The sequence below is a fragment of the Maniola jurtina genome, chromosome 2 (genome assembly GCF_905333055.1).
Source record: "Maniola jurtina chromosome 2, ilManJurt1.1, whole genome shotgun sequence".
NCBI classification, from domain to species: Eukaryota; Metazoa; Arthropoda; class Insecta; order Lepidoptera; family Nymphalidae; genus Maniola; species Maniola jurtina.
The window spans coordinates 2,110,271-2,398,628 of record NC_060030.1 but is presented as its reverse complement, the minus strand read 5'-3'; the positions used below and the strand labels follow the sequence as shown (position 1 = coordinate 2,398,628).

General features: G+C 37.3%; 16 protein-coding genes and 4 long non-coding RNA genes across 37 annotated transcripts in view; 8 read left to right on the top strand and 12 right to left on the bottom strand.

The window, feature by feature from the left end:
• The window catches only part of LOC123878201, a 19,657-nt gene extending 16,635 nt beyond the window's left edge, over positions 1-3,022 (top strand). Inside the window, exons 2-3 of the long non-coding RNA XR_006798787.1 lie at positions 2,778-2,780; positions 3,006-3,022. This is a non-coding gene — a long non-coding RNA (uncharacterized LOC123878201). The remainder of the gene's footprint in view (positions 1-2,777; positions 2,781-3,005) is intronic.
• The window catches only part of LOC123878180 (mitochondrial intermediate peptidase), a 23,116-nt gene extending 13,720 nt beyond the window's left edge, over positions 1-9,396 (bottom strand). Inside the window, exons 1-6 of one of the 3 annotated variants that reach the window (XM_045925293.1) lie at positions 9,217-9,396; positions 8,123-8,261; positions 2,547-2,806; positions 1,768-2,019; positions 983-1,171; positions 418-556 (exon numbers count right to left, since the gene is read on the bottom strand). In XM_045925293.1, the coding sequence (XP_045781249.1) occupies positions 418-556; positions 983-1,171; positions 1,768-2,019; positions 2,547-2,806; positions 8,123-8,248 (966 nt within the window). In that variant the 5' untranslated portion in view covers positions 8,249-8,261; positions 9,217-9,396. Of the gene's footprint in view, positions 1-417; positions 557-982; positions 1,172-1,767; positions 2,020-2,546; positions 2,807-8,122; positions 8,262-8,344; positions 8,415-9,216 lie in introns of those variants that run through there. The other 2 variants (XM_045925298.1, XM_045925306.1) reach the window with 2 other exon arrangements.
• A 1,106-nt stretch (positions 9,397-10,502) lies between these two features.
• LOC123874460 (histone deacetylase 6) lies at positions 10,503-27,052 on the bottom strand. 5 transcript variants are annotated; one of them, XM_045919849.1, is made up of 20 exons: positions 26,909-27,052; positions 26,692-26,823; positions 26,112-26,201; positions 25,120-25,250; positions 23,978-24,161; positions 23,307-23,509; positions 22,823-22,891; positions 21,703-21,895; positions 21,010-21,069; positions 19,822-20,015; positions 18,342-18,595; positions 17,682-17,763; positions 16,737-16,883; positions 16,085-16,208; positions 15,766-15,993; positions 15,238-15,363; positions 14,338-14,467; positions 12,956-13,902; positions 12,058-12,313; positions 10,503-11,781 (listed from the first exon to the last, which is right to left on the bottom strand). In XM_045919849.1, exons 1-19 carry the CDS (start codon positions 26,909-26,911, stop codon positions 12,095-12,097), a joined length of 3,516 nt encoding a protein of 1,171 aa, XP_045775805.1. In that variant the 5' UTR covers positions 26,912-27,052; the 3' UTR covers positions 10,503-11,781; positions 12,058-12,094. The 5 variants fall into 5 exon arrangements, with proteins under 5 accessions (XP_045775805.1, XP_045775814.1, XP_045775789.1 ...); XM_045919858.1 differs by having other exon boundaries at positions 10,503-12,313; positions 12,956-13,197; positions 13,261-13,902; XM_045919833.1 differs by having other exon boundaries at positions 10,503-12,313.
• A 2,452-nt stretch (positions 27,053-29,504) lies between these two features.
• LOC123874486 (GPI mannosyltransferase 4) lies at positions 29,505-33,195 on the top strand. 4 transcript variants are annotated; one of them, XR_006797936.1, is made up of 4 exons: positions 29,505-29,746; positions 30,073-31,012; positions 31,351-32,272; positions 32,593-32,816. XR_006797936.1 is itself a non-coding variant. In XM_045919885.1 (4 exons), exons 1-4 carry the CDS (start codon positions 29,581-29,583, stop codon positions 33,087-33,089), a joined length of 1,920 nt encoding a protein of 639 aa, XP_045775841.1. In that variant the 5' UTR covers positions 29,505-29,580; the 3' UTR covers positions 33,090-33,195. The 4 variants fall into 4 exon arrangements, 3 of the variants coding, with proteins under 3 accessions (XP_045775841.1, XP_045775829.1, XP_045775848.1); XM_045919885.1 differs by lacking the exon at positions 32,593-32,816 and adding an exon at positions 33,083-33,195 and having other exon boundaries at positions 31,351-32,157; XM_045919873.1 differs by having other exon boundaries at positions 31,351-32,817.
• Positions 33,196-35,171: 1,976 nt separating this feature from the next.
• LOC123874504 (methyltransferase-like protein 25B) lies at positions 35,172-41,302 on the top strand. The gene is made up of 7 exons (XM_045919906.1): positions 35,172-35,421; positions 35,914-36,365; positions 36,722-36,944; positions 37,499-37,690; positions 38,075-38,184; positions 38,868-39,043; positions 40,756-41,302. Exons 1-7 carry the CDS (start codon positions 35,329-35,331, stop codon positions 40,833-40,835), a joined length of 1,326 nt encoding a protein of 441 aa, XP_045775862.1. The 5' UTR covers positions 35,172-35,328; the 3' UTR covers positions 40,836-41,302.
• A 1,105-nt stretch (positions 41,303-42,407) lies between these two features.
• On the bottom strand, positions 42,408-57,708 carry LOC123872284. The gene is made up of 15 exons (XM_045916487.1): positions 57,526-57,708; positions 55,989-57,441; positions 55,268-55,334; positions 54,838-54,961; positions 52,622-52,759; positions 50,457-52,163; positions 49,307-49,396; positions 49,064-49,148; positions 47,625-47,868; positions 47,111-47,239; positions 46,754-46,905; positions 46,309-46,506; positions 45,689-45,964; positions 44,483-44,647; positions 42,408-42,594 (listed from the first exon to the last, which is right to left on the bottom strand). Exons 1-15 carry the CDS (start codon positions 57,532-57,534, stop codon positions 42,446-42,448), a joined length of 4,986 nt encoding a protein of 1,661 aa, XP_045772443.1. The 5' UTR covers positions 57,535-57,708; the 3' UTR covers positions 42,408-42,445.
• A 650-nt stretch (positions 57,709-58,358) lies between these two features.
• LOC123874456 lies at positions 58,359-78,092 on the bottom strand. Of its 2 annotated transcripts, XM_045919816.1 has the most exons (11): positions 77,745-78,092; positions 73,474-74,769; positions 73,088-73,220; positions 70,893-72,657; positions 68,454-68,664; positions 66,909-67,218; positions 65,986-66,199; positions 63,371-63,554; positions 63,144-63,221; positions 62,813-62,899; positions 58,359-61,815 (listed from the first exon to the last, which is right to left on the bottom strand). In XM_045919816.1, exons 1-11 carry the CDS (start codon positions 77,835-77,837, stop codon positions 61,651-61,653), a joined length of 4,536 nt encoding a protein of 1,511 aa, XP_045775772.1. In that variant the 5' UTR covers positions 77,838-78,092; the 3' UTR covers positions 58,359-61,650. The 2 variants fall into 2 exon arrangements, with proteins under 2 accessions (XP_045775772.1, XP_045775762.1); XM_045919806.1 differs by lacking the exon at positions 62,813-62,899 and having other exon boundaries at positions 62,935-63,221.
• A 2,110-nt stretch (positions 78,093-80,202) lies between these two features.
• On the bottom strand, positions 80,203-109,910 carry LOC123874525. 3 transcript variants are annotated; one of them, XM_045919958.1, is made up of 6 exons: positions 109,834-109,910; positions 85,242-85,406; positions 84,491-84,697; positions 83,079-83,224; positions 82,548-82,670; positions 80,203-80,952 (listed from the first exon to the last, which is right to left on the bottom strand). In XM_045919958.1, the coding sequence occupies exons 2-6, from the start codon at positions 85,398-85,400 to the stop codon at positions 80,895-80,897; spliced, it is 693 nt and encodes a 230-aa protein (XP_045775914.1). In that variant the 5' UTR covers positions 85,401-85,406; positions 109,834-109,910; the 3' UTR covers positions 80,203-80,894. The 3 variants fall into 3 exon arrangements, with proteins under 3 accessions (XP_045775914.1, XP_045775894.1, XP_045775903.1); XM_045919938.1 differs by lacking the exon at positions 109,834-109,910 and adding an exon at positions 107,279-107,534; XM_045919947.1 differs by lacking the exon at positions 109,834-109,910 and adding an exon at positions 107,284-107,534 and having other exon boundaries at positions 85,242-85,410.
• Positions 109,911-110,555: 645 nt separating this feature from the next.
• On the bottom strand, positions 110,556-114,124 carry LOC123874551. The gene is made up of 3 exons (XR_006797949.1): positions 113,936-114,124; positions 112,182-112,188; positions 110,556-110,593 (listed from the first exon to the last, which is right to left on the bottom strand). It is a non-coding gene; the product is annotated as an uncharacterized LOC123874551 (long non-coding RNA).
• A 4,516-nt stretch (positions 114,125-118,640) lies between these two features.
• LOC123874543 (chromatin accessibility complex 16kD protein) lies at positions 118,641-120,477 on the bottom strand. The gene is made up of 2 exons (XM_045919967.1): positions 120,288-120,477; positions 118,641-120,021 (listed from the first exon to the last, which is right to left on the bottom strand). The coding sequence occupies exons 1-2, from the start codon at positions 120,411-120,413 to the stop codon at positions 119,743-119,745; spliced, it is 405 nt and encodes a 134-aa protein (XP_045775923.1). The 5' UTR covers positions 120,414-120,477; the 3' UTR covers positions 118,641-119,742.
• Positions 120,478-121,963: 1,486 nt separating this feature from the next.
• Positions 121,964-125,692, bottom strand: LOC123874514 (arginine kinase). 2 transcript variants are annotated; one of them, XM_045919926.1, is made up of 3 exons: positions 125,361-125,692; positions 123,811-123,989; positions 121,964-123,071 (listed from the first exon to the last, which is right to left on the bottom strand). In XM_045919926.1, the coding sequence occupies exons 1-3, from the start codon at positions 125,417-125,419 to the stop codon at positions 122,170-122,172; spliced, it is 1,140 nt and encodes a 379-aa protein (XP_045775882.1). In that variant the 5' UTR covers positions 125,420-125,692; the 3' UTR covers positions 121,964-122,169. The 2 variants fall into 2 exon arrangements, with proteins under 2 accessions (XP_045775882.1, XP_045775874.1); XM_045919918.1 differs by lacking the exon at positions 125,361-125,692 and adding an exon at positions 124,404-124,562.
• Positions 125,693-156,470: 30,778 nt separating this feature from the next.
• Positions 156,471-178,869, bottom strand: LOC123877495. The gene is made up of 3 exons (XM_045924298.1): positions 178,797-178,869; positions 177,281-177,362; positions 156,471-157,168 (listed from the first exon to the last, which is right to left on the bottom strand). The coding sequence occupies exons 2-3, from the start codon at positions 177,340-177,342 to the stop codon at positions 156,889-156,891; spliced, it is 342 nt and encodes a 113-aa protein (XP_045780254.1). The 5' UTR covers positions 177,343-177,362; positions 178,797-178,869; the 3' UTR covers positions 156,471-156,888.
• On the bottom strand, positions 162,623-182,720 carry LOC123877462 (1,2-dihydroxy-3-keto-5-methylthiopentene dioxygenase). Of its 2 annotated transcripts, none has more exons than XM_045924274.1 (5): positions 182,494-182,720; positions 181,944-182,110; positions 180,930-181,062; positions 180,334-180,484; positions 162,623-162,694 (listed from the first exon to the last, which is right to left on the bottom strand). In XM_045924274.1, exons 1-4 carry the CDS (start codon positions 182,614-182,616, stop codon positions 180,353-180,355), a joined length of 555 nt encoding a protein of 184 aa, XP_045780230.1. In that variant the 5' UTR covers positions 182,617-182,720; the 3' UTR covers positions 162,623-162,694; positions 180,334-180,352. The 2 variants fall into 2 exon arrangements, 1 of the variants encoding a protein (XP_045780230.1); XR_006798600.1 differs by lacking the exon at positions 162,623-162,694 and adding an exon at positions 179,358-180,059 and having other exon boundaries at positions 180,276-180,484.
• Positions 167,987-174,288, top strand: LOC123877485 (low molecular weight phosphotyrosine protein phosphatase-like). The gene is given in 7 exon segments (XM_045924286.1): positions 167,987-168,307; positions 168,386-168,594; positions 172,382-172,535; positions 172,537-172,564; positions 173,244-173,405; positions 173,532-173,641; positions 174,250-174,288. Coding segments are annotated over 5 exon segments (480 nt in total). The 5' UTR covers positions 167,987-168,307; positions 168,386-168,554; the 3' UTR covers positions 173,628-173,641; positions 174,250-174,288.
• On the top strand, positions 175,186-177,183 carry LOC123877474 (low molecular weight phosphotyrosine protein phosphatase-like). Its single transcript, XM_045924276.1, has 4 exons — positions 175,186-175,331; positions 175,414-175,601; positions 176,241-176,402; positions 176,918-177,183. Exons 1-4 carry the CDS (start codon positions 175,295-175,297, stop codon positions 177,011-177,013), a joined length of 483 nt encoding a protein of 160 aa, XP_045780232.1. The 5' UTR covers positions 175,186-175,294; the 3' UTR covers positions 177,014-177,183.
• Positions 182,721-186,135: 3,415 nt separating the features above from the next.
• LOC123877431 lies at positions 186,136-259,557 on the bottom strand. Of its 3 annotated transcripts, XM_045924224.1 has the most exons (6): positions 259,336-259,557; positions 240,416-240,479; positions 209,314-209,373; positions 198,721-198,814; positions 190,101-190,828; positions 186,136-188,586 (listed from the first exon to the last, which is right to left on the bottom strand). In XM_045924224.1, exons 4-6 carry the CDS (start codon positions 198,776-198,778, stop codon positions 188,476-188,478), a joined length of 897 nt encoding a protein of 298 aa, XP_045780180.1. In that variant the 5' UTR covers positions 198,779-198,814; positions 209,314-209,373; positions 240,416-240,479; positions 259,336-259,557; the 3' UTR covers positions 186,136-188,475. The 3 variants fall into 3 exon arrangements, with proteins under 3 accessions (XP_045780180.1, XP_045780198.1, XP_045780189.1); XM_045924242.1 differs by lacking the exon at positions 240,416-240,479; XM_045924233.1 differs by lacking the exons at positions 240,416-240,479; positions 259,336-259,557 and adding an exon at positions 235,974-236,217.
• On the top strand, positions 255,959-277,124 carry LOC123877507. The gene is made up of 3 exons (XR_006798610.1): positions 255,959-255,970; positions 258,923-258,927; positions 277,049-277,124. It is a non-coding gene; the product is annotated as an uncharacterized LOC123877507 (long non-coding RNA).
• On the top strand, positions 261,592-262,906 carry LOC123877502. The gene is made up of 3 exons (XR_006798609.1): positions 261,592-261,837; positions 261,955-262,074; positions 262,749-262,906. It is a non-coding gene; the product is annotated as an uncharacterized LOC123877502 (long non-coding RNA).
• Positions 268,878-275,946, top strand: LOC123877447 (EF-hand calcium-binding domain-containing protein 1). 2 transcript variants are annotated; one of them, XM_045924250.1, is made up of 5 exons: positions 268,878-269,095; positions 271,924-272,026; positions 273,742-274,004; positions 274,953-275,075; positions 275,795-275,946. In XM_045924250.1, the coding sequence occupies exons 1-5, from the start codon at positions 268,878-268,880 to the stop codon at positions 275,898-275,900; spliced, it is 813 nt and encodes a 270-aa protein (XP_045780206.1). In that variant the 3' UTR covers positions 275,901-275,946. The 2 variants fall into 2 exon arrangements, with proteins under 2 accessions (XP_045780206.1, XP_045780213.1); XM_045924257.1 differs by lacking the exon at positions 268,878-269,095 and adding an exon at positions 270,321-270,418.
• A 530-nt stretch (positions 277,125-277,654) lies between the features above and the next one.
• On the bottom strand, positions 277,655-284,805 carry LOC123877427 (epidermal retinol dehydrogenase 2-like). Its single transcript, XM_045924210.1, has 7 exons — positions 284,703-284,805; positions 282,027-282,162; positions 281,334-281,485; positions 280,786-280,963; positions 280,256-280,441; positions 279,057-279,239; positions 277,655-278,491 (listed from the first exon to the last, which is right to left on the bottom strand). Exons 1-7 carry the CDS (start codon positions 284,795-284,797, stop codon positions 278,411-278,413), a joined length of 1,011 nt encoding a protein of 336 aa, XP_045780166.1. The 5' UTR covers positions 284,798-284,805; the 3' UTR covers positions 277,655-278,410.
• Between the last annotated feature and the right edge of the window lie 3,553 nt (positions 284,806-288,358).

Here is a 288,358-nt window from a genome sequence, read left to right as displayed (position 1 = left end):
TTTAGGCCATAGTCTGACTATATAAGCCATAATAGACTGAGGATTTTAGATCATTGTAATAATTAATCGAATTACTATAATCTCAATGGTTGTAATAGACTTGATTTATAGTATTTTTGCTGCAATAGTGCATTTTTCGTCAGCTTAAGTATAAGCTAATCAGATGGGCATGAAAAATGTAAAATGGAAGTGATTTAATCATAAATAGGGTACATAGAAAAAATGAGGGCTAATAGGATGGCAATGTATGGGCATGTAATGCGGAGGGAAAAAATCATATCACAAGAGGAATGTTTTACATGCACGTGGAAGGAAAAAAGATGAGAGGAAGACTAAAGAAAAGGTGGATAGATTGCTTGAAAGAGGATGTTGTGCCGACCCCACAAAGGAAGAGCAAAATAAGGGTATATAGAGTACCTGGTAAGGTGTTTCCTTGCGCTTCATGCCGGCCATGGCCTCAAAGTCAATGTTGGCGCGGTCGTGCAGGTTGTCCGACAGGATGTCCAGGAACTGACGCACGTTGGAAGATGTCTCCATCGTGCTCGCCTTTATTGCTCTATGGAACGGACATTTGTTGTTCATAGAGCTATAATGATTAATTTTGATAGAGAGGTCTCATGATGGACCTCTAGGTGGGAATCTATAAGTGGAAAGTGTTCATAGTTTTTTTTTCTTGTTATTTTTAGTGTGCTACTTAACCCTGGTAACAGATCAAAGTTATTTGGAGCACGCTCGTAAGTGTCTAAAGAGACGCAAATCCCGTCCCGCATTTCTGTGTAGCGGTATCACTTAACACATCAGGTGACCCGACCCGCCTGCTCATTTTCTCACTACTTTTATTTTAAAATATTGTAGTCTGTGCCGCTACGGATGACACACACACGCAAGCGTACGAATTTCTCTTCACTTTTTACAGTAGTTTATGACACCGTTGCATAATAGGGGTTATTAAAACATGAGTGTGAGTTTAAAAAAGTTTCACCTGTCTGCGTAGCACTGGAAGCCACATAAATCCGCTAGTTGATGCCTCGCTTGTAGAGTAGCACACAGTAGCTTTTCTTGCTTGTTGTCAGGCGCGAGGTACAAGCGGTAAGCGGTTTCGCGCGCGGCCGCCTCACCGCACTCCGCGTACACCCCGCTTACCATTACGTGGTCGCCTTCTGAACTGAAGCTGGAACATAAAATTATACACGAAAAACATAGAATAACGTGTCTTAGAATTTTTCTCTAACAAAAATAATATAATTAATCTCAAAATAGAGAAAAGGCCAAAACCCGAAAGGTCAACCATTTAAGCAGGACAGCACTATTGTTGCACCTTCTGCTCACAAAATCATTGTACTTATTCAGAGAGGAAAGAGGAACTTATTCATCTAGTAGATGTAGTGTGTAGATTATGAAGCATGTAACAGAAAAACGGCTAATATTGTATTATTATGTGGAATAGCCAACTGTACCACGCTCTTGGATTTGGCCGCATCTGCCATGAACTGTAGTCCCGTCTGAAGAGCGCCACAAGCCTCTGCCGTAGTCCATCAAACAGCTGTATGCCACTTTGCTCTAAAGTACTAACCTAGTTATCACTTACAATTGCCTCACATTCTGTGGGATGGCCGACCGTGGCACCCTCCTGGGTTTGGCCGCGCCTGCCATGAACTGCTGTCCAGTCTGCAGGATGAGGTCGTTGAGCGCCACGACCCTCTGCCGTGGTCCATCAAACAGCTGTATGCCGCTTTGCTCTAAAGTACTAACCTAGTTATCACTTACAATTGCCTCACATTCTGCGGGATGGCCGAACGTGGCACCCTCCTGGGTTTGGCCGCACCTGCCATGAACTGCTGTCCAGTCTGCAGGATGAGGTCGTTGAGCGCCACGACCCTCTGCCGGGGTCCATCAGGCAGCTGTATACCACTTTGCTCAAAGTCGAAGAGAAAAAGCTCTGCTAGGTGTCTATCGCCGCAAGTGCCGCGTTTGACCGAGTCCCGTAAAGCTTCGTATAGGCCTTTGTGTGTGTTTAACCTAGAAAAAAAAACTGGCATTCAGTGGGGCTGTCTATAGAAGTGAAAACTTGAAATTATGAAATAAACGTGGCTTTTTGAATTTTTAAATTAATTGAACTATCAAAAATTATACATTTACAGTGCATAAGTAAACAATAGCAAAAACGAAGACAGGTGATAGTACTGAATCTGATGATTACTTATAAAACTTGTATATTATAAAAGTTTGCAAATAAAACATCTGACTGACACTAGAGGTCAACGAAAATTGTTGTGGGCATTGACCCCGCGGCACTTATCTATACATTGCAGTATACATTGCATGTTTCAAAAATACTAAATCACTAAAACTACAAGTATAAGTCAATTGCATTAATTGCATATCATACATGCAATACGTCATACTTACAGCAACAGATATACTTTCTTTTATAAAACAAAATCGCAGCTTACCTACACCAACCAGCTCCAGACCTAAAGCAAGCAAACCCAGCATAATCTAGGCATCCTCATCAATTTCCGATATTTATACTGAAATACACTTACTTTTCTACAACCCCGCTAACACTAATACAGGCTTCTTCGGCCGCACTCGCAAAGTGCGGTTGCGGATGGGCGATCCGCACAAACTCCGCCAAATCCGCAACTTTGCACAGGGTGTCCGACAGCTCGTCAAATATGTCCACCATTGGCCGCGTGGGGTTGGACGTGGCTTCATCTATTAGCCTGTCCGTGGCTGCTATTGCCTGCTCTTTGAGTGTGGTGAAACCTTCAAAGCTTGTTAGCTCTGGTTTGTTGAAAAGACCCTGTTGAGTGTTGTAAGAAATTTTTAAATATTTCAGTTTTAGGATTCCATAGTTGAAAAGGAAAAAAGGATCCCTGATAGGGTCACATCATTGTCTGTCTATCAAGATGATGCCTGCGGCTTCGTTCGCGTGGATTTAGTTTTCTGAAAAATCCTGTGGGAACTCTTTGTTTTCCAGGACAAAAAGTAGCCTATGCCAGTCCCTGGAATGCAAGCTTGTACCATGTTGAAATCAGCAAAACAAGTTTTGAAAAGCTGGCCAATAGATAGACAGACAGGATGTTCTCAATTAGTTGCCTATTTTTTTTTACATAATATTTAACTAGGTGATGCCTGCAACTAAACCCTACAAAATTTTTTTTTTTTTTTTTTTTTTTTTTTTTTTTTTCCAATATGTCCATCTGCGATCGGCCCTCCGGCCATAATCAGATGTGGGGAGTTGTGAAAATTGTTAATTGGTTTAGGGGGCATTCCAATAAATGTCCTCCCCTTTCGTGCTATAAATTATGGAGCCTCATCTCTCGTCCAATTGCAATATGTGCCATCTTTTAAGGCGTTTCGTGTTGGGGTTTACAAGCAATTTCTGTGCCAGTGTGTTAGGATGTTTTTCCAGTCTAAGTTTGTACTTTTTGGAATACTTGTTCACTTCCTCTTTGACTGTTGGCATTTCTAGGTATCTGTGGATTTCATCATTTCGTGTAAACCATGGTGCTCCAGAGATTGCTCTTAATACGATATTCTGAAACCGCTGAAGTATCTCTAGGTTGGAATTGCTTGTTGATCCCCAGAGTTCTATTCCATATGTCCAGATGGGTTTAATTATGCACTTGTAAACTAGGAGCTTGTTTGTCAGTGATAGTGTTGATTGTCGACCAATTAGCCAATACCAGCTTTTATATTGAAGATTTAACTCTTTTCGCTTTGATCTTAAATGATTTGCCCAAGTGAGTCTTCTGTCCAAATGAAGGCCCAGGTATTTAACATTGGTTTCAGTTGGTAGTTCTTGGCCACCCATTGTTACTGATGGACAATTGCCTTTTCGCAAAGTAAATGTGATATGTTTTGATTTGGTGACACTGGGTTTAATCCGCCACTTTGTAAGCCATTGATCGATTTTATCTATTTGTGTTTGTAATTTTTGGGATGCTTTCTCGGGATTTTTATCACTTGCAAGACATGCTGTGTCATCAGCATATGTTGCTGTTTCAACGTTTGGCGTGGACGGCAGATCAGCTGTATAGATAGAGTAGAGGACTGGTCCAAGCACAGAGCCTTGTGGTACTGACGCTTTGATTTCATAGATGTTGGATAGCTCATCTTCAAATTTAACTTGAAATTTCCTTTGGGTTAGGTAAGATTTCAAGACCATGTATATAGAATTTGGGAGTGAGATTTTGAGTTTATATAATAGCCCCTCATGCCAGACTCTATCAAAAGCTTGTTGTATGTCCAAAAACACTGCCGAACAGTATTCTTTTTTTTCTAGAGCCTCTCTTATCTTGTGTGTTACTCTGTGGCCTTGTTCAATGGTAGAATGTTGTTCACGGAACCCGAATTGATGATCTGGTATTATATGCGCTTCCTGTAATATTGGTTTCATTCTGTTTAGAAAGGTTTTTTCGAATACTTTTGATAATATTGGGAGCAAGCTAATCGGTCGGTATGAACTGGGTTCTGTAGGTATTTTGCCAGGTTTCGGTATCATACAGATATGTGAGAGTTTCCAGATTTTTGGGTAGTATTGCATTCTCATAATAGCATTAAACAGCATCGTGAGAAAAACAATAGGTTTCCGTGGAAGACGTTTTAGGACTTCACCCGTAATAAGATCGAAGCCAGGGGCTTTTTTGTTCTCTAGATTTTTAATTACTCGGGCTAGTTCTTTTGGCGTAATTAGCTTTAAAGGCATAGAGAGCTGTTGATCGCTATGTATTACGGCTTCAACTTCGGAATCAAACTCTTTACTTGTGGATTTATTTGGTTTAAATACTTCACTCAAGTGTTGCGCAAATAATTCGGCTTTTTCTGTTGGTGTCCGAGCCCAATCACCAGAAGGCAGTTTTAGCGGCGGAATCGACTGCTTGGGTCTTTTAAAAGTCTTAGTGATTTTCCACAGTGAATAGTCATTCTTCCCACTTGCTGATAGATTGGAGAGCTTTTGTTGGAATGCGTCATTTTTACTCTCTGAGATAATTAGTTTGAGTTTCCTGGCTGCTCTATTAAATGCTGTTTTATCTTCAGTTAGTCTGCTTGTGTGCCAACGCCTGCGTAGTTTTCTTTTTTCTTCTATTTGCTCCCGGATTTTAAGCGGAATATTATAAGTTCTTTTAGACTTTGTTAGATCAGGAGTTGATCTCCAAGCAGCTTCTTGTATTTTGTTTGTAATATAAAACGTCGCCTCATCAATGTCTTCTTCCGATTTTAAGCGCACTTTAAGGTCAACCTCACTAACAAGAAAATCAGAGAACGCTCTCCAGTCTGTTCTATGGTTATAAAGTGTCATTTGTTGTTCCCTTTGGATTGCAGTTGTACTGAGAGTGCCTATAACTGGTGAGTGGTCCGATGTCGTATCAAGGCAAGATTCCACAATGAAATGCATATGAGAGAGACCTTTGAAGATGAAAAAGTCCAATAAGTCAGGTGTCTTATTATGATCTGTTGGCCAGTAGGTTGGTTCACCTGTGGATAGGGCAGTCAAATGGAGCTTGTCCACGCATTTTTTTAACTCTCTACCTCGTGTAGTGATTAATCTGGACCCCCAGAAAGTGTGTTTACTATTCCAGTCTCCCCCGCAGATATACCTGTTTCCTATACTATTGAAGTACCGTGTAAAGTTCTCTTCCTTAACTTTGTTGGGTGGGGGGCAGTAAACAGCACTTATATTTATAGGACCCATTTTATCTTCAACTGTGACAGTAGTGGCTTGCAGATAGTCTTCCTTATATTGGCTATGGACATGATGTTTGATGTTACTTTTAATGATTACTGCTGTTCCTCCATGTGATCTTCCGTCAGGGTGGTTTGTTGTATATACGCAGTAATCTTTAAGCTTAAAGCACGCTCGGTCATTGAGGTGTGTTTCAGATATTAGAATAGCATCTATTTTATTCGCCTTTATAAGTATGTCTAGCTCTTCTTTATTAGGTAGTAAGCCATTAATGTTCCAAGTTGCAATCCTTAGGGAACCTATTAGGGTAATTTATTGAGCAGTGTAGTGATGAGACTCATCAGAGTTCCCATGTGCTGAAGTAGTTGGTCTATCTTTTCTGCTTGTTTGATGATGAGACTCTCTAGTTTATCTTTTGGCTGTGAATCATTTGATTCAACATGTCTACTCTCAGCTTCTGCGTTGGAGTGTGTGGGCTGTGACTTTCTATTGTCAACGTGATATTTTGAATTTTCTTCGAAAGTTCTGTTTTTTAATTTAGATTGGGTCCTCACTTTTTCACTATAAAGTTGTGTTTGGGGTTTCCGAAGTTCCAGTGGGTCCTTGTCTTTCTCTGTTAAGGTTGTCTTGTTGTTGCCACGTACCTGTTTCTTAGTATGTGTTTCGTGATTTCGTGGCTTTTGTATTTTCCTTGACAATATTTCCTTATATACTTTACAACCTTTGTAGCTTGCAGGATGACTTCCAGTACAGAGGCAGCATGTTGCAGGTGTATTAGCGCTCTTGGTACATTCTGTAGTTTTATGAGGGCCGGCGCATTTTACGCATCTGAATGGTCTCATACAATTATTTTTGGTATGCCCGTACTGTTGGCACCTTGTACATTGTGCTATAGTAGTTTGTCTTCTAGGGTCTTCTATTGATACTTTTTGGTTATATATGTACTGTATTTCTTTAAGGTGTTTGTTATTTTCGTGTGGTATTATGTTAACAAAAAATGTGTTGAGAGGAATTTTTGTGCCTTTTTTCCGTGCAGTAACGATTTCTCCCTTTACTTGATTTCCTGTAGACTCTATTGCCTCAATTATAGCTTCTTTAGGTGTGCTGAAGTGTAGATTTTTAATGACTATCCTTTGGCATCTCTCATCTTTTCTAGTAAAGGTATGGCCAATGAGGTTTCGTTTTCGAATGTGATCAATTATTCCTTTATATTTCTCAATTGATTTTGATGTTATGATAAGTTGGTTTTTAGATACAACTTTATATGTATAATCATCTTTGTTCACAACTTCTTCAATGAGTTTTGAGAGTTCCTGTAGGTCATCAATACCATACAAAATGATTGGAGGTGGTTTTGAGAGTTTTTTGTTAGTTTTGGCTGGGGCTTCAGTAAGTATAATATCCTCGTCCACATCTAAAGTTGAAAAACTATTAGATGTTTCAATGTTGTTAGCTGGGTTTTGTTCTATGTTCATGCTTTGTTCTTGATTCTGGGTTTCGTTTCTTTTGATAAATTTTGATGAAGACTCTGTGTTATCTGGTGATCTTATTCTCTTTTGGTTCTGTTCTGGTACTCTTTGCCAAGGTGCATCAGGGTTCGTAATGTGCATACGTTTTTCTTGGGCAGTTAGGGTAATATTTTCGGATAGATCGCCAACAGATTGGCTACGTTCTCTAGTTATAAACATACTTCTGTGAAAGGTCTGTTGCATGTATTTTGGTGTATGTGCCTTTTGAGAGGAGGTTCTGGCTGTTGATGTCGACGGAGTAATTGGATTTACAAGGAAGCTTAGATGGGCAGCTTGCTGGACTAATGTTTGCTTTCCAGTAACATTAACTGGCACAGGAGCCTGGTCACTCACCCCTGTGGAGTCTTCGGTAACATATTTCACACTATCAGGCCCGGATACCTGGTAGCGCCGGGGGCTGGCCGGACTGCATGGCAAATCGCACTCGTTAACTGACTTTTTCATAATTATAAGAGGGGGTTTAGGAAAATTTCTCGTAGCACTTTCCTAAGGCACTACTGCCACAACTTTTTGAGGGGATTTAGTTCCTCAGGGCTTGTGGGAGCCCGGGTACAGGTTATTTGACCGCCGCCTGTTGCTCGGCGTTGTCGGCTCGTTTGGCACCACCCAGGGGACACGTGTAGGGTGGGTCTTAGGATAAGATGGTAAATCCTACGGACGCGAGCGACAGTCGTCCCCCAAAAAACCCTACAAAATGAAAAAAAAAAAAAAACAAAATTCACATGATTTCGATTTTTTTAAAAACCTGTGGGTGGGCTCTTTGATTTTCCAAGCTTTATTATTCTATGTATCTAATTACATAAAAATCGCATAAACAGAAAGCTAGCAAACAGACACATTTTCGCATTTATGATATTATAATATGGAAGTACATATTATAGTTTCTTTGCATAACACTTACCGTCCTCTCCCTCAAAGAGTCAAATATGGGTCTGGAAGTAGGCCTTGTGTTGAAGGCAGTGGCAAGAGGTGACCAGGTGCTGACGCGCCGCCTGCCCGTCACCCACAGTGGTTTTAGCAGCTTCATACTTCACATGCACCTACAACCATTATAATTAATTAATTTTTATATTTAATTACAAACAGTAAAGTGCACATAGTTTTATTAAGAACGACTAGGCACATGTCTATCAGAAGATGACAATGACAACAATATTTTGACACCACACTTTTTGGTGGAGACTTAACAGGGCTCTCAGGGTTTCCACTCGTTTCATACAATCGTAGTTCCAATTTCATTTGAATATTAAGCAACCAAAGTCCATGAAATTTTGCAGACATATTCTAGAAACTAATATCTGTGTCTGTGGTGTTTTAGATTTTTCTAAAAATATGTAGTTTTAAAATTACAGGGGCTCCAAGATTTGTATGAAAATTTTTAAGACCGCGTAACTTTGAAACCGAATATTTTAACAGAAATCTGGAAAACCACAGACATAGTTATTAGTTTCTAGAATATGTCTGCAAAATTTCATGGACTTAGGTTGCTTAATATTCAAATGAAATTGAAACTACGATTGTATGAAACGAGTGGAAACTAGTGACGGAGAGAGCCCTCTTAAATTGTGAGGAAACCACATCTCAAGATAAAATTCTGAATATGAGAAAGCCTCAGAGCATTTGTGTAGTGTTGAAACATTGGTCTGATTTAAAATTACTAACATCTAATAAAATTGTTAACCTTACGAACTTGGAAATTACTCTGAACCTGAGCTACTAGTTCACCTTTAACAGATAGCGGAGGTCAGCTTGCAATCAATCCTTTTAATTAATGAATAAGTACTTATATTTATACACTAGTGCCCTGTTACATAGCTTCTAAATAATAAATTATTAGCACTGATAATGTAACTACTGTGAAGAGATTTAAAAAATAAAAAATAACTGCAGAGCTTTTATGGAAATGCAGCTTAACTAGGGCTATATGGAAATTTCAAATTATAATCATCAACATAATAAAGAAAGAAGTGAAAGGAAGAGGCTAATTTCACTAACCTTTTCAAACGGAAAAATATGCTTTGAGGAATCTAAGACTAAATATGAAATACCTATTCACTAAAAACAGAACATTTTATTTAATTTTCTTAATAATTAATTACCTAAATAATTTTAAAATAAAAATTCACTAGCTAACCACAAAATTCGCTATTTGCCAATGTCAACTTGACAGATGGACAGTAAACACCTGTCGCTGACAGCTACCATAGACCATACCAATAGGTCTGTGACCAAAGAGTATGTAATCACTATGGTGGCGTGGCGCGCTCTTCGAAATGGGCGCACTACTTGAGATGCCTAATGAGGTGGGCTGCGCTCGAGGTGCGATCACTGCTTTAGTGAATGGCAAAGAGTATGTAATGTAATTATTACGGTCAATACTCAATGCCCAATGGTTCCATCGAAAGCGACGGTGTTTAGAAAGAGACTACTATGAAAATCAATAAAAAATATTAAAAGGTTCCTACATCATTCCGTTCTTGTTTAACTAAAAATTTTATCAGTGTAGCCCAAGTACCTACCTTTAAAACAAACTTCTTTGCAAGCAAGTTTGGATTGGCAACGGGACATATCTATGGCAACGGGCTACCATTTTTGAATCATGCTCGTAGGTGCCTTTTTACCTAACTGTAGTTTAATCAGACATGAATCAAGAACCCGCTTATCTTGCAGTTTTTTTTAAGCCGATCTAGTGCCCTGTACCAGTGCTAGTCGGACTCGTACACGAAGGTTTTAATTTGCACGGCAGCCATTTTGAAATTCCTCATCTTGGTGTTTTATTATTGGTTGTTATAATTTTTTTTTCTTTATTTTTTTGGTGAGGGTTTAGCATGGGTTTAGTCTAAGATGACTATGTCACCCCCGTAAGTTCTACAATTATAATGCATACATAAAACATAAAATCAAAAAAACACATCATATAATTATATAAACAATATTAACACATTTTAAGAAGCGACCGCACGTCCCTTGTTTATAATAGTAACTACATATAGCGGTATATGAAATACACTATGAAAATCACTACCCATATTAATATAAATGCGAAAGTGTTTGTTTGTTGGTTTGATCACGTCGCACGGATTATAACGATTTTTTGGATGAGTATTACAATTATAGCTTGATGCATTTTTAGTGATATTTAACTGATAAGTAGACAGATGGACAAACGGACGGCCAGCAGAGGCACAGTAATAGCAAGTGTTGGCACCCTTCAGAAACAGACCCCAAAAAACAGAAAATTTCACAATACAAAGTAAAAGGAGCTGTAATTAAAAGACAAGTTTGTTAATAAAATATATGATAAATGATTTATTAATGTCATTTTTAACATAATTAATAAACAGTTAAATGAGCAATTTAATTTGGCACATTCATTGCCATTTTTAGTTAATTACAAACTATGTTCCCAATCATTGTGACTTATTCTGTTGAACAGAATCTCTAAACTAAAATGACCGGTCTAAATCTAGTGCTATTCTTATCACAATGCTCCACTTGGAAAAGGATAGCACTAGATTTATCCCTGTCAGTTTAGAGATTGTGTACGACAGAATTTTAGTTGTATTGTTTTTTAAAGATAAGTTAATTTACAATATTTTTTACTCATAATTTTTATCTTAGATGATAATTAATAATTGTTATTTTTTCCTTTAATACTACAAAGTAAATGTCTAGGTATGGTTATTGTTTTATTTTACAACACTTACGTTTTAAATGAATCATTAATCTAAGCATTACAAATTATTATTGTGCAAATTCAATTTAGTTTAAAATCTATATCAAGAGAATTAAGTTTTGTAGAAATATGTTCAACAGAAGTAGATAAAATAGGTACTCTAATTAAAATACATTTAAATAGTTTACTTGACACAGTAAATGCCGTTATACTGTAAAAATATACATAAAATACAAAATTTTGCACAAATGTACCTATAAGTAAAATAATAATGTGCATAGGTTATATTGTTAGTCACCTATTTTTCTGCTAACTATTTTTTTTCCTAGTAAATAATTTTTAAAATATTGCTTGACATGAACATATTTTTCTACTCAATAACAACTTTCTACATGGTAATGAAATAATATAATAATTCCAATATACAATACCATTTTTGTACTCAAAGGTTGAAATCTATAGAGCGCACTTTGACTTTACTTACAACTTAAGTTTCAGTTAAAACGAGACAGATTTATGCCAGCGGTATAGCGCTGTCTCGTTTTAACAGTGTCTTAAGTCTGAACTCAATAGATCTCAGCCAGTAACTTGTATTCAGATTTCATGTGTCGCCAACTAATTGAATAGGCGTGTTTAAATATTTTAGTTGTTAATACAAGTTATAACTTTTATTACAATGCAATTTAAAAATTATTGTCACAAATCCAAGGCAGAATCACAAAAAATTATAATAATAATAATAATGTCAAAAAATAAATTAAATAGCTGCACAGGCTAATAATATTCTATAGTCTATGGTAAACAGTAGCTGTACAGTATTGTACATTAAAAAAACCCGGTGCACAATGGAAAACGTTGTAAAATATGCTGTCTCTTTTTGTTTTTCGTAATAATTGTCATAAGTGCGTCTCTGTCTTCCGGAACTATTCTATAAATATGAAGGTCAGTTTTGTTATGTAAATGTTGAAAACATTGTAAGGCATGCTGTCATAATGTCAAAAAATAAATTAAATAGCTGCACAGGCTAATAATATTCTACATCTATGATAAACATTATAGTACTCTAATTTCATAGTTGTACAGTATTGTACATTAAGAAAAACCCGGTACACAATGGAAAACGCTGTAACTTGTAAGGTATGCTGTCTTTTTTGTTTTTCGTAATAATTGTCATAAGTGCGTCTCTGTCTTGCGGAACTATTCCATATGAATGTCAGTTTTGTAGCACCAAGGCATGTCCTCGCCGAACTTGCATCGGTGCGCGTTGTTCTTAGCGTCGTAAAGTAATGCGTTGTCCACATACGCGTCGCATGCGCTGCACCAGGCGGAGAGGTCGACGAGAGATAACGCCAGGGCGTGACCGGATGAGCGGTAGTGCGCTTGCATGTGGCCGTTGATGTGACGACCGCAGGCCGTCTGAAATGTAGTTGTAGAAATCAGTTAGTAAATAATAAACAAGCCCTTATTCAGACATGGTTTTTGGCCAATCCCATTGAATGTTTTGACATTGATGCTGTCCTTTAATGATTGATATTTTTTTGCCAATACAGGGGCTGGTTTCATTTACAATGGGGTTGATGACTACTAGTCACATTAGCGATTTTTATCAAACGTCGAAACGCTTGCTTAGTAAGGGAGCTTGTCTAAAGTAATATTATAAAGATGAAAGATGTTTTTTTTTTGTTTGTGTCGATAAACTCAAAACTACTGAACTGATTTTAAAAATTCTTTCACCAGTAGAAAGCTGCATTGCCCTAGTGGTTAGTATGTTCGACAGCAGATGACAATGTCTTGTTGACTTTTCTGTTAAGAAATTTTCAGTACTAGTGTGTAGCACCCTGTGCCTCAAAAGGCACGTAACGCCGTCGGGCCTGCACCTGATCTCTTACCGGTCGTGTCGGATTTCCGTTCCATCGACCTTAGTCCTAGAGAGAGTGCACCTATATTTGCCCACACACTTGTACACTATAATCTCCCGCGCAGTTGGCTAATCTCTATAAAGATTGCCGGCTTAGACAGAAATTCGTTTGGGAGGACATTATTATTATTAATACTTACAATATAACAGTGCAGGCACACCCAGTTCTCCTCAGTATGGTCACAGTCCACACACTTGACACCTTGCTCAAAATTCACCCCCTCGGGTATTGCATATAACATGTCCAAATGCGGACACCACTGCAACGGGACCACAGCAAACATGTCCCCGTCAACTATAGCCTGCATGTTCTCTGATAAAAAGTCCACTAATGTTGTTGGTTCAGTCGCCTTCATTTCACTTTCGTTCTCTTTTGATGCATCTTCATTCACTTTTGACGCAACTTCGTTCACTTTTGATGCACTTTCGTTCACTTTCGATTCACCTTCGTTTACTTTTGATGCACCTTCGTTTACTTTTGATTCACCTTCGTTCACTTTTGATCTATCTTCGTTCACTTTTGTTGCATTTTCATTCCCTTTTGATGAAGTTTCGCTAAGCTTTGGCGAACTTTCATTAACTTTTGAGTCACTTCCTGCTATAGACTTTGCGCAACTAACATCTTCATCATCACTACCGCAATGTATACCATCCGCACATTTATTATCCACTTCCAAACTCAAATTCGACATGCTGCATTCCAAATTAGTATCAATTTCTGACTTTTTGGAATCATTCAAATGGCTTGGTGTTTCCAAACTATTAGTAATTAAACCTCTAGATGGCGCTGGTTTTTCCAAAACATCTTCTACAGGTAGCGCGAGATGGAATTTAAGACTTTTCCAGTACTTTTCATGAGTTTTTATTACATTGTTGATACTTTCGACTGCAGACCAGTGAACGGTATGTTTTGGTTCATAATAGTGCAGGATTGGGTCTCCGAGTAAGGCTTTAGTGCACATGGTCATAGCATAAGAGATGCTAGTGACGTTGTAACCACCTTCTAAGCACAGAATGATTCGACCACCAGCCAGTCCTTTTAGCAAGTGGGTCATTTGACCATAGCATTCCGGTGACACTTTGCAACCTGTAATATCAATTAAACTGTCATTAAACTGTCATGATAATGTTAATAATAATGGTAATTTACAAGGTAAAAATAGTCATTGTCACCGTTACAGACAGACGTTTACGTTATTGTAGACTCCTACTCTACCTGGCAACTGTCACTTCAAAATTACCGTTTGCATGGAAAAACTCTGCATACTTAATGTTTGGCGCCGACATATCGGTGTCGGGCCAGGCCAGTGAGACAGCGTGCCATATAAGAATTATGCGCCCACTAATGTCGGTATCGTGGCCAGGCCGGAGGCCTAAGAAATCCCCAATAATGTAACCGCGCGTTAGTGAAGAAAGTTAACGGTGACAATGACGTTTTTCTCGGTTGACTCTCCGACATCCGAACGCGCAACGACGCTACAGAAGTTACACTTCCAAAACAGGTATAATTGCTATATATTACCGCCAAGAGGGTCCCCCACGCAGGCGTCGAAGCCAGCTGAGACTAGCACAAGGTCTGGGTTGTACTCATATGCGATAGGGAGAACCACTTGTGTGAAGGCTGCCATGTACTCCGCGTCGCCCATACCGCGCTAAAATAAACAGAAACTACAGGCATAACGCGTAGCTGAGTAGGTTCCTGCGGTAGTGGAACGATGCGGGAGGATTGTGATGACGTAACGCGAGAGCTCAGTGCTGTCGCCCTCCCGCACTGCTCCACTACCGCAGTACCTACTCAGTTATCGTGTTTCTTTTGTACTCTGTTGCGGCGTGATTGAAAGACAAACCAACAAACACACTGCCGCATTTATGAGTATGATAACTAGATGATGCCCGAAACTTCATTCGCGTGGATTTGTTTTCTATAAATCCCGTGGGAATGGGAACTCTACCTGCTCAGACCGAAATCTTACTTTTGAATGGCGCGAAAATATCTAAGCCAATCATAGCGCGCGTCCGTCGCTATTGGTTGTTGCCTACGCGCCGTGTTTTGTACATACGTGAATTATGAACGAGATAGCACTAGACTCTGTCCTCCTTGTGTTTGAAATTTTAACGTCATGCAATAAAATCTGTATTTCATTGGTGTACATTCAGTTTTAGTGAGCATTTAGTTGCGCTTTTCTGCGCAAACGAATTTTGCTGATGCAACTTATATAAAACTAAAATAGCTGGAAAACGAGGGATGGGAAGAAGTTATGGCTACATAACACAAGGGAGTGAACTGGGATTAAAACAGTTGGAGAACTATTCCGCCTAGCCATGGACAAGGAGAAGTTTAAACAACTGACTGCTGACCTTCAATAATGCAGAGACACATGAAGAAGAAGAAGACTTATAAAAGTGATAGTACTGTACTCACCTTATTCCAAGGCACGTTGACATTGTACCCCTCCCCCCGGCCCTCACCTACCGCAGTGTAGTCCGCGTCGCGTGAATGTGGGAAAAATGACCCGTTGTCGTAACGGTGGACTGATATGTATAGGATCTGAAAAGTAAACAAGAGTTTTTGGTTATATTTTTAGGGCTCCTTTATTTTATTTTATTCAGATACAAGTTAGCCCTTGACTGCCATTTCACATGGTGGTAGGTGATGATGCAGTCTAAGTGGAAGCGGGCTAACCTATAAGGAAAATGGCAGGTTTTGTTACAACTATACCCCTTTGGTTTCTACATGGCATCTTACGCTAAATCTCTTGGCGGCACGGCTTTGCGGGTAGGTTGGTATCTCTAGCCACGGCCGAAGCCGACCTGAAGGGTGCCAATGGAACCTAAAAATCGACTTTAATAGACCGCAATAGAGGTTGCGAGAGTGCGTGCGTGGGTGCGTGCGTGTGTCTGCGTGAGTGCATGTGTGTGTGTTGTATGTGTGTGGGTGTGTGTGTCTTACCTCTTTATCCTTATAAGTGATCTTTTGTGTTCCATTCCCATGATGCACATCCCAATCCACGATCAGCACTCGTTGCAACCCGTGACTCTGTATTGCGTATTTGGCGGCAATAGCGGCGTTGTTGAGCAAGCAGAAGCCACTGGGTATCTCGTCATCCGCATGATGTCCCGGTGGACGTATGACGCACACGCCTGACCCGGCCACGTTGGACAAAACTGCGTCTACCATCTATGGGGATAGAATTCAATATTGAATGACACTTAGAATACAATTGGAGGATCAGTGTCCATACATTTTAGCCCATGGTCTTTGTACTTACTTGCAGTACACAGCCTGCCGCTACGGCAGCGCTCTCTAACGTGTCAGGGTGGAAGTATATGGAGTCGTACGCTTCCTTCAGGCTGTTTAGATCTCTTAGCTTTGTACTTGCCAATTCTTTTAACCTGCATTATAAGGAAGCAACAATTACTACTAGTATAGTAGAACTAAGCGAAACAACACCTTAAGTTTCAACTAAACTTTACAAAAATGTTTCTTGGTGTAAATGATAATCCCCGTAAATCTTCTTAGCGCTTACGTAAAGGTCGCTAATTTCTACGCAATGAAATGAATTCACTATAGGCAAGAGCTTGACCACAATCACACCTGATGGAAAGTGATGATGTGGCCTAAGATGCGACGCGTTTACCTAGAAGATTCCTATTCACTCTTGTTTTAAAGACACCCGGATTGTAATTGGTAGGAAACAGTATTCCAAACCTTAGCCATTAGTATGAGGAATGATGACGCAAAACGTTTCGTGCATATAGATGGAGTGTCGACGACATAAGGATAGAAACTCGCCCAACATCTTGCGGTTCGGTGGTAAAATGGTGAACGGGAGACAAGATCGAAAAGTTTCTGTGCACCGATAAGTCGCCGACCTTACGGCGATCTTTAAAATCAATCAGAAACCATTAAAATAGGCTTACCTGTCAAGATGTTTCCTCGTGTGCACAGCAAGTATCTCTTCGTCGGTCGCAGTCCTAGCGGTCAGGTGATGCAGTCGGTCTAGCAAGCCAAAGTCACGATGCCTTTCGTGTATGCGCAAGATGCGTTCCGGGCTCTCTACGTGACCTCTAGACGGGGAAATAGCTCGTTATTATTTCTGAGCATAGATACAGGTCATAACCAAAAACGAAGACTTGAATGAAGAATAGACGATGTTTTTTAGAAGTTCACAATATATTGCAAATAAAACATCTGACTGACGCTAGAGGTCAACGAACGTTCCGTAAATAGGTCATTCGAAGCCAATGCTGCGTCGTAGATGGGGCATTGAACCGAGTTTTGCACGCTATATAGCGTGCAAAACTCGGGTTTGAAAAATACTAAATCACTAAAATTAAAAGATAAGGCAATAAGTATTATTAGCATTGGATCGTGTTAAGGTAGTATAATAATAACGCAAAGTTTATGCTAACGTTCTGATTACACCCTTTTTATAATAGTACGCTATATATGCTGTGTTATGCAAATTACAGTTCTTTTTTGTGCCGATTCGAAGCGTCCCACCGATCGTACTTTTATTTTACGAACCGACGCACGCTTTACTTGTGGTAATCAAGTGTATAGACACGGGCAAAGTTGTATGTTTATATGGGATGTCTATTCAAACGTCTCGTGTGAAGGAGCGAAATCTTTTCCTTCCAAATATCCTTTATTTTTAGTAAAAAGCTAGCCTTGAAAATATAATATGACCAAAATATATTTCTAGCTAAAACGTCACAACGTGGTGCAAGCTTTTGCACACTCTTAGTTCGGATTATGATGATTATGCACTATGATAATTTGAATGATTATATATATGCTATGATATGATATTGAATGAATATGGAAATGAAAATATGATGATCGATTTACCCGCCAATACTCACGGTTCGCATATATTCCTGTGCTTCAGCATGGCGTGGTCGAAGATGTAGCACACTGGGTGTTGAGCTAGCGTCAAATCTGTCACTGTAGAAGAAGACCTTTGTGAGAATATGTAGATCAATTAGTTGTAAATTATAAACAACTTGTAGATCAGCGGGGACCCTGAGATACAGGTTTTGCAAAGTTAATTCAGGGCCCCCAGCACAATTTGCAAAAAGACCTACGTAAAAAACAAATACATAATTTCATTACAAATCATTTCATTTCATCAGCAGGGGGGACACGGCAGCGCCCCCTGCCAAGACGAGCCAAACAAAGAACGGGGCACTACCTCCCTTTTCTGGGAACTTTTCGAACCGTTATAGCTTCGGTCTGGATAACGCTAGAAAGTTAAAATTTTCAGTATAAACTGCCCTTGTCAGACTGAAAAGTACTAAAATCCATCATTTAGTTGCGTGTTCTTAAAGCAAGCAGTTACTAGTGGTGAAACTCGTGTCTCATTTTATCTCCCTCCCACTATACTGTAACTGTATGCTTGTTTCTCTCTGTCGCATTCATTGACACTGACGTGTCTACTCTAAATTGTACTCGGTTTAAGTAACAACCTGTTGTCATAAAATAGGTCATACTAACTTCAAAATGTGTATTAAAAAGCCTCTTACCTATTGACAAATGGTCCAATTTCTCTCTTATGCGTTGTTTAGTCGCGTCATCTTGTAAAGGATAGCAGTCCCTTGTGGCGAAACGCTCGGGTCTCGTTTCATCTCCCTCCCACCTTACTGAAACTGTATGTTTCTGTTTGTCTCTGTCACATACATTGACGACTGTCGTGTCTATACTGTACGTGGGTTGGTAGTTGTAACAGCGCCAGTGTTTTTTGTGTGCGTATATGCAATTGAGGATGGATTCTCTTATTCTGTGGGAGAAATAAAATTCGATCAAATTCAGAGCAGAAAAGGTATTCAAACAATATGCAAGAAAGTTATTTACATAAATATAACGATTATTTATCTTTGATTGGCCACTTGATTTAAACAGTCAGTTCTAAGAGCCACTGTGTTGATCTGAAATATATTTTTTATTCTTTAATCTGGCTTTACTCTGATTAGCCAATGTCAAGTTTGTGATATTTTCAAGTTATTGAATTTATACAAGTATGGACTCCGTCTGCGCCGGCGCCCGCCGACATACGCGCGGCGCCCCTTTAGAGCGCTTCCCAGTCAGTTCCACCACCAAAAAACACCAACTAACACAAAAACCAGCCACTCTTAACAAAAAAAACACTCCAAACAAGCACAGCACGCGCGCCAGCAAACGCCATCGCAGACGAAGTCATCTGAAATATATATATTTTAAGTTGCTGAGAGACACCACAAATTAAAATGTATGTGCTAACACAGTAAAATTGGTTAAATCACATCTTGGGGATATGTTTAGCATAAAGTACAGGTTTAATAATATGTTGTCGATTGTTACAAAGTGGCAATGAACATTAGCGCTTACCCACGATTACTCACTTAGTTTAATGATTGAAGGTGTAGCAGAAAACTGGTACCGATACTGAGTGCAACAAAATTTTAGAGTATTCGCATCTTTTTCTTACCAATATGATAGGAAAAGGACAGACAAACCTCATTTAATTTAGAACTGTCCAACTTCGTGACTTTAGGTGCCAGTCGTGAGCCTATTGTTTAAATTTGTAGAGTGCACTGAAAAGAGTCTTCAAATCTAAAATTCATTTTCCGCCGTTTTTTAGCAGTATTAAAAAGAAAAAGATACAGATACTCTAAATTTAGTTTGGAGAAAGAGGACAGAACCGATGACATTGGTGCCGATTCTGTTATCTTTCTCTAAACTAAATTTAGAGTATCTGCGTCCTCCTCCTTTTAATATTGTTGAAAAGGGTCGGAACATGAATTTTACATTTAAAGACTCTAAATTTTAGTGCACGCTATAAATTTAAACAATAGGCTCGCGACTGGCCGCTAAAGTCACGAGGTTTGACAGCTCTAAATCAAATTTAGAACTATCAAGATGTGTCTGTTCTTTTCATATTACATTGGTAAGAGGAGGATGCGAATACTCTAAAATTTAGTTGCCAACGGAATCGGTACCATTATCTGCTACCTTCTCTCAACTTACGAGTCGTTAGGTTCGGTTAAAGCCTGCAACCTCGGCGGCGGGTGTCCCAGTAATGTTCGAAGGGTGAGCGCGGCCGCTTCAGCGAGCGAGCGGACGCAGTAGCCGCCTTCCAGCACCACACACACGCTGGGGCATACGCTCATCACCATGTTGAGCAGCGTTGCGTAGCACGCGGGCGTCACCTCCATCTCACCCTGATGAAAACGAGCTAATATAAGAAACTGACTGGTGCCCGCGAGTGTATCCAGTATATTAAAAACCCGTGAGCACTCTTTGATTTTTTTCAGGGATAAAAAGTAGCATGTTTCCTTCACCAGGATACAAGCTATCTTTATACTAAACATCCAATTCGGTTAAACAGATGCGATGTAAAAAGGCAAAAGGCCGACACTTTCGCATTTGTAATGTTAGTATGTTCGAAAGGTGAGGGCGGCCGCTTCAGCGAGCGAGTGGACGTAGTAACACCCTTCCAGCGCTACACAGACGCTAGGACATATTCCAAGCAGAGTTGCGTAGCACGCGGGCGTTACCTCCATCTCACCCTGATGAAGACGACCTAATATAAGAAACTAGCTGATGCCCGGGAGTTTGTCCACAGGGATTGATTTTTTTTGAAAATCCAGTGGGAACATTTTGATTTTCAGGGATAAAAGTATCATATTTCCTTCATCAGGACAGGATTTATAATGTTAGTATGTTCGAAGGATAAGGGCGACCGCTTCAATGAGCGAGCGGATGCATTACCCTTCTTCCAGCACCACACACACGCACATTCTCTCATCACCATGCCAAGCAGGGCTGCGTAGCACGCGGACGATGTGCTGAAGTCTGCAAGTTCGTTCACATGTATACATCTTTTGATTTTCCAGAATAAAAGTATACTATGTTTTTCGCTGTACAGATGTATAAAAACGTAAAAGACAGACATATATACTCCTGTTAAAAGAGCTTGGACAGTGTGGACCATTCAGTTTTTGTTCCCTACTTTGATATGAAAAATTATAATAGCTCAATAAAAGAACTACTCAGAATTTTTTGACGGATAACCCCAATAACTTTTGACCAAACCCATGCCTACCTTCTCATCGCCAATAGCGGAATCATACCCAGCGGAGACTAGGACGAGTTGAGGCGAGAACTGAAAGAGAGAGGCACAGTGGAGACTAGAGATAGAAAGGGATAGAGTACCTCCGGGCAGCCCACCGCGGCGTCGTAGCCCGCCGATATGAGCACCAGCTCCGGTTGGTACTGCGGTCCACAAAAAATATTATGTAAGAAACGGTCAAATCAAACTCATCAGGTCAGGAACTCATGTCATCCACGGAAAGAAGTTAGTATAGCGCTGTTAGCTATAGTTGATATAGCGCTCTCTTTGTTCCGTAATCCCATACAAATGACAGAGACAAAAATCAACCAATTACACACGAAACTATGTTTTCAATTGAATTTCGAATGTTTTTTGAAAACATGTTTGTGATTGGTTGGTATCTCAAAATGGTGTAAGCGCCTGCAGAAATTTTGTCTCTGTCATGTGTATGGGATTACGTGACAGAGAGAGCGCTATACTAACTTCTTTGATGGATAGCGTATAGGCATCGGTTTATTACAAAAATGCAAATATTCTTCTTCTCAATCGATTACTCTTGACCTCTCGTAAGAGAGTAGTATATTCTTTGCTCTTGACAGAGTGATCGTGGCTATTATTATATGCTTAGCAATAATACCCCCTCCCCCCTCCTTCATTTACTTCCATTTGCACTCCCCTCAAAAAGATTTTTTTATAACTTTTGTCATATATTTATCCACTTTTGTGAAGTTCCGTATTTATATCTAATATTAATTATTAAGAATTTGTTATAAGTATAGATTTATACAGCTCACCTCAATGGCCATGGGCAGTAGCAATTGGTGCCATATCGCGATGTAGTCCGCGTCAGTCATACCCGTTTGGTTGAGCGGCACGTTGAAGGTGTACCCCTCCCCCCGACCACACCCTGTATAGTGGAAGTTGGACTGGCGCAGGTTCGGCCAGAATGCTCCGTGTTCGTAGCGGTGGATCGAGAAATACACCACTCTGTATAGCAAATATACCACACCTCAATGAAAGATGGCGGCTTCAAAGCAGCTGTTCTATTTGGCGGCCATTTTCAATACGAACGGTGGTAACGTAAGATTTGAATCAAGTCAAACCTAAATTTTACGTAATAAAGAGGTCTAAGACAGTGGAAGGCCACAAGCAGCATGCAGCCATGGTGGCGATGAGTAATGACGCCAACATTGATTGCCTACATTTTATGGTAGCCTGGTACTTTTCTTAACCATGCATGGTTGGCCTTATTTTAAACATGTTTTATTTTTATCTGTGCCTTATAAAAGTATGAGAAAGGGGGAATAGAAAGTGCTTCAAGTGGTTCTCAAAATCTAGTCAGCTTACTTTTTTTTATTCAAAAAAAAAAAAATATTTGTGTGTCTAGTTTTTGATAGGCTAGAGCGATTGCAATCAAATCTGATTGCGATCTTTAGCTGTTAGCTAAAATGCACTATCGCAGCAAGAATACCATAAATTGTACCAATCACGACAGTTGAGATCTAACAATGCGATGAAAGATTCAAGATTCAAGATTTTTTTATTTGCAGAAACATTTTTTAAAGTGCAATCTTAGATGTTATATCTTTGGCGCTAACCGGTAACAAATATCGATAGGTCATTTGTTTTATGTGATTTATACTATGTTCTAGCAGATGCCTGCCACTTCATCCGCGTGGATTTAGGTCTCCAAAAATCCTGAAGGAACTCTGATTTTACGAGACAAAAAGTAGCCTATGTCATTCTCCAGATTTTTAAACATGCCAAACCATGGCAAAAATCACGTTAATGCGTTGCTCCGTTGTGACGTGATTGAAGGACAAACCTTTGAAGCCTTTATAATATAAAATAGTGATCGATTCCGTAAGTTTTTTCGAAGTAGGTACTAATAACAAAATTGTCATCGTCACTGACCTTGGATCGTCATAAAACATCTGCTGCGTTGCTTGTCCGTGGTGTACGTCCCAGTCGATTATCAATATCCTGCAACAATTAACACAGAACTGTCACATAAAGTGCGAAGTGCGCCAAGTGCGAGTCGGACTCACACACAAAAAGTTCCTAACTATCGTACAAGAAATAACTCATCTAGTGTTTGTCATTCTGATAATCATATGCTACCTGTGAAATTGATCATCTTTAATGGCGTCAATTCCGATGTTTTTCTCTAAACTAAATTGAGTGTATCTGCATCTTTTTCTTCTTAATATTGCTAAAAAAGGACAGAAAATGAATTTTAAATTTATAGACCACTCTACAAATTTAAACAGTGGGCTCGCGCCTAAAGTTAAGAGGTTTGACAGTTCTAAAATAAATTGTCTGTCCTTTTCTTATTACATTGGTAAGAAAAGGATGTGAATACTCTAAAGTTGCACTCAGAATCAGTACTAATGCCAACCTTTGTAAATGTCGCACGCTCAGCGCGTGGTGCGCTGCGAGCGCCACATTGTTGTAGAAGCAGTAGCCGCAGGGCTCAGCGCGCATCGCGTGGTGTCCGGGCGGCCGGACGAATGCGGCTCCGTTCTGGACCACGCCGGTCACGATCCGGTCCACCATGTCTATCGTGGACCCAGCTGCGATCAGGGCTAGCTCGTGGGTACTCTGGAAAATTCCCTTAGCTCAAAACTGCGATATGAATGTTCCACTAGATGTGGCGTTTCAAAGAAACAATATGTCTCAACGAACATTCGGTGTCCGCACTCCTGTCAATCGTAATACCCCTTTACATGCAGTCCATTTCTATAAACATAGATAAGTTAGAACAGACTATAGGTAGTAGGTACTAAAGGTATTTATGTGAATAATAATAATTTAGAGTAATCGCGCAAGTTATCCCGTAGGGCTTACTAACCCTAAGGTAAATATGATGTGATGTGTGGCATAATTTACAATACCTTCCTGAATCTAAAAATCTGAAAATCCTGAATTTGTAGTTACATGATACATCACAAAAAAAGTCTCTTGAATGGAGGACAAGTGTGATGTATTTATTTTTTTCAACTAAATTTATGGCTCTGGGTTCTAGGTCTTCCAATAAAACTACCAAGAAACTAAAAAAGTGCAACTTACAGGGTGTATATACACAGCATCGTACTTTGAAGATAAATCCTCTAGAAATTGTTCATCTTGGTTCTGATGGGTGGCCTCTAACATCTCGTGAATAGAAGGTGAGTGTAGAGTGTGCAGCTCTTCCTTGGTCGCCGCTCTCGGTGGGAACGACACACATTGCTCTATTAGATTCAGTTCTTGACACCTGCCACAAAATAAATAACTACAATCATGCTACAACTGCAATGATAATACTTTTTTTCTCCCTAGTGTTAAGGTTGTCTGGAAGAGATCGCTACTTAGCGATAAGACCGCCTTAACTGTACCTACATTTTAGGTTTTCTTCTTATTTTTAACTTGTCATTTGTGTTTTGTGGTGCAATAAAGTATATACATAATATATATACATTATACATACATTTTATCACTCCATAGTGATACGTATTATAAATGCGAAAGTGTGTCTGTCTGTCTGCAAAATTTTCATAACCCAACAATTTATCTGATTCTGATGTTTGGTACATAGCTAGCTTAATCCTGGGGACGGACAAAGGCTACTTTTTATTCCAAAGAGTCAAAGGGAAATCAAAGAGTTCCCACTGGATTTTTAAAAACTCTTGCGTTTAACTGGGTATAAAGGTGCAGGATGCTAAATGCAAATTGACATATTAAGACTACTTTTTATCCTGGAAAATCAAAAAGGATTTTTAAAAACCTGAATCTATGTGGACGAAGTCGCGGGCATCATCTAGTTATGCTATAAAGTGAACAATTTTCTTCTTTTATCGAATTTAATTTTTATCTGTTTTATGGTTTTATAGTTGCTATAAATTAACCTGAAAACGTGACTGATCTTCATATAACGTATTCAAATACATTATTTCAATATAAAGCAATTATTTGACTAAAATTAATACTGATACTTCTTGAATTTTTAATGTATATATTAGCGCTTGGCTGCAATCAGACCTGCTGGCAAGTGATGATGCGGCCTAAGATGGAGCGCACTTGCCTAGAAGATGCCTATTTACTCTTGGCTTGAAGGTACCCATATTAAAATTGGAGGGAAAAACTGATGGTGTTTCTTCACTAAAACTTGCATTATTTGACTTGGGATAGTAATAGTGTATACAACCAACATACCTACAAGATGTTTTGCTTACCGGTTAATAACTCCAATCAACCTCTCCGGGCATTCAGGATACTTGTCATCCCACAGGCAGCGATGCTCTGCCATGCGAGGCTCGGTGACGAATCCTGTAGGACCTTTCACTTTCGACTTTGACTCCATTGCCTATTAACAACAAATTATACTTTTCTGTAGCTCTAGTTATCCAGTGGTAAATCTTTTTGATGACTCAAAAGTTTACTTGAATAAAAATATATTCTATTCTATTCTAGGATGTAAGCTATCTGTGTTTAATTTCATCAAGATTTCTTCAACGATACAGCAATGAAATAACAACAGACACATACACTCTTGCATTTGTAGTAGTATGGATTATACTTATTTATTTTACTAATACTTTACTGCACACACCCGAAGTAAAAACATCAAAAAACATACAAAATAGGAGCTTAATCTAATAGCTGCAGAGTGCAAAGGCAGTTTTATCACTAAACCAATTTCTTTTAGGCAACCTTTAGCGAAAGGAATTGTGAAAGCACAGGTTGGTGCGGCAAGCAAATTAGGCCCTACACATTACTATAAAATAAACTACATACACAATACATAATGATACACAAATAAATATAAATATGGAGGAGGAATTGATTTGTAAATTGTCAGCATAAAAACGCAAGAGGAAATAACAGAAAAGATAGTAGAAAAGTAGTAGTAATAAAAATAAATAAACAAGACAAGAGGTGAAAGGAGACCTCCCTGGGGAACACCTGCAGAGAGTGATTAGAGTGTGAAACACTTGCCATCAATTTGAACATGTTGTTGACGTCCAGTTAGATACAACCCAAACCACTAAACTATTTCAATAGAGACATTCAAGGAACTTAATATCGCAAGAAGTAAGTAGATTGACATTATAGAAAGCGTGAATAGCATAAGAAAAGTGCATGTCATTGCAGACTTTAATTAGTGCAGTGGCTTTGCTGTGGCCTAGTCTAAAGCCAGGTTGGATAGGACTCAGTTGTTACTTACTATTTGATAGGGGTCACGCAATACTGTATCAACAGTTAATTTCTTCTTTTGTTGGGCTTTCTTTTTAGCAGCTATCACAGAGGCAGATGGCTAACAAATAAAAATATATTTCTTTATCTTAAATAAGTTACAAAAGATAATCGGATTACCAGCAGGAAATGGGAATTATATTTGCATTGTAGAGATAATTATTATCTAAGATATTCATCATTCAAATACAAGAGATACTGAAAAATATATTTAAATATTTACTATGTAAAGTCAGAATTGTCTTTTTTATTGTTATCTTTTCAGTAAACAACTGTGTAACAAATTACGTAATAAATAAAGTTAGCCATTTATTCAACTTTAGCGACAATAAATATTCACTTAATTATTTTTGCTGAATTAAGTTTTGGGCTTTGATTAAAGATTTTGCTTATTAAAGATTTTGCTTTCTTGAGAAGTCTAGTATTTTAGCAAAGTGGAATATTGAGTTTTTCTTTGCTTTTCTTTCCATGTTGCTGTGAGTTTCTTTAGTAGCTACGCTGCTACACCAATCAAAAGTATAAAATTTAGACTAAGCTTGGGTTAAACATACTTTGGTTCCAGCAGACATTGCACGGGTTTGGATTTTCGCTTTCCTTGCTCCATTCCTTGTTACAATAGACGAGGGGGGTGTTTTCTTCCCATCTCCACTGGACCGGGTGGTCTGTGGCGGTAAGGGAATCGACTAAACAAAGCAAACAAACTGTTCACTAAAATGTAAACATTATAAAATGAATGAATAAAGTAAAAATAATAACAGAAATAGTTACCATTGCTGGATGAGAATGTCTGATTTATGCCGCCAGTACAGTAATTTTGCTTTTGAACTACTTTTATGTTAATTTACACAGTCATTGCTATTTTAAAATACAATTCGCCGAGGCGAGGCTAACTTCCAAACACGGCAATAAAATGACATTTAGCATTAGCAATTAGCATACATTTAGTGACAATAATAATATGACATCATGAGCAGTTTTTTTTTCAACTGACTTTACGGCTCTGGATTCGCAGCGCCGTATGTTTCCACAATATGGTTTCCAAATGGCTTCCAATGAGTTTATTTATTGCGTAGACGGAATTATTGTAATGTAGATTTATTGTAATCATGTTAAATAAATACTATAATATAATTTTTGTTAAAACTGACTGGAAAGCGCTTTAAGGGGGTGCCGTGCATATGTCAGCGAGCGCCGGCACAGACGGGGTCCATACTTGTACATAGTTTAACTAACTCGTTACAAATAACTACAAACTTGACATTGGCTAATCTTTGTAAGCATGGGAGAAGTTTCTAAGCATGGGAGAAGTTAAAGACCTCAGTCGTATCTACTGGAAAATCACTTTTAGAACCACAGCGTTATGTAAAAACTGCTGACTGGATTACCGACGAAATTATGAGCTTAATGGATGAGAGACGAGTAAACAAAAGAAACAAGGAAAGGTACGATCAGCTACAGAGGGAAATTCGGAAGAAAACTAGAGAGGCTAAAGAAAAATGGCTGGAGGGTCTGTGTTCAGAGATGGAAGATTTTGATAAGAGACATGACAGTTTTAATATACATAAGAAGATCAAAGAAATAATAGCACCGAAACACCAAGGTCGTGCGATGGCATCTCTTGTCAAAGATGGAGATGGGACATTTACCTCTAATATTGATGAAAAATTGCTGTTGTGGGAGGCTTATATTAAAGAGCTTTTTTACGACAATAGGCAGGGCCATAGCAATATATTTGCTGTCGATGATGGTCCACCCATAACAAGAAGAGAAGTCTCGCATGCAATCATGTCATCAAAGTCAAGGAAAGCAGTTGGCCCTGACGAAATACCAGTCGAATTAATGAAAGAAATAGAGGAAACCAACTTAGGTTACTTGGTGCAACTGTTTAACGCCATCTATGACACAGGGAAAATTCCAGATGATTGGCTGAAGTCTACATTTGTAACATTGCCAAAAGTTAAAAATCCGAAAGCTTGCAGTGATTTTAGGACAATATCTCTTATGAGCCATATTCTTAAGATATTTCTTAAAATTATACACAAGAGAATTTATCCGAAATGCGAGCACCTAATATCAAACACACAATTTGGCTTTCGAGATGGCTTAGGCACAAGGGATGCATTATTTGGCTTTCAAGTTCTAATGCAGAGATGCTTAGACATAAATTGTGATCTGTATGTCTGTTTTATTGACTATGAAAAGGCTTTCGATCGTGTACGTCATACAAAACTTTTGGAGGTTTTGGCGAGAGCTGGCCTTGACTACAAGGATATCCGTTTTATTAAGAATTTGTACTGGCAGCAAACAGCCAATGTAAGGGTTGACGGTCACACATCATCCTACATAGAAGTGCTACGCGGGGTACGGCAAGGTTGTATATTGTCTCCCCTGTTGTTCAATATGTACGCGGAAGCAATATTTTCTGAAGCACTTGACGGTATTGACCAGGGAATAACTGTAAATGGCGTAGTTATAAACAACATTCGATACGCGGATGATACAATCTTGATAGCGGATAGTCTGGAAGGCTTACAGTCATTAGTAAACGTAGTTTCCTCTGCAAGCAACTCATATGGCATCAATATCAACTGCAAGAAGACGAAATATATGATAATCAGCCGATCACCCGTGCAGAACACCTCCTTGTATCTCAACCATGAAAACTTAGAAAGAGTCCAACGATATCGTTACTTAGGAACCATGATTGACGAAACCGGCGACCACAGTCTGGAAATACGATGCCGTATTGAACAGGCAAGAAATGCCTTTACGAAGTTAAAAAGAGTTCTCTGTGACCGAAATTTAAAAATATCCCTTCGGATGCGTGTAGCACGGTGCTATGTTTTCTCAGTTTTATTGTACGGGGTAGAAGCCTGGACGTTAACGCAGGCGATGAGCAATAAACTGGAAGCGTTCGAGATGTGGGTATACAGGCGAATGTTGCGAATCTCATGGAGAGATCGTGTTCGAAATACCACCGTGTTGCAGAGAATGGGGAAGTCTACTGAAGTACTCAAATGTGTGCAAAGGAGAAAGCTCGAATATCTGGGACATATAATGCGGAACTCAAAATATGACCTGCTGCAGCTCATAATGCAAGGGAAAATAAAGGGCAGGCGTAGACCCGGCCGTAGACGAACATCCTGGCTCAAAAACCTTCGCCAGTGGTTTAACATGAGTACGAGGTCACTGTTTAGAGCAGCGGTGAACAAGATCCAGTTAGCCTTAATGATTGCCAACCTCCGATAGGAGACGGCACTAGAAGAAGAAGAAGAATCTTTGTAAAGCCAGACGAGAGAGAAAAAAAAATATTTGTCTGTGGTCTGATCTTGTTTATTTTTAGGTTAACTAATTGTTTTTTAATTATTAATTATTAAATTAACGATGAATAAGTAAATTATCTTATAAATTTTATCAACATCTAGAGGCGCGAAGATAACATGTTTTTAAAATCAGACTTATTTAAGGCTATCGCTTTCAAGAACCCTGTGAAACTACCATTGTCTTACTGGTTACTGGTTGGAATAAGATTTGTGCTAACTTTATTGCCCCAAAGTGGATATATACATCCAGACGAATTTTTTCAAAATGTAGAGGTCATTGCAGGTAAGTAAAACCAGTTATTGAACGTATGAATTTAATCGTAGCTTGAACAACTAAATCCAAAAAAACACGAACTTGTAAGACAAAAAACCAGAAAAAAGTATAAATCCTTGCGAGATTTAAGAAAGCTACAGACCTCTATTGAATTTTGCATAACTTCTTTCTTTCTGTACTTATAGTTGAATTTCTCTTTGCTGAGGGTTGTGACACCTTTCCATTATTCACATCTTATCATAGAAATTATATTATATTATTAATACAAATAGGTACATTAATAGAATCATCTGTCAAAAAACTGGAGTTGTTTGATGAATTGTTTTTTTTTTCAGGAGATATCTTCACAATCGATGTGGCCCGAACCTGGGAATTCAACCCAAAGTTCCCAATACGAAATATTTTAGTGCCGAAATTAATACTTGGACCTCCTTTGCATCTTATTCATATAGCAAATCCTTATACAAAATATTACCTCAATATTGATTTACGATCTCCTTACTTCTTACTCACCATTCCAAGGTTATTTATATGCTTTCTTTCACTTATAAACGATTATTGTTTATACAGAATATGTGTTTTATATGGACAGAATTTTAGGAATAGGCTAAAAGTGTTTGCAAGTTCTTATGTTGTTTTAGTATACTGCTGTCGCAGTTTTTCAAATGCATTTGAAATGATGTTTTTTTCTATACTTCTATTACTGGTAGCTGAATGTATGTACAAATCTGATAAGGTTATTTATCACAATGAGTTTTTAAATGAGAAGTATGATCAGGCAACAACAGCAGTGGAAAAGGTGAAGATATTTAAACTGAAAACACATTTGCCCCACCACTCACTAAATCATGTAGCAATACTGGCTACTGTTGTTGTTATAGGAATCTTCAACCGCCCTACATTCGTAGGATTTGCATTCCCTCCTATATTCTTTTGGTTACATCGAGGATTAGGGTCTAAGGTCATTGGTTTTAAAGACTTCCACTATAGAATTTTTATGTTGATTCTGTCTGGTATACCAATTTTTTTGCTACTAATTGTGATAGACTCCAGTTATTACGGTTATTTGACGATGGCAGATATCGAAAGTTTAAAGTTATCTTGGGACAATTGGGTAGTGACTCCAGTTAACTTTCTGAGATATAACTCAGACCTGAAGAATCTGGATGCTCATGGACTACACCCACGCTGGCTCCACTTAGCTGTCAATATACCACTTTTGTTCAATGTTCTGGGAGTGATGGCTTTCTTGATATTGGTGATTCAAACTAACAGGTAATTTTTTTTATGATAACTTTCTTGTCCCTTGTATGATATCATACAATCAGTCCATTGATTATTATGAGCAGATGTATTGGATCTTAAAGAAAAATATTGCTTTTCTATTTAGTAAGTTAGTATCTAGTTACTTATCTGCATTATATTATAGTTAATCAGATATTATTATACATGCTAGATTCATTACATGGAACCTAATATTATTATTCCTACCATGCATAAAACTTTAATAATAATAAATTGACCAAAAAATATACAAAGCAAAATCACTTTCAGTTCCATTAATTTACATTGAATATTACTATGTTCAATAATGATGATTTTCTGAATTTCAGATTTATACGTGGCCAGTACAGCAAATTACCAAGAATACAAAGCATCACAGGGCTGATGTTATTCTCTCTCGTCATTCCCGTAGCCATACTGTCACTGTTCCCGCACCAAGAGGCTCGCTTCATCATACCGATTCTCACCCCACTGGTATATCTATATGGAAACTACTTTTACCCCAACGATAGTGATGGACCCAACTTTAAACAGTTAAAGAAAACCCTGCTATATGTATGGTATGCCTTAAACATGATACTTACTATATTTTTTGGGTTCATACACCAAGGCGGTTTATACCCATTCGCTAAAAGCTTGCACCATGAAATAAAAAGTATGTACGGAAATCACTTTCACGTTATTACAACACATAGCTACAGTATACCGACATACCTTCTCCAATTGGAAAGTACAACTAGGGTTTACAAGGACAAGAAGACAGGACATAACTACAGACTGGCTCCAACTACGTTCATACATAAATATGGTTCAATGTCCATGAAGGAATTGTTTATGAGAGTTGATGATGTATTGACCAATGCTGAAATGTTGTTACATAAACGTAAAAGACAGTATAGATTCTATATTGCATCGCCGTGCTCTCTAGAAGGTAAAATAAGACAAGAAGCAATTAGGTACAACTATATTCAATTGAACGAAGAGTTTACATACTACCCTCATTTTTGTTCTGAAGCGTTTCCGGAATTTCCAAATGTACATGATCAGTTCTGCCTTGAACATAGTTTTCTAAATACTAATCAATCTCAAGCTGTAGATCTGACAATGCTCCAAAGAATCTCATGTTTTTTTAAAAGGTTTTGCCTAAGAATTTATCGAGTGAGCCCTAGTATTAAGTCATAGCTGTTTTCTTTTTTAATTTTTATGTTATTAATATTGTAAAGCTCAGGTATCCAAAGGTTTTGCTGCAATGTTAAGTTATATGCATAGACTTATAATACTCGTTATATGGTAAGTTTTTCGAATTAGGCTGTGATTTGTAAGTTTCCTTACTACACACATTTTTGGAAATTTCCAAACATACATGAACACAATATGAATCAATTATTATTTAATCTCAAGCTGTAGATCTGTCAATGCTCCAACGAATCTCATGTTCCTTTAAAAGATTTTGTCCAGAATGTATGGAATGACTCCAACTATAATATTGTTTTTCTTTTGTAATATTTTAGTATTGTTAATAAGGAATATGATTAAGCGGTATTCAAAGGACCCAAAGGTTCAGCTGCGATGTTAAGTTATATGGTATTTTTGAAGTAGGTTTTGACTTGAAATTTTATTTTCATGACCTTTAAATGAAATGACCATGAAATCCATACTTCCGTACTAATATTATAAATGCGAAAGTGTGTCTCTCTGTCTGTCTGCTACGTTTTCACGGCCCACCAGTTTAACTGATTCTGACGAAATTTGGTACAGGGTTAGCTTATATCCCGGGGACGGACATAGGCTACTTTTGATCTCGGAAAATCAAAGAGTTCCCACGGGATTCCGAAAAACCCATCCGCTTAACCGATTTGTATGAAATTTGCTACCGAGGTAGCTTGCGTCCCTGTAATTGACATAGGTAACTTTTTATCCCGGAAAATGAAACAGTTCCCACGGGATCTTTAAAAACCTAAATCCACGCGGACGAAGACGTGGGCATCCTCTAGTTGAATATAATTTTCAAAAACTCGTAAGATATAGATCTGTCAAGCTCCAATGAATCTCATGTTTAAGATTTTAACGATTGAGTCCATAGCTAGATTTAAGTCAAAGTTGTTTTTTTTTTGTAATTTTTGTATTCTTATAAAAAGCTTTTGTAAAGCTGAAGTTAGTTCAAAGGCTCGGCCGGTCATATATTGGACACACACAGAAATTGTCAGTCAGAAAAAAATTTAACGCTTGCCAGAAGACACTCCACTCTTACATTTTGTACAAGACGGATCGGATGTATGCTTCAGATGTTAGTAGAGTAAATGTGACAAAAAGTTTTCTGAGAAACAGTTTCTACTTTCTGAGTTCTCACAATACAATATGTGGCCGGCGGCAATTTTGTTGCATTTGATTTTTATATTTTAACATTTTTTTACTTTTATATTTTAACAGTTTTACTTTACAATCTTTACAATAATATACTCGAGTATTTTTATTGTGATCAGCAAATTATAATTTTGGCCATATAAATTAAGTAAGAAGCATAGATTAAGTAAAGATTAGGGTAAGGATAAGTATAAGTAGATATTTATTTTTATTATTGTCATCATCATCATCATCATCAATAATCCCATCGCCACTACTGAGCACGGATTTCCAATCAGAATGAGAAGGGTTTGGTCATAGTCCTCCTCCATGTTGGCTTAGTGTAGATTGGTGGATTACTGTTTAAGATTTCAATTATTAATTGTTTTTTAATATTAATTGAGTAATTTTTTGTTATCCAGATTTATAGCTGGTTTGTATATTTTTAACATTTTACATTCCTAATACGTATGTAGCTATAATTTGGCTGAAAGGGACGGTTCGATCAAATCTTTTTGGTGGCTGAAAAGTGAACTGTAAAAATAGGCCCGCGCAGGTAAGTACCTACTGTACTACCACTTCAATAACTATTTTTTATTTTATGAGGTGTCAATCAATTCATTATGGTCCGTGAACATAGGCTATATTTATTCGAAAAAAATTGACCTGACAAATGTTACAGCAAGGTTACAGCCAAGAAGTAAAGGTCTACAAAAGTTTTTTTGCTATTGTATCGATCGAGTTTGATATCAAATGAAAGAGGAAAAATTATGAGTTCATAAGTATAAATAAAGTACAATTTTAAAATACACTGAGCGACAAAAAAAAACAATTTAACTACTATATCTTTCGGCAGTTCACGGGTATGGGTAGTCTGGTTTTAGTGCTGTATAACTAAGTATAACTTTTTCGTAACGTCAACTTTAAGGACACTACCACCATGAAATACTTACAAATATTCTTTGAGAATTTCTTAGTTGATGTTTACCAATATTTTAAAAGTTATATAACGGGATCTGCTTTCAAAATGTTAATAATATTTTCAACATAAATATGTTGAAAATATTATTTTACTTTTTAACTCCTGTTTACCAATAATAAAAAATTCACAAAATATTAAATTTTATTTTCAACCAGTTTCAACCCATAGATTTATATTAATAATAATTATTAATTTAAATGTGGCGACGAGTTCCACTTGTTCCAAATTTTATAATTCGCGCGTGTCACCGAAACGAAAACTTATTTCCACTGCGTTCTAGCCACAGACTAATAGCATAGAGTATAGGATACTACGTATGTTCTAGCCATAGATTATCTACTATATTACTAGAGACAAATGTGCGACTCCAGATTTATTTTTCCAAGTTACGCGTGTGCTCTCATCTAGAGGGCACTAATAGCGCGCTAGGCGACAGGCGTGCGAGAGCGCGAAAATTAATTAATTTCAGTGTACTGTACTAGCATATATTATATTTTTTAAAGATTTTTGAACATGTTTTAAACAAACATTATCAAATCCATCCGGTCTGTACGCAGCATTAAACAAACGTTTGTTTAAAACATGTTTAAAAATATGTAGGTATATTTATCTATTTGTTAATCCGTTCTCTTCATATAGATGACACCACAGGCGATTTTTAATTTGCGATTTTTTAATGTTCTGAAGTTGCACTCCTATGAGTTCTAGCCTTTTTGTCAGCAAAACCAAAGAGCAAAACCCATAGAAAAACGTTAAGCGTCATTAGTCAGCTCGTTGACAGCTGCAGGCTGCATCAAAGAGTATAAGCCACAGAGTACAGACTAATGACATGTAAAACAAAAAAAAATATAGGCTGTTTTCTTTCGCTATTTGAATCATGAATGTAATTTAATTTTCTAATTTGAAATTTCTCATTGTGCCAATGAAATATTTGCGTGAATTTTAAAGTACCCTTTTACCTTTAATCTAAAATACTCTAGCAATGCATTCCCAAGTAGAAACTGTTAAATCTGCTGTAGATAAGTGTTTACAGGTTATAAAAACTTATGAATGGCTTCTGGATCTGTATGTTTTGGTCAGTATTATTTTATTCATTAAAAAATTAAGAGTGCGTTGATTCTCTTTGTAACCACGGCATCTTGATCATGTTTCGATTTATTAAAATTGTTATTTAATAAAATTGTTAACGTTATAGGGAGAACTTACATGGAAATTTCAAGTTCCTAAATCCAGCAGTAGTGATTACATACTCTTTGTCCAGCAGTTTGAGCTGTATGTTGATATATCATTCAGTTTCTTTTTTATATCTATCGCTGTAGAAGGATATAGATTTTTTATTTTTATTTAGACTAGCGCTTGGCTACAATCAGACAGATGGCAAGTGATGATGTAGCATAAGATAGAGTGCGCTTGGCTAAAAAATGCCTATTCACTCTTGATATGAAGGTGCCTATTATGATGCCAAAGAGGTGTTCCATAGCCTAGTGTTTCGAATTAGAAGTGAGGAAGCAAATCGCTTCATATTTATCTATGGAATATCAATTTATATCTCCTAACATGTTTTTAGGATTTCTTTGTGGATAACCACTGGGAAAAACTACCAGCATTATGGCAAAAGAGCTTGGAAAATGTAGACCCAAAAGAATTGGGGGACATACTCTCTGGAAACCAAACCAAACACATGCTACCCCTCTCACTTTTGGCCCTCTTCAAGACTATTGGCAGTTTAAGTATACCTAGAAAAGGCTATAACGGCGTAAGAAATAATCAGGCTGTAGAAAAATATAGCTGCAGCCATCTGAAACTTAAAAATATATTTCTTAAACATGTCAAGTTAAAAAAAAGACATGAGATTAGTATGATGGCTGATTTTGTGAATTTAAATGCAAAGCTAAGTAAATGTGAGGCAGTGGTAGACTTTGGCTCCGGCTTGGGACACCTGATCAGGATATTGTCATATAAATACGGCTTGCATTCAGTGGGTATAGAAATGCAGACTCAGTTGACATTGGAAGCTAGGTCTGTATATTTGGTATGTATATTTTTGACGTTTTATTATTTCAAATATTACTTTAACACAATAATTTGGTCACCTATTCATAATCTAAATATATGCACAAAAGGAAAAGCTGACTGACTTACTGACTGATTGCAGTATTAACGCACAGCTTACAGATTGTGTAATTTGCACAGGTCAATAAACTGAGTATTAAGTACATAATCCTAGCTGAGATCTGTTTTAACCCAACTGCTGCAAAGCCAAATGAAGGATTATGAATTATTATATAGGTACGATGATATTTCTTTTACACCAACTTTACTATGCACATATCATTTCCTTTAAAAATCTAAGATTTTTTTGTATTTGTTCTCAGGAAACTTGACTCAGAATTAGAATACACAGCCAAAAAATACCTCACAGAGGAGCAGATGTCCAAGTTACATAGACCCATACATTGTAATGTAACTCTGTCATCCATAGATCAACTACAAGAACTATCTTTATCAACTAGTGTGACAAACTATGGTCTGATTGGTTTGCATCCATGTGGAGATTTAGGCCCATTGTTGATCAAACATTTTGTCAATTGTGATAAGGTAATTGTTTCACTTAAATTTCACTGTTTCATATACTCCTATTATGTCAAATGTCCTGTCTTGTTACCTTTAGCAGCCCCCCACACCCGGACTAAACTTAAAGGGCCAATGCATAATTACTTATTATTTTTACTTTTTAGATGGTTTTTTGTGGGGGTTTCTTTTTTAATTTAAGTTTTTTTTTACTTTGAAATTTGTATGAGCTAACTTGATATCGAATTTCATTTTCGAAACTAAAAAACTCTTGCAATGTGTGTTATGGGACCTAATTTGGAAGAACAAAAATCTTTTAACATAAATTGTTATTACTTTATAAGTTTACTAGCTGATGCCCGCGACTTCGTCCGCGTGGATTTACATTTTTCAAAATCCCACAAGAACTCTTTGATTTTCCGGGATAAAAAGTAGCCTATGAGTTAATCCAGTGTATAATCTATCTCCATTCCAAATTTCATCCAAATCCGTTCAGCCGTTTTTGCGTGATTGAGTAACAAACATCCACACTTTCACATTTATATTAGTAGGATAATATCAATTTATTATTATTTTTAAAGGTAAAGTTCATATGCATAGTGGGATGTTGCTTCATGAAGTTGTCATATAACACAGAGGCGTGTGGTTATCCTATGAGCCAGTATGTGAAAGGATTAGACAGTGGTTTATCATATACTAGCAGAGAGATCGCCTGCCACGCTATAGACACTTACTGCGAGAGACTGTGCAGAGGAGAATATAAGGATCTGAAGGTATTTATATTTTACTAGCTAATGCCTGATACTTCTGTGTGGATTTAGGTTTTAAAAATCCTGTGGGAACTCTTTGATTTTCCGAGATAAAAGTAGCCTATGTAACTCTCCAGGTCTTATACAGTATTGTATAATGATACTTATATAACTATACCCATGCAAAAAAAACATCGCCGATCCGTTGCTCCGTTGCGACGTGATTGAAGGACAAACCAATAAACCAACAAACAAACACACTTTCGCATTTATAATAATTATGGATAAGTGATACGCACAAGTATTTCATTTAAGTATTTGAATTTCTCCATCAACTCTTTATTTATTAATCTATTACTACTAATATTCTTTACACATATAAATTTGCTTTGTTTCGATTTATTTCAGGTCCACGCCTACAGAGCAGCCCTCGAAAAATTACTGATGCAAATAGATCCATCATTAAAGCATATGCCCATCAGAAGCGTAAAACACACCAATAATATGACTTTTAATAGGTTAGACAATTTTAATTCCACACTAATATTATAAATGCGAAAGTGTGTTTAGTTGTTTGTTTGTTCTTCAATCACGCCGTAACACAGCAACCGATTGACGTAATTTTTTTGCTCGGGTATAGTTGAGGGCCTGGCTACAATTTTTTGGTACATGTATAAATCGATCCTTGGACCCTTTTGTATAATTCTTCTTTATCTTGTATTGTGTTCCTGTATATACTGGTGATGATTCTGAGCGCAACTAAATTCCAGAGTATTTGCATCTTTTTCTTACCAATATGATAAGAAAAAGACAGACAAACCTAATTTAATTTAGAACTGTCAAACCTCGTGCTTAAGGTGCCAGTCGTGAATCTATTGTTTAAATTTGTAGAGTGCACTAAAAATTAGTCTTTTTAAATCTAAAATTCATTTTCCATCCTTTTTCAGCAGCATTAAAAGGAAAAAGATGTAGATACTCTAAATTTAGTTAAGAGAAAGTTAACAGAATCTACACCATTATGTGTGTGCAAGAAAGATTTTTAAATAAATAAAATCAATACTAACCTCAAGTTTGCCGGGATGTTAGGGTCATATCTAATACCTTGTATTAGAAATATGTTATGTAGATAAAATGACATTATTCACTTTTTTCAATTTATAATTAGGATTTTATGATAAAATAATAAATAAAATAATTGCAGTTACTGTGACGCTGCCCTGAACAGAATATCAATGAAGCCATTACAGCATGCCGCCGTGGCACAAGACTTGGTGCACTGGAAGCGCGTTGTGATCCTCTACACATTACGGCTCGCTCTGGCGCCATTGGTTGAGACAGTTATACTTTTGGATCGCATACTCTACATGTTGGAAAACGGTACGTATCTTAACAGTAGGGTATTATATTATTATTTACTAGCTGATTCCCGCGACTTCGTCCGCGCGGATTTACGTTTTTCAAAATCCCGCGTGAACTCTTATTTTCTGCGATAAAAATTTGCCTTTGTTCGTCCCCGGAATGTATTCCAAGTCTGTACCCATTAAAATCGGTTCAGCGGTTGGGCTGTGAAAACGTTGCAGATAGACAGACAGATGGACAGACACACTTTCACATTTATTATATTATTAGGATTAGGATAATAGACTAAGCAGCTTTCGCTGATGCGTCTAGATCAGAAGTGCTTCGAGTTATCCAAATGTTTGTCCAATCTATTCTTGAACTGGTTAACAGAGCTTGTCATAACCACATCCTTGAGCAATTTATTCCATATTTGAACAACTCAGTTGGTCAGAAAGTAGTATGAGATTGATGAAGTTAGTATGAGATTTTACAAGTTCACCCTCTCCACCTGAGTGCCTAGTGCACTTCGACCGCCCGTTGGTTGCACTAGATCTTTTTCCACGCACATGCAAACTGTGGAACCAACTGCTTTCGGCGGTGTTTCGACTAGATTTCACCATGAGTTTATCCAAGGGGCGGATCAAAATCTGTTTGGTAAAAAAAAAGTGTTGCTAAGTAATGCAAAAGAAATCTGTTATTTTGAAATAGACATTTATTAGAAGAAAATACACGAAATAGATACATTTACATAAATTTACACACGTCGCGTTTTATGTACAATTGTACACCAATCACTAATTTACACAGAAGCTTAAACTTAAAACACAATCAAATAAACATTAATAAACTAATTAATCAAATCTTTGGCACTTAACGACAAGAAAAATACTAACTTATAAGAACAGTACCCCTGGTACGAGTTTTTATAGATTTCGTTAACGAATTTCGATGTCGAGTCCCTCGATACCACCAGCGCTCGTAGTGAAAACAATATTTGAAGATTGTACGACCTGAATACATAGTGCAAGGAGTTTTTGGTCCATTTTATTTTGTCACGTAATATCGGAAACCTTGCGAAAACTACTAAAGTATTCGAGATGTGCGAACTCGTATTAGGGGTACCTATATAGGAATGTAGTATTTAAATAATTAAATATCCACTATACTGGCTGGTGCGAGTTTTGGATATATATAATATAATATATATATTATATATATATATATATATTTTTTAACTAAGTTATCGCATTATTTTATAATTTATTCAGAACATGAGCAATAATAAATAATCAACACCGATTTGAATCTAACTTGAAATATCCTTTTGAAAAATTTGTGGGCCCATAACTTCACATAAGCACAAGTACCTTTTTAAAGCAAAAGTTAAAAAATTGGGATATTTTGTTTCAGATTTTCAATATAATATTATCCTCCCTAAAGTCGTACGTAACTGTTCAAAATTCAATAGGCAAAATGTTTTAATTTACTCTATTTTTGAATGATATGTATTACTAGGTTTCCGAGTGTGTACAATCATGCCCTAGGTTTTGGAGTAGGTACCCACATCTAAGTAATTTTAAACATTGCTGTTCTGATTTTGAGAATTCCTCATCAAGCATGGATCTACGTGGGACAAGCTTGTTTCAATTTTGCAGAAAAAATAATATTTAGGAAAACTCTCATGTTTATTATATAAACATAAGTATAATATGTATATGTATATAATAGGTACTTATTTACTTTTCCAGGTATATCCTGCGCGATTTATCCAGTGTTCGATCCGAAGATATCGCCGCGAAATCACATAATAGTGGGAAGAAAATTGTAGTTTTGTAGCTACGCTGAGTTTCTATTTTAGAGATAAGCTAACCGTTGTGCACGTCCATTTTGTTTTATAAATATTTAAATTTTATCTGAAAAAATGTTATCATAATATTTTCATGCCAGAAATGGACATACAGTGGACTCATAAATATAGACTCTCTGTACCACCTTCTGTACCTGTACTAAATGCAAATGCAAATACAGGATATGATTATGATTAATAAAATTATGTAAAAATATGAACTGTTATGGTGTACTTTATTATTTATCTCGCCTTAACTATGGTTTAACTTAAACAGATTTGTGACAAATAACAGATAAGTAGGTAGAGGTAGCGTACCTTATTGTAATAGTATAATCAATTTTTCCCTAACTGACAAGGTAACTGACGCTGAAATGGGTAAGAGGCGCACTATACGCGGTTCATACGACCTTGTTACCGCGAACTGATAATGAAATCATGTTACATGTAAAAACCTAACTCCAGAACATCGATGTATATGGATAGGCCCTTCGAAGATAAAAAACGCGCTCAACAAGTCAATAGAATTTGCAAAAGTCTATTGACTTTGTCACTAGTGACTTTGATTTGACTTTAGCTATAAGTATATAATATATTCTTATTAAAAAAAAATGAGGTAAGATTCAAGCGCATTTTGCAGTCTGATTTATATGAGAAAGGCTAATCCATACACATCGATGCTCCAGAAGGTCTAAAGCGCCGGGCAAATCGCGTCGCTTACGCGTTTCTCTAAGGTTTCTGATATTTGTTTATCTTTTAAGTCAACTAAGAAAAATTAACTTATGATTAACAGATAGGTAAGTGAGTAGGCACCTTATAATCAAACAGAAAAAAGTTGAGCTAAGTTAGGTACCGTTTATTTCCCGTTCAGTTAGCACTTGGCACAGTTTAGCAATCCATACACTTTGGCAATAAGTTTATTTTTCTTTGTATGAAACACACTAATCGGAATCGTATCGTAATCGTCTCGCCTCGGGACAAGCTCACGATATGCGTCAACGACTCATCGTCCCCGCGCTAACGTCTCTTCTTACCCGAACACGTCTCTTCGTCCATGCTTGATGTCCCGCGGCTGCCTGCTGTAAAGCGGAATTCACATAACGACGTTAATTGCACGACATTAATTTCGGTACCAATTGCATGTGTAAACGTCTAATTTCGCAATGCATTGCGTGCCACTAACGTCGTAATGTAAATTCCGCTTAAGCGCAGCGTCGCGTCGCCTAGCCGTAGCAGAGTCCTGATCGAGGCGGAGATGCTGATCCACTTTATATAATATTACGGTTGACGGCGAAGCGAATGGCGATACGGTGACCTTTCAGAGTTGAAATATCTGCTATGACCTAAGGCCTGGTATCCATCTAAGCGGAGAGGAGAGATGTGTTCAGTCGACCAATCAGATTCATAATAGATGACGGGAAAAAATTATCACGTCATCTTTTAAAAATCTGATTGGTTGACTGTACACATCTCTGTGCCCTGCTTAGGTGGATACCGGGCCTATAGCTTATTGTTTGTTGAGACCTATTGTTTACGATTGCTGAACTGTGCCGCTAGTATCGGTGGTTGTTGGTTGTGCGTGGTTAGCGTCATCAGGCGGTGGGCGGCGGCAGCATGGGCGCGGGCTCGTCCTCCGAGTCGTCGGAGCGCACGCGCGTGAAGCGGCGCCGCTCCAGCAGCCGCCGCAGCTTGAACTCGCCGTGTCCGTACTCCCAGCGCCGGCGCGTCACCGACTTGCGACCTAACGTTGTATACAATCTCTTTACTCTGCTACTGCGTTTTGTATGGAATCGAAACAGCGCCATCTTCTTGTCACTAGATGGCGCTGTTTCAATTCCATACAAAACGCAGTTAACTTTTACGCGATCGAATAGGTTAAAAATCTCCCACTAGGCACACTGGCCAAAGACGATCAAGTTTGCAGCGGACTTGAAGCGGCGTCCAGTAAACTTGACGGTGTATGGCTATTAGTCTAGCACACGGCGCATCAAGCCCTCTCTTGACTTGACGGTAAACTTGATCATGTATGGCCAGCGTTAGGCCTAGGAACCTATCACCTATCAAACCATCAACACCTAGGTACTACTTACTTATTACTACTTACTGATAACAGGTCTCCTCAGAATGTTTATTCAATGTCTCCAAAGTATTTATAGTTCGCGACAGGTTGAAATGGTAATCGGGGAGGGAACACCCGCACAGACCCCCGCGCTAACCCGATGCGGGTGACGTACGGGTGTACGGTGCGTTATATCCACCACCTCATACCACATTCGCCATCTCAACCTTTTGCGTACTTAAAATACAAGGTACCTACTTATCTAGTATATTTCGCGAACTAAGCAGAAAATATTAAAAAACAAAATAATGTGCTCAATAAAACAATGCAAAGTGAAAAGGTGCAAAAAATAAAAACAACAGAAGCAGCTTCAAATAAATATATTTTAATAAACAACTTGTACATTAACAGTTAACATTATAGTAGGAATGTATATAAAAGCAACTAAATTAAGTAATAAATAGTACAAGAACAATAAAATTGCAAAAAAAAAAACTATGAAGTACTAAAAATTCTGTCTGCCCTTATCTACAAAAAGAGTGAAAAGGATAGCATTATTTCTAGTGAAAAGGATAGCATTATTTATTTTTATGTGCAACAGAATATATACCATTATTAATTGACATTAAAACCAAAACAAGAATAGCTTACAGCACAAAACAGAGACAAAAATAATAATTAAGACAAATTGTAGAACAATTTACGTTTTTGGAAGATTTTGACACAAATAACAAAATAAGATATTAACAGAAAATTAAACATAAATCATAATTTAAATGCTTAATAATTTAAATCTTAATAATATCTAAGACTACTAAATATATTAACATTTTCAATTAACTATTCAAATCTCCCAGATCTTAATACGAGATCTAAAATCCACATTCCAATTTCCTGTCACCATGACTGACAATATTCAGGGAATCCCTAAAATACTAAGCAGTGTTCAATTATTCGGCCATAAGGGTTTTATTCAGTGCTTAACCCGATCTAAACAAACTATTAGGAAATGTATAGTAAACTCATTAATTATTTATAAAAAACAATTAAGTATTTAAATTTATGGATAGGGTTTCCTTGTAAATTTGTAAAACTTAATCTAACTCCATACTTCGTTTTCCAATTTTTTCTAATTTGGTTAATATTTAGGACATAACTGTTATGTTAAATATCTAAATTTTAAGTAAAATGTTATTAAGTTATTTATACATCTATCTACTAATGTACTGCAGAATTACATTTTGATAGCTTTTTAAATTAAGTATAATTTAAGGTTTCTATCACATAGGCAAAGGGGGACTAAGTTTTGGAAGAACTTACATACAAATAGTTTAGATTTATGAATGAATATTATAAATGAGTCTGTTACTTTTTGACTTTTCACAGTTCATTCATATCGGTATTCCCAACATTCGCACCCATTTTTAGCTCTATGCGAATTATTGTATCCTTGAATGTCTATTTTGACCGGACTGTAATATAATATATTATATCACACATATTATAGTTTGAAATGAGCTTTAGTTGTATGATGGCTAGTGTATGAGTGGCGGCCCGCGGCGCGGCTTACCCGAGTTCCGCGCGCGACACAGCGCCACCAGCAGCGTGCCGCCCGCCGCCGCCAGCGCGCCGCCCACAGCTCCGCCCCACATAGCCCACGCGTCGCCCACGTCACTCAACACCCCGGATACGCCAACGCCTTCACCCGCTCCAGCAGTCAGCGGCCCGTGGCCTTCTGTCCAACACAAACATGAATATTCAAAAAAAAAAATAACAGTCATTGGGGACTGTCAATTTTTTTGGGGACAGTCACTGGGGAATACCCCTCCCAGGTAAGCCCGCTTCCATCTTAGACTGCATCATCACTTACCATCAGGTGAGATTGCAGTAATAGACTAACTTGTCTGAATAAAAAATATATTTTATGTACTAAACAGTTTTTTTTTGGATTTCCAAATTGATTGTAGTATCAAAAATTATAGGTATATAATCGAACGCGCATATCATACTTATGGCAACAGATATACTATCAACTAGTAAGTAGGTGACGACTTCAAAACCAGCTGGTTTTTTTTTTTTGAAGTCATTGCCACCAACGACGATGTGTTAAGAAGACATTTCAATACAATTAATAACAGCATCAATGATAAAAAATGATTTTGCTGCAATTAAATTGGAATGGGCTTGGCATGAACTAAATTAAACTAAACCACTCTATTCGTTAAACTTGGCCACTTTATTCATGACCTGTGCAATGTAACAAAAATAAAACAAAACAAAAAGCATACAAACCTACTTACGGACAATCGCAATGGGTTTGGCGTGTCACACGATTATTTGCTCTCTCGTGTCGTTTCTCACAATATTGTCGACAAACTTGGTCACTCTCCGTGGATCCAACTCCGCGACATATATCGCGCTCCCGTCAGGCTTGACCGCTATATCGTGCGGGTTGTAGAAGCTGTCGTTATAGGTACGAACTACGTCACTATAAATATTAAATTTGGCCACTCTATACGTAAGTTTGGCCACTCATACGTGTCTAACTACGCTTCAAAATAAATAATATATAAAAAAACAAAACAATAAAATCATCCAAACTTACCGACAGTCGCAGTGGGCGTGGCGTGTATCACTGACCGTTCGTTCTCTCGTGTCATTTCTCAGTGCCGTCGACGAACTTGGCCACTCTATGCGTTGAACTTGGCCACTCTATTCCTGTCTTGTGGAATGTAACAAAAATAAAACAAAACAAAAAGCATACAAACCTACTTACCGACAGTCGCAGTGGGCTTGGCGTGAGTTACATTGACCGCTTGCTCTCTCGTGTCGTTTCTCACAGTAACGTGGACAAACTTTGTCACTCTCCGTGGGTCCAACTCCGCGACATATATCGCGCTCCCGTCGGGCTTGACCGCTATATCGTGCGGGTTGTGGAAGCCGTCGGTGGGCGCGAAGGTTTGTATCAGACGGCCGCTGGTATAGTCTATGACGTAGCCTCGAGAGGGTATATCTGGCAGTGAAGGTCCGTTCACTATGTACAGTCGGCCACCTAAAAAGGTAGTTCTAATAAGATTCAGATTCCTAAATTTCTTTATTAATCCTTATATACTAAAACATAAATCCATTTTATATCCTATCCCGTAGGATTTTCAAATAATTCAACCTAATTTCTTGTCAACATTATAATGGGAACTTTTTGTGAAATTTCAGTAGAGCTTGGGCTAGGCGTCGACAGTTGACACAGTGAGTCAGGAATTTGATAAGCTGCATCTCGTTTTTGTTTAAAACTTAATGTCCAATCTGAAACTTTTTGACCACTCCGTAAAATACGATTTTTATTTGAAATGGCTTTTTGGACAGATACTAATTTAGTTCAATGGGTAAGAGTCATACCTTCAAGAGGCGCGTAGGCAACGCTGTATATCTTGGGCCCGACGAGCCAGTTGTGGAAGGAGGTTGTGTACGCGCCCGAGTCCGCGCGGAAGCACTCGACGCGGCCGCGCTCGCGGTTGGCCACGCACAGCTCGTTTCGGTCCTCCGCCAGAGCGAGCGCGTGCGGTACGCTGAACACGAAGGGCGAGTCGCCGAAACCTGAGTGAGAATACTAGTTTGTACAACAAGGGCATAAAATGGGTTTTATGACAGAGTTATATACTGTGCTTTTCAATATGGTTGTTGATCCTACGTTTTTATATTGTTAGTTTTTTTCAATATTTTTTTAAATCCCTGCCTGCCACATCTGGGATACCTACCAAACAAAATTGTTTCTGCAGAATAAAGAATTTGAACTCATCATACTGTTTGAAAAAATTTGGTGTACTTAAAGAATAGTACTCACGTTTCCCCCACTGCAGTATCTTGGAGCCGTCGCGCGCGAACTTGATGACGCGCGAGTTGCAGTAACCATCCGCGACGAAGAAGTCGCCCGAAGACAGAACGGCCACCGCGGCCGGCTTGCAGAAGTGGTAGTCATCGTCTCCAGGCACGAACCTGATTATATGCTTACTTTTAGGTCCCTCTCTTGTTGCATGCGTTTTTTATTAATTTCATAATAAATCAAACCTGCTGGCAGATGCCTGCAGAGCCTTTAGGCTGTTTTAGAAATTCGCTTCTATTCCCAAACGAATTACGCGCACAGGATTCATAATATCCCTTTATCCACACAAGTTAAGATAAAGCGAAAAAAAGGGCTCACTTTTCGCCTAGCACGAGGGCGGGTTGTGTCCTAGATTGCGGCGTAAACTTGAACACCTGGTGCAGGGCGACGTCCGTCACCCACACGTTGCCTTCTTTGTCTGCCGTGATACCATGCGGCATGTGGAAGCTGAAACAAAAAATACATGATTTGTCTTTTGACTGCTAAGGCTGCCCCAACAACAGATTTTAACTCATTCCAACAAAAGATTTTGCCTTTGTTCCTTATCTCATGGAGCTTCTTCATCTTCTCTTCTTCGCTCTGGGCTGGTTTCCGCACTTAAACGTTTCCATCCGTTGTGCGTGCGTTGCCCCTCCCCGCCGAAGTCATGGAGCTATCAATAATAGGCATCCTACAATAATCACACTCACAGATTTTGCCCCCATGGGTCCACCAGTTACCCTGTCTTGTTCATCACTAGTATGGTGGTCGCGGCTATGGGCAGGTCGCCTGTGAACTGTTAGATGTTCTTATCCTATGGAGCTACCAATAGGCAAACTATAATCACACTCACAGATTTTGCCCCCAAGAGTCCACCAGTTCCCCCGTCTCGTTAAACACTAGTACAGTAGGCGCGGCTATGGGCGGGTCGCCTATGAACTGGTAGATGTTGCGCATTGAGAACGTGGTGGCGTCCCACGCGTTGGCGCCACGGTGCAGCACCAGCGTGTGGCCAGCTTTATCTATATCCACTGCAGACACTTGGCCAAGCTTCATTGTGATGTTTGGCCAGTTTTGAACATATTGTGGAGATTTCGCTGAAAAAAAAAAAACCAATGGTAAACAATATATTTAATACCAATAAATAGGTACTTTTCATTTTAGATAAGCACCCTTATAATTTTAATTAAAAAGAAATAAAAACGTTGCACTATAAAACTACTAATACTCTTTTAATTACTCCCAAGAAATTAATTATCTATCTCAAAACCAACAGATAAAAATCCAATTACAAATTGGAATCTATATTACTTTTATCCTATTGATATTGTGAATGTCAAAAACTATTATCATCGGTTAATTGATTACAGAAAAACTGCATCAATCATTGCTACTATCTCAATTGTTGTGATTGGCTGAATGTATGGTAGTTTAAGTGCATCAATGCATTTTAACCAATAACGAGAGTGTCAGCCAATCAAAGGTGATTGCAATCATCACACTGAAGCTGTATTTTTTAAATAATACAGAGACATGATTGATCATAATCACACCAGATGGAAAGTGATGATGCGACCTAGGATGCGACGCGTTTCTCTAGAAGACACCTATTCGTCCTTGTGTTAAAGATCCCTGGATTTTACTATAATCATCACTCAGAGCACAGAATACATAATAGTACACCCAGATGATATAATTAATGTATGCCAGCATATCTGAGTTCTCCATAATGTTCAGAAAAATGTGTGTAGTCTATGAATGATCAGATTTGTATTCTGTAGTGATGGACTATGGTTTAAGCCCTGGCTTCTCATTCTAAGAGGAGACCCGTTCTCAGTAGTTTGTCTGGCGATGGGTTAGGATGATTATGATAATAATTATTACAAACTTATTACTTAATTAAAAACCAGTACTAATGGCTAAACAGGCACTTAATAAATATAGTTGAGGTACCTAATGAAAAATATAGTAATTTTTTTGAAACTTTGTACAGCTATTATTGGCACTTGCATGAATTAGTATTAACTACAGACAAGTGTGTGCGAGTCCTAAAATAAAAGAGGTATTGCAGTACATGTTAGGATTTAGCTAGTCACTACCAATATTTTAAATAAGAAAGTGTGTTTGTTGGTGTATCCTTCAATCTCATCGCAACAGATTGTACATGGATATAGTTGAAGACCTAAAGGATGACAAAGGCTACTTTTAATCCTGGAAAATCAAAGAGTTTCCACAGGATTTTTGAAAATCTCAATCTATCTAATGTGGAATAATAGGTAATACAATAACAACCTGTCTCTAATTTTTCCAAAGCTGCATTGACCCTTTCTTGCTGTTGATTGTAGTAATTACCGGGATAAAAGTCTTCGTCAGGATACTGCACAAGAAAAGACACAGTGTGAACTCTCTAATATGAAACTTTATACAATGTAGTGATTGTGGATCTATCTTCATTTTAGCTATAGCAGTTGTATGAGTTAATAAGTAATGCAACGTTGCAAAATACGTAAGAAAAGTTCAAAATCTCTAACTTACCCGTCTTGCTGAAATACCAGTGAAAAACAAAAACAATACCAACAATCCAGACATGTTTCTAACAAAACCCATACTAAAATCAATCATTTGTTATCCTAGATAAACTACACTTTTAACTTAATTTCTAGGTACACAGATTTATGAGTTAAACACACTATACAACCCTAATGTATTAACTCGAGTGTGAAACTAAATGAAATGATAAATATAAATGTTTTTAAATTGATAAAAATAAAATCAATTTCAATGATTGATGACATAGACCATAGACTTTTAGGCATTGCATATGTTACTGGTCTGTGTTGACAACGTTATCGGCCGTCTCACATTAGGTTTACTGGTCTGTGATCAACACTTTACAAAAAATCTCATGTAGACCATAGAGATAGGAAATCTTCTTGTATTCGCCATTCGCGGCTATTTCAAAAACGTTTCAAAATTATTGTGACCTTTGTGTGACTGCCGCTTTGGCATGGAAGGAAGTAGGTACCTTTTTTATAAACAGGAAATGACGCAGTATAAAGCCAGACGAGAGAAAAAAAAATGCCTGACGCATACCCCCCGTCAGGGAAACGAAGGGGTTCTAGCGGGCTTGCACCCAATAAAACCTGTGTAGTGTGTTCATCCATCGACAGACTGGCGGTTGCACGGGTATCACTTATTAGAATTGCTACCTATTCTAATTCTATGAGTTTTGAATTTATATTATCTATGATTAGTTCTGTGCTGTTCTAACTAGCTTTCGATTTAAAAAGCTTTTTAGTCTGGTCCTACATAGCAGTCTGTTTAGCGAAAACTAGTATGTCTATGGTTTTAAAACTAGATTTTTTAAATGGACGGTAGCACAAACAAACGTATAGATATAGGTAAAAACTATCTGCAGCTCTGCACATATTGCTTTCTTTTTTGACCTACTATTAGGCATAGAGATAGTAAAAAAATAAGGACTCAAATAATAAGACATTGGTTGCACTTTACGCTAAGAAGTTTATTTCCATATGCACCTTTAAAGTGCGCTTACACCTAACAAGAAAAAATCGCCATTACATAAATAAAATCCATCTCAAAATGGGCTGAAACATGATGGCGACTCTTTCCACATAAGGCGAACATACATATATCGCAAGTAGCAAGACAATCCATCAATTCAAATATTATATATATTAGACAAGAACAATTGAACCTGTTCTTGAACCTTTTTCATTTTCTTAAAATTCTTTTTACTCGCATAACTTTTCTTCTCAAAAGATGTGATTTGCGAGTTAATTTTATTTATAAGTTCAGTTTTGGTCTTCTTCAGAACCATATCTCTAGGTTTGGTGCTCAACAGCCTTCTGTGATAAAACATTAGCTTTCTTTTGGCGTTTGTCATAAGAGGCGTCGCTATAGAAGTATTCAAGTGACGATTATTATCACCATTTGCATTATTTACACTTCGTTGTAAATGTTGGATGTTAATATTATTCTTTTGAGTGACCATAGGACTTTTGAAAACTTTATTGTTGTGTTTAGTTTTCAATGCGGGTGCTGGTCTAGAGAAATAATATTTATTAAGTAGTTCCACATAATCATCTCTCGGTATAGCAGTGAAGATATAATGGAAATGTTGACCAATTTCCTCACGCAAAGTTGTCGGTATATTTTTCTGTCTGAAGTTGGTGAGCTTCTCATGAAGGAGATGCAATTCACTCAAGTGCCTTGAGCCATCGGCAAGGCCCGCTTGCCCAATCAATACCATGTTGAGTTTTCTCAGCATGCCATTAATGTTACTTCTATTGTTTGACAGTTTTTGGGGGCTTATTGCCTTTCCCTTCAAGAGTTGTTCATGTCGATTTTGCAGATATACTAACTCCCTATATAAAGTTTTAGGATCTCCCAAATCGGTTTTAAGAGTTTCAAAAGCTTTGTTCAGTTTCCGTAATACGTTGTTCCTATTCTTAGGTATGTCATTGCTCATCAAAGATTGGTCAGTGATTGATTCTTGTGTTACATCAGCTTCACTTTCAGATACGGCTCGTTCTTTATTTTGTTTTGTAGAAATCCAATCTCGGAGTTCTGTTTGAAAAGCTTCCTGATTTCCGACAGTTCCTTTGATGCTTATATAAAAAGTTATGATGTCACTTTCAAGGGTGACATTGTTCTTTTTGATAGCTTCTTTCATCCATGTACCACCCTCTTCTGTCTTTAGCTTCTCTACGATTTCTTTAGGGATGTAAATTCTCGCTGAAGTGACAACATCGCTGGTATCTGACACTTCATTATCTTGAATGATTTGTCCTTGTTTATCATGATTTTCAGATGTTATCGGGATAAAATCTGGAGCTTTATCTGTTGCTTCATTTTCTTCAGCTAGTGCTGTTTCCGCATTTTTATTAGTTTCTGTCGTATCTTTGTTAGTTATAGCAGGTTGTTCTTTGTTTTGTGAATTCTTCTTTTGTAAACTGTTACTGTTATTTATCGGGCTCTTAGTGCTTTGGCGTATTTCTGTACCGCCAGAGGTACCAAGGTTTTTTTTTTTATTTAGATGCGTATCATGATTTACAGGCGATTTGGAGTGCCGTTTAAGTTGTTGGTTTCGTGGTGTTGATTCAGAAGAGAGGTTAGGATCTTGCGTGACATTTCTCTTGTATTGTTTATTGCCTTGGTTCGGATTGTTTATAGAAAGGCTGTTGTTGCAAATCGGTGAATACACAGGTCTATATACTGCAACATAGGGCGAATTGATTGGTAGGCCTGAGAAGGGCAGAGTAACTCGGCAGTTATGGATTAAATGACCGCGGCGCGTGCATCCACTGCAGTATATTTGATGGTGTTTCTTCAACTGATGATTCTCCGTCAGAGGCATGTCCAAGTTGATCTGTGAACAAACAGACAAAAGGTACATTTACGACTACAATTCTTATTAATAGTAAAGACGTAAGCTCCCTGTGCGTGTTCTATAGCTTTTATAATGGGCAGTGTTTAGAGTAGTTTGATCTCATTCCACCCTCCTTTTTCTACAACCGCACGGCACGCCACGTAAGCAATTTCTTCAATGTGCCACATCTTTCTTTATGCACATACAATCTTTGGAAACAGCTTCTTTCTGCGGTGTTCTTATTAGATTTTAACATGGGGTTATTCAAGGGGTGGATCACCAAATTCCGAAAAGGCCAGCAACGCATTTTGGTGCTGCAAATGTTCATGAGCGACGGTAACCGGTAATCACTTAACATCAGGTGACCCGTCTGTTCGTTTGCTCGCTATTTAAAAAAATAGTTTTAACTCAAAAATTGATTTCTCTAGATAAATCGAGAACTAATAATGAAAACTTACAGTGTTGTGATAGCGGCGCCAAAGGTCTGGGCAGTGACTTGAGGGGTGTCCGTTTTGTCCACACTCTGCGCATTGTATGGTACCCCAGTTGGAGCAATTTCGGCACATTCTTGAGTACATATGGTTTGGTGTTCCACACTGAAATGAACAAGATAAAGTTCAATAACCCGACCAATTCTCAAAAAAATACTACTGCGGAAGTAGGGTTATGTAGGCATGCATGTAGGGGAATATGAATAATAGCAATATATTGATACTGATTCTGATCGCACTTGTGACTTTGCTAACAACCGTACAAAGTATTGATTTCACTGACTCCATAGATAACGTAAAGACAAATACATATAATTATATATGATATCTTTTTTGGGTATCACATTGAGATCTTTTATTTGACACCAAACTATTGGTTTATCTCAATTATTTTATCCACGATATTGTATTTGTCATGACGCTCAGAGCGCTATGACAATGCCAGCTATCCTTATATATCGAAATCTAATGAGTAGTTTGGCAATCATGAGGGAAATGATGAAACAATAAACAAACAAATTCACACATAACTGCTCTCTATACTATCTCATAGTCAATCGAATAATATGGATCTAATCACAAAATTTGTTTTCGGCGACTACAATTACACTACACAGTACACACTCGTCGTTTTAATTTAACTTAAAGTTTGGACAAAATCTACATTTCTAAACAGTACTACCAAAAAAGTCGCATCGGCAAAATGCGTTTGCGCAGAAAGCGGAACCTAACGCCGACTGAAATTAATTAAATACAGACCTTATTGCGCGGCGTTAAGATTTTAAACACAAGTATAACAACAGACTCATGCTATTTCACTCAAAATCATACTTTTACTATATTCAAAATTTTTGGACAGGGTGGTAGTAGTACTGTACCTTAACCCATTATAGCCTGAATTATTTTAAGGTCTCAGAATTGAGTTTTTCATTGATATGTTGTTATTATGGACCCTATTAGTCAGATCTAATCATCAGAATTTTGGTGCAAGTCTTACTTCTGGAAATAACCATGGATGCTGCATGGCACCGCTAGGCTCCTACCGTGTCTTTTCAAATGTCTCATAAATTTCTTATACTTAACTGATTGTTACCAAAATATTCTACCACAACTTGATAAGAATTATTAAGGTATTAACTCTTGTATAGTTCAAGGTTCAAAATTGATTAAAAGATCCAATATATTCCATGAACATTTACATATACTTCCATAAAATTACATATTATTTGTAGGAAGCTTGTAGGTGCACAGAGCCCGACGATGCATTTATTGCACTGTAGTCTAGTCTGACTGACAATGGGTAGGTAACACCCACACTTGCGACATGACTCGCTGGGTACCAATAAATGATTTCTGCTGTCATAACATATGCTGTCAGACCCGATTGCCAGTATTTTTTAGATGTTTTTGCTTGGTGTTTGAAGCGGATAGACGGCCACTACGTCGTGGCGTATTTTTGAACTGAAATAGGTATGAACAGATGTAGAGCCTAGCACCACTTCACATCTAGCATTGAGTTGCCGACCAGTGGGATTATTTATGAAACCACCCTCATCTTTGTCAGATAGGATTATAGGGTCTGGAGCTTCAATTTATAGCAATTGAGGCTTGAGTTCATCGTCTTCTTCTAGTATAGCAAGTGCCTCATGTAATGTACAATCTCCATTGAAACAAAAAAGCCATTACATAAGGAATAACCAAAGAAAAGACATAAATTAGATTTTTAGTATACATAATAAAAAGACAACATAATGACCTAGCGGTGCCGTACGGCATCCATATCTTTTAACATGCCATAATCCAAACAATAAAACAAAATACGACAGTTTTATGATATGAACAAGTCAATGCAAGGTTTGGCATCAAGTGTAAATGCATAAACGTATTACATTACTCAAAATAAAAAAAATATGATCCCCTTACTTGAATGTTGCATCCATTATTGGCAGCAATTTCACATCACTGATTTACAGGTGCTCGTGCAGGTCACAAAAAGCTTATGGGACAAAACAAAGTAAATGGAGTAATGGCTATGTCCCTCTAGCATGGCATTGACAACAAACCACTTGACTGCACCTCTTATTACAAGGACAGGGCCCGACAATTTAAACATACGAAATTGGGTGCCATATGGCACCGCTAGGCTATAATGGGTTAATAATATTATGATTTTGTGTACTTACATTTACACAGATTTTCCTCGGACATCGCGGTTCGTAGTGGCCCGTTGATCCACACATAAAGCACACAGGCGGTTTCAATCTACACGTGTCGTCGCGATGCCCAACACGATTGCAGTAATTGCATCTGTAAATAAAATGAAAAAATTGGCTTGGCGCGTAGCGATGGCAAGAGACCTGATGGTATGACGCTCGTTCCATATTCCTTAACATTATATATAGGAAGACACTGTTAAAAATTTTCATTATTATTTTTAATTTCACATGGTTATCAATAGATTTCACACATATGTGACATTGGAAAAAAGATTATTTAAACAAGTTGAACATTAAAAACTTGAAACAACATTATACAATGGTAGCATGAATTTGCTTCTGGTGTAGTAAACAATTTTACAATATAACATAATATTTAAAGGAATGTTAAACTTACGTAATTTTCCGTTTTGTTAATGATGACATTCTGTCTTTCGGATCAATGACCCACAGGCTCTTGTCTCCTACAGTAAAAATAAAACATCTTAGTTTTGGTAAAATCTTATTTATAAAAATTGTGTTTGTCTGTCTTTTAATTATGCCTGTGTTGTTTGAGTTCAACACAAAGTGGTTATTTTTGGGACTTGCAGGAAGGTTTGTACTTTTTAATAATCAACATATATCACATGGCGTGGTGTGGCGCGTAGTGTTAACTAGTTTTATTCATACTAATATCATGAATGTGAAAGTGTCTGTCTGCTAGCTTTTCACTGCCCATCCAATTAACTGATATTGGTGAAATTTAGTACAGAGTTAGCTTACATTCTGGGGACAGACACAGGCTACTTTTTAGCCAGGAAAATCAAAGAGTTTGTTTCTGTTTAACCAATTTGTATGAAATTTGGTAAGCTTGCATCCTGAAGACTAGGAGATAGGCTACTTTTATGCTGGAAAATGAAAGAGTTCCCATGGGATTTTAAAAAACCTTAATCCACACAGTCACAACCTTCATCTAATTTTATGTTAAACTTAATTCTATTCAATACCAATATTCGCATAGCATTTATCTGCTTGAGTTGTTACATTTTTCACATTTCTGTCATAGTACCATCAATCTACAATAGGTAGCATGAGAGTCGCATTGCAATTAATTAATTTACAAGAAAATAAAGGCTTACTTGACATATTTTTCTGTATCTCTCGATGGTTAAAATCCTCGCCTCCCCAACTCTCATTGTAAAACTTCTCCATCTCTGCTCTAAGAGTTGTAAGGGAATACCGCCGCCTCTTACAAACTCTATTATTACCTTTCAAATTGTCAAAGTCAAGATCTTCATTCAATATAGCAGGAATTTTTGTTGATCCACACTTTGGGGGGTCATCATGAGTTGGAGTATTTTCATCATAGCTGTCCAGTTCAGAGAAACCACTTACGTTTCCCATAACAATATTTTCATCTATTGTTATATTATTTTCGTCAGGTTTAGTCAAGTCAATGACACTTTTGTTTGAAGTGTTATTTTTTGTGATTAAAGTGTCAGTGTTTTTTTTCGTTGCCTTTGGAGTGGTAGTAATAGAACTCTCGGTTGAAACACTGTTGTTCTCAGCTTCCTGGTCAACATTAACTACTACAGATGTATCTTTGATAACTTCTAATTGATTTGATTGATCTGATTCATTCACATCTGTGACAGGTAAACTCTTATCTGGGATTGAGATGGGATTGGGATTCTTGTTACCCTCATTGGTAGATTGATTGCTATCTGAATCATACACATCTGGATCAGGGATACTTTTTTCAGAAACACGGTATGATTTTGTCCTTTGCTTTTTATTCTTGGCCTTACTTTTTGGTGTTGCGAAGCATTCATCCACAGGTATTGGTGTAGAATTTACAGGTGTTATGTTAGGAGTAGATGTGTCTTTGTTTCGTTTTTTTTTCTTCTTCCGTGTAGGTGTCTGACCGAGGAGGTCGGCACCATGCAAACTGAAGTCAAAGCTCTGGCTGTTGGCATGTTTTGAAGATATGTTAAGCGCTATACAGTCCCCACGAATGAACTCATCAGAGACGGAAGAAACAACTGATGGCACAGGACTAGATGTTACTTCTCGGTTGCCAGTTTTACTCTCTTGTTGTTTTTCAATAGCCTTTTTTTCAGCAGAGCTGATTGAAATAGCAACTGTGTCTTCATCCGAGCTCTCGATAGTAATTGTTGGTTTTGGAGGCAAAGCCACTTCAATTACTTCATCCTCATCGCTTGATACAAGCTCAAAAACGCGATTTAAGTCTTCATTTTCCAGTATCTCAACGGTTTTTCTGATATTATTCGGTACTGGCTGCTGGAAAATTGATAAATCTGGAGAGGATGACACACTTTCATTTTTTTTATGCTGACTGGTATCCAATACATTCTTCGTTTCGGGAGCTTTTACTGGCTCTTTAGGAGTGTTGATCTTTTGATAAGGTGTTTTCTGTTCGATGGTATTGTGCCAGTACCGTCGTAAGCCACTATGTTGTACATTGTCGACGATTTTTATTTCCTTCTGATCTAAGCCAATGTTTGCCTGTGTTTCGTCAACATAGTGTATCATAGCATACATTCGTCCTTCCAACTCATTTTCGCTAAGCTCCTGCAAGTGAAAACGATTGCAAATCAAACATGCATTGTTGCAAAGTATTGTGACACAACAAAATATGGTAACCTAAACACCTACCTCTTCCATGTTTTCGTCGGAAATTTAGGTCAAACAGAAGATAGCACGAAATCAACATAATCGAAAATTGTATGTAGAACAAAATATTAAGCTGCTGCGGGCATTGAAATTAAAGAAAATTAGAATTTGTATTTATTATGGTTTAGGGACACGTTTGACACTCCATTTCGAGTCTGAAAAGTAAAAACTAACCATAGACAAATTATAGATACGAACCGGAAGAAGGCTTGTAGTAGATACGGGTAAGATTGATATAAATAAAATCAGGCGTTTTAGGATGCTAAATTCATAATATCTATTATATTCTATAAAAATATGCGTTCTCAGTTCTTAGGTATTACAAAATAATTATCAAATAGAAAAGAAAAGTTATGTAGCTATAGATTTCTTTAGCTAAAGCTGCCCGCGTTTTTTGGGAAATTTTCAAAGATAAACTTAGTTCTGTTAAAATCATGCTGAATTTTTCCCTTTTAGGCGATTAATTTTAAATAGTAAGTACATTACTTTTCAGGCCGGAATTAAAGAAATTGCCAGCCGAGTAATATTAGAATGACGAGGCAGAGCCAAGGATTTCCCAAGTGATTTTAAAAGGGTTGGTCCTTTTAAATTTACTTGGAAAAGCCAGCGCCACCAGTTTTTTAAACTAAACGAAGTTGTTAACAATTTCGGCCAAGACTTGTATAGTGATTTTTTCCTATTATTTGCCGAAATTGATACCATGTAACCATAGTGGGACGTATCACGTAGGTATATGACTATGTAGCGTAGGTACTGTACATAGCTCAATTAATATTTGATAGGATAATAATTACTGGGAATTAAAACAAATGGGACTTTTTTTACAAATAGTTACAATTTATTTAAACGCAACATTAATATTCGAAAAACATAATAGCTTAGTATCCCTTTAAACTAACATGATAAATAGCAAGGTATGTACTTCGTAACATACCTACATATAAAAATGTTTGCTTGATTTGTTTTAGGTACATACCTGTTTTTATTTTTAAAGAAAAATAGCAAGTGGCTAATTCTGTCATAAACACAGAAATTCTGTCTTATTAACAGGATTTCTGTGGTCCTGCACAATCTCTAAAGTCTAAAGTATAAGCTAAAAATGTATTGTAATAGAATAGTAGTTGCCAATTTAGTTCAGAGATTAATGTGTACAGCAGAATTAGCCACGATAATACAATAAAATATAATCGGATCGATAAACAAATCGAATACTATGATGAGTATCTCAGTACCCTTTCGCACTTCGGGCTTCAGAAAGAGATAATGGATAAGTGGAGTAGAGCATTGTCTCTGTTGTTGAGGCTGACAAAATATCACTAAGTATTCTCTGCTATAGATATGAGTGACGACTGACGACGCTCTAGGAAACAGAAATCTCTTTCTCAAGTTCGATTTGTTTATCTTTCCTGAAGAGTTACATACAACCAAACAATATTTTAATTCCTAAAATTTGGTAAAATTAAATTAAATTAATTCGACATCTTACAGGCATCAGTCATGTTATTTAAAACGCATAGTCCAATGGGGATGATGCCTACAAGTCAAAAATATTTTTTTTTAGTAATTATTATCAAATAGAGGGTTTTCCAAAATTTGTAAAACCCACATTCGCTGCAAGTTTTCAGCCATTGTATAAATTATCGATTTAACTAAAAAAATACGTCAAATGTGTATGACGTCACATGTGTGTATTTCAAACAAGCTCCATACTGAGCGATTGACTTTTGATAAAAAGTCGCTGATTTGACTAGTATTCATCATCCCTATTAACAAGAACGTTCCTTCCGTTCTTCAAAAAGTTACAGGTGGTAAATATTATTCTCTTACGTGCAAAATCGAAAATAATACCTTACATGGAAACACACAATGTCAATTTTATTTGAATGGAATTATCAATGGCTAGCATAATATCTCAAACTAAGTAAAAGGAAAAATATTATAATGTAAACAACAGCCACAGTATAAAGATGGACACAGAAGTCAGACGTCTTTGATCTTGTGGTAAGTGACGACCACGACGACCCTTCAACAAAGGGTCCTAACTACGTAGGCCAGTTTGGGTCGCTGTTTTGTGCCGGACGATAGCTCTGTCTAGAGCTCTAGACGCCTTCTCAAACTTCTGTTTCAATATCATATATTATCCTAACCCTATGACGTAGATACTAAATAACTACACCAAATAATAGTTTATTACTCGGCCATGCTGTTTGCACCTACCGTCAATTACGTCACACTGACGCTTAGGTACGATACATGCGAACCGTACTGACGCAACAAGACGACCGCGGGGAGATGAGCGGGGAAGTGGGAGAGGAACCACATTCCAGCGAGGTGCAAACTTAGCGCGACCGAGTAATAACATCCCCATTTTGTTGGTTCTTAGGCTGAAATCTATAGACAGCACCTTGACTTTGCTCAGACTTGAGGCACAGTTAAAACGAGATAGTATTATATAGCTGGCATAAATCTGTCTTGTTTTAACAGTCTTAAAACTAAGCAAAGTCAAAGTGCGTTCTATATATTTCAGGCTTAGAGTAACAGATGGGGTTTTAAAATAATAGTCAATAAACTAAAAAGAAAATTCATGCAATCAATAAAATGTCTGTAACCTAATTGTAAACTTAAATAACTACAAAAAAAAACTTAATTAAAATAATACGTTAGTGTATAATATATAATAAAGTAATATAATTAAACATGTCATGGAAATTGTTAATTTTATGTCTGTTACCTATCTAAAAAAAAACTTCTGGGAATCAGTACCACCACGTCGGTATTTTCTGATGAAAATTAATATTATCACGTTATTATTTAAAAATACATAAATATCCATTTATACAGTCAGGCACTGTTTTTTTTTTGAATATACAATTTAACACTGTACATAGCATAGTTATGCATGAGTTATTTATCTTACTAAATAAGGTCCATAGTAGAAGTATCACATACCAGAATACTTTATACAAATTCTCAACAAAGTCTCCGATTTATATAACTATACCGAATAAACCTAGCAAGATTTTTCGTTTTTAGTATTCATACGTTCACCAGAGTAGAAATCTTCAAAAATAATTTTGGCGCGTTCGCTATAATCTACAAATAACAATATTAAGGAAATGTAAATAACGCTTATGATGGGACCATGCACATCGAACCGCTGTTGGAAAGGTTGAAATGTATAGAACGCACTTTGACTTTGCTCAGACTCAAGTTCCAGTTAAAACGAGACAGATTTATGCCAGCGGTATAACGCTGTCTCGTTTTAACAGTGTCTTAAGTCTGAGCAAAGTCAAAGTGCGCTCTATAGATCTCAGCCTTAGGCTTAATTTACATTGAAAGGGAATGAAAGCGAATTTCTAAAATATTACATAGCACATTGACTTCTACCTCCACACTGTAAAGCACCAATTTCTACCGAGAATTCGCGCGCATTCTGGTTTTTTTTTTCATTTAGGCAAGAAATTTGTGTTTTACGTGGTCGAGATAGAAGTTAATATGGTATATAATATTTTAGAAAGCTACCATTCCCTTTCAATGAAAATTGAGCCTAATATATACCACCGATGCCAATGACCTTGAAGTGACGAAAATTCTCAATGTGATTGACGTACAGCGTGTGTCTTTAATTGTATTGCTGTGTTAGTATGCAAAAGCAGAGTGGAGGGACAGGAAAAACCGATCGAGTTCGAGTCGGACTCGCACGCGAAGAGTTCCGTACCATCGTACAAGATATACCTAACACCTTTATCTAGAACTCAGCAAGTTAATAACGGTCTGCGCCATCTATATGTGATTTAGTGAATTAAATTTTTCGTGAACACTTTTTAACTTTTTTTTGTATGATATAACCACAAATTCACGGTTCTCAGATTTATTCCGTTACTTGTGCTATAAGACCTACCTACCTGCCTTTCATTATTCTAAGTCAAGGGTACAGGAAGTGCTCTATAGGTTTTCTTGATAGACACGACAGATAGACAGACAGATAGATAGACAGCTAACAAAGTGATCCTATAAGAAGTCCGTTTTTCGCTTTGAGGTACGGAACCCTAAAAATGGGCGGATGACACCATCAAAATAGCCGGAGAGATTTTTTTGTTTTGGCGTTCACCTCGATCTTTTTGCACTTGATTTCCGTGGCTTCCGCTTCACCACGTATCGGTAGCGGGGTTGTCCGTGTTCTGTGCGAAGGTGATTCTTAACGTCCTGTTGCTTGCGGTACGCTTTCTTGCATATCGGACAGTCCGCTTGAACATTCCTCTCCTTGTGCACCTGGCAAAAAGAAATTCCAACTATACAGGCTGTTTGGTAATTAGTATATAAAGACGACATGTACCCATGCTACTTTGATCTGATAAATACAATGCTGAAGATGCTGCTAACTCACTGAGATTGTTGGCCATCTTTAGATAGGCCAAGGCCAACCTGTATAGGGTGTTATGTATACAAATGATTAGGGTTATACTCATGTTTTTTTTTTCTTTTTTAGTCAACGTAAGTTTGACTAGATTCGAACGGGTCTTTTTTCACTGGGACTCAGCTCGCAACGCGACGCGATTGAAACTGAAGTCGTTGCAAGTTGAGTCCCTGTGAAAAAGGACCCCGGATGAGTTCGAAACTAATTGGGCTTACGTCGACTAAATTACGTGAGTATAGCTGTAATCCATACTAATATCATAAATGCGAAAGTGTTTCTGTATGTCTGCTACCTTTTCACGGCCCAACAGTTTAACCGATTCTGACGAAATTTGGTAAAGAGTTAGCTTATTGGGGATGGATAGGCTACTTTTTATCCCAGAAAATCAAACAGTTCTGACCACGGGATCTTTAAAAATCTAAATCCACGCGGACGAAGTCGCGGGCATCCTCTAGTCATCTATATTCACAATAGAAATCATTCACTATAGTTTAAATGCAAAACTTTACAGTGTGTAATTAGGACACTAGCAAAACCAAAGACCACAAGCAAGATACCATAAAAAAACTAGTTTTTTTTAAAACCTGCATTTAAAGAGCTGTAACACAGAGCTGTGTGAGCTTTAAAGTAATTAAAAGAGCGTCTTGCCGCGGCAGATATGCTTCCGGTAGCTGGACTCCGTGCATCGATGTATATGGATGGGCCCTTCGAAGATAAAAAACGCGCTCAAAAAGTCAAGAGAATTTGCAACTTTGTCAATGACGATGACGTAAGATTCAAGCGTATTTTTGCGGACGGAATTGTATGGGAAAGGCTAATCCATATACATCGATGACTCCGTGTAATACTTACATCCCACATGTGGTCCCACTTCTTTCGGGTGGTGGAGAAGAAGAGGTTGCAGGAAAGGCACTTGAAGAGCGTCTTGCCGCGGCTGATGTGCTTCCGGTAGCTGGACTCCGTGTAATACTTACATCCCACATGTGGTCCCACTTCTCTCGGGTGGTGGAGAAGAAGAGGTTGCAGGAAAGGCACTTGAAGAGCGTCTTGCCGCGGCTGATGTGCTTCCTTTAGCTGGACTCCGTGTAATACTTACATCCCACATGTGGTCCCACTTCTCTCGGGTGGTGGAGAAGAAGAGGTTGCAGGAAAGGCACTTGAAGAGCGTCTTGCCGCGGCTGATGTGTTTCCGGTAGCTGGACTCCGTGTAGAACACCTTGTCACACTCCTTACACACTAGCGGCTTCATCTGCTGATGCGTCTGCAATGTAATAAGAATTCATACAAATATCTCAGTTTAAATAGTAAATATGTATAGCGACTCTGTATTGCAGATGGGCAGGCTGCCGTGCTCGCATGTGGTGATGTACCGACAAACAGCTTGCTGAGCGTCGAGTGAAGGAGACTCACCACGATATGCTTCTCGAGGTAGATCTTGGCAGTGAACTTCTTCTTGCAAATGTCGCAGATGACCACGGAGAGGTTGTGCACCTTCTTGTGCTTGGTGAAGTTGCTGGAGTCGCTGAACGTCTTGTCGCACAGCTCACACTTGTAGATGGGCAGGCTGCCGTGCTCGCGCATGTGCCCTTTGTATCTACAAAAAATAGTAGATTCAGTAACAAGGACGTACAACAAGTATTTTGTCCTAGGCATCTATCTACCACCTGAGAAAGCTGTACTTGTGTTGCTCTTGGTCCACATCTGGTACACAAAGCAAAACAAATCGGTAAGCAGGCAACACAACGAAGCATTATGTGTGTGCATAACTCGTTTACTTATTATTTTACACCTATCTCTCTTTAATGAATTGTCGGTCTCTTTTCACCATACCTACTTGCAATAATTACAAATTACATATTTCGCTGATTTCCCCACAGCAGGCACTAGGTAGTATTGCCGCTTACCCACGCTGATAGAATCCGATCGTCGAAGCACAATTATGTCAGAGTAAAATGGCCTTAAACCACCTTGAGATAACGTCTAAAATTCACGACTTTAATTAGCAGTTTTCACTTGCAGTGCTGGCTGTAGATATGTGGACGAATTTAAGCTTTAAAACAAGACAGTTAAGGTCTATTCATCACTGAAATGTTTCGAACCCACAAAACGATAAATTATGCGGTGTAGGTATACCTATAGATTACAGAATGGCAATATCAAGTTGATGTCCCATTTTTTAAATCTACCCTACCTATTTTATAAATTATTGTCAAATAGAACTTGAGCACGCGGATTAATAGATCCTAGTAGTGAATTCATTTATGGTGTATTGTGTTATTTTTCACACTGAATAACTACTGAACTTCTCACCACCATGGAACATTTATTTATCTTTGTTTAAAAAGCAGAGATTGTTATTTGAGCGGAATATTTCGATAACCGAAATCGATGATATCGGTAAGTAAACAAATATAACCTACTCGTATTGAAATTATGTTTATGGTTTTACTTATGTGCATTTAGTATTTTCTAAATGTTAGCGTAATGTTTTTAGTCCATTTAATACTTTTAATCAGACGCATTATAATATAACAATGTAACCAATATACTAAATACTAGTTGATGCCCGCGACTTCATTCCCGTGTATATAGGTTATTAAAAATCCCGTGGAACTCATTAATTTTCCGGGATAAAAAGTAACCTATGTATTAATCCAGGATATAATCATTTACAGATGAATACCGTGCGCTTGTGGGTCTGTCACTACGGAGAAACGGGGCATGTAGACAATTGTTGACCTGGGCCCAAACCATCAGCTTATAAGATGGAGTCACATCACCACCAAGAAATCGTTGCAATGCATAGCGTGGATTCCTTTTTAAAAATTTGGTTGACAGCGACCAAGCACAATGTAGTTCTACAAACTGTGCGGAAGCATTTGCGTGCGGCCGGAATACATTACGAAGAAAATATTACGAATGGTTTGCACCAGGACCATAGACTTTCATTTTGCAATGAAATATATAAACTTTGACTGATGTAATTACGTTGTTATTTTTAATAATGAAAAATCTTTTGAGTCGGACAAGGATGGACGTAAAATACTATAATAATAGAACAACAGGTAAACGATATATTATACTTTGAATAAAGTGGTAACTTCAACCTGGGAGTCTCTGCGGGGCAGCATAGACTTGCTGGAATATGGTTACTAACATGACGAGTCGATTACAAAAAGTAATAGCTTACGAGGGTGGCCTACCTTTATACATTATTAAATAAAGTATAGGTAATTAATTTAATTCTATTTGTGAGTGATGTTATTGTTATTGCAGTTAGAAGTTATAATTGATTTTGATTTCTAACTAAGTAATTAACATGTTGATTCATCTCACAAACCTAAAAGTAACCCAAAACGTAAATAAAACATTACGTTCATACTTGACCGACTTTTAGCATACTTCACATCGATATTGGTTTTAAATTACTATAGGAGTAATAGGAGTAGATAAAGTATGTCAATTTTTTTTCCTCTTTTGTATACTTTCTGTAAACTTGATGTGTTAATTTTTTGACAAGCGTCTTATTTATTTCTTGCTTATTATAATAATTTATGAACTGCACAAAAGACAAATAAATAACTTCTAAAATAGAAAAGTGTTATTATTTTTGTTTTTTCTTGCTTATAATTATATTGTTTGAAAGTATGATAATTTTGACTGTATAAAGAAGACAAAATAAATAATTGCAAAAATAAAAAAGCAATCCCCCACTAGGATTAGAACTCACGCCATATTTAAGAACTTCAACACTATTACCACTCGGCCATCAGAACTATGTTGACGAATGTGAAATTTGCAACCCTATACGACTGGTAAGGTTATCTAGAAGTGTGAGTGAGTGTAGTAAGTGTGAGTGTATCTATTATCGGATAGCATCGGGTCGTATCTTTGTGTGTTATACATACGCGCGCATTAGTATGCTCTGCCAAGCGAATTATTTTTCCGAGTGTACCTAAGAAAGTCGAACTTGTGTGTCTTGGTCTACTAGGAGCCCATCAACAAAGAAATACTACTCCACTCACTTGTCACTTGTCTGGAAGTCCTCGGAGCATATTTGGCACCTGAGATAGCCGTACTTGTGTTTCTCTTGATAGGCGTCCAGGAGGAGATGCTCAATGAAGTGGCGCTTGCACTCGTTCTTGCGGTCAAATCTTCGTTTACATTTGATGCAGTTCCGGAGTTTGGTGTATGGTATGTCCTCCGGGCCTCCTGGTGGATGTTTTCCTTGTAGGAGCACTGGGAACCAAAGCATAAGCTTACTAAACTTACAAGGATTTTATCTAAATCTATGCATATGGAATTTATTTATTTATTTATTGTATTTACAATATTCTACAACTATTTACATTGCATTCTTAGCGCCCTGAAGTCTTGGCGACTTGTCTGGGCGCTGCACATTCCTCTAAAAATTAACTGTATGATATACGGGTGAGACTACTCAGTACACTCAATACAATATTATGTCGGTATAAGATAATATATTATGCAAGGTAGGGTACCTACTCGGTTGCACAGCGCACGAACATTAGGTAGGTATTTGTGGCGCTCGGCACCGAGGCGATGCTAGCCAACTCGTTACCGGACTTATTCACTATACAGGCTGTTCTATGTAGATAAAAATTAGATAAAAACTATAAAAATTAAATGAAAGGATTGGAGGAAGAAGAAAGGTGATTGCTGTGTTGAGATGGCAATCGGGGTAGGAGGCGGGTACACGCCCCGCGCACCCTCACGTCACCCGCGCTCACCAGCAGCGGGTTAGCACGGGGGCTATGCGGGTGTGCGGGACATCCCCACTCCGCTTGCCATCTCAACCCGTCGCACACTATGCTAATCATTATTCTTCTTAACCAGTAGCAGAGATAATCGCACTGTCTTGAAAGTTAAAATAGTACTCAGATATGACTATAATTTCGGCCGGAAAGAAAATTAAAATAATACTTACATAGCATCTTTTTCAATTCATGCTTATGTTCCATAGAGGGTGAGAATGGCACATTTTCCTTTGGCTTGTCATTCACATTCAATATTTCCAAATGGCTCTCCCAATGTGAGAAGAAGGTTTTTGGAGTAACTTTCTCCGAGCAAACCTTACACTGGTGTGTTTTCTTCTCGTCGTACGCTTCCTTGTTCTGGATGACGAATATGTGCACGAAATTGTCCCTGATATGAGTCTGTACGTGGTGTTGGAAGGACTGGATCGTGAGGACGTGCTGGAAACACTTGGGGCATGTCTGCGGAGCGTACTCGTGCACCTTGAAAGATAAATAAAATAAAAATAGTTTATTTCAAATAATTTAGGTTTACAGTAACACTTCGAGGTTCTCTTCGACCTCAAAGAGAACTACTTGTACTTGTAAGAGAACTACTCCTGTGTAACAGTATCAATGTTATCAAGCATACGTGAGGCAGTTAGTAATTGTATGTATACGTACATTTATTTATGTGTGCGTGTGTGTGTGGTATGCATGTGTGGTGTATGTTTAAATGTTAGTATCAAAGAGAGATGAAAATTTGATTGAAGCTGGAATGTACAATAGGTACATTCACACGTTGTCCTTGTTTAGTGTCTATGAATAAGCGCAAGTGACATGAAAAGTCTGTCAGGAAAGTGGGAAAGTAAAATATTACACTCATTCCCACAAACGGGAATGAGTGTAATATTTTATAATAAAATTCCACAATCAATTTTAGACTTGCCTTTACACAAGTTTAAAAAATCTATTAAAAGTATGCTCCTGAAAAAAGCTTATTATACAATCGAAGATTATGTAAATGACAAAAAAGCTTGGATTTGATTCGCTCCAGCAATACACGGCGCTGCAATTGCTTGTATACAGTATGGCATATTATTGTAAATTGTACATTTGAAAAGAGCAACCGCCGAGTTTCTTGCTGGTTCTTCTCGGTAGGACAGCATTCCGAACCAGTGGTAGATTATTTTGACGATTCGAAAGCACTTGTAAAAGTTTACTTGAATAAAAATGATTTGATTTGATTTGTCCCTCTCGCACGTGGCCAGCTTATGAGTGTGAGAGAGTGAAACAGAGAAAGTTAATGTTTTTACTACTACTATGAAATGTATTGTGATTTTTTATTTTTAAACCCTCGATCAGTCGATAGTGGTTTTCTTAGAGGTTAAAATGTATTCTAAAAACATTGCCAAGCTCTTGTATATAAATTAAGTACTCGGACCCATCTCTGCCTTGTTCTTGCATAGACAGCCGTGCTTCTTCTTAGTGGCGAAATGTTCCATTTGTTCTAAGAGTAAATGAATCTTGTATTCGTGGCGGTAACCACTTACCTTGTGGAAGTGTATAATGTACTTGTAGATGGACTGGTATGAGCTGTGACACTTGGTGCACAAGTACTTGAGCCCTTCTCTGCAGTTCTCTGTCTTGGTCTTGCGTAGACAGCAGAGCTTCTTCCTCTTGGCGAAATGTTCCTCCTGTTCTAAATGAATCTTGTATTCGTGGCGGTAACCACTTACCTTGTGGAAGTGTATAATGTACTTGTAGATGGACTGGTATGAGTTGTGACACTTGGTGCACAAGTACTTGAGCCCTTCTCTGCAGTTCTCTGTCTTGGTCTTGCGTAGACAGCCGAGCTTCTTCCTCTTGGCGAAATGTTCCTCCTGTTCTAAATGAATCTTGTATTCGTGGTGGTGGCCCCGGAAGTTGCATTTTCTACATTGATACACTCTGTAAGAGTTTAAAGGTTTAATAAGTTTTTTCCCCCATCGATTTTGAATCAAATATTTATATGTACTGAAAGGTTACAATATTATCTTTGATTTAAAACTAATTTGGTTCAGGTCCGCCACTTTTGACAAAGCGGGACAGGCGCGTTTACCTTTATTATCTAAACTACTTATTAAGCGAGGGATCATGTATGCTATGTAGTTATTTTAGTTAGTAAGCGTTATTCTAATTATAGCAAACCATTTTTAGGGTTCTGTACCCTAGAGGGCTAACGGGATCCTATTAATAAGCCTCCGCTTTTTGTCTGTCTGTCAGCAGACTTTATCTCGTGAACATAGGTAGAGAGTTCAAAATTTTTAGAGAATATGTATTTCTATTGCCGCTTTAACAATAAATACCTAATAAAAATCTCAATATGGCCAATAGAAAATTTATAAAAATTAAAAAGTGGTATTTTTTATAGGATGGTACGGAAACCTTTGTGTGCAAGTCCGACTCGCAGTTGGCAATTTTTTTTTAATTAGGTATTGATGGTAAAAACATACCATTATTCAATTACATTCACTACGAAAAATGTGTGGTCTGAAAATTGGTAGTGCATAAAACGTGCAAAAAATTATGAATATGGATGAATATGGATTTGATGATACGAAATGAGGCGAGACGACAGCATGTCTATACAGCCGCCCATTGCTTCGTCAGTCAACCTTTCGCTTTGCGCGCTATACCAAAGATGAGTACAACCATACAATATACCAACACCCAGATCCCGACAACTACACTAACCATGCTATACCCTCTCCACGGAAAGAAGTTAGTATAGCGCTCTCTCTGTTACGCAATCCCCATACAAATGATAGAGACAAAAATCTCAATGGCCGCTAACCATTTTGAGTCACCAACCAATCATAAACAATTAGAAAACATAGTTTATGTTTTCTAATTGAATTTCGAATGTTTCTTTAAAACATTTTCGAATTGAATTTCGAATGTTTTTTAGAAACATGTTTGTGATTGGTCGGTGACTCAAAATGGATAGCGCCCACTAAGATATTAATTGTCTCTATCATATGTATGGTATTACGTAACAGAGAGAGCGCTATACTAACTCCTTTACACAGTAATCTTTTTCTTTTCTCTATCTACTTCGCAATCTAAAACAAAATTCTACATCATACAAATAAAAAAAAATGTACATACAACTTATATACACATTTTGTTGTTAATGGCTTAGGACTTTTAAGTACGTGCAGCGTTACCTAAAAACCAGCAAAGTGCAAATCAGTAGCTATGTACTTTATTTTTTATTAAAAATTTTGTAAATGGGGATCCACACTGTCAATTTATCCCGACAGGAGGTACATAATTTTACGAGCTTCGAAGTATCATACGTCTTGGCTGCCCGTGAAATTCAAATTTTATTTGGTTTTTCGCAATTTGTAAACTAATACGACAATGTAAGAAATTAGCTCTAGTATCGACTAATTTGTGAGTTACAGTCGATACTCGAGCTAATTTCTTAAACTGGACCCTTTCAAGTGAAGATTTTTACGTACGATAACGTAAGAAATTAGCTCTAGTATCGACTAATTTGTGAGTTACAGTCGATACTAGAACTAATTTCTTAAACTGGACCCTTTCAAGTAAAGATTTTTATATAAACCTGTGAGGATGATACTCCTATTGGCGCAATTAAAGTGCCATAAGCCTACTCTGCCGTATTAGTTTACAAATTGCGAAAAATCAAATTAAATTTGGATTTCGCAGGCGGATCCGTCGCATCCACCTTAACGAACAACAACTCACGAAACAATAGTATATTGTATCTATATCAACAACTCTTATTTATTTGGCTCTACTATTTAAAAAAACAGCCAAGTGCGAGTCAAGACTCGCGCACCGAGGGTTCCGTACTCGAGTATTTTTTCAATATTTTGCAAGATAAATCAATAACTATTATGCATAAAAATCTGTTTTAGAATGTACAGGTAAAGAAAGCCCTTTCATAATTTTTCGGATTCATTCCTTTATTGGTGCTAAAAGACATACCTACCTGCCACCTGTCAACGGGAAGTACCCTATAGGTTTTCTTGACAGACACGACGGATGGATGGATGGACGGACGGACGGACAGACAGACAGACAACAATGTGATCCTATAAGGGTTCCGCTTTCCCTTTTGAGATAAGGAACCCTAAAAATAACAAAAGAAAACCAATTATATTTACTTTTTGAATGTAGGGCGTATTGGCGCCAGCAGCGTCTGTATATCTACGTCCTCTGACGTCCCCGGTGTGTTAGCAATAGGATCCATCTCATATTTCATCGTAACAGTATTGTTCGGATCCAATATTATCAAATCATCTTCAATATACTCATCCAGATTCTCTTCTTTGATTTGGAAATTTATTTCTTCTTCGGTGACTTCGAAACTGTCGCATATATCTGTAGGATCCACTTCTTGTTTAATTTGTATGACAAATTGATCAATCTTAGTTTCAAAATCCTTTATGTTATCATCTCTCAATTTTTCATTTATCAATTCATCATTGGTGGCACCCAATTTATCATTATTAGTTTTCAATTTATCATTTTTAACATCATTTCTCAATTTATTGATATTAGCTTCTGACTTGTCATTACTAGTTTTTAGTGCATTATTTTCAACATTATTTCTCAGTTTGTCTATACTAGCCTTTAATTCATCACTATTAGTTTCCAACGTATCATTTTCAACACTATTTCTCACTTTATTTATATGAGCCTTCAATTTGTCACTATTCGTTTTCAGTGTATCATTTTCAATAACATCTCTCAATGTGCCTATGTTAGCTTTTAATTTACTATTATTAGTTTTAGATTTGTCACTATTGTTAATAGTAGCTCTCAATTGATTACAATTAATATTGTTTTTAAGTTTTTCGTAATCCATATTAGCTCGCAATTTATTATTAATTTGATTCTGCAATTTCTTACTATCAATTTTAACTCCTAATTTAATAGCTTTACTTTTTAATTTACTATTCTTTTTGCAAGTTTTTAAATTAGGAACGGCTAGTTTATCGTTAATAGCTTTACTTTTTAATTTACTATTCATTTTACAAGTTTTTAAATTAGGAACGACTAGTTTATCGTTAACAACGTGAGTTCCCAATTTATCATCAACAGCTTGTGTTATTGGTGTTTTGTTAAAACTTAAGTTATTCGTATTAATGTTACTGTGGTTGATAAGAACAACTTCTTTTTGAACTATGTCTAAAGGTTCTTCTTTAACTTGCACACTATTCTCAGTTTTTATTTCATGAATTTCTGCTGGTTCTTGTGGAGTAAAATCAGTGGTGTCATTACAATCTATTATTTCTTCCTTAATCACTAAATATTGATCGAATTGATTGATTTCAGTCGGTGGGATATTATTGATGATATCTGTGGACATTTCCGTAGGATTTGCACTTTTTTGTAGGCATTCAGACATATTTATGTGAAGATTGACCCCTTCTTGTCTATTGCCAGGTACTGGAACATCATTATTCCCATTTTCTTGTGTACGATCTATTGTGTGACCATTGCACTGTTCTTGGCTATTGTCACCACTGGCATCTGTATTATTTGGTAATTTTACGTTAATGTTAATATCTTCTAAATAAAGAGGCACTTTTATATCATCGATTACATTTTCTTGGCAATTTTCAGGCAATTTTTCACTATTGAGATTTCCTTGAGGATTATTAGTGACATTATCCTGTTGAGGTTTAGGAATTCTCATGACAACTTCATTTTCTTGAGCGCTATCGGGTACAGTGATGTCAATGACAATTTTTTCTTGTGGATTTTCAATTATTTCCACGTCTAATTCCTCATCTTGTGAGCTATCGGCCAGAGTTATATCGATGACCTCTTCACTTGAACAATTAGGCATCCTTTTTTCAACAGATGGCCTTTTAGAAGGCTGATCTGTGGTTATAATACTTTTGCGTCTCTTTCCGTTCTTAGCTGAAATTTTAAATACATATTAGTAAATGAAATCGACAGTTGGTCAGAAAATACGTTTTTATAAATGTCTTAGTACCTATGGAGTAATTACCTACATAATGACATTCATGTGCAGTCACACGTCGACTCTGATGCAACTTTATTAGCTATATTTTTTAAAATGAAAATTTATTAACATTTTTGTAAAACATGTCGCTTTATAGTTTTACAGCTGCTTATGGAACATAATTTTTGTTCAGAATAGCCATTTATTTCTGTGCTATAGCACAATAATGTATCAATTCTTTTGTCTTACTACAAAAATCAGAGGTTTTTCAAGGATTTTCAAGGAAAAGGCTTTACTGACTCCACTAATTCACAGAAATATTTTTAATTCGCACAGCAGCGTGCGAAGCTGGACGGGTCGCTAGTTGAATATAAAGAATCTTACTGATGATGTGATAAATTCCATCGCAGACATCGGCGAAATTTTTCTCAGTCGAACTCATACTTTCCAATTCTCTTTGATGCGCTGAATTTATAAAACCTGGTAGAGTTGCAGCCAAACTTTTTGGAACCACTACCTATAATATAAAAAAATGTAATAAAAATAAATGTGCCTAAATGTAATATAAAGTGCTTGAAATTACGTTTTTGAAATACATCAGGCAAAGTTGTCTGGTGAGTGAAAAATCAGCCCTAAATTGAGAGAACTAAAAATTATGCTATCCCTTTCCACAGGAAGCATTATGAAAGGGGTAGGTAGCAATACATATTTTAAGTTTGACAATTGTATAGAAATTTGAATGATTTTGCAATAGCTTGCAGCCAACTTACTATATCATAACAAGTCAATAGGTTCTTGCTTTCAAATTGTCCTTTGTGAATGCTGAATTTATGTTTGTTGACCAAATACAAAGTAGGAAAATAATTTGGTTCCACACAATAAATACATTTGTATATTGCTGTATAGTTATTGGTGTGCCTCATCAAATGCTGCAGCTCCATACACTGTTTTGTGAGAAGCACACCACATACCCTGCACGGGAATTCTTCTTCCGTGAAATTCAAATGCATCATATGATATGTGTGCGTGTTAAACTTTTGTAAGCAATACTTGCAGGATACTACCGGCGCTTTGGCCGGACAGTCGTGCAAGGTTGGCGAGGCGTACGCGTAGTTGCAGCTGGCGCAAGGCTTCAGCACCCAGTCGGTGGGAAGATCGGACCTCACGCTGTGACGTAATACCATATGATTCAAGAGTTGCATTTCCGTGCCGAGCTTTACGGGGCATTGAGTGCACGGGTAGTCTTCAACGAACCCATGTATATAAGCAGATTTTCTGTACAACGGACAGATGCTCTTGTGGTTAAACAATAGAGTACACGTATAAAATTTCTCCAAACAGCTACCGCATCTGTATCGAGAACTTTTGTCACATTTCAAGTCCATGTGCGCGTCCACACCTTCTCCACATCTCCAACAGTTAGATTTGGCGCGATGCTTTTCCTTTCTCAATTCCGGTCCGATGGCCTCGTACGCTATCACGTGGGATTCGTGGCAGAAAGTTTGCAACTGGATCGTCATGCTTTTCTTTCCTTTATGCTTGTGTAGGAGATGTTCCCTAAAGTCGTACAGATGCCACCAGGCTTTGATGCATTTGTCACATTTGTACAGGACGGGTGGTTCTCGTATAGCAGGGAACGTGTTGCGCCAAGTCGTCCATTTCTTTCGTAATATAGACTGCAATTTTTCATCGATATGGCTGTATGGGGAGACTACCCTATTTTTTCCTATAAGATTTCTCACGTTTATTTCTATCCGTTTGTCAGCCTGGGTAGTTGTTTCGCGAGATAGCTTCTCGAGTTCTTGTCTTATAATTTCATCTGATAACGTCAAGTGGGGAAGGGGGGACTCTTTGCTTGTGCTAGGGACGGGTTGAGCGGTTGGTTCCGCAAGACTTTTAATGGAATCGATTCTTATATTTAAATCAGTGTCAGGTTCGCGCGGCTCACTGAATTCCTCGACTTCTACTTTGATGGAGAGCTGCGGCGGTTTGGGTGCTGGTGGTTGGCTCAACTTCTTCAATATGTTTTTATTCCTGATTTGCACCAATGTTTCCTCAATTTCTTTCTGAAAATACAAAATTAAGTTTTTTAAGAACAAGTAGGTAAGTACCTACTTAATTTAAAGAGTTTTCAAAAACCCTGACTGTTCACACTACAGTAGCTAAAGTGATCCTATAAGGGTCCCTTTTTAGGTAAACTTCTATCAATTCTAAATTAGTTTCAGATTTACTTTACAAACATCGCAGAAAAGGGAAGTACCTACTTGTATTTTTTTTTTTCATCTCATCATAAGTCAAAAACTAACTTGCTTGGAAATAATAAACATCTATTTTACAATGTGCAAATAAAGGCCTTTTCATATTTATTTATTTGTTATATTTATTCACCTATTTTGCTTTCATTGATACCTTTTCATAAGATATCCATTTTGATTTAGTAACACCCCTTGGTTTTTCCAAGTCAAAATTTATATTTACACTAAAGTAAGAGATAAGAGAGGGTAAGCATTATTAAAAACTGGCCAAGTGCGAGTCAGACTCGCGCACTGAGGGTTCCGTACTTGGGTATTTTTTCCAACATTTTGCATGATAAATCAAAAACTATCGTACATAAAAATAAATGAAAATCTGTTTTAGAATGTAAACATAAAGCCCTTTCATATGATACCCCACTTGGTATAGTTATCTTACTTTGAAAATTGAAACACATTTTAATTTTTTTTAATGATGTACCTAACCAAAAATTCGCGGTTTTCAGATATATTCCTGTACTTGTGCCATAAGACCTATCTACCTGCCAAATTTCATGATTCTAGGTCGACAGGAAGTACCCTATAGGGTTCTTGTCAGACGTGACAGACGGACGGAGAGAAAGACAGACAGACAACAAAGTGATCCTTACGGAACCCTAAAAATATTCCAGATTTTGCATTGTGCATTATTTTATGCATAACAAAAGTTAATGTGTGGAATTATGTGTGTTATATTATAACTTACAAGCAATTAAATACCGTACCGTATACCGTTTTAATGGTATAGGAGGAAACCCGCATGCCTGAGAGCTCTTCATAATATTCTCTAAGATGTGTGAAATTTGCCAATTCGCACTAGCGAGGCCATCGTGGACTATGGCAGGGCAAAGGGTAAATTCTGAGAGGAGACCTATGCTCAGTAGTGGCCCAGTGATGGGTAGATGATGACGATGATGATGATTCCAAATTTCAATGTTGTATAAAAGCAGGCATTACTTTGCCTGGTGGTGGTGCATATTGCTTGCTTGGTGGCTGGCTTTTCCTGCATGTTTAACAGTGGGAGGGCGGGCGGTGCATATCGCATGCCGCATGTTGCACCATACAGATATGTCTGGTTTAGCGGATTATAGCAAACTAGAGGATGCCCGCGGTTTCGCCCGCGTGGATTTCGGTTTTTTAGGTAGGAACTCTTTGACTTTCCGGGATAAAAAGTAGCCTATGTCCTTCCCCGAGATGTATCCCACGTCTGTACCCATTAAAATCGGTTCAGCGGTTGGGCCGTGAAAACGTAGCAGACAGACAGACACATTTTTGCATTTATAATATTAAGTGTGGATTAAGCTTTTGGTTCCTTGCATATCCAAATTTTAAGTCAATAGTATTAGTAGGATTACTGAGTATATAATAAGAATAGCCGGAAAGAAAAATGTATGAAAGTTGACCTAGGCGCTACAACCTTAAGCTGGTGTGACAGATGGACGTGCAGACTTAGTCACATCACATATTTTTTTATTATATTGGCATGAAACCCTAATAAGTATCTTGTTAAGGTAACTGGTTGCTACCTCTGGAAGAACTAGTTTAACTGCAGTCTATGATTCTATCGGGACTTCTCATTGAGACATGAGAGGGTTCATGGCACATTTTATACATACTAATTCCAACATGTAGACAGTTACTTCTCACTTGTAACTATGCAGGTTAGTACTAATGATAAATACTAAGCCCATGTAAACAAGGTATTAATTGAGACAGCTTAGCAGAGATAGTTTAATGGAGACGGCTTGGTAGAGGCAGCTCAGAGAGACACTAGAGACACTTATATATATCAGTGACAAATCAGTCCTAGAGAAATCCACCAAATACAATACAATTATATATACATACTTACTAGCTTGACAATAAAATGTCTTGTGAAATTGTATGTGGCATGGAATAAAATGTGGTGATTTGCTAGGGGGGCTCGATCCCAGGATTCCCAGGCATACACCTCTAACTTTTCAGAGTTTAAGCAAATTAAATATCACTTGCTTTAACAGTGAATGAACAGAAAAACATTGGGAGAAAACCTTGCTTATTTTGTGTTTGTCTTGTGTTATGCTTGACAGTTCTCCATAATGTCCTCAAACCATACCCTACCATGCACACAGACAGCATGGCAGACTATGGCCTAAGCCCTTCTCAATCTGAGGGGAGACCCATGCTCAGTAGTGGGCTGGTGCAGAGATGATGATGTTGAACAAAATAAAAATAAAATGTGATTTCTGGGATAATTTTTCTTCACTGGAAGTTTTCAAAACTATTCTAGGATAAAATTTTTTTTTCTTTATTAACACCTTGATTGCTAAGAACCAAGTTCATAAATCAACTTGACGAAAATGCAGATTAATGAATGTTAATTTTACGAGAAGATGTAAATTTGAACTTTATGAAAAGAAGAAAGTTAGGTTGTGGAGGTTATGTATGTACTATAGATAAAATACCATAAAATTACTTCAGTTTATCATAATTATTCAATAAGGATGGCAAGGCCTTTTTGTTTATATTCATTTTTGTAGGTATTATTTTTTTTTAATGAAAATCACATCTACCCACACTAAAAATTATGACATAAATAAGTACCTAGGTAAGTATTATTATTATCGTAATAAATGAGATTTGATTCTATTGAAGATAAACCGTGATATGTAATTTCAAAGGTAGAACCTGAGCGTTTATTGCTTCAAGGTCTCAACTCTTCCACGATTTATATAGCTCGCAAACTTTATTAGTACAAAATGGTGGGCTACCTGCATAACTGCGATATTCTCATCATCGGAATCCGAGCAACTCCGCGGCACTAACTTCGATTTTCGGCTCCTTTTCTTGCTATTTTCTTCCATCTTTACACTTTTAGCACATACTATCTACAATTAATAAACTTATCACTTTCTTTTTGTTCTAAATTAAATTCTGTAGGTACGGAATAAAAAGATCACTTCCACAAGCCAGTAAACCAAGAACTCGTCAAGTATAATCCAACTTAATTTAAAAGCATTGTATAGTTTTAAATGTTTCATATAACGAGGTACCATTCAACTTGTTAGAGTTATCATTTGCCTTTCTTTGAGTCGGTCGGGTAGTTCGGCGAGGTTGATTCTCGTTCGAAAACATGTTTTCAATGTGTTTTCAATTCAATTTGCGCAATAATGCGCTGGCAGCTGTCACTTGTGACTTAAGAGCGTTATGGTTGTCTTCCTTTCAATACAGCAGAAATACATGAGAAATACTTATTGTAGCATTATTGCAGTCTTTGAGCAGAAACAGGTAACATTGGTACAATAGTGGAGGTTTTATGATGCCATTTAGAATATTTTGCGTCAAATGCTGTACATATTTTTTTTTTTGTAAAATTCAGCCTTTCAGAGGTTTTTATACAATTTATATAATACGACAAGTGTAAATTAAAAATTTATAACACCCCCGACAAGTGAAGGTTACAGTAATAACTAGAAAAGAGCTGATAACTTTCAAACGGCTAAACCGATTTTCTTGGATTATAGCTAGGAACACTCTCAATCAAGCCACCTTTCAAACAAAAAAAAAAAACTAAATTAAAATCGGTTCATTAGTTTAAGAGCTACGATGCCACTGACAGATACACAGATATATACGTCAAACTTATAACACCCCTCTTTTTTGGTCGGGGGTTAAAAACAAGCAATATAAATAACTGTAGCTTTCTTATTATCAAACTTGTGACCAACATGCAATATTTTTCCACCCTTTGGGGTACTTTGTGAACGGATTACGGAATATTTTTTAAGGTAATCGTAAGTATAGTTTTTTGCCGCTTTTGAAAAAGATTACTTTCTGCAAATAAGTAACTAACTACGTAGGTATTGTTTATACTGTAGGTAACTTCTAACATTCCTAATCATAAATAATCCAAGGAACATTGCTCTCTAACAAGCGAACCATCATTAAAAGATAATTTAAAAGAGTAATAATTTTTCCATGATTTTTAGGTCCTATTCTCGTTGAACTTTGAATTATCAGGAATAAGTCTTCTCTGTATTATATTTGTATAAAGAATCTTTCTTTTCTCCTATTGATTTGCTTATTTAATGTATTCTGTGGTGGTTTGCCTCAGAACAATATCTGTATTTTTTACTGGTTTACGGCTCTTGGTTCTAGCCCTTTTGAGCACATATCTGAATGAATCAAAGACTAAAGACACAAATGATACACAAGCGTACTCAGAGTATACACAATCCCGGCTGAAAGTTTTAATGCGCAGTCGACGCTTCGTGTTCAGATGGTTTGTTGGTTTGTTTCCTTGTGTAGTGCGCTGTACGCAGTGTCGCAGTGCACTGCCTGCGTCACAGAAATAATGCGTAGTTATTCTGTGAGTATAATTATTGTATTCTGTGAATAATGCTGAATGATTAAGTAGCTGCTAATTAATTTCAACAGGCGTTTCTAGTCAAGCAACGTAGAAGTTAGAGCAAAAGCTTTTAAAGACCGCTAACCTTACAGCTGCGCAGGCGATTTATCGATCTATTCCGATAAATAGCGCCTAGCGCCTAGCGCCTAGTTCTAGTTTATCATCTAAGGTTACCAGCCTACTTGTATCCATTTCAGTGTAATATCATTAAGTACTCATAACTCATTAGATTTGGTTAAATGAGATGCGTGAAAGCAAAATTCTGCCCGTTTTTTTTTTGTATACGGTTAACGGTAGGTCATTAGTAGATAGACAGGTAGACAGTAAATATTGACTGGTGTATTTGGGTATATTAATAGCCATAACTACCATTATTTACAGTCTGCATTTATAAAATTATAAGGCATTAGAAAAAAAAAACAATAGACGTTAATTTAAAACTATTTAATTGTTATCTTTTAAATATACAGGGTATGATTAGAACACAATCCAAAACTTAGGGCTATTATAATACTATAACTGGCTACTCAGTACTCACCTAAACACAATCCAATACCAATAATAATCATTTGCCTTATAACCTTGTAGTTTATTATTTTTTAAACCCGCAATGTATAGCGTGCAAACCGCCTACGACGTGGCATTGACCCTGCGGAACGTTTGTTGAACTCTAGCGCCAGACAAATGTTTTATATGCAATACATTGCAAACTTTAAAAATATACAGGTTTTTAATTTTTTTTTGCGTTTTTTTTTTGTGGTATCTTCAGTACTACCATGTCTTCGTTTTCCTAGCGTTCTACTCACACTCTGTAATATCAAAACTACAGTATAAACTCTATATAACGACACCGAAGGGACTGTGCATTTTATGGCGTTATAGAGAGTTGTCGTTAAATGGAGAGAAGAAACATCAGAATTAGAAAAAGAAAAAGTTTATTTATGTGCATAAAAAAGAATGTTATTTGAACGCTAGAAAGTTTGTGAGCAACTAAGAATATGATAAGGTATACATAATCCATGACTCCTACTTATGAATCATGGTCAACAACAGTGTACACGTACAAGCAATCCCAATTTGTAAACAAAAGAACGAATTTCTTAGAATGTTCGGTATGCATGATGCCGACAGTCGAGTTTATTGCGGGCTAGGATAATAAAGCGACAATAGATCGTACACAGCTGCGCAGTTTTTACTAATTTTAGCAACTTAAAATGTACTTTTTATTACTCAATTGTTGTCCTTATTGAGAGTGGGTGTAATGCTATGTAGAGTGAAACATGGTATGAATGACAAGCTAAACCAACCGAAGCCAACTGATTTCGACGCTTAAGGGAGTTTGTCGTTAAATAGAGTGACGTTACATGGAGTTTACACTGTATTTACAAGACGTATTCATTTATTTTTAGGTAACTACACATAATATCACTGAATAAAAGAACATCCTAAGACATTTGTAATCATTTTTTAAAAATTTAATTCTTCTTTTTTCATGTTATTTATTATCGGTTATTCACGTCGCCATCTTTAACCACCGGCTCAGGTACTCACTCACTTTGTGTGCAGCATTTCTGTAAAGAAAATAGATCATTATCATCACCGCTACAATATTGAACGCCCTTCCAGCATTAGTTTTCCCCTCCAATTATAATATGGGTGCCTCGAAGTCAAGAGAGAATAGGCATTTTCTAGACAAGCGCGTTAAATCAGCTGCATCATCACTTGTTTGCTTGGTCAGACTAAAGCCATACGCATTTTAATTTAAAAAAAAATTGGTTGTCTGTAAAGTCGGTTTACTGACGATAGTTGAACGTGACAACAAAGGCCGATTGTGCTTCTTTGTCGCTCGTTCCGCGCTCTCGCTTGCACTTCAAGCCTTACATGGAACGCCTCAGAGCGAGGTAACGCCGCATGAGTCATGTTTTTTCGTGCGTGCAGCCGGCTCTATCGAATTATAAGACGTTTTCGCGTCAAAATCATCTTATGTCTCAATTGCCGGCCCTCTAAGCATGGATCTCCTCTAAACCTAGTGCTTACTTTGACTTTGTTTAGGCTTTACTTACAGTAAAAACCGATCAAGCTAGTCAGATTCGCACACGAAGAGTTTCGTATACTATCATACAAGATTGATGACGACATTAGCTTTTTTTTTTAATTTGCATGGCAGCCATTTCGAAATTTTCATTTTTATTGGTAGGTATCGGCATCAATAGATAACTCAAAATTTAAAAAAAACCCCCGACACAAAAACCTCTATAAGAAAACTAGAAAAGAGCTGATAACTTTCAAACAGTTGAACCGATTTTTTCCTATTATAGCTAAGAACACTCTCGATCAAGCCACTTTTCAAACAAAAAAAATAAATTAAAATCGGTTCATTCGTTTAGGAGCTACGATGCCACAGACAGATACACAGATACACACGTCAAACTTAAAACACCCCTCTTTTTGGTCGGGGGTTAAAAATACACTGAAAATTTCTAGTTTCTCCCTACTACGGTTCATGAGATACGAGGGACAGCGGAGGCTTAGTAATAAAGTCCTGTTGACAACCTTCGTGTACGGAACCCTAAAAATTAGACATCCACTATAATGACTATTTTCAAAAAGATCATAGTCAGTATTACTCGGGATAATGTAAGGATTCTAACGATACTCCACGCAAGTTATGGTGGAAGAAAGAAATTCACATGCATGTACCTACAATACATTGTCATGAACCTTGAAATTATTAGGCACTTAACCAAGTAGGTACACACCTTATTTAAGGGCAGTCATGTAAATATACATAGAGACAACATAAGAGATTAAGTTACTAACAGGGCTCTCTCCGTCACTCGCTTCATACAATCGTAGTTCCATTTTCATTTGAATATTAAGCAACCAAAGTCCATGAACTTTTGCAGACATATTCTAGAAACTAATATCTATGTCTGTGTCTTAAAACTACATATTATTAGAAAAATCTAAAACGCCACAGACACAGGTATTAGTTTCTAGAATATGTCTGCAAAAGTTCATAGACTTTAGATGCTTAATATTCAAATGAAATTGGAACTACGTTTGTATGAAGCGAGTGACGGAGAGAGCCCTCCTAAGTAATAATAATAAATTAAATCATTCACGCAGACTTCCTCTCGTCTATATTAGTACATTTTAGTGTTACCTAATAACTCTAATTGAGAACCCGTGTTCTTGTGTGGTACAAGGCAAAAGCTCTGCGAGGGTTCGCTCGACGGCCCGTTCTACGCCGGAACAGCGACCCACCCAGATGGGATCGCAGTGTGAACTGGAAATAAATTATTAAAAATTTTTTTAGATGTGTCTGGGAAAATTCAGAAAAAAATACCTACTTAATTTTAAACAATTATCTTAAACTATTTTTTCTATAAAAAATCAAAAAAATACAATAAATACAAGTACAATAAATTACTATTTAGTATTATTATGTATCTTTGTAAGGGTTAATTGTTTTTGCCTTAGGTTTTAGTGAAAAGGTGTATCTTATAAAGCAGAAGACATCCGTAAATAATAGATTTCATCAAAACTAATCACAGAATTACAATCGTAATCTCCACTACGATGGTGCAACGGCTGAAGTTTGAATCGCCGACCTTTCGGAATTCAGTCCGCTCCTCCATTTAAACTATGTGAATCTATGAGTCATATTTGTATCTGTTTTCATAAACTGGCTTACTTTTTAGCGACGTGTCGCAAGCTGGCCTGGATGACGGCGTCGAAAGCGGCGGCCGCGTCTCCGTACGCTCCGCTCGTGTCGCCTGCTGCGCATGCCCATGCAATGCACCCACCACGCTTCACGCGCCTTGCCAGCGATTCCAATAGCTTGCACAGTATTAATTTATTAGCACTTGTACTCAGAAAAAGAAATATTTCGGTTACTTATTCAAAATCATAATCCATACTATAATTTATAATTATTAATAATACTATATAATTTATAAGTATTAATAATACTATAATTTATTACAAATGCGAAAGTGTGTCTGTCTGCATGTTTGCTAGCTTTTCACGACCCATCCATTTAACTAATTTTGATGAAAATTGGTACCCACACAGATAGCTTGACCCCCAGGGATGGACGCATATTCTTTTGTCCCCGAAAATCAAACAGTTCCCACGGGGTTTTAAAAAACCTAAATCCACCGGCACGAAGTCGCTGGCATCATAGGTTTGGTACAGGTATCTAGTTTGAATCCCAGGGACGGGTAGGGTTACTTCTTATCCCGGAAAACAAAGAGTTCCAACGGGATTTTTCAAATTTTAAATCAACGCAAACGAAGTTGCGAACATTATATAGTCATAATCTAAAAGTTTTAGATTTCATTTATAAAAGATTTTAAATCATAGCATTGACAGTGATTTGTTGTTTTACATAAATAATAAAATATTTATTATTATTAAATATTTAAACTAAAAAAATGCTTTTAACAAATACCTACTATACTATTTTAAACCAAAAAAATATTATTTAAATTTTTTATACCGGTGTTCTATCAATTATTCAATACAACATACCACGTAATACCTAACAACAAAATGCAACATTCTGATCATATTATTCTGATGATGTTAAAAAATTATAAAAATAGATACCGTATTTCCGCGCTCACTTATACATTGGACTTACCCCCTTTTATGGGCGTTGTTATGAACACTATTTGAACTATTAAAATATTTTGATAGATTCACAGACTGTCGATTATACAATCAACGATTCTGCCTTCTTATAAGCCTAGTCAATTTTACCTACTGGTGAAAGAATTTTCAAAATCGGTTAAGCAGTTCCAGAGATTACTTCCTATAAGCAAACTTACAAAAATACAAACTTAATAATAATATATGTAAAGTTTTTATTTATTTTATTATATATTTTTATTTATTTTAGCCTACCTCTAAATTATTATTATTATTTTTATCATTTTTTTTTGTCTTTATATTTTTTCTCAATATTAAGTATATGCAGGTAAATATATTATTTTTTCCTTCAAATTAGTAAGTATAAATATAAGTGTCTTTTTTTTTTCTTCAGAGGTCATCCCAAACTTTACCCCTTAATAATATTAGTATTATAGATTAGGTATATCTTACATTTAAATTCTCATATACATCTTCAGAAACCAGTCTCGAAATACCATCCAAACCCGCTTTCGACTCCGCTCCTATCACCACTAGGCAGTCCACCTTATCCGCTTCCGCTTTGCTCGCCGCGTCGCTTGTGGGTGTGTGCACGGTGCAACCTTCAGCTTCTAACCTTCGTTTGACCTCTTGACCTAATGCATTTGTTGAGTTGGTTAGCTGAAAATAATTTATGGATGTATTTAATAAATCTGCCAAGTGCGAGTCGGATTTGCACACGAAGGGTTTCGTGCCATCATACAAGATTATATACTTAATAGTTAAATTTACATGGCGGCAATTTTGTAATTTTTATTATTTGTTGTTATAGCAGCAATAGAAATGCACAATCTTTGAAAATACAACTCTACTTATTACGGTTCATGAGATACAGTCCACTGACAGACAGACGGATGGGCAGCGAAGGCTTAGTAATAGGTTCCCGTTGGCAGCCTTCGGTGGAACTCTAAAGGGACTTTTTCCAAATCTACACAAACCTACCTAGTGCAGGTTTGTAAATCAAAACCTTCAAAGTTCAGACTAGATACCGCTGTACTTTTTGATTATCAATTGTTGGATTTGTAAGATAATGATGTAATGGCGATAATGATAATAATTAATTACGTAAGCTTAAAACTAAAGCTATGAAAGTTCCAAATGCGCCCAGGTCTGAGAAGACCCCACAACAAACTCAGCCGGGATTCTTCTTAGCTTCTAAGCTTACCAGAAAGCTGTTCGCAGTCCTTAGCGGTCTCTGACGGACGAGCTTAGTTCTGGTAGTGTAAGCTATAAGCGCTGAGGTGGCCACTAAGATGGACCCTACTTCCAGCGTCGCCAACAACCGCCAGGCCAAACTAGCGCCCGCTTCCACTGCCTCTGCCATTCTATTCTGAGAACAATCAATAAAACAATGTCATCATCACCATCATCATCATCTTCATTATTGTCATCCCATAGACGTCTACTGCTGGATATATTAGTATAGTACGCGACAGGTCGACATGGCAATCGGGGTATGAAGCGGGGATACGCTCTGTACACCTGCACAATGCACTTCACCCGCGCTATCCTGCATCGATTGAGCGCGGGGGCTATGCGGGTGTTCGGGACGCTCCCACCCCGATTGCCATGTCTGCCTGTCGCGAACCAATAGGTCTCTTGTAGGGACTTTTACACGCTATGATCTTGCGCCGCCTGAATCCAGCGGCTCCCCGCCACTATAGGTCGTGAACTGTGACTAGGTGGACAGACGACATCAAACGAATGGTCATTCCTTCCAATGCTGTGTTTTCCGATGCGTGGTCGCCGATTTAGCACTTTGAGACCCCAACGTCCGTCGGTATTTTCGAACTACTCATAATATGTGCAATGCCCATTGCTTTCCATACTAATATTATAAATGCGAAAGTGTGTCTGTCTGTCTGTCTGCTACCTTTTCACGGCCCAACAGTTTAACCGAGTGTGACGAAATTTTGTACAGAGTTTTTTAGGTTAAATCCCGGGGACGGACATAGGCTACTTTTATCCCGCAAAATCAAACAGTTCCCACGGGATCTTTAAAAACCTAAATCCACACGGACGAAGTCGCGGGCATCCTCTAGTTACAAATAATTCAATGACAAATACAAACAATGTACTTAAGCCTACTAGTTTTCTATTGAGAATAATTGGATACTGAATTGTGATTGTCGACAGTTGATTTTTTGTCCTTCGCCATAGTCGAATACCCGCGCTTAAGCAATGGTTTCGTTACAAAACCACGAAGTAATGGTGCCTGTTCATTAACAGGAAGCAAAATAATAGTAATGTAGTGGTAATGACCGGAGACGTGGCAAGGCCAAAGGAAGAGCCGTACCTATTTCATTCAAAGAAGATCGCAATCTCCCTACTTAATTAAACGTCGGAGGCTACTTTGCAATGATGCTATGACTGAAAAGTCATACAAACTTCCATCACCTATTTATCCACCTTGGGGATAGAATTTCTAAGAACCCTGAAACATTCTTCATTTTCAACCAAAAAGGTTCTCATTCGTAAGCATCAGAAGCGTTGGATATTTTTATTACGGCAGATTGTAGAAGATGATATCAACATGATAATAACCAATACATATTTATTCCGAAGAAAATATTAAAAAAAATTAGCTTTATACTTTGATTTATGATTTTTTACACCTTTATTACCTGTTATCTCCCAAAGCCACCATGATCCTAACTTTATTAGGTTAGTAGATTACTGTGGCATAATTTTGAGTCGATTCATTACGGATCGTTATAGTCATAATTAGGACTAGCCGATGCTCGCGGCTTCGCCCGCGTGGATTTAGGTTTTTCGAAATCCGTCTGGTAGTTTTTGCGTGAAGGAGTAACAAACATACACACACACACACACACACACACACACACACACACATACATATAGTGTGATTATAGCCAAAATAACCTGGCAACGTTGCCAACAAAGTTGCATCCAAAGAAAAACAGCAGTGCATGACAAATTACTTAAAATGATTACATCAGTGAGAACCTATTACGCTACTTAAAACTGTGGCATAAAAAGAAAACGCAATAAGATAAAATAAAATGGATGCACGAGAAAGGGTGTTCCATTATGACTTAGTAGGTACATTAATTCAATGTTTACGACAGTATTTAGGGTTCCGTTCCCAAAGGGTAAAAATGGAGCCCTATTAATGTCACTCTACTGTTGGTCTGTCTGTCCGTCTGTCTGTTTGCTCGTCTGTCTGCCTGTCCGCGCGTCACAGGTCTCTAACACGTAGACGAAATGAGTTACGCTATTTGGTTTGGAATATTGACCTAAAATTTTATTTTTCAGAGGGGGCTTGCAAAAGGAGCCGAATTTTTTTCTAACCAGAATTAAAAATATTTCAGTAAGTACAAATATCTGAATAAATATTCCTTGCAAGTCTTTGGACTAGGTAAGTATTGCTTGTTTATGTAGTTTAGGTAATAAGTCTAAAACAACAGAAAAACACTCAGTTTATATAACAGCAGCTGAAGCAATCGAGAAACGTCGATCGGTGTTATTGATCTTGATCTTTGTTTTTCAGTTCTTGCTCAGATTGATTACAGTGACGTTAGGTACGTTGTGAACAAATGATTATCTACTTTTATTGATTAATTAATCATCAAAAGAATCACTATGCAAAAGCGTCTAAACGTTGAAAGTTCGTGATTTCGATCATAACGGTATGCCTATTATACCTCAGTAATTAAAGTTTCAGAAGTTGTCATTCAGTTGCTTGCTTCTCCTGTAAGGATTTCGTGCAGTTATAGCGTTTTGTTCGTCAGCTCCTCCAATTATCTCCAGACTAGCCGATGCTCGCGACTTCGCCCGCGTGTATTTAGGTTTTTCGAAATCCCGTGGGAACTCTTTGATTTTCCGGGATAAAAAGTAGCCTATGTGTTAATCCAGGATATTATCTATTTCCATTCCAAATTTCAGCCAAATCCGTCTAGTAATTTTTGCGTGAAAGAGTAACAAACATACACACACACACACATACAAACTTTCGCCTTTATAATATTAGTGTGATTAAACGGGGTAATATAATGATAGTAGTAGGATAGGTATAGTCAAAGTCTAGTCTCAGAATACATAGTCTGCTTCTAGTGAAGAAGGCTTCCTTTACGGCTTTCTTTTCCGGCGATTCTTCTGCTTGAGCTCTGCCGGTAACCTAACTCGTAGGTGAGGCAGGCATGTGAGGGACATCTTTCAACAAGTGTAAATTAAAAATTTATATCACCCCTGACAAGCGAAGTCTACAGTAACTAGAAAAGAGCTGATAACTTTCAAACGGCTGAACCGATTTTTTGGATTATAGCTAAGAAACACTCTCGATCAAGCCACTTTTCAAACAAAGAAAAAAACTAAATTAAAATCGGTTCACTAGTTTAGGAGCTACGATGCCACAGACAGATACACACGTCAAACTTATAACATCCCTCTTTTTTTGGGTCGGGGGTTAAAAATAAGTTTTTTCTTTCTTTACGCTGATATAATTACTCCTTAGGTAGGTATATTAGGTATATCAGTTGGTACTTAGATACTATTCTATTGCCGTTTTGCAACCCTAAGTAGATACTTGTCATGCCATGTCATTTACCCATGCATATCACATTACACAATGCCGTATGAAATGCTTTGAACGGACAATGTAAGGGAATTTTGCATTATTGTTTTGTTGCACATTTTCTCAGTCAATGTGGTCGCCTATTTCTTTGAGTACTAGCTTTTGCCGGCGACTTCGTCCACATGATACTAGGTACCTACCTATTTCAAAATCCTGTAGATATTGTTTTTGTTTCCCCGCGATACAAAGTATTTACTGAGAGCTTAGAGGCTAGATAGCCTGTAGGCCATTAGGGTCTATAACTTTAACTGAGTTCAACCAATCAATCATGATTTGACTGTTTGCGTCCACTGCTGAGCATCATAGGCCTTCCCAAGAGCACAACGCATAGGCCATATATAGGCCTTCCCACCGCACACGTTGATCCGTTGCTCCGTTTTGTTGAAATTAAAGGACAAACCAACAAACCAACACTCTTTGGCATTTATATTAGTTATTACTTAGTAGGGATTATAGATTTACGCATATAAGTAGTTAACATGAAATGTTAGGACCGCTGTGTTTAGTTTTTTAAATCCTTAGTACGTTGGTATGTAGGTACCTATTATACATTTATAAGATATTTTTTCGTGGTCCTACGAATAATTTTTACAACACACATTATTTTGCAACAGGGGTCTCTCCGTCACTCGCTTCATACAAACGTAGTTCCAATTTCATTTGAATATTAAGCAACCAAAGTCCATGAAATTTTGCAGACATATTCTAGAAACTAATATCTATGTCTGTGGTTTTCCAGATTTCTGTTAAAATATTCGGTTTCAAAGTTACGCGGTCTTAAAAATTTACATACAAATCTTTGAGCCCCTGTAATTTTAAAACTACATATTTTTAGAAAAATCTAAAACACCACAGACACAGATATTAGTTACTAGAATATGTCTGCAAAATTTCATGGACTTTGGTTGCTTAATATTCAAATGAAATTGGAACTACGATTGTATGAAGCGAGTGACGGAGAGAGCCCTGTCTGTTAACGAAATACATCTGAAATTGATCTCAAAAATATTAAAGTTTCGAAACGTGATACGATCTTGCAATGGACCTTAGTTAAAGTTATGGACTACATGGTACAATCCCACTGCTCGGCCGATGTGTCGGACCTTACCTATGTATGTGTTATGTCTAACATTGCACTAGTATTTTTCTTAATAAAAACATTAAACAACATAAACCAGTGCTTACTAGGTTAATGGGCATATAAATTTCAGTTATTGTGCCACATGTAGGTAATGATTGCACTAGGTTTTAGTAAATCGTGGAGGCCATCTTAATATTCAAGTGTTATAGCCTTTTGTGCATACAAACTGCATAGTGGAGGGCTCTGATTTCGTAATATCTGTATTTTTATAAACTGGAACAACAAAATTACTGTAATTTAAACTTAGTGATAAGTAAGGCATGGTGAAACGGGGTGTTGAAATGGTTTACGCGGTTTCATTTAATTTATTTATAACAACAATGGATCCGAGACATGGCCGCTAACTATGGGCCCTCATAAGAAAGCTCAGATTCACTCAGCGGGTTATGAACACTCTAGGTAAGTGATTTAATCAGAAATGAGGAGATCCGTAGAAGAACCAGAGTAACTGAGATAGCTCAACGGGTTGCGAAGCTAAAATAACGGGCAGGGCACATAGTTCGAAAAACCGATAGACTTCTCATCCCAAGGTGCAAGTTAATTGTTTGATATGTTTAAAAGTTATAGAGGTGCGTGCTTTAGGAACCCCGGATCCTTGCATAAGAGTCCGAAGTTTACCTGTAATGTAAGTTAGTGCCTAGGTTGTAGTTTAAGGTAAGTTTACATTAAGTATTATTCATTGCACATTTATAATACTAGAAGATGCTAGTTCCCATGGATTTAGGGTTTTAACTGAATCCTGTGGAAACTCTTTGATTTTCCGAGTTAAAACTAGCCTACATACATCCGTCTCCGGAACGCAAGCTATCTCTGTACCTATCCAATAGATGATGATAAGGACTTCTTCGGCGTGAATTAGGTTTTTAAAAATCTCGTGGGAACTCTTTGATTTTCACGAACAAAAAGTAGCCGTGTCCTTTCCTAACATGCATCCTTTCGCTAACATTAGCCAAACGAATGGACCGCGAAATGGTAACAAATAAACATACTATTATCGGGAAAACGAACGAGTAGTAGATACTTAGGTAGGTATTGTATTAGCATAGAACATAGGAATGGAATCTTAACCTAACTGGTATATTGAGGTTTCAATGGATTTTAAAGTCCTTATATGGCTCTATGTATTTAAAATATGCATGGTAGGTACATATTATGTTTCTTTAGCCAGGTTCATTCATATCGGCAGCATTCGACCAAAAAATACCTGTCTAAACTAAGTACGTAGTATGACAAAAGTATTGTTTATGAGAACAATATACCTTTAGTTGATTTTCTTTTTTTCTGCGTAGAACAATGATCATTGTCATCAGAAGATTGATGTCTATCATATACCTAGTCTGATCTGTTCTGTGAGCAAGAGCCTACGGGCGCTAATTTTCAGTTTCCATAGAGGCGATAATTGATCCAAACTTTTTTAGCCTTGGCCTTGCAAGTTCAAGTAAAAATGGATCTATGGTCACTGGCCAAAACTGCAACACCTTCAGTGTCAAGGTAAGAGGTCAATCTAAAGGCTTCAGACTGAAAAGGAAATAAAAATGGATCATGGCTCCCTCGTGAAGTAGATAATACTCATAACTCATAGCTGAGAAGTCATCAGATACACATCAGCAGTAGGTACTATTTACCATATTCTATAGAATCCTTGTCCTAAATTATAGTTTTTGATACTACATAGAATAAGTACCGAGATATTATTTTTCAACTGCCGCTACCAATTTATTTGCTAGTGCCTTTTGATTTTTTTGTATGATATACAATTTGAAAAAAAAAATTGATTTATTTATTTATCTAATTTAAGTAGGCACATGCGTTTCGTTGAGTCTTGGGCCCTAAACTAGGACAGCTCGTATTATAAAACCAACAATACAACAACAATACATAAAAGTAAGTGATATAATATTTTCAATTTGTATCTAACGATTTCAGGTCCTACCTACTATCTTCTGTTTATATATTTCTTTAGTCTGTGATGCAGGCCTTCACGCTTCACCGTGCGTTGTTTTATTCAGCGTAAAACAACTAACAAGTAGGTATGAACTTTTGCCTCTTTTTGATAAAATCACGCAATCATATGGTAGGGTACCTCCCACAGGTACATAGGTACTTATTGCAATAGTTCATAATTGCATACAAAACCAAGGCCACGTGGCGGTTTTTCTAATTTTTACGATAACAGTGAGTCGGTAGCCTGATAAAAATGAATACAAGGTAAATAGTAATTACTTTACGTCATAATGGTATTCAGTGCGTATAAATAATTATTGAAACTGTATTCAGCGTAAGCGAGCGTCACGACTCACGATCCAAACGAACAGACGAACGATCAGCGACTATGAAGTTTGGATCCTCTTGACTTAGGCAGATAACAGGTGTAAGCAGCATTTCATTTATCAGTAACATTCGCTGCTACATATTCTGGTGACCCCGACGTGATGTGAACACGCAACCTTCTGATGAAAGAACACGATTTGGATACGGAACGATTCAAAATATCCTGCTGGCCTGGACGAACCCCGGGCAGCGTATTCACCTTAGAGACATCAAGAACGCAACACCTCGGTCTAGCACCAAGCTCTGGCCCTCGTTTTCTACTACAGTTTTTATTATAACTACAGCCATATTGTAAATAATTGTTCATATAATACAAAGTGTAAATATGTAAGCAGCATTTCATTTATCAGTAACATTCGCTGCTACACAGGTAACATTTAGATGCATAAAATCTTTCGTCAAAGTATGAATAGTCTAGTTAGAAATCACGTCATTCATTGCCAGACACACTCGTAGATCGTGAAGGGTATCTTTTGCCATTAAACTAAGTTACCACCATGATCCAAACTTCATAGTCTAGTCACCCCTGTGTTAGGGACAATGAGCAAAGAAACTTTCAGCTGTAAAATAACTAAGGTCTGGTCCTTGCGGGCTTTTTCCGATGCGGGATAGCGCGGTTGACATGCCGGTGTGCGGGGCGTCCCCCCGCCTCAGACCCCGATTGCCATCTCGACCTGTCGCGTACTATCACACTAATATTATAAAAGAGAAAGTTTGTTTGTATGTGTGTGTGTGTGTGTGTGTGTGTGTGTGTGTATGTTTGTTACTCCTTTACGCAAAAACTACTGGACGGATTAGGCTGAAATTTAGAATAGAGATAGATTATACCCTGGATTAGCACATAGGCTACTTTTTATCCCGGAAAATCAAAGAGTTCCCACGGGAATTTTAAAAACCTACATCTACGCGAACGAAGTCGCGGGTATCAGCTAGTCACACTAATATCATAAAGGAGAAAGTTTGTATGTGTGTGTGTGTGTGTGTATGTTTGTTACTCCTTCACGCAAAAACTACTGGACGGATTGGGCTGAAATTTAGAATGGAGATACATTATACCCTGGATTAGCACATAGGCTACTTTTTATCCCGGAAAATCAAAGAGTTCCCACGGGAATTTTAAAAAACCTAAATCCACGCGAACGAAGTCGCGGGCATCAGCTAGTAGATAATATGTAGTAGGTACCTACTCGTATGTTAGGTACCTACATACGAGTAGGTACGTACAATCTAAAATTGGATACGCCTAGTTGTACCAGCACAGACCGTTTTTGGACGTACCCCTGGCCTACTGTGATCAATTCTGTGACATACCATAAGCCTTAAGGCTTAAGGCATCGTGCCCACTTGGTACATCTATTCAGGTAATATCAGTTCTTCTCAGAAATGGAATATGTCAAAACAAGTGTAAATTAAAAATTTATAACACCCCCGACGATCTAAAGTATTTGAGTTTTCCAAAACATCATTTTCAAATAAATAATTATGTATTTAGGCAACATCCATCTTGACAGCTTGACATTTGTCTATTGACATAATATTATGAACCTAACGGTTATCTAACCTTCTTTTCTACAAGAAAACTAGAAAAGAGCTGATAACTCTTAAACGGCTGAACCAATTTTTTTAGATTATAGCTAAGAACACTCTCTATCAAGCCACCTTTCAAACAAAAAAACTAAATTAAAATCGGTTCATTCGTTTAGGCGCTACGATGCCACAGACAGATACACAGATACACAGATACACACGTCAAACTTATAACACCCCTCTTTTTGGGTCGGGGGTTAATAATAAAGTTTATTATTTGGGGTTGAATTTTCAAAAATCTTTTCTTAGAGGATGTCTACGTCCGTCATAGTATGCCAAATTTTCAGCACGATCCGTCCAGTGGTTAGAACTGTGCGTTAATAGGTCAGTCAGTTAGTTATCTTTTCCGGTTATGTAGTTACTAGCTTATGCCCGCGACTTCGTTCGCGTGGGCTACATAAATTTTAAGCCTCTATTTTACCCCTTAAGGGATTTAATTTTCAAAAATCCTTTCTTAATGGATGTCTACGTCATAATAGCTGTCTGCATGCCTTAACCCGATCCGTCTAGTAGTTTGAGCTGTGCAGTTATGCGTTGATAAAGCACTCAGTCAGTCAGTCATTAGCTATTCATTTTATATACCTATGTGATTAGATTTAGGTACAGAAGAAACAATGGCAATTGGCGTCACTAAGCTACAGTGAATAACAACCTCTACAAAAAATGCTGAGATTTTTCTTAGTATTTTTCTCAGCATCATTAGGCAGGTAGGTAGAACATATAAGTACCTACAGTTAGCACGAATGTTAATGAGACAAGTTCATGGTGAGGTTGTAATGAACAATAAAATACTAGTAATATTAAAGTAGGTATAGTAAAATTTAACAATTTCATCCATCACAAGTGTAAATTAAAACTTTATAACACCCCCGACAAGTGAAGGTTACAGTAACTAGAAAAGAGCTGATAACTTTCAAACGGCTGAACCGATTTTCTTGATAGCTAAGAACATTCTCGATCAAGCCACCTTTCAAAAAAAAAGTAAATTAAAATCGGTTCATTAGTTTAGGAGCTTCGATGCCATAGACAGATACATAGATACACACGTCAAACTTATAACACCCCTCTTTTTGGGTCGGGGGTTAAAAAGGAGTATAATTGTAGGTACCTACTTTGAATAAATGATTTTGACTTTGACTTTGACTTTAAGCGACAGGCCGAGATGGTGATAGGGGTGGGGACGCCCCGCACACCCGCACGGCCCCGTGCTAACCTAGTTTTTTAAAACCCAGGCCACGGGAACTCTTTGATTTTCTGGGATAAAAAGTAGCCTATGTGTTAAATCAGGGTATAAGCTATCTTCATTTCAAATTTCAGCCACATTCAGAGACTCCACAATACACAAAATTGCAAATCTATGAAACCACCTTGGTGTCTGTCTGTCTGTGACAGCTGGAGGAGAAGATCAAGACTATAGGGTCTTATGGTTTTGATCTTCTCCTAACGGCTGTATAGAGTCCTATAGTCTTGATCTTCTTCTAACGCCTGTCTATAGCTAGGCACCACGCAAGCCGTCCATCCAGGCGTGCCCTAAAGATCCATTATATTTCCATTGTTTTATCAATACTATCATCTCTCTTTCCAAATAGGAAAATTTGTCGAAGTCTGTTGTTTCACTGACGCGTGGCAATTGAAACTAGTGATTACGCTGGTCATCACTATAAATGATGTCATCCATTGGTAAGAAAAATACTAAGGCACGGTTGGTTTTCATACTTTTTATTGAACATGCGGCATTCGGCTATTTTGACTCCGTCTATTATTCTGCTTCTAGGGTTCCGTATTCGAGGGGTGAAAACGGGACCCTATTACCATCTAAGCCTTCGCAGTCCGTCCGTACGTCCGTCCGCCTGTCTGTCACCGGACTTTATCTCGTGAACCGTAACAGGTAAAGAATTGAAATCAAAGAATCACGTATTTCTACAAATTAAAATAATTTCTATAATAATGGACTCCATGAAAAAAAAAAAAGTGTTATTTCTTGTACGATGGTACGGAACCTTACGTATGTGAGTCCGACTCGCACTTGACCACTTTTTTGTGTTGAACCTATCTAATGAGTATACCTACTATAGCAGGTATATAGGTACTAAGTACGGTATCATTAGACGGTTATTCCCAGTTTTTTCCTCGAAGACAATGCTGGCAGAGGATGTTTGACGCATTCGACTTTGGTCCGTCATTTGAGAACACATCCGCAACAGTGATTCAGTCATCAGTTTCCCCTTGAACTCGAAAAGTAGAGCTCAAGACGAATCATCTTGACGGTTAAATTAACTGGGATTTAAAAGTTATTGAACTTGATCCTGAAATGACATAAAAATATATAACACTACCTTTTTTTGGATAATAACTAGCCTTTGTCTATCCCTGGGATGTAATTTGATTCTTTACCAAACGTCAAAATCGGTTAAACGGATTATATGATTTTTAAATTTTCCGTTTCACTACTAGAACATGTTACTTCTTCTTTCTTAGCCTTTGTTAATCCATTGTTGGACATAGGCCTCCTCACGTGCACGCCATTCCTCTCGGTGTTGTGCAAGCCTCCTCCAAGTTTTTCCCGCTAACTTGGTAATGTCGTCTGACCAACGGGATGTCCGTCCTCGGGTAGTAACCTTACTGTACCTGTACCTATCTCATCGAAATCGGTTCAACCTGTGGTTCAACGGTCGAGTTTTGGCTAAAATCATCTTCGCATTATGGCTTTTCCGGCTTGGGCACATCGGTTGGATGGTTTCAAAGTCTATAACGGACATAGATAGAAATATTCTTGTATTTTATATATTAGGACTAGCTTATGACCACGACTTCGTTCGCGCGGACTACATGAACTTCGAACCCCTACTTTACCCCCTTAGGGGTGGAATGTTTGAATAATCCTTTCTTAGCGGATGTCAGCGTCATAATAGCTATCGGCATGCTTAATTTTAGCCCGATCCGTCCAGTAGTTTGAGCTGTGCGTTGATAGATCAGTCAGTCAGTCAGTCAATCTGCAGTCAGTCAGCTTTTCTATGTATCTATATATACATATATGCCCGAAAATCAGCGCTGCAGTCGACCGACTGCAGCAATAAGCTGAGGCAGCGCCCCGTTCGGCCAAGATAGACATTAAGCTAGTATTAAGAAGTGGGTGCCTGGGTCTTGGGGGACCAGGGAGCATGGACACTGGTCGGCTCCTTGGTTCTCCAGGGACTACGACACCCTACCTGTCTGTATTTGTAAATTTGGCTGAATAAAAGGTTTTTATTATTATTATTATTATTATATAACTTACTCTCACGCCCGGTTACAAAATAGATATATATAAAAACCAAAGGGAATATAATATACTTACATACATAAAAATAAATAAACCTACATACACATTTACATAAATAAATATTTGTACCGGGCGGAGGATTACGCCCCGGCAGGGGAGACCAAACGGCCGGGGGTCAGGGCGACAGGCTGAGAAAGCGGCGGACTATCCTAGCCGAGTCTAGCAAGACCGCTTTTTGCATCCTGGCTGCGAGCGAACTGCCACGGAACCCCAGTCGCCTCAGATGGTGAGCGAGGCTGACTGGGATCAACCCGTTTGCAGATATGACGATTGGGATGATTTCGGTGGACTCCACATGCCACATGTCGGAAACCTCGTGAGCCAGATCAAGATACTTGCGTTTTTTCTCCGTCTCAGCTCTCACGAGGTTCTCGTCATATGGAATGGTGATGTCCACCAAAAACACCCTCGACTGTGCCCGGTCCACCAGCACGATGTCAGGCTTATTCGCTAGAATAGTCCTGTCCGTGATGATGGACCGGTCCCAATAGAGCCGGACTCCGTCGCGCTCGAGTACCGGCACCGGTGTGTACTTGTAATACGGCAACCTCTCATCCAGGAGACCGTACTTCAGAGCAAGCTCTTGGTGAAGGATTTTGGCTGCTTGGTTGTGTCTGTGCAGATACTCAGTGTTGGCAAGCGCTGAACATCCCGAAAGCACATGTCTGAGTGACTCACCGGGATGGCGACAAGCTCGACAGATGTCGTGAGTGCCATCCTTCAGAATGTACTTTCGGTAGTTCCGCGTCTTAACCACCTGATCTTGTATCGCACAGACAAAACCTTCGGTTTCCCCGAAGAGGTCACCAAAGCGCAGCCATTGCACGGAAGCTTTTTTATCTACGTGTGGCTCATTAAGAGCTTTAAAAAAGCGTCCGTGCAACTCCTTCTCCTTCCATACGGTCTCCCGGTCAGAGGTGCTAAGTACCACCGGTTTCTGCCACTCGGTTTTGGCTAAGGATAGTGGAGTGAGGCCTTTATCACATTCTATGACTTCTCTATGCATGGGGGACCCCCTCATCGTCTCAAAGTAGGTTCTGAGGTTGGATATCTCCCGGTTATGCATGGTCTTGGCGCTTAATACACCTCGACCACCACATTTCCGGGGGATATACAACCTCATCACAGACGATTTTGGGTGGTGCATGCGATAGAGAGTCATAGTCGCGCGGACTTTTCTATCCAGGGCGTCAAGTTCGGTCTGAGTCCAACTGAGCACGCCAAAGGTGTACATGAGGACGGGCATAACCCAGCCGTTATAAGCTCGGACCTTATTGGCGCCTGACAAATAACTTTTACAGATTTTCGTCAGACGGCCAAAAAAGGCCTCGCAAACAGACTGTTTCATGTCCGCCTCTTTTACCCCTAGGGATTGTGACATGCCCAGATACCGGTATGACTCAGCTTCAGAGAGGGATTTAATGTTGGACGGCTCGAGACTAATCTCGGCCGAATGAGTAACCTGTCCCCTCTCCACATGCATGACCGCACACTTGTCCAGCCCAAGCTCCATCTTGATAGAGTTGCTGAACTCAGTGGTGATGCTCAGCAGCTCCTTCAGGCGGGTGGCATTGGGTGCCAGCAGTTTGAGGTCATCCATGTACAGAAGGTGAGGTACTTTTGTCCCTCCTCTCCGGAACTGAAAGCCTGTGCCCGAGCCCTCCAGCAGGGTGCTAAGTGGGTTCAGAGACAGGCAAAACCATAGCGGGCTCAGACAATCACCCTGGAAGATACCCCGTCCTATCCTTATCCGGTCATCGGCATTATTATTATTATTATATTATATAACTTACTCTCACGCCCGGTTACAAAATAGATATATATAAAAGCCAAAGGGAATATAATATACTTACATACATAAAAATAAATAAACCTACATACACATTCACATTATTATTATTATTATTATATATTACCTAGATAGTAATCGAGAAAAGTTGTTTACATAGTAACCTCGTATTCGCCACGAATTTAAATGCTTACTGCCTACATTTCGTTTTAAGTAAAAAAAATAGAGTTCAAATATGGCACATTTTTGTAAAGGTAAAAACTGTATGTTCAGAGAACAGCAAAGCAGATTTTATTCATGTTCAAGAACAATTCGCCTTGATAACAAGCCACTTAAGTAGTTAGTACACGCCGGATTCATGCTTGGGCTGTTACGTGACAATAGATTGATGTAAGCTGATATAAATTATAAGGTATCTACCTTCTTAGGTAGCTGTAGGCATTAGATTTTCTACAAGTTGTTTGCTAAGCAAATAACTGCTTGTGGTCTAGCACAAGTAGGTAAAGGAAAAAATCGGAAAGCCGTGATTTTTTGGTAACATCATAAAAGAAAAATTAAAATGTGTTTCAATTTTCAAATTAAGATATGAATCATATGAAAGAGATTTGTACCTGCAAATTATTAAACAGATTTTTATTTTTTTTTATGCATAATAGTTTTTGATTTATCGTGCAAAATGTCGGAAAAAATACCCGAGTACGGAACCCTCGGTGCGCGAGTCTGACTCGCACTTGGTCGGTTTTTGCAACCCGTTGGTCTATGTCGGTTACTTCGGTTCTTCCACGGATCTCTTAATTTCTGATTTGATTATGTAGATAAACCATTGAGCATTGAGTTGACTATCGCCCGCTCAGTGACTGAACTTTCTTATACCAATCGTTTTACTAATTGTATATTTTCATGGTCAGTTAATGGATCTACTATTCCATTTTAAGCGGTTCATATTGTACTAAAGGTACAAATTGGGAGTAATGGACAGACAAAGTGCCCGTCCATTACTCCGATTTCGTTACTGATGTAACTCGAGATAAAAAATAAAAATATAAACATTTTAAGTAGGTAGGTACAACAATTTACTATCACAAAAACGATTTATGGAGTCACAACAACCTTGCTCTATATTCACAAGTGATTGTTTTTTCTTCTTGTTTTTACCCGATTATAGCAAACCAAAAGGAAGAGCCGACATAAAAACTAAAAAAAAAAAAAACTAATTCATGTTCGATGGTACGGGACCATTCATGTCTAAGTACAGCTCGCACTTGAATGATTTTTTATCATTTTTTTTAAATAATGTCAACCCGCTGAGAAAATGTTCGTATTTGGTTACGCACCAAGTAGATATAATATCGGCCCCTTAGAAAAGAGTTCAACGGGTGTAAAGCTGTCCTATACTGACTTGGGTCCATCCAGCATCAATTAGTCATATGAGTTCACGAATTTAGGCTACCACCCTCATCTTTTAAAGTTAAGCCTTTAAAAGTTATCCACCTACCTAGGTAAAAAAAATCGGTCAATTTCGAGTCGGATTCGCACACGAAGGGTTCCGTACAATATAACTTTATGTACTTTTATATAACACTACACTATGTACTTTTCAATTATTTTTTTGCATGGTGCCTGGCCGCTATTCTAAAATTCGCCATCTTAGATTTTTGGTTCTCTGGGTACGGAACCCCAAAATATAAAACACATCAGAGGGTTCTTTGGGAGAAACAACCTACTTAGGTACTTGTATCGTGATTTTTCTCAATTTTATACGTAGATTAAAACGTTGGTTAAATTAACTTAACAAATCTTTCATTTGTCCTTTCGTAGAGCCTAGATTAAGGTTAGGTTAGTGGTAGCCCTTCGAATTAGAAGGTCCGGTGTACTTGGACTAGAATCTCTTTTCCGGCGTGGTAGGTATCTAGTCTATCACTATATTTTAACAACCTTGGGTCTAAACCGGCGCAAAGTTACGCATTGAACCACTATAGATCTGGCACCAATTTTATTTTTTAAAGAGGCACAGATTAATAAAAATAAGAGATATTTTATAGGTATATTATGTACTTACACTAAACTATAATATTGTTGTCATTGACAGTTTTACCTTGTGTTTGTAAATGCGAAAATGTGTCTATCTGTTTGTTACAACTGATTTTGACTTTATGCTGAATTGAAATACCAAAGACAGGCTAGTTTTACTACCGGACATACCTTTTATATAAATGTGACCCAGCTCTATAGATGAGAATTAAAAAAAAACCTTTAGTATTATTAAAACAACTCAGTAACGACAGTCGAGTCGCATTATAATATGCTGGGTACAGATTGATGAAAGGTAACACGTAATGTAACGTGAAACGAGCATTTCGTCAGTGTGGACGAACCGAGCATGTACCTACTCCACTTCCGCTCTGTTTCCACTTCCGGCGTGCGCGCGAGCGTAGGTAGCGTCATCGCTGAAAACATGCGAAGAGATTGGAGTGCGACAACCAATTGCTAGCTCTGACGATTGTCAGTGCTTCATCCATACTCCATACTTAATATTTATAAATGCGAAAGTGTGTCTGTCTGTCTATCTGTCTGTCTGCTACCTTTTCACGGTCCAACATATTAACCGATTTTGATGGAGTTAGCTTACATCCCGGGAAACGACATAGGCTACTTTTTATCCTGGGAGTTCCCACGGGATTCTTAAAGCGCATCTGTTTAACCGATTTATATGAAAGGTGCAGAGGTAGCTTGCATTCCGGAAATTGACAGTAGCAACTTTTTATGATGGAAAATCAAAGATTTCCCACAGGGTTAAAAGAAACTAAATCCACGCAGACGTAGTCGCGGGCATCATCTAGTTATCACACTATATAATATTATAAAGGCGAAAGTTTGTATGTGTGTGTGTATGTGTGTGTGTGTGTATGTTTGTTACTCCTTCACGCAAAAACTACTGGACGGATTTGGCTGAAATTCAGAATGGAGATAGATAATATCCTGGATTAGCACATAGGCTACTTTTTATCCCGGAAAATCAAAGAGTTCCCACGGGATTTCGAAAAACCTAAATCCACACGAACGAAGTCGCGGGCGTCAGCTAGTAAATAATACATCAAGTTTTAAAAAACGCCCAAGTAGGTACTCGATGTTGGTGTCGTACCAAGAGTTGTACAGACTGAGCGTCGGTCGGTCCATTCCTGCTTCAGTTTGTGTTCGCAAGCTTCTCAACACAGCCAGTCTTCACTGGTGCTCTGAGCACATTGCACATCCCTTTGTACTACAATATATTTCCTGTTACTTTACACTTGTCTATGCGCAGCAATAGACCATTGAACTAAATTAGGTTAAATCCTCCATCAGCATGAATCTAGAGACGACTTTTCTCAGTAAATCGTAGAATCTAGCTCATACGGAAACGGTAACTCATTAGCGGGGAGGCTAGATACGTAGAATTATTTAATTAGTAAGTAGGTAATAAGAAGCGTCTGACCATCATAGCCTTTTACGTTATTAACACCAGAACAAGAAATATTTTACGAAATTTGTAGGTAGGTAGAGTACCTAACTTCGGTGAAAAAATCACTTTTTCTTGCACCATAAGTAGAGCAATTATTATAAAATTACAAACCTTCTTCACGTAGACAAACTCCGAGCATAGCTCTCTCAGGTGCCTATAATATTACCACCAACCTAATGGAAACACCCATTATTTTATAAGAGAGTTCTTCTACGTAATCAAATCTGAAAGGAAGCTATGCATGAAAGAACTACTTTGGTTCTTGTAGGACCGTCATAGCCCAACGAATTATGAAACTGAAGTGGCAATGGGTGGGACACACATACAGTCCGACAAGGCTCTCTTGGCACTTGAGTGACATTAACACGGGGGCGCAGTTGTAGGCACAAAGGCTGCCAGCAAATGAAATCTTCTCAAGTTTAGGGAATACGTTGAAAGGTCAATGTTGAAAATCGAGTAAGTTTTATCTAATTTTAACTGAACGATAAATTAGGAAAGCCGTTCCTGTTTGGACATCGAAAAAGAATCATTAAAACCATTGATAGGCCACAGACTTGCAACCTATCATGTTTACCTGCTCAAACCCTTTGCTCATCGTACAAGAAATATATATTACACTAGAGGATGCCCGCAACTTCGTCCGCATGGAATTAGGTTTTAAAAGATCCCGTAGGAACTGTTTGATTTTCTGGGATAAAAAGTTGCCTATGTCAATTACAGGGACGCAAGCTACCTCGGTACCAAACATACAAATCGGTTTAGCGGATGGGTTTTTAGGAATCCCGTGGGAATGCTTTGATTTTCCGGGATAAAAAGTAGCCTATGTCCGTCCCCTCGTCTGATTTTCTGAGTGCCCATGTTTGGCAGCCATAAATTAGGCATGGCAGTATGGCGACATCATATAGTTTTGCTTTTATCCTAATGTTTATGTCTTTATTTTTCATTATTTCTTTTAGGCTCCAATATTTCTTCCAAGCTAGGGCGATACGTCTTTTCACTTCCTTCTCCGTTCGGTCATCAAATGATACTAATTGTCCAAGGTAAATATATTCGTTGACAATTTCTATTTCTTCCCCTTCTATGATAAAGTGCTGTTGCTTGTCACCGTTTGTCATTACTTTTGTTTTTGATTTGTTAAGTGATAACCCTACTTTCTTGCTTTCTCGAGCTAATTCTGATATCATAACATTTAGGGTTCTAGGACACTCTGAAAAAAGTACGATGTCATCCGCGAATCTTAAATGGCTCAAATATTCGCCGTTTATTTTTATTCCCCTGTTAGACCAGTCTATATTTCTGAATATCGTTTCCATTACTGCCGAGAATATTTTCGGGGATAACGGGTCCCCTTGCCTTACACCCTTTTTAATTGGAAATTCAGGTCCTATTTTTTCTAGTTTAATTTTTGCTGAGCTTTTTCTATATATGCTATGTAGTACTTTAATATATTCTTTTTCAATACCCTGCTGTTTAAGTGATTTCCATATTTCTGAGTGTTCTATTGTATCAAATGCTTTAGTAAAATCTATAAAGCAAATGTATAAAGTAATTCCGTATTCTTTTGTCTTCTCTATTATTTGGGATACAACTTGAATGTGGTCCGTAGTAGCCCAACCCTTACGAAATCCTGCTTGCTCACGAGGTTGGTTTTCTTCAAGGGTTCTCGTGATTCGGTGTAGTATGAGTTTTGCGAATACCTTATATAAGTTTGTCATTAAACTGATCGGTCTATAATTAGATAAATCACTTTTATCTCCTTTCTTGTGCAGAAGAATAGTTGTTGAATTCGACCACTGTTCTGGAGACTTTCCTGTTTTTAATATATTATCATATAATACTTTCAATGCTGGTTTTAAGGGTTCACAGAGAGATGTTAAGAGCTCGTTGGTTATATTGTCTTCACCCGGAGTCTTGTCTTTTTTTTGTGTGCTTATTGCATATTCTATTTCTGATAGTAAGATGTCATTAATGTCAATTTGATTATATCTCACGTAATCGTTATACTCTTCCCAAAGGGAGTTATCTTTTTCCGACGAATATAACGATACATAGAAATCTGTCGCTTCCCTTAAAATGTCTGGACGTCTACTTAGTTGTTTGCCTGTCTTGTTTTTTATGTTTGCTGCCCATTCTGTTGTACTTCGTAGTTCTTTGTAAGCCTTTTTAATAGCTCCTGACTTTTCAATAAATTTTTCGAATGTTTTTGTCCTGTGTAATTTTTTGTCTTTAGATATGCTTTTGTTTATTTTCTTGCTTATTACTGTTATTTCCTTTCTTATTTTACGTGTTCGTTTTAGTTGATATAAAGCTTTCCTCTCTATTAGAAGCTGATGTGTGTGCTCACTTATTTGTGATAGTTTTTCTGTCTTTTTATCAGAAAATCAGACGAGGAGAAAATTGCGGTGTGTCAAAGGAAAATGGAGAGGAGCATGTTAGGTATCAAACTATCAGATAAGATTAACAACCATAAGATCCGAAAGAAAACGGGAGTTAGCGACGTCATCACGCAAATAAGGTTACTAAAATGGAAATGGGCTGGCCACATTAGCCGAGCGAACAATAGCAAATGGACAAAAATACTTACAGAATGGCTACCACGGAATGGAAAAAGGAAAAGAGGAAGGCCCAGAAGACGCTGGGCAGATTTGTTTGCACAAGTCATGGGACCGCTATGGATGCGGAGCGCACAAGAGAGACGGACTTGGAGAGAACTGGGGGAGGCCTACGCCCAAGGGCGACTTCTACCATAAAAAACCTATTATACTATCTCACCTACGTACACTACAATATTTGTTATACCACTTTTATAAATACACTGACAAACAATCATAAATAAATATAATAATGACATTAGATAACATTGTAACATGATATGTAGTAATACTTATGATATTGTTGGACTTTTCTTATAATAATGACGACTTAATTATTATGACTAATGATAATAACTTTAAAGGAATAAGAATGTTGCATGTAATTAATTTAAAAAATGTAATGAATTTAATGGTAGTAGAATAAATGGCTATTTTATTTTATTTTATTTTATTTTTATTTTATGTCCGTCCCCGGGATATAAGCTGACCCTGTACCAAATTTCGTCAGAATCTGTTATACTGTTGGGCCGTGAAAAGGTAGCAGACAGACATACAGACACACTTTCACATTTATAATATTATATAAGTATGGATTTTAATTGTTTTTGTAATGTAACCACAAATACGAGTTTTTGGATTTTTCCATTTACTTGAGCTATATTTGACATTGCTACCTGCCTTTTGTGATTCTAGGTCAATGGGAAGTATTTGATTCCCCTGACGGGTCTTGACCGACACGACAGCCAGGCAACGAAGTGATTCTAGTTTCTTTTTAACCCCTGACCCAAAAAGAGTGGTGTTATAAGTTTGACGTGTGTATCTATCTGTGTGACTGTGGCATCGTAGCTCCTAAACTAATGAACCGATTTTAATTTAGTTTTTTTTTGTTTGTAAGATGGCTTGATTTAGAGTGTTCTTAGATATAATCCAAGAAAATCGGTTCAGCCGTTTGAAAGTTATCAGCTCTTTTCTAGTTACTGTAACCTTCACTTGTCGGAGATGTTGTAAATATTTAATTTACACTTGTTTCCTTTTGAAGTACGGAACTCTAAAAATTAGGTACCAGTGAGATGGATTTTACATTTATGGTAGGTATGTAGGTAGAGGTACTTCATTACAATAATATAAACCTATGTGAATATAACACGAATAAAACATAAGTAGTAATTATTCTCAGATGCATGTATTATATGCATGTTCTCAGAGCGCCATTTGCAGTAATTAGGGAAATAATAAATTATAATGAAGGTATCTTTGTTAGGTACTGCAATAGGAAGGTGTTCGTTGTAGCAACTTAGCAAGTAGGTAGGTACGTATATAATAGTCCACTATGAAGCAAGTACCGAAGCACTCATAAACAACCTAGAATTTATAATACCTATGTTTCTGAAAGTTACGTAATTTATAGGGTTTCGTACCTGAAAGTAAAAAAGGAACCTTTATAGGATGACTTCGTAAATCTGTCTGTCGTAATTTTGTCACTCGCAGGCGAATCAAAACCTATATGAGTAGATTCTCGTAGAATGTTTGGCAAGAAACGAGGTCTTATAGCACAAGTAAAGGGAAAAATCCGAAAATTTAAAATAGGTATGTCACATTATAATTCGGAATTACAAACTTATATTTGCAGATGGAGATAATCTAAGTACCAAAATAAATAAGTACATGTAAAAAGTAGCGGAACCCTCGGTGGGCTTGTCCGATCGCACTTGGCCGCTTTGAAAAAAAACAATTTCAATTCTCTAACTTTTCGAAGTTAATTGAAATTTTTCACGAAATATTTGAAATTACAACTTAGTTGATTGCAGATGAAAATTTTATAAATTAGGATCATAAAATTAATTTAATTCACTTTCTACTTTCATTTCAGAAATTGTTCAGCAACTAAATTATATAGAGTTTTGCGGGTTTGTCTATCATTTTTTGCTTCTACAAGATACGCGCGTGTTTTAAGGTTTTTTTTAAATCCTGTGCGAGTTCTTTGATTTTTAGAAGATAAAAATAAACTTAAGTAGGTATTAGTATACGGTATGGTTAAGTTTTTATTTTTAATTTATAGAGTTAGAGCTTGGCTGCAATCATCTTCATCTTTGAAAAGCAGATGGGCGCTGAAAAGGAAACAAACAGATAGACTTTCGCATTTATAATATCAATTAGGTTGAATGGATTTTTAATAATTATATGTATAAGTACAGTTTACTTACCTAATCTATTTAAATAATTAATATTTAAATATTATACACAACGTGCTCCACACTATTAAAATTAGTAAAAATCATAAGTACTTATTTAATTTTATCACGCCAAAATTTAAAAACCTAGTTTTTTATAAAATACCTACAAACCTGCAAAAGCTGGAACTCAGGATTTCATTGTTAAACACCAACCAAAATTATTTGAACAATTTTGCTGTAAATCGTCATATTGAATGTTTTGAACACAATCACTGCCTTCGGAAAATTAAAAATGCGATGGCGCGAAATTTTACAGTTCGATAATTTTAAATCAGTTTCACGACTCTGGGTCCTAGCCCTTTTATTTATCAAATTTTACCGTGCGGCTAGACTCAAAGCCCGCGCGCGAATGTAGATCGTAGAAATATTCGCACTGAACGAATGAAGGCGTTAGTTTTTCATTGTAGAAATCGCACTGAGAAAAAATATTAAATTAACCTTGATTTCTCAGTAAAAAGACCGGTTTTTTACAGGACAATAGAAGAATTGCATTATTACAGTTATTCATTAGTTTTATGCAAATTAAAACTTGTGACTAGAATTTTTATTTATCCTTACGTATTTCTTTAGTAAGTTATTAATTTAAATATTCTAGACGAATTAAATTTAAATATTTTTATTACTTCAGCATCGCTCGTAGCGTACAAAAATATCGTGGCATATAAAGCAATAATTTATTGACGTTAATATCTAGGTTTCGAGAGCTCAGTGGTTTAGACCTCCACCTTCTTCCTATTCAGGAGGTCGGAGGTTTGATCCCAGGCCCACACCTCAAATTTTTCGAAGTTATGTGCGTTTTACCGTGCGTGTAACCTAACCTAACTACTGCCAGTATAGTTATTCTGCTTGTTATATTTTTTTGGTACTATTTTTATTTTATAGTAGGTACTTATAGCCACGTGCCTCAGATTTCTTTACAGATTACCAAGCGACAGACGTACTTATAACAAAATCCTATCATACCTAATAAACCCCTACGTAAACCTGCTCGTATCTACCTTTGAGTTCTTGCCATATAAAGTCTCCATACTCCATTGAGATTAACCAGCTTCGCGGAAAATAATATACCTAGTGCATAAGTGTGTACGCAGACATAGGTTTTTTCTTTCTTTTCCAATTCAAAGTTACAAAAAAAAATTTTTACATCTTACAATCCTTGACTCCAGCTTAAACCACTTGCACTCTCATAGCCTGATGGGACGGAAATCAGACACGACCAAGAGAAATCAGGCACATGACCGACGGATTTACGTGGTCTCCGAGGCATGGGGATGAAACATAGCCAACTTCCTAAGGCCCGGTATCCACCTAAGCGAAGAGGAGAGATGTGTTCAGTGGACCAATCAGAGCTAGTAACTGAGAATTTCTTAACAGAAAAATCCAATAGGTACATATTTTTGACCCGACCTGGAAATCGAACCCAGGACCTCGTCAGTGGAACAAGCTAACCACTACACCAACGAGGCAGTTAACTACCACAAGTATATTCTGTGCCCGTACCTACGTGCAATATGTGTTATCTGGTATACGCACAGTCAAAAGTGTAATAAAGCTGTCGAAATATTCACGAAACGGGCTGTTAGTTTTTGTTCTATGAAGTAACTTAAAATAAAACGTCTACCGAATGGCATAGTTTAGATTTGCTATTCTTTAAATAACTATCCATAAAGTTAAAAAAATATAAGTATCTAAGTTGGTAATTCTTCAGAAGTTCCCTATTACCTATCTAGGTACCAACCTCAAGAAAGAAAAAAAATTAACGTCTATGATTTTTTTTAAATTAAATAAAATTAGGAAGTAAACGAGCAGGCGGGTTACGCCGCCGCGCCGTGGAAAAAAGGATCTGGCTCAACGGGCGGTCGAAGTGCACCAGGCACACAGGTCCTGGTAGTGAGGGTGAAAGTTACGGTGCGGTGGCGTGCGGTGCGGTTGTAGAAAAAGAAGGATGGAATGAGGTCAAACACAAGAGGTGTTTGACCTTATCCCATCCTCCTTTTACAGAGCACTCTCCATTATAAAAGCGAATCTAAACTAAACCAAAATAAAAATGTTTTTACTGAATAATTTCACTTCTCAGAATAAAATATTAAGTATAACTAGTTTATTTATTTATTTAGAAGTCTACACACACATTACAGGAAAACATAGATACCTCAGAAACTATACAAAAGGCGCAAGGACGGCTTTAGTAAAGCAATTTCTTACAGGTAACCTTTGGTGAAAGGATTTAACCGACGAGAGCGCGGGATGGTGCAAGAACTGAGAAGTAAAAATAAGCTTAAAAGTAGGTACATAGTCATAGTCCACCACGCTGGCGAATAGGGATGATGACTACGATCTTCGTACTCATCATCCCTATTCGCGTCAGCGACTTTTTATCAAACGTCAAAACGCTCGCTTAGTAAGAGCAATAGCGCACTAGCGGCCTGGCAGCGCGGCCACGCCGCGCGGCCCGGCCGCAGGGGTTGCGATTTGCAACGCGGCCAAAACCGCGGCTGCGATCGCCAGTTGCACATACAGCACGCTTTAAAATAGACGTTGAGGAAATAGCAATGCTTTTGTACCTTATAAGTAAGAAGCGGAAAAAGAAGAGGAAAAAATATTGGGTTCATCCCTTGCTACGTGAAAGGCGAACAAAGGGATTATTTCATACTTATTTCACCGACCTTCAGCAATATGATGACAAGTTCTTTAATTATTTTCGGATGAGCAAGTCTTCGTTTGAAGAATTGTTAAGAAAATTAAGTCCATCAATCACCGGGTGATCGTCAATCGCGATGATCACAAATCACGCTGTAGTTCCACAATACGTGCGGCCGCCGCGGCTAGTGCGCGCACACTGGTGATTTAACTACAATGCAATATTGATCTCACTGGCCGCAGCGGCCAGCGACTGAACCTGGGCCGCAAATGCGTTGCTTCGATCTCGCTGGCCGCTGCGGCTTGGTGTGGCCGCTGGCCGCGTGCGGCCAGGTGCGCGTGCTCTATGGCGATTTCATACTAATGTATCTATCTCGATGGCCGCCGCGACCTGGCCGCTGCGGCCTGGCCGCTGCGGCCTAGCCGCTAGTGCGCTATTGGGCTAAGGGAGCTTGTGAATGAAATTCACGGATGTGACGTCATAACATTTGACGTAATTTAACGTACTTTTTTAGATTAATCGATAATTTAAAATGGTTAGCAAACTTATAACTAGCATCGAATGCGAATTTTACGAATTTTGGAAGACACTCTATTTAATAATTACAAAGAAATAATTTATTTTTGACATGATCATCCCCACCGCCACACGAGCCTCAATAGCTCAACCGGTAAAGGAGTGGACTGAAAACCGAAAGGTCGACGGTTCAAACCTACTCCTAGCACAAGCCTGACGCTTAGTTGGAGAGGAAAGGGGAATATTAGTCATTTAACATGGCAAATATTCTTTTCAAAAATATATATATTAAAAAAAAAATAGTCTGACTTCACACACCTTGGAAAACGTTCTGGAGAACTCTCCTGAGAGTTTCAAATGCTCGGCGCGCCTGGCGGTTTGCAGTACATAGCTATAGCTACTCTAAGTCCATGCTTGTGCCAATAGGTAAGGTCCTCCAATAGCGTAATTCCTCCAATAACGTAATCGTGCAAAGTTTGTTGTAATCGTCGAATACCAAGTGACAAGTAGATAAGTAGGATACAGCCAAGATAAAGTAACGTAATCGTTGTACGTATACTGGTTTAATTTATGTGGGCAGGAATCGTGTTACGTTACACCAGGAATTGCCGTTACGGTGGCTTACGTAACGTGGCAGGTAGGGCTGGCTAAGAAATGCACATCGAATTCAATACCTATCGATAGATTAATAATAATCCATACTTACTGTCTGTCTGTCTGTCTGCTACGTTTTCACGGCCCAACCGCTGAACCGATTTTAATGTTTGGTACAGACTTGGGATACATTTCGGGGAAGGACATAGGCTACTTTTTATCCCGGAAAATCAAAGAGTTTCTATGGGATTTAAAAAACCGGATCCAGATGGAAACCTTAATGATTACCAGCCTCCGAGGAGATGTCACTAGAAAAAGAAGATGAAGTACCAGAAGGGTGCCAACGGGACCCTATTACTAAAGGCCGATTCACACTAAGCTCCTACACGTGACACGTGCGTAGTGACGCGCAGGAACCTATAGACGTAACTGCACGCATTACGTCTACGTGAACGTTCACGCCACGCAAGCGGTATGTCATGTTTCATACTGTTCTATACATTACAACGCAATGGTACGCGCTACATCTACGCTTACGCAGCCTGTGTGAACGAGCTGTAAGCCTCCGCTGGCCGTCCGTCCGTCCGTCTGTCAGTGATCTCGTGAACTGTTATGGGTAGAGAGTTGAAATTTTCACAGAATGTGTACTTCTTATTACCGCTATAACAACAAATAATAAACATTACAAAATGGCTACCATGTAAATAAATAAAAAAACTGAAAAGTGGTATTCCTTGTGTACGCTAGTATACGGAATCCATTGTATACGAGTCCGATTCACATTTGACCGGCTTTTTGCTGAGTTTTGTCGTAGTACATTGCCGAGGGTCACAACATTTACCTTATATCACATACATAATGCCCCGATTTTACGTGGATTTAGGGTATTTCTAAATCCTCTCTGCCTATTACGGTTAACGAGATATAGCACGCTGACAGACGGACGGACAGTGGAGGTTTAGTAATAGGCTCCCGGTGGCAGCCATCCTTCGGGCACGGTACCCCAAAAAGATTTAACCTTGAATTGTAGGAGTTATACTTATGTTTCTATATACTGTAGTTATTATTAGAATAATAAAGTGAACTGTATAATTAGTAGCCATTTCCTTTCATTTGTGCAACCTCCCCTATTGCAACTTCTCGCTTCTCTACATGTTGCAGCAAGCACATTGCGTCCTTGTTAACTGAGAATATCACACTAATATTATAAAGGCGAAAGTTTGTATGTGTGTGTGTGTGTGTGTATGTTTGTTACTCCTTCACGAAAAAACTACTGCACGGATTTGGCTGAAATTTGGAATGGAGATAGATAATATCCTGGATTAGCACATAGGCTACTATTTATCCCGGAAAATCAAAGAGTTCCCGCGGGATTTCGAAAAACCTAAATCCACGCGGGCGAAGTCGCGGGCATCGGCTAGTTTTTTATAAATAAAAGGTTTATGAAAGCCGACATGAAGACGTGAAACTTCTATCTCTATGCCGAAACCACGTCATAATCAGTCAACCTTACTTAAAAACCAGTCAAGTGTGACTAGAACCTTGCTCTTTTGGATTTACGTACATAATTATGAATATCACATTTTGGGTGTATGAAATATTAGCTGATGGCCGCGACTTCGTTCACGTGGATTGTGGATTTAGGTTTTTCGAAATCCCGTGGGAACTCTTTGATTCTCCGGGATAAAAAGTAGCCTATGTGCTAATCCAGGTTATTGTCTATCTCCATTCTGAATTTCAGCCAAATCCGTCCAGTGGTTTTTGCGTGAAGAAGTAACAAACATACACACACACACACACACATACAAACTTTCGCCTTTATAATATTAGTGTGATAGTGTGATTTATTTTCCGAAGTAGAACAGTTTTTGATTTATCGTGCAAAATGTCGAAAAAATACGACTGTAGAACGGGACCCTCGGTGCGCGAGTCTGACTCGCACTTGGCCGCTTTTTTATATTTGTAAATAGGTACCTAGGTACCAAAAATTAGTAAAAGTGAAATGCAAAAAGATAAGAAGTGGATAGGGAAACACTTATCTGTATAACGTCTGTTTTCAATATTCAATCTATCTGTAATCAGTAGATAAGTTACTTAGCAACATTATTATTTATCAAAAAGACCATACATTTTTTGAAAAATAACAACGTTGCTAAGTAACAGATTACAGGTAGATTGAACATTGATTGATTTAAGAGATCTCTAATAGTATCTAGTGACCGGCAATGGAAGAGGTTCTAAAGGAAGAGGAATAGGTACAACAAAGATAGAAGATGAGACTTATTTAAGTATTTTCCATCTCGAAAAATGCAAGAGTTTCCACGCCAACTAACATGAGTTGAAAATCTATTTTAAAAATTCGTAATATAAAATCAATACATTGGCAGAAAGACTGACATGAAAACTCTAAATCTTTCTAACAACATTAAACCCAGGTAGGTTTAATGTTGTTAGAAAGATTAGTAGTTTTAACTTATTGTTATCAGAATCAATTTATTTTATGCCCTTAGTGTAGCGGTTTGCTAACGTTTTGCAAGAAGTTGGACGGCGTTAGGTAAGTTAGTAGGTACTAAGATATAGTACGTCCGCACAAGCCTATCATAAAAAAATTAGTAGGTCACTAATATTATTTGATGTTTAATACGTCAAACAAACCTTGTGAAAGTTAGCGCACTATTGCTATTTAAATACATAATTAGTGGTGTAATTGTTTTTTCGTCCGAAGGTGAGGTTCGGTCCACAAGGCACAAACCATGCTCAATGGTCATACTAAGTTAGATTCGAGGTGTAGATAGGTAGCTGTAGGCTTTACAAACTTACTTAAAGTGCAAGAGACGGGTCTGTTTTCAAAAATTTGGTTTTACACAATTTGTAAATTAATACGACAAAGTAGGCTTATGGCATTCTAATTCCGACAATGGCAGTATCATCTTCACAGGATTACATAAAAATCTTTATTTGAAACTGTTTCATTTAAGAAATTAGTCAAAATAATGAGTTTGACATGAGTTACTCACAAATTAGTCGATACTATAGCTAATTTCTTAAACTAGACCCTTTCAAGTAAAGATTTTTATATAAACCTGTGAGGATGATTCTGCTATTGGCGCAATTCAAGTCCCATAAGCCTACTTTGTCGTATTAGTTTACAAATTGCGAAAAACCAAAATAAATTTGAATTTCGCGGGCAGATCCGTCTCATGCCCCTCAATTAAATTCAGCATTGATTAAAATAGAGCTACCTAATGATAATAATAATAATTATATTACGAAGGTAAACAGACACCTATTTAGTGGTATCAGTTACGACCTACTTATTGTAACGGTTGTGCAAGAGCAAGAGTAGGTAAGTAAATAGGTACCTACCTGCAAAATGCCAACAATCGATTTGAAAGTGGTAAATAATAACATTGGATTTTCTCAACGCCTGTCACTGAAATTACTTAGTTATTAAAAATCCAATTAAGTAGGCATGTAAATATACTGAATGTTTTCATAATGCCTGAGGTATGCAAATTAAATAAAGCCATAAACAAATTCTCTATTATCACACTACGATTACGAGGGTCATTATTTTTTGGTTTTACACATCGATCCTAACACATATTATGTATATACGTCATATTATAGTTCTAGTTTTCTTGTAGGCATAGTTCTCTTGTAAGGGCTTCCACACACCATGATCATTTATTGCGCCGGCGCCGCACTGCCTAAGTCGAGCGATTCGTTTGATGTCGTCTGGGACTTGGAGCCTCCCCGCTAGGAGGATATAGCTGCGCCTCTGGTGCGAGATCGTTATTTCAGCACCTTCGGACCCCAAGGTATCGATTTTTTGAACTATGTGTCCTGTCCATTGCCCCTTCAGGCTTCGCAACCCGTTCTATTGTCGGTTACTTTGGTTCTCTACTATGCAGCGATGGAGAGAGCCATGCTTGGAGAGAGACTCCAAGCATAGCTCTCTCCAGTGACTCTATAAGCTTTTTTATGAAGCATATACTTAGTTAGCGACTATGTCTCGGATCCATTTGCCATCACTGACTGAAAACACACACTCTTTGATCTTCATTTCAAGCACCGAGGAATTTTGTACGAGAAGCGAAATCGAAGTATAGTAGGTAACAATATGTAAGTAATATTATGTACCTACTTCCCACTTATTTACAGAGATCAAAGATGGGGAGCAACCTTAACAATGAAGAGTTGCGTAAGCTGACAATGAGCCAAGTTCAGGTCAACCGCCTTCCAAGGGCGGATCCAGCTTTGGCGCCAGGAGGGGGTCACATAGTCGTGGTCAAGTCAAGAACTTATAATTTAATTTTGATAACAATAGATACAAGTAAAAATGGGATTTGTTTGGGGGGGTTTATCCGGAGAAAAAATCTTCTACTCGACTTGACGGGGTGAATACCTAGTTGCTTAGTGGAATTTTACCTTTCAATTTGACCAAGATTGATTGAAGATTTGAACAAGATAGAATGTAACAAGAAATATGAGCGCGAGCGCAGCGAGCGTAATTTTTCTGTTACAGATAAAAAAGCGAGAGATGAACGAGCTCAGCCATAAAAAATGTTATGTTTTAAAGCACCTCACTCTACTTTTCTCATGAAAAATGAAGATTTTCTAGGGATATTCAAAAATGTAATCTCATTCGCACGAAGTTCCGGGTAACTACTACAAAAACAACTAATAAAATAAAAGCGCGAGCGAAGCGAGCGCGAAATTTTTATTAATTGTATTTACGAAATAATATTAGCGAAAGTACTTTTCAGGGCTTATCTTTTTAGGTAAAATTTGGTACTATTCAGTGGTACCTTGCATTGTATACCTAGGTATTTTATCCCAAAAAAACTGAGTTTCCACGGGGTTTGAACGAAGTTCCGGTAATCAACTAACACAATATAAAAGCGCGAGCGAAGCGAGCGCAAATTTATTGATAGATTTACAAAAAACTTGTAAAATCGAGATCTAACTAGTATATTATGCATTTTGAAAACAATTTCTTTTGGCTACGGCCATGTTAACAATAATAACATTTAAGTTAAAACACACGCACTGGAATAATGAGAAACTGATTACTTACCATTTCTTGTAATTAATGAATTTGCAGCAACAATTTTTAAGAATACTTATGTTATTTTTATTTTATTTTATTTATTACGGTATAGTTACATGGTACACTCATAAACACATTAGGTATAGGCAGAAAGAAATTTTAGTTTTTTAACTTAGAACTAACTATATTGTTATGATATTATGTTGAAGTTTAGTCGTTCCGATTGAGGTTAGGTCTAGCTAGACGTTACGTACTAAGTAGTCGACAAGCGCGCGCAAGTGTGGCGCGGTAAAATTCAAATTTTCGATGCGTTCGTTCCCAAACTTTTGCCATCATACAAAGTTACTATATTATATAAAAATTAATTAAATATTGAAGGTATGTAGTTACATAAAATCTGTATGGTGACAAAATATATAAATAAAATCATTATGTTCAATTAGTGGTCCACCTAAGTCCTGGAACCAGCTCAGGGGGGGGGTCATGACCCCCATGACCCCCCCCTTGGATCCGCCGTTGAATGCAAGTCGATGGTCACAATTTATTTGTTGTAGGTACATACCTACAATGTTTGTACTTGTAGGTAAGTGGGATAGGTATCCTATCTACTAAGCCGTGTTATTAACTCAGTTGGAAACTTAGTATTTTAGGTCTTAGTTGTTAAGTTAGTCTCAGTTTTAACTTAGTTAAAAGAAGCAGTGATAATCATAAAAGCCCATGTGCGGATTGGCAGACTTTACAAACTTTTAAGAACATAATACCTATTATGGACAACTACCTGATGCCAACGAATTCGTTTCTGTGAATTTAGTACTTATTATAAAATTTTCATGGTAACTTTTTAATTTTCTAGGATAAAAAGTAGCCTAAGCTATTCTACAGAGCTTTAACTATAAACATACAACAACAATCACATCGGTTCGTCGCTCCGTTGTGACGTGATTGAAGGACAAACCAATAAACAAACTTTCTCATTTATAATAATATGGGTAGTGAGTTTCAACTTTCAGGCATGCAGGTTTCAACACGCTGTTTTCCTTCATCGATGAAATAAGTGATATTTAAATGCATGAAACGCACATGACTGAAAAGTTAGAGTTGCATGCCCGAATCGAACCCCAGACCCCTATAAATAAGAGGCCCACGGACTTAACCACTAAGCTACCACTATTATAAATGCGAAAGTGTGTCTGTCTGTCTGTCCGTCCGTCTGTCTGTCTGCTACCTTTTCACGGTCCAACTGTTTAACCGATTTAGATGAAATTTGGTACAGAGTTAGCTTATATCCCGGGGACGGACATCGGCTACTTTTCTTTTTTAGTTATCTAAAAGGTTACTTTTTTACCCCGGAAAATCAAAGAGTTCCCACGGGATTCCTAAAGACCCATCCGCTTAACCGATTTGTATGAAAGGTACCGAGGTAGCTTGCGTGCATGTAATTGACATAGGCAACTTTTTATCCCGGAAAATCAAACAGTTCCCACGGGATCTTTAAAAACCTAAATCCACGCGGACGAAGTCGAGGGCATCCTCTAGTTTTCCATATTTAATTTAAGTGGTCAGTACTCAGTAGTTAAAAATAGAGTGTTCGACGTTTGTTTTATTTTATTTTTGACAATCGATTTTTAGTTCGGTATTCTTGACCCGAATTGGAGTGTACACTACAATATGCACTTAAATATACCTGTACAAATAATATCGGTCGAGCATACAGAACGTGTTAGATACGAGTATTATTAGTATATTGACAGAAGAGTTATAACTAATACAATAGGCCTTCGCGCAATATTTAGTAAGAATTTGTATTATCCTAATAAGTAATAAGTGATAAGGTCTTAGAAGATAGTACTGAGCAGCGAAAATCAAACAATTGGTTGAAGGTTCAGATGACTTATGCTATACGCTAATCTAATATCCACGGAAAGAAGTAAGCAAAGCGCTCTAGCTTCTTTCCTTAGATAGAGTAGGTATAAAACGAAATATTATTATGATTATTGTGATCAACCCATTTCCGCCCCACTACTGAGTACGGGTCTCCTCTCAGAACGAGAAGGGTTTAGGCCATAGTCTGCCACGCTGGCCAAATGCGGATTGGCAGACTTCACACACCTTTGAGAACATGCAGAACTCTCAGGCATGCAGGTTTCCTCAAGATGTTTTCCTTCACCGTTAAAGCAAGTGATATTTAATTGCTTAAAACGCACATAACTGAAAAGTTAGTGGTGCGTGCCCAGGATTGAACCCCCGACCTTCCGATTAGGAGGCGGACGTTCTAACCACTAGGCTATCACAGCTTTCTATAAAACGAATACAGGTGTATAAATCAAGGGCTAAAATTATTGTCATTGAACAAAACAAAACTTAGTTACCTAGTGTGGTGGAAGGCTTTAGCCGTGTTTAGTTACCACCCTACTGGGAAAGCCGTGCCGTTATGAGATTTTTAAAAGCGTTCCGACTTCCGGTACGAGGTAGCCCAGAAAAAGTGGCGCCATCTGTTGGCAGCTTCTTTAATTAACTATACTAGCCGCAAAAAAGTTTGTTTAGTTCATAGATATCTTACATCTATGGTTTAGTTTAGTTAGTACAACACTATGAGTGTAGATGGCGACGTAGGTTTAGGTTTATATAAAAAATTGAATTTGACTTTTTTGAAATGAAAACCACTTAAATAAAAAAGAAACGTTTATTGTCGTTTTAAATGAATTAAATTCATAATATTATCACATCTACATCTCATTTCAGTAACTAATCGTCTTACTAATAAGAATTTACGCAGTAACATTCAGTCATTCATATTTTGAAGAGTACAAAATTACATTATCAGACTGAACTACTGCTCAGTACAAATAAATTTTTAATAGTAAGAGCCAAAATGTGCAATGAATTATACCTAGGTAGTCTTTCGAGATGTTTGTATACCTATTATAAAAAGATAGATACTTACATGAAAAAAAATTAATGTCTTTAATAATGATTTAAACTTACACTGATTCTATTAAAGTTATGCATTAAATGGCGATGCCAGCACTAACTTAGATCATAAGTTAAATATAGTGGTACAGTTTTTACATTTCACAAGTGTGCTTGACTCAAGCTTGGGTTTAAGTCATATCAGTTTAAGTAAATGGCATGTTAGCAAGCGCTTGCTTGGGACTGAATAATTTGACAGGCACACAGTTATACAATGAGCTTGTATACAATGTATTTGTATACAATGTGCTTGTATACAATGTGCTTGTATACAATGTAACTGCAAGTATAGTTCATTCAGACTCATGAATTGCAAGAACAATAACAGCTAAACTGCCGTGAACTTGACAAGATGTGGCACAACAATATTATTCTATCAAAATGCTAATAGAAATGCTTTTTGGAAACTTAAATGTAAACTTGAAAGTATCTCCTATAATCCTACACAGGTTACCATTCCCTAGCCATGGCATATTTTTTGAAACTGAGTAATTTTCCATAAAGTGGCTACTGCAAAGAATATTGGGTTATTATTAAAGTAAATATTGAGTTATTGCCAAAACATGGGAATCTTCAGAGACATAATTCAACTTTTCAAAAGAAGAATGTTATGTATGACCAAGGTTCTTAGTTTGATCCTAAATAACAAACTTTTAGAAACATCTGTTTTTCTAATTCCCATGTTTTTTTGGGTGATAACTGCTAACTCATAACTAACTTTTTGCAGTTAGATAGCCCCTTTTTGAAAAAAAAAAAAATGCAGGCAAGGAGCACTGACTTCACCTATTATTAATATTAATTCTAGCTTTTTTGCGAGTCCTGCTCTGAGCTACTAGTACTCTCCTCACAGCTCTCTTCCTCACTGGATTCCTCGCTGGATTCATCAGATTCATTCCCCTTTGATGCCTTCTTAGCCATCAAGTCTTTGAACTGTTTTACGGTAATTTTTCTTGGCATAATCTCTCGCAGGAAATCTAGAGTGTCATCCTCTTGTACTATCTCAGCTATGTGTTTATATTCTAGTAAATTGTTCTTACTGTTTTTGAAGGCACGTTTCGCTAGATCTATGACGAATAATTCCTGTAAAAGGCATAGGTTCAAGTGAGAAATTTTTCTTTTTTTTTATATGAGAATATTGTTGAATAACAATCAATCTATTTAAATAAAACTTGTTAACTTTTTTAAAGAGAATATTGACGTAATTAAACTGCAGTTTAATAATATCTTTAGACAATTATTAAAAACGTTTACGATATTTTTAACAATGCTAAATCATGTTGCAAATACAAATTATTTACTTTCAACTTTAAATGACTAAAATTGTGTAAGAAAAACTGCAAACTTACCGTAACTTTAGTAACTAAGTATAGAGGTTCTGGTCCTACAGCATCTACATCTGGCGAGCTTTTCATTATAGTTTTCACTCTAGATAAAGGTAAATTAAGCTCTTTTTCTGGTTTTGGTGCAGACATCTTATTTATAAAAATAAAATATTTGAGAAAAAGCCGACGGAAAAAGAATTATTTTATATTTATTGTCTGTCAAATGTCAAATCATAAATGTATGTCATTTGTCAAACTTAATTGACAGTTGACATTTAGGCACTGACTCTGCCGTTAGCGGCACTTTAGTAATTCACGTTAAAAAGCCGCTTTTGGCAAAATAACATGAGTGTTGCCGATGCTTGCTGCTTGACGATCTACACATCTATACTAATAAATAAAATTGAAGTGTCTGTCTGTAATTTCGAAATAACTACCTCATATTAAGCTCATATGGTTATTTGAACGATACCAACACTGAATCACACGTTTTTAAAATTTTTGTCTGTCTGTCTGTCTGTTTGAAAAGGCTAATCTTCGGAACGGCTGGACCGATTTTGACGGGGTTTTCACAGACAAGTAGAGAATTGACCAGGGAGTAACATAGGCTACTTTTGTAACCGACTTTCAAAAAGGGAGTTGTGTTTTTCTACCTATGTACACCGAAATCTCCGAGATTTCTGAACCGATTTGCGTCATTTCTTTTTTAATCGATAGAGGAACTTCGCGACATTGTTTCATAAAAAAATTGGAGTCCAACTCCTCAATCCTGATGCTGCAGGGGATCTGACCAATCCACGCGGGCGAAGCTGCGGGCATCAGCTAAGTCTATACTAATAAATAAAATTGGAGTGTATGTCTGTAATTTCGAAATAACTACCACATATTAAGGTCATATGGTTATTTGAACGATAACAATAACTGAATCACATGTTTTTAAAATTTTTGTCTGTCTGTCTGTCGGTCTGTCTGTCTGTCTGTCTGTCTGTCTGTCTGTCTGTCTGTCTGTCTGTCTGTTTGAAAAGGCTAATCTTCGGAACGGCTAAACCGATTTTAACGGGATTTTCACATACAAGTAGAGGATTGACCAGGGTGTAACATAGGCTACTTTTTGTGTTTTTCTACCTATGTACACCGAAATCTCCGAGATTTCTGAACCGATTTGCGTCATTTCTTTTTTAATCGATAGAGGAACTTTGCGACATTGTTTCATAAAAAATTTGGATTCCAACTCCTCAATCCTGATGCTGCAGGGGATCTGACCAATCCACGCGGGCGAAGCTGCGGGCATCAGCTAGTTACATTATAGAGTTGGTCTACAATCTTCATGTTGTTTGCCACAAGCATGATGATCAAAGAAAAGGAACAAGAATTAAAGTACAGCAACATTTTAATTCAGTTTCAGATGTTGCTATACTAAAAAGTTTGTAACTACGCGCTAAAACTTAAACTTGAAAAGCCATCTTTTCTCACTATGCTTTCCCATGAATAAAAACTCTGACGTACTCGAGTACTTCCAACCCCGCCTGACTATTATTGTTGCTGCATAAGAAAATCATAATATTATGCTTTTCAGTTGGTCGGAGAGGAAAGAGCAACTCGATCAATGATTCTTTCTTTACATAAAAATCAATTCTTTTTGCTGAAACCTCTTATTATGAATTATGATGGATGAAAGGGGTAATAAAATGAAGAAACAGTTTTGGTCTTAACGCTAGCTGTCTTTATTTTCCATTTCCTTATAGAAAATATTTTTACGAAAAACAGTATAAAGGGCCGCCCGCGTGCACGAACGCCCGAGTGAAGCGCCGATGACTAGTTCGCCGAGCAGCCCAGCCAACATCCAATACTTACGTGAAAACGATAAATAATACAAAAAAATACTGATTAGTACGAGATCGATAGCTTACAGGGACTTCTCGATTTTGATCAGTTCCGCGATGCCGTCGTACATCTCTTTGACGGCGTCGTATTCGGTGAGGCCCATGCGGCGCTTGTTGGAGATGTCGTACACGCCGCCCTCGGCCTCCGTGTGCTCGCCGCGGGTGCCGCGCACCTGCAAGTGGTACTTGGACGCTACTTCCTCTAGCTTCGCCTTGTCGGCCGCCAGCTTGGGCAGCTTGATGTGCACGGACGCGCGAACGGTCGTGCCCAAATTGGTGGGGCAGAAAGTGAGGAAGCCCAGGCGGTCGTGGTGCGAGAACGGGATACGCTTCTCGATATCGTTGACAGCGTTCACTAGCCTCTTGTACACTTGCTTCAGGTCACCGCCCATCTGCATGGAAATGATGCGAAGGTGGTCCTCCTCGTTGCACCAGATCAGGAAAGTCTTATTCTCATTGTGGTAGATGCCACGACCGGTCGGCCAGAAGCGGCAGGCGTTGGCCGCTTGGAGGAAACGGTCGCCCTCCTTGAAGAGGAAATGGTCGTCGATGAGTTGCTGCTGGGTTTCCTTGGACATGCCGGTGAGGGGGTAGAAGGTGCCTTTGAGCTCGCCTTCGAGGCCGGACAGGGTTGAGGAGACTTTTTCTTCCATTTCCTTGTACTGGGCCTCAGTTAGGCAGGGGTTGAAGGGGTAGCCTTCCATTGAGCGTCCACAGCGGACACGGGTCGACACGATGAATTCATTGTTGGGGTCCAGATTGCCGAGGGTCTCTACGTCACCCCAGTTCTTAGGAGGGTGCTTGTCTGTCTTCTTGAAGCCAGTATGGTAGTCCTCGATGATGGGGTCGAAGAGCTCAGCAAACACTGAGTAAGCTTCAGCATCGGGAGCGTAGATTCCAACTCCAGAGTCTAAGTTCTCAACACCTGGAACAAGATGAATGATTATTATAAATCATGTTAAAACACTTAAAACATTTCACCAACCATTATTTTCTTATTGGAAACTAACATCTGAATAGACATTATTTTAGTTGATAAAATTTTAATCTTCAATACATATTACTTTATTTTAATAATAGCTATAGATTAGTATCTATACTTATAATATTATATATTATAACTAAGAATGTACGTTTTATCTTTTATTTTCCTCATCTAATCTAAAATTGATAGTACACAGTACTTAAATTGTTTCTTATAGGTAATAAGGTAAAAATTACCTTCAGTTTCAACAATATTCTTTTAACATTTAAATAAATTACTCTTTAACAAATAGCGAAAGTTATTGATAGATTTACTCTAAATAAAAATATAAGGCACATTTTATTGTGTAGTGAAATTTCAACCAGACTTAAATAAAAACCTTACCCCCTTACAGATAAGGTTGACATTCCCGAAAACAAAATAATGAAAATGCTTATTAGTCACTAATGAAGGCTTTGGTTTCATTTATATCGCCTCAAGTAGGTACGTATCAGCCATCGAGTTTTTTACGCTTCAGTAATTAAACCGGATAAGTTCGTATTGCAATTTTGCTATAATTATTGTATTTCATATTCTCGAGTAGATAACCTAGTCAGCGCAAATGAACTGCGAAACTTAATAGGTTTAGGTATACATCGATGGGTTTAGGTCAGTAGATATTAAGGATTTTTTAACTTACCAGACTGAATACAATCCAGGAGTGTGGAGCCAAAGGATGTCTTCTTGTTCTTAAGAGCTTCGAAAACTTCCTTGGTAAGGTATTTTTTCAGCAGTGACTTTGAGTCAGAAGCCTGGAGCTTGCTGAATCCAGCTTCCAATTTCTCCATGGTTGCGGCGTCCACCATTGCTGCGGCTTTTCTGAAAATTACAACGAAAAATATTATTAAGAGCACGATTTGGAAAGGAAATAAATTAAATAAAATGCGCTAACGCCTTCAATGCTGCACATGTTGCTCGCGTACACATTTCGAAAAAAATATCTAATTCTCCAAGCGCAAAATGAAAATTAAACTAATCAATGACGTGACGGGTTCAAAAATTATGAAAAAAAAAAAAATACGCTATGGTCAGAAAAAATTTAAAAATTTCCGCTTCTTAAAATAGGGATGTACAAGTTTTCCGGAATTTACATCTAAAAAAAATAGCTATAGCACTAAGATGATTGTTGCATAATATTATTAATCATTCACTGAATTTAAATTAATGTTCGTGTTTAGTTTAATTTACAGGATATCTTTGCATAAAAATAATTTACACACAAATATTACAAACCGTCTGATGAGGTAATACGCAAGAACAGCACCACCGCAAACAATAACAGGAATCGTGACTTTGAATTTATAATTCATGGTGATGGATTGTTTTAATGCTACTAAGGGCGATGAGAGGGACTAGCAACTAGGTGATAGTGTCAGGGGAACTGCCGGGGTATAGAATTGTTATTCGAACACACCCAAGAGCCACTCGAATTTAGTAGAATTACGTAATTTTTCCAGAGGTCGCCTTAGCCGCGCGCAAGTCGAACGGATTTGTCAGCTCACTGCGCACCGGTACTGCTGCGCGCAGCCGTACCTCCCACTCGATGACTGCTTACGAATGTTATCGCGAGTTTCTTATGACTGAATTGCATTCATTTCTGTACGACAACGTAGTTAACATAGCAAAGCATACTCAAATTACAGTTTCATTTTTACATTCCAAGAAAATTTCGTATCATATTCGTATATAACAGCAATTCACTTAGGAATACCTACCGGCTTTACAAGTACAAAATTAGTTGATCTGTTAAAATAATCATTAGTTTTCAAGACTAAAGACGAACTTATCACAACCAAGAAAATTATAAATTTATTATAATAAATTCCAAAAAGATTTAAAGGACATAGCTCGGATAAGTTTTCAAATTACCTACATATTTCAGCCGTTTGCAAAAATTAAGTCTGATGAGAATTTATTTTTTTAGCAACCTTATTTATTCTATCATTGAATTGTTCTATTTTTAAAGGATTTCAATTAAAAATTAATATTTCTTATGAACTGACCAAAAATACGCTCAGTAACAGTGACTAATTAATTATTTTAATATTTACCTTGTTTTTGGTCAGTTTAAACTACTAATGCATTTTTTATAATATAACACGTGTCATAAAATCCTGAACAATTTGGAATAATAAAGAAAGAGGGACAAATAATTATATTGCAAAACAAATGCCGGCTTATAATACGCACCCGTCGGCATCTTCAGCCGGTTTGTTTTCCTTGTTCTCTTTCGTCGCACAACCACCCATTTTCACAATTATTACGAGATGTAACTAGCCGCTAAAACATGCACTATATCACAAAATAACTACTGCAACTAAATAAAATGAACGGGGGATACTAAATGCAATGATGGAGTGATATTTTGCCCAAATGAGTGTGGCTGTGCAGGGAGCGGCGAGGGCGAGGGTTGTCCCGATCGATGGCCAGTACCACGCCGGTACGCACGCACGCGGCTCACGCTTCGCGCCCTTCGGGAACCGCTTCAAAACTTTTCGGAGGGAAACCTACCCCCGGCCAGCGCCACCGTTTACCTGCGCGGGCTTTATTTGAATGTAGTGCGGACTCCGAGCCGCGAAGAACCACCGTATCAGAAAAAGCACACTCGAACTTATCATTGCACATCTTGAAACGGTTTAGATTGTCACTAGATAACAATTTAATCGCTATCAAAACTTTTGAAGTGGTGCCGTGTGACGCAAGCAGGTGGAGAGGCTGGTCGGGGCGGTAGATTCAATTCTTAAAAAACTCTACCGCTTACCTTGCACTAGAACAACCGTTAGAGTCGACTGCGAGGAGTAGAATGGTCGGTGCGGGAGCGCGCGGAGCGTTAAGCCCGCTACGCCCCGCGCCCGCACCGCGGCCCTACCGCTGTCAACCTTGGCCTTGCTGGGATGCTTCACGTCTGGTCATCGCAGACCTGCCGCTTTCTAAATGTTCGCAATAATCATTTCAAACGCTGGCTAATGGCTATCACATAGAACTTACGATAAATTATTAAGTAACACTCCAATGCGTAACGTTTTTTTGAATATCATTCTACTTTCTTCTACACCGTAAGTAATTTTTTACTGTAGAAAATCGTAAGATTATAGAATATAAATGTTTGTGTTTACACAATCATAGCCGCATAGCACAGTGGCTGATATAAAATTAGGATGTTGCCGATCCCTATCCCAAGCTGGACGGTTTCCAAAAGTATTACGGTACGACTAACGGCACTACGAAATTCAGTTTTATTCTTTTCTTGTTTTGATTACGATGTTTACGACGAATTAGAGATTAAAACGATCATCGTAGAGGTACAGAAATTCCCATAGCTTTTCAACATCCCAGAGATATCGCAAATCGAATCGTTATCGAAAATTTTGCAGTGAAGAAAGAACATATCAACCCATTATTTTATTACCAGCTAATTATAAGTAACTAATTCATAATTTAAATACCAAAGTTCGTATTAAACATAAAAAGAATATTTACCTAATGCAATTTTTCTAAAATTTTGGGATTCGGAAAAAAGACAAACACATCACTATTTTCGTACGTCAAAACCCATGGTCAAAGTGATAGAAAGATAGAAAGCGTTTGACGACCAAAAAGTTTTTTCCAGCTTTTTAAATCATTTACAACTTTTCATTTTTTTTTTCACAATAATCTATGATATAATTTTATTGAATACCTTGAAAGGTACCAGCAATAGATACTATATATGGATACCAGCAATAAAGTTCATAATATTATGTAAGGACCTACTAAACTAATACTTTAATTATTATTACCTACATCCATGTGGCCTACCTACTCGGTTATTTCGCCTGCATAACTTTACGCACAAAATAAACGCATTAGTATTATTTTAGGTAAATAGGCACTAGGTAAGTAGGTTCTTAGGCTTAGTAGGTATCAGAAAATAATATAGGTACCTAATAATACGTCGTATAGACGTATTGTGAACGTGTGACGTGTTATGAATTAACAGAAGTATTATGAGTAAGCAGGTGCAGTACATATACTTAAATAAAGGTAGGTAAAAGCACAAAAAGTTCCTATTTCTTTAAGAAAGTATAGGTAATTGTAGGTTTTGTAGGTGTAGGTATGTTTTTCAAAGGTCAAAATCCTCGTGTCCTTGACCGGATTACCCATAGCGTTGCGTGGAGCGATCGAGGCAAGGAAGCCATAAACGCGCCCCAGCCCTCAGCTGTTTCATACATAACCGGCGTGACCTTTACGTTGACCTATATAGTGCCACTTCTTTACCGCAGTCCGCAACCTTTTCAACAGCATTAGGTTGGTAGGTATAGCTAAGTAGGTAGGTATTGTGCACAAACTTCAGGGACTGGAATCCGCCTAGGCTTCACTCCTGTAGGAATTCCAAAAAATACGGCCCTTAGGGTTTCATAGTCAAAAAGAAACCCTTATACGAGCTCAGCTTAGCTCAAAGATACTTCTGAAGTTGTAATTTGCCATACTTATATACCTATATATTATCTGAGAAAGTGGTAAAATAAAATCTTTAAAAAAAATTTTTTTTGGGTACAGTGCGGACGAATTTTTTTCTGGGCTAAGAACCTGATGATGTGGGATATCGGATAGGTATTTTAAAGTATTGCAGGAAAACCATTTTTCAATTCAGCGATCAAAGTCATAGTCAAGATCCGTTTATGAATTATCAAAAGTAGTAGATTTGAAAACAAGATACTTACTACTGATACTGTGATGAGGCTGTAGTACAAGAAATGGGCAGTACATATAGTTCGACAAACTAACAGACGTTGGGATTTCAACTTGTACTTCAAGGGGCTAGAATGGCGAACTCGCACCAGAAAGCGCAGAGTTGGAAGATTCCCCACTGGTGGGCACAGGACATCAAACGTGTCGCGGGGAGCCGCTGGATTCTGGCGGCGCAAAACTGTGACGAGTGGTTGATGCTGATGATGAGTCCATGTGTACCATGTACCCACCTACATAATATATCAAGAAGCTCTCGTCGAGTTATCGCAGACGATTGTGAGGCGCAGTAGTGCAGTGCGCGCCAGTAACAAACAAGCAACAAATAACAATGCCCCTTGGTTGCTCGTTAAATGAGTTTCCGGTAATTGAAACGATAAATTGAATGCACCTACCCACGGAGTCTAATATATCTTTGAAAATTTACAACAGAAATGAGTTATGAGTGGCTCGTGGGATTTTTATAATTTTCTACAAAAGTATATGCAGATGCCCGAAAGTCCCATGGGAACTCTTTGACGATGTTCTGCGATAAATTACGCGTCTCCCTGCTTGCTGTCTCTTTACCAAATTTCATCAAAAGCGGGTAAGGGTCTTTTTTCTACTCGGGTTCTTCAGCAGATCTCCGGATTCTGATTTGATTTGATCTGGTAGAGAAACTCCGAGCATAGCTCTTTTCATCATCCGTTGAGGCAAGCCTAATGGTTGATACAGCTTGTTGCTATAGTTAATCGTGGTTACGAGTATCTTATTCAAATACTTCGTTTTGATCATCATCATCATCTCAATCTACCGCCAGCCCTCTACTGAGTATGGGTCTCCACTCATAATAGAAAGGTTTAGGCCATCGTCCACTGCGCTGGCCAAGTGCAGATGACTCTTCACACATCTTTTAGAACATAACGGAGAACTCAAAGGCATGCAGATTTCCTCACAATGTATTATATTGTAATTTCCTCCTTATTATATTGTTACAAAAATGTCCAGATTTTTGCTGCTGGAAAAATTGTTTTAGACAAAAAATGGGCTCTGTATAAAAACAGGCGTTTCTTTGTGGAAGTACATAATATACGAGGAAACACAACTGAAACAAACAAATCTGTATGGACTATGGTCATGGTGCAACATGGTTCAGTGGAATAAATAGCAAATTAAGCTTTTATTTCCTTCTAACAAATAGGTTTGCTGTCCATAAAACGTAGTTAAACCATTTTTCATTTCAGAACAGCATATTAATTCATTAGCTTCAGCTATAAACAGTCCGCACATGACATTTGGAATAAAAAAGCGAGGCCGTGGGAAGATTCTGGAAGACCTTGGCAATGACACAGGCGAGCCTTGCTTCAGCGGTATTTAGCCGGTTTTAAAAATATTCTTCTCTTTGTCGCATTTACCGTTTTTCAAGACCGTTTGCACGCGTTTTTTGAATTGAAATAACTTTTCTAAGAATATCTAGTAGCATACATACAATTATTCTTAGATATATTGCACTTTATTGAAGTTAAAATTTAAAATGCTTAGTCAACCAATCAAATAACGAAGAAATATCTCAACGAACATAAGCAAGACGGCCCAGTGCCTATTTGCCCGACTATGGCAAATTCAAAATTTATGTATATCTGTATTTAGGTATTTTCCACCGTAGCGCCTAAGCTACTGAACTATTTTGGATGAATTCGTTATTAAGGTCCAGATGACCTAAGCTACAATACGAACAAAATCAATAAAAATCAAACGAAGGACGGTATTATGACGGATAGGTATTATCCAAAAAAGTGGGAATCTTTGTTTTTTTTCATCAATTTTTTCATCGATCGCCGGCCCACTTCCGAGCACAGGTTTCCTTTCAGAATGAGAGGAATTTAGGCTATTTCGCCCCGTTGGCTAAGTGCACACTGGCACATGTCACACACCTTTGAGTGCATTCAGAACGCAGGTTTCCTCACTATGATTTTCTTCACCGTTAAAAGTAAAACAAGTCATACATACTTTCAATATCCACGAACTCTGAAAAGTTAGAGGTGCGTACCCGGGATCAAACCGTGGACCCCCGACTAGGAGGCCGAGCGACATTCGCTTTGTCAAAGTATTTACTGATAGAGAAGTCTGTTGAGGTAGTGGATACATACATATTCTCCTTCTTCCTGACCATGCCCCACGTTACGTGGGGTCGACACAACATGTTTTCTTCTTCCACTCTCTTATATAATCCGTCAACGAATTATCCACCCCTTTTATAGACATATCCTCTTTCACGCAATCCATCCAACTTTTCTTTGATCGTCCTCTTCTCTTTTTTCCTTCCACATGCATATATTTTAACCCCCGACTCAAAAAGAGGGGTGTTATAAGTTTGACGTGTGTATCTGTGTATCTGTCTGTGGCATCGTAGCTCCTAAACGAATGAACCGATTTTAATTTAGTTTTCTTTATTTGAAAGGTGGCTTGATCGAGAGTGTTCTTAGCTATAATCGAAGAAAATCGGTTCAGCCGTTTCAAAGTTATCAGCTCTTTTCTGCTTTTTCGGCTTTTGTGTCGGGAGTTTTTTTAAATTTTGAGTTAGAACATTCTTCTAGTAATATGACTTTTATTTATGTGCACATATCAGCTATTGCTTAAAATATGTAAGTAGGTGTATAATATAAAGCCATATAAGTGCACTATAAATAGATAGGTACGTGTGAGTTATGAATTCTAATTACTTCTACGTCATGCTTGATTCAATTCGAACTCTATACTTTTATGACTAATAAAAACAATTTTATGAATTACAAACATGTCCAGGGCTCAATTGAATTGCTCGGTATAGTGAATAAGTACTTTGGCCTGTTACAATTTCAATATTTGCTAGATTGTTAGTACTGTGTGTATACTATAAGTCTATGGTGTATACTGTGTATTTAATCTCCTTGGTTCCAAAGTCCACACTTTGGGACCAAACGCAAACCCAACACCTCTACAGATTCGTTCTCGTTGTCATCGTTACCCATTATCCATACATCCACAACCCAGGTCCACAGCTGGACCTGGTTCTTGCGCCGCCTGAATCAAGCAGCTCCTAAAATTGATTACGCAGATAAACTCAGAGCATAGCTTTTTCCATTGTCTATTGAGTGACTCTGAGCTTTCTTCCGAGTACCATAGTTAGCGACCATGTCTCGAATTCATGTGTTATCACAGGTTAAAACTTGGTAGATATTGCTTCTATGTAGGGACTTAGAAGGGCATTCCAAACCCGTGGTAAGCTCACTTGTCGATTCGATAGCGCATAAAAGGCTATTTGAATTAAAAACTTTTCTCTTCTAATGATTTGATACTTATTTCGTGGAGCGAAATGAGCCTAAAATCATTAGAATCTTTTCATCATCGTTTCTCTTCTACTCGTATTCTAATGGAAAAGTTGTATGCAACCCGTATTGTACACATGCGTCCTAACTTTCCCCTTTTCTAAACACTCGAATTTCCATTTTACAAAACTGCCTAGGTATTTCAAAACCTGGCATTGAAATGAAAACATTTACATCTGGAAACAACTCGGAAACAACTTTCCAAAGAAATTGTGCAGTAAAAATACCCTTTTACTAATGCTACTACCAATGTCATTCGTTGTGCTTTCGTGTATAAGATGGTTGCATGACATCAAAACAAACAGCTTTAAAAAAAATATGCACTGAAAATCCCATTTACAAAATATTATGCTAGGTAAGTACTGTCTTCTGATACGGTCTTTCGTGTAATGATAATATCTAAACAAGTGTCTAAAGAATCAACTTTTTTGTCGCACACTGAACATTCAGATTACAAACATGCTAGGTACCTACTACTACTTTACAACCTTTGTGCGAAGCTGAAATAGGTAAGTACACTTTTCTTATAATAATAAAATCTATCCTAATATACTACAGTACTAATAATATTATTATAAACAGGTGAAGTTTGAAAGTTTGTTCGTAGGAAGTAGTAACTACTGAACCGATTTTGAAAATTCTTTCACCAAGAGAAAGCTACATTAATCCTGAGTGACATAGGCTATATATTTTTAAATTAGAGATACCTACGGAAATTGTAATAAGATACACCTACGAAGCCGGGGCGGATCGCTAGTATTATATTATTTTGGTTGTATTCTGCTTTCGTGTAGAGATTGAAAAAAAAAAGAGAAGCCACTTTCGAAACAAAATTGTGCACTGAAAAATTCCCTCTACACAGTGCCGCATTATCCAAAATATAGGCTAACAAGGAATGTCGCTAATAAAGGCAATGTAGGCGATTAATTGCTGGTGGACACTGGGATCCGACCCGAAGCGAAAAAACTGTTTTGAAACTGGTCGGACTGAAAATTAAAATGAATTTATACATTGCTTCAGCATCTAAAAGCTAAAATTTTGCCATAATGACAAGGCTGAAGTTTTTGAAATTCCCACGGGATGGAATAGGGAATTTGTTGTCGCCGTCGCCGAGTGAAGTCGTGGGCGGTTGCTAGTCACAAAAAGTTTAAAGACTTGAATTGAAATGGTAGATTAGATTGAGATGGGTCAGAAGCCTCACAGCTTGTATTGCCTACTATGGACTTTTACATGGCTTAATTCAGCGTTGCTTATATAAATTTGCCGATAGTGCTAGTACTACCTACTACAGTCTTTCACGTAGTTTTCATGTGGTTACGTAACTTGGGTTATACAACGCGCGGGGGTACCAGCGGATGCCCGTACGACCTGACCCCCTTTAACGCTATTCGTTCTACTTAGGGGCATTTACAGGCCTTAGTCCGGCCCTGCTTCTATAAACGTGCTAGTAGTACTAGTGTTACCTACTACAGCCTTTCATGTAGGGCTAGTTATGTAACCCAGAATATGCAACGCGTGGGGGTATGACGGATCAGTCCTCAGCGGATGCCCTTGCGACCTTACCCCGTTTAACGCTATTCGTTCTACTTAGGGGCATTTACAGGCCTTAGTCCGGCCCTGTTTCTATAAACGTGCTAGTAGTAGTGCTACCTACTACAGCCTTTCATGTAGAGCTGGTTACGTAACCCACAATATGCAACGCGTGGGGGTATGACGGATCAGTCCTCAGCGGATGCCCTTGCGACCTTACCCCGTTTAACGCTATTCGCTTTGCTTAGGGGCATCTACATGCCTTAATCCGGCCCTGCTTCTATAAACGTGCTAGTAGTACTAGTGCTACCTACTACAGCCTTTCATGTAGAGTTGGTTACGTAACTCGGGTTATGCAACGCGCGGGGGTGCGACGGATCAATTCTTAGCGGATGCCCGTGCGACCTTGCCCCGTTTGCTCGCTATTCGTTCTGCTGCGGCCAATGTCAATGCTGATATTCAAGGCCTATATTACTTTTGTTGGTAATCAAAGTGGAAATGATTGTCGGAAATTGCTTATGGATTGGATGGCATCGAAGAGCGAATGATCAAAATTGCTTCCTATAATAATGCTCGTTTATATTCATGAAGCTTTAAATGAAGCTTTTTTAGAGCAAGACAAGTAGGAATTGTTTGTTGATTTTGGACGCATTCCCAAGATCTTCCTAAAGGTTACCCATGAAAGAGGTTGCCATGTTTTTGAACAAGTACCTATGCCTACTCTTTGGCCCGAACTGAGAGTCTGTAGGTCGTGGGAGATACTTGATAATGGCTGAGAAATAGCGGTGCTAGCCTAAAAGGAGAATCGGCCCGGCTGCAGTGCGGTTCGATTTAGGGCACGCATCTCTAACTTTGAAGGATATCATCGTGAGGAAACGTGCATGCCTGAAAGTTCTCCATAATGTTCTCAAAGGTGTGTGAAGTCTGCCAATCCACACTTGGCCAGCGTGGTGATCTATGGCCAAAACCCTTCCCATTTGGAGAAGAGGAAGACCCATGTTCTATAGTAAGCTGGCGATGGGTTTATCGTGAGCCTTAATTTGTCTTGTTAGTCATCTGTCGCGTTTATCAAACATCGCCTTAAAATTCCTCGAGCCATATTTTATTAATGTGTTCAGTGGTTCATTAATTTCCAGTCGACTGGATCTGACGAGTCAGCGACGTCACGGTTCTTGCTCGCTACTCGCTTGCAGTTCAAGGTAATGTCAATTTTACTATTTGCGTGTTGCATGCAATGAATTTAGGCTGCCTTCCTCTGCGTGCTCGACTACTATTACCGAATTTCAAGGTTCAAAGGTTTAAGTTTGCAAAGAAATTGGATTTAACATAATTTATGGGACACGATGGCGAGTAGCTACCGATATTTTTGTTTTATTACGGTTTCGTTGTGCATTGCTTTTATTTTCTAATGTTCTTATGGCAAAAAAGCAGTCAAGTGATCTGCTCTGTAATCTTTTGATCTAAAATGTTCTCGATTTTGAGACAGTATCCAGTTATTTTCTGGAGATGACTAGGTCTTGGGACTAGGGACACCTTATTGATGCCAGAGGAAGACCTGCCCCAGCCAGCGCCGCTGGATAGGTCTCACGAAAGAGGCTGGTCCCGTAGATTAACCATTAGGCGAACGCGTGGAACGTGATTTTACTCGGTAAAAGTACTTCGTACCTTCCCGACCATATTCTACTTACTCTGCCCTGGAACTACTAGGACCAATATAATCTAACCTATATGTACAATATACATCCATGGGCGTGATGGTATTCAAGACGGATTTCCCCATGAAAAAAAAAATTCGCTTATTTTTTCAAGTCAGGCTACAAGATTTTTGTAGTCCTGTAGCTGATCTATTTCATCCAATTTCTTGTGATTCAGACTCCAATTTTATTTCAAGAATTTCATGGGTATGGATTTTTTTTGGCATTGACTTGATAAATTACTAACCGACTTCGAAAAAAAGAGGAGGTTCTCAATTCGTCCAATTCTTTTTTTTTTAGAATCGCGTCATAAGTTGAAAAGAGTGATTGGTTTCTGTGCAACTGTACCGTTAATCATCTTATTTCGCCCAAAGGATACATATAAATAGGTATATCATTGATTTTATTTACCCACTTATAGCTACAGATAATAATTTGTTTACCCCTCAAATTGCAGCACAATATGACCTTGAATTGTATGGGTTTGGCATACGCGTCCGTAGAGCTTCGCCCAATGAGCATTGGCAGTGCCAAAATCGAGGTTAGCCGACGTCATGGACGTGGCAGTGGTTAATAAAACCTGTAGTGATCTAGTGGAAAATTATTCACGGAACAGTGAAATACGCCGACAGTTTGAACTGTTTTCCGTTTGTTGAATGATGAATAAAATCACATTTCTAGGTAGGATGCTTCATAATTATATGATACCTAGGAATAACGATGATTCACCTATTTAGTTGCATTTCACATTCTATCAACTATCAGCTAAATGTATTAAGATCATACAAGTTATCGGTTAACGTCTGTTACCTATGATAATAATGTAGCCCATCGGTTTTTCATGGCGGTAGCTAGACAGTGTGACATCCTAAATGGAAAATGTTATCATAGAATGAAATTAATTGATCGAGCGAAGTAATATCTGCGACCACCCCCGAGTCTACTTAGGGTCTGCCCGTCAACCATGGATGTACTAAGTAATAATTTTGCCGTCATTAACAGACCTATAAATACTCGCCATCACATCCTAATTAAAGTACAACGTCTATGGTGTCCGTCAAATAAAAGGAGATGCTCGTAGGTAGGTAGCTACGTACTAGCACCTACCTAAACTAGGTAGGTACAACTGCTTTGATTTGAACCTTTACAATAAGAATTATAAAATAATTATTATAATTAGGCACAAGGATAATTATTCTGTTTGATATGGTTGAGTCATAGTGCAATTCGAGAACAATGATTGAGAAATTGTATGGTATACCTACTGGGTATATAGGTGCTTGGCCACCAACTTTCATAATCTAAGGAACCTAAGGTAAAAAAAGCGCAGTGTTATATACCTACCTACCCACCTCCTAACTGTTTGTGAATTAATATTTTCACTTTCAATAAGTATGCAGCTAATCAGACATGAAGAACTAATGTTTTGGCTCGATACATTGAGACTTCAATGTTGCAACTATACACGTACATAGGTAGTTGAATACCGCACAATCTGAATCGCTGCCAGATTGACGATTGATACGTGTATCGCTCTGATACTTTGTACTTTTCTATTCAGTAAATAAAATCATTTATGTTGCTACCGATGGCCTTATCGAAGTCATAATATGTACCTATATCTTCCTCGTTCCTTCCTACATATCTTGTCTCTGCTGAATTATTATTTTCCAATTTTTAGGGTTCTGTATCTCAAAAAGAAAAACGGAACCCTTATAGTATCACTTTTTTGCCTGTCTATCTGTCTGTCTGTCTGTCGTGTCTGTCAAGAAACCTTTAGGATAGTTCCCGTTGATCTAGAATCATGTTTGGCAGGTAGGTAGGTCTTATAGCACAAGTACAGGAATAAATCCGAAAACCGCGAATTTGTGGTTACATCATTAAAAAAAAAAAAAATTAAAATGTGTTTCAATTTTCAAAGTATAATAACTATAACAATAGTATATAATATAACTTGGTATAGTAATAACTATACCAAGTGGGGTATCATATGGAAGGACTTTACCTGTACATTCTAAAACAGATTTTTGTTTATTTTTATGCATTATAATTTTTGAGTTATCATGCAAAATGTTGGAAAAAATACCCGAGTACGGAACCTGGCTCGCACTTGGCCGGTTTTATTTATACTTTGTACTTTTCTATTCAGTATAATATAGAATCATTTGTGTTGCTACCGATGGCCTTATCGAAAGCATAATTAATTTATCTTCCTACACATCTTGTCTCTACTAAATTGTTATTTTCCAATACGTATACTATCAATTCTTCTTCAGCAGAACTTAGATACATCATCCGCTATAATTTACCTTATTTATATTAGGCGGAGTCACCATCCATTTTCATTACTAGGTAAGTTACAATTGCAATAATTAGGTAAGTTTTCCGTAATGAAAGCTAAACTCCGGAGAGGAAGTAGTACTTGAAAAAACTATCTTCATCAGAAATTAAGTAATTAGTTTTGTTAGTTAAATTATTAACTACCACAAAGCGAGAACGTAAGATAGATAATATATTCCGATTGATTTTTATTAGTTCAATTAGTTAGTTCAATTGAAATAAACCTAACACCTAGTTTTTCTTAAGATGTAGGTATTAATGAATGCAAAAATAAACATTTTCCGAAGTTTATTTTCATTAATTTATTCGAAATCTAAGTCTCATTACGTGAGTTTATTTTGTTTTCAACTATTGCCTACGATTCACCTTAGCATGTGGGTAAGATTTCTAACAATTTGCAAATTATTTTCAATATACATGGCATAATATTGTATATCAAATCTTTGAAAAGAGCAACCGCCGAGTTTCTTGCTGGTTCTTCTCGTAGGAAAGGCATTCCGAACCAGTGGTAGATGCTTTTGACGATTCAAAAGAACTTGTAAAAGTCTAATTGAATAAAAATATTTTGAATTTGAATTTGAATTTGAATATGCACTTGCTGGTTGATTTTGAAAACCTGCATCTTACAATCGCAATTGTTTGATTGGTTTCATTTATGGCGTTCTTGTTGCAAGTTGCAACATTGCATTGTAGCCAATAGCGTGCGAGCGTCGGCCAATCAGAGGTGATTGCGATCATCAAATTGTAGCTGTCATTTTATCGTAATTGAGCCCCTAGACAAAAGTCTTATTTCATTCGGAAATCACATTCCTGCCTGTGCCACCTACCTACATTAATAAATTTTGTCAATCCTTGTACCACCCTTTCAGTTTGTAAACAAAGTCTGCTCGGCCATTTCTATTTATATCACATTTAACGATAATAGATTAATTAATCAAAGTAAATATTTTGGCATTGGCACTAAGATTTGCATTAATGTGCCAGATGATAATTAAATGAATGGGTATATCACTTTGGCGCTATAAGTACTTAATTGAATTTAGGAATTCTGGCGTTTGAAATAACGGTGTGTGCTATGTTAGAAAAATATTTGCATGATGTTGGTTTCAGACATCGATGTGTTCTCGATGGTTTAGGCTAGACACCAGTTGATGGGTCTATTTCATTTTTGTATTAGCTCCATCCCACTAACCAATAGGCTGACTTAAATTAGATTAAGGAACTGATGGTATTAACAGGGCTCTCTCCGTCACTCGTTTCCACTCAAAATTCAAAATTCAAAATTCAAAATGTTTTTATTCAATTAGACTTTTACAAGTTCTTTCGAATCGTCAAAAGCATCTACCACTGGTTCGGAATGCCACTCGTTTCATACAATCGTAGTTCCAATTTCATTTGAATATTAAGCAAGCAAAGTCCATGAAATTTTGCAGACATATTCTAGACCCTAATATCTGTGTCTGTGGTGTTTTAGATTATTCTAAAAATATGCAGTTTTAAAATTACAGGGGCTCCAAGATTTGTATGAAAATTTTAAGACCGCGTAACTCTGAAACCGAATATTTTAACAGAAATCTGGAAAACCACAGACATAGATATTAGTTTCTAGAATATGTCTGCAAAGTTTCATGGACTTTGGTTGCTTAATATTCAAATGAAATTGGAACTACGATTGTATGAAACGAGTGGAAACGAGTGACGGAGAGAGCCCTCTTAACATATAATAATTAGGTATCTAACCAATAATAGTGGCTCCATTTAGTCAATATTTAATGGCACAAGTAGGTCTGTACACAAATTGAGAAAACATAACTATCAACTAATTAGAATATTACCGTAAGTCTGCCGTCATTTTCGCTACATTTCAAATTGCATGCGGCTCTGTGGCACCCTGTGGCATCACACTTCACACTAATATTATAAAAGAGAAAGTGTGTATGTGTGTGTATGTGTGTGTGTGTGTGTGTATGTTTGTTACTCCTTCACGCAAAAACTACTGGTCGGATTGGGTTGAAATTTAGAATGGAGATAGATTATACCCTGGATTAGCGCGGAATTTAAAAAAACCTACATCCACGCGAACGAAGTCGCGGGTATTGGCTAGTTCCTTATAATTGCAATCTCACGTGGTGGTAAGTGATGATGCAGTCGAAGATGGAAGTGGGCTAACCTGGTAGGGGTATGGCAGTTTTCATTAAACCCCTTTGGTATCTACACGGCATCGTACCGAAACGCTTAATCGCTTGGTGGCACGGCTTTGCCGGTAGGATTGTAACTAGCCACGACCGTAGCCTCTCACTAGACCAGACCAGAAATTTAGAAATTATAAAATTTCAAACTCTTGCCGGGAATCGAACGGAAAAGCTACAATATGTGAAACTGATTTTGAGTCTCAATTGGCACATTAGCGGTCGAAGCAATCGTATCTAAAGGTGTGACTCAAATAAATAGCTCAAGGTAGCAACATGGAAACTGATAGTGTGGTTTATAGATAAAATAGGGACAATGTCAAGTTTTAAGAAATCTTTCGATAACGAAAAATATATCATTGTTATTTTCCACTCACCTGATGTTGTGCAAAGTGGTCAGTGCATATGTGGCATAGAGAATCCCCACAATGAAATAAATACGGTAAATGTACTTGGAAAATTTTCTCAGCGATAAAACCATTTTGGAAATTTCTCGAATCCGTCGGCGGCACCGATTCCAAACGCCATGTCCGATAGTGGGTAAATTGTTATCATTGATAACTTGATAACTCCACTTATTTCGTATTACGATAACTAATCTGATATGAATTATGTCAAAGCTTGCTCAACGGTTTGATTGCAATGAATAAATGATTTCAGATTTAGCGTTTTTTTCCTTGTAGGTCTCTGAGGTCTTTACAGCTTCCGTAGTTCGTATCCGAAGGGCGCCGATGGGACCCTATTACCTACCTACTAAGCCTCCGCTTTCCGTCCGTCCGTCCGTCTGTCTGTCTGTCTGTCTGTCTGTCTCTGTCTGGGCTGAATGTATCTGGAAGGTAGAGAATTGTCATTATTTATTATTTTTATCAGACTGTCTATTGTCGCTATAACAACAATTAGTAAAAATTTCAAAATGGCCTGCGTGTAAATTAAAAAAAAAAAACGTAATCTTGTACAATGATACGAAACCCTCCGTGTGCGAGTCCGATGGACCCAAAAATGAATCATCTTTGGGTCCGTCATAAATATTACCATAGACTTTACCGGTTGCAGGTTGACGCATTAAATCTTAGACAGTCATACTTCTCAAGTAGGTACTTAGTCCAATTTACATATTTTACTATTTATCCTCATATGAGATTCCAGTCAGAAAAATCTAAAATTAATATGCGCCGTTTGCTCTGACTCAATGATATTTTGCGTCATGATTTCCAGGTGAAATAGCGGTAACGTAAAATAAGGCCTAAAGTCGTAGCAAATAACAACAATGATAAAATAGGTACTGTTGCTAATTCCTAAAGCATCAATGCATCGGTTAACATTGGCTTATCTTTCAACTGATACGAATGGTTACGTGGGTAGAGAATCTAGAACTTAGATCGTTAAAAATGAGAGGCGAAAGCCATAGATAGTATCCAAAAAAGCGATGGATTGATGCGGGCTGAAACTGGGTAAATCATACCCATCGATGTATCATACCTAACCGAAAAACTATTTCGTTTTCGATTTTTGTATTTCGATTTTTATTAGTTCAATTAGTTAGTTCAATTGAAATAAACCTAACACCTAGTTTTTCTTAAGATGTAGGTATTAATGAATGCAAAAATAAACATTTTCCGAAGTTTATTTTCATTAATTTATTCGAAATCTAAGTCTCATTACGTGAGTTTATTTTGTTTTCAACTATTGCCTACGATTCACCTTAGCATGTGGGTAAGATTTCTAACAATTTGCAAATTATTTTCAATATACATGGCATAATATTGTATATCAAATCTTTGAAAAGAGCAACCGCCGAGTTTCTTGCTGGTTCTTCTCGTAGGAAAGGCATTCCGAACCAGTGGTAGATGCTTTTGACGATTCAAAAGAACTTGTAAAAGTCTAATTGAATAAAAATATTTTGAATTTGAATTTGAATTTGAATATGCACTTGCTGGTTGATTTTGAAAACCTGCATCTTACAATCGCAATTGTTTGATTGGTTTCATTTATGGCGTTCTTGTTGCAAGTTGCAACATTGCATTGTAGCCAATAGCGTGCGAGCGTCGGCCAATCAGAGGTGATTGCGATCATCAAATTGTAGCTGTCATTTTATCGTAATTGAGCCCCTAGACAAAAGTCTTATTTCATTCGGAAATCACATTCCTGCCTGTGCCACCTACCTACATTAATAAATTTTGTCAATCCTTGTACCACCCTTTCAGTTTGTAAACAAAGTCTGCTCGGCCATTTCTATTTATATCACATTTAACGATAATAGATTAATTAATCAAAGTAAATATTTTGGCATTGGCACTAAGATTTGCATTAATGTGCCAGATGATAATTAAATGAATGGGTATATCACTTTGGCGCTATAAGTACTTAATTGAATTTAGGAATTCTGGCGTTTGAAATAACGGTGTGTGCTATGTTAGAAAAATATTTGCATGATGTTGGTTTCAGACATCGATGTGTTCTCGATGGTTTAGGCTAGACACCAGTTGATGGGTCTATTTCATTTTTGTATTAGCTCCATCCCACTAACCAATAGGCTGACTTAAATTAGATTAAGGAACTGATGGTATTAACAGGGCTCTCTCCGTCACTCGTTTCCACTCGTTTCATACAATCGTAGTTCCAATTTCATTTGAATATTAAGCAAGCAAAGTCCATGAAATTTTGCAGACATATTCTAGACCCTAATATCTGTGTCTGTGGTGTTTTAGATTATTCTAAAAATATGCAGTTTTAAAATTACAGGGGCTCCAAGATTTGTATGAAAATTTTAAGACCGCGTAACTCTGAAACCGAATATTTTAACAGAAATCTGGAAAACCACAGACATAGATATTAGTTTCTAGAATATGTCTGCAAAGTTTCATGGACTTTGGTTGCTTAATATTCAAATGAAATTGGAACTACGATTGTATGAAACGAGTGGAAACGAGTGACGGAGAGAGCCCTCTTAACATATAATAATTAGGTATCTAACCAATAATAGTGGCTCCATTTAGTCAATATTTAATGGCACAAGTAGGTCTGTACACAAATTGAGAAAACATAACTATCAACTAATTAGAATATTACCGTAAGTCTGCCGTCATTTTCGCTACATTTCAAATTGCATGCGGCTCTGTGGCACCCTGTGGCATCACACTTCACACTAATATTATAAAAGAGAAAGTGTGTATGTGTGTGTATGTGTGTGTGTGTGTGTGTATGTTTGTTACTCCTTCACGCAAAAACTACTGGTCGGATTGGGTTGAAATTTAGAATGGAGATAGATTATACCCTGGATTAGCGCGGAATTTAAAAAAACCTACATCCACGCGAACGAAGTCGCGGGTATTGGCTAGTTCCTTATAATTGCAATCTCACGTGGTGGTAAGTGATGATGCAGTCGAAGATGGAAGTGGGCTAACCTGGTAGGGGTATGGCAGTTTTCATTAAACCCCTTTGGTATCTACACGGCATCGTACCGAAACGCTTAATCGCTTGGTGGCACGGCTTTGCCGGTAGGATTGTAACTAGCCACGACCGTAGCCTCTCACTAGACCAGACCAGAAATTTAGAAATTATAAAATTTCAAACTCTTGCCGGGAATCGAACGGAAAAGCTACAATATGTGAAACTGATTTTGAGTCTCAATTGGCACATTAGCGGTCGAAGCAATCGTATCTAAAGGTGTGACTCAAATAAATAGCTCAAGGTAGCAACATGGAAACTGATAGTGTGGTTTATAGATAAAATAGGGACAATGTCAAGTTTTAAGAAATCTTTCGATAACGAAAAATATATCATTGTTATTTTCCACTCACCTGATGTTGTGCAAAGTGGTCAGTGCATATGTGGCATAGAGAATCCCCACAATGAAATAAATACGGTAAATGTACTTGGAAAATTTTCTCAGCGATAAAACCATTTTGGAAATTTCTCGAATCCGTCGGCGGCACCGATTCCAAACGCCATGTCCGATAGTGGGTAAATTGTTATCATTGATAACTTGATAACTCCACTTATTTCGTATTACGATAACTAATCTGATATGAATTATGTCAAAGCTTGCTCAACGGTTTGATTGCAATGAATAAATGATTTCAGATTTAGCGTTTTTTTCCTTGTAGGTCTCTGAGGTCTTTACAGCTTCCGTAGTTCGTATCCGAAGGGCGCCGATGGGACCCTATTACCTACCTACTAAGCCTCCGCTTTCCGTCCGTCCGTCCGTCTGTCTGTCTGTCTGTCTGTCTGTCTCTGTCTGGGCTGAATGTATCTGGAAGGTAGAGAATTGTCATTATTTATTATTTTTATCAGACTGTCTATTGTCGCTATAACAACAATTAGTAAAAATTTCAAAATGGCCTGCGTGTAAATTAAAAAAAAAAAACGTAATCTTGTACAATGATACGAAACCCTCCGTGTGCGAGTCCGATGGACCCAAAAATGAATCATCTTTGGGTCCGTCATAAATATTACCATAGACTTTACCGGTTGCAGGTTGACGCATTAAATCTTAGACAGTCATACTTCTCAAGTAGGTACTTAGTCCAATTTACATATTTTACTATTTATCCTCATATGAGATTCCAGTCAGAAAAATCTAAAATTAATATGCGCCGTTTGCTCTGACTCAATGATATTTTGCGTCATGATTTCCAGGTGAAATAGCGGTAACGTAAAATAAGGCCTAAAGTCGTAGCAAATAACAACAATGATAAAATAGGTACTGTTGCTAATTCCTAAAGCATCAATGCATCGGTTAACATTGGCTTATCTTTCAACTGATACGAATGGTTACGTGGGTAGAGAATCTAGAACTTAGATCGTTAAAAATGAGAGGCGAAAGCCATAGATAGTATCCAAAAAAGCGATGGATTGATGCGGGCTGAAACTGGGTAAATCATACCCATCGATGTATCATACCTAACCGAAAAACTATTTCGTTTTCGGAGAAAAATTTGAGCAAAATTACTACAGAATCTGCAGCTTTAATGAAAAGACGATTATACTGTATCTGTAACCTATAGAGTCTAAAATACGTCTGTAACTAGATCAGAATTAAGAATATAGGTACTTAGGTACTCAATATAAGAGAGATCAATGGAGTTAAATTGGGTAACGACAATCTTATCCTCTGCGATTCCAATTTTAAAATAAAAAGAATTAATAATAATGCATTATTGAAATGATTGTACCTACTGTGAACCTCTAGAATCTCTAGAATGGCGACTGTAACTGGATCAAAATGTAATAAATAACCGATCAAGCAACGGGGTAAAATTGGCTGTATCTACGCAAACAAAAATTTTGTTCTCTTCCAAAGATTTCCCTACCAAAAAGGAGAAAATGGAGACGAAACCAGAGAATGAGAAATTATTGTATGTATTCTAATACAAAAATTGATCATAATAATGTATTGTAGAAACGACGATCAGTGATCTCTAGAGTATGTATGAGACGGGCCTGCTCGCGAAATAAATTTAATTTGGTTTTTCGCATTTTTTAAACTAATACGACAACGTAGACTTATGGCATTTTCAATTGCGACAATGGCAATATCATCCTCACAGGTTTATATTATGAAAATCTTTACTTGAAAGGGTCCAGGTTAAGAAATTAGCTGTAGTATCGACTAATTCTGACACATTAGTCGTCACAAATTTAAATTTCGCAGGCAGGCCCGTCGCTTCCACCATAATGAAGGAATGCTAGCGGCTGACCGTCGCCGCAGGAAGGGCAGACAACAATTTGTAGCTACACGGATTGAACATCCGGTCGCGCCCGCGGCCCATTCATATAACATACCCACCAACCCAGCCTACGCTCTTGTTCAAACCAATTTGCAAACTGTCCGAAGTCAATGCGATGCAATTTGCAATTTCAAGAGTGCTCTCAAGTGAACATGAGGCAATTTTAATTCAAGATTGCATAGACTAGATACAAATCTAATTTCCTGCAAAAAGGAGAAAATGGAGCTGTTAGAAATTTGAATAGAAAAATTGGTGATAATAAACCGCTGGATTGTAAACAAGACGATTGTACTGTAACCTCTAGAGTCCAGAATGCTACTGTAACTATATCAGAACATAATGAAGGAATGCTTGAGTCTGTAGAGCGCGTCGGAAGAAAGCCAGACAATTTGTACGAGTAGCTCACGGACTGAACATGCCGTCGCGCCCGCGGCCCATTCTCTCGTAATATACCCACCAACCCAGCCTACGCTCTTGTTCAAACCAATTTACAAACTGTCCGAAGTCAATTCAATGTATTGCAGTTTGCAAATTGCAATTTTCTAAACTAGACAAGTGCTATCAAGTTACATGTGGGAATTTTAAAGCAAGACTGATGACATGCATAGAAACTTTTCAGTCTAATAATAATTTAAAATTGTATATGTAATTTAAACCAGTGGCAAATTATTTTGACGATTCAAAAGCACTTGTAAAAGTTTATTTGAATATTCTATTCTATTCTAATTCTTCGGAATCTCAACGCATTGCCAGATCACTACTGATACAGGTCTCCTCTCCGAACGAGATGAGTTTAGGTCATAGTCCACCACGCTGACCAAGTGCGGTTTGACAGAATTCACGCACTTTTGGGAGCATTATAGAGAAGTTAGGTATGCAGGTTTCCTCACGGTGTTTACCTTTACTATAAAAGCAAGTGATACCAAGTTATTACTGGTTAAAGAGCTCATTACTCAGAAATGGAGGTGTTTGCCCAGAATCGAACCCGAGACCCTTCTTATAAGTCTTAACAATAATTAACTACTAGGATATCATTATTAGTTGAAGTTGGTGTCATGATGCTGATATCATTAAAAAAAGTAGGTATTTGGATCACTAAGTTTGCCTAAACATGTGGGGATTTAAAATTAAGAAGTTACCTTCCATGCTACGTGCATCCACTTCACGCAAAATATCTATCTGGATTTTCATATCACGTATGGTAATCCTAGATATCAGATAATAATGATAATTCGATCAAGTACCTCTCTTATAATATTATAATTTATATCGAACGATGGGCCTTTTAGCGATGACAGATTTGCGCTTGACCGCGAAAAGAGGGGTAATTTTAGCATGTGCGTTTATTATCACGTTGCAAGACTTATAGACTTACTAAATATAAGTAAGTAATATTTTTTTTCTTGAAAACACTCTTTATAAGATGGCTGCCTTAAAACAGCTGTTCTGATTGATATATTATTATTAATTATATTAGTAATATTATTGTAAAGATGTATTACTAGTTTATGAATTTGTGTGTAATCTCCCGAATTAACGAACCGATTCTGAAATTTTCGGAAGTTGGAACACAGAGATTTATGCTCAATAAATCTTTTCGTTTGAGCGGAAATTGCATTTTGGGACCAAAAAACATTGCAAATATACTAGGCGAGTAAATCAATCTACCTACATTAAACTTTTTCGTAGTTTTGATTATTTAAATGTACTAGGTTTCTACTTATGAGTATAAATGTTTTGCTCTTCTGTCAAATTTTAAGCAAAAAATCACTTAAAATCAATTTCAATCAACGCCTCACGCCATTTCAAGTAAATTTATTTCAGTAGGTACTTTGAATACCTAACTTGTTATCTGCGGGGCGGGAACTAAGTGAAAATTAATGGTCCGATCCAATTCACACAGATAAGTTGTTGTTCACTAAATTCCAATCAAGTGATTGTTCGATTCCGTTGCAAGTTGCAACAAAAAGTTTATTCGACTGGCAGTTATACACTGAGTAGGTATCTACTTAGCGAAAAATTCGTAAGTCTATGTATCTACTTAATTTTAATGTTAAACATTAGATTTTCATACAAGTAAAAACAAATAGGCCAATCCGAAGTTGCTTCATAGCAGTTTGCGCTGGTACAGCCAAAGGCACAAGGCCCCCTGTTTCGAAGATTCGGTAAAAATAAAAAAAATGAGCCTGATAAAACCCCTCCCGAAGTCAATTTCTGGCTATATGGTCTTGCAACTCAGTAATTCTAAAGGTTGCCTGGTAGAGATTGCTCCAAGCAATAAGGCCGCCTTTGCACACAATTGTTTTTTCTGTTTTATTCTTTCTGTGTTGTGTTCCTTTACATGTGTTTTTGTGTGCAGTAAAGTGTTCTATCTATCTATCTATCTATCTATCTATCTAATATCTAACTTTCGTTCGCATAAAGACAAATAGGTACTCAGAAACACCGATTGTCATGAGAACAGATTCTCAAAAGGACAAAGTACACATATTATGTGGAAAAATTAAATAAAAAGACGGGCACCCATGCCATGTGGTGAACGTGACATTAGGCGTGCGCCGCCTGCCAAGTTGCATGCTGCAGCGGCCGTTGACCCGCTGACTCACGCTTCCTAGTCAGCCGCGGCCGAACATGGGCCGGGTTTGTCCAGCGATCAAAATAATGTGGCCAGTTCCGAATTCTTTACATGTGATCGTTACATGTAGTCGTGATAGCATAGTGGTTAAGACGTTCGCCTATACGGTAGGTGGGGATTCAATCTCGGGTACGCACTTCTAAGTTTTCGCAGTTATGTGCGTTTTGAGAAATTAATTACATCACTGCTTTAACGACGAAGGACAACATCGTAAGGAAACCTACATGCCTGAGAGTTTTCCATAATGTTCTTAAAGGTGATGTGTTGAGCAGTGTCATAAGCTTAGCATAGAATGCACATAAGATAGAAAAATTTGAAAAAAGAAAAACGGGATCGAACCTCGGACCCCCCAAAGTCTTAAAAACTGCTTTGACACTATCACCGCTTTTTTAATTTTCAATTAAGTATTTATTATTTCCATTTCTATTACATACTTATCAGAGTTAGCTGTGGTTCATAATATGGTCCAGTCTAATCCATCCTGGATGCAGGATAATACAAACAGTAGGTACATTAGGATTATTCCATTTTTGAATATCTTGTACAGGGATAAATAAAACAACAACACGTCACAAGTAAAGGGGCTTCCCTCATTGCTGTGTGACTTCTAAAAGCAGCATTTTGCCTCGTTTTAGGTAGGTACCTACTTAATTTTATTTATCTATACTTATAAATAAAATTGGAGTGTCTGTCTGTAATTTCGAAATAACTACCTCATATTAAGCTCATATGGTTATTTGAACGATACCAACACCGAATCACACGTTTTTAAAATTTTTGTCTGTCTGTCTGTCTGTCTGTCTGTCTGTCTGTTTGAAAAGGCTAATCTTGGGAACGGCTGAACCGATTTTGACGGGATTTTCATAGTCAAGTAGAGAATTGACCAGGGAGTAACATAGGCTACTTTTTTAATCGACTTTCAAAAAGGGAGTTGTGTTTTTCTACCTATGTACACCGAAATCTCCGAGATTTCTGAACCGATTTGCGTCATTTCTTTTTTAATCGATAGAGGAACTTTGCGACATTGTTTCATAAAAAATTTGGAGTCCAACTCCTCAATTCTGATGCTGCAGGGGATCTGACCAATCCACGCGGGCGAAGCTGCGGGCATCAGCTAGTTAAGTAATATATCTTATTTATGACTGCAGAAAATTGGTTCGGTCCTTTTCTCAAAACATTCGATAACCTTCTAGCGGAAAGTTATTATTACACTGGTCAAATGCCTACTCAAATAAAGAATACATGTCTTACCCAGTGTAGCTGTATGTTATACAAACAGTAGTTTCAACAATTCTAGGTAAAATCTTTTATAAATAACGTACTTACAAGTAGAGACGTCTTCACAGTCACGTAAGTAGAATATCCAAGTCCTAGCATATTTTTTAAAACGCAAGCCATGAATCTTAAGGTCGAGAGTGCTCTTTAAAGTGAATACGAGAGGGCCTGACAGCGTCGAGACATGAAGATGGATGCTTGAAGACAGTGCAGGCTGCAGCTTTCTAAGTTTCTATCTTGGATATATTCTCATACTAGCCGATGCCCGCGACTTCGCCCGCGTGAATTTAGGTTTTTTGAAATCCCGTGGGAACTCTTTGATTTTCCGGGATAAAGAGTAGCCTATGTGCTAATCCAGGATATTATCTATCTCCATTCTGAATTTCAGCCAAATCCGTCCAGTGGTTTTTGCGTGAAGGAGTAACAAACATACACACACACACACACACACACACACACACACACACACACACACACACACACACACACACATACAAACCTTCGCCTTTATAATATTAGTGTGATAAGTGTGATTAGTGTGACTACCAACCATAGATTAGGTACTCGTATCTACAAACCTTTTTAGGTCATTTTATTAGGGTAGTCGTCTTATAATATGCTTTTTTGTGGTATTTTTGCGATGGTATGGTTGCTTCAGGGCCGTTCGCCGATCAATCAGTAGTCAGTACCTACCTAACTTCATGAAAGACCTGAGGCGCGTTTGGAACCCTCGTAGCTTTAGTTTTAAGTTCACGTAATGATTATCACCTTTATAATTATCATCTTACAAAATATAACTGACACTCAAAAAGAGTACAATAGTACCTACTTTGAATAACTGATTTGACCTTTGGCTTTTGACTTCTGGTTGTATATAGGCATGTAGGTTTCCTCCCATTTTTCCTTTTCCGCTAAAGCAGATGAAAACGCATATACTTTCGAAAAGTTAGTGGTGTGCGCTCGGAGTTTGAATCCTAGACCCCAAATAATATGATGCCGACTTTTTAACCACTAAGGCCCAAGCTATCACCGTTACATTGCCGTCATAATTGAATCGAATGTAGAAGGATTTGAGATGAGAGCTTACCAAATATGGAGTCTCAATGAAAATGAGATTATGAGATTAGCTGAGAGATCAGAAGTCACGACCCTCAGCAATGAGTATGACGACTCAGAGATAGATATTATATCAATCATTTTAACCGGTAGGACAATGTATTCTGTGTCGGCAATACCTACTAGCACAGATAAAGTGATTTGGTTTCAACCACGGCGGGTTTCTGTCTACTTCGCCAGTATAGCTGTTTATACTACAGCTTACTTTCAAGTGAAAGTCAGGCGCCTTTCACGAACAAACTTTACAGCTTTTTACTCGGTACAGACAATTCGATTATATACAAAGAGCAGACGGATTGTGAAACTTACAATAGTTTGGCAAAATTATCTTGAACATTATAATATCGAACGTTTAGGCTTCACAAAATGAATTGATAGAAAATTTAAGATTTAGTAGTTGTTGGTTAGTTTAAAGACACTTTTCAAATGTCGTTTCCTAATAATCCGTGAAAATACCTTTTTTTCACTAAGAAAATGTCTAAAACAGTCGTAATTAAAAAAATTGCTGTGCCAAAAAAGGAATTCGATGCCCGCGAATTCGTCCGCGTAGATTTAGGTTTTTAAAGATCCCGTGGGAACTCTTTGATTTTAAGGCATAAAAAGTAGCCTATGTCCGTCCCCGGGATATAAGCTAACCCTGTACCTACCAAATTTCGTCAGAATAGGTTTAACTGTTGGGCCGTGAAAAGGTAGCAGACAGACAGACAGATAGACAGACAGACACACTTTCGCATATAATATTAGTATGGATGAAACTGAAAGTTGCAACTTTAAATGATTTTGTTCAGTACATTTTCTTGCTGGATTTCACGGTGCGATTGGAAAATACAGACTTTCAGCCGGGCGCGTTTTGAACACTCGTAGCTGTAGTTCTAAGTTTATGTAATTATTTATCACCACTATATCAGCTTACAAATCTAACTATTCTGACAATCTAACTATTCTGAGTACAATAGTAAGTACTTTGAATAAATGATATGAGTTTGAGTTTGAATACCATCATAAATGTTGGTTAGTCAAATTACCTGAACCAAGCAGACATAACTCTTAGCCTAAATTTTTTCTTACTATAATAGCTATAATAATATAGTAATTTCTAAAGTAGCTTATTCATTTCCAAAAGCAATATAAAAGTACGCAAAACGTTCGCATTCTTCTCACATTCGTTATGGACGACAATCAGTTTCCACCTTTCGTTCGGAAATAATTGTATAGCAGTTATTTAAAAATAGAAATTGGGATCGATAAAAAATTGGAGCACGTGCCAATAGAGTTGCTCGTGCAGTTGTATTTTTATTTTAAAAAGCAGCCAAAATGACCAGTTGTCGTTGGGCACTGATTTTCTTATGACGTCGGAGCTTTTTCCCGTGTTTTTATCCCATATATTTTGGACGTCACAGGAAACATCTCCGTATCTTTAAAAAAAACCGGCCAAGTGCGAATCAGACTCGCGCACTGAGGGTTCCGTACTCGGGTATTTTTTCCAACATTTTGCACAATAAATCAAAAACTATTATACCTATATAAAAATACATAGAAATTTGTTTTAGGACTTACAGGTAAAGCCCTTTCATATGATACCCCACTTGGTATAGTTATCTTATTTTGAAAATTAAAACACATTTTAATTTTTTTTAATGATGTAACCACAAATTCGCGGTTTTCAGATTTATTCCTGTGTTTGTGCTATAAGACCTACCTACCTGCCCATGATTCTAGGTCAACGGGAAGTACCCTATAGGTTTCTTGACAGACAGACACAAAGCGATTCTATAAGGGTTCCGTTTTTTCTTTTGAGGTATGGAACCCTAAAAAATGAAGAAAAATCTGTAAAGTGCGATACGGACTCGTTCAGGAAGGGTTTTGTACCATCGTACAAGAAATAACACTTTTGTTTAACGTTCTAATATTCTGGTGGTTCCCGAGTGGGTTTGTAAAAACGATTATTTTCTTGGTCCTTTGAAACAGATATGAAACGGCACTTAAAAAATTTGTATACTGAGATGCTTGACGATTAGATAGGTACATACATGTTATTATAAAGGGGCTTACGAGTAATCTAATTTAGGTAGTTTTTTCGCACTATATCACTAAACCGAGGACGCGAAGTTTTACTTAAAAATGGCTTCATTCCCTAAACGGATTTAGAACTTACAATAAAAGTATTCAGCTTACAACGGTTAGGTATACCTACTTTGCGGCTTCAGCTAACTCCATAGGTGGTTGTATCCTATAATTTTAATCCCATATTGAAAATGCGTGGCAATTCTCTCCCTTAATTTCTTCATAGTTCACCTTTTAAAGCCTATTGCTTGAATTATATTGTCTTATTGAAATAGGAAACTATAGAAGGCATAATGAAATACAAAATTATAGGTACTATTTACTCAAACTCCTTGATCAAGGTCAAACGGAGAAGACCCCGCTGCAAAATAGTCCAGCTAGCCCAATACAAGTCCTGTGAGCACACGCACGGGTAATGAGGCTCGGCCTCGAGGCCCAGACCACGACAGACTACAGTTTGTCGAGAAGACACCACAATCTATCAACAGTAAACACCTATAAGTACTATAATAACATACTAACTATATCCATACTAATATTATAAATGCAAAAGTGTGTCTGCCTGTCTCTGCCCCAACAGTTTAAACAATTTTGACGAAATTTGGTACAGAGTTAGCTTATATCCCGGGGACGGACATAGGCTATTTTTTATCCAGGAAAAACAAAGAGTTCCCACGGGACTCCTAAAGACCCATCCGGTCAACCGGTTTGTATGAAATTTGGTACCGAGGTAGCTTACGTCTATGTTATTGACATAGACTACTTTTCATCTCGGAAAATCTAACAGTTCCCACTTAAAAAACCTAAATCCACGCGGACGAAGTCGCGGGCATCCTCTAGTACCTAATAAACAGATTTAAATTGTTTTTGTAACATAACATGATAATCGGTATTTGGAGCGTTTCCAAAGTGAGCACATAATTCTGTTACGCAAAACAGCGCACGATACAAGGTGTTATACAATAGCAGATATTTCGGGAATCAATGTAAATCATAGGCTTGCTCCTACGGACTACGAGTAGATAGGTGTTTATTTCTGCCGAGCCCCTCGATCTGTTCTCTTAGCATAAGTTTACACATATCTAAAACGTTGTTAGATTTCGAGTAGGTATAAAGAAACTAATATAATAATATAATAATAATATAATAATAAAATAACTTAAATCCCTTGTTTTAAAGTCGTTTATTCAGTAGTCCGTAAGTAGAGTGACTCTCAGCTTTCTTATGAGGCCTATAGTATAGCAGTCATGTCTGATATCCATATGGTCATCACTGGCAACACACACTGTTCGAAGTCTTTGGTCTTGGAGCACTGAGGAATTCTGGGCGAAAAGACATTTCGAGGCTTCGCGAATGCTGCCCAACCGAGTTAGATTCAGTGGTTAACCTTTTTCCCGAAATTAGACCTACCTAGTACTTACCTTCCAGTAATCTCTGTTCAGTAAAGTTCAGTAAACAGAGATTACTGGAAGAAAAGGGGGGAGGCCTTTGCCCGCATTTGGGATGACCTCTGAAGAAAGTTTATTTATACTTACTAATTTGAAGCAAAAAAAAAATATATATATATTTACCTGCATATACATAATATTGAGAAAAAATATAAAAAACAAAAATAATAAAAATAAAATTAAAATAAAAAGACAAAAAAGAAAGGAAGAAATATATTAAAATTACAAAAAAAAAAAAATAGTAAAAAAAATTAAAAAAAAAAAAAAATTAGAGGTAGGCTAAAAATAATAAAATAATAAATAATAAGTACTTACCTAGCTGGATTGTATTCCCCAGGTACATATTACTCGTCTACAATTTAGAAGCTACTAGAACCATTACTGGATGAGCCGTTACATGGGCATTACTATACACAATTTTATTTTACAAGGTTTCCGCTTTTTTTTTTACAAAGACTAATACCCCTACCTTTAAATGACTAATACCCCTTTCCTCTCCAACTAAGCGTCAGGCTAGTGCTAGGAGTAGGTACGACAATAGTGCAACAGGCGGGGTTTGAACCGTCGAGCTTTGAACAGTCCACTCCTTTACCGGTTGAGCTATTGAGGCTCAACCTTTGGCTTGAAAGGCTTTGGACGCTGGCAATAGATGTAAAGATGAAGTGTTACCTTGGATAAAGGAAGACTGTTCATTTTACTTTCGTTTCAGTTTCCATACTCGAAATCTATCAACGTTGTCGAATCTCGTACCAAGCCTGCTGCTGATCGCTTGCGTCATGAGTCATGACTGACAGCTTCCACATCAGTGATGGACAGAATAAATAGATTTACTGATTTTAGAGCATTATTTTGTATTTGTTATGTAACGATGAGACTTCAGATTTCGTGGTTTACTAAAGTATAAAGTATCCTTTATATATTAGCAGTACGTACCTAGGCTAGGTCCTACTCCACAGTTACAGATTATTTAATTTATTGGTACTAGGTACGTGCCACAGACCACAGTGCCATCTTGAGTGCCATTTGATTTGTGAGCACTTCTTCTGGACAATATTATTTTAGTTTTGCATTTTGTCTGACTAGCCAGCCGTACTAAAATCTTTAAAGTTAATTTTTCGCTCAGTTTTGTTTTTTGCTCAATATTAAATAGTTAGTTATAGTCAATCGAATATAAAAAACAGGCACAGAATTTCGCTTCAAATAATAAGATATTCTGGGAATATTTTAGTAGGAAGAATTAGAGTAAAACCAGAAATGATTATAATTTATAAGTAAGGCATTATTATTGCAACTAAAAAGACATCAAGTATCAAATCTTATTAATAGGCATACTTATTTCTGGACATATTTTGCAAATTCTCTTCAAGAGAAATCGGCAATTTTGGCACCATAGAGTGTCTGTTTTGTTCTTCCTTCCTTATTGCATCATCATGAAGGCTTTGGTGGAGGCGGCGGCGGTTGCGGCGGAACTATGTTATGCGGCTCTGTGAACAGGGAAGAAATTTAAGAGTAAAGAGAGCTTCGCCCGCGTGGATTTCGGTTTCATTAAATCACATAGGAACTTTTTGATTTTCTGGGATAAAAAGTAGCCTATGTCCTTCCCCGGGACGTAACAGACAGACAGACAGACACACTTTCGCTTATATAAATTAAGTATGAATTAGTACTAGGTCGCCATTTCGCACAATTAGTATGTGTCCAGACTACAGAGGATGCTTTAAAAATTACCAGAAGGATCATATTCAGTTTATAGGGGGACATTTACATTCCTTTCAATCATGCTGCGACAAAGCAATCGACGTGATTTTATGTCTGGATATAGTTTAAGACCTAGAATCTAGATAGTGATATAGGCTACTTTTATTGCGTAAAATCAAAGAGTTTTCACGGGATTTTTAAGAACCTAAATCCACACAGACGAAGTCGCTGACATCAGCTGTATGTAAATAAATGGACAAAACCTAGTCAAGAGGAATAAGGAGCTTAGAAGCACAGACATAACCCAGAATCCCTTCTAAGTGTCTAAGACAAATTGTGTGCTGGGTTTCTCAGAAGTTTATTCCACCAGCACATTCGACTCAGGTGGTTCTTGTCCACGATTCGTTCCGCTACATTTTCTTTAGGAACTACTATTACAACCTCCTAAGCCTCTTAGGCCAGTAACCTTGACAGTCTATGTTTTGGTAGCTCTCACTCACCTGGCTCTGCTGGAGGTGCCGATGGAGCAGCAGGCAGGTAGCCCCTGGAGAAAAAAAAAATTGTTTTATAAGCCACAAATGCTTCTATTGACTATACCTACATAGATGTACCGCTATCTGACACAGTTCGTAGATTGTGGAGTTCAATACGGATTGCGGAAAGATGGTACCTAAGGACTTTGAATTCCTTGATTTTTACGTCAACTGTCACTTTTCTCCAATCCGCACCCTCATGAGCCGTCTCAGTGAAAAGTTATACCTATAGCTTACATTTTAAGTCTATGTATAGCTAAACGTATTCTTGTAATTAATCGTCATCGAAATAAGTCACCAAAATGCTTCTCTATCTGAAGCCGCTTATTTTAATTTCGATCTATCGATTATTTAAACTATGTGTACCTAATACTTTACTGTGAACTTAGCTAAGCAATTTATTTTCAGGTTGTACAGAAACAATAAACGAAAATCTAAAATATTTCAATGACATTCAACTTGACCGTTTTAAATTAGCGAAGCATTAGAATTGATGACGTTTTGCAAATCGCACAATACCTGTAACTGAGTTATCACATTCAGACCTTGACGATGCGAACTCAAACATACACACCAACATATTGTGCTAATTGCGAACATACAGTAGACATAATGTGCATGGTGGATCGATCGACAAAAACTGGCCGTTGAAAATAAGCTCCAATAACGCCCTCGTTTAAAATTCAAAATCTATTAACGTTAAGCATTTGCATTCTATGTATATTTGGTTGGTATCATAAAGATATATGATAAAATAGAATCACAGAAAATTGAATTGTAAGTTTAACGGTAGATGGTTGAATTTCAAAAGATCGAGAAATGAATACATTTTATGCAGCATATAAAAATATCGGTGATTTTCTTCAGGCTGAAGTTGTTTGCTTCGATTGCAATAGACTAAAGAGTTATGCAACAGAGGTGTATGTATGAGAATATTGAATAATTGTTACTAAATCAAAATAAATAAATGAATGCAACGTGCAATAGTTAAAAATACAATATATTTCTATAAAACTATTAATACATACCTCCGTAAATACAAAATGTAGAAACAATTAAAATATATCGAGGTGTATCTTTTACGTAAGAGCTCATCACTATTTAGTGATTTAAAATTACATTATTAGAAAAGAAAACGCCGGAAGACCTTAATATACCTACTTATAAAAACTCTGGTTCGCCATAGATCAATAAAACCCGATAAACCAATATAAAAAATTTACGCAAATTAATGTTACATCGGTAACTTAGTTTCGTGAACGTAACTTTCGAAGCATATTTAAATGTGGTAGATATTTTAGAGCCTATAGATATTGGATACTTATCACGACAAATTTTGAGTACAAAATATGCCATGTCTAGCATAAAGTAACGTATTTTATTTTCTAAAATTTAATCTTCCTCAATTTCCTCATGCATAAACTCTCCGGCGGAGTCGTCTTCATCTTTGGGATCCATCATTGGTTCTACAATAGTTTCAACAATTGGCTCGATTTTTACTGGTTCTTCTAATACTCTTGCTTTAGCTTCTATTTGGTCTACAGCTGGAGGGTCCTTAGTTAGTTCGATTTTTTTCTTATCATCTCTAACAGTTCTTAGGGGCTGTACATACGTTGGTTCGTAATTTTTGTTCGCTTCTTTGTCATCTGGTTTGTTCCTGTCTGAATTCACACTGCAAAAAAAATGTTTTTTTTAAAATATATTATTCGCAAAAAAGAAACCGAATGAATCATAAGACCAAAAAGATAAACATAAGAAAAATAAAAAGAATCTGATAGAAACAAAAATTTAAAAGTAAAGTGATTTACAAAAAGAAAATAATATATTAAAAATAAATGGAAAACAAAAACATACCCCTCGGAATAATAATAACACCTTCGATTAAAATAAAGATGATCAACAAAATACCTACATACTTGTTTATAAGACACAAAGAGTTACTGCCCAATCTAATATTGGGCATAAAGTAACTGTAGTATACAATATCGTGCCAAATGGCATCATCGTATTGGAGAATGTATAATCTATTATTATTGCATAATTCCGAGACCAGAACTTGAGAGCTAGGCAAACAGACAGCTGATTTTAATGGCCAAAACAATTGGAATGGACCCAAAATCGCTATTCCAAATAACTATTGTTAACAGAAGGAAGATGGTGTTTGCCAGGTTAGATTTATAATTCGTTGATATTTTTAGAAAGGGTTTGCGGAAAATTTACCTTTGAAAACCATAAATCAAATTATAATTAATGACATTATTTGAAATAATTTCGAATTTTGTGTTTTTGTATCAAGACAAAATGACGGAAATATCAAAGATTGTCGTTACTAATTAATTATTATTTATGAAATGAATCTACGACTTCGTAAACGTGGATTTAGAATTTTAAAAATTTCGCAGCATCTCTGATTTTGCGGGATAAAGACCGTCTCCGGGATGCAAGCTACGAGTATATCTCTGCACCTTTAATCAAAATAGGTTAAACGGATGGGCCGTAGATAGGTAATAAATAGACATAATTTCACATTTATGATACCTATTAGTTTGGCCTTCAGTCAGCAATTAATGTGAATCGGAAAATAATAATAAAAACAAGTGTAAATTAAAAATTTATAACACCCCCGACAAGTGAAGGCATCTTGACAGCTTGACATAAATTTGTCAATTGACATAATATTAAGAACCTAACGGTTATCTAACCTTCTTTTCTACAAGAAAACTAGAAAAGAGCTGATAACTCTTAAACGGCTGAACCAATTTTTTTGGATTATAGCTAAGAACACTCTCGATCTAGCCACCTTTCAAACAAAAAAAGTAAATTAAAATCGATTCATTCGTTTAGGCGCTACGATGCCACAGACAGATACACAGATACACACGTCAAACTTATAACACCCCTCTTTTTGGGTCGGGGGTTAAAAAGAAGAAAAATATCGGTGCAAAATATCTATGCAATAACAGATGGTAGTGTGCTTTGGAACAAAACTCAATCAATATATTCTAATCATAGCTGAATAGTAGCATTCATGTTTCAAATTATTATATTCCTAATTGCGATTGATGAAGATTAATTTCTAGATCAGATCGCAAACTATCGCAAGTGGATTCGTAAAGCTTAGTGTCCACTAGTAATAAAATCTGCACAATTCAAAGTCTACAAGACAAGTTTTCCAAGTTTTATTAGATAATTATACGTACATTTACAGAAGCGGCAAGTTGCTCCGAGTGTTTACTCAGTAACTTGCCAGAGATAATTTCTGCAAGTTTTATTGCTGGTGGATACTTGGCTTAAGACCTTTAGCTATATAGCTATGTAAATAGTTAAAGTATTATATTTAACATCTGTCTGAGTCCAGAGATGCCTAGCCGGTGCAAATCTGGATTAGGGGTGTCGCAAATGGAAAGAAATTTCATGACGCTCCTTCTGATTTTCTTCTTCCTAAAGGATTTCCTTTTAATAGGGAGAACGTTACATTATGAGGTGGATATGAAATTGCTTTATTAGTACGTTTGATTTTCTCTAAATTAACGCAATTTACCTATGCTAAAATACCTAGCAAAAATATTGAAAAAGTGGGTAACCTAAATGATGTATGCCTAATAATGAACGAAATACGCCCTATTTATGAACAAAGAAAAATAATAGGCACTCGGGAATCTAGATCTAGCTATCTAGATCGGTGATAGAAATTTTGAAATCGGATGAGTAATTTCGTAGGTTACCTACTTCCTATATACAAACATAATAAGAATAAACGTAGATATGATGGGCATCAGATTAGGTTGTTCGGGCGATATCTTCAAATATACGTTCCTCTTGAGATTTATAAGGCAACCCTACCCAGGAATCCAATTTCCTCTTCCTGTTTGCGACGTCGTGGGCCGAGCTAGTCTAATAATCTCCTCCTGAGCACTAATGAATAAGACGAGCGGTTCAAATCTAGTTTTTTATATCTAATCGCTGCAGCTGATTCCATTACCAGCTGCCGGCAGACTCATTACCAGGTCTTAAAGAGGAATATTTCAAATCTAATAAATACAGGTTTAGGTACAAATCCTAGTTCCTAGTCTAACAAGAAATCTTCAAGACTTTTTTAGAAGGGTCTTATACTAGCTGGCAGCCCGCTAAAGCTAGGAAAATGTTCCTAGAAATTATTGAGAACTACTTATTCAAAGGAATTTGATTAAAATCGACAACATATCAAAAACTTATTATATAGAAACCTAACCAGCTGCAGCTGTGTAGGCGATTTTTATGGACTTTCAAATGCATAGAAACATCGATGCATAGAAGTAATTCTTAAGGTAGGCAGGTAGGTACCTTCTTACCTAACTATTGTAAATTATAATAAAGCACTTTTTACTTAGATTTTTGGAGAAAAATCAATTTATCAAAGCTAAATAAAACTTTCCCAAATAAGATATAAAGTGAACTGTGCGGAATTCTATACAGTTTTCAAACCTAAACAATATGGACAGACAGACAGACGGCAAAAACCGCAGGAAGTGGAGGAGTGACTAATGGCAAAGAGAACGGAGGTCCGCTGCGAATCAACGAGCCACAACGTCACCGTCATCGTAATGACTCTAGCCTTGAACATGGTACATTCATTGCATTGTTATTTGTGTTTAAACTGATCTTAACAGGGCTCTCTCCGTCACTCGCTTCATACAATCGTAGTTCCAATTTCATTTGAATATTATTAAGTAACCAAAGTCCATGAAATTTTGCAGACATATTCTAGAAACTAATATCTGTGCCTGTGGTGTTTTAGATTTTTCTAAAAAAATGTAGTTTTAAAATTACAGGGGTTCAAAGATTTGTATGTAAATTTTTAAGACCGCGTAACTTAGAAACCGAATATTTTAACAAAAATCTGGAAAGCCACAGACATAGATATTAGTTTCTAGAATATGTCTGCAAAATTTCATGGACTCTGGTTGCTTAATGTTCAAATGAAATTGGAACTACGTTTGTATGAAGCGAATAACGGAGAGACCCCTCTTAAACTGATCTTAATAAGGTGTTCGAGAATGTTTTGGTAGTAGAATTACTAAGCAGATAATTATTGTATACTAAATGATACCTGCGACTTCGTCCGCGTAGATTTTGTTTTTTTTTTTTTAAATCCTGTAGGAACTCTTTGATTTTCCGGGATAAAAAGTTGCCTATATGTCAATTTCCGGGATCAAGCTGCCTCTGTACCTACCGAAGTTCATATAAATCGATTAAACGGATGGGCCTTTAAAAGCCCCATGGGAACTTTTTGATTCTATGTCCTTTGATCTATATCCTTTCCCGGGATGTAAGCTAACTCTGTACTGAATTTCGTCAAAATTGGTTAAACTGTTGGGCCGTAAAAAACTAGCAGACAGACAGACACACTTTCGCATTTAGGTATAATATTGGTATGGTAGTACCTTTAACATTACTTCTAGATAAGGCAGAAAATTAAGGTTTATCTTTATGTGTATGTTATGTGTAAGCCGATTAGGTCGAAGTAGTACCTATCTGCAGGACAGAGAATGAATAGCAGTACCGTATTTGGAAGTCATGACCCTCGACGAGACACTAAGCCAGCAAAGTACTTAGGTACCTAATTAAATACATTTCCATACAATAACCGAAACTCAACGTAATGATTGAGAATAGGTAGTAATCAGGATTAAGTAGGCAGGTACTTCATAGCTTCATAAGCTCCAAGCCTTTTTAGAAGAGTCGACCAAAAGTAAAGTGGTGCAGGACTTGGCATGAGTGAAAGCTGGCTGGTACTTGGAAGCCAAGATCTTTAGGAAGCAATGAAGGTTTTTTATAACTAAATGGGCTTGCACTTGACTGCAATCACACCAAGCAGGATATGATGTAGCTTGAGGTGGAGCGCGCCTGCCCAGAAGATGTCTTTCACTCTTCTTTTGAAGGTACCAATATAGTTCGAACAAATGAACCATAATTTTAATGGAAAAGCAAATTCAGTACTATTTATTTCGTATTTACTTCCAGCTATATTATTTGTCATTACAAAGACGAGAAGCGAAATCGATTTTATGCGCGTCCGTGGGAACTCCACTTTTGGTGCAAGGAACAATATGTGCCTATACGTATTGCCTAGATATACCCACCTATTGTACTTGTTGCCTAGTACTTTTGCAATTTATTATTCAGCACTGACGTCAGTACAAGCGATAGAGTAGGAGCCATTGATTTTCGAAGAATTGAGTGATTATGAACTAGAAATTTTCAAGGCCCAAGAGCATAAAACTGCCTTGCGCACTAGGCACGACACTGAAACTAAAAAGCTCTTCCAAAGTTTTTTTTCTGTCTAATCTAAATTCGTTCACTTATGTAATGAGCGAAGTGAGCCGTTAAAATCTACACTCCACACTCTCGTCTCGTCTGTTTTGAGTTTCACAATTTTCCAATGAAATTGATTATCACAACCTCTGTGAATTTTTTGAATTGAATTGTTCTGAACTTAGGCTTTGGATTCTAGTGACATCTAGATTTAATTATTGAAATATCTTATCCCTATCCCCGTTACAGTTTTTTGTTGTGTTAAAAATGGATACTTTATTTACTTCTTTATACTTTATGTATGTTTAAAAATCTTTGTTAACTTATTGGGACAGCTAGTATACGTGTCTATTAGATGGTTAGTACTTTGTTTTGTTGTGAACTGCATTTGATGTGTCCTCTTCTGTCGTAAATCTATTGAAATTTCGTTTAGTTATGTAAGAGCGAGGCGAGCCGTTAAACTCTACACTCCACACTCTCATCTCGTCTCACGTGCGATATCGTCTATCGACCTTACAGAGTTGGCGCTCCGCCAGCGACCTTTCCTTGATGTCACATCCGAAACTACTCAGTGTTTTGAGCTTCGGGATTAAAAACAGATTATAATATACCAGTGATAATAATCTAGGATTAAGATATCGGCCGCCTGTTCGGGAGGTCAGTCCGATCCCGGGTACAGACCCTTAAATTTTCAGAGCTAAGTGCGTGTTAAGCAATTTAATATCACTTGGAAAAACATAGTGAAAAAACCTGCATGCCTGAGAGTTTAACATAATGTTCTCAAAGGCGTGTGAAGTTTGCCAATCCGCACTGGACTAGCGTGACGGACTATGGTCTATTCTCATACTGAGGGAAGACCCGTGCTCAGTAGTGGATCGGCGATGGGTTGATCATGATGATGATAACGAATGACGATGTTAATAATATACCTAAATATATGTGGTTGGAAAGCCTGGAGCACCAGAGATGTAAGCTTCCTTTCTACGTTTATTCTTCTTTTCTTGTTTGGTGGCTTTTGTAGTGCCAGACCAGCACAATGCATATCACCTTTAAAACGGGGACTCTTTTGACAGTTAAGACACCACTACCGCAGAAACCTACTCAAGTATGCGCTATGCCTTATTTATTTGTCCCTGGAACTTACTTATTTTAATTTTGTGGTATACTTCCTTAGGTACTTATTTATATACGGTCTTTCGAAGCGACTGCAAAAACCGATTAGCGTCGAGTTATTTTATTTGCATTAGATACAAGTAGGGTTGACAAATCCATGGAACACGATCCAAATATAATTTTAACTTAGCTCTTAGGTAATCCTTTTTTCGCCACTAAAGGCCGTTTAACAATTATTGATACGTACGAATACAAGTATTTTTTGTATTGCAAATGCCATATTATAAGAGTGTTTACAATCTGTTGTACAGTGATTCAAGGCGCAAAGATTTTTATAGGTACCTGCACATATCAACTAAGTACCTACTTAACTGTTGAAACTTCAAAAATAAATTTTGGGATTTTCTTTATCAATTTTTAGGAGCCTCATTAGCTAACTTGTGCAGGACAGATAAAAAAATCCTTTATTTCGACCATAAATTATCCAGATTATAATAAAAGCCGGAAGGTCACAGGCTCAAAACATACCTGTTGTTCTTCTTGTCGTATCTTTTCCCAATTCCTTGCACAAGTTTCTAATTTTACAAATTAGTTTTTCTAAATAAAAAACTAATTTGTAAAAGAAAAGGGGATATGAGCCACGTTTAATGTGTCTTAAATTCTTTACAAAAACCGGCAAAGAGGACAACCCTAGAGTCGGTATGTGCGCCCGCGCAGGGGACGCTATTTTGAAGCGCAGGCCGACAACCCCGGCAAGCGGCGCAGACAACGAACAGAAGGTTACCATTCCTTTAATAAGGACACAAATACAGTCTTAGCATCCACATAGAAGCAGCTACGGGTTGAGCTTTGCCTTGTCTATGAATTTCAGTCAGGCGTTACAAGTAAACCTGAGGCACAGCGTTTCATGTCTTGAGGCGATTCCCCTTAGCCATATGTCGCTCGCAGAATGTGATCTTGGAACCTCGTATGTCTGTATGCACTGATTTTAGAGTCTTGGAGGAACATATGGTTTTCAGGAGGATTTATGGTAGCGAATATTTTGACGTTTTAAAGGTTTTCCATCCCACCACAAGTTAATCCTTTGACTGCCACAGTTGATTGAGATCTCACAGTGATAACTTGATTAGGTAGGTAGAGGTTGTGTTGTCAGTTTTTTACCCAACCATATCAATATTCAGTTTTTACTCGGTATCGCTGAATCGCTTGACGACACGATTTTGCTGACAGCATCGTATAGCCAATACCTAAGCTACACCTAGTTAGTCAATTCAAAAATTAAAAATTCTGAACGTGACACAGCGGGAAGATAGAATGCTAATGGGTGTAAACTGTAACATCAAGAAACAAAACATCTGCATCGGTTTAGTACGAGGATAATTTGCAGACACATGCATGTCATCAAGCTTCGCGTCGATATCTTCTTTTTAATTATTCATTGTTCGCCGACGGATACGATATAAGGGTTATCGCACACATACCTATCAACTCGGAAAATCTGCCAATTCGCCGTCCCGCTGACGTCTCATTCAGCGTTGCCAGTACGGTACGAAATTCGTACTTTTTGGGTCATTTTCGTACCTTTGTATCAGTTTTGGCATTTGTGTCATTTTCGCATGTGAAAATAACCCTCCTGTAGGGCTTCGCCGCAGTCGGGTAAAAACGACAAGGCAAGTCCAACTTTATGCCCACAGTTTTGCGTCAACGAATCGCCCACGCCCCCGCGCTTTCGTCTACACGTTGTGAGCGTAAAGCTGGATTTGCTTAATCGATTTTGAGTCGTTAAAAAATGTTACAAATGACAATTTCTAATTGAGTCTCTTTAAAATAGGTTTTAAAGAGTTAAATAGGTTTTTTATACATTTTGTACCCGACAACGCTGCCTGTTAAAGTCTTCCCCAAAAGAGAGCCCAACTGTTGCTGTCGTCGAGAGCAGTAAGCGCCGACGCTACTACCGGTGCCTCCATCCGGTTGACGCCTGCTTGGCGGCGAGGTGATGATCCGTTTCCTGCTTTGATATATGTGCGGCAACCTTTAATCGTTCAATCGCACGTTGGGTCATATTGGCGGATTAGATAGGTACTAACTTAGATATATCATAGATATATATATATATATAAATAAGTAGAGTGTATATAGGATCATAGTAACTGCTGCACCAATCGTACCAAACGTGATTGATATATCAAATATAATAGAAATAATAATATATAGTAATAATATATAATAGAAAGTCATAACTCATGATATATATCTAATCATTAAAATGACAGCTCTTTGTACGTTTGTATCTAACCTTGCCATTGAATTTTTAGGATTAGATAAAGTTGTCTAAAAAATTTGCAGTGGTATGAATCCTGTAGTAGATAGGTATGGGTAAATTATAGGTTCTTTGATAAGTGAGGTTTTATATTTGACGAGCCCCGGTAAATATCCTTTCTTGGTAGAGGTCTGTTATAATATCCTATGTAACGAAAATCTTCACGCAAAATATCAGGTTTCTGGACCTAGCGTTTTGAGCATAACGTACCTATGATGTGTCAGAATCGGTCAAATTATTCTTTTGTATAACTAGATCTCCTGTTATAGCTATGAAGTATGAATTATGAACATGCTTTCATTGAAGCTAAAGATATAATTAGGTAGGTATATCTAGCAAGAGGTTGGCGGGAGGTATCGGTGCAGCGTCAAGATTGAAGGGTTGGTACTATACTATGTTTGAACTCTTGAAGTTCAAAAAACCGATAGACGTTGAAGTCCCAACTCCCAAGGTATTGGGTTGGCGACCTCGCACTGAAAAGTGCGATGTTGAAAGTCCCACTAGGTGGACAAAGTAGGTTGGTACATCAAATGAGCTGCTGAATTCAGGCGGCACATGACCGTGGCGTGTGGGAGTTCCTACAAGAGACCTATGCCCAGCAGTGGACGTTTATCGATTGACAATGATGATATGATGGCTGAAGTTACTTTCGAATCGATTTCGTAAATAAGAAGTTGGGTAAGCACCTTAAGAAATCCGTAACAAGATTTGAATCAAAAATACGAGTTACAAATTTCTCACATTTCCGCACAGAATTCCGCACGGAAAGAAGACAGTGATTAAACTTTACAATGGTCATGGTAACCGCTGTGGGTACCTTTCTTTTTTTTTTCTCTCTCGTCTGGCTTTTACAATGATCAGCCAATGTCAAGTTTGTAGTTATTTGTAACAAGTTAGCTAAACTATAAAAGTATGGACCCCGTCTGTGCCGGCGCTCGCCGACATACGCACGGCACCCCCTTAGAGCGCTTTCCAGTCAGTTTTAACAAAAAAAAAACACTCCAAAGGGTCACAACACGCGCGCCAGCAAACGCCACCACAGACGAAGTCCTGTGGGTACCTATATTTAGCTGAAAGACCTATGCGTAGGCGCAGCGCAAGTTGGCTAAGTGCAATCTAGGAAGATGTAAAGTTAACTGTGACTGGTTAGCAACAGCGAGACAAAGAGATCTATGTCTAAATGCGGTGTCGCCATTTAGGGACACATCGACACATCGCTGCCGCACGCGGGCTACGAAAATAGTTAAATGCCTCTCAGGAGGGTTAATAGTAGGGTGACCAATTCTTGACCATGCGTACAATAATTTATTCCAAAAAAAATCTAAAATAAAATAAAACCACCTCGGAAGTATGACCTACCAAACAAAAAAAATATATCAAGATCCGTTCAAATTTGGTGAAGTAATCGCGCAACAAACATACAAAAAAAAAGCGGCCAAGTACCAAATTTCATAATTCTAGGTCAACGGGAAGTACCCTATAGGTTTCTTGACAGACACAACGGACGGGCGGACAGACAGACAGACAGACAGACAACAAGGTGATCCTCAAAGGGTTCCGTTTTTCCTTTTGAGGTACCGAACCCTAAAACATACAGTCGTATAGAGAACCTCCTTCTTTTTTTGAAATCGGTTAAAAAGATAGCACCTAAGTGGCTGTATTTTTAAGCACTTAATCTTTTTAAGGACTTTTTTTCTATACTCCTTAAGGTAGACAGTGTAACAGCAAGAACAGTAGTAAAGCCTCTAATACAAAATCACAAAAGGTGAAAATCCAGGGAAATCGAAAAGTGTGGTAGGCCTTAATGCACATAAACTGCATCGCTACCCAGGGTACTCATCCTACGTAAATAAAACACCTCGCACAGTACTCAACAGTTGAATGCTTTTAGACAGGTTTTAGATAATTTTGAATTGCAGGTTTTAGATTAATTTTGAATTAGTGGTCTAAAATTTAGGACACCACATTTATTATAGGATCAAAATAATTATTTACCCGGCCTCAATCGGATAGTATTAAAATTATTTTGCCTTTCGTTTATATTTTCTGTACAAATAACTAAAAATTGGGCACAAGAACAGAATTAACCACAGTGAAGCATTTGGGGTGAACCCGCAATCTATAACAAGCCTACTAATTAATTATTTTACTCATAGTAATGGAAGTGATATCAATAGGAAATAAGGAATCAAAACATAGGAACTAGAAATTTCGAAAGGCAATTAATTATTAATGGCTTTAAATTCTATTACCTACTTAATTATCTACAAAATATACAGTACTAGAGGATGCCCGCGGCTTCGCCCGCGTGGATTTTGTTTTTTTTTTAAATCCTGTTGGAACTCTTCAATTTTTCGGGATAAATAGTAGCCTATGTCCTTCCCCGGGATGTATCCCGCTGAGTCTGAACTTTTCATTAAAATCGGCTCAGTGGTTGGGCCGTGAAAACGTAGCAGACAGACAGACAGACAGACACACTTTCGCATTTATAATATTAGTATGGATTCCTGAGAAACTGAAGAGTATACCTACCTAATATAATACAATTCAGTACCTAATCCCACATGCGTTCTTATTTGTTTCAAGTAAGTATGAAATTCTAAAATAGGCGGGAAAAACAGTTTTAACTTTGACACCTATTTTTATCACAAAAGACACAAGATCCAAGTCATATCCAAGTTGTAATCATAGACCAGTTGTAATCACTGATAATAGACTTTCAACAATCTGTGCAGTACGACATGACAATGATTTTGACAAGGGCTCAAAAAGGCTAGAACCCAGCGTAAAGTTAGATGAAAAAAATTATCTTGACAAATGACAGTGACAGAAACAGCTGTGGCTGTTGCCAATGTTGCCACAATCCAATGTTTTGATCCTTTTCCATCTGGGTTTTCCATTTTGTTGTTTTTGTAAACAGTTTCAGGATTAACAGGAAAATTTATGCTTTAAATATATAAAACATAGCTATTATGGTGTTTCCAAAGGTCTATAGCTGGCTTTTTCTTGTGTTGAATACACGTTTGCAATCGAATTCTTTGTTTATAAAGTGAATTTCGTACTGTGCCTAGAAAAAAAGCACAAGTAAGTATGTCTTTATATTTTGGTTTTTTGCTCAAACTTTACTGCTTTTGATTATTTTCAATAGATTGCACATTGCAGAAACAGATGAAAAACCTCAGGCACAAATTACGTAATGTTTCGCTCGAAAAGGTTATGAAATAACTTGAAATACCATATGGTTATAAGCACTGGAAGGACTAAATATTTTGCAGAATTGTCAGTGATACTGGAAACAAGAAGAACTCAGTGCCCATAAGGAGACAGAATCATGGCTGAGATTAAAAGTAAAGCTCTATTTGTGTGCCTTGGTAAGTTCTAATACTAGTAAAAATTCCACAAATAGTTCTCTCATTTCATTCTCATTAGTTAAACTTCTCATTATTATCATAATATTTTGAAAAAATGTTTATAAAAATAGAATAACACAACAAAAAATAAAATAACAGAAACAACAGAAAAATAAAGTAACAGGAGCAACAACATAAATACTAAAATTCTACAAGATTGATAGCTGATTTTTCAATTGTATCAGTCATTTCAAAAACTGCATAAGTCACTTAACTATAATTTTTTAAGGTTCCAATAAAACAGCTGTTTCATTCAAAAGTAAATGAATTTCGAAAGACTTTTTTGTAGACTTGCAACGAATAGTATATTCGGCAGTATACCGAATACCGAATATTCGGCGAGGCCTTTGACCGAATAGCCGAATATTCGGCAAAAGTATTCGGCCGGATTTTAGCGCCAAAAACTTGTACAGACGTGATTGTTTCGCGCTCCTTTGTTTTGTTCTAATGTACTCATCGCTCTGAAGTTGGGATGGTCTACGAGAAAAAAAGAAGTAAACTACTTCCTAAAAATGCAGAAAAGTTAGTCTTTCTGCACCATAACCTTCCCTTCTAAATTTTGATTATGAAAATAATTCAAATGCATAGAAAAATTCTTAACTTGTTTAATACAGAAAATGATTAAATTATGTACCTGTTTTATGTACCAATGACTACTTAATAAATGATTATAATAGAAATGAGAACCTTACCCTTCTAAATTTTGATTACCACAATAATTCAAATACATAGAATCCTCCATTTTTCCAATTCAGAAGATGATTATGTACCTGTGTTATGCACCAATGACTACTTAAATGAATATAACAGAAATGAAAATATGAATCACGTACGTACGTACGAACGTAATCAATCGATTTTAATTTTTCATTTTACCAATTATTTCTCTACGACAAAATATATTATTAAAGTATTCAGTATTCGGCCGAATAATATGTAGATATTCGGTATTCGGCCGAATATAATAAAAGCAGCCGAATAGGCCGAATACTGAATAGTAACCGAATATTCGTTGCAAGTCTACTTTTTTGGGCTGTTTGAACTTCTTATGAAATATACTAAGTTACATGATTTTAATCTAGGTTTTTACCTTTAAGGATGCATTCAAATCATTATTTGTGATCCCAGAATATTGGTCCTTAATGGCATGTCAATAATAACTAAGATATCATCATGAAATTGCATGAATTCACACTAGTTACTTACCTATTCCTACCTCTGATTGATTGAGTGTGTGTTGAATACCAATGACTTGAATGGCTGTGAAATGTATAAACTTTAGCATTTAGGTAAGAGTAATTTTATATTTCTTGATGAAATGACCTGATAGTATAATTTCTTGGATAATTACGAACATAATTTCTCTGACAGGAAACAGCTGCCGTTCACCGATAGCAGAAGGTGTATTCCAGAAGACAGTGAACAAAATGGCACAGGGACATCTGTGGGAGATCGACAGTGCAGGCATAGCAGACTGGAATGTTGGCTACGAGCCCACAAACAGAGCCCTAAACACTATGAAGAAACATGATGTACCATATCACAATGTTGGCAGACAGGTAAGTTTGTATGTACTATTTTTTTAAGATGAGCAAATAAGAAGCTGTGCTAGTCAATGGTTAAGATGTCAACATACTATTCAGGGGATCAGAGGTTCCATCCAAGGAATGCATTTCTATCTTTTCGAAGTCATCTATTTCATTTTCTGGGATAAAAAGTAGCCAATGTTACTCTCCAGGTATTCCGACTATCCCCATGCAAAAATCATGTGAATCGGTTGCTCCTATTGCGGCGTGATTGAAGGACAAACTAACAAACATTTATTTATAATTTAGTTAGTGATGGATACTAAGCAATTTTTTTTACTATTTTACAAAAGATAACACAAGAGGATTTCAATAATTATGACTTCATATTTGGAATGGATGAAAGCAATATGAAGGATCTTAATAAACTGGCACCTGAGAAATGTAAAGCCAAAATATTCCTGCTCGGAGCCTTCGATCCAGAGGGGGAGAGAATCATCAGAGACCCATATTTTGTGAGTACATTTTATAAGCGGGGGTGACTATATCCACATGTTTGTAAGTTTTTTTATAAATCTCATGAGAACATTTTAAATTTCTGGAATAAAAAGTAGTCTATATCCATCTCCAGGGACAAAAGCTATATCTCTGTCCAAACTGACATTGAAACACATGAAAACTAACAAACACATCATGTTTCCATTAATAATATCATGGTGGTCATCATTAAGCTACGTCATTCTATGATATAGTTTTATTTTCAGGACAACCATGACAGGGGTTTTGAGAAGTGTTACCAGCAGGTCGTAAGGTCCTGTAAAGGGTTTTTGGAATGGTTGGCGCAAAGAAACGATATGTGATTAAATGATGAATATAGGATAGGTACATATTAATTTATGAATATTTTTATATTATTGTTATTTAAGTATTAAATTATAACTTGCCATATAATAAAAGACATAATTAAATTGCAATATTTTTTGTTTTAAATGAAGATAGTGACTGGAATATCAGTTAGCGCAAAAAGCGACCTCCCTGGCGCAGTTGAAAGTGGCTGGTCCTGGGTTTGATTCCTGGCAGGGTTTGGAATTTTATAATTACTAAAACACTGGTCTGGCCTGGTGGGAGGCTTCGGCTGTGGCTAGTTACCACCCTACTGGCAAATCCGTACCGCCAAGCGATTTAGCGTTCCGGTATGATACCGTGTAGAAACCAAAGGGGTATGGGCTTAATAAAAACTGCCATACTCCTTCCAGGTTAGCCCGCTTCCATCTTAGACCAGTGAGTGATATTCATCAAATCTTCGTAAAATTTATATGGGACCACCTGCGAAGTATACCCTTTCAAACAAAAAAAAATTCCTAATCGGTCCAGGGGTCTTTGAGTAATCGGGGAACATAATATATAATAAAAAAAAAAAGATTCCGACGAATTGAGAACCTCCTCCTTTTTTTGAAGTCGGTTAGTAAAACACTCGTAAGTCTGAAAAGTTAAAAGACGTGCTCGGGATCGAATCCTGGACCCCTCTAATAAAAGGTACATCTTTTCAATTGAACTTGTTTATATTAACTACAGACTGCTTAAAATATATTAAAACTAATATATAAGGGCGCATTACCGTTAGTAAAATGATGCGGGCATCGTTAAATCAATTTAGTTGGAATCTCTGGAATTCGGTGTGAAAATAAACAACTAGGCACACATGCAGCGTGTTGGCTGGCCATTGGCATGCTACATGTATCATTGGAATTAAAGTTGGTATAGAATTTCGCAGTAATTGTAATTAAGTAAGTAAATAAATAAATAATTCGTTTATTGAGCAAAACATAGGTAAGTTATTGTTACATCTGCATATTTAATGTACCTAAGTATTATTAAATCTTATTCTAAAAAGTAAGGTAAAAAGAAAGCCCTATTCAATTATATGTCTCGGTAAAATCATTTTAATTAACCCCCGACCCAAAAAGAGTTATAAGTTTGACGTGTGTATCTGTGTATCTGTCTGTGGCATCGTAGCCCCTAAACTAATGAACCGATTTTAATTTATTTTTTTGTTCGAATGTTATCAGCTCTTTTCTAGTTACTGTAACCTTCACTTGTTGGGGGTGTTATAAATTTTTACTTACTCATGCAATAATAATTAACCTTACTAAATTACTCATGTAATAATAAGTAACCTGTAAACTAAACTAACCGGTAATATCTTTTTGGGTTCTTTAAAGGTAATATCTGTCGATCGCCGATAGCGGAAGGTGTTTTTCAGAAGAGCGTGAACAGTATGGGCTTAGGAGAGCAATGGGAGATAGACAGTGCTGCTATAAGCAGCGAGTATGTCGGTTATCCGCCGGACTGGAGGGCAAACGGTACTATGCAGAAAAGTGCCTTACCAGAATTTTGGTAGACAGGTAAGAACTTAAGAGATTGCGAATTTTATAGTCTTTCTGGTTAAAACGTAGTATCCCTTAGCACAAGGGGGAAAAGAGGCGCGGGGTATGGGGAGGGAGACTCCCTCAACCCTGATACCACTCTCATTACGAGGTAATGGGCAGTTCCACAAAAAAAAAATATAACTTAACCCCAAACAATGACATTTAGTATTGCGCCCGCGGGGTGAGCGGTAACACAGGTGGGGGGGGAGGACCCCTCTTCGCTAAAAATCGGCGATTTTATAATAGCACCATGGGCAAAATGCCACAGACCCACTGTCTGAGGGGTGGGAAGAAAAATTCGTGCTTGTTTTATCTAATGGCGAATACTTTAAGATTGGTACTATGTCAGAAATCTTCATGGTAATGCCATCAACGTCCCTACAAAGTTCCAACACAGTTACATCACAATCAAAGTTATTTTACCTATGGTTACCTTTACACTGTCAACCATCAATAAAAGCAAAATGGGTTGCACAAATCAGGGATTGTTAACTTTGCACTATTTTACTTCTGACCTATGTTATGGAGGTATCAATGCCGACTTGTGAAAACCTACTTTGCTTGTTATTGGTGGTACAAGTTTAACAGTAACGATAACACCTTTTACCATTTGTCTTGGATTGGAGCTTAGTTAAATCTCTTTGTATACTAACAGATCAAAAAAGAAGACTTCAACAAATATGACTTCATATTTGGGATGGATGAAAAAATCATGAGCGAACTCAAGAAAAGGGCACCCAACGGCAATAAAGCCAAACTGTTAATGTTTGGAGACTTTGAACCCCAAGGGGACAGGGTCATCAGGGATCCATATTATGTGAGTAAAAACCTTATATCAATAAATTACTACGACTTTTTTCAAGTCTTCCTAACTACTAGGCACTTCACATGTAAAGTTGGTCTACAGGTACATGAACTAAAAATATTTTGCTTGTGATTACAGGACAGAGACTCAAAGGGCTTCGACAAGTGCTACAAGCAGTGTGTGAGGTGCTCTAAAGGATTCCTCGAGCAGTTGGAGAAAGGACTACTGAAATAGTTATTTTACAGTATAAAAAAATTTTCAAAAGAAAAATAAAACCGACTTCAAAAACGACAAACACTAAAAAGTAAAAAATAACTTTTGTTTAGCTACACGTGTAATGTACCTAGGTATGAAGTCGAGCGAGCATATTAAAACAAAATTAGAAATCCAAGAGTGAAGCTCGCCCGACTTCATACCTAGGTACATTACACGTGTAGCTAAACAAAAGTTATTTTTTACTTTTTAGTGTTTGTCGTTTTTGAAGTCGGTTTTATTTTTCTTTTGAAAATTTTTTATTTCACAATTTTTAGTGGCCCCACTGTACTATAATATGCTGTGCCCAGTTAAAACCCTACTGTTTACTAAGCTATTACACTGATCGCGAGCAATTTGCTCCTATCCATTGAGGAGTTCTGTTCTCCATCTCCGAAGATATTCATCAGATCTTCACCAAATTTATATGGGACCACCTGCACAGTATACCCTTTCAAACAAAAAAAAAATTTTCCAAATCAGTCCAGGGGTTTTTGAGTAATCGGGGAACATACATAAAAAATATAAAAAAAAATAAAAAAAAAAAAAAAAAAAAAAAGATTCCGACGAATTGAGAACCTCCTCCTTTTTTGGAAGTCGGTTAAAAATATACATTCCAATCCAATTTCAGTCATAAAAAACTAGAAAAATGTTGCAGAATTGTAATTAGTAATTACAAATCACTTTTTTTATTTAAAAATATTGTTTTTTTTATATAATAAATTATTGTAAAATATATTTTTTAATTAACTTGTTTTACTCAATTTTTTTTTTATATGTGTAAAAATAATTATCAAAAATTGAAAAACTTAGGTCTCATTTAAACGAGAGCTTATTTACGTGTTAAGGTATTTTTTGATTAATGTAGTTATGTATATAGGTATGTAAAGGTAAAAAAAAATATTCAAGTAGGTCATGCCTAGGCATAATTTTACCGCGTTTCTTGAGTCAACAGGAGTTAAGAGTTCCGTACCCGAAGGGTGCCAACGGGACCCTAATACTAAGCCTCCGATGTCCGTTCGTCAGTCTGTCTTTCAGGAGGGATGTATCTCATGAACCGTATAGGTAGAGAGTTGAAATTTTCACAGTACGTGTATTACTATGGCCGCAATGACAACAAAGAAAATTGTAGATTGCTTCAATATAAATAATTACAGCTATGGTTTACTTGTAAGGGCGCATAACGGTCATAGTAAAATGATGCAGGCATCGTTAACTCAATTTAGTTTAAATCTCTGGAATTCGTTGTGAAAGTAAACAATACATGCGGCATGGCATGTATTATTGGAAGTAAAAATTATCTCAATTGTAAATATAGGTATTTAAAGAAGCGACAGCCATTATTGATAATTTTCACTGAGTTTGTGAAAGGTGTTGTCTCTAAAAAAATAATTATTAATCAAAAATAATAATATGTAAAACGAAACTCGAGCCATGCAGGTGCCGGTTTTTAATTTAACCGCCCGCTTCATTTCAATCGTTCAAAAACTTCCGAGTTCAAGGCAGTTTTTTGTGACCTTGACGAATGACAAAACCATAGACAATTCACAACTGTCAGTGTCAAACACTAGTTGACACTTGACAGAACAACAAATAACAAGACTTTGTAGAGTTTACGTGCTTTTATTTAATTTCTTCAATAAATAATTATGTCCGAGAAACAGAAAGCCCTATTCATATGTCTCGGTAAGCATTTTCACTAATTATTCATGCCAATTATAACCTCTAAACAAAACTAACCGGTAATTTCTTTTTGGATTCTTTACAGGTAATATCTGTCGCTCGCCGATAGCTGAAGGTGTTTTTCAGAAGACCGTGAACGATATGGGCTTAGGAGAGCAATGGGAGATAGACAGTGCGGCTATAGGGAGCTGGCATGTCGGTAATCCGCCGGACTGGAGAGCACTCGATACTATGAAAAATCATGGAGTTCCTTACGGTAACTGTGCGAGACAGGTTGGTAGAATGCGAGTTTTAACTTTTTAAGGCTTTTCTTACGCAGCTGTGCAATTTTCGGTAATTTATAGATCATGCCTGGCATGTGTTGTGTAATGTGACCAGTAGTGTCACCTTTTGTTTGTTGTGTCAGAAAGCTTTAGACAAGTACCAACAACAATTGTGCAAAGATTCACCTTTTCGGGTAAATGATGTAGGTATAAATGCTGGATTTACTGTGATTAAAAGTATTGCCTGCATCCAGAATGTCTTTGTGTCTAATTTCATCCAGATTAGTTCAGTTGTTAAGCTGTGAAAACGTAACTGGCAGATAGGTACATTCTTTCTATAGATTGTAATATTATAAATGAGAAAATATTGTCTAGGTACCTACCTAGGTACCTAACTAGTGTGAATATCTGTACCTTTTCACTGTCCATCCATTTAAACGATTTTTGATTCATACACATAACTTTCATCCTAGAGCTACATGGCTAATTTTTTTCTAGAAAAATCAAAATTCCCACAGGATTTTTAACAATCTTAATCTCTTTGTGTGAGGTTCCTGAACCAGTGCTTATACACTTGATGATTTAAAAGTGTGTACTTGTAAAAGTTAATTTAAAAAATATTTCTATTCTATTCTTTTCTATACAATAGATCACAAAAGAAGATTTTAACAAATATGACTTTATATTTGGAATGGATGAAGAAAACATGAGAGACCTCAAGAAAAGGGCACCCAAGGACAGCAAAGCCAAGCTGTTACTTTTTGGAGATTTTGACCCCCAGGGGGACAGGATTATTAGGGATCCTTATTATGTGAGTATAAACCTTATATTAATACTGCAATTTTTTTCAAGTTTAATTTAACTTATTATAGTGCTATTTCATTAGTGCAGAAAATGTTATATATTCTCTATAGAAAATATTTGTTCATGGTCTTCATTCTTGTTACTTAAGTTTATATTTTAAGTACAATCAAATCATCATCACTTTAATCCATTGCTGAGCACTACTGAGCATGGAGCTTCTTTTAGAATGAAAAGAGCTTAGGCCAAAATCCACCATGCTGACCAAGTTCGGATAAGCAGACTTCATATATCGCAGAGAATATTATGGGGAACTTGCAGGCATGAAGGTTTACTCACTATGTTTTCCTTCCAAACATTATATTTGATTACTTAAAACGCACAACTCGAAAAGTTAGAGGGATGTGCTCAGGATCAAACAAACCCCCTAATAGGAGGCTGATTTTTTAACTACCAGGTTATCACCACTTCACATGTAAGGTGGGTGTACATTACATAGTAAAAATTTTTTGCTTGTTATTACAGGACAGTGACTCAAAGGGCTTTGAGAAGTGCCACCAGCAATCTGTTAGGTGCTCTAAAGGATTCCTCGAGCAGTTGGAGAAAGGACTGGTCAAATAGTTATTTTGCAATATAACTCATATTTTGCATTCCAAATTCAGTCATAAAAACTGAAAACATGTTGCAAAATTGTATTTGGTAATTAATTAATTGCAATTTGTAATTACAGTTTACCTTATATTTAAAAATTGTTTTATAGATATTAAATTGTTATAAAATATAGTTTTTAATTAATTTGTTTCATTCAATTTTTGATATGTTTAAAAATTATTTTTAGAAGTTGAAAAACAATAATGGTTTCAGGAATAATAATAAACAAGTACTTACATATAGTAGTTGTATGCGATTGCCAAGTACCAGAGGCCAAAAATTATGATTCCTTCTCCCATAGTGGAGGTTGTAGAGGATTCTGTGGATGTTTTTATTTTTTAATATGTGTATTCGTCAATATCCTATGTCTGTCTTTGAAATGCTCCAAATTTAGTCAAAATTGGTTTAGTAGTGGAGACATGGAGAGGTAATAGATAGACAGACAGCTGATAAACATTTCTAATAGTGGGAAGGGAAGTATGGATTTACAAATCACAAAATGAATGGTTTAAGTATGTTCTCCATCTCTTTTAATTTTTATAACTTTTTAATTAGATTTTCTACTTTCTCATTTCCTGAACCCACTGATGTTTGATCTCAAGATAATAAATTAATATTTCGGCTTATGTAAAGACTTATGGCAACACAAAGACTTATGGCAACACAAAGATCCTGGGTTCTTTAAGTGGTAGTCTCTCAGAATGAGAAGGGTTTGGCCATAGTACACCACGCTGGCCAAGTACAGATTGACAGACTTCACACACCTTTAAGAACATTATGGAGAAGCACGTTTCCTCACGATCTTTTCCTTCGCCGTTAAAGCAAGTGATATTTGTTTGTTTAAAAAGTACATAACGCCGAAATGTTAGAAGTGCGCCCGAGATCGAACACCCGATCCCTTGAACAGAAGACCGACTTCTTAACCTCCTGTAGGTGTATAGTGACAATAGGTACTTACATACATCTATTTAGTTAATTGCCTTGCTGATTTGTTAATCGGGAGTATCCCGGATTTGGAACAGTGTGCCCATTGTGTATGCAAATTGATTAAAAAATAAAATGAGAATTTAGGTCATGTTTACAGTGATTTTCTTGCTATGACAGATTGTCAAAATTCTATCCAGTAGAGATTGTAGAGTCCTAACTCATAGATTTAGGTCTTTGGCTTGAACAAGAAAGGCCTCTTTAGCCCATCAATATTACACCAAACTAAATTAGAAAATATTGTTCCCAAAAATTATACAGTTTAATCAATCAATCAGTCCGTTTGCATTCATTGCTAAAGATAGGTCTTCCTGAGAGTGGGCCACCACCTACGGTTCTCCGCCTTCTTCATCCACCCACTTCCCACATCTAAGAACTAAGGTAGTCCCAAGCCGCCTTCCCAGTATACGCGGTCTCCACTCCACAACATGTTATGCACTATGCAGGTCGTTCCATGTAAATAGACCACGTTTTACCTCGTACTTGCGCAGCAGGCAATTTATCGATTTATTTGGTGATATGAAGTCCTTACTTCATATCACCAAATAAATCGATAAATTCGCTCGCGTCGCTCCTTAGCGACTATTCGGCCGCACATTGGTGCAAGCAACCTTTCGTTTCACGGACTGAAAATACGTTATAGCCATGTGCTGACATCTATAAAATGAACTGATAAGTTAAATCTTGGACCTCTAGCTAATTAGCATTCACAGCACTTGACCAGTGGACACCAGGATCTTTGGAAGGAGTAAGGATCTTGAAGAATCACCTAATATTTTAAAATGTAAAGATATTGAACGAAATCTTACCTTATGCTGGTTGTTGATTGATGGATCAGTAAATAAAGGCAAAAAAATGATTCAAGTAGGTCATGCCTAGTTATTGAGTCACATAACTTTAGAGTTAGGGTCCCATTGGCACCCGAAGGGAGTTAGACCTATTACTAAGCCTCCAATGTCTGTCCGTCCGTACGTCACGTCGTTCTGTGAGCGGGCTGTAGGTATGTTTTGAACTGTAATAGATAGAGTTGAAATTTTCACGGAACGTGTATAACTATTGCCGCTATAACAACAAATAATAATCTCATCATGGCCGCCATGAAAATTAGTGTTATTTCTTGTACGGAACCTTTCGTGTGCGAGTCCGACTCGCACTTGACCGGGTTTTTAATGTATGTAGTTATTAGTTACCCTTACAGATACAGCTTGAGTTTCACTGAGACTGAAGCCTTGATTGGTTGAAAATTCGAGTTAAAGGAAAAATAATCCAAATTCAAAATACCCAACTAATTGTTCTTACTGCATCAATGTGTATAGAAAAACTATTGTGATCTGTAAAAACATTTTATTGAACCTTTAACATATTATACAAGTTACAACTAGTTAAAAACTTACCGCTATATAATATTCCAATACATAAAAATGTTATTCTAATGTAAATATCTCAATAACATATAAACAATTACTTTAGGAGTGTACAATTTTATCACGTTGGCCACCACATGCTTCTGTGATCCAGTTTTATAAGTTACATAACCATTACAGTATGCAATAGGTTTAGAGGGGCGGGGACGCCCCGCACACCCGCACAGCCCCAACGCTAACCCGGTGCTGGTTGTCGCAGGTGTGCGGGGCGTCTCCCCGCGTCAAACTCCGATTGCCATCTCGACCTGTCGCGTACTATACTTACATCGAAAACAAACGCAGTGATTTTAATCCATCCATACTAATATTATAAATGCGAAAGTGTGTCTGTCTGTCTGTCTGCTACATTTTCACGGCCCAACCGCTAAACCGATTTTAATGAAAGGTACATACTTGGGATACATCCCAGGGAAGGATATGGGCTTCTTTTTATCCCGGAAAATCAAAGAGTTCCCACGGGATCTTTAAACCCACCACGCGGACGAAGTCGCGGGCATCCTCTAATTTGATATAGATTCGAAATCAGCGCAACGAACTCGATCTATCGATTATCACTTGCAGGTTAACATAGCTTGACATAACCACATCCTTGAGCAATTTATTCCATACTAGAGGATGCCCGCGGCTTCGCCCGCCTGGATTTCGGTTTTTTAAATCCCGCAGGAACTCTTTGATTTTCCGGGATAAAAAGTAGCCTATGTCCGTCCCCGGGATGTAGCCCATGTCTGTACCAAATTTCATCAAAATCGGTTCAGCGGTTGGGCCGTGAAAACGTAGCAGACAGACAGACAGACACACTTTCGCATTTATAATATTAGTATGGATATGAACAAATCTATTGGTCAGAAAGTGTTTAAATGGATCATGGATCATGATGATTATGATAGATAGGCAAGTGTCTTCAGTGGGCAGCAACAAATCCCGTTTGCAGCTTGTTCAGGTACTCCTTGCGAGCAGGCATGTGGTCTGCGGGGCGGTTGTATGGCAGCCAGACAGGTTCGCCGATGAAGAACCGCTTTGCGTGAATGAAGTTCTGAAACAGATACACAGTCGTGAGTCGTGTGCATATAATTAAGAGCAACTACCTACATCGTACAAAACAACTTGTTATTAACTATGTTGCAAAAACATAGATAACTTTTGACCACTTCTAAATCCATACTATTCATACTAATATTTTAAACGCGAAAGTGTGTTTGTCTGTCTGTCTGTCTATCTATCCAGTCTGCTAACTTTTGATTGCCTAAAAATTTTAACCAATTTTGATGAAATATGGTACAGAGTTAGTTTAGATCCCAGGAAAGGATACTTTTTATCTCAAATCAAGTTCCCACAGGATTCTTAAAGGCCCATCCATTTGAACAAAATTTGGTATAGAGGTAGCTTGCATTCTGGAAATTGGCGGCAACTATGAAGTTTGGATCACAGTGGCTTTGGCAGTACCAGGACTTTCTCTGATTGGGAAATGTCATACTTACATTAGTATCCAATGTAAACCGATGGTAGATACCACTAGGGATGATGATCATGTCCCCCGCAGTAACTGCGATGCGGATCCACTGGTCTTCTCCATCCCGCACGTCGAAGTAGCCTGACCCATCTAGCACCAGCCTGGAAAATTTAAAAAAAAACAGCTTAAAGCAACAGAAGCCAGTTAGCAAACTGAGAGGTTTGTGGCTTTAAATGAGCTATACCATAGTAAAGTTTAAAAAAAACAAGTGTCCATATACATAATGTACATACGAGGTGATGCCCATGACTTCATCCACATTAATTTAAATAAGTATGTATTTAAAAATTACGAGAGATTTTTTGATTTCCACCATTAAAAGTAGCCTATGCCACTCACTCTCCAAGACTAACTTATCCATGCAAAAAATAACATCAATCTGTTGCTCTGATGTGATGCGATTGAAGGGCAAAACAACAAACAAACACAATTTCATTTTATAGTATGGGTTTTTCCTTTTTTTTTCCCCCTCTCTCTGGCTGGCTTTACAAAGATTAGCCAATGTCAAGTTTATAGTTATTTGTAACAAGTTAGTTAAACTATACAAGTATGGACCCCGTCTGTGCCGGCGCTCGCCGACATACGCACGGCACCCTCTTAGAGCGCTTTTCAGTCAATTTTTACCAAAAAAAACACTCCAAAAAGGCAGAGCACGCCCGCTAGCTAACACCAACACAGACGAAGTCCTATAGTATGGGTAGTGATTACTTAATAATTGTGTACAAAGATACTTAATTGAAAGAAAAAGAAAGAAAGAAAAACGTTCATATAAAAAACATTACTTTTGAAAAATAAAAAATTGCCCTTAATGTTACTAACTATTCGGTACTATAAACACCTTGATGAAAGATGGTAGCCTTAAACAGATTTTCTTATTAGCCGTCATTTTAGATAGATAGAAGTAATATTCATATTACTTTCTTCCCAAAAATGATCTGAATTTCTCTCAAGTTATGTGTACATATAAAAAAAAAACTTCAACCTTATTTCTTCATCAGTATGGAGATGTTCTTCATAAAAAGACTTTATTTTGTCCTCATAGTTTGGCAGGCACTCCTTTGAGCAAGTGATTTCATCTTCGTAAGTGTAACCTCTGTCTTTTTTTATTTTGTCCAGCACTCCATCTGTTGTGTAAGTCTCCACATTTATCTGTAATTTAGACAATAATGTAAGTATATATAATAAAAACCTCTGAAATGTTCTGAATTATTGTGAAAACCAGATTAAAATCTTTTGTTTAGGAAATATAAGGAGAAAAATAGAAGTTAAAACTGACAAATACAAATTAAAACTGCTACTATCTACATAAATCGAAAATTCTATGCTCAAATAATCTATTTAGTAATAATAAATTACAAAATATTATGTAAAATGACTTCTTTATCTCATCTTATTTTTAATTTAATTCAGTGCCCTCGTCCAGTAGTATGTTCTTGGGCCAATACCAGTTCAACTGTGAGTTCAAATAAGATAAGACCACCTAGCTAACCAACAAGTAAATAAAATTGATAAGTTAAAACGCAGAAACTTACATTGAAATATTCGACTCCAGTTTTTTTGTACAATTCTTCGAGTGTGATAAACTTGGGAGGGTCCCTATGGTGCTCCAGACGCTGGTCGTTGGTATTGTTGTCCATATACCAAGCTTTAACCATGGTTAAAATTGAAATTATACTAATAAAACAAACCCAAAGCCAAAACACAACTTTTTGATCAGCGGGTGTTTTTTTAAAATTGGAATTTTTACCACAGACCAATAAGACATATTTTTACACACAGTCCACAGACGATATACTAAAAATAAATTTGACATTATGTACTTTTAAACTTGGTGCTGGACTTCGTCTGTGGTGGCGTTTGCTGGCGCGCGTGCTCTGCCTTTTTGGAGCGTAGGACGGGACGCGAGCGACGTGCGCGGGATCGCCGCCCGCCTGCATGCCGCCCTGGCGGGAGCTCCGGGCGGTCGGTCGGCAGATGTCGCCCGTTGGGTCCCAGGGCCGACGGACGCACTTCGTTCCTATTTTGGCCAAGGAACGGCCAAGGAGTAACATAGGCTACTTTTTTAACAAACTTTCAAAAATGGAGTTTGTGTTTATCTATGTATTCAGTATTGTACATCGATATCTCCGAGATTTCTGAACCGATTTGCGTAATTTTTTTTAATCGATAAAGGAACTTGAAACATTCTTCCATAAAAACTTTGGATTCTAACTCCACAATCCTGATGCTGCACTAAAGCTGATGGCATTTAGAAACTGTTAGTTATAAATTGATATTGAAGGTTGATACCGGAGCCAAGCCCTCAACCCTGATGCTGTAAGGAATTGCATTCCTAACTCCTGGTAATCCCTCGGGATTTCTAAAGGATTATCCGTCTTAATGTTTTTACTTGGTACAGAAACAAGTCGCATCCCGGGGATGGGCTTTTACGGATAGGCTACTTTGTCCTGAGAAATCAAGTTCCCACGGGATTTTTAAAAACCTAAATCCACGCGGGCGACAGCTAGTTCTTAATATTATTAGGTATTAACATTAGCCATTCAAATTATTAAATAAAAGAGACATGGTCATTTATCATTTTATTAATCCTATTCATGAAGAAAGGCAGATTAAATAAAAATCGTTTTGCAAGTAAAAATAAATTTAATACGTTAGGTACATATTCTACGAATGTCACACACTTTCAACTAAAGTACAACATACACAGTCACGAAGATCGAGGCTTTATTTACGATTATGTCTATCAAAAATATTCTACACTTTGTAAAAACTACATGAAAAAATTTTACAATTCCATTTTTAATATTTTATAACACCAAAGATAATAAGTTATCTTTATAACAGACATAAAATAAGTAGATCGCACATAATATCACGCTCTGAGCAAAAATCAGGAAGAATGTCACATTGGCGATACACGCGTTATCGACGCGCCAAAGAAAAGCAGACAAACACATTTAGGCTGCTTTTCCATTAGCTCGGAGTAGAGCGGAGCGGAGTCTTGGACCATAGATATTAGAAATTAGTCTTACTGGCGCAAAACCAGATTATGACAACGCTTACTTCAAGCTGTCGATAAAGTGGTAGAGCACACAGACACAGATGGTTTTGGTTTTTGATTTTGATGGGCCACCTAGTAGTCCATGTCTTCAATCAAACAGATTGCTGAGGAATGACGTGATAAAATTACCACGTCATCTGTCAATAATAATTTGATTGGCCTGCGGAACATGTCTCCACTCTCCACTCCACTCCATTTAAGTGGGGAGGCAGCCTTATTCGGTGAATGCAAAAAAGACATGCTGTTATGTACGATGAACATACTTTAAAGTAATCTGTATAATTTGGGCATTATTGTATAATTAAATAGTGACGATAGTTAAATCCATGTTACATCGTTAACAATAGCGATATGCGAATAAGTTTATTACAATGTACCCAAATCCATTAAAGATACAATTTCAATCAAACGATTCGTAATTGTGTTTGCAACATTGATGTAGAGAAAAGTAGAAAATATACAACCAAAAAAGAAAAGGATAACCAAAGGTTTATCGAAAAAATAAATGCAACAAATTAATGCTAATAAATTGGACGGAAATCGAAATTACAAATACATAAGTAATTATAATAACAAACTTGTAAACTATAGAGACCATGAAATAAAACGAATTCATACAAAAATTAATTTGAACCGATTTTATCGGATGAGTTTCTTCAGAGTGCACGTCCGATGTCATATAACCAATCCGGTTCTATTGAGTACATATTATAATAATATAGGCCGGTTGTATTAATCTACAGTATAGTGTATGGTAAAGTAGTTAGTCACATCTAGAGAAAAACAGTCGAAATATTATTAAAAAGATAGTGAAATGCAATTGAAATAAGTTTTCCATATCTTTTCTTCCAGAACGATACTAAAGTGGACTTATTTCAATGCGATTTCAGGCACGTTTCCTCTGAAGCAGAGCGGAGCGGACACGTCTGGAGCGGAGCGCAGACGTGTTCAATAGATCAATCAGGTGATTATTAGATTCCGTGATAATTTTTACACGTTATTTTCGGTACGGCTTCGCTTCAATGGAAACATACTCTAAAAAACATTCTGGTTGATTTATCAACGCATAACTTAACCGCTGGGGTTAGAACATATTTGCCACTTAGATACTTTTTGACTTTTCATGAAAGCTTTTTTTATTTACAAAAAATGTAGTTAGGTTTTTGACACATTTAATTTTTTAGATTTTGTAGCGACTTTATTACAATAAATACAAATTATGTTATGAAATTCATTTGTATGTATAGTGCGTAAATTTTGAGTTCTCATTTGCCTTTTTTGGTCTATGTGTCAACTATGACAGTTGACACATACACCAAAAATAGCGAATGAGTTCTCAAAATGTATACACTATACCCATTTGAATAGTATTAACAGGGCTCTCTCCGTCACTCGCTTCATACAATCGTAGTTCCAATTTCATTTGAATATTAAGCAACCAAAGTCCATGAAATTTTGCAGACATATTCTAGAAACTAATATCTGTGTCTGTGGTGTTTTAGATTTTTCTAAAAAATGTAGTTTTAAAATTACAGGGGCTCAAAGATTTGTATGTAAATTTTTAAGACCGCGTAACTTTGAAACCGAATATTTTAACAGAAATCTGGAAAACCACAGACATTGATATTAGTTTCTAGAATATGTCTGCAAAATTTCATGGATTTTGGTTGTTTAATATTCAAATGAAATTGGAACTACGTTTGTATGAAACGAGTGACGGAGAGACCCCTCTTAATACTCATTATTATCACCGAGTATGGATTTCTTAGCACGAAATTTAAATACATATGATTACACTTCTAATAATAATTAATTTCTGTTTACAATCGCGCACGTGAACACTGAACAGGCAGTTTTTGAAGTTTCAGTGTCATTATACAATAGGTGATGGCTGCCACTTATCATGTGGATTTAGGTCTTTTAAAATCCCGCGGGAACCGTCTGTTTTCGGGATAAAAAGTAGCATATGTCTAGAATGAAAGATCTCTGCACAAAATTTCCTCAATGCGGTTAAACGAATCAGACAGACAGACACACTTTCGCCTTTGTAATATCGTAGTATGGATGAGAGTAAGCTAAACCTAAATTTCACTTACATACAAAAATTCTCACACTTGGGCTGCAGGTTTTTTAAAGCTTAAGATTTTTATTAGTATACTATCGAGACTTAAAATGAATTATATTGAGATCATTCTTATTTCTAGTTAGATTACCTATGTTTAGTTCAAACTTCAAATCGAATGAATGTTATACGGTCACATTTATAATTTAAAAAAAATTGTATTACGACTGTATTACCTACGTCTTTGATTGTTGAATATGATTGATAGTAATAATAATAAAGATGTTCGCTCATTACACACATTCGACGTCGACTCAACGCCAACTCGATTCATGTGCGACTCACGCCCGTGAAGCAAGGAAATGTGAGCTTTATATTTTAGTGTTACAGTGGAATTTTCAATAGTTAATTGAAAGAAATATACGACGCGTAGACCTCGCTTCGTACTCTTCAATAACACACTTCAATGTCGATAATTCCACCGTAAGGATCAACTAGTAACTAAGCTCATATTTCCATACTTCACCGTGAATCCAGTCCGAGTGGAATCGGCGTCGAGTCTATGTAATGTGCGAACACTTTAATAATTTTTAACATTTGGTTGAGATATAATTTTATATCTATTTTTAACATTCATAATAAACGTAAAATATACTTAGCTATCTTAAATGAAAATAAGTAATTTCAATTATTATTATTGGAACAGTAGGTACCTACAACAAAAATATTATGTTATCACAATCATACTAATGTTATTTACAGGGAAGGATTTCTAATAATATAAAAAGATAGATCTATTATATAAATTAACTGTCATTAGACTAACCTTAACAATAATTCACATCAATTATTAAAATATTATGATACATTTTTCTATTCATACTTAGTAATACATTTAGGTATAAGAATTGTACCACATGACCAATAATAATTAATTTAAGTTTTACAAAACAATAGATAACTAATTTTAGTGCAATTTAGTTAAGTTAAAATTAGTATTCAAAAATATTAAATGTCGAAAATTGAATAATTACGGAAAGAATAGCTTGAATATTAGTCTTATCAATTTAGTTTAGTTTAGGTAAATTATACCATTTTTTGCACAAAGATTTTAAAATACGTATCTACGAGCCATTAAACAGGGTAAATATGTGAATTAAAAAAAAAACTATTGTAAGTGTACGAAAACTGCAATAAATTTCGATTATCATTATGATAACCAGAAAAATTTAAAAGTTTATGTGTACACAATGAGATTGTATAGAATTTTAGTCCTATTTGATTTAGTTTTCTGCAGGTAAAGGAGTCAAATAGCCGAATAAACTGTATTATTAACTAGAAATAGGTACGTTTATGTTATGAAAATTCAGATCTTAAGAAAAATCAACAGAGGTAGGTAAGTAAACTTTATGAATTGATATATGAATGAAATTAATTTCATTAGTACCTAGGTACTACACAAGTAAAAGAAATATATTCTGTAGTTTAAGTACTTAAGTAAAATTAATTCTATAAAGAAAATAATTTTCATCCAGTAAATTCAAATTAGTCAAGAGCTAATCAAATCAACACTAAACTTTAACTAAATCTCTTTAAAAATATCATCTTACGAAATATCCTTTTTGTAAAGGATATTTTGAAATGTGACCTTAGTGATTAGTCTTTATATTTTTCATAAAAGCCAAATTTTAGTGTACTATGTGGTAGTATTTAAATAATATTTTTAATAATAGTTACATTTAGTAAACTGACATAAACTGGGATTTTACGTAAACCAAGTGCATCATGAATAAATATGTTTTGTGTCCTAAGAATTTGTCAATCAAACTGAAAATGTTTTAATATCATTTAGTTAGCCACCAATGATACGAATTTTAGTCAAAATATCACTAATTTTTGTCAATATATTAAGTATAGAATTTAACGAAATTGTTTTAATAATCACTAACGAGACTAATTTTAGTCAAAATGTCACAAATAGTTCATTTAATGTCATGTTCAACAAACCGATAGACGGTGGGGTCCCAAGGTGTTTGTATGACGACTTCACAACGGAAAATATAGGGTTGGGAGACCACTCATGGAACGTGAGTCCATCTTTAAGCACTGGGAATTGCTGGACATATGTTCTGAGGAATTCTTTGTTATGCCGGCTTCCCACGGCGCGTGGTATTGCGGACGGACACGAACTAGCGCGCACCGACGCACTGTGGGAAAACTATCGTCATTGGTAGCGCAGACATGTCGACCGAGCCTTGTGCGCGATGCGTAGCTGTCAGTGGTCGTCAGCCGTACGTGATATTCCGCAGAACCACGCTCCGTGGGAATCAGGTATAAAACATGTCCAGCAGTGGACGTATGTTGGTTGAAACACTATTGGTGAATGTCATATTAAAGCTTGGTGTGCTTCACCGTGTCAGTCCAATAGTTCTGGATCGTCATCGCCTCTAACGAGTTAAGGAATGAATCGTTGTCCAGACTGTACATTTCCTCCGAGTTATCCTGGAAAAAAGACAGGAAGAATCTTAGACAGATTCAGCTTCATATTTTGGAGACGGTAGGGACTAAGGAAACAGCGAAAAGCGGTGATAAACCATTTTGTCAAAAATCGGTTTTCGACATTATCTTGACTAAGATACAGTCCAAAATTCGTTTCCGGCAAAATAACTTTTACTACAGAATAGAATAGAATAGAATAGAATAGATTTTTATTCAAATAAACTTTTACAAGTGCTTTTGAATCGTCAAATAATTTACCACTGGTTCGGAATGCCGTTCCTACCGAGAAGAACCAGCAAGAAACTCGGCGGTTGCTCTTTTCAATTGTGCAATTTACAATAATATTCTATACTATACAAGCAATTGCAGACCCGCGCATTGCTGGAGCGAGTCAAATCCATGCTTTTTTATCATTTACATAATCTTCGATTGTGTAATATGCTTTTGCCAGGAGCATACTTTTAATGGATTTTTTAAACTTTGGTAAAGGCAAGTCTAATATTGACTGTGGAATTTTATTATAAAATATTACACTCATTCCCACAAATGACTTTCCCACTTTTCTGAGGCGGAGCGTAGGAGTTGCGAGCTTATTACGATTTCTAGTTGGCCTGTCATGGAAATCACCGATTTTTTTGTAGCTGAGGATGTTTTGTCGTACAAAAATTATATTATTGTAAATGTATTGAGAAGCTACTGTAAGAATACCTATTTCCTTAAATTTCTCTCGTAGGGAATCGCGCGGTTTTAAATTATAAATTGCGCGTATTGCCCTTTTTTGTAAAACGAAAATTTTTCCAATATCTGCCGCTTTACCCCATAGCAAGATTCCGTAAGACATAATGCTGTGAAAATAGGCAAAATATACAATTTTTGCAGTTTCCACGTCAGTTATCTGTCGAATCTTTCTAACAGCGTAAGCAGCAGAGCTGAGTTTGCCAGCAAGTGTTGATATATGGGCGTTCCATTGAAGCTTTGCATCTAAAGTTATCCCCAGGAACACGGTGGTCTCCTCTACTTTCAACATATCATTATTTATCATTAATTTTATGTTATTTGTCGTCTTGGTATTGGGCAGACGGTACATTGGTACATTTCATCTTCATCCTACTAGGGATGTAAGAATTACCGACACAATAATTCTTACTAATAATTCTTACATCCCTAGTAGGATTGACATTGTTATCAATCGTTAGGTCCATTGCCGAGATATACCTATCCAGCAAAGAAATCATCAGGCCGCTGAGGGAAATTTTTAGCAGATTAGGGGGTCCTTTTTCTTTAATGGTTGATACCAGAAAACAGTTTGTTAGTGAACTTTTTGAATCATTTTGTGAGGTAAATGATATAAAAATATGCCTGCCATAGGTTGCTAGGTAACTCTATTAGAAAACATTCTTTATCCAACTTGGCTCAAGTATAGGTTGGAGCGCGATTGCCTAGAAGCCTATTCATTCTTGCCTTGAAGGTGGTTAGGTAAGTTATACGTGGCTTTAAAATATTAGCAGTGATCTTACCCGGATAGTACTGTCGTCCAGATATCCGCTCGAATCCGGATTCGAGCACTTGTCATTCAAAGTCTGTGGTTTGTTCAAGTACCTTCTACGGTACAGAATGAATGCAGTACTCCCAGCCAGCGCAGCCAGCACCAAAGCCGCGAACGATATGCCAGCTATCGCTCCAGTGTCCATACCCCCGTCACTTGTATCTATTATCCTTCTAGAACTTTCTACGTTCGGCGGGATTCTTGTTTGTAGAAACGCCGTCTCTAAAGACAATGGTTTCTCCGTCACTATTCGACTTTCAGACGCTCCTTCTAAAGTCAGATCTTCTTTGACAAAATCGGGTCTTGTTAAGTTGCGTTTCTTAGCAAATGTGGAGTTTTGAGATTCTGTCATATTTGTGTAATCTGTTACAGTTAAGTTAACATTTGTAGTGTTCTCAGGCAGTGATACAATGGAGACATTAGTGTCTGTTATGTTTATGGGGGTCCATTTTATCCTTGTCTGTATCTCAGTTGCATTATTGGATGTTACATTTGTTGGATTGTCTATTTTTGCTGTTTCTTTTTCTGTGGTATTCTTCTGCGTTATTGGGGTTGTTTTGTTTACATTAGTATTTTGTGGAGTCTTTGTGAAGTACATAGCCCTTGCTTGTCTCTCCGAGACATGGGGTTCAATTTCAAAGTCTGCATAGTGTTGCAACTCTTCAGTTTGGGGCGCTGCGAGGTTTCTTCCGGTGCTCGCTGAAAAGATAACGAGCAATAAGTATTTAAACACCAATCAGCATAAATTAACTATAATTAAGCCTTCCTAAACAGTCAAATGTACTGAAATGTGTGCCTCGGTACTGAATAATGAATATTAATTGAGTTAATTAGAGATAATTTTACGCGGTAATGTAAAGTATAGTACTTGTCTCTGCCATGAACCAACCGTTTTTCTAGGTCTATGTAATTGAGGATTATCTAATAGTTTGAAGTTCCGGTAGTATATAATTACTTCGACTTTATTGCTAGGGAAATTGCGAGTCGCATTGAGAAACTAATGATCACTGGTAACAGCGGAGGAAAGAGACCCTGAGAAAGTAGCCCGTTTTGGTCAGGCCACCGCCCTTAGCGCGAAAGGACTGTCACATTGTTACAACCTCAATACTACGGCACTCATCATCATCATAATCAAGCCATTGCCAGCGCACTACTGAGCACAAGTCTCCTGGAAAAATGTGAATGGTTTAGCCATAGTCTAGGTACCTACCACGCTGGCCAAGAGCGAATTGGCTGACTTCACACATCTTTGAGAACATTATGGAGAACTCTATGCCCGTTTCCTCACTATGTTTTCATTCGCCGTTGAAGCAGGTGATAATTAATTGCTTAAAATGCACATAACTCTGAAAAGTTAGAGGTGAAATCTCGGATCATTCCCGGATCCCCAGTTCCTTCAGAACGTCTTAAGTACTAGACTGTGACCGCTTGGTGCTACGAGAGTGCGTTTTAGTTAATAGCGAGAGGTGATACTGATAGTGATAACCAATCAGCGGTGGTTGCGATCGTCACATAGATCTCGATAAAAGGAGCAGTTGACATAATCAGTAATGAAATTTACTCGGTCCTAAAAATTTCGATATTTTAAATACATACCTGAAAAGCCAGGCTCTGACCGCACTGTTTAATATTAAATAACAATAAATTACTTAAATACAATAATGGTAGAGGTTTAACGGATTGTGCCGAATACCGCCATAAATTCAGGAAGCCCTGAGCTTTAGAAATATAAATCCCTAAAATTCCTCCATTCTACCGGTGAATTTTTCGAGTCTAATCGACCAAGTATGCATTAAATAAAATTTTACATCTGTTCATTTCAACTCATACATATTATATTTCAGCATTACAGTGCGAAATAAGCATAATGTATTATATCCCACAGAAAGACTTAAAAGCTTTTATATTTCTTACTTTGCGGACGTAATTTATTCATGTCTACTTAGTCTCAGAGGTGCTCGTACAAATGTAAAGATATTAATATCATTTTATAGCAGACTGTGACCTAGTTTATTAGGGTTCCGTACCTGAAAGATGCCTAGACCAAACGGGACCCTATAATTACTGAGCCTTCACAGTCCTTCCGTCTGTCTGTCAGCGGGCTGTATCTCTTGAACAGGTGGTGTACAGGTACAGCGTAGAACAGTGAATAGGTATAGAGATGAAATTTTACAGAATGTGTATTTCTATTACCGCTATTACAACAAATTATAAAAATTTAAAATGGCAGCCATGTAAATTTAAGAAAAAATTGAAATCACGTCATGCATTACCAAAAAAAAAAAAATGACTTTGTACGTTGACGAAAGATTTCATACGTCTTTGTTACTTGTTATCTGTCAATGTCACCATGATCCAAACTTCCTCCTCCCTGTGTTGGAGCCGATGCGCATAGAAATTTTCATGGCTGTCGTCCATGTTATGCTTGGACCAATGATTTCTGACCATTAAGGTCTTATGTTCTTCAATTACGAGATTCCGCGTCAATAAATATTATTATTTGTCTAGCAATATTTCTTTTATTTCAAAAGTTACCAATTAGCCCATTCGACGAAAGAGACTGGCAAGTTTCGACTTCAGAGGTCGTTAAAAGCGTAAATCGTGTAATATTTTCCACAACTTTCATGTCGAGACTTATTTACTGGCGGCCGAGGAAAAGCAATTCAATAAATCAATGGAACACGACTCGCCTCTAGAGTCTAGGTTTTTTAGGGTTCCGTAACCGAAGGTACCAACGGGACCCTATTACTAAGCTTTGCGTCGTTTACAGATTAATGGGAAACTTTGGAGCCATAATGGAGCACTAGAGTAGTGAAGCTTTATAATTTATTGCACGTGGCAATAGCGACCATGGCAAATATATAACGTCCATTTGATGCATAATATCGCCGTTCAACTGGCACCGAACACATATTATTTGGGACGTGAACGGATCTGCACAGCCTACTGCCAGAGCAATCGGCCAATCTCACCACGCCCAATGTCAGGGTCACTGGTGGTTAGGCAATTTTCTTAAAGAAATCTAGGAACCTTTTTCCTAGGCAATTTTTCCAAGACCGTGGCAATGTATAACGTCCATTTGATGCATAATATCGCCGTTCAACTGGCACCGAACACATATTATTTGGGACGTGAACGGATCTGCACAGCCTACTGCCAGAGCAATTGGCCAATCTTATCACGCCCAATGTCAAGGTCACTGGTGGATAGGCAATTTTCTTAAAGAAATCTAGGAACCTATTTCCTAAGTAATTTCTTAGAAATCTAGGAAATAGGAATAACGAGTGATCTTGTACATAATTTTTATGTTGATCGAACAAACATCAAATCGCGTGTTACTAGTAAAAACATTTTAACATAAATCTCGCATAAACCATCAATGCGCGTATAAAATAAACCAATAAAATAGCGTGCTCCAAAATTCGCGCGTATTGAATGACGTCTGAACTGAATCACGTATGAATAACCAAGAAATATCGATTCGGTATCGATATCCATAATTACTTGTGACCCCCTACAAGGGCGGAAACAAATTATCGGACGCGGCTGACGGACGCGACTTATTTATCGCGACGTATATACTTTATCTTGATAATACAAGTGTAAATTAAAAATTTATAACACCCCCGACAAGTGAAGGTTACAGTAATAACTAGAAAAGAGCTGATAACTTTCAAACGGCTGAACCGATTTTCTTCGATTATAGCTAAGAACACCCTCGATCAAGCCACCTTTCAAACAAAAACAACTAAATTAAAATCGGTTCATTAATTTAGGAGCTACGATGCCACATACAGATACACAGATACACAGACACACAGATACACACGTCAATTTTATAACACCCCTCTTTTTGGGTCGGGGGTTAATAAAAATGAATACTGAATTGTACTATTTATTTTTTATTTATTTATTTATCGGACGTAAGTAGCGGACATAACCTTGGGCCGGTCCTTGAACGCTCGGACGTCCGATAGAATTCTGACCGCTTCGTCCCAAACGACGGATAGGTGTGCACTTATCTGTCGCGGCTGTCAGCCGCGGCTTTCGGACACGTCTGAAAGTTTCTTTCTCCCTTTACTCTTTTGTTGCACTGTATTGCACGTTTGTACCTAGCCGTGTAAGCTGTGTTATGTAAATATTTTGTGTAAATGCTCAATTGAACAGTGTTTACAGTAGGTACCTACAACAAATAGACAGAGGGAATAGCCACTCGGACCACACCCCAAGGTCGCACAATTAGTTCGCGTGCGAGTAATTACGTTTCAGGCGAAATAGGGTTGTCACTTCCACATTCATTTTGTTGATAACTTGTATATATTTATTTAAAAAAATTAAAATATTTGACACTACTTCTTAATTTGCCTTTTATTTTTCAATTCAATTCATTTATTTATTCCGACAACAGGATCCATTTTAGTGTTAGTAACAATAAAAACTTAATTACTATAGTACTTAAGCACTAAGTAGTTAGTAACAATACTTAATCACTATGTTAGATTTAGTCCTCTGCATGAGTTTTTCCCATCACTAAAGTTTCACTAATCACTAAGTTTATGGTATGAGTTTAAACTTTTAAAGTAATAAATTCACTTTATCACATATTCTTGTTCAGATACAATGATGTACCATGCTAAGTTATTCTATACGTTTACAGTAATTATTTAATTTTTTTATCAGAAAGTTGACAACCCTATTAAGAGCTTCGTCCTCGAAACGTAAACGAAGTTTGGATTTATTTGCACTATTGAATATACATGCAATTTTGTGAATACATAATTGAATTCCGTTGCTCTTTGCTCGACTATCAATAGTAAATACATGAGTTTCTCTATTAGTATATCTATTACCTAGTATGTTGCTTATTTATTTATATTTAACTTGATAATAGCCGCGACTTTGGCCACATGGATATAGGTTTTTGAATCCCGCGGGAACTGTTTGATTTTCCGGGATCAAAAGGAGCCTTTGTAAAAACATCTCCATTCCTTTCAGCTTAATACCTCGAGTAGTTTTTGCGTGAAAGAGTCACAACCACACATACGCTCATACACACATACAATCTTTCACCTTTATTATATTACTGTGATTCTTATTTTTAACCTCCGACCCAAAAAGAGGGGTGTTATAAGTTTGACGTGTGTATCTGTGTAGGTATCTGTCTGTGGCATCGTAGCTCCTAAACTAATGAACCGATTTTAATTTAGTTTTTTTTTTTGTTTGAAAGTTGGCTTGATCGAGAGTGTTCTTAGCTATAATCCAAGAAAATCGGTTCAGCCGTTTGAAAGTTATTAGCTCTGTTTAAGTTACTGTAACCATCACTTGTCGGGGGTGTTATAAATTTTTGATTTACACTTGTTGAACTTTAGCTACGATCTTGGTCAACTTAATCGATTAGACTAAAGTTATAATAATAATAGACAGCCTTTTCATAGTGCGGTGTAGTCATGATATACAGAACTATTACTTTTATAAAATAACACCTGCTTCTATCTAAAAACTATAAATTAGCAACTGCTAATGTAATGTAAGTACTTCTACACGGGTATTCAATTATGTGTAATCCTATCTGCAGTCGTACGCACGTTTCACATCACGTTAATCTGCTTAGGGGTGAATCCTTCAGCGGAAGCCCTGTAAGGCGCTTAGCACCCCGCGCTCACCCCGGTTGGCCTTTTACACCCACCCAATAGGGATGTTACATAAGACACGATGTATAAGTCTGCTTCCACTACAAGTGACCTTATTTGCTGTTTTTTTGCTAGCCCTTTACTGCAATCTCACCTGATGGTTAGTGATGATATAGTCTAAGATGGAAACGGGAAGGAGTATGGCAGTTTTTCATTAAACCCATACTACCCCTTTGGTTTCTACACGGCATCATACAGGAACGCTAAATCACTTAGCGGCACGGCTTTGCCGGTACGGTGGTAACTAGCTCCGGCCGAAGCCTCTTACCAGACCAGACCAGAAATTATCAAATTCCAAACCCCTGCCGGGAATCGCAATCGGGACCTCCCATTTCCGGCTTTTAAACCGTGACAGTCTAGTGGTTAAGACGTCCGACTCGTATTCGTGAGGTTGGGGATGCGATACCAGACACGCAACTTTTCGGAGTTATGTGCGTTTTTGATATCACTTGCTCCAACGGGGAAGGGAAACATTGTGAGGAAATGTCATGCTTGAGACTCTCCATAATGTTCTAAAAGGTGTGTGAAGTCACTGAGCATGGGTCTCCTTTCAGAATGAGAAGGGGTTTGGCCAGTCTTCCACGGTGGCACAGTGCGAATTGGCAGACTTGTATACTTACCTAACATTATATGCGTTGTAGCAAGTCACGTTTCGCGTCTTACCTTTAAGGGTCTTATACGCTAAACATGCTCACGAATTACCTTTGTTTAACGTAATAAACAGAAATATTTTGAGAAACAAAAAATAGTGTAGCAAGTTTAAAAGGTTGATCTTCTTTGAGAGCCTTTCGGATTTGACGAAAATACCTTATTTATCCAAAGAAAAAATGAAACACATTGCTAAAATCACGAAAAATCAACCAAAACGCCTTGTAAAGTTACCGTAAATATGATTTGTCTACTGCAGTAAACACGAAACAAAAATCCTTTTTACAAATGAAAGAAATTGAAGTAGAATTGGCCTATCTTATTTTAGACTTTTGTGCTGTCATTATTTAATGAAAAACATTCAAGCGTTCCAAGAATTTCAACAAAAATTCTCCATACAAAATCGTATGGGGATTTGCGATACAAAATCTCACTGTTATAACAGGAAGCGCACGGGCCGAAATTTCACTCTGCCGACGGCCTTCGAAGGGGGACTACGCTTCTCGCCGCCAGTTCTACTTTTACGCGGGAATCGTGAACTTCAAATCGTACACGCAAAAACAATAAGTAAAATATAGCAAGTTTAAAAAAGTAGATTTAAGTCGATTAAATTAACTATTTGCTGTAAATAAATTTTGGCATTTAGTTATCGGTCGGTTTTTAGGATTCCGTCAAAAAACAGTTTCGTTATCAGTAAAATTTGCTATAATTTTAAAAACCCAAAATGGCCGCCGCTCCAATTTGTCATTTTCACACTATGGGTGTCGTTTTCAACTTTTTAGGGGTGACAAAGAACGAATATCATATTATTTTTGAAATCCGAAATGGCCGCCGCAAAATTTTTAAATTATGGGCCTCATATTCAAGGTTCAAAATTGAGTTTTATTACAAAATCATCAGCAATATAAAAAACAGAGTGCAATTTACAACAGCACTCGGAGTTCCATGTCGTGAGTCGTGACGATAAAGGTCGTACTATTTTGCTGCCACTTTTTTCTATATATCTTACGTCTTTGTTATAGTTAGGTAATTATTATCTATGCTTGCTCACTCCTGATTTTTTTACCAAAAAAAATAAATTATTATTATACTTATTACTTGCAAAACCTCAAAATTTCGTCCGCGTGGGTTGTATCCAGTTTGAGTCGGAGTCTCACTGACGCGCGCGCGTCAAAACGTAAGCGCGCTAGTGGATGGATACTTGCCTACTTAGACTAAGATACCTACGATCGACATCGGCCGGCAGCGAATAGCCCCGTTAACTTAAATGTCAGCCTATAGGAACAACGAAATGTCGAAGTTTTACGCAAAATAGTAAAAGTCGTAACTAAGAACGTAAATTACAAAGTTAGTTTGCTCGGGCCAATTTGGAAGGTAAAATTAAACCCCACCCCCATACGTACACAACTTTTTGGAAACTCTACGTTCATTCCGACTAATTTTTAACCCCCGACCCAAAAAGAGGGGTGTTATAAGTTTGACGTGTGTATCTGTGTCTTTGTGTATCTGTCTGTGGCATCGTAGCGCCTAAACGAATGAACCGATTTTAATTTAGTTTTTTTTTGTGTGAAAGGTGGCTTGATCGAGAGTGTTCTTAGCTATAATCCAAGAAAATCGGTTCAGCTGTTTGAAAGTTATTAGCTGTTTTCTAGTTACTGTAAACTTCACTTGTCGGGGGTGTTATAAATTTTTAATTTAACTTGTCTTATATTAGGTATACTTTTCAGGTTTTTGTACACAAAGGGTGCCAACGGGACCCTATTACTAAGCCACTGCTGTTCGTATGTCAGCGGGCTGTATCTCATGAAGCGTAACATGTAGAGAGTAAAAAATTTCACAGCGTGTGTATTTCTTTTGCCGCTTAGCTACAAATAATAAAAAAAACCAAAAGCAAGAACTAAAGATGCCGAATTTCACTATGCAAATTAAAAATTCAATAAAATTACATAATATTAAAGTACCAAACGAGTGGTTCGAGATGTACGTTTATACATTATGTCAGTCAGTCAATTTCTTCTTTGAAATATAGTATAGATAGTTTTTAGGTAATTCCATCTTTTTTTTTAGAGAAACAATTCGTAACGGTAATGGCCTTAGGTAAGCACAGATTCTTACCTACTATACTATAATAATAGCTACTATACTATACTATAATAAATAACTCTACTCTACTAAATCTACTGCAAATAACACTAATGGACTTGGCATCATTATTCCCAACGAAGAAATAATACTTTTTTTTGAATTACTTACCTATAACAGCGAGGAGCATTGTCACCCAGAACCAGTGCATCCACCAGTGCAGCGTCATGACGGCAGCGTGGGGACGTCTGCTCCGCCCGCCGACCTGCAACCAAATGACAAGATATTTGATCAAATGATCACAGTATTATGTTATATAGATTACTACACTCACAACGAGAATGGAAATAATAAAAAAGGTAGGTATAATATAATATTATGTGCATTTCTCAAGGTTAGCTTTTATTGCAAGGTTATTATAATGAGTAGGTACCTACTTGTATAGAAGTAAGAATTCATTTTACTTCATACGTTTATGTTTCGCTGTGTAGAAGCTAATTAGTTACAGGTCGCAAATTTTCCCAAACAATAATGTATAGCTATAATTTTTTTTAAGACTAGGATCAATATAAATAGCTGACATGTATAGTGCCTAACTGCTTGAGGCGATTCACTTAGCCCCGGCTCTAAAAACACTAAAATTTCTCCCTGGCGCCACTATGCGCCATAGCACTATAAGCGCTATGGTCTTCTTTGTGGAAGGTCTCGGGTTCGATACTTGGCAGGGTTTGGAATTTTATAATTTCTAATTCACTGGTTCACTGAGAGGCTTCGGCCGTGGCTAGTTACCGCTCTACCGGCAAAGCCGTGCCGCCAAGCAATTTAAACCAAAGGTGTTTGGGTTCATAAAAAATTGCCATACCCCCTTCCAGGTTAGCTAGCTTTCATCTTAGACTGCAGTGCATCATCACTTACCACCAGGTGAGATGGCAGTCAAAGGCTGACTTGTATCTGAATTAAAAAAAAAGTGTTACGCACCAGATCTTGTTTATTTTCTAAGTCAATTAATGTTCCTGATTAGCGACCCTCAATGCGGTACTAAATAACACTAATTTACTAATTAAATCTCGGTACGTGGCATCATAACGAACAAGGCCTTGGGAACAAGACACATGCTACAATAATTATTATTTATTAACAGGTGATTAAATATAATTAAATATAAGTACTGCTATTCACTCAGAGACCATAATTTTTTTTCACATAACTACTTTTTGCGCTTGACTTTAATCACTCCAAACAGATGATGAATCCTGAGGTGCCTATCCACTCTTCTTTTGAGGGCGTGGCGTCATCTAGTGTTACAATGATATAGCATAATAAAGTATATACATAAGTATGTTTTGTTTGAAAATCTTTTGTAGCTAGAAAATCCTCTGCAACTTTTACTTTTGTATCACATGTCCAGCTCAGCTTTCATTAAAAACTGTTTGTGAAACAAAGGTGTCAGAAATCCTTTCTTCCATTGTCTAGTCCGCACTATCCTAGGTGTTGACTGTCGCATGTAGGCAGAACAACAAAGGAAAATGTTAATAATTCCGCCTGCTGAGATTAGACTCATTAGTGCGTGAATAGCACTATGGAGTTCAAAAACTAAGGCCAAGAACAAGTTAAGCGGAATTTCGCGAGCGGAAAAACGCGCGCGGAATTCCACTAAGTACGTGATAGGCAGGTCAATATTCAGTTCTTTAACTATACCCATGCAAAAAATACGTCGATCCGTTACCACGTGATTGAAGGAAAACCAACAAACTAACAAACAAACTCACTTTCGCATTTATAATATGGGTACTGGGTAGTGGTTATTTGATGTAAGTGACAATACCCGAACCGACGCGAAACGAAAAGCCCAAAGGATCTTGAAAAGTCGGCCACCAAAACAGTTAGGACTTGGGTGAACGTTGGTTAACCAGCGCGATCGACTGATATACACTGTCGCAACTAGGCCACACGCCCCTCGCTGTGGAAATCAAAAAACTAAGGTCTCGAACCGCTTGTTTTTTTCCCCTAACAGTGCCGCTGGATTAATCCTCAGTTTAAAGACAATAAAAACTGAAAAAAGGGAACAATAGTTGACATTCACACTGACTTAATTACAGATTTATCAACGTCAAGTGCAGGAACTTGGCATGGATTCTTCCTTTCATATGAAAGGAAAAAACAGCTTATTAAAATTTCAGTACTTTATTAGTTGTCTTATGGTATTCCTCGTATTTAGGGCATCGCAAGAACACTCAGTATCATAGGAGTTAGTTTCTGATTCGTAATCATTATCATTAACGCTGCGCTTTCCGGTGCAAGGTCCACATTCCAGCACCTTGGGTCAACGTCTGTCAATGTGCCCTGCCCATTGTCACTTCAGCTTCACAACCCGTTGAGCTAGGCGGTTACTCGGGCGGTGTGCTTGATGGAACTTGTTGGTAACTGGTACCTAGCTCAGATACTTCAGAACAAGTGCCACAAGTCTTTATTTGAAACTAGAGGATGCCCGAGACTTAGTCCGCGTTGATTTAGGTTTTTAAAGATCCCGTGGGAACTGTTGATTTTCCGGGATAAAAAGTTGCCTATGTCAATTACAGGGACGCAAGCTACCTCGGTACCAAACATACAAATCGGTTAAGCGGATGGGTTTTTGGGAATCCCGTGGGAACTCTTTGATTTTCCGGGATAAAAAGTAGCCTATGTCCGTCTCCGGGATATAAGCTAACCCTGTACCAAATTTTATCAGAATCGGTTAAACTATTGGGCCGTGAAAAGGTAGCAAACAGACAGACAGACAGACAGACAGACAACAGACAGACACACTTTCGCATTTATAATATTAGTGTGTATTATTTACTTGGAAAACTATATTGTTGAAAATTATCATAACAGTTTTGCCAAAAAACCTCCCATATTTCAAATTTATTTAGTTGGAAAACTATTTCGTTGAAAATTATCAAAACAACTTTGCCAAAAAACACTGCCATATTTCAATGTCTTTACACCTAAATAATCTTTCATAGCGAACCGTATCCGTACACCCATAGCGCGATGAATCGACAATTTTCCGCGATTTACCCTCAAACCAACGGACGAGATTGTTACTATACTGAAGCCGGCAAATGAGGTTTTAATGTGTTTAGACTTTGGAACGTTGTTCATATACCTACGCAATTTCCCTTGCAGAATGACTCCTTATACTGGCTTGCTGATAGAAAACACTCTGTGTCCTCGGTGTTATAAGTTTGACGTGTGTATCTGGGTATCTGTCTGTGGCATCGTAGCTCCTAAACTAATGAACCGATTTTAATTTAGTTTTTTTTGTTTGAAAGGTGGCTTGATCAAGAGTGTTCTTGGCTATAATCAAAGACAATCAGTTCAGCCGTTTGAAAGTTATCAGCTCTTTTCTAGTTACTGTAACCTTCACCTATCGGGGGTGTTATAAATTTTTAATTTACACTTGTTTACATCAAACTTCCACAAGTGTTAACTTTTTAAGAGTTTTCTATTTTAATTTTTTAAGAGACTGCGACGCCCCGAGATTGTCTTCTAGCTTAGTGTTGCCAGTATCGGTACACCTATTAATTGTCCTTTTTTGCCCTTAATTAAGCTTACAGTTGTGTTAACACCACTTACATTCACTTCCCATCCACACTTATTAAATTCTTAGGCTAGCAGATAAATAACGGAGTTCTAGCTTAATTTCCTTTTCACCTACACTTAACAGGGCTCTCTCCGTTACTCGCTTCATACAATCGTAGTTCCAATTTCATTTGAATATTAAGCAACCAAAGTCCATGAAATTTTGCAGACATATTCTAGAAACTAGATGTGTGTTGTTTAGATGTGTTTTAGATTTTTCTAAAAATATGTAATTTTAAAATTACAGGGGCTCAAAGATTTGTATGTAAATTTTTAAGACCGCGTAACTTTGAAACCGAATATTTTAACAGAAATCTGGAAAACCACAGACATAGATATTAGTTTCTAGAATATGTCTGCAAAATTTCAAGGACTTTAGTTGCTTAATATTCAAATGAAATTGGAACTACGTTTGTATGAAGCGAGTGACGGAGAGAGCCCTCTTAATCAGAGTGACGTAATATCACATGCGAGTTTTCCTTTTAATTACGGATAAAGCAGCGCAATTTCACGATCGCTCGCTGCTAAATGAACATTTAACGTCTTGAAGCTTAATGACATTGTTGTTACTGACGGGTAATTTTCCCTTTCTTACCCTGACGCCTTGATTATATTATCCCTTCTTCTCTTTCTAACTTGAGAGGAATGCCCACTTGAGAGGAATTTGTGCCTCCTCTAATTTAGCAATCTTTCCATCTGTGTAGTATATTTCATTAGAGTACCTATTAATTACTCGAGGGAGGACAATATTTTACGAGTAAATTAGTGCTTTTGCACCAGAAGGTGCAATTCAAGAACATCCGATTATCTCTGTGCGTTGTATTCCTCATTGCTGAGGGTCGTGACCCCTATAAACAAAAGGCACCGCGGCTGCCGAAGTGCTGCAGCCGCGCTTGCTGCCACGCGGCACTTTGCGGCTAATTTGTAGGCGCTCCTGTAATCTTTAACCATTAATGGGGGAGTGCTAGCCAATCGGGAAGGTTGCGATTATCTTTCACAGCGGCATCAAATTTGAGCAATATGGGACTGTCTTTTACCTGTTATTTTTAACCCCCGACCCAAAAAGAGCGGTGTTATAAGTTTGACGTGTGTATCCATCTATCTGTGTGTCTGTGTATCTGTCTGTGGCATCGTAGCTCCTAAACGAATGATCCGATTTTGATTTAGTTTTTTTTTGTTTGAAAGGTGGCTTGATCGAGAGTGTTCTTAGCTATAATACAAGAAAATCGATTCAGCCGTTTGAAAGTTATCAGCTCTTTTCTAGTTAATGTAACCTTCACTTGTCGGGGGTGTTATAAATTTTAATTTACACTTGTGCATAATTTAATTGCGTCGAAAGATTCAGAGAACAATTTTGTTTTTATTACGTTATATGTATGTACAATAATTACCTATACGAATTGAGTTGTAGAAACTGTATCGATTATAATCGATTGTTTTTCTTCCGTATTGTACAAAAACTATTTACAACATCATACTTTCACTCTTACCTATATGTTTTAGAAAACAGAAACACTTTTTTTAAGTACAATCGGTACGGAACGGTTCAATGTACAGGGTTGGCAGAGAAATTAAAACAAGAAACTAATATTATATTTTTTACTAAGGTGTATAAGGATTTTTTTTTTCAAAATAGAACTGCGTATCCCATTTGGCAGTAACAAAGAGTCTTTTGGGCGGCATTTAGAGCTTTTTTTTATCCATTTCCCATCAGACGACAAGTTCTATGTAATGTCCAATCGAATATCGATTTGTGGCCGAAGCCGAAGCCTAACGTTTAATTACTTTAACAAATTCAGTTCAGATTGACTAAAAGCACAGTTCATGCCAGTTGGGGAATTTCTAACAAAATGTTGAGGCTTCGACGTCACTGGCAGGCATCAAATGTAAGTAGGTAAAGACGCAGGTAACCTTAAAGTAGCCTAACTTTTCTTTGATTTTACGTCACCATAGCTTAATATTTGACATATCGTGGATTAAGAATCAAATTGTGAGTTCCCTCACTCTAGTTCACTATGCTAACAAGTGTAAATTAAAAATTTATAGCACCCCCGACAAGTGAAGGTTACAGTAATAACTAGAAAAGAGCTGATAACTTTCAAACGGCTGAACCGATTTTCTTGGATTATAGCTAAGAACACTCTCGATCAAGCCACCTTTCAAACAAAAAAAACTATATTAAAATCGGTTCATTAGTTTAGGAGTTACGATGCCACAGACAGATACACAGATACACAGACACACACTTCAAACTTATAACACCCCTCTTTTTTGGTCGGGGGTTAAAAATGAATGAAGATTGGGTTTTTAAGTTTATGTTGATTGTTGTCTTGTTGAACTTCTTCGAAATAATTATGTCAATAAATATAATACATGGACCTATAAAACTTAAGAGTAAATTTTAAAAACAGTTCGTCCAATTTCGGCGCTTCTTAGAAACTTTCGGCTTCAGCCAGTGGGCGAAGCCGAAGGTTTGCACGAAGGTGTATTTTTGTCTGAAGAAAGGAAGGAAGGTTCGGTCGGACTCTAGTTCTATAACAATAAAATCCGTTGAATTCATCACGAGTAATGAACGATCAATGGTTTAGAAAACTGGTTTATCATGCAATCAACGATCATCATTAGAAGTTATCCATCAGTAACAACACAACGGTGACTGTGGTAAAACCCAAAACTGACAGACAAACCTATGGATGCATATAATATGAGCTATTAGGCACTAAGTTCCGTAGGCGTTCCGGATTAATCATTGCCATTACACAAACTAATTTCATTGTGCCATACAAACGTGTAGGTGCAGTTACAACTGATAACCCTATTCAAACGGCAATGCCCCACCTCGTGTGGATCAGAGCGAATCACGCGCACCCAAAAAAAACTAAAATCGGTTAAGTGCGAATCGTGCTCGCAGACGAAAGGTTCCGCACCATCTCGTACAGGAAATCTCAAACCAATGTAATACAAAATTTGCAAGTTAACGACAGACAGCGCCATCTTGCTGTAATTTAGTAAACTAATTATTTGGTCGGGAGCACAAATCTTTAATTTTTTTGTGATGTAACCTTAAATTCACGGTTTTCGAATTTTTTCTTCACGAAGACATTGCTTCCTGCCAAATTGGTCAACCGGAAGTATCCTATAGGTTTTGATTCCCTCGATTGATCCTATAAGGGTTCCTTTTTTTCTTTTGAGGTACGGAACCCTAAAAACAAAACCTACATGCAATTATAGTAACTAAATGAAAGTAACAAAGGCTTTTATCGCATGTCATTTGTAAATAGTAATTAAATTGGTATAGAGAAATTCATTGCCTTGTTTGTCTCCATGAATCTCTGTCTACGAAAATAAAAGTGCTCTTGCTTTTCTTATAGACACCTATAACCAGAACAGTGATGCATAAAAGAATCTAATTTAACAGTGCAATTGGAAACAGTTTAAAATACATCGGCGAGAGTGATTTCATTACAATATTATATGTAAGTAAGAAAGCCGTGATAGCATTGTGGTTAAGCCGTCCATCTCTTACTCGTGAGGTCGGAGGTTCGATCCCGGGTATCCACTTCTAACTTTTCAGCGATAAGTGCATTTTAAGTAATGAAACAGTGGGTTTAAATAAAAAGAGCAAATCAGTATAATCGCACTAATTTATTTTATCACTTCACTCAACACACTAATAATTACTCTCATATATTTGTTACTAATACACTTATTTACTTATTACACTTATTTACACAAACCGGCAGTATTTCAGCTTATAATGCGTACGATACAATAATAATCCTAAAAATGAGCTCGCATGGCTTTATATGGCGTTATCCCCACCATGGGCGTTCGGTAGTGGTGGCTGAGTTGCGTTTGGCGGTCTTGGCGTTGATTGACTGTCATGGCGGCAGTAGGCTATGATTGGCCGTCTTGGCGGTTATTGGCTGTAACAGGCGGTGATTGGCCAGCTTGGCTTGACTCGGATAGTCTGGTTGGCGTTGGCGCGTTGCGATTGGCTGTGTGGCGTTACAGTAATTAAATATCACTTGCTTTAAAGATAAAAGGAACCAAAGTTATACGGCAGTTACCTAATACTGGGAAGTCTTTCAAAGTATAAGGATCCCAAACCTATACGTGTCTAACGTCGTAGATTTTGTTATTAGACACTAGATGATGCTCGCGACTTTGTCTGCGTGGATTTAGGATTTTAAGAATCCCGCGGGAACACTCTGATTTTCCGGTATAAAAGTAGCCTATGTCTTTCCTCGGGATATTCCTCGCATACCTCTGAACCAAACATTAAAATCGATTCAACTGTTGGACCGTGAAAAGCTGGCAGACAGACAGACACACTTTCGCATTTATAACATTAATAATAATTAATATGGATAGTATGGATGTGTGGATAACTACCGTTTTATTATTACCAATAAGGAATCCTGAAGAACTTCCTTCCATACCCCATTATATTTCGAAGAATGTCAATCAAAAAGATATAAAAGACACAATAATGGGAAAGAACAAATACTCGTACATCTCTTAAATGGGGCATTTTAGACAATAGTCCATTGTGTGTAAGGACGAAGCCTTTTCTAGACAGGCCATATAATCATGCATTGTTGCCCTTATATAGATTTTTGCACGAAATGGCTTGCTTTATTTTCTGTAATTAGTACGTAAACAACTTCTATATTAAATTTTATTTAGCTATAATGTCACAAATTGTCTTAGAAATACTGATTCAGCATAAGACCAGTTTCAATTTCGTATTAACAGAGTACAGGATCTTCTCAAAGGTTTTCTGTCAATGGCGAGACAGTCCCGAGTCTATTGAAAAACGTTTAGACGCCTCAAAGGCTTGAGGCGACGCGACCGGCTTTAGCACAAAGGAACATGGAATATCTTTGGACTTAGAATATATGCATTACACGTCTTCGGACGTCTTTGAATTTGTCTCTGTATTTTAGGTAGGTATTTTATACTCTCTTCTTGAGTCGTACCTATTCCTCATTGCTGAGGGCCGGGACTCTTTCCATTGCACAGCCCCGTGTTAATCTGGTGCGGAATAGTGCGGGTGACTTGCGGGTGTGCGGGGTGTTCCCCCGTCTTATACCCTGATTGCATCTCGACTTGTCTACTTCTATATATCCATTTGGAAGTTTCTAAATCTAATGGTATCTGAGTACGTACCTACAAGTGAATGGATTTTGGGATCAAAGCAAAACATTATCGGGTTACAGTAACTTCTCAAAGGATTCAATGAACAGCGAGGCGGTTGTCCTACTTAGTTCAGCAAACGTTTCGAAGGCGAACTTTGAAAGTAACTTGGAGTATTGTTCAAATATTTTATCTATTGTACAAATAGATCGTACAGTTCTACTAGATATAAACTTTTTGCCTATGATAGGATCTGTAACCTTGAGATACATTATCACAGTTTGAACGCTATGAGGTTCTTAACTAATCTGTTAAGAACCTTAAAACTGTCTGAAAATAAAGATATTTTATTTTATTTATTATTATTAATCTAAAAGGAGTTGGATTTACCCTCCCATTCAACTTTAGAGTTTTAGTATTCACAACACAACATTGCCTCATGTCTCACTGAGACAGTGGGATGCGGGAAAGGACAGCGGTCGCAATTAATAGGGGTCCAAAGTAATTCCTAAAACGTACTCTTTAATGAACACTGCGACCCAATTCACGTAGAAATGTTAATTACAGAATGTAAGTAAACAAAGATACTGCATACATTGTCATTGTAAAAACGGGTGGATATCATTATCATCAGCCTGTGGACGTCTATGGTTGGACATAGGCCTTCCCTAAGAGCGCTACCACACCCGGTCTTCAGCATTCCTCATTCAGCCACTCCCTCCAGCCGCTTTATATCACCTGACAGGGTGGTTATGATGTCGACTATTTCATTTTAACCGACTTCTAAAAAAGGAGGAGGTTCTCAATTCGTCGGAATCTTTTTTTTTTTTTGTCTGATAAATGCTCAAGATTAATGAAGAGAGTGGTGTGATGACTGGTACCTGCCTGGTGCCTACCTAATTAATTTTTAGCTTTTAGTACATTATCTGCATCATTATTATGTTTCTTTGCATACAACTGTTTAATTTGCAAAAAAAAAGTTTTTCTTATTTTATTATTGTTATTGGGCATTTTTCGGGCATAGATAATGGAGAGATAAATCGATATCTCGCTTAGTTGTATATATCTATGAATAAATAATCAGCGCAATTCGTTTTTATGGGGAAGGACTAAGGATCTTAAACAGTTGCTTCATCCAGGTTATGTTTAATCTCTGATAGCAAACATCAGGTGAGTAGTCAAGTGCAAAGCTAACATCCACAACAATTATATTATCAAACACTCCACAACTTGTTTAGCGATCTTGACCTTGCGTGAGGCTAGTAGTTAGCCGGCACGTGTCTCACCGTATAAGACATAGCCTGAGGATATTTAATTACCTCGTATTTTCCTGTAAACCCAGAACAAAACTCGGATTACCTTCTTGCAATCTTTGAATGCAGATTTTATCGTGATATGATCATAGCTCAAGTGGCCTGGTTTGCACACATATACACATCTTTGTTTCTATTTACGAAATGTGAAAAAAAGTTTTATAATATCATTCAGCTTCAGTTTATTATAATCCTAAATACTTGAACATAAACATTAATAACGATTTTATAATATTTATATTTAAGACCCTTGTCATCGACAATAAATAAGATTCGAAAAAATATTTATTAAATATTTATTTTAAAATTAAACTTTACACCTAAGCAATAAATCTAAAATTTGTGTGATAAAAATTTATTTGAAATTGACATTAACATAAGATTTTTTTAAATAAAATAAACTTACCTACGTCTAAATTAAAATTAAGAAAATAAAAATAAAATAATTAAATTAAAAACTGAAATAAATTAAATTTGAGTAATTTGAAATAAGGACCATTGGCTCTTATTTTTCGGGCCGCATTTGAAGAACTTACTTCATTTCTTGACCAATGTATTTCTATAGATAAGACACTAGAATTTAGAAGCATATCATTTGACATCTCTCTATCCTACAAAGAAAATTTGGGACCCAGAAAAGTTCAATTCATATAGGCGTGACTACAAGATACATAACGGATATACATACCTTTTACGTCAGTGGGTGATTCACCGTCGACTCATAGGTTGATCACCGAGATTGTCGGATCTGCGGACAAAACGTTTCATGATAATTAATCTGTTTATCTATACATATAATAAAATTGTAGAAAAGTGGTGTCTGTACAATGGAAATATGTATATTAAAAAAAAGTAGCAGGGGTTGTTATTATATCGATGCCGAACCCGAAATTGTAATTAATTTTTTTTTGTCTGTTTGTCTGTTTGTCTGTGTGTTTGTGCACGCTAATATCAGAAACGGCTTATTCGATTTAGATACGGTTTTCACTAATATATTGTAGTAAGCTTCACTTAAAATTTAGTGTTTATTTCATGTCAATCGGTTCATAAATAAAAAAGTTATGTCAATTTAAAGAATCACGGCGAACATTTTTAACGTACATGCTGCCCGAAAAGTCACTATTCCACGCGAACGAAGTCGCGGGCACAGCTAGTATTATATACAATCAGATACACAGTTAAATAAATTGAAAAACTGTGATGTTTAAAAGGCGGGGCGCACAGAAGGCTCGATTGGCGACTTCGCACTGGAAAACTTAATTTTGGAAGGGGGGGACCCCCCTCCCCCACTAAGTAAACAACTAGACCGATAACATCCAAGGAGCTGAGGGATCCAGGCGTCGCAAGACAGTGGCGTGTGGAAGTCCCTACAAGAGACTTAGTCCAGAAATGGTTCAGAATCTGACATGTCTTTCGAAATCCGTTTTCCTACCACTTTTGATCATATGTCATGTAAGTAGTTCCTACCTTCAAGGCATCATCTAGCCAAATGCAGCCGATCAGTATACACTGGATATTCATTCATCGATCATTACCAAGTATGCCTAATTGCAAGCAAGCGCAAGCTTGCAGTTTTGAAATGGTGCAAAATATAAAACAACTAGTTATAAGAGCTAAAATTATTGCGTTACGTAGATGAGTTCGGTAGTCGTAAAATATACCCACGTCAGTACAAAGTGGTGGGCATGGCAAAATGGTTGGGTAATGGGTAACACAATTTTGCACAACCAGGTAAAGTGAGTACACTCAATTACTAATATAGCGAGACAAATTGTTGTTTTTTTAGGTCTGTCTGCGCCACTGCACCCTTCATTAGATATCCAGGACGACCTTGCGTTTAGAAAGGTATTTATTACACACAAAACCTTCTTATAATTTAATATCTATTTCATTGTTATTGGTTACTTTAGAAATATTAAATATCATACGCTTAGACTTATCTTCATGCATCGTGGCATAGTTTCAGGCTTAAGTAAATAATTAATGAGACATTTACAATGCATCAAAGCCACAACTTTAAACTACTGTCACAAGAATGCCTACCAAAAAGTTGCTAGATAGAGTTTAGGAAAGTCTGATTGATCCAATATTCAAAGTGGCGGAAGGCTTAAGTTCTATTTAATAATAGAGGAGAAGTTTGATAACGTATGAGAGAAACCGTCATTTGACAATAATGTGCTTTAAAGGAAAAGCATACAAGTTAATTTAACCGTAGATTCCTCCTTCATGTATGAATTTAACCACGTCGAAGAATGTAGAACTATGATAACAATGATTGTTCTTAGCATTGTATTAGAAAAACTGTTTTCTAATACAATTCAGATTTTAGGGCGCCCTTAAATCTGCCACAAAGTACCGCGCGAAGGCAACTGATAACCATACACCGTCAAGTATACTGGACGCTGTTTCAAGTCCACTGCAAACTTGACCGATAAACTTGATCGTGTATAGCCCGCGTAATATTGAAAGAGGTCTCAGTACTTTTTGCCTCTATCAATATTTATCTCGCATAAACTAAGAGTATCTGTCCACAGGCTATCCTTCAAAAAAGAGGTCGATTTCGCAACTTGCCACCTGCTTAAATACACAAGTCAAAGCGACTTCTAACAGCCTTCGTTAATTTAGTTCATGACTAAGTTATCAGACCCCCTGTTTCGCCACATTCAACGATAAAAGTTACGTCACAGTTGCTGCCGTTATTTTATAATATTAAATTAGGTATTGCAATTGAAGAGTTGTATAAAAATTTACAACGCAGTGCATCCAATTGATTAGTTACGAGTTACGAGTATGTTGAAAAACTGAGGCCAAAGAATTATGTACTGGTCGCGTGGAACTTTTAATATACTTTTCTTGGCGTTACTGTTTGGGTAGAATGGTCGTGGTCGTCATTGCAGCTGTGGCTTGCTTGAGAGTCCATCTTCACTGCTCCCTGACATGGCGGTTGCCTTTCTGGCACATGTCTAATAGAGGATTCCCATGTGGTCTCCGCCGACCGGGCCCAAACTACCTCGTGAGCTCCAGCGATCACCATCACCGGCGCGGCACGTAGGCGAAGACGAATGACGATTACGACGACGCAAGACCCACCGGATTTGACTTCGTCTCCGCGGATGAAGGCGAACCTGATGCAGTCGCGACGATGCCTAGGGGCCCTTACCCCCACTTGGCCGTTTCGGCTAAACGAAGAAGACCCGCACTGCATTGTTCTGCGTATTTGATCTGTCCATTTAGGGATAGCAATATATATTGCTCTAATATACTCTAAATATGAGGAATTTTGAATGCATTAATGAATTAGTCGGATTTTGCGGCTGCATTAACTATTGTACACAAAGCCTCATCAACTACATAATGATGACAATTTAGTTTGGCGATGTTTTGTGATCTATTAAATTATTATTACCATTGAATTGTTCGTACGACCAATTATATTATTGTTGACCACAAAACATAAAGCTGCAGAACAAGCTTTATACGTTCAACTTTTTATTTATTTATATTTTTTAGTCACAAATCCTTAATTTTAAACTGTCAGGTTGTGTTACAACTTTTACAATACAAACGATATGGTAATGTGAGGATGTGTTACAATTTGTAACACAACCTGACATTTTTCGACGAAAAAGAATTGTATCGACTTTACGCAACAGAAACACGAAGTAGACAAAAAGATAACGTTTTATATAGGACATATATGTTTGTTTAGTATAAGCAATAATTAAGCATTAAGAAGCATTGAAGACTCCAATCAAGTGCAAATTGTTTCATCATCAATTTTATGACGGAACAAATGAAAATGTTTCTCCACTGTATAGTTAATACGGAGTCACCTGTGAGTCACAAATTGATCAGTTGATTTACCTCAACTCGTGGTTCTCTTTGTCCTTGTCGGTACGTTTGTATCAATTTTGTGCTGAGTAATGATATTATGATGATACGATATTTTGGAAATCACACCATCTAACCTATCTACCTATAAATAATAAGTATGAATATTGTTGACTGGCAAAATATATCTCCTGTAGTACTAACCTATAGAATTTATATAGAATTCTTTATTGCACACACAAATATATACATGTACAGAACACACAGAAGAAACTATACATGAGGGTGCAAAGGCAGCTTTATTGCTAAAGCAATCTCTTACAAGCAACCTTTGAGAGCGCGGCATTCCGCTTAAAGAAAAAAAAAAAACATTGTGACTGATTGCGTTACTTACTGCAACCGTTGTTTTTGGATAGATTTATGTTTCTCTTTCTAACACTGTATTCAGAATTTGTGATACCCTTGTGAGTTGGTAAGACTTGTGGTTCCCTTGTTTGCACTTCGAATAGTGGAACATTGTGGTTACTTCATCTAAATGTATTGCTATCCCTTTCATAATGCTTCACCCGGAAAAGCATAATACTATAGGATAGCAACACTAGATAACAGAATAGAAGTGCCAATAGAAGAATGTTTATTATTTATTCTGTGAGGTTGGTCATATAAACTGTAAAGTAGGTAGGGGCTTATCAGTTAAGCAAAGAAAAACAAGTTGAAAAACAAACTCAAACCTTACAATTCACCGCAAGGGTTGTGCCATGTGAAGTACACTATACAAACTTCGTCAGTCTCTCGACAACAGGCAAAGCAAAACATTTTTTCCATGTCCTGTTTACAAAAACGCACAGTAGGCTTGTTATAAGATTTAACATCTCACCAACGTTGATAGTATTCGATTAGATGTTTTAGTCTCGAAACACTTCTGCATTAAAGTAAAATGAACCTTAACTATCTTGTTTTAAACCTCAAGTTTGTACATGTATCTACAGCTTGTATCTAAACCTTAGTGGTTTTCCGCCGTGTCAAAAGCTTTGCCAAACATAATTTAAAAAAATTACTTTGATAATTTAAAAAAAAAGCTAGAGGTTCTAAGTGGAAATGTCACGAAATTAAAATCGGTGGCACAGGGTTTTCGATTATGAACCCATGAATTCACTGAGAACCAATCGTTTACAAACTCTGTTTCAGAAACAAATCATTTTGTTTCAGAAACATATTATAATTTTGTTTGACGAAACTGTTTTTAAACTTATGGAACTGTGTGAGAAAAAAATGTAGGCACCACACATCAACACTATTTCCTCTTTACTGGAAACATCTACTAAGGCAAACAGTATCAAGGAAGTTTAGGTCTATTTTACTCCGATGGTACGCTTTTTAACCGACTTCCAAAAAAGGAGGAGGTTCTCAATTCGTCGGAATCTTTTTTTTTTATTTTTTTTTTTATTTTTTATGTATGTTCCCCGATTACTCAAAGACCCCTGGACCGATTTGGAAAATTTTTTTTTTGTTTGAAAGGGTATACTGTGCAGGTGGTCCCATATAAATTTGGTGAAGATCTGATGAATATCTTCGGAGATGGAGAACAGAACTCCTCAATAGATAGGAGCAAATTGCTCGCGATCAGTGCAATAGCTTAGTAAACAGTAGGGTTTTAACTGGGCATAGCATATTATAGTACAGTGGGGCCACTAAAAATTGTAAAAAAAAAATTTTCAAAAGAAAAATAAAACCGACTTCAAAAACCACAAACACTAAAAAGTAAAAAATAACTTTTATTTAGCTACACATGTAATGTACCTAGGTATGAAGTCGGGCGAGCTTCACTCTTGGATTTCTAATTTTGTTTTAATATGCTCGCTCGACTTCATACCTAGGTACATTACATGTGTAGCTAAATAAAAGTTATTTTTTACTTTTTAGTGTTTGTGGTTTTTGAAGTCGGTTTTATTTTTCTTTTGAAAATTTTTTTTTTACAATTTTTAGTTGACTCTCGAATTCTATAAACGTTGGCGTGAGGTAAAGTCTCATACTAAGCACACAGACAAAGCAAGTTTTCCACGTCCTGTTTACAAAAGCGTACAGTTACCTACTTAAAGTCTAGACTGTGGGCCCGGCGTTGGTTTAGTAACACTATACCTACACCACCTATTGAGGTCTTGTGAGGCCGTTTAATCGGAGTGTAACTGATATGTAGTACAATGTCGTATGCCGGCGATGTTGCTACACTATTGCATGATAGATTCAGTATAACAATACTAAATAGCTCAACATTATTTTTGCGCATATTAAATTCCAAATTGAACTTTATTGCGTTTTAATAAAGATGAGTAGTCTGGAGGTGATGCTGGTTTGAGGATAAGACCCCCTGCAGCCTATAGACTTTTTATTTTTGTCTGAACTGAAATAAAAATTAAAACGAAAGACCATTCAAAATCGACTTTAATAAGCATCTGTTAACGTATTTGCAGTCAGATTTGCCACAGTGCCGTCCTTGACGGATATCCTACAGTCTGTTGTGTACATGACAATATCTGGACGATTCTCTGCTTCATGAGTTATTCATCACTCATGACGAAATTGATTGATGCAGAACCCATTGGTCTAATGAACCCCATAGAAAATCTGAATCGCCGACGAATAACCATCACTGACCCATATTATAAATGGGAATGTGTGTTTGTTTGTTGGTTTACTCGTTTGTCTTTTAACCACGTCGCAACGGTATAGTTAAAGACCTGGAGAGTGACGCACGCTATTTTTTATTCCAGAAAATCAAAGAGTTCCCTCGTTTTTCTCAAGGAATTCGACAGTGGACCTAACGCTTCCCACGCTTTGGGAAAAAAACTAATCCATGCGCAGATTTTCTCCACTGTCGATGGTACAGAGATGTTTAATCTTTGAACTTGACGCTAACTGAGCTCCACTATGTTTTCGGCTGATCCAAAGTCGGTAGTCTGCAGGGACCCTTAAGCTGTCATTAGGGAGCGGTGTGCATGACAGATTAAGGTCGAGTATTATTGTCATATAGTGTGACGACTGGAAATTAGATGGTTTCGGTCTTTTTCGTTTCTGTAATCTGCTTCCGGCCGATCAAGTTGCCGGTTGTATGCTCTAAAAAGCTAAAATTGAATATCATTACTTTGAGGTGTAACTCGTGGAAAGTGGAAACAGTGGCATCGACCCTGATTTTTTACTCTAAACTGAGACTGTTTGCATCTTTGTCTTTTAATTTTGCTGAAAAGGACGGAAAACGTATTTCAAATTAAAGTTTAAAATTTAGTGCTTTTCTACAAACTTAAACACTATGCTCAAGACTGGCACCTAAGTCACAAGGTTTGACAGTTTTGAATTAAATTAAGTTTGTCTGTCCTTTTCTTCTTAGGATTGGTACGAAAAAGATGGGAAAACTCTTAGGAAACCTGCATGGAGTTCTTTTAATGTTCTCAAAGGTGTGTGAAGTCTGCGAATCCGTTGAAATAGCTGGTAGTGAACTTTGGACTTTAAATCGAGGCTAATTAGATCTGTTTTACTCTGGCAGTATTTCAGCAGTCGAATTCTATCAACGTTTGGTGAGCTGTAAAACCTCGTACTAGCCCTATTCTATTGGCCTTTATTTTAATATATCGGATTTGATCCAAAAAAGTCTTGAACATCTGCTACAAATAAGAAAGTTCCTTTTTATAAATTTCTAGACTCAGTTTTGAATCTTCGCAAACAAAAGGCGGTCGACTCTTGTGGACTAAGAGTCCGTGAGTAAGTGTAGTGACACTAAAATAAATTGTAAAATCTGTGCTAACCTACATTTGAGCAAATAAATGATTATGATGATGATGATATGGTGAGAGCCAGACCATCGTTATTTTATAAAAGCTGAAAGTTTCTATGCGCATTGCTCACAACTCAAGGAGGATTGATCAGCGACTATAAAGTTTAGATCATGGTGGCTTGGGCAGACAACATGTAATAAAGGCGTATAAAATCATTTTCAAAGTACAAAGTTTAATTTTTTTATATTTTCTTCGGAATAGTATTAGAAATCACGTCATGAATTGCCAGGCACTTAGTATCGTGGCAACCCCGTGCCAGGCGCTCTTAAAATTTAGTACGTCTTGGTTGCCCCCATGATCCAAACTTCTCGCTGATCGTTCCTCCCTGTGTTGGGGACAAAGCACAGAGAAGCTTTCAGCTTTTATAAAATAACGAAGGTCTGGCCCTCATAGGCTCTTTCTCTATTGTTTTCCGCAGAAAATTGAAAACATAGTCTCCGAACGTAACAAAAGGAAAAGGTCTCTCTTTCGATTTATTTTTATTCCACTTTTTATGTGAAGCCCCATTGGGATGCCACGTTATCTGAAAGTATGACAAGAAATACGTGAAATGTACTTCAAGTCTTCTTTTATGTTATTGTTGTTAACAAAGAGGTTTAAATATGGATGACTTCTTCAAAAAGAAGAAATAAGTATTTGAGGACGTTAATTTTGAGTGGCATTTGAGTTTATTACACGAGGGATTTCATAGGTATTTCCATAACTAGACTGGATGATGTCCGCGATTTCGCTAGCGAGGATTTAGGTTTTTTGAAAATCCCAAGGGAACTCGTCGATTTTCGGTGATAAAAAGTAGCATATACTCGTATACGGAATCCAAGCTATCCCTGTACCAAATAATGATTTGGTACAGAGACATATTTTACAGGGATAATAATTGAAGAAAGGTTTAAAGAAACTCCATACTACAACCTGAAAACATGATTTTTTTTCAAAAGTTTTGGCAGTCGTGCAAAAAACATACGCGCCAAATTGAGAACTTCCTCCTTTTAGGAAGTCGGTTAAAAGCATACACAGCCGACTGACACATCAGTGTAGGAGGAATTCCGGTCGAAGCTAGGGCTTATGACATCAAGATAGCAGTTCCGTTATTATGACAAGCGCTTACCGAAAGTAGATTTTTGGGTTAAAAGTGGGTGTATATTTAACTTTGATAAATGATTTCGAACCCTAGATAATTCAACATCCCATCATCGCAATTATCAACCCATCGCAAACCAAGCAAGTGCGAATTAACACACTTCACATATCTTTGAAAACATTATGGAGAACTCTGAGTTTCCTCACGATGTTGTCCTTAACAGCATAAGCAAGTGATATTTATTGCTTCAAACACAGTAAAAGCTTAACACAGTAAAATTACAATAAAATTGCTTAAAACGTAAACGTAAAAGTTGGAGTATAGACCCAAAATCTTAACCATCAGACTAACACCGCTTCCATTAAAATCAAATCAGGTAACTAAAGAAATGTAACACAATAAGGCCCTCTAGGAAACTTATTAACAGTATCAAAATAAGGCCGATGATATAATAGAAGGCTATTAAAACTCGACAAGCCCCTAAAACAGGCTATTCTTCAAACTTCGTAAGTAAGGCGATGTTAATTCGAAGCGAGTCAAGGTAAATACGAACTTTTACGAGACCACAATGGCTGACATTGACCAAAGTGACTGTAAAATCAGATAACCTTGATATAATGAATAAAAAAAATCTTGTAACTTGAATAAAAAAGAAGAAATTGGATCGTATAATACTAGATCGATGCTACCTAGCTTAAAAGCTTAGGTTTCAGCACACTAGAATTTTTTTTTAAAAAAGAACTACCATGAGATACTAGTTTATGTAAACGACTTCATCAGTGTGGACAACACAAATTTCAAACCCCCATTTTACCCCCTTAGGGGTTGAGTTTTTAAAAATTCTTTCTTAGCGGATATCTACATCATAATAGCTATCTGCATGCCTTTCAGCCCAATCCGTCCAGTAGTTTGAGGTTTGCGTTGATATCAGTGTACCTTTTCTATCCATCTCATAAAACTATCTGAACACCCAGCCCAATCCGTCCAGTAGTTTGAGCTGTGCGTTAATAGATCAGTCAGTCAGCTCTATACCTTATAAATATTCAGACTATTGACTATTGATGTAGAAAAAATGCATGGGCATCGTGTTTACAAAATGGACGTCTCTAATAGATTATACGGATGAGTAAGTTTTATAATGTAAAGAAGTTCTGACATCTCCACAAGAGATAATAAAGGAAGCAAATGAGAGAAAGGGCAGGAAAAACCTTAACGAAAAGTAAATAAAATTCGATGAACCGATAAAGTCTAGTATTTTCCGGTACAAAAAGGTAATACCTTGGTTTAAGATCATATCAGTTCATACTGGCTCATTTTATGCTAGCTATAATAGTCGAAACAAAGATTAAAATATCTTAAAACCCGGAATCAAAAGTAAAAGGTTAAACAGAAAGCACAGAATAAGGATCCACAGAACAAATACTATGACAAAGAGGAAGGACAATGGACAGGTCATTAATCCGATGATCAACTTGTTAATCCGACCATAAGATTTATGCAAATATGAATAACAGTCGCAAGGAGAGAAAAAAAAAAACCGGCCTAGTGCCAGTCAGATTCGTGCACGTAGGGTTCCGTAATACAGTCGTATTTTTTCGACATTTTGCACGATAAACCATAAACTATTATGGATAAATAAAAATCTGTTATAGAATGTACTGGTAAACCACTTTCATATGATATCCCAATATATAGTTATCTTGTTGTGAAAGTTGAAAATACTAATTAATTTTTTACTCTCATTTATTTATTTTTCTCATTTTATCTTATTTTTAAACAACAAACAATAAAATAACAAAAACAACAGAAAAAATAACATAAACACAGAAAAAATAACAGAAACAACAGAAAAAATAACAGAAACAACAGAAGAAATAACAGAAACAGAAAAAATAACAGAAACAGAAAAAATAACAGAAACAACAAAAAATAAAATAACATAAACAACAAAAACCTAAACGGAAAAAAAAAAAAAACATTGAATAAAAATATGATAAAATGACTCCCACTGGCAACAGGGTGGGTTGGACCCAAGCCGTCAGTGGTCAGGGCTCCAGAGTGAGGAACCTCCTCACAATGCGTGCCGTCTCAAGAATCACTGCCTTCTGTATCTTACCCTTGATCCAACAGTTAAGCGACAGTTTCTTGAGATGTTGGTCGAAACTGTTCGCAATAAGACCGTGGACTGATACAACTATCGGTACAATAATCGCTGAGTCAACACTCCACATGGCGGTAATCTCGTGGGCCAGGTCCAAGTATTTCGATACTTTTTCCTTTTCTGCTTTCACTAGATTATCATCATGTGGAATAGTGACATCAACAATCATTGCTCGACGCGCTGATCGGTCAACTAGCACTATATCAGGTCTATTGGCTACAATATACCTGTCAGTGATAACCGACCGATCCCAGTAAAGCAGGGCACTGCTATTTTCAAGAACTGACATTGGGTCGTACCTATAGTACGGCACCTCAGTATCTACAAGGCCATATTGAAGAGCAAGTTGTTGATGGATTATCTTGGCTACTTGATTATGTCTGTGTAAGTATTCGCCGTTAGCAAGATAAGAACAACCGGAAACAATATGTCTGAGGGATTCCCCAGGAAGATGGCACGCACGACATATGTCAAGCGTTCCATCTTTCATTATATGTTTCCGGTAATTATTAGTCTTAATAACTTCGTCCATAATTGCACATATAAAACCTTCGGTTTCCCCAAAGAGGTCCCCAAACTGTAGCCAGGATACAGAGGCTATGGAATCTACATCCGGCCTAGTTAAGGCCTTGTAGAATCTTCCATGCAACTCCTTACTCCTCCATACAGCTATGCGATCCGAAGTGCTAAGCACTATGGGCTTACGCCAGTTATTTTTGCCTAAGGAAAGCGGAGTAAGACCTTTATCAACTGCAACTACATCCCTATGTATTCCCACATTTACTTTGAGAAAATAATCTCTGAGATTGCATACCTCACGATTATGAAGGTTCTTGGCATTTAAAAAACCACGCCCTCCACACTTGCGTGGGATATACAATCTCATAACAGATGAACGTGGATGATGTCAAAAGAATGATGAATGTCAGAAGAATGCCAAAAGTGTATATAAGTAAAGGCATAACCCAGCCATTAAAGGCACGTACTTTGTTGCCACCAGATAAAAGACTATTGAGAACTTTTTTTAGGCAGCCAAAGAAACGCTCCTCCACTGCCTGTTTCATAGTCCTCACTTCAATACCAAGCGCTTCTGACATTCCAAGATATTTATATGTTTCACCTTCACAGAGAGATCTAAGAATCAAAGTTTCTGAAAGAACTAAATTCTCAGAGTTCACAACCCTACCTCGCTCTATATTGATAATCGCACACTTGTCAACACCAAATTCCATCCCTATGTTATTGCTAAAGTTCTGAGTAATCTTTAGCAATTTCACAAGGTCTGTTCGTTTAGATGCATACAGTTTGAGATCATCCATATAAAGTAAGTGAGATATGACCTCACCCCCCTTGCGAAGACGATAGCCTAACCCTGAGTCCTTCAGTAGTGTACTGAGAGGATTCAGTGCCAAGCAAAACCATAAAGGGCTCAAACTGTCCCCCTGGAAAATTCCCCGCTTAATCCTTATCGGTTCAGCTGATTCAAAAAACTCATTACCACCTGGTTGACGAAGGACTGTCATCCACTGACTCATACATGAGTCAAGGAAAGAACATAGAGTTGCATCGACCTTATACAACCTCATGATCTCCATGAGCCACGTGTGAGGCACTGAATCATAGGCCTTCTTGTAGTCAATCCAAGCAGCCACTAGATTTTTTCTATTTCGCCGAACCTGTTGGCAAATAGCAGTGTCAATGAGGAGTAGTTCCTTTGTACCGCGTGCCCTAGCCTTACATCCATTCTGAACCTGGGCCAAAATATTATTTGCATTAATATGCATAGTTATTTTTGTGGTTAGAATAGATGTAAGTAGCTTATAGATGGTCGGTAAGCAGGTTATAGGGCGATAGTTTTTTGGGTCTGCGGTACTTCCGGACTTATGTATCAAGAACGTGACACCAGTTGTCATGAGTGTCGGTAACGATCCAGAGTCAATGGAGTTCTGGAATTGTGTTGCTAAGACAGGATGTGCACTACGGAACCATTTTAGCCAGAAGTTGTGCAGCCCATCCGGTCCCGGGCATTTCCAGTTCGATGCCGAACGAATGTTAATGAACATTTCATGAACTAATAATAAAATTAATATATAATAATAAATTGAAAATATGAATTAATTATTATAAAATGAACATATTTTTTTTCTTGTGATGTAACCACAAATTCACGGTTTTCAGATTTTTTTGCTTTACTTGTCCTCTAAGACCTACCTACCTGCCAAATTCTAGGTAAACGGGGAGTACCCTATAGGATCCTATAAGGGTTCCTTTTTTCCTTTTGAGGTACGGAACCCTAAAAAAGTGCTAAAGAATTCGTAGCTCTTGTTTAAAACATGAAAATGGATAGAGCTAATAAATGTAAATGGATAGAAGTGCAAATTCGTTCAATCCACAACACGCAATGGACGTTACGGGCAAGCGAATATTACACCGGAATTATTTGATGTGTGAACAGACGCCATTGATGGTGAACAACATGTGACTTTGGAAACATTGAGGTGTTTCGACTAAGAATGTTTATGGGACAGGGAGTTTAACGGAATTTATACCTGTTAGCATTATTATTAGCGTTCTTAGAGTTATTATTGTAATCACATTAAGCAATAGCAAAAAGGGAACAAACTATGTGAAAGAGTGGCTCTAGTACATAGGTTACTTTTTATTCCAGAAAGTTAACCACGAAGTTTTTAAATCCTAAATGCACGCGGACGAAGTCGTGGGCATCATCTAGTTAACAGAGCTCTCTCCGTCACTTACTCCATACAATCGTAGTTCCCATTTCATTTGAATATTAAGCAACCAAAGTCCATGAAATTTTGCAGACATAGTCTAGAAACTAATATCTGTGTCTGTGGTGTTTTAGATTTTTCTAAAAATATGTAGTTTTAAAATTACAGGGGTTCAAAGATTTGTATTTTTCTTTAAAAAAAGGCCCAACTTTGTGCTCGTTTTTCTAGACAACGAAGCAATTTAATGAAATTTGGAAAAACCACAGACCTAGAAAATTTAATGAATATCATGCAGTAAAAAAATTATCGTTATATATTTTATATTGTTATAATTATGTTGGAACTACGAAAACCAGAAATTACACCCAGAAATCTTGAAAATTTCGTGCTGTCTCGATTTCTGCAAGAGGGGTGGTGAGGTGCGGGGGACGACCAACCCCCGACGGTGACGGGGGGCGGAACTGACAATCTAAACTGGTCTAAACACACGGGCCACATTTAAACTACACCCGACTCTAAACTTGTCGATAGGTCTAACTAAATACACTGGTACATTTCAACTTGCGTTAGACGTATGCGTTACCTACTCAGACGTTGCCTGTAGATAAAAATATGTCTCATGTTTGCTGGCAATAGCGCATGCATCAAACCCTGCAAGTTGCACCTATTCCTCACGCAATACGCAATTCCTCACGCAATACGCACAGCTTTAATATTATAATTTTTGACAATGTATACTATATGTAATGCCATATCACAGGTCACTCTCTGATTTATTGCTAACAATTTACTTCCAAATCAATTCCAAATGCAAAGAAATCTAAGCGTGTTCAATTCACACTGCCCAATACCAGGACCTTAAATGACATAAATTCATTGATTAATAATCATATGTTGAAAATAAAGGAGAACCCCGTGTTTCTCGGTATAACGTTAGATGCAAAGCTTCTATGGAACACCCACATATCAACACTTGATGGTAAACTCAACTCTGCTGCTTACACTGTTAGAAAAATTCGACAGGTACTGACGTGGAAACTGCAAAAATTGTATATTTTGCCTATATTCACTGTATTATGTCTTACGGACTCTTGCTATGAGATAAAGCGATAGATATTGAGAAAAAAATGTATTACAGAAAAGGACAGGACGTGCAATTTATAATTTAAAACCGCGCGCTGCCATACAATAAAAATATAAGGAAATAAGTACCTTATTTATTATCTTATAGTAGCTTTTAAATATATTTACAACTAGCTAATGCCCACAGCTTTGCTCGCGTGGATTTAGGTTTTTGAAAATCCCGATCCTTTCATTTCCCAGAACAAAAGTTGCCTCTCCGTAATAGCCCGTCCCCGGGATGCAACTTGTTTCTGTATCACGTAAGAACATTTAAACGGATGATCCTTTTCAAATCCCGAGGGATCACCAGGATTTAGGAATGCAATTTCTTACAGCATCAGGGTTGAGGTCAACGACAAAGTATTTACTTGGTATAGATACCTTCAATATCAATTAATAATCAACACTTTTTAAATCCCATTAGCTTTAGTAGTCAGGTCCCCTGCAACATCAGGATTGAGGAGTTGGAATCCAAATTTTTTATTGAACAATGTCGCAAACTTTCTTTATCGATTAAAAAAACTAGCCAAAATTACGCAGTTAGGTTACCTGCCAAATTTCATGGTTTTGAGTCAACGGGAAGTACCCTAGAGGTTTTCTTGACACACTCGACAGACAGAGAGATAGACAACAAAGTGATCCTATAAGAGTTCTGTTTTTCGTTTTGAGGTACGAAACCCTAGAAACGTAGGAACGGCATTCCGAACCAGTGGTAAATTTTTCTGACCATTCAAAAACACTTTGAAGTTTACCTAAAAGTTTACAGGAATAAAAATTAATCATTGTATTCCATTCCATTTCATTCTATTCCATTCTGTTCAAAGATAAATAGATTATAAAAATATTTGTCACCGAAACAATACCTAATTTACGATACATCAACCAATATCAATTTTACTGATGACAATCTGACTATTACCAAAGTGAACGACTACTATAATATCTATTATATACGACTAACATAATATGTGTGCCGTTTGCATTCTCACTAAGTTCTCATTAAGTTTGTTTTATTTGGTTAAACTTTCTGGCATTTATATTGTTATGACGTTTAATTGGCAAACAGTCTGTTTATTGTCTGAAACTCAAAAATTCAGCCAATCACAACAAATAAAATATTTTAATAATGATTGATGCAGCTTTCTGTAATCGAAAACAAAATATTTGACATTAACTTGAATGTGACAGTGATTTCCGAGTAGGGTTGCCAGAAGCCCCGTATTTTACTGGTTACTGGTTGGTATTTCAGGATACAGAAACCCGTAATTATGAAAATAAAATATGAGGCAAATAAAACTAAATATTTTTAGGGTTCCGTACCTCAAAAGCAAAAAGGAAATAGGATCAATTCGCTGTCTGTCTGTCTGTCCGTCTGTCTGTCTTTCCGTCTGTCCGTCTGTCTGTCTGTCCATCTGTCCGTCTGTCCGTCTCTTCGTCTGTCATGTGTTCATGAACAAATATTAGTATTTTCAATTTTCAAAGTAACTAAATATTAAATCAAGTGGGTTATTATATGAAAGGACTTTACCAGTACATTCTAAGACAGATTTTTATTTATTTTTATGCATATTTTTTTTAATGCATAACAGTTTTGATTTCTTGTGTAAAATGTCGAAAAAAAATACCCGAATACGGAACCCTCGGTGCGTGAGTCTGAATCGCACTTGGCCGGTTTTTTACAAATTCAGCCGGGCTGGCTTGCGAAACCAAACGCTGACGTTATGTCCAGTAGAAAGAATACATATTTTCCTTGTGCGACAATGCGTAGAATAATACCTGCGTAGCCGAAACCCACTCGATTTTGATCATGGCCGTAGCCAAAGAGGCGGAGGTTGGTTTTAGGATCTAAGCCTTTTTTTATACAAGTTAGCCCTTGACTTTAATCCCTCCTAGTGGTAATAGTGCAGTCTAATTTCTTGGCCGGTAGGGCCATACTAACCATATAACTAGCCATGACCCAAGCCTCCCACCAGACCAGAAATTTAGAAATGGCCACTGCGTCTGGGAGACCGTCAAAAACCTAAACCTAAAATAATACTTACACTATTTCTTGCATTTGCTTACCAATTTTTTTTGGAAATATATCAAACATTTCGCGCTCGCTTCACTCGCGTTTTGAATTTGTATTACTTGGTGTATGCCCCGCAATTTCGTCTGCATGAATTTAGGTTTTTAAAAATTCCGTGGGGGATTTTCCGGGATAAAAAGCTTATGTTCGTTTCTGGGGTGCAAGTTACCTCTGAATAGTAAGTATCAAAATTTTGGTAAAGAAGTATCTTGCTATGGCTAAACCCTTTCACTTATTTTTTTCTGTATTGAACCAAAAACACTTACACTCACTGCGCTGCGCTTTTTCATTGTTGTATTTTATTCCACTATCAAATTGAAAGGCGAAATTCAACTAACCAGGTAATTAGCCCATAAAGTTGAGCGAACGTATTTTTCCTCATGACAGGATTCAGTTCCGGCCCTGATAAAACCTCTCCCGAAATCAATTCCTGGCTACGGCCATGGTATTGATACTTTGAAGGTGGAATTACAAGTTAAATGTAATTTTAAGTTAACATGCATTTTGTTTTACAAAATGAAGAGTTTTTAAAAGCTATTGAAATAAATAAATAATCTTTTATTTAAAACCACATTGCAAACACAGTTCACCGATCAAGACCCGGCAACATACAGAGAAAAAATACAAAACATACAAATAAACTGAAATATCTAAATAAGCTTTCAGAGAGAACCACCGCCTATTTCTTCAAATACAATAATAAACAATACAATAATACAACAATATATAAGAAACAATGTCTCCCGTAAACAAATCTAAACCCCGTATTTTTGATGGTGGTAGCCTGTAAATCTAAAAGAGGCAGGTGGCAACCCTACACCTACCCTACACCTAGACAGAATGAAAAATTTGTTTTCATTACTCGGCAGGCCTACTGCCAAAGTTTGACAGAAAGTGTGGCGGTAGTTGTGACCTCTGATTGGCCGACTCTCTTTCACTATTTGCTAAAATTGATGATTGCAACAACAATTTTTGCTTTTTTGTAATCGAAAACAGAACACGGACGTCAAACAGGTTGACTAATTGCAATCATTTCTGACCGGCTAACATTGTTCCGCTAGTGGCTCAAACTCACTGTCGCAGCAAGAACATGGTAAATTCAGCCAATCACAGCAATTTGAATTGGATATCACAAATGTACCGATCTAGGAACCGAGAATGCACGAACCAGGGCAAATAGAGATAAGAACAATAATATCATACGTAGGAAATCGACGGGGGCTTGTTGACAAGTATCCTCTTAATAAATTGTCTTCCATTGGTTTTTTTATCTATTGACAATAACGCAGAGCGTGCGTGTCGAACGATCAAATAGGCATTTCGATGTAAAAACAAAAACGTTTGAGATTCGAGAGACTTCGTCGTCTATGTTTGGCTTCGGTTCAAAGTACTCGTTATTCGCGAAGTCAACGACACTTGAAACCGCGTGCAATTAATTCTAGTGCACTAAAACTATACTTAAATTGAGCAAACTAACAGTTATGTTGGAATGTAATGTATAAAATATAATATGTACATATATTCGACTATTTGATTAACTATTCGGCAGCGCACTGGTGGAATTTCTAAAATTATTTTATTTATTAATGGTAATTAAATAAATTAAATCAAATTTAAAAAACCATGAAAGATATTCTTTAGAGAATTGAACTAGTAAAGTAGAAGCAATAGTAGAGAATTCACTGAACAATGATACTAAGCGAAAACGTATGCATACCTGCCTATGTATAATACACAATGTCATTGATAATACAAGTAGGAATGTATGAAGTTATAACTAAATAGTAAAGTTTTACTTACAAAGTCTAGCTGGAAAGTATTTCATTATGTTACTTACAGTAGGGCATTTCTTTGGTTTCTATCACGGAATGACACTGGCTGCTTTTTACGGAAGTTCTCATAGTTAGCCGTAAAGTGGTTTTTTGACACGTTTCGGCTATGTAGTTTAGGCAATCTCTTTCCTTAATCATTCTTTTGATTGATGACCATTGGGTCCGAACATGAGACTTTATTCAAGGTGGCCTTTTCGTAATTACCTTCTAAAGCAATTACGAAAAAGCTACTTTGTAAGTTTGACAAATGACAATCTAGTTTACAACCTTCGCGATGCAAAGAACGTTTTGCAACGAAAATATGTATTTATTGGCCATTCTCTCATTATAATATTCAATAACTATTCCTTTTTTTAATTTATAGACTAGCGCTTGGCTGCAATCAGACCTGCTAGCAAGTTATGATGCAGTCTAAGATGGAGCGCGCTTGCCTAGAAGTTGCCTATTCACTCTTGACTTGAAGGTACAAGTGGAAGGGAAAACTGATGCCGGAAGGGCGTTCCATATCCTAGCGGTCCGGATCAGAAACGAGGAAGCAAATCGCTTCGTACATGTCCGAGCAAAATTCAACTACCTACGTACGGATGCAGACGATGCCTAGCAGTACGAAAGGTAGAAAAGTGAAAGAGGAACCAGTTCAAACAGCTCTTGTGCACAGTCTCCGAAATATATCCTGTAAAGTGGAAAAATCTGTCTGTAATTATAATAGACAGACAGACAGATTTTTGCATCTATAATAATAGAATGGAGGCCTCTATATTAAACGTTAATAACACATTTTTACCTACATTTTTAGAAATATGACATTTTAGAAGAAGTACGTTAGCAATTTATAATATTAGAATGGATGCCTCTATAAAACGATTAAAAATAAATTTCATTTATTCGTACGTTTTTAGAAACAACATCTTAGAAAACTTTTGCATTTATAGTACATATTAGAATGGAGGCTCAATAAAACGTTTAAATATAACTATTTCACTTTTTAGAAACCACATTTTAACAGAAAGATCGCTATTGACGGCAGTACTTCGACAGTCTATCGTATTGAACGCTTTTTCGATAATAGCGAATGTCACGGCCTATTAGATGAACATAACAATAGAACTCTTGTATTTGACCCACAACTGAACAATGGCAGCTTTTCTTTTCTGCACTTTGTTTCCGTCTTTATCGAGAAAATCGCGAGATGAATTTCTACTATGTTATATGTTTTTAACCCCAAACCCAAAAAGAGGGGGGTTACAAGTTTGACGTGTGTATCTGTGTATCTGTCTGTGGCATCGTAGCTCCTAAACTAATGAACCGATTTTAATTTAGTTTTTTTGTTTGAAAGGTGTCTTGATCGAGAGTGTTCTTAGCTATAATCCAAGAAAATCGTTTCAGCCGTTTGAAAGTTGTCAGCTCTTTTCTAGTTACTGTAACCTTCATTTGTCGTTGTTATAAATTTTTAATTTACACTTGTTGTAAAGTTGTAACAGGTGGATATCATACTTATATTATGCGATACATGTGAAAGTGTGTTTGTTTGTTGGTTTGTTCTTCAATCACGCCGCGAAATAGTTCAGGACCTGGAGAGTGACATAAGTTACTTTTTATCCCGGAAAATAAAATAGTTCTCGCGGGATGTCTCCGTTGCGACGTGATTGAAGGACAAACCTGCAAAACAACAAGATACTTCCACATTCACAATATGGGTGAAGATCAGCATCAACAGCGGAAAACCCGCTTTTAGTTTAATTTTCATTACTTAAAATCCATCAGTTCAACGAGGTCATATTAAAATGATGACACAGCACAAATCTATTAAAATTTTAATACCATCGGCCAACAGTAACGTTTCATTAAATTTCCAATATGTGCTTCTAGTGTGTATATTTTGCCAAAATTAATTTTAAAATTTTACTGCACGATATTCTGAAGTTGAATTTTGTTTTAGTTGTTATAATATTTGTTTTTGCATATCCATCAAATTAGACCTATAAATCTATAACCACTTAAAATATCGTAGCTTAAATAATCTATTAACTAAATTGGGATGTAATTTTTAGGTTTCCGTACCCAAAGGGTGCCAACTTGACCTTATTACTAGAAATCCGCCGTCTGTCCGTCCGTCTGTCTGGCAGCGGGCTGTGCCTATTTCGTGCCGTAATAGGTAGAGAGTTGAAAGTTTTATTTCTTATACGATGGTACAGAACCCTTCGTGTGCAAGTCTGGCTCGCAATTGACCGTTTTTTTTGTAAACCTTCCAGAGTAGACCAGAAAGCAGATAAGACGGCTAGAGTGTGGCACTGGAAGTCTCAACAAGAGAGCCATGTCCAGCAGTGGGCATTTATCGGTTGACGAAGATGATGTCTTATAAAAAATATTCTAAGAAGTCTTATGATGAAAAAAATCAAAGGTATCAGATATCAAAAATTCTTGACCCATTTCTCAAAAAGATTTCAACGCATAATCTGAAAAGCGAAACGAATGATGTCAGTAGGTCGTAAGTATATGAAACGAGAAAGAAATACATGAAGAAAAATCCGAGATTTATGTGCCTTGCGCTGGGAGCTAAGATTAGAATGAGCTGAATTACATTTTGTAACTCGCTTTCTGTAAATAAAGAAATTCGATCGTTACTCTTAAATAAAAAATTTATACTTACAGCCTACCTATAGTTTGCTATTTGGCTCGTAATTAAAAAACGACAATCACTGTAGCCCAGCGTAAAGTATAAAAAAGTTAGTATTAGGGCTTTATAGCCCTAATACTAACTATTTTAAGTACCTATTTTAAGGCGCCTTCAAATTCGTCGCAAAGTGCCGCGCTGTAGCCTACTACTACTTACCTATGTTACTACTAGTCTGGTACTTTGTGGCCTTAAAGGTAAGTAATTCAAAGGCTAAAACTCTAGCCTGATTTAAAGTAAAAGTTTGTCAAAAAATAATCAAAGGTGTTTAGGTAAGTTTGGTTCATCAAAGAAACACACTAAGCCCTATTTCCATAAATCAGCACGAATTAAAGAAGATAAGACACAAAACAGGTATTGAAACAGTTATAAATACATTCCCACGGCAATTGGTAACAAATTCGTTGGAGATAGAGGAAGGCGCGAAACGACTGTCCTTCCGCTGGGGTCGAGCCGAGGAAGTTTCAATAACAGGACAGTGTGTTGCATTGCATTTGCAATTGTTCATTTTTAGGGTTCCGTACCACAAAAGGAAAACGGAACCCTTATAGGATCACTTCGTTGTATGTCTGTCTGTCTGTCTGCCCGTCTCTCCGTCTGTCCGTCGTGTCTGTCAAGAAACCTATAGGGTACTTCCCGTTGACCTAGAATCATGAAATTTGGCAGGTAGGTAGGTCTTATAGCACAAGTACAAATACAATACAATACAAATACGTTTGTATAACATTGTTTTAAATAAATACTATGAAGGCAGACCTCACAAATCACTGTTACAAGAAACTAAGGTCTCTAACGTGGCATTTAAATATAATGCAATAGCTACTGCACGATTAGTAATTGAAAACAGGTTGCAAGAAAAGGCATTCACCGAGAGCCGAATGGACAGGTTTACAAGTATACCAACCCCGCTAGAAACCTCTGGCATTGAAAACTAAGTTCTATTTCGTGTTAGATTCTTGGCATTGGAAGCTAAGTTCCAATTTCTACTATATCGGAACTTCATAAAAGCAATCTCTTGCCAATGGTCGATTGGCGAGAAATTGCTTTTTGAGTGAGGTTAAGTAAAAACTCAGCGAGAAATGTTAATATCATGTAAGAATAAATAATATCGTCTCCAGTAGTCCATTTATAGAATATAGGAGTAAAACAGGGAATGTCCCATTAAATTCAAAAGTAAAATTAGTATGGCGAGTGGCAACATGTATATTTTCTTGTACTTTAAGTGGCATCAACCAAAAACTGTGCCTTACGGAGTGAAAAACTCCTTAAATTAAAGATTAAAAAGAAAAACAAAAACTTTAACGCCAAGTTGTAATTCTGGTTTAAGACTTTTATTAGTTCCATAAAGGAATTACCACTTAAATGAAACTTACAGGCTATGTTACAGAGTTCAAAATTACATTTTAGAGCGCACAATTATTATTATAGATATGTTAGTAGACAATTAAGATATGTTATTTCAATTTCTAACTTCTAATACATAATATTATAATATTACACTGGTGGGTAGATTTATACTTTAATTCTTAAAGTACCATCGCAACAAAAAACATACAAACGCGCGAGGTCCAATAGTCAGCGCGAGCCACGGCTGAGCTAATTAATAATTACGGCTGAGTAATTCCTCGTTCCATCAATTTTTCAAAATATGTCCAGGGCTAAAACCAGGAAAGACCCTAGTGTGTGTGAAAAGGGGAAAAGTAAGATAGTTGTATCAAGTTTGGCCACCCTGTAAGGGATAATATGTTGAACAAATTATCTCTTTCTATAAACTAATCTCTATAAAGCCTATTACTAAAAATTTCTACTCATATGTTTTGTTTTCAAAATTTCATAACCTTGCAATATGAAATGTGGGTAATTGAAATATATGCTTGTGTGACATTTATTGTTTTGTCCTTTCTTCGTTCCTTGTTGTTTGTTGTATTGTGACAGGGACAAATTTATCGGAATTCCGCGATAGGAATTCATGCGCGGGGTTTTTCTTTGGCATCTTTTTCGTTTCAATATGTCGCTCTTGCAGCATTTAACTGTCGAGGACGTCTTGTTTAGAGGAACTGTGTGAGCTGATGCATGATATTGTTTTGGCCTTGTAACTTGAATTTTTCCATAGTTGCGAGTAGGTACATCATTACTGTAAGTAGCGAAAAATTAAGTGCCTTAGCACAAAATATTTACTGAGAGTTAGAGTAGGCCACTTGCATTACCAGTTATTCCAGAGGGCAATGCCATTTTACACCCAAGTGCTTCCGTGATTCCGACATTTAAGACCTATAATAACAATAAATATATCTGGACTAACTGCATATGAGTATGAGTATAATTTCTATAAAGTTGGTTATAATTTTTAGATTATTAGCTTTTAATACTTGGACATTAATAAAGCTTATTCATATGCCATTTACAATCATTAATCATATTGTGAGTACCTGCGCTAACATTGCAAGCGCAACACAGGAATACGTTAGAATGTAAAATGTATCACAAGGTAGAATATTATGTCCTTGACATAATAAATAAGTATAATAAACAGAAATATTATTTCCAATAGCTAACAGTACGAACCTGCAAAAAAATAATGCTCTTTTAGAACTACGCACTTTGTAGATAAATCACAATACAGCAGTATAACCGGTTACATTATTAGGTCTAAATAAAATACACTTATTTGCTTATATTTTGTGACCTTGACATACATCTAAACAAATCCGATACTAGATAAGCTATTATTTAAAGCAATAGAGTGTCTGAAAGATGGGGTAAAGTGCTCTTCCTAATACCTACTCTAGAAGAAAGAGGCTTATGATTAGAAGTGTCTTTGATTAGAAGTCGACGCCAAGTGGGTTGAAAATGGATGAGTTATGAGAAACTCATCTCTATTTCGATTATAATATTATGATGGGAGTATATTATGTAGATATACCCAATAGGTTTTATTCTAAATTATACCACAGACATTGTTGTTACTGACAAATACCTACCTACTAATCAACCGTTTAATATGATTACTGATGATGACAAATATCTGGAGTATTCTCTGCTGCTGGAGTATTTCGCTGCTGATTTGATGAGGCCGTTTTGTGTCCTTGGTTTATCTTCATTTTTTAAAATTATTCTGTTGTGTATCACCAATAAAGAATACCTGATAATAATTACGATGACGATTAAGTACTCATTACTGGAATTAACTGATGCATAACAGATCGTCTAATGGACCCCAATAATACCAATGTGCCTACCATCAAATGAGAAGTAAACAAATTTGAGAGGAAGTCAACGTGGCCAGCAAAGCAAACAAACCATTCGTAACTACATCTGACTCACCACATTTAGTCCAAACCACATCCTCCTACAAAATATAATCGCTTAACAAAATCACCTTTGTAGGCCTAGTATAAAAATTGGGATAATGACATTGCGAATGTTACACTGCTACAATTGTGTCCTTTAAGCCGACTAGTCGACTACTATTAATCATTATTATAATCTAAATACATAGTTGTGATTGTCTGAATTTAAGGAGTTCTTGTTGCAATATTGGTGGAGGTGATTGAGAGCTAATAGAAGCTGCAGTGACAATGGGCGAGGCACACAGCTCGATAGAGTAGGTACAAAGCGTCCTAAGATGCATGAAAAGCGACCCCGCATCGAAAAACACAGCATTGAATCCCCCAAGACCAAACGGACGGTGGACGGACGTTGCTGGTAGATATCAAACTACAGTGTTATTGGCTAAAACAACAAACTCAGCCCAGCCAATCACAACAATTTATTGCGACTGTAACAATATGATAATTACTTAAATCTTTCGTGCAAAATGGTCAATAATAGAAGGGTGTCAACTGCCAACCAATCGGGAGTTGTTGCCATTGTAGCTGGGACAGAAGTCACAGCTACATTGGCAAAAGGCTTTATGGGACTGAAGGTAACTAAACTGTTTTATTCACTGACCATTATAAATAACCTTCAACGGGTTAAACAAAAAACTTGAGAATAAGATGCACTTAATAATTAGCTTCCAAGGATAAATAATAATATAGAACGTACTTTGCTTAAGATAATAAGCTTATAAGAAGCTGGTGCATTTATAGAAGTAATTACCAATATTACACCTGAAGACTACTGCAATGGTAAAAAATGAAGATCATTAAAAACTAGTTCCTAGAATAACTAGAATGTACATAATAAAACCATAGGTGACTTATTTCTTGTTTTAGCGCTCTTCACAAGACATTTACGCGAATTAAAAATGCATCAAGACAAACAATTGGCATTTATATTGACATTATGTTTTTTATCTTCGACAGGTTTGAACTTGATTGCGATCTCATCTGAGAGTAAAACACGATGTAGGCAGTCCAAGATATGACATGATATACTAGATTGAATGTGGCAAAAAGATAAGTAAAATCAGCGTTTTTCTGCTTCGTGTAACTTTTGTCAGGTTAAATTCTCTGTGCTCTTCTCATACAACGGCTTTTTTGTTCCTGTTAGTATTGAATTTATCTAAATCTACGATCCTAATATTGATTCACGTCTCCATAATCAAAAGAAAGCCACTGTCCACTGAGGTACATAGTAAAATCCATTAGGGGAAGCCAGTCTTTTCTTATTTGAGGAATCCATTAACAATTTGCTATCTTTAACTTATTTATGGAGATTTATCTATGCTATCTTTAACTTATTTATGGAGATTTAGGGCATCTTAGTAAGATGCCCTAAATCTCCATAGGCAGATGATGGAAAGGCAGGTCTCTCTTAATCTATTTCTGTAAGAAACTACGTATAAAGTTTCGTATTCTTTTTAATTTTTACCTACTTTCATGGCAACCGGATACCGTTACATTTATTTCATTTAAATATCGAATGCCACTTAAAATTTTTGCAACAATTTTTTTGTTGTGAACTGTATCCTGATCTCAGATCGAATTTTATTATATTTGAGGAAACTTGTAGTTATTAGTTACGTGTCTGAGTAATATTCGTACAGTCATGATCTTGTCATGATCTTTTTGTGTGCCAACAAAAAAAGGCTTTATAAAACCTTCAATTCTACGTAGGTAGCCTACGTTTACAAAAATTCAACCGTTGACAAGTTTTTTAAGATGAAGGGTTTTGTACGTTTGCTTCGGAATGAAGTCAAGGTCTTTTTGATCCTTTCTTTCTGTATAAGCTAAGTCGAATGGGGTCTGCCGGTAATCGAGTACCTGAATAGGAAGGGTTAGGACTGTTCCAATAAGTTTTTATTATCTTTTGTTCAAGGGATCTTGGTAATGTGAACTCGAAGGACTATTGAGCAATACCTAAGTATTTCAGATGTAAATTTTCTAATGGAAGAAAGTTTTTGAACGATTTAGTACAAATTGCGAGTCATAGGATCTTATGTTGAGCAATGAAAATGCCTATATCATTATGCATAATTATTATTATCACCAAATGAATTCTAACGTAGATATAATGATGGCGATCAACCGCTCATAATTATTAAGTAGTCATCATAACTAATGGCGTATTAGTAACAATTAATGTTCTAGTACGAAATTTCTTTGTGTGTAATTTAAAAGACTGTTGTAAAGTAATACGTTATAAGAATTTTGAAATAGTACCTAAGCCAATTTGGATGATTGATGTTTCGAAATGTTCCGCCAAATTAGATCTGTTACTGCAAAACAAAGGCAAAAGAAACTTTTCACATACGCGCAGTTATACATTCGTTTCACATAAAAATAAAGATAAATGTACGATACGTGAAGCCGTAGAAATCTCGCCTACGTATTTTCTTCCTGATATGGTAAGCGAGATATTAAAACTTTATAATGATAATACGATGAAATCTAAATTAGGTAGAGTTGAAATTAAAATTTAATTTGACGGCATGAAACATGTGAAGGGCAAAATAAACGTTAACTTACCATTTTTTCAAAGTATGTTGAAGGCAACGATTGTTTGTAGACACGACAGAGTATGGTGCTTAAAACGTCAGTTCCTACAGGTAAATCAAACAAACCAAACGAACGTACCTTGAGAAATATCAACGAGCTCAAATCTGCGGCAACCGGCGAGGCAACGTCCAAATCACAGTTCAATCAAACAGGTAATAATCCACACACAAATGTTTATGTCACGGTTTTTAAACTCAGTTCATAACAATTAATCTAACGGTGGAGGAAAATTTAAAGCACCAGTAACACGTCTGTGTTCTGAGCGCGGCAAAACGCGACTGGTTTGGTTTTGGAATGGCCGGCGCGACGGCATACTCCGCAGGTTTGCTTTCATCAATGAGCAAGGACCTGAACACGTTTTCATTTACACTTTCATTGCTCAATACCAGTTGGGAATATATTTTCTTTTTGGATCATTAAAAACAAATCATGGCTCGGTTATCAACTCTAATGTCGGTATCGTCTGAACTCGCTCGCTCACATGTAACCAGTTGCGGTGGTAATTTATTACCGTACTTATAATAAATGCCCCGTTTAAAGAACTTGCCTGTCCAATATTGCTTTAGAATAACAGATTCTGGTTAAATACCAAGACGCTATAGAAGTCAATGATAAACCGATTTATAATGCAATTCTGAGTTTCTGATTGCAAATAAATTTGCCCCTATCATAATATATTGAAGATGATAGGGAAATTTTATCGAAGTGATATTGATAAAAAACGACAAGAGCATTAGCTTTGAAGTAGCAACGATTTTTGAGATAAAAATGACAATGACAAACTCACAAGTCACGAGGGTAGACATATAAGTACCTACTGTATATATCAATTATCACTTTTGATGATAACAAAAAAAAATTACATATAACAATAACTGAGGAGCTTGCGAACAAAACAGTATAAATGCACTAAATAAAATTTTGCAGGAGGAGCAAAAAAGTAATTGCACTGTTTTGATCCAAATTAAGCCAAAATTTGGACCGAATTTTAGCACAGTTTGAGGCCGTTTTGCTTGGATATGAGTCCAGATTGTATTCAATGATTGAAAGCACGAATTTTGATATCAATGTTAACCAGTTTAGGCAATTTTGTTTAGAAATGAGTTCAAATTTGTAAGTAGGTAATAGGTATGCAGTGGGCCGAAAACGTACTGAATAATAAGAAAAAGTATTTTGATCAAAAGTATAACCAAACTGTTTTGATTAATAGCTCCTCAATGATAATATTATTAAATTAACATAATATGCAAAGACAGAATCTGAATATGAATAAACAAAATTAAGGACAGGAAATAAGATATTGTTAATTTCCTATACCAAATAGTTATGTTGCATACAGATGCATAATCCCAGTAAGGATTAAAATATAATTACAATTCTTAGTAATGTTACGGAAGTAAACAAACAGGAAATGGCTTTGTAGCCAAATATGGAAGAAGCCACACAAATCGTTTAGGTCAGAACTCGGAGGGTCGACGTACGATTATACTAAGGGACCTTACGCACTACGCGGCCACGATCACGGCCAGTAGCGGCAACATCCAGGAAGCTGGCCGGCCAGCTGCCGATGATGTAGTATCGCGCATTTAGCAACAACGGCCAGCCTGCTGCTAAATGCTCGATACTACATCATCATCACCATCATCATCATCATCATCACCAACAACCGATAGACGTTCACAGCTGGACATAGGTCTCTTGTAGGGACTTCCATACGCCAAGGTATTGCGCCGCCTGAATATTTATTTAATTTAATTTTTATTTATATGGATAATCAGCAGGTTACAATAAATTTTAGCTACACAAAAAGAATGAAATACATATTATTACTATATTATAGACCCACTTAGTGATTGCCACAGCTTGCGATGTTGTGCCACAGTTAGAAGGTGAAAAAATCTGAATTCAGCGGTTCCAGACCATCCACTAGGTGGACGGACGACATCAGATCAGTCTCTGATGTCGTCCGTCCACCTGGTATTGGAGTCTGCCAGCGCTGCGCTTTTCGGTGCGCGACCGCCTTACCAGCACCTTGGGTTGCTATAAGTGACTATAAATTTTCGAACTATGTGACGTGTCCATTGCCATTTCATCTTAGCCACCCGCTGAGCTATGTCGGTTACTCGTTTGTAGCGCGATACGTAGTGGGTTATAATACTTTAACCTGGATGCTGCGGTGGTGGTCGTGGCTGCGTAGTGCGCGAGGGCCCTAAGGGTGTACTAAACTTTTATTTCGTACATTCTGGACTAAATGAATGGCGAAGACGGAGTAACGAGAATGCTTACAAAGACATCGAATCGAATTTCAGAGTACTTAGTATCAAATGAACAATTATTCTGCACCTACGCAAATAAAAAATACGAGTAATATGATACTTAATAAAACCGGCCAAGTGCGAGTCAGACTCGCGCACCGAGGGCTCCGTACTACAGTCGTATTTTTCCGTCATTTCGCACGATAAAACAAAAACTATTACACATGAAAATAAATAAAAATCTGTTTTAGAATGTACAGGTAAAGCTCATTCATATGATACCCCACTTGGTATAGTTATCTTAATTTGAAAATACTTTTTCTTCTTAATTTAATTTTTTTGTGATGTAACCACAAAGTCACGGTTTTAGAATTTTTCCCCTGATTTGTCTTATAACAACTACCTACCTGCCAAACAGGATTCTAGGTCAACGGGAAGTACCCTATAGGTTTCTTGACAAACACGACAGACAGACCACAAAGTGATGCCATAAGGTTTCCGTTTTTCTTTTTGAGGCACGGAATGGAACCCTAAAAAACGTGTAAACTAGTCGTTTAGCGAAGTGTTTTAAAAACAACAGAGCAGTTTTTCACCGGAAGCTGTTTAAGTTAAACAAGTGTCATCATGGATCGTCGTTCACAGCTCATTATTGTTGAAAATGACTGCGTGGTTTTCATGAACAAAAGCAAGACTCGTTTTGTACATATCTACTTACAGAATTTTGTCTTTTAATACCGGAACGCTATGGCCGAAGCAATCCCACCAGACCAGACCAGAAATTTAGAAATTATGAAATTCCAAACCCCAAACCCGGGACCTTCCACCAATAAGACCACAGGCTCTTGCCACTGCGCCTGGGAAGCCGTCAAAAATTAAATAAAAAGCAATTAAATATCACTTATCGCCGCTCTACTACTGAGAGCAGGTCTTCTCTCGGAATGATAAAGGTTTAGTTTATAGTTTACGACGCTGGGCAAGTCAGGATTGGTATAGGAAATCTGTCAATACGTCTTTATTCCACAGATAAAAGTTATTTGATGGTTGAAAAATCGGTCCTAAATCGCACAATTGCTCCGAAAATCACGGCTTATTCAATGAAATCCTAGTACTGAAATTGAATTGCACCAAAAATTCGCAATGACGCAAAGCAGTGTCAAACAACACGAATCTCTGCGTGACAAAGTTCAAAGCAAAGTTCGTGAGACGCAATAAATTGAATACTTTGTTCACTCCATAATTTGCTATGCGGTCCTAACTGGAAAAGGGGTGTGAGAGATTTTGGCGTATTGCTCCGTCCCTGACCTGTTGGCCTTGGTTACTTTAATGTGACCTATAGTGCTTTAAATTATGAGAGCTTTGGGCATGTGGCGCGCAATAGAACAAAGGGACCGCTCCTGTAATTCATAACGGCTTTCGACGAAAAATTATTTTCGTAAATTAAACGAGGAACAAATAAACGTATATGTCGCAAGAGAATAGGAATAATAAAAACCGGGATTTGGTCAAATTCCACCAGATGGCCAAATAAAAACTCAATGTGACCATTTCACTAAACAAATAAATATAATAAAATACTGAAGATTCGATTTTCCGTCTCAATGAAAATCCTCGGGGTTGCAAACTATCTCAGTGCCGAATTTCGTCAAAATCGATCGGTTCAGCGAAAAGCTAACAAACAGACAGACAGATACTTTTGCATGTTTAATATTAGCTCGGATTGTATCACTAACACATAACAACTATATAGGTACAATTTCATCATAATATCGCAACATGTAACAAGTTAAATTAAATACATTGTAGAGTGTGGACTCATTGAATTTTGCAAATAGGAAATTACGAAATTGATACATTTACACAAACGCGTAAAGTGATACATGCAGCCTAACAAATCAATTAGCTTGACATGTTAGTACAGTAGAAGTAGGTGAAAAAACGCCTTTACGTGGAACTAATTGCTACAAAAATGATTCTTGTTGTAAATTATGATAGGTACCCAATAAGCTTCTTATCAACATTGTATGAATGAATGAATGAATGAATATACTTTTATTGTACACCACAAAATTAGTACAGATAACACATACAAAGCTTAACAAAATATAGGTACAATTTGGCTAAAATTGTACTAAAATGTACGTCTGTACTGGTTGCGAAAAATATGTTTTTTTTTCGATCGCCATCATGAAAAAACCCGTCAAGTCTCCTTATTTCAGCGTAGATGTAGTACGGGTACAAATTGAAATAGCAAAGAGTAAAAAATACCTCTTTTCCAAAATAAGTTAGAAGAGAACACAGGTGGCAGAAGTCACTCGCACGGCGCGCGCATCTGTCGAAACAAATGATTCAATAAGTCCAATTGGTCCGATTGAGTTAACTAGTCGATACAATAACTTTCTCCGTCGAATAGGAAATTAATTCACAAAAGTGAAAGACCTCGTGTGCAATACGTAAAACATCCAGAGCATACCTACGTTATACTCCGATCCGTTTACTGTTTAATTTTTGACGTTTACGCGCCTGTAAATATTTGACTAGACAGTATTATATAAATCCTATAAACTAACACGTAGGTATAACTAGTAATGTGTGGCACAGCTTTAAACAAATAAACGTTTTATTCTGTCAAATCTGTAGAGCGGCTATTCACAGGAAGCTTGAGTTTATATTTAAGCAAAAAATTAAACGGATTACTCGAGCAGTCATTTCCAATTGGAGCAAATGAAAATTCAATTGCTGCAGTTGTAAAATGTAAACTGGAAAGATAAAGTGTTAGAGCAGTCAACAACTCGTGACTTGGCCGTTAACAGTTCTGCAAATAACAGGTCATTTATTGACAGTAGGCAAAATGTACTGAAAACAGACAAATATATTACTGTCGTATTTCATTGCAGGACCCTTGTATAATAAATTGAAATTATAATTTAAAAGCGAATGTCAATTATTATTAACTTTTCCAAATGCTAATAGGCACAGTTTGACAGCTCAGCTGCTAACTTACTAACTAATATTTAATAACTGTTAGTAAATGTTGTACGTTTGTTATAGATACTCTACATTTGCATGAAACCTATTAAATCGGAGGTGATGTGCTTATTTCACTTAACTAACCTGTCAAATAGAAAACACTTCAATGGACGGAGTATACACTCGCATCAACAATCCGACTTCCTGAGCATCGCCGCATAACAAGTCTCATTTACATTAATGAATAGTCATTTACCTATATTTTAACATTTTTTACCAATGTACATTTTGTTAGACATAACTGTTGTAAAAAAACAAACAACTTTTATAGGAAGTCGGATAGAATGATGAATAGTTAAATATTTAAAATTAACATTCTAGTAACACTCTAGTAAGTAGTAGGTAATTTTTTTTTTGAACTTTTAAGGAGGATTCACCCTTGTGAGCTGAGCGGCTACGAAAAAAAACGGCTACTTTTTCATGTATAGGAGCCCCCCTGAAAAATTATTTAATTGAATTTCTTATTCCATATTCAGTTTTGGGTCAATGATCTACACTAAATACCAAAATTTCAGGTTTGTAACTCAGGTCGTCTACGAGCAGGGACTTGTGACACGCGGAGAGACAGACAGACAGACAGCAGAGTGACATTAATAGGGTTCCGGTTTTACCCTTTGGGTACGTAACCCTAAAAAAGCAGTTTCCAGCTTTGTGTCTGTAACTGACCTAATGTACGAGTAAATCCGGCTTTCGACCAAGATCTTATCATTCATCGAAAGGAAGTCCAAGTGATTAGGAATGGAAATGGAATTAGTATCATTGTAATTTGTAACAGTTGCATAATGTCCTCATAACTGTTCATATGTTTCTGTGTTAGTCGGTAAGACACGGTTTTGTTTCCTATTTACATAACATTAGTGTTTCGACATTTTGCTTTGATTGCCATCTATTAACGATTTTTTTAATTAGTTATCATAATAGTTGGAACATGAACATTACGGTTGGTGTATAATTGTTTTTGAAATAAGTAATAGAGCGTGTAAGGGCCCAGCCTTCGTTAATTTATAAAAGCTAAAAGTTTCTCTTTGCATTGTCCCCAACACAGCACAGGGAGGAACGATCAGCGACTATGAAGTTGAAATTCAACATCTTGCAAATCCAACATTTTGGGATTCAACATTTTGCATTTTCGGAATTCAGCATTATAAGAATTTGACACTTTAGGAATTCAACATTTTGGGCCTGTAGCCGTAGGATTATACCACACCACACAATAATTTAAAAGTGAGTTACCATGGCGTTTCCACCACTCAAGCAATTGCTCTAAGTAATATAAGCGCCAGGAGAACACTCATTTAGTATCTAGCACAATCTGGGAAATGGTTCTAACTCTACATAATATTAAACCCATGCCTTGTAAATAAAATGGAGGGTTTTTTTTAGTTTATAGCGCTTGGCTGCAATCAGACCTGCTAGCAAGTGATGATATAGCCTAAAATGGAGCGCGCTTGCCTAGCTAATGCTACAAAGTAAATAAATAGGTGTTAGTATCTACTCTTTTACGTAACTCCCCATAGTATTTTCAAGTTTAAGCAACCGTTTAGTTAATATATTCTTGATTGTATTCCCCAATCCAATCTTATAATATACATAGAAAGCGTGCTGTGGGAACCATTGTCGTGCCATTGTGTGCACATTACGTCAAATTCAGTCAGGGTTTCGACATACAGACTCAAGATTTCAATGGCCATTGCTGCCATAATACGACCTAAATGCGACAAGGGTTACGCATTCGAGTGTTGGTAATAGTCCTTGATGTTAATGATACTAGGGTGATGACTGATGTCTCTAAATGGCACGATGATGATCCCGTCTAAAATTGAGAATGATAACACATGGCCATTGCTGCCACAATACGACCTAACTACGACAAGGTTTACGCATTCGAGTGTTGGTAATATTCCTTGATGGTAATGATAATAGGGTTATGTGATGTTAATGATAATAGGGGTGGTGATCTCTCTCCAGTCGTGTCGTAATTTCGGGCTATGAGAGTGAGGGAATAGAGGGTGCATGTACTTGTGCAATATAACATCTCCCGTGCAGTTGGCTAATCTCTATTGAGATTGACTGCCGCGCCGTGGCCGAAATTCGGTCCTCAACCCCATGCAAAAAATCACGCCGATCCGTTGCTCTCTTACGCCGTGATTGAAGGACAAACCAACAAACAAACACTTTCGCATTTATAATATTAGCCTGATTAGTCCTGTTATATTATTATATAGGTATGCAACTTCACTACTTCATTTTTTTATTTCTCTCGATTTAATGTTCTAATAATATGTAAGTACTTTTTTGTAACCAATTTTTATATAAGTAAATGTTTTGTTTACTTGAAAATGGTTACTACATTTACTAAGTAATATTTTTAGAATAAGTACTATTTTTAATGTATTAGTGCAAGTTTCTGTAAGTAAACCAAAAAAAAAAAAAATCGGTTGACGTCACGTCGTGCCGTGAACGTGATGTATCTGACTTCTGAACGAATCTTTTAAACCGGTAAAGGAAATACGTAACAGTTATTCTAAAGAATTCTAACTGCACTTTTTGCTGAAAGCCGAATCTCACGAACAGTCTCCAAACGTGAGATAACAAACTAGTTTTCATGACTTGAACTCATAATTTGGCACTCTCTTAACTGTAATGGAATTTTTATGTCTTTATTCAACTTTAACAGTTTGAGGTCATACTTTTAGTACTTTGGTATACAAGTGTAAATTAAAAATTTATAACACCCCCGACAAGTGAAGGTTACAGTAATAACTAGAAAAGAGCTGATAACTTGCAAACGGCTGAACCGATTTTCTTGGATTATAGCTAAGAACACTCTCGGTCAAGCCACCTTTCAAACAAAAAAAACTAAATTAAAATCGGGTCATTAGTTTAGGAGCTACGTTGCCACAGACAGATAGACAGATACACAGATACACACGTCAAACTTATAACACCCCTCTTTTTTGGTCGGGGGTTAAAAACATATTAGATGTGTATACCACAATATTCCAAGCCTTTTGCTAGTCCACCTAGCTAGCCAAGTGCGGGTTGGTAGACTTCACACACTTTTGAGAACATTGTGGGGAACTCTCAGATTAAGCAAGTTATATTTAATTGCTTACAACGCAATCTAGCCTCAAAAAGTTAAGGGTCGGGAATCGGGATCCCCGGAATAGGAGGGCAAAGTCTTAATCACTGGGATATTCACCGCTTCTTCATTTATTAGACCTATAAAATCAGTCCGCTACAATTTATGCAGTCCTAGTACCTTTAGCGTTAAAATTGTACATTTTTCCAACATGAAAAACAAACGAATTAGAACAATTAAAATCTAATTAGGGTGCAACGGAGCATCGAAAACGAACCAGGTAGCTATTACCAAATCACGTTGCCTGTACCCATTAATTATCGCAGATTTCAATTGCACGTGTGAAAATTACGACAAATTTTTCCTGTTTGGAATTTTTTCCATTTGTATGAGCTGTTCTTTTAATGAAAAACTTTGATGTTTTGATTTTCACAAACCTTGATGCTTGTTTCAAGTCTCGTAACATTTTTTTTAAAGGCCCTTGAAAGATATTGCTTTGGGATAAAGGCCGCAAATTGTTTCTTGAATTAATTCGATAACAAACGACGAAGGTTTTCCTTTGACTTCTTTTACGCACGCTTTCGGTCTTGTTCAAGAAGACGCGCGGCGTTACGCGGCGCGTTTTGCGGTTATTCTGTGGCGAAGCGGGTAGCGGCGCGGCGCCCGCAGGGATACCCAGGGCAGTACAGAACCTACGGTGCTCGCCGTGTGCTCTATTGTAAGCAAATCCGTATATTTCCGTTCCTTGTGGCTTTAGTTAACCTACCGGCAAAGCTGTGCCGCCAAGCGATTTAGCGTTCCGGTACGATGCCATGTAGAAACCAAAGGAGTATGGGTTTAATAAAAACTGTAATACCCCTTCCAGGTTAGCCCGCATCCATCTGAGACTGCATCATCACTTCCCACCAGGTGAGATTGCAGTCAAGGGCTAACTCGTATCTGAATAAAAAAATAAAACACTTCGCGCAACGCTCCGCTTCTGCCTGAACGAGGCCTTCAAGGTTTGTAAAGCGGAAGCTCTCGTTTCGAAAGTTTACCAACTACGAAAACGGATAAAGCCAAAGCCCAGCTCAGCATATTAAATGAAAACTTTGAGGCTAATCCTCTTATAATAAGAAGGCTTCGAGATAAAAACAGATCATCCTCTGAGTAAATGTAGATAGCCTTTACATATTATACAAAACTTTGTTGCTAGCAATTCGATCCCAGCGACGATGATCCGAAAACAGGATTATATGAAACTTTGCTTTTAAATACATATAACATCTTCTGTATAAATATTTATACTAGGGTCTGAAATCCAGACCCACATTATCTGATCAGATAATTCAGAATCAGTAATGAAGTGATACTTTTCGGAGATATGTGCGTTTTAAAGAGCTAAAACATCAACTATGAAGGAAAATATTGTAAGAAAATCTGCATGCCTGAATGTCCATAATTTTCTCAAAGGTGTGTTAAGTTTGCCAATCTGCCTCGGTCGAAGCCTCGTCGTTTTGTTACAGCTTTCAAACTGTCGTGAAATGTGTTTGTAATCCTGAATACACTGTCTTGCCCTTGACCCCATGTCAGATCAACCGTGGGCGGAAGGCTTTTAACTGCTGGGTAATTAGCGAGCATTCGCTACAGTTCACCCCAAAGGGGGCAACTAATTGCATTAGCAGCGTCGATTAGAAAAAGTTCACTGTACCCTGCACTTAATTGTATTAGCGGCGTCGATTGAAAAAACTTTTCAATCTGAATTTACTCGATTTCATTTTTTATTTGAATATTGATCACTGAAATTATTTATTTGTTGGTTTATTGGTTTGTCCGTCAATCACGTCACTACAGAGCAACAAATCGACGTGATTTTATGCATGGCTATAGGCTTTAGTTTACTATACCTGGAGGATATACTATACATGGGTCCTTTTATCCGGGAAAATCAAAGAGTTTCCACGGGATTTTAAAAACCTTTTAATCCACGCGGACGAAGTCGCAGGCATCAGCTAGTAATTTATGTATAGGTCTACACTCCATTCCGCTTCAGTGGAAACGAACCCTTAGGGTAGTAAAATACTCGTAGATAAAAAGGAATAAAACGGAAGGTGAGCACTTAAGATTTAGGATGTAAAATAGCGGTAATCCATCACTTAGGCAAGCTTCTAACACCTACACTTTGCGGGTAGATAGATAAACCTTTTTTAATGGAAGACTCTACGTTATTACCAACTTTTTCAAATAAAAGAGGCTTACTGAGCGAAGCCGAAAATATATGGATGTTTTGATAGCTCATAGCTTTGAGCCGTAAACCATAGAATTCAGAATCGTTATAGAACTGGTAAATGAATGTGGCGTTCCCTTAAGAATGGCTATATCCAACAGTGGATACATACGTTTTGGATACAAAATTGTCTGGCCATACTCTAGCAAGTTTACTGTCAAACTTGATCATGTATGGCGTTACGTGTGGGTCGTCTAAACGTATTCGTGCATACTAATAGAGGACTTTTTTTTCCATTCCATCAAACTGTATGCGTCCACTGCTGGATATAGGCCATTCGAAAAGCGTGCCACCAAACACAGTTCTCCGCTTTCCTCATCCAACCGCTCTCCACCACCTTCGGTTCATCGGTTCAGCGAACTGGAGATCATCCTACACTGCGCTCACTGGTACGCAGTTTCCACTCCAGAAAACGTCTGCCCCATCGGTCGTCGGTTCTGTGACGAACATGACCTGCCTATTGCCACTTCAGCTTGCTGATTTTGAGCTATATCAGTTACTTTTGTCCTTCTGCGAATGGAGGACGTTGATAGATAATAATAAATAATTAATAACAATATTTTGTATAACACTGAAAGCTTCCCCGGAAGCTGTAACAAGAAGCGTGGTCTTGAATATTCAGTGGTTTAGCGTTATAATAAATAGAAGAAGCCGAAGGTTAGACCGGGGTAATTGATATCCAGGCTTACGAGGAACATAATCGCTTTAACGTAATTGGATCGTGTCTGGAGAATATTGTATTATCTATGGGTGTCCCCTTAAAGTCAAAGGCTTGTTTGTTTATATCTGTCTAAGCACATCAGGCACAGACAGGCACAGCGCTATTCAATTTGGCCCCTTAGAATTTGCCAAGCCTCTCAAACTTGACAATATTTATGTAGACTAACTTGTGGCTCTTTTGACATGAAAAACACTACCACCGGTTGCTTGATTGCGGAAAAATGACAGCTACCACGATCGCAATCGCCTGTGATTGGTTGATGCTCGCTCACTATTGGCTACAATGTAATGTACAATAGGAACACCATAAATTCAGCCAATCACAACAACTGAGATTATAATATATACATATGATTGATGCAGTTTTTCCGTAATCGACCAGCTGCACGGATGGAGAGCAGATTCTTTTCAAAAAGTTAAACTTTATTCAGCATTGCAGTTATAATAATAGACGAAGCCGAAGGTTCGACCGGGGTAATTTCCAGGTTTACCAGGAACATAATCGCTTTAACGTAATTGGATCGTGTCTCGAGAATATTGTATTATCTATGGGTGTCGACTTTAAGTCAAAGGCTTGTTTATTTCTGTCTAAACTCATTATCAGACCAGCGTGGTGCAGCGCTATTTAAAGGTAAAATTTTGACCCTAAATTAATAAACCCTGACTTGTGCAATACGTTTTTCTTTAAGTGTAGGAATAATAATTTAGGAAGAAACAACGAAAGACAGCAACCCTTTAAACATGATAGTGACATGGCTACAGTGATCGCAAAACATGTAGTCTGCAACACGGTAGACAGCGCAAGAACAGCCAAAGACATACAAGCCCTGCTGCGATCTGTTTTTGTACACTGTGCAATCATACGCCTTGCGTTCAGAAATTCATATTCATAAGCCAGGGTATGGTGTTTTATATCCTTTACTCTTGCAATTATATTATTAGAGCAAATGTCTAAAACTAGATCGTTAGCGCATGTGGAATATAATTACCGACACAATGGTTGTATCGGCACATTTACATACAAACGTGGGAAAAACGTTAGCATCTAATAACAGGTAAGCGATTCTAACATGACATCGTATTCAAGGTTACTTAAGAAAACTAACTAACTTTATTTAAGCTTAGACCTCACCATAATTAGAACTTACTTCAATTATCAATAGGTAAAGGCACACAACATTTTCCTAGCTCCAGAGGCGCTACTCACCCGAACAAGTGTTAATTAAAAATTTATAACCCCCGACAAGTGAAGGTTACAGTAACTAGAAAAGATCTGATAACTTTCAAACGGCTGAACCGATTTTCTTGGATTATAGCTAAGAACACTCTCGATCAAGCCACCTTTCAAACAAAACAAAACTAAATTAAAATCGATTCATTAGTTTAGGAGCTACGATGCCACAGATAGATACACACGTCAAACTTTTTGGGTCGGGGGTTAAATAAACATTGAATCGAAAAAAGAGTGCTGGAAAATTGGGATGTCCTTTTGTTTTGCCAGATTACTCTTACTTTACGCCCTACAGCCCCGACATGCACGCTGTATGCTTCCACAAAGGGAGAAAAAAGGCTTCTCGTTAATGAAACTGTGCTCGGGTGGCTGTTTGTGCCCGTTTTTTAATCAACAATCCAACTTGTACCTACTACATTGCTGTAGAATTAACTGGAGTTGAGAGTAATACGAGAATGTGTAATAAAAGGGTGCGCCTTTGAAATTGAGGACTCTTAATTGAAAATAATATAGCACAAGTGTAAATTAAAAATTTATAACACCCCCGACAAAGTATCTGAGTTTTCCAAAACATCAATTTCAAATAAATAATTATGTATCAAGGCAACGTCCATCTTGACAGCTTGACATATTTTGTCAATTGACATAATATTATGAACCTAACGGTTATGTAACCTTCTTTTCTACAAGAAAACTAGAAAAGAGCTGATAACTCTTAAACGGCTGCACCAATTTTTTTGGATTATAGCTAAGAACACTCTCGATCAAGCCACCTTTCAAACAAAAAAAAGTAAATTAAAATCGGTTCATTCGTTTAGGCGCTACGATGCCACAGACAGATACACAGATACACAGATACACAGATACACAGATACACAGATACACAGACACACAGATACACAGATACACAGATACACACGTCAAACTTATAACATCCCTCTTTTTGGGTCGGGGGTTAAAAATGAGCATATTATTCACGTTTCCGAAATATAAGCTATCAAAGTTGTAGGGATGGTGGCCGCCAATTTGAAAAAAAAAGAAAAATGGCGAATTACTAGGTAGGCGAGAATCTTCAAAGCCCTTTCCAGTGAAACTTTAAAATAAATACTTTGGGTTTCATTAAAAGTTAAAAAAAAGATTAACATCTATCTCTACTAATAGCTCTCTAAACTACTCTAAGTAATAACACGTTTTTCTGTCTAAAATATTCTTAACGAAAATAATCCAATAGTTCCCTTTTGCAAGATACTCGTAACTAAGATTTTATCATTCTAAACTTTTTTTTTTAAATTAATTGACGTCCTCCCTGGCGCAGTGGTAAGCGCTGTGGTCTTATTAGTGTGAGGTCCCGGGTTCGATTCCCGGCAGGGGTTTGGAAATTTATAATTTCTGGTCTGGTCTGGTGGGAGGCTTCGGCCGTGGCTAGTTATCACTCTACCGGCAAAGCTTTATCGCTTAGCGACTTAGGGTTCCGGTACGATGCTGTGTAGAAACCAAAGGTTTAATAAAAACTGTCATACCCCTTCCAGGTTAGCCCGCTTCCATCTTAGACTGTATCATCACTTACCACCACCAGGTGAGATTGAAATCAAGGGCTAACTTGAATCTGAATTTAAAAAAAAATAAGACTACAAGAGCAAATTAAAAATTTATAACACCCCCGACAAATGAAGGTTACAGTAACTAGAAAAGAGCTGATAACTTTCAAACGGCTGAACCGATTTTCTTGGATTATAGCTAAGAACACTCTCGATCAAGCCACCTTTCAAACAAAAAAAAACTAAATTACTAAATTAAAATCGGTTCATTAGTTTAGGAGCTACGATGCCACAGACAGATACACACGTCAACCCCCCTATAACACCCCTCTTTTTGGGTCGGGGGTTAAAAAAACTTGATGGTAAACTTGATCGTGTAGGTATGGCCATCGTAATGTTTTATTCCATGTAAACTGATTTATCACGGCTAATCAAGTGGTTATATCAGCCGATCGCACGATAACGCCTGGGAATAGAGCCTTTTGTTTTTTTTTTATTGATCCTTTGAAACAAAGCGTATTATAATGACCTTTGAAGATAACACTACATTGAATTTATTGTGGCATTGGATATCCCTACTGTATTTTTATGTAGGACTAGCTGATGCCCGCAGCTTCGCCCGCGTGGATTGGTCAGATCCCCTGCCGCATCAGGATTGAGGAGTTGGACTCCAAATTTTTTATGAAACAATGTCGCAAAGTTCCTCTATCGATTAAAAAAGAAATGACGCAAATCGGTTCAGAAATCTCGGAGATTTCGGTGTACATAGGTAGAAAAACACAACTCCCTTTTTAAAAGTCGGTTAAAAAAGTAGCCTATTTTACGCCCTGGTCAATCCTCTACTTGCCTGTGAAAGTCCCGTCAAAATCGGTTCAGCCGTTCCAAAGATTAGCCTTTTCAAACAGACAGACAGACAGACAGACAGACAGACAGACAAAAATTTTAAAAACGTGTGATTCAGTTATGGTATCGTTCAAATAACCATATGAGCTTAATATGAGGTAGTTATTTCGAAATTACAGACAGACACTCCAATTTTATTTATTAGTATAGATAACCTGGTGTTCTGGAGTGGAAACCGCGTACCGGCAAGCGCAGTGTGGGACGACCTCCAACCCACTGGACCGATGATCTGAAGAAGGTGGCGAAGAGCGTGTGGATGAGGGAGGCGGAGTACCGTGTTCGGTGGCGCGCTCTTCGAAATGCCTATGTCCAGCAATAGACACATACAGGAATGGAATGGGACCTAGTGTTCTTTATAGGTAATAATAATGTCATCCCGACCGAATTTATAAACCAATTGCGCGGAAGATATTATAGTGCACAAGCGCATACACAGGTGCACTCTCTATTCCCTCACTGTCATAGCCCGATGGAACGGAAATCCGATACGCCGGAGACAGATCAGGCGCAGGACCGACGGCTATACGTGCTCTCCAAGGAATGTAATGGAAATACCTCTTATACGACGTCTGTGACTCAACCACCGGTTCGGAATGCAGATTGTACTGAGAAGAGCCGGCAAGAAACTCAGCGGTTGCTCATGCTATTGCGGGCGCCGCACGTTTTTCGTTTTGAATCTTAGAAGTATTCTCATAGTTACCTATAGTTATTTTATACTGTTAGTCCGTTTTAAGAACGTGGTATTTAAAAAAAAATACTTAAAACTTTTTGGTTTTTTTTTTCACAGCTTTCAAAGTGATCCAGAAAACGTGAACAGTTGAATAAAAAATCGATGAGTTGAAAGTTCAAAAGGTAACAAAATTCCCTGAAGGGACTGTGACATAAAACAATTTCGTTGGAAGAAGATCCAGAGCTTGGGAATTCAACACAATTCTGGAATATAAAATAGTCAAGAGTCTACGATACCAATCGCTGATACTTTTGAACGAAACGTATAGGGATCGGGTTACTCAGAATAAATTTTAAAAATTCACTGGAGACTAACTCAAATAAAAAGAAAAGCGAAATACAATTTGTAACTAGGTATACGAATATTCTGTGAATTCTGTGATATACGCGCAAAACGGTTTGTTGCCCCTTCTGGACAAGGTCGTAGTCTAAATTAAAATTGGAAACCTTACATCCCACTACTAAATATTTTTAGGATTTCGTACCTCACAAGGAAACCTTTGTTTGTATTTATATTTACTTGTTGTTGTAGCGGTAATAGAAATACACATTTAGTAAACATTTATACTCTGTACCTATTACGGTTCATGAGATACAGCCCGCTGACCGACAGACGGACGGACGAATGGACAGCGTAGGGTTAGTAATAGGGTCCCGTTGGCACGCTTCGGTACGGAACCCGACAAATCACTTTGAAGCCCTGGAAATTTAAATAGAAGCCCTAGGCTTCATAGCGCATAATTTGTAACAGGTCGGTAAACGCAATAAACAGACATGAATTTACAATCGGGATTAAAAGGAGATCTTGGAAATTGGATTGGGGTATAGTAGAATACGAAAACAGCTATTGTATTGTCGTAATTTAACGTGGAATGGGCCTATTGTTAAGTCGGATCAACGGCCTGGAAGGATTTCAAAACGTTCGTCGCTATTTGTAGGGCAAGTATTAGCTCTTAAAAGCCTAAGCTCTAAATGGATCAACTCATGAGTAAATAAACTACCTCTAGTAAATATTCATTGCACCATGGTTATCATCATCATCTCAAGCAAGGCACACCTGTGCATGCATGCAGAAGCAATCAAGTGATATTGAACTGCTTAAAAAACACAGTAAATATACTATGTATATTGAAGGATTTAATTATTCTTCACACAAGTGTAAATCAAAAATTTATAACACCCCCGACAAGTGAAGATTACAGTAACTAGAAAAGAGCTGATAACTTTTAAACGGCTCAACCGATTTTCTTGGATTATAGCTAAGAACACTCTCAATCAAGCCACCTTTCAAACAAAAAAAAAACTAAATTAAAATCGGTTCATTAGTTTAGGAGCTACGATGCCACAGACAGATACACAGATACACATGTCAAACTTATAACACCCCTCTTCTTGGGTCGGGGGTTAAAAAGTATACAATACAATTCCGAAGAATCAAAACGTGAAAGTATCAAATTCGAGCAAATCCTAGAATTTAATAAAAATACAACTCCATTCCATATGGAAAACGGGGCAATCTAAGTACCCGTTTCAACCATGTATAAAAATAGGTCATATCTTTAGCATCGACTCTTTTTCCGTTAAATGCCGCATTTTAATGAAAGCGGTGTACATTTTCTTGAGGTTAGGTAACCTGAATTTTAATATTTCAAGTGATTCGTGCTTTGAAAATTGGTGACCGGAGCAAATAAACTTGGAATTTCTGAGGACACCTTTCAATTTTAAGCGTCAAGCTTTTACTTTTGAAAATGAACGTTTTTGCTTAAAACTTGATTTCAAAAGCTTTCAAAAGTGATTGCGTAAGACTTTTTATAAACTTTTATTTACTTATTTACATCTTTAATTATAATTCTTAATGAGATGTTTTCTGTCACGACTTGGACTATCTTGTGGAATTTTCAAAACTAATGTTTCTAACAAGTGTAAATTAAAAATTTTCAACACCCCCGACAAATCATTTTCAAATAAATAATTATGTAAGTATATCTAGGCAACGTCCATCTTGACAGCTTGACATTTGTCAATTGACACTTGAATATTATGAACCTAAGGGTTATCTAACCTTCTTTTTTACAAGAAAACTAGAAAATAGCTGATAACTTTTAAACGGCTGAACCAATTTTTTTGGATTATAGCTAAGAACACTCTCGATCAAGCCACCTTTCAAACAAAAAAAACTAAATTAAAATCGGTTCAGTCGTTTAGGCGCTACGATGCCACAGACAGATACACAGATACACAGATACACAGACACACAGATACACAGATACACACGTCAAACTTATAACACCCCTCTTTTTGGGTCGGGGGTTAAAAAAGATGATACTTATAGGACCAAACTAAAAACTTACTGAAAATCGCGATCCTACATAGCATATTTTTAATCGCAGTGCGGGAGCTAGCCCGTTCTAGCTTTTTAAAATTCACGCGGGAAAAAATCTGTAATTTGATACTCTGCAGTATTAGCTAGAAGTTTCACACTCTACGCTCCAATCCGCATGTTTAATAAACAATCCGATCACGTCTGGTGCGTGGAATTGATTTTCAATTTGTTTTGGTTAACCTTGCACAGTAGTTTTACTGTCTTAGGGTACCTACTACTTGAACTAGGTAAGTACTTTGATATTTATTACTTACTCGACCTTCGTTTAGGATCTTCTTCGCGAGCTTCAGGCTTCGTGCTTCAAAAAAATTGTATATTCTAGTCGATTGATCAGATTTCGATCTGAATTTTTGTTTTCACTAATTAAAACTATTAAAGTATCGTATCAAAGGATCTTAGTAATAAAATGCTAGAATTACAAACGTAGTATAAGTAAGTTTTGTGTGTCTTTTAAGTTTAAGACTTAATTATTCTCAATTAGCGATACCTGCGACTTTGTCCGCATGGATTTAGGTTTTGTTAACCCCCGACCCAAAAAGAGGGGTGTTATAAGTTTGACGTGTGTATCTGTGTATCTGTCTGTGGCATCGTAGCTCCTAAACGAATGAACCAATTTTATTTTAGTTTTTTTTATTTGAAAGGTGGCTTGATTGAGTTAGTTGGGTTGGTTGGTTAGTTATAATCCAAAAAAAATGGTTCAGCCGTTTAAAAGTTATCAGCTCTTTTCTAGTTTTTGTAACAGATCGTTAGGTTCATAATATTATGTCAATTGACAAATGACTAGCTGTCAAGATGGACGTTGCCTAGATACATAATAAATATTTATTTGAAAATGATGTTTTGGAAAACTCAGATACTTTGTCGGGGGTGTTATAAATTTTTAATTTACACTTGTTAAATCTCTAGGTGTCAATACAGCGACCAAATGCAGAAAATACGCGATAAGGCATCGAAACAATCGCTGAACCGCGCGTTTTCTATACAGCGCGGGCAGCGAGAACACAGAGAGTCGTCAAACGCAACGCTGCAGCACAGATGCAGTCGCTAAATCGCCGATGAAGCAATGTCTGCTATGGCTCTAAGACTTATTATTCTCAATGTCACAGGAGCATAATGAACATCAAGTGTGGGAAAAGGGAAACAGCAATATCTAAAGCGAACGTTGTAGTCGAGTGCATGCAGTTAGTGCCTAGTTAGCTGTCCCTGACCGCTTTGCGATACTCGCGGCTAACTGCATGTAGGTCGATCGAGGTTCCGTTGTTAAAAAACAAACGTTCATATGAAAAACTGGAGAGCGAGCATATCAAGCTAATGCACTGAAATGGAGATAGGTACAAAAGTTTTTGATGATTGTTCAGGGTTAGATGGAGTGCGCTTGTCTAGAAGATGCTTATTATTCACTTTTGACTTGAAGTTACTAATATTACAGGTGCAAATTGAAAATTTATAACGCCCCCGACAAGAGAAGGTTACAGTAACTAGAAAGGAGCTGACAACTTTCAAACGGCCGAACCGATTTTCTTGGATTACAGCTAAGAACACTCTCGATCAAGTCACCTTTCAAACAAAAAAACTAAATTAAAATCGGTTCATTAGTTTAGGAGCTACGATGCCATAGACAGCTACACAGATATACACGTCAAACTTATAACACCTCTCTTTTTGGGTCGGGGGTTAAAAATTGGAGGGGAAACCTGATGCTGGTTGAAAGGGTGTTCTATATCTGAACGGTACAAGTTCGCGAAGTGACGCGAAGTAAGATTGTGAGGTAACCTGCATGCCTGAGTTCTCCATAATGATGTCAAAGTGGTCAAAGGTCTTTGAAGTCTGCAGATCCGCACTTGGCCAGTGTGATGGATTATGGCCTACACCCTTCTCCTTATGAGAGCAGACCCGTGCTCAGTGTTTTCTGGTGATGGGTTGAGAATCGAGATGATAAATGTACAGGTAAGCAGATTTACTGACGATATTTACCTTCAGCGTTAAACCAAGTTATATTATGTAATTGCTATGGGTGCATATTATAGAGGGAGACTTAATTGTTTTCATTATCATCATCAACCGTAAACCGACACACGTTCACACTCCACACCTGGACAAAGGTCTCGTACGGACTTCCACCTGCCACGGTCTTGCGCCGCCTGAATCCAGCGGCTCCCAGCGTTTAATGTTGTCCATCGACTTAGTGGGGGTCTTTCAACGGTACGCTTTTCGGTGCGAGGTCCAATTCCAGCACTTTGGGACCCCAATGTCTATCAATTTTTCGAAATATATAATATGCCCTGCCCATTTGCCATTTGCCACTTCAGCTTCGCAACCCGCTTAGCTATGTCGGTTACTCTGGTTCTCCTACTCATCATCATCATGATCAACCCATTTCCGCCCCACTACTGAGTACGGGTCTCCTCTCAGAGTGAGAAGGGTTTAGGCCATAGTCTGCCACGCTGGCCCAATGCGGATTGGCAGACTTCACACACCTTTGAGAACATGGAGAGCTCTCAGGCATGTAGGTTTCCTCACGATGTTTTCCTTCACCGTTAAAGCAAGTGATATTTAATTGCTTAAAACGCACATAACTGAAAAGTTAGTGGTGCGTGCCCGGGATCGAACCCCCGACCTCCGATTCGGAGGCGGACGTTCTAACCATTAGGCTATCACAGCTTTTTTAAGGTTCTCCTACTGGGTAACTGTATTTTAATTTGAGACATTTATTAAAGTTTTGTATAGTAACAAGGATGGATTTCGTCGTATTGTTGCAAAATTTCAGCATAGGCTTGTTATTTTCATAACAAAGGCTACGCTCATTATGGTCTGGCAGACCTAGGCTATATGTAAGGAGCATCGGATGGTTATCTCAGAGCTCTCTTCATTTTAATAGGGGGTTTTGTTTGGGCACTAATAGGAAGCAGAAGCGGTCTGACAAGTTTCAGAGTGCAGTATTGACTAAACCAGTCATTATTTTATCCTAGTAGGTAAGTCAAAACTTAAATAGGTAACTATGTAGCTTAAAATCGACTAGGTTGTTACCTATTTGTATTAATTGTGCAATGAATTTATTATTAACTAATAATAATTCGAGTGTGTCGGCCAATTAGAGGTGATTGTGATTATCACACTGTAAGTAGCTGTCATTTTACCATAATCGATCTCCAATCACAATGGCCAATCTATTATAATGAGATCTTGGTATGCTTTTGCATGGTTTGCACGGAGGGATATAGGACCTGCATAGTCGCTTACTACTACTAAATCCCAGGAACATGTTAGATCAAAGAATGTTTCAAAGTTAACAAAAGGGAACCCGGATCCCGATTCAAGACTACGATCGTCCGGGAGGCGCGCGCGGGATCAAAGCCCGTTAGTTGCCCTTACCAGTTCCGCCGGTACACGATTACGTGTACCTACCTAGTTACACTGTGGATTCATGTCTAGGGCTTATTTACTACCTAGTCCAGTCACGACTTTGAACTAAAGCTTCGTGTATATACTTACACTATGTTGTGGCAATCTCCGCGTGAATGTGTCCTCGCATTTTTGTAAAAGATGCCTAAGGGCCGACACACAAAACTACGATGCGATGCGATAGCTAAGCGTCTTGCTACCACGGTTCGGACAACCAACCAAACCATTAATTCAGAGATCGTGATCAGTAGGTACTGGAAATATTTTTTTTGTTATTGAGGATTCATCCAGCGACACGGATCACAAAAAAAGCGTCTGAGCAACGAAGTAACATCGGAAGAATGCGCGATGTGAATTGTTTCATAAGATTTTGCGATGTGTCGTGCGAGCAGCAGATTTTGACGATCCGACGTCGCATCGCAATTTTGTGATTTAGCCCTAAATCCTTATCCATTTAGTCTATAATATTATGAATGTGAAGCAGTGACTGCTCCTAAACTGATTTTGACAGCACAGAGATATATAAATATGGGATTATTCAAGGGTGGATCAACAAATTCCTGAAAAACCGGCAATGCATCTGCAGTTCCTCTGGTGCTGCGGCAGCGGTCATGGGCAGCTGTATCATTTAACATCGGGTGACCTGTCTGCTCGTTTACTCGCTATTTATATAAAACTAGCTGACGCCCGCGACTTCGTCCGCGTGGATTTAGGTTTTCTGAAATCCTGTGGGAACTCTTTGGTTTCCGGGATAAAATGTAGCCTATGTGCTAATCCAGGATATTATCTATCTCCATTCCGAATTTCAGCCAAATCCGTCCAGTAGTTTTAGCGTGAAGGAGTAACAAACATACACATATTATATACACCTACACACATACAAACTTTCGCCTTTATAATATTAGTGTGATACATCTCGGAGACAGACATAAACTAATTTTTATCCTAGAAAGTCTCGGTTCCCAGGATTTTAAAAGCCTAACTCAACGAGAATGAAGGGGCTGGCATTAGATAGTAGTAAATATAGCAGAAACAAAAATGGTATGGATTTTAAAATAGGTAAGTAGGTACAGGCTTTTATTTTGAGAGTTATCATTGAGATACAAATCTTAACTTAGAAAAATTGGATCAAAGAGGCCATGTGGAGTTGATTTATAAAAGAGTAAAAGTACAAGAAAAGATTTGAAAAATGACATACACAGGTTGGGAATTGAATTCACACTTAAATAAATTGTTGAGCCATTAATAACATTATACACAATGTAAGTAACAGCATTGATTACTGGAATATGTCACATCACAACCCTTAACAACAAGGACTATGATGCAGGGAGAGATAGACTGATTAATGGGTAATTCAACCAGAAAATGTTTTGAAAAATCTGTTAGAGCCATTTTGGCTCTTAAAGATTTTTCACACTGCTAACATTAAATTAAATTGTGAGCACTGGCTTTACCTATATTTTCTCTGTTTTTCACCTTTAAAAGAAGCAAAGGTTTGAAAAAATTACTTAAACATGATTTTTATCTTAAATCAAATTTAAGAAAGATAGCTCTGATATTATATGGGTATGGAATGGTAAAGATGAAATTTTTATCAGGCACATGTTCTAATGCAGAGGAAAAGATACATATCAAGGCTTAAAAAATTTAAACTTCATTGATTTATCATTGAGATTAAAGCATTTTACTTGAACTGGTTTTAACTTTAACCCTCATTTATTTCATTATTTATTTAAATAGGTGTTATATTATTATTTTTCATAATAAAACTACAAACTCAACGCCTCGAAATGATATATACTGGTAAATATAATAGATTTGTTTTGAATCCATAAAACATCTGGATCCTGGTGTGCTACTTAGAAATAGTTTCTTGGCCTTATTAAAAATAAAATACGTACCCAAAGAATCACCACCAAACAAACTGGTAAAGAGTCAATATTCACACCGTATTACACTAAAACTTTATCAGAATTAGACGCACAACACAAAGCACATAGTTATTTTTTGATATAGCGAGTAATTCAGTTATGTTAATGTTCTAAAATAAATAATTTGATCAACATTTTGTGACAAAAGCGGCGAAACTCCATAATTTTTAGCGTTTGACGGTTTGACGTGCATTTGACAATCTGTTGACAATAAATGTGAATTGACGTTTGGTCGATGCTGCCAGGTATTAAATTCATTTACCCCATGCCAGAGACGTGCTACCTAAACATGATTGTGCACTTCAGCTTTAATTCCCTGCAAAAATAAATTCTGTTGCATTGGCATAAAGTCCAATTTCTAATACAATTATGCTAAGCGGAAAAACGAGCCGAGCGAGAGGTCTATAAATTGGAGTGTGTCACTGTCTAATGGATTGCAAGCATAAAAAAATATTTTCTATGGTACGAATTATGATGTAGCTCACAAAGTTCTTATTCATTGTTTATTTAATTTCAAACAACAAGATTACTTTCTTTTGTTTTCGCAGTAATTTTCATACTGTTATCTTTATTTTATAATGTCATTAAAATATCATTTAGTTTAAAAAGTATAATAAATATTTTTTTAAATTAATAGGATGACAACACTGGGTGTCAAGCAAAACAATATGGCGAACATTCTGTACTATACTATACAGAAGTAGTAAGGTAACCATAATTTGATTGTTTAATGGAAGTGTTTTTTTCTGTTTATCGATAGATTTCTCAAAAATGAAGACTTAAGGCAAAAATGGATCGCTGTCGTTCCAGGAAATATCACCAAATATTCGGCAGTTTGCGGAATGAATTTTAAAGTGGAAGATTTTGCTACGGCTTCGTGTGCACTGAATTTTTTTTAAAAAGAAACGCTGTACCATCAATTTTCCCAAAAGCGTGCCTTGCCTACGAACTTCCTAAAACTGTTTAGGACCTAAACACATGCACCAGATTATACAAAATAATTTTACTTACCTATATTATAGGTACCCATACTTAACATGACTGGTACCTACTTTTTCGCAGAAATTTAACAAAAAAAAATTGAATTTCTTGACTTTTATAACTACAGCGCGGCAGACTATGGCCTAAACCTTTATCATTCTGAAAAGAGACCCGTGCTCAGTAGTGAGCGGCGATGGGTTATCATGATGATTCATCCTCTCCTATTCTCATATAATCCGTCAAATGTCTTACATTATCAAATCGTGTTGTCACCCTAATAGAAAGGGACACACTCCAATTTAGCGCTATCTCAATAGGCTCGTTTTTGGTGTCTCAGTGCACAATCTTGTTTAAATAGCATGTCTCTGCCCCATGCTTGCTCCCAATTAAAGACTAGATTTTCAGTTATCTATTGAAAAAACAACACTTTCATTATTATAGATTATAAAATGACTGTTGACTTTTAAACTTTTGAATCGCAATAATATAGTTCACACTAAAATTATGTACGTGGAAGTGTGGCATATCTTATGATATTATTTTCCACAGGAAGCATTACGAAAGAGATAGCAATACATTTACACCGGACCTATTAGTAATATGATATACTAATTAATACTAATTTGCTTTAGAGATTGTGTATGCTACCTATATTTTGCCGTCTTTTCGGCTAGTTATGCGTCTTTCATGCATAGTTTTGTCTGTATGAATAATCTTTAAATTATATTTTATACCCATTACATATTTTTGGAATCATGTTTTTTATCTTTACTTATTTATTTTTCACCAAAATATCTCAAATGAATTATTTATTCCAAATATTACCCTGACTAAATTCTTACCTTAAAAATATTGTTTGCCCTAAATTTGGGGTAATATACCCACCATATAATGGCACCACTCTTTGGTAGACTGACATTTGACAGCGCAATTTGAATTTGATAGCATTTTTTCATGTTTTTTTTACGGCCCTATATTACTCTTTTAAGGCCTTTTTTGACGTAGTGGGTGTGCACAGACCACACAGACACCTCAGCACACGGAACAATCAGGCCCGTGACACCTTTAGTTCTTTCTTAGCCGCAAAGCGCTAGTATCGCAACAAGCTGCAGCCATATTCTTTTTTCTAGTCGATGGCCATATACATAGACTCTGTGGCATACTATTCTCTTGTTAGAGAGTAGTATGTACCTTGCTCTGTGGTATATATACTGGGATCCTATATGTTATTGGTCTGTGGCCATATTGTTTATTGTTGTTGTCTCCAAAGGTTAATAAATTATGGGAATTGTGGTGATCCCAATTAATTCCTGTAAATATAGGACTCAGTGCTTTGCCGAAGGCTCAATTGTTGAACAGACACGTATGCCAGAAGCACTTCGATAGACATCAGTTCGACAGTATGGGGTGGTATGGGAACCCGACGTACATGGTTATCTCTACTTGTTTACTGAAAAGGAAAATACTTCACGGAATTCCTGAGCTCATTAGGTAAGTTGATTTCATGTTAAAGATGTATTAAGCACTAGGTATTCCCTAACATAGTTTTTACTTTGTGCTTTCATACCATATTTCATGTGAATAAATTGTGTAAAATTCTTTTTTCAGCTGAACATGATTTCAGTGATCACAATTTTATTATGCTTTACAACCAACTTCAGATCAACAGAATTCAACATTCAGAAGATTCAACAGTATCCACTCAAAGTACATTAATAATAATTAGTGGTGAGTTAGTACAAAATTATCTGTCCTGTGTCTAGTAACTATTTTATTTATTCTTTGCTAACATTGCCTTAATTATGGCTAAAGTCTTATATGCAATACAAATATTGATGTGATGGTCTCCACGGAACCACTACTTTAACACTGTACTGATGTCCATACAGTAGATTTTATCCATACTTCCATACTAATATTATAAATGCGAAAGTGTGTCTGTCTGTCTGTCTGCTACCTTTTCAGAGCCCAACAGTTTAACCTATATTGACGAAATTTGGTACAGAGCTAGCCTATATTCTGGGGATCAACATAGGCTACGTTTTATCCCAGAAAATCAAAGAGTTCCCACAGGATTCCATAAAACCCATCATCCTCTTAGCCGATTTGTATGAGATTTGGTACTGGGGTAGCTTGCATCTAGTAATTGACATAGGCAACTTTTTATCCCTAAAAATCAAACACTTCCCACTGGATCTTTAAAACTCCTCCTAGTCCTCTAGTTTTAGTTTAGTTTATAGCTGTATTTTTTAATCAATCGGTTATATTATTATTAGACCAATTTTAATATGTAGGTACCAACTATCAGTCGTCTCATTAAGAATCCATGTAGTTTTTCATACATAATTTCTTGTTTATATAATTTAATTTTTCATTAATAAAATAATATTATTCCTTTACAGCCAATTTGACAACCAAGTGCAGGTATTTTAATAAAAGAAATGTTTATCAAAGAAAACAAGAAGCAAAGGCTATTTTCAGAAGGATCCTCAAAGATGACTTTTGGTAAATATATAAAGTGTATAGATTAAGAAGCAAGAAATATAAAACTGAATTTGATAAGTTGTTTTATTTTACACCTAAATATATGCAAAAAAAATAAAATTATAAAGGTACCCCGTTTCAACGTTGTCATGGGACATCACTATGCTATCGATATCGACATCGACACAAGGTCGGATTGTGTCCCAACACTTTTTGCGACACTAGCGCTATGCGGCTACAACGGAACTAACCGTTAACTTTTGCACTGTCCTATCTGTCTTTAGACTGTATATAGTGATCTGTGGGAACAATGAAAGAACAATGAAAGATATTCATTGTTCCGAGCCGTCTGAGCCTAGCCATCGTGTGTTCATGCGAAAATTATTATATTTCATGCCTTTTATGAAAAAACTAAATTAGACTATAACCGACAGATGGCAGCACCAAAAATTAAAAAAAAAAATAGGTGTCATATTAACTGGTTTTTACAGAATACCCCAGTTTATTTCACTTTTATCCTTCAAGTTAATATGAGAAAAATATTAAATAAACAAACGTAACAAAATAAATAAAATTTTGCACTAATTCCGCCATCTATATAACGACAGTAGAACTAAAGAAAACTCCGTAGCTGCCTATAGCCATTACAGCTACAGCTACAATTTTGAATTTCACACCCTTTCTGCTACGAATTGCGAATGATTTTCCTAGAGGGAAACTGATTTATAGTTCCACGGGGAAACCGGGGAAACCTTACGTCTTTATAGATATGTTTGACACTGTTTATTATGTTATTCACCATAGAAATAATATTTCTATCTGAGCTATGTTATTCACCAAGCACGCTGACCAAGCACCATTATAAGCCTAGTACTAGAGTAGGGCCTTGTTTAGGATCGGGTTTCAGGGTTCCGTGTATATTTCGGCAACAGCTTAAAAACTACTTTAGTAATCGTTCTTTTCAGTATTTGGTATATAATATACCGAAATTTTATAATCCTAACTAGTTTAGTTTTTGGGATAGACCCCGTCACAAAAGTGGTCTAAAACTAACAACTTTGCCGGCCCCCTATTTCTTTATTTTTTAAGATTAAAAAAAACAAAAAAAATATGAGTAGACACTCGATGCGCTTAGATGGGCAATAATATACTCCACAATATGCTATAGTAAGAATTTTCTTCCAACTCTCTTTCTCTGTCCGCGTGCGTGTGGTCTCTAGATCGTAAACGAAATGAGTTACAAAAGGAATTGTAGTATTAGCTGTAAATCAACCCAAAACCGAATATTGAATGAGAAATTCATTTTAAATATTTTCCATTTAAATATTTTATTAGTCAGAAAAATTGCAAGCGCAAATATTGTCAAAATCGGTTAAACAGATTGGACTTTCGAATTTATTATAACATTAGTATGGAAATATAGAATAGACTAGCTGTGCCCGCGACTTCGTTCGCGTGGAATAGTGACTTTTCGGGCAGTGATTCTTTAAATTGACATAACTTTTTTATTTATGAACCGATTGACATGAAATAAACACTAAATGTTAAGTGAAGCTTACTACAATATATTAGTGAAAACCGTTTCTAAATCGAATAAGCCGTTTCTGATATTAGCGTGCACAAACACACAGACAAACAGACAAACAGACAAAAAAAAATTAATTACAATTTCGGGTTCGGCATCGATATAATAACAACCCCTGCTACTTTTTTTTATATATTTCCATTGTACAGACACCACTTTTCTACAATTTTATTATATGTATAGATGATGCCAGAGACTTCGTTCGCAACGGTAGGATTTTTAATAAATCACGTGTTAACTGATTATTGTTATTTGATGAAAATTATTTTTAACTTGATTTTCTGTAATACAGACACACCTTAGCATTTACAATATTACAATTTTTACTTTATTTTCAATAAAAAATAGCGGGAAAACGAGCAGGTGGGTCACCAGATGTTAAGTGATTACCGCCGCCCTCATATTAGTTTGGCTATGGATGAATTCCTGAAAAAACAGAGACGGATTAAAGGATCAATAGATAAGATAGTTATGCAAAGCAGGTTCCGTAACATAAGTGAGTCGACAGTAAACTATGTCGAAATTTATAGCCCTAAAAGCCTACGTAGAAAATATCAATACTCCCAAATAACGTAACCAAGCAACAGCCAACTTTATGTACGTGAGAGATCGTGCGTCGCGATACAGGTTCTATTTACTTGTACGTATAGTATATGGTGTCAATAGGGGTGCTGTGGAGCTAACTATGTAAGTTTTGTTGCTATCCTTTCATTAATAGACAGCCTTTTGTAGGGCAACGATGTATTGCTTTGCTACGCTGAAGCTACGCCGTACCTACGCCGTACGAATGTACCTATTTATACTGAAATATCTTTCTCGAATACGGAATTTTCTCTGAAGCAAACGATATTATAATCATGATCAATATTTTTGATGAATTCGGAATATTTTTTAATAAATTTATTTAATATTTTGCTTTAGTCTGATTGTAGGCAAGCGCTAGTCCCAAAATTAAAAAGACCCTATTATTTTATATTTTTTTTTTGTTTTTGTATAATTACCTGCCTGCCGATCTACATTCCTTTTTTTAACCCCCGACCCAAAAAGAGGGGTGTTATAAGTTTGACGTGTGTATCTGTGTATCTGTCTGTGGCATCGTAGCTCCTAAACTAATGAACCGATTTTAATTTAGTTTTTTGTTTGAAAGGTGGCTTGATCGAGAGTGTTTTTAGCTTTAATCTAAGAAAATCGGTTCAGCCGTTTGAAAGTTATCAGCTCTTTTCTAGTTACACCTTCACTTGTCGGGGGTGTTATAAATTTTTAATTTACACTTGTTCTATTTTTGTATACACAAGAAATGCCTAACGCATACCCCTCCGTCAGGGGAAACGGAGGGTTTATGTGGGGCTTGCACCCACTAAAACCTGTGTTTGTCCCTAAACGGACTGGCGCGGCGGCAGCGTGTGTATCATTTAGTAATACCTACTGCGTTCCTGCCAGGTCTTGACCCGCCATCAACTGGCAGGCGGGTCCCATCGTTAGTCTGGCTACCTAGTACTACCAAATCCATCTCAGAAGCGCTACCTCTTGACCATCACACTTCACACTAATATTATAAAGGCAAAAGTTTGTATGTGTGTGTGTGTGTGTGTGTGTGTGTGTGTGTGTGTGTGTGTGTGTGTGTGTGTGTGTGTGTGTGTGTATGTTTGTTACTCCTTCACGCAAAAACTACTGGACGGATTTGGCTGAAATTCGGAATGAAGATAGATAATATCCTGGATTAGCACATAGGCTACTTTTTATCTTGGAAAATCAAAGAGTTCCCACGGGATTTCGAAAAAGCTAAATCCACGCGGGCGAAGTCGCGGGCATCGGCTAGTATAGATATAATAACCTATTTATATTTCGGTTGACGAACGCCACTTCCGCCCGTCAACGGCAGGCTGGCAACTAATGGAGGCCGGAGGACGGAGCTCGTCATAGGTTCCTATAATCTAGGGCATTCTAGGGAACTGAACCGCAGAAAAATATTCTTTGCGAATTTTTTGAAAGATTTTTTATTTATATTATTTTATTATTTATTAGAATCCAATATTTAGTAAAAATATTAAGATCACATCGCGTGTTATTTTGAGGTTAGTGTCGATCGGGCATGCAAGGATTTTATTGATGAGTTATAAAAACCACATGATATGAGCTTGATATGAGACCGACAGTTTATATGCTCCATATGACAAGCTGCAAAGAATTTACATTTATATCGCTGACGACAAGCTGTGAGATATCGAGAGAAAGCTATAAAGAGTCCGGCCGTCCGTCTGCCCGTCCGTCCGTCCGTCCGTCGTGTCTGTCAAGAAAACCTATAGGGTACTTCCTGTTGACCTAGAATCATGAAATTTGGCAGATAGGTAGGTCTTATAGCACAAGTAAAGGAAAAAATCTTAAAACCGTGAGTTTGTGATTTAAAAAAAATTTGTTTCAATTTTCAAAGTAAGATAACTGTACCAAGTGGGGTATCATGTGAAAGGGCTTTACCTGTAAATTCTAAAACAGAATTTTATTTATTTTTATGCATTGATTTTGAAAGAGCCACCTTGGTTATTCTAGGATTTTTATGTATAATAGTTTTTGATTTATTGTGCAAAATGTCGAAAAAAATACCCGAGTACGGAACCCTCGGTACGCGAGTCTGACTCGCACTTAGCCGGGGTTTTTTTTAATTCATTATAGGCAAGCGTTTGACCACAATCACACCTGATGGAAAGTGATGATGTGGCCTAAGATGGGGTGCGTTTACCTAGATCTAGAAGATGCCTTTTTACTCATGTTGTTTTTGATAAATAACTAAAAATAATATCTTAGAATTTTAAGTAGATTCCTAACTACGTACCCACCTACCTAGGCTATGGATGACATAATGAGGTAGGTACCTATCAACGTTAACCACATCGCGTGGTCTTTGTGACAGGGTATGTACCTGCTTTCTCATAAATACTGAAAAACGAAAGATGATGAAGATAACGAATGTCAGCCTAACCTGACAGGAAGTTCCTAATAGACTTCTGCATAACATTGCAGAATGTACCTATTAAGGTATATCGCGATTCTAAAATTTGAAGGAAAACTTTTAAATAAATAAATAAATAAATAAATATACTTTTATTCGGGACTATAAAGTTAGGCGCAAACACAGTACATAGAATGAAAACAGATAAAACATAAAAACTTAAATATTAATCTAAAACATAACTTACTGAGCTTTCCATGCATTTCGGCCGAGACGACCACCGCTTTTTCGTAGAATCATAATATCTCAGGAATGGGGATTCTTAGGGAAGTAAGAGTAAGAACAATTTTTGTGGATAGTTTTATGATCTGCAATTTTTGTGTAGCTTATTATACGATAAAACTTTGCAAAACACTTATTTTTGTGAACTTTGACCTTGAATATAATATATTTATGGCATATATATAATATATATGTGGCATCGATGGGGACTTTTCACAATTCATTTATATTGGTACATTCGTACCAATTTTTGTGGGAATTATTGTAACCTTGAATGGTTTATTTTGACCAGCCTATAATAGAATTTATATCCCATAGTAATATTAACAATAAACATTATTTATTATTAGTGAAAAACATAGTTTTACGACGTACTATTGTCAAACTGTGGTGAAAAAGGAGCTTAAAGCGCACATAACTTCGAAAAGTTATAGTGCTCGGGATCGAACCGTTGATCTCGCGAATAGCAGGCCGACGACTTAACCACTAGGCTATCACCCCTTCATTACAGCAGTGAAGTAATCAAAACCTAATCTAATTTTATTTAGAAGTTCAAAAGCAATTAGCTAAGCTACCTATTGTGGGTGTAAGGTAGTGCGAGGCACGAACTATGAGCGATGGTGGCTTTGTAATAGTTTCCTCTATTAGACGTAGGAAATTAACAGTCAGTTCATCGATACAGCAGCAATTTTTAATGTCGAACGTTTTGAAACATTGACTAATATCCAACTTTTAAAAAGAGTAATTGTTTTAACAGGGCTCTCTCCGTCACTTACTCCATACAATCGTAGTCCCAATTTCATTTTAATATTAAGCAACCAAAGTCCATGGAATTTTGCAGACATATTCTAAAAACTAATATCTGTGCCTGTGGTGTTTTAGATTTTTCTAAAAATATTATGTAGTTTTAAAATTAAAGGGGCTCAAAGATTTGTATGTAAATTTTTAAGACCGCGTAACTTTGAAACTGAATATTTTAACGGAAATCTGGAAAACCACAGACATAGATATTAGTTTCTAGAATATGTCTGCAAAATTTCATGGAATTTGGTTGCTTAATATTCAAATGAAATTGGAACTACGTTTGTATGAAGCGAGTGACGGAGCATAAACTACCGCTATACAAAACATCACATCATTTTGTTACTATCGTCCAAGACCTATTGTATACTTAACTTCAGTCTTCGCAACACCTGAACTAAAAATAATACTTATTGATGTTTATAATAGACAATGGCGGAAAAGAAATATCAGCAACAGCAGCCTCAAATCAGCATGGCGGCCAGTGCCATCGCCATGCGCGGCATCCGCCTCTTTCTCAACGCTGGGCGGAATGCAGCGGAGAAACGTGCTTCCCCTCCTCGCACCCGACGCACTAAGGCTGTCCTCCCTGCGAACAAGCTTCCGTTAAGCGGTATCGAGGCTTTGTTCAAGACCACCCGGTTTACCAAGTAAGCAGCAATCCATCTTGTCTTGTTCAACGCTAGAAAGACGGCAGTAGTCACTACTGGGTAGACTACTAAAGTTCCACTACTGAGTAGTGGGACTTTCGACCCGTTCGCGTCGCACTTTAGCTTCTCTCCTTCTCACTCTCCGTCTAGGTAAATCGGCTTTGGAAGCACCGCAGAAAACAAAACACGAGAACCAATGACTTTACGAGAACGCTAAAACAGTGGCTTGTATATTTATTTTATATCATTTAAAGATTGCAGTCGTCGGGGTAGAAAGTTAAATTACGAAATAAAACTGTCTTATCTTTGCAATTTCCTAGTTTTTAGTACGAAAAGTTAATGGAAGAGAGAATAAGAAAGTTATTATGCATAAATCATGTTGATATGGCTCTAGTTATTTGTTTAAAAGTTAAAACATAATCAAGGGATTAACTTTCTGTTTGCTCACGCTATATTATCTAGAATAACATTGGATTCATTAGTTTCAAATCTATATTCATCATCATCATCAACCCATCGCAAGCTCACTACTGAGAAAGGAACGGGTCTCGTCTCAGAATGAGATAAGATAAGATAAGATAATTTATTTGCGAGAAGGGGTTGGCCATAATCTACCACGCTGGCCAAGTGCGAAATGGCTAACTTCATACATCTTTAAGAAGATTTTGGAAAACTCTGAGGCATGCAGGTTTCCTCACGTTGTTTTCCTTCAACGTTAAAAGTTAGAAATGCATGCCCGGTATCGAACCCCCGACCTCCGATTAGAAGTCGGACGTCCTAACCACGAGGCTATCACAGCTGTATATTGTCTCATAATATAACTCAAAATTACAAAAACCTCTATAAGAAAACTAGAAAAGAGCTGATAACTTTCAAGCGGCTGAACCGATTCTCTTCGATTATAGCTGAGAACACTCTCGATCAAGCCACCTTTCAAACAAAAAAGATTAAATTAAAATCGGTCCATTCGTTTAGGAGCTACGATGCCACAGACAGATACACAGATACACACGTCAAACTTATAACACCCTTATTTGTGGGTCGGGGGATAATAATAATATTAGTATAAATGAGACATATATTAGAAGCACCCACGGGATTTTCTGAAAGCCGGCGCCTTTGATTGAAGTTGTAAACAGTATAGGTTCTGACTTCTGATGTCTGTGTAGGCCATAGGCCCCTTAGCCGGCTTGCCAGTTGAAGCCGCAAGCCTCGCGAAGGTGGTCGTACACACGCACCCCAATTTAGACACGTAACAATGCCTTTTAGACATTTGAAGGAGAAAACTTTAGAGCATCTCTATAAAAACACGCATTTCAGCAAGTGAGTTTTAAGTTTTAGAATATTAATTTAGGGTCGAAATTGTTTGGGTACATGAAGGGTTTCTGTCGCCTCAGTGTCAATTTTTCAAGTTAAGTTAACTTAAAAGTTTTTCTTGTTTTTCAAGAAAATCAATTTACTCGGACGGGAAAACATAGTGGTTTTAGAGTTTTCCGAATGTTTTATTTGGGTAACATTTATTTATTTATTTATTATAGTTTAAAAATCGGATACGAATAAAATATATTACCTACTAGCTGATACCCGCGACTTTGTTCGCGTGGATGTAGGTTTTTAAAATTCCCGTGGGAACTCTTTGATTTTCCGGGATAAAAAGTAGCCTATGTGCTAATCCAGGGTATAATCTATCTCCATTCTAAATTTCAGCCCAATCCGTCCAGTAGTTTTTGCGTGAAGGAGTAACAAACATACACACACACACACACACACACACATACAAACTTTCGCCTTTATAATATTAGTGTGATTTTGTGAGACTAGGAACGTGGAATCTATATTTAATTTGGTCGTTTTAAAACTTCACTATGAAAAGTTTTGAACTGAAAGAATGTACAATACTTACCTACCTTACCTAAAATCGTAAATCGAAGTTTATCGACTGGTTAGGAGAAATACAAGGTACTATCTAAGTAGTTATTTTTGTATGGTGTTTTGATGTGATACGTCTGTTTTAGTTTTTATATTTAATGTCTACAAACTTAATAAGTCACACTAATATTATAAAGCCGAAAGTTTGTGAGTATATGTGTGTGTGTGTGCATCTTTGTTACTCCTTCACGCATAAACCACTGGACGAATTTGGCTGAAATTTAGAATGGAGATAGATCTGGATTAGCACATAGGCTAATTTTATCCCGGAAAAGAGATCCCACGGGATTTCGGAAAACCTAAATCCACGCGGACGAAGTCGCGGGCGTCAGCTAGTTTCAAATAAAAAATATGCTTTTTTAAGTAGCAGCTTTTCAGGTTTCCATACCTGAAGGGTGACAACGGGACGGATGGATGGACGGCGGATTATGTATCCGCCGTCCGTCTGTCTGTCTGTCAGCGGTCTGGTATCTTATCTCGTGAACCGTAATAGGCAGAGAGCCCTTGAGAGGCCTTGTCTTCTTGATTTAACCAGTAGAAAAATTCCGAGCATATCCATCGATCGCTGAGTGACTCTGAGCTTTTCAACCCCCGACTCAAAAAGAGGGGTGTTATAAGTGTGACGTGTGTATCTGTGTATCTGTCTGTGGCGTCGTAGCTCCTAAACTAATGAACCGATTTTAATTTTTTTATTTATTGAAAGGTGGCTTGATCGAGAGTGTTCTTAGCTATTATACAAGAAAATCAGTTCAGCCGTTTGAAAGTTATCAGCTTTTTTCTAGTTACTGAACCTTCACTTGTCGGGGGTGTTATAAAATTTTAATTTACACTTGTACTTATTACTTTATAAGTCAGTATGGATGTATGGATATGTAAACGAAACTTGTCTTCTTATAAAGGAATGAGCTGGAGGCGCTGTTCGCGATGTACCGCCGGCTGGTGGTCGCGGCGCAGGCTGTAGCGCCGACCAGCGTCATCGGTCAACCAGTTCCTAAAGTAGACGTAAGTTATGAGTCATTTATTAGCCAGTTCCTCCTTTCCCACTTTGCAACTAGGAAATCCGTTGGAGAACCAAATTACCGACGAAGTTCACAAACCCCGACGCACAGCGAGCCGAGCCCCTTTGAATGAGGACCCTATGAAATCGGGTCTCACTAAAAAAAATTGGTTGTTTGTAAAGTCGGTTTACTGAGGATAGTTGAACGTGACAACAAAGGCCGATTGTGCTTCTTTGTCGCTCGTTCCGCGCTCGCGCTTGCACTTCAAGCCTTACATGGAACGCCTCAGAGCGAGGTAACGCCGCATGAGTCATGTTTTTTCGTGCGTGCAGCCGGCTCTATCGAATTATAAGATGTTGTCACGTCAAAAATATATTGAAAATGTTGCTAGCCTTATCTAAGTCTATTTTTTTTAAAGAATATTACTCATTTTAATCATGACTAACATTCCCCTTTCCCCTCCAACTAAGCGTTAAGCTTGTTCTAGTGGGTAGTATTGCAACGGGTGGGGTTTGAACCGCCGACCTTTCGGATTTCAGTCCGCTCCTATAACCGTTGAGCTATTGAGGCTTATTAAACCTATAATGCCCGCGTGAAATGCGAATGGTGCCAAAAAGACTGGCTATTCGCGCTGAATAGCCAGGCTAATTTAAAACTTGTGATTTTTAACGGAAAAATGAAATTATTAATAGTAGATAAATATTACTATAGTTCTGAAAATCATTTTTACGGGGCTTAAAATCTACATGCAAAAATTTCTAGACCCAGAGCTTATAGACCATAATATTATATTAATAAATACTTACAAAATAGTGTAGATTAGAATCTTTGCGTGCTGAATTCAAGACATTGTTACTTACTATTTACTAAACTTAACTAATAAAACGAACCTCTGTTTTTTATATTTATATAGAGCAAACACATGGCTTTCCTTTTGTCTACGGAAAACCTTTCTCAGTCGTGGAAATGGGTTTTTTGGTAAACATGATGTGGACGCACGCAATACGGCACGAAATTTGGTTATCGTTCGAGGAATCGAATTTGTTGTATTATGCTTATGTCAAGATACATGGCCAATTACCTATTGCTCGATAGAGTTCAATGATATTGGTACCGAAAACAAGCTTATTAGGTTAATATTTGGATATTTGTTATGATTGTTTCGTTTTCGTATTACGTGGTAGATTTTTGGCGTAGCATGGCACTGTGTTGGCCTACCTGCATGAAAATATAGATATTTGAATTTGAAAAGCTACGTTTGTGTTCAGGTATTGCTTTGATGTTAATCTCAACTTGTACCTACTTACCTACATAGAAATAGGAACTGAAATATTCAAATAAATTTTGATTTCCCAACTACTTGCTTACCTATTCACAATTTAAATTGGCGACTTCTAGGTAAGCGCGCTCTATCTTAGCTAATCTTCATTCGGCGTGATCGCACGTATAAGTCTGTATACAGTCTCTTCTTCTATCTCTTGCATCTCTTGCAAGTGTCCCATTTCATTTGGGTATTTTTGGCCCTAGCTCGTTATTGGTGAGGCTTTAAAGTCCGTCTTGATATTGGACCTACATGTAGCTGGAGGTCTTTCTCTCCCTCGTGGTATGGTAAGGATATTCAATGCTTTCTTTAACACGTAGTCATCGCTCCTTCGCGTAGTATTCCTAATATATATTCAAAACGAAAAAAAAAACTACATCTCCTTATTTATATGCCAGGGCATCGACCAGAACACATTTCGCGACGTGATGCACAACACTTTCGACCTAGTCACCGAAGAAATAATCCTCGACCGGATCTGGTTCACCTGGGAGCGAGGCGCGAGCGGTGGCGAGGGTGCTCTCAAGTTCGAGGCGTGGGCTCGCGGCCTCAGCAAGCTGCTGCGAGGCAACGACGACGAGCGGCGCGCGCACTGCTTCGCGGTCTACGACTTGAACTGCGACGGGTACATCACTAGAGACGAGATGTTCTTACTACTCAAGTGAGTTCCCTTCTTCGTCATAGTTTGCAACTTCCAGCAATTTAGTAAGGGCATTTTGAGTCCTTAATCGAATCTAGTTCACCTGAGAGCGAAGAGCCAGCGGCGGCAGGGGGCTCTCAAGTTCGAGGCGTGGGCTCGCGGCCTGAGCAAGCTGCTGCGAGGCAACGACGACGAGCGGCGCGCGCACTTCTTCGCGGTCTACGACTTGAACTGCGACGGGTACATCACTAGAGACGAGATGTTCCTACTACTTAAGTAAGTTCCCTTCTTCGTCATAGTTTGCAACTTAAAGGCACTTTAATAAGGGCTCAGGTAGTAAGATCCTTCACCATCTTGAGTCCTTGATCGAATCTGGTTCACCTGAGAGCGTAGAGCCAGCGGCGGCCAGGGGGCTCTCAAGTTCGTGGCGTGGGCTCGCGGCCTGAGCAAGCTGCTGCGAGGCAACGACGACGAGCGGCGCGCGCACTGCTTCGCGGTCTACGACTTGAACTGCGACGGGTACATCACTAGAGATGAGATGTTCTTACTACTCAAGTGAGTTCCCTACTTCGTCATAGTTTGCAATTTCCAGGCACTTTAGTAAGGGCTCAGGTAGGAAGACCCTTCATCGACCTTGAGTCCTTGAGTGCACCTAGTTCACCTGGGAGCGAAGAGCCACACACCAGACTTCCACACGCGATGTTCTTGCGCCGCCTGAATCCAGCGGCCCTCTACGTGTTGTTTGATATTGCCCACCTGGTTGTTGGTTCTAACACCTTGGGACCTCAACGTCTGTCATATATCCGACCTAGGTATATGCCCCGCTCATTGGTACTTCAGCTTTGCAACTCGTTTGAATATAGCAATATAGGTATCGGTTACTCTAGTAACTACTGATCTCCCCATTAAAAAACCAATTAAGTAATTGGATAAAATTGTGGCTTGATTTGGTTTTTTTTTTGCTTTCAGGAACTCATTGCTCAAGCAGCCGGGAGACGAGGACCCAGATGAGGGAGTGAGGGATCTGGTGGAACTAGTGCTCAAGAAAATGGATATAGATAAGGACGGGAAATTGTCTATGGATGATTACAAGTGGGTTTGAGTAATTATCTTCAATTTTTCTTTAAGGAACGACATACTTTTGATCTATATACTATTCCGTCCATCTATCCGTTTGTTCGTTCGTTCATCAATAAACTCTGAAACTACTGAACCGAATTTAAAAAGTTCTTTCACCAGTAGAAAACTTCTTTAATCCAAAAGTAACATAATGTACCTACCGCGGACGAAGTCGTCGGCAGGAGCCAGTTTACTATTCACCGATATTTACGCTACAATATTATTATTTGTATTGGTAGAGTACCAACTTCTGCATGATTCATGCAGGTTTCCTCACAATGTTTTCCTTCACCGAAATGATATTTAATTGCTTAAAACGCACATTACTCCAAAAAGTTACAGGTCAGACCCCAACAGTTGTCTGAGGCGTCGTCCACGCAAATGCGCGATCATCGAAAATTCGCGCGATTTTTACTTGTACGAACGCGCGATCGAACATACTGATCTCGAATAGGTGTCCTAAATGGCATTCGCGCGATGATCGCGTATTTTAGCGTTCTATTAGGCGTGGGCACGCGATCGTCGCATCGCTTACTCGCGCGATTATCGCGTAACTGCGTTGTATTAGGACGACGCGCGATGCGATGTGATGCCTTAACCTAGCCTATCACTGTTCTTTTATAATAACGTAAGTTGGTACCTACTTATATTATTTATGTTAACCTCTACAGTCCTAATTTTATTCTTTACAGGCAAGCAGTTGAACAAGAACCTCTGTTGCTAGAGGCATTCGGGCAATGCTTACCTTCAAGGCGCCACGCTACTACGTTTCTTAAGACTTTGAGTACGAAGCAATAAAACTCATTTCCTAAGGACGATTTAGGTTTGGCGCACGGTGGCTCTTAACGACTGAATGTCTGTTGCTAGAAGCCTAGCGTCTAAGCTCCATCCAGTACAGGAGCTATAAAAACCCTCATAAAAATCATTCAAGGGCGAGACGGACTCATACACGAAGGGTTCCGTATCATCGTACAAGATACTATACTATTTACTTTTTAATTTGCATGGGTGCCATTTTGAATTTGGCATCATGGTTTTATTATTTGTTATTATAGCAGCAATAGAATTATACACACTGTGAAAATTTCAGCTCTGTACCTGTTACGGTTCCTGAGATACAGCTGACAGCCAAACGGACAGACGGACGGACAGCGAAGCCTTAGTAACAGAATCCCGATGGCATCTTCTCGTAAGGGTCCCTAAAAAAGATTCCTTTCGGGTGTCTGAGTACGTCTGGATTGGAAGACAAATCTGCTAAATCAATCAATTCTGCTACTGAAAGGAAGCGATTGCACACACTAGCCAATTAGTGCACAGGTGCACAGTACTGACTTAGATATAGAAAACGGCGGGTTCATAATATGTATAAACTCTCTATAATATAAAACAAATCTCTAGAATAAGGATAGCTGTACATAAATGAATAAAATTCTTGAACCAAATGTTTAAAGTAAGTGTAAATAAAATCATTTGTATTTATTGGCATTTTTTTTCTTTTATTGACCATAGGTACACGCTTGGCGACGATCACACCTGATGGGAAGTGAGGATGTGGATGGACTAAGGGATGATTTATGCTAGACCGTGCCGGGCCCGAGCCGTGACGCCTTTGCCTATCGAAGGGGCCCATTTACTATTGTTTTAAAGGTGCCCTTTATAGAAACCACTGATCTCGAATAAAAAAAAAAAAAACTAAGAAAAGTATTTTAAATCCTAGCTAGCTATGCTAATGTTGACGCAAAGCGTTTCGTGCGCATAGAAGGGATGTCGTCGTCGACATTCCTTCCGGTCTTTCCACCCCTATGTCGTCATAGGGGTGGAAAGACCGGCGGCGATACACTGAGAAAAAGGTGAAGGGGGGAAAGACTAGAGTGAACTATAGTGATAAAACTCAGAAAGATTTATCTCTCAAATATTAGGGTAGAGGTGCAGATAAGGGTGAAAAGATACCTAGTCGTCTCATAGCCTACATAGCGTCAAATGTAGGTAACATTTGACGCCTGCCAATGTAAGTGAAACCTCAACGTTTTGTTAGAAATCGTGAACTGTGACAAGATCGAAAAGCTCCTGAGTATAATCTACAAGTGTAAATTAAAAAATTTATAACACCCCCGACAAGTGAAGGTTACAGTAACTAGAAAAGAGCTAATAACTTTCAAACGGCTGAACCGATTTTCTTAGATTATAGCTAAGAACACAACCAATCAAGCTACCTTTCAAACAAAAAAAAACTAAATTAAAATCGGTTTATTAGTTTAGGAGCTACGATGCCACAGACAGATACACAGATACACACGTAAAACTTATAACACCCCTCTTTTTGGGTCGGGGGTTAAAAATTGTTGACAATTTAACTAAACAGATAGGCACCCGAAAACATTACCCTTGTGGTGCAGTCGGGTCGACATGAGGCCAAAACTGTTATCTATCACAATGTTATTGATCCCAAACATAGACTGATATTTATCTGACCTCCAAGCAAAGTTTCAATAAAAAATTAGATAACCAATTTGTGATATAAGGTAGGTATACCGTAGAGGAAAGTAAGTAAATAATGCACTACTAGATATATGTATTTACATTTAATACGATAATTACTATTTACAATAATTTACTGTACCGACACCGTATCTTTAGATATAATTATTCTAAATGTATGAAAGTACATAATCCCTGTTGACCATAATTCTTAGGTAAACGTAGCACATTACCATCAGTGATAAGTGATAATAGACGGAATCTGGATACCAACCTAACTTCTTAACGAGTATATTTAATATGATAAATTTCCCAATTTTATTAGTAAATAGTTGTTACTTTTAGTCCTATCGCTAGATGCTGATTTCGATTTCAATTTCAATAGATATTATGTAAGGATTAGTACACCCATTTTAGATAATATTTTAAAATATACCTAAATGTGAAATTGTCTGTTAGTTGTTCACGGATCAAATATACTGAATCGATCTAGAAATAGGATCCTATACATGCTATAGAGTATAGAATCCTATAGATTGACAACTTTTATTTGATTAGAGACCCCTAGAACGTTTTGATCAGTGTAGGGGCCCCACGATGTTAAATAAAAGTAAAGTTCTGGGATAAAAGTTCCCAGAATATCAATCAGAGTTCTGTGCATGTAATTTTTGAAAACTTAATTCCATGCGGCCAAAGTCACGGGCGTGAGGTGTTAATTATATGTACATATATATATTATTATTTACCAATTATTATTTTACAATTTAATGACCATTTATTTATATTCTATATACAATATAAAAGACGTAAAACATAATTAATTATCGTAATCAGTCGTGAGCGTCGACGCCAGTGTTGAAGAAATCGTTCCAAAGACAGGCGGCTTCGAAAGGCAGCAGCCGGTATATGTACTGAAAATAAAAACATATTACTTATAATTATTTACATTGAATGACTGATTGATGTCAATTCTTTGTGTATTTGAACTTTACTTATATAGTGGAGTAAATAAAGCCGTAAAATAGCCAATCTTAGGAAGTCCTCAGAAACAGCTCCGATTTTGATGTTTTTTTTTTAATTCTTGTTTTTTATACATTATTTAAAATCAGAAACGTTCTGAAGCGGGGAAATAATTTTTAGTATTTTTTTATCTGGTTTTTCTGGACTTCGTGTATAAATATCGCACATATGGATAAAAAAATACTAAAAATTATTTCCCTGCTTCAAAACGTTTCTGATTTTAAATAATGTATAAAAAACAAGAATTAAAAAAAAATCATCAAAATCGGAGCTGTTTCTGAGGACTTTCGACGAAAATGCTTCGTTTACTCCACTGGAATGTACTGACTTTCATGGTTTCTACCCAAATATGCGTGCGTCTACCTTTGAGAAAGCGATCGGAGCATAAAAAGCATGTTTGACAAAAACTTGACAAATGCGTTTTTTGGAATTAACGATTAATTTAGGTTCACATACCCTGGTCATAAAATGCAGCTCAGGTGGGAGAGTGATCTCGATGAGCTCGCGTCGCACAGCATCCACGATCATGTCAGCGGCATCCCCTGCGCTCACCACCTTCATCACGTTCTCGAAGCGAATGCGTGGCTTCTTGCAGAGCCCCGTGTCCACGATGTATGGGTATATCGTTGTGAATTTGATCTGGAAAAAAGAGATTTTTGTTTCCATAATCAGTGGGGTAATACGCTAACACAGTGTTCAACAATGGATGATAGCCACCGAGCTCATTTGACATTTATTTTTAAACTAGCTGATGCCCGCGACTTCGTTCGCGTGGATGTAGGTTTTTTAAGAATCCCGTGGGAACTCTATGATTTTCCGGGATAAAAAGTAGCCTATGTGCTAATCCAGGGTATAATCTATCTCCATTCTACAGCCCAATCCGTCCAGTAGTTTTTGCGTGAAGGAGTAACAAACTTACACACACACACATATACAAACTTTCTCCTTTATAATATTAGTGTGATTACTCAGTGAAGCAGCAATGTAGAACCAACCAATGTCAAATGAGTTCAGTGGCCATCATTCTGTGTGAATATTAATTTAGCGAATCAGTGCGTAGTGCGTATGGACATGGGCTACTTTTCCCATCCCATCATGGCTCCCGGAAAATCAAAGATTAAAAAAAACTTAATTCCACGTGGAATCGTTACAGATATCATCTATTTGGTAGGTACAGAGATAGCTTGCATCCTGTTTACTAATGCAGAATACTTTTATCCCGTAAAAATCTTAGGATTTTTAAACACGGACGAAGTCGCGCGGATCATCTTGTACCTACAATAAACTTTGGAATGTCAATGACTATACTATCTGCCCCCTATCTATTTACTATTCAACTTTAATCCGAATCAATGACAGATAAGACGATTACCTACCAATTTTCAATGTCGATAGGTACGATATCGTATTGTACCCATGGGTGGTAAAAAGGACATTTCGAGTAGTGCAAACGCACTAAAATGATTTCTTATCTTACTCTACTTTGTAAGTTTTCTTTTTAGGGTTCCGTACGTCAAAACGAAAAAGGAATTCTTAGAGCACCACTTCGTTGTCCGTCTGTTTGTCTGTCAAGACCTCTTTTGTCGGGAACGCGTGGACAACACTAGGTTGCCGATGTCTGTAGTTCCCTCTACATCATACAAGCAACCACTCACTCCACTGAGTCCTCTCGGGTCATCTCTGAGCTCAACAGCCAGCGCCTCCATGATGCCTCGCACGGCGTACTTGGAGCCGCAGTACGGCACCAGATTGCGGATGCCCATCAGCCCAGCCATAGACGACATTGCCACTATGTGCCCGTAGTTGCGCGCCATCATATTTGGCAGGAAGGCTTGGATCATCTGATTAAAGAAACACATTAGATTTACCTAGGCATATTGTTTTTTAAGCCAAAGGAATTTTTACAGTTGACTTATTAGAAAGAAGTGATGCTTTATCATAGAAACTTCAAAGAATAAATACAAAAACTCTACGTCACCTATTCGTAACCTGAATTTACTCCTGATCTGAGATGTTTGTGAGTGAGAGATAGGACAATTCGAACTATTAACAACTATAGGCTTCGAAATAATCTGTTAGGGGTTCTGTTCCTTTTCCCTAGTCATATTGATCAAAGAATGTGAACTAGAGACAAAACTAGTTCAAAAAGGCACTTGTCGAGGCTTGGCATACTCCACTTTCTCACCCAAATGTTAGCATTAACGTTGATATCGTTCATCAGTCGGATCTCCTTCTCGGTCTGGTCCAGCACGGGCTTGCAGGGCATGATGCCCGCGTTGTTGATCAGGATCGCCACATCACCCACCTCCCGACAGACCTTCTCTTTCAGCTGAATCACAGCTGCTCGGTCCGTTACGTCACATCTGGGAAAAAATTAACTAGGTAATCCCTATCCTGGATTGCAGTCAGATTGGCAGTCTTCTCACTAGGTGGTTAAATGACATCAAAGGATTTGCAGAAAGGAGCTGGATGCAGCGTAAGACCATGATGTTAGGACTGAGGAAGTCCCTACAAGAGACCTTTGCTCAATAGTGGACGTCTATGGGTTGATAGCGATGACAACGATAACTATCCTGGATTACGCTGGCTCTTAGGTGTTGTAGAGATTTGTCTAATGAAATAAAACAATGGGTGTAATATCTATTGTCCTAACCAATAATTCTGGTTCTTTCTTGAGTAAAAAAAATCTTGTGCTACATTCAAAAAAAGTAAACCCTAACTGTAGTAACTTACTGGTAAGCATGGACTCTCCCTTTCTCCCGTTTTATCATCTCTGCAGTCTCCTCGTTGGTAGCGGCATTGATGTCGACGCACACCAAGATCGCCCCGAGTCTTGCAAACCGCAGCGCCATCTCCCGACCCATTCCATGGCCGGTACCAGTTATCTAAAGTACAGAAATTTCCAGAACTCAGTTACTATTTTAAAGGCGCCTATAAATTTAACTTTATGTGTCAAATAATTTAATTTTATCAAGGTCAAAAGTACGATTTTAGTCCTTTTAAAGAGTTAAAATGGCGCGTGAGATGTTATTTTGTACGGACTATACCTAACTATTACTACGCAAAGTAGCGACACTCACTTCCCTCGACGCGTCAAGGGTAGGTACGCCTAGTAGTAGTGCTATTTAAGGCGTTGTCCTTGTCCCGCTCCAATATAATAGATGATTAAATCTGTTCTCTTGTGTGAAATGTCAGGGCTGTATTGCAGCGCTGTGGTGACTTAGTCCAGGATGGAAATCGCTAACGTGAAAGGTGTTTGAGAGAGTAAACGAGCTCTAATTGCGAGACGAGTATTCACACCTCTTGACCCTAGCCAACCCTTTGAACTAATTCATTCTATGCCTTCTATGCTTATACATATAGGTACTTTCTCTTCTTAAGTTTGACTACATAGTGCTTACATACTCTTTGTTTGACTAAACGTACCAAAACTACGTCATCCTTGACATCTTTCGGTTCGTTAGGAAGGACCGTCTTCCACATGCCGCGTAGTGTTTCATAGTTCACTTTGAGCAGAGTCCACAGGAGTTCAAACACGAGATTTACTGCCCCCGCTACGTCCCTGGGAAAAACAAAAAATGACACTTTTTTTTCTCTCTCTCGTCTGGCTTTACAAAGATTAGCCAATGTCAAGTTTGTAGTTATTTGTAACGCAAGGCATCCTCTTAGAGCGCTTTCCAGTCAGTTTTAACAAAAAAAAACACTCCAAAAAGGCAGAGCACGCCCGCCAGCTAACACCAACACAAACGAAGTCAAAATTACACTTGTACTTATTAAAGTTTTATCTAGATCAGAGTTCCCAAACTTTTTTTACTCAAAGACCACTTTCAAAACGCCGGTTCCGGTGGACCCCCTGAACTAAAAAGCCGATAAATGTAAAGAATATATTTTGAGTTATCACCTAAAAAACGTGGAAACTTCCAATTTCTAATGTTTCTAAAAAATAATCCTGGAAATTAAAAGCTAACTAAAAACCTTTGATCCTACGTAGCATTCTCTTTTAGAAATATTAGGTAGTTTTCAAAAGTTTCCACGTTTTCTGGCGATTACTCACAATTTATTTTACCACATAACGGCTTTTTAATTATAATTAAATTTTTAATTAAATATTCCGTTATACTTTAATTAAAAAAAAATTTTTTTTTAATTATAACGGATTTCACACAATACTTAGATGCCTATATCCTTCGCAACCTCATTCATCCCTCATGGAAAGGCTACATAAAATACTCCAAAATATTGTCAGAAATTTCGCCGATTACCAAACATAATAATTATTTCTTTATCTATCACAACACAATTATTGTACAAAGGTCATTAATAGAAATGTAATATTGTTTTTCCAAAGTCTAATTTGCATGTATCAATCATATTTTAATTACAGATAAAGTGTATTATCATAGTTTAGTTTGTCATCGCGATTTGCAATAATTTTATTAGCCGTTTCCATAAAGCTATTGTTTCAGTGTATGACATAAACGTATTAACTATTCCTATCTTTATAATGTATCTACCAGCGTATCTACAGGTTTCCTTACGATGTCTGTCTTCTACCTGTTAGTGAACGAAGCATAAGTCATAATTATTCAAAACATAAGAAACACGATTGTCAAAAACTAATAAAAAGTAAAAAAAAATCACGTTTGAAAAGTGAATACAGCCGCCATATTGTTTTTTTTTTTCACTTTAATATAGTCAGTATCAGTAGATGAAAGAATTCTAACGATTTCCCTTACCTACATTCAAAACTGTTCAGGCAATCAGATGTTAGAAGTTATGCTGGAATAAAAAAATCATATACATACATGAACCCTGAAAACATTACACTCCTTTCAGGATTCCGTACGTGAAGGGTGCCAATGGGACTTTATTACTAAGCCTCCTCTGTCCGTCCGTCATGTCACCTGTCTGGCTGTCCGTCAGCGTGCTGTATTTCGTAATAGGTAGAGAAATAAATATCGCAGCAATACCTATTGCCACCATAACAACAAATATCTAATGAAAAATTCAAAATGGTCATTATGAAAATTAAACAAAATTTAAAAACACACGTAGTTTTGATCGATTTTTGATATTTTTTTAAAGAATATTAGCCATGCTAATCATGACTAATACCCCCCTTAACCCCTCTAATTAAGCGTAAAGCTTGTGCCAGGAGTGGGTACGACAATAGTACAACGGGTGGGGCTTGAACCACCGACCTTTCGGGATTCAGTCCGCTCCTCAACCGTTAAGCTATCGAGGCTCTAACATACACATAGTTGTACCATGGCACAAGAAACAATAGGTCTGTGCGAGTCTAACTCGCATTTCATATTTTGAGTATCATTGTGTAAAAACATTTCGCTGTTGGACATCGATCTACCATAATATTGGAAAATAAAATTACCACTTTTGAAAATTTAAGTAAGAATTTTCAAATTCACCGATTCTCGTGGAACATCGGGTACAAACAATTGGTCTTTTGACAAAAACATGTGAAATCTGAGTTTCAACTTCCCACCCCCTAATCTTTGTGCTGTAGGGGTACTGCCTACCTAAACTACGAGATCTAGATATCTTTTCTTTCCTCCATTATCTATTTAAGGGCTTTTATAACTATGTACATGTCAGCCCTATTGCAATCTAATTAAATATAAAGGAAACACGAAACTCTTAACCTTACAAAATAAACAGAAAAAATAAAAAAATAAATTAATAAAATGAAAAGCAAGAAAATTCCTTTTTCCAAAGATTTACGATCAAAGTGCTCTCCCTATGAATCCTCACATCCTTTTATGTTTTGGTAAGAATTCAGTAAAATCCGTTTTAATATGATGTATATTTTATCCTTCAATGTTGCTTCTCTTAAGTACTAATATTATAGCCTGTCATGTAAATTCGGAATTCAATTTCTCTTGTTTGGGTCTGGTTGATGTTCATATAACTATCAGGACTGAAGTGTTGGAATTCACGGAATGTTGCATTTTCATTGGAACTAAATTCATTTCCATAATTCATGCTAAGTTATAGAACTTAGACCAAGAACTGAATCAAATGTAACTTTCGGAAAACTATTTAAAATTTGAATATATAATCAGAAGAAATATAATTAAAACTCACATTTTCTTCAAACGTGCACGTTTTGCCAGCGCTCTCAAAGAAATCCACAATATACCGGCTGATAACTGATAACATGACGATGTTTGTACTAGCATACGAGCTATAAGCCGCGACTTTACTCAGATAGTGAATTGAAAATATTTAAAACTATGAGTCATACCGAAAGAGTGCGTTTCGGTGGATTACTATACGACTTTTCGTTGCTGATGCCTATGAGGGTTCCGTTTTTCCTTTTGAGGTACGGAACCCTAAAAAGCCAAAATATTTCCATGAATAAACATGGATTATGAACATGACTATAAGGAGGTAATTATGGTGAAAGATTAAAAATAGTTACAAGACACCTTAATAACATTTAAATTGAAAAACATTTAAGTACCTATTTAAAGTAAGTCGGCTATACGCGAACAGTTAGTTACAATAAGTGTTCGGCGGTTTTTACGATCACGTTTTACACGTGAAGCTTCTACACCGTAGAAGCGAGTAGAAATCGATATTTTCACGTTAGAGATTTTATTATCTGACTATATTTACCTACTATCAATTGTCTGCTATCAATATTATCATATTGAAGCGTACACCTATTAATCGATTATCATAAGTCATAACATATCAACGAACAAACGTACAACCTAACTTCTGTTTGTTACTATGGAATGATAAATACTTGATAAGTAATTACAAGATAATGCCATAAGAGCAACGGGCATTGTTCGGGTCACCGTCTGACTAGCCAATACAGCCAAAGATAAAAGTGAGTGTTAAAAAAACTACAGTCTTGGAATATTTTATGAATATTTTTATTATGCCCGCGACTTGTTCCGCGTGAACTTCACAACTCTTAAACCCCCATTTTCCCCTTTTTTGGGGTTGAATTTAAAAAATCCTTGTTTTGCGGATGTCTACGTCATAATAGCTTATTGCATGTCTTTCAGCCCGACCCGTCGTCTTCGTTTTGGCTGTGCGTCGATGGAACAGCCAATCCGTTAGCTGTTAGTCAGTCACCTTTTCCTTTTATATACGAGTATTTAGATAACCTCTTCGGCGCAGTGGTGACCGCGGAGATTTCATAAGTGGGAGGTCCTAGGTTGCATTTCCGGCTGGGCCTATGAGCAATTCTGTGGTGTACAATATAACACCATACTCATTAGGGTTATGATTAACTTTAGCTTTAAAACTACAACAGCAACACCTATTTTTCAAAATTCCAGGTTAGCTAGTCGTTTACCATCAGGTTAGTCTCAGGTAATACAACTAACACACTTTTCTTACAATGTGCACTGCTTGAATTACCCACTATCGTAAGGCCAGAAAAAAAAAACATTACATGCGTTGTCGAATTATTTATTCTACTGTTTAAAAGTCGGCTACAAATATTTGCTTTTTCAAATAAGCTGAGTAAACGCCTGCATATTTTCCACGGCAATCTATAACATTGTACTTTAATAATAATAGTTACTCCTACAAAGATGACGATGATGTCTTGAACTTATACGAAATTGGTAACATAAAATATTAAGGCGTCAGAATATAATTCGTAGACAGTAGACACAATATAATATTATTATTTTGGCGAGGTTGCTTTTTTGTCATTCTCGTCAAGCGATTGACTTCCACAGCTGGACATCTTATCTGGAGTAATGAGCAGTACTATCACCTATCTTAGTTTTTGATAGCAATCTAATTAGGAACACCTTATACAGGCACGGGCGAAGCGAGCGCGAATTTTTCGTTTTATAGAGTCGGATCTTAGTTTTTGAAAGCATTCTAATTAGGTACACCTTGTACAGGCACGGGCGAAGCGAGCGCGAATTTTTCGTTTCATAGAATCGGTCCCTAGTTCTAATAAAAGTGAGCAGGAAAAAAGCAAGTAGTCACCTCAATAGTGTATAGTACTAATAAAAAAATCGGTCAAGTGCAAGTCAGATTCGCTAACGAAGGGTCCCGTAGTCCGTACCATCATTTAAGAAATAAGACTTTTTAATTTTCATGATGGCTATTTTGAATTTTTTATTATTTGTTGTTAGCGGCAATAGAAATGCAATTTTGGTGACCCTCTATCTTCACGAGGTATGGTTCACGAGGTACAGCCTGCTGACAGACAGACGGACGAACGGACGAACGGACGGACAGCGGAGACTTAAGTGATAGGGTCCCGTTGGCACCCATGGGAAAAATATATAAGTAAACACATATTAATTGTTTAAAAGAAACAAAATGCTGTAAATATAATTATGAAGCTAAAGGTATGAAAATATATTCTAGGAAGGTCTGATTTAAATACAATTAAAATAGGTCATTGCGAAAAAAAATTACAGGTAAATTTTTAAATTAAGTAGGTAGGTACTTTTACTGTATTCATGATATTTTATTAACCCCCGACCCAAAAAAGGGGTGTTATAAGTTTGACGTGTGTATCTGTCTGTGGCATCGTAGCTCCTAAACTAATGAACCGATTTTAATTTAATTTTTTTTTTTTGAAAGGTGGCTTGATCGAGATTGTATTAGCTATAATCCAAGAAAATCGGTTCAGCCGCTTGAAAGTTATCAGCTCTTTTCTAGTTACTGTAACCTTCACTTGTCGGGGGTGTTATAAATTTTAAATTTACGCTTGTTTGCATCGGCTACAAAAATACCGGTCAAGTGCAAGTCCAACGGGGGCTTTCAAAGTGGAGATTGAATTCGACGCTATGCTACGGGTCATGTCAAAAACGGCTACATAATATTATTAGAAACTGAAACTTGCCCATATAATTTCAGTTATATCCTGAACAACAAATACTAAAATTAGATAGATATTATGAAGCAACGAACTTATTTCATTTTTAAGATATCAGTATTTTTAACACAACTTCACTATAATATTAATAGATGACGCTGTATTCTATTACATCACAATATTTATAATTAAAACTATCTTATGGGAATTATGGAATACCGCAAGGTCTCTGTTTGAGGCGAACCACAAGTTATTTGTTGTTATAGTGGCAATAGTTATACACATTCTGTGATTCAACTCTGACATACAGACAGACGGACTAACGAGCTGACAGCGAAGGCTTAGCAATAGGGTCCCGTACTTTTGGCGACCTTCGGATATCTATAACTCTTAATCTTCGGGTGCTTCGAGTACGGAAACCTGTCCAGCGAGTCATACTCACGTATATAGGGTTTTTACCTTACCTTTGAAGAAAATATTTAAAAGTTAGAAAACCTAACAACTGTTATTAGATTAAATTAGCGGGGTCTGCCGACAGAGGTCAAAAAAGTTAGTTTTTATATCGGCACTCCGAACACTATTAACATGTCTGTGACGCAACCTTGAATTTCTTACCTTAGTTAAAAAGTTTATATAAGCACTTTATACCTATACTAGGTACCTATACAGCATAGCTTTTTTTAAAGTGAATTTCTGTATTTACTTATTACAAGGCTACCTTGCTCAGGTATCAGGATCCACGATTGGTAAAGTGTTAAAATAAAAGCATTTCATTACAATTTGCAAACACATAAAAAAATAAGAACCGGTATGTTTTTGCCGAAAGTAGGTACCTACCTACCTAAACTGAAATTTCGTCACTTGCAGGTCGCGAGCACCTAGCTATCTGAAGAAATCACTACCCATATTATAAGTGCGTAAGTGTGTTTGTTTGTTG

What these genes read in the sequence shown, in the direction of transcription:
- LOC123874460 (XM_045919833.1), bottom strand. An exon ending in CAATGTCTGCTGGAACCAAA is followed by an intron (nt 26,202 to 26,691) that starts GTATGTTTAACC and finishes TTTATTTGTTAG; the next exon opens with CCATCTGCCTCTGTGATAGC. An exon ending in CCGCGGTGGGCTGCCCGGAG is followed by an intron (nt 20,016 to 21,009) that starts GTACTCTATCCC and finishes CGTTTTCATCAG; the next exon opens with GGTGAGATGGAGGTGACGCC.
- LOC123874486 (XM_045919873.1), top strand. Translation starts at nt 29,581, where the DNA reads ATGTTTTTAAAATCAGACTTATTTAAGGCTATCGCTTTCAAGAACCCT. An exon ending in AAATGTAGAGGTCATTGCAG is followed by an intron (nt 29,747 to 30,072) that starts GTAAGTAAAACC and finishes TTTTTTTTTCAG; the next exon opens with GAGATATCTTCACAATCGAT. An exon ending in TTGGTGATTCAAACTAACAG is followed by an intron (nt 31,013 to 31,350) that starts GTAATTTTTTTT and finishes TCTGAATTTCAG; the next exon opens with ATTTATACGTGGCCAGTACA.
- LOC123874504 (XM_045919906.1), top strand. Translation starts at nt 35,329, where the DNA reads ATGCATTCCCAAGTAGAAACTGTTAAATCTGCTGTAGATAAGTGTTTA. An exon ending in ATTTTGTCAATTGTGATAAG is followed by an intron (nt 36,945 to 37,498) that starts GTAATTGTTTCA and finishes TTATTTTTAAAG; the next exon opens with GTAAAGTTCATATGCATAGT. An exon ending in GAGAATATAAGGATCTGAAG is followed by an intron (nt 37,691 to 38,074) that starts GTATTTATATTT and finishes GATTTATTTCAG; the next exon opens with GTCCACGCCTACAGAGCAGC.
- LOC123872284 (XM_045916487.1), bottom strand. An exon ending in GATACTGCAGTGGGGGAAAC is followed by an intron (nt 46,507 to 46,753) that starts GTGAGTACTATT and finishes ATTCTCACTCAG; the next exon opens with GTTTCGGCGACTCGCCCTTC. An exon ending in CAAGCCCACTGCGACTGTCG is followed by an intron (nt 44,648 to 45,688) that starts GTAAGTAGGTTT and finishes TGTGTTGGACAG; the next exon opens with AAGGCCACGGGCCGCTGACT.
- LOC123874456 (XM_045919806.1), bottom strand. Translation starts at nt 77,837, where the DNA reads ATGGAAGAAAATAGCAAGAAAAGGAGCCGAAAATCGAAGTTAGTGCCG. An exon ending in AGAATATCGCAGTTATGCAG is followed by an intron (nt 74,770 to 77,744) that starts GTAGCCCACCAT and finishes TTGTATTTTCAG; the next exon opens with AAAGAAATTGAGGAAACATT. An exon ending in TGGAATTTATCACATCATCA is followed by an intron (nt 72,658 to 73,087) that starts GTAAGATTCTTT and finishes TTAAAATTTCAG; the next exon opens with CTAAGAACGGAAAGAGACGC.
- LOC123874525 (XM_045919958.1), bottom strand. Translation starts at nt 85,400, where the DNA reads ATGGCAGAGGCAGTGGAAGCGGGCGCTAGTTTGGCCTGGCGGTTGTTG. An exon ending in ATGTATATGAGAATTTAAAT is followed by an intron (nt 83,225 to 84,490) that starts GTAAGATATACC and finishes ATACTGTGCAAG; the next exon opens with CTATTGGAATCGCTGGCAAG. An exon ending in TTCTCAATTAGAGTTATTAG is followed by an intron (nt 80,953 to 82,547) that starts GTAACACTAAAA and finishes TTTTCTTTACAG; the next exon opens with AAATGCTGCACACAAAGTGA.
- LOC123874543 (XM_045919967.1), bottom strand. Translation starts at nt 120,413, where the DNA reads ATGTCTGCACCAAAACCAGAAAAAGAGCTTAATTTACCTTTATCTAGA. An exon ending in ACTTAGTTACTAAAGTTACG is followed by an intron (nt 120,022 to 120,287) that starts GTAAGTTTGCAG and finishes TGCCTTTTACAG; the next exon opens with GAATTATTCGTCATAGATCT.
- LOC123874514 (XM_045919918.1), bottom strand. Translation starts at nt 124,480, where the DNA reads ATGAATTATAAATTCAAAGTCACGATTCCTGTTATTGTTTGCGGTGGT. An exon ending in GCGTATTACCTCATCAGACG is followed by an intron (nt 123,990 to 124,403) that starts GTTTGTAATATT and finishes TGTAATTTTCAG; the next exon opens with AAAAGCCGCAGCAATGGTGG. An exon ending in CCTGGATTGTATTCAGTCTG is followed by an intron (nt 123,072 to 123,810) that starts GTAAGTTAAAAA and finishes ATCTTGTTCCAG; the next exon opens with GTGTTGAGAACTTAGACTCT.
- LOC123877474 (XM_045924276.1), top strand. Translation starts at nt 175,295, where the DNA reads ATGTCCGAGAAACAGAAAGCCCTATTCATATGTCTCG. An exon ending in ACGGTAACTGTGCGAGACAG is followed by an intron (nt 175,602 to 176,240) that starts GTTGGTAGAATG and finishes TCTATACAATAG; the next exon opens with ATCACAAAAGAAGATTTTAA. An exon ending in TTATTAGGGATCCTTATTAT is followed by an intron (nt 176,403 to 176,917) that starts GTGAGTATAAAC and finishes TTGTTATTACAG; the next exon opens with GACAGTGACTCAAAGGGCTT.
- LOC123877495 (XM_045924298.1), bottom strand. Translation starts at nt 177,342, where the DNA reads ATGGGAGAAGGAATCATAATTTTTGGCCTCTGGTACTTGGCAATCGCA. An exon ending in ATCGCATACAACTACTATAT is followed by an intron (nt 157,169 to 177,280) that starts GTAAGTACTTGT and finishes TTTTTTTTGCAG; the next exon opens with TGTGAATTCAGACAGGAACA.
- LOC123877462 (XM_045924274.1), bottom strand. Translation starts at nt 182,616, where the DNA reads ATGGTTAAAGCTTGGTATATGGACAACAATACCAACGACCAGCGTCTG. An exon ending in CTGGAGTCGAATATTTCAAT is followed by an intron (nt 182,111 to 182,493) that starts GTAAGTTTCTGC and finishes TCTAAATTACAG; the next exon opens with ATAAATGTGGAGACTTACAC. An exon ending in GGTTTACATTGGATACTAAT is followed by an intron (nt 180,485 to 180,929) that starts GTAAGTATGACA and finishes TATCTGTTTCAG; the next exon opens with AACTTCATTCACGCAAAGCG.
- LOC123877431 (XM_045924224.1), bottom strand. Translation starts at nt 198,778, where the DNA reads ATGACGCTGCACTGGTGGATGCACTGGTTCTGGGTGACAATGCTCCTC. An exon ending in AATGCTCCTCGCTGTTATAG is followed by an intron (nt 190,829 to 198,720) that starts GTAAGTAATTCA and finishes TTATCTTTTCAG; the next exon opens with CGAGCACCGGAAGAAACCTC. An exon ending in TGGACGACAGTACTATCCGG is followed by an intron (nt 188,587 to 190,100) that starts GTAAGATCACTG and finishes TCTTTTTTCCAG; the next exon opens with GATAACTCGGAGGAAATGTA.
- LOC123877447 (XM_045924250.1), top strand. Translation starts at nt 268,878, where the DNA reads ATGGCGGAAAAGAAATATCAGCAACAGCAGCCTCAAATCAGCATGGCG. An exon ending in AAGACCACCCGGTTTACCAA is followed by an intron (nt 269,096 to 271,923) that starts GTAAGCAGCAAT and finishes CTTCTTATAAAG; the next exon opens with GAATGAGCTGGAGGCGCTGT. An exon ending in GAGATGTTCTTACTACTCAA is followed by an intron (nt 274,005 to 274,952) that starts GTGAGTTCCCTT and finishes TTTTGCTTTCAG; the next exon opens with GAACTCATTGCTCAAGCAGC.
- LOC123877427 (XM_045924210.1), bottom strand. Translation starts at nt 284,797, where the DNA reads ATGCTAGTACAAACATCGTCATGTTATCAGTTATCAGCCGGTATATTG. An exon ending in ACCCGAGAGGACTCAGTGGA is followed by an intron (nt 279,240 to 280,255) that starts GTGAGTGGTTGC and finishes TCTTTTTTCCAG; the next exon opens with ATCAAATTCACAACGATATA. An exon ending in AGCTGCATTTTATGACCAGG is followed by an intron (nt 278,492 to 279,056) that starts GTATGTGAACCT and finishes TTTTATTTTCAG; the next exon opens with TACATATACCGGCTGCTGCC.